The sequence below is a fragment of the Eupeodes corollae genome, chromosome 3 (assembly GCF_945859685.1).
Source record: "Eupeodes corollae chromosome 3, idEupCoro1.1, whole genome shotgun sequence".
NCBI classification, from domain to species: Eukaryota; Metazoa; Arthropoda; class Insecta; order Diptera; family Syrphidae; genus Eupeodes; species Eupeodes corollae.
Window position 1 is genome coordinate 108,295,138 of NC_079149.1, and position 279,590 is coordinate 108,574,727.

The 279,590-nt window shown below is 32.2% G+C and overlaps 8 protein-coding genes and 4 non-coding genes across 20 annotated transcripts; 7 read left to right on the forward strand and 5 right to left on the reverse strand.

Moving 5' to 3' along the window:
• Positions 1–8,378: 8,378 nt before the first annotated feature.
• Positions 8,379–46,627, reverse strand: LOC129948977 (mitogen-activated protein kinase ERK-A). Its single transcript, XM_056060143.1, has 9 exons — positions 45,141–46,627; positions 27,200–28,519; positions 26,948–27,074; positions 26,712–26,822; positions 18,901–19,035; positions 18,706–18,822; positions 18,466–18,633; positions 13,433–13,621; positions 8,379–13,341 (listed from the first exon to the last, which is right to left on the reverse strand). The coding sequence occupies exons 2-9, from the start codon at positions 27,370–27,372 to the stop codon at positions 13,216–13,218; spliced, it is 1,146 nt and encodes a 381-aa protein (XP_055916118.1). The 5' UTR covers positions 27,373–28,519; positions 45,141–46,627; the 3' UTR covers positions 8,379–13,215.
• A 6,540-nt stretch (positions 46,628–53,167) lies between these two features.
• Positions 53,168–54,583, forward strand: LOC129950729 (uncharacterized). Its single transcript, XM_056062652.1, has one exon. The coding sequence runs from the start codon at positions 53,168–53,170 to the stop codon at positions 54,581–54,583; it is 1,416 nt and encodes a 471-aa protein (XP_055918627.1).
• A 5,992-nt stretch (positions 54,584–60,575) lies between these two features.
• On the forward strand, positions 60,576–62,524 carry LOC129951818 (putative E3 ubiquitin-protein ligase UBR7). Its single transcript, XM_056064165.1, has 3 exons — positions 60,576–60,903; positions 60,961–61,708; positions 61,776–62,524. The coding sequence occupies exons 1-3, from the start codon at positions 60,733–60,735 to the stop codon at positions 62,150–62,152; spliced, it is 1,296 nt and encodes a 431-aa protein (XP_055920140.1). The 5' UTR covers positions 60,576–60,732; the 3' UTR covers positions 62,153–62,524.
• A 9,491-nt stretch (positions 62,525–72,015) lies between these two features.
• Positions 72,016–76,714, reverse strand: LOC129950101 (uncharacterized membrane protein DDB_G0293934-like). Its single transcript, XM_056061916.1, has 2 exons — positions 76,640–76,714; positions 72,016–72,862 (listed from the first exon to the last, which is right to left on the reverse strand). Exons 1-2 carry the CDS (start codon positions 76,701–76,703, stop codon positions 72,084–72,086), a joined length of 843 nt encoding a protein of 280 aa, XP_055917891.1. The 5' UTR covers positions 76,704–76,714; the 3' UTR covers positions 72,016–72,083.
• A 4,741-nt stretch (positions 76,715–81,455) lies between these two features.
• LOC129950096 (embryonic polarity protein dorsal-like) lies at positions 81,456–176,839 on the reverse strand. 7 transcript variants are annotated; one of them, XM_056061906.1, is made up of 7 exons: positions 140,575–140,788; positions 131,400–131,642; positions 99,812–99,850; positions 85,088–85,499; positions 84,519–84,697; positions 84,060–84,454; positions 81,456–83,985 (listed from the first exon to the last, which is right to left on the reverse strand). In XM_056061906.1, the coding sequence occupies exons 2-7, from the start codon at positions 131,419–131,421 to the stop codon at positions 81,988–81,990; spliced, it is 3,045 nt and encodes a 1,014-aa protein (XP_055917881.1). In that variant the 5' UTR covers positions 131,422–131,642; positions 140,575–140,788; the 3' UTR covers positions 81,456–81,987. The 7 variants fall into 7 exon arrangements, with proteins under 7 accessions (XP_055917881.1, XP_055917879.1, XP_055917878.1 ...); XM_056061904.1 differs by having other exon boundaries at positions 140,500–140,788; XM_056061903.1 differs by having other exon boundaries at positions 140,108–140,788.
• Positions 156,611–203,131, forward strand: LOC129950097 (kinesin-like protein KIF20B). 2 transcript variants are annotated; one of them, XM_056061912.1, is made up of 6 exons: positions 156,611–156,635; positions 196,322–196,415; positions 196,611–197,091; positions 197,146–197,502; positions 202,537–202,670; positions 202,745–203,131. In XM_056061912.1, exons 1-6 carry the CDS (start codon positions 156,626–156,628, stop codon positions 203,025–203,027), a joined length of 1,359 nt encoding a protein of 452 aa, XP_055917887.1. In that variant the 5' UTR covers positions 156,611–156,625; the 3' UTR covers positions 203,028–203,131. The 2 variants fall into 2 exon arrangements, with proteins under 2 accessions (XP_055917887.1, XP_055917886.1); XM_056061911.1 differs by lacking the exon at positions 156,611–156,635 and having other exon boundaries at positions 196,140–196,415.
• Positions 203,132–203,189: 58 nt separating this feature from the next.
• On the reverse strand, positions 203,190–203,263 carry Trnan-guu (transfer RNA asparagine (anticodon GUU)). The gene has a single exon. It is a non-coding gene; the product is annotated as a tRNA-Asn (tRNA).
• A 32,136-nt stretch (positions 203,264–235,399) lies between these two features.
• Positions 235,400–263,412, forward strand: LOC129950100 (short-chain dehydrogenase/reductase family 16C member 6). Its single transcript, XM_056061915.1, has 4 exons — positions 235,400–235,909; positions 248,946–249,063; positions 262,468–263,065; positions 263,121–263,412. Exons 1-4 carry the CDS (start codon positions 235,766–235,768, stop codon positions 263,221–263,223), a joined length of 963 nt encoding a protein of 320 aa, XP_055917890.1. The 5' UTR covers positions 235,400–235,765; the 3' UTR covers positions 263,224–263,412.
• Positions 251,902–255,433, reverse strand: LOC129950098 (repetitive organellar protein-like). Of its 2 annotated transcripts, XM_056061913.1 has the most exons (5): positions 254,814–255,433; positions 254,403–254,759; positions 252,437–252,570; positions 252,079–252,363; positions 251,902–252,030 (listed from the first exon to the last, which is right to left on the reverse strand). In XM_056061913.1, the coding sequence occupies exons 1-5, from the start codon at positions 255,138–255,140 to the stop codon at positions 252,009–252,011; spliced, it is 1,125 nt and encodes a 374-aa protein (XP_055917888.1). In that variant the 5' UTR covers positions 255,141–255,433; the 3' UTR covers positions 251,902–252,008. The 2 variants fall into 2 exon arrangements, with proteins under 2 accessions (XP_055917888.1, XP_055917889.1); XM_056061914.1 differs by having other exon boundaries at positions 251,902–252,363.
• A 440-nt stretch (positions 263,413–263,852) lies between the features above and the next one.
• Positions 263,853–263,926, forward strand: Trnan-guu (transfer RNA asparagine (anticodon GUU)). The gene has a single exon. It is a non-coding gene; the product is annotated as a tRNA-Asn (tRNA).
• A 724-nt stretch (positions 263,927–264,650) lies between these two features.
• On the forward strand, positions 264,651–264,724 carry Trnan-guu (transfer RNA asparagine (anticodon GUU)). The gene has a single exon. It is a non-coding gene; the product is annotated as a tRNA-Asn (tRNA).
• A 7,802-nt stretch (positions 264,725–272,526) lies between these two features.
• On the forward strand, positions 272,527–272,600 carry Trnan-guu (transfer RNA asparagine (anticodon GUU)). Its single transcript has one exon. It is a non-coding gene; the product is annotated as a tRNA-Asn (tRNA).
• The last annotated feature ends 6,990 nt before the right edge of the window (positions 272,601–279,590 follow it).

Sequence of the window (279,590 nt, forward strand, 5' to 3'; positions counted from 1 at the left end):
CCAATTCTAGTCTTTTTTTTATTTCGGTATAATGCTAACTCCCTTCGTGGAAGTGCTTTGTGACTAGCGTTATCAGATTCTCCTTCACCTTCGTCTTCAGTTGATGAATCTAGCATCATTTCCATATCGCTTCATTGTTGGCGCTCTCAAATAAAACAAACTCTTCCTGGGTGCTTTGACTTCAATTGGTTTTTCAACGAAGAAGTCGTGCGTCGTTTTCGTGAGTATATTTAACGATATATTTTGGATTCGGACTTGCCAGAATCATTTTTATTTAAATTAAAATAGATCCTGATTCTGCTTTTTTTTGGTGGCGGCATTAATGTTCTGTATTTGTATCAATTTTTCACTTAATATATAAAAATAAACTGTGTCCTCTGGCCATTTAGAAAGAGCTTTTATATCCTCAAATCTGTGACAATTGCATATGACCGAGATTTTTTAATTTAAAATGTTTACTAAGGGTGAAAGGGTCGTTTTTATTGAACATGGCTTTTGTGATTTTTCGAATTTGAAAAAAAAAGCGTTAAAAAACATCCGCATCCGCAACAAACTCCGCATCAGTTTATGCGGATGCGGATGCGGATGCTGATGTTGGAATTATTGCAAATAATCCGCAATTGCGGCCAATACTCTCTATTATGTTTAAGTCGGGGATTTGAGATGGCTAATCTAATCCACTTCCTTAGACAAAATGAACGACGCGCGACGTCCAATCAATTTATCACCAGAACTAAAAGCGTAAGTATTTAAAATATCCGAATGTCTCCGATGCCATTAAAGCAAACACATCCCTAAAACATTATGGTGACACCACCATGAGGTACTCGTTTACACATAGGTGCTCCTCGGGATTCTGCAAAAAGTTTTCTTTTTAATCCGTGGTACTCAAAACAGCTTTCATCAGTCCACAATACTTTTTCCAAAAATGATGAAGGCTTGGGTAAAAATTCTTTGGCAAACTTAAGCTTATTTTTTGGGATATTTGGGGTATTGTTCTGGCTATGTTAGGAGCAAAATCAGCCTCCTTCAAAAGATTTCTTACAGTTTTGTTTAGCACATTTTCTTAAAACGTTCTGACTATTTAACGGTCCTCTTTCTTGGAAGTCTTGCGTGGTGGCCCTGAACGTGCAGCATTTCGCGTGGATTTGTTTGTTTAACTTGGTCACCACCTCAATTTTTAAATCTTGACTAACTTCCGACGTTTTATACATTATTATCAACTAATTGTTTGTAAATGTCGTCGAAGTTAATAAATTTTATTAAAAAGATATAATATAAATAGGAAATCTCAACACTGATAGCACGCGACACGAAAGAAACAGCAAAGATTACTATGTCAAAATACTTTTTAAAGTTAGTTGTGGCTCAGTCTATTCATTAAAAGGGTCCCAAAAAGAATGCATGAGAAAAATAAAATATTTCTGGATTTGACAGTTGCCTAGGTGCTTTGTTTTTGGTTTTGAGTAGCGAAGGATTTCCGTACCATTTCTCAGTTTACCATATCAAGTGGTCTAGCATTACAAAAAGTACTGTCAAAATATTTTTTACGACCATTGTAAAATTAAAATAGCAAATATTCACCAATTTTATTGTTGAGGTAATTTCTTGAAATGTAAATAAGTTTAAAAGGGTTTCACTTCTTAAAATTAAATTATATCTGACAGATGTTTAAATTAAACTAACAGCTTACGCATCATAATTTAATGTCGCGAATACTGTTTTGTATGTTATTAATTAAACTGTGGAGGTTATGTCTTGAAATCTATGTCAATACAAAGGGTTTAGCTTGATTTAAACTCAAATTTTTGGACCACAACGTTTATTTTGAATTATTAATTATTAAACCACATCCGATTCGATCGTTGTTCCTAAGGGTTTCTTTGTTTAATTGTTGTTCTCTATTTCTTCGTGATTACAATGCCCATTTGTATACTGAAAACGCAATTAGAGCGGTAAATATGCTGGAGCAAAGCGTGTCTGAAAGGGCTGTTGCAAATCGAATTGATTTGTCGAGGTGAGCTTTCCGAAACGTGTAGGAAAGCTTCCAAAAAAACGGGAGTATAGCAAGTAGACCAGGGGCCTGATTATGAGGTTCGCTGCGGATAGTTTTCGATTCGACCTTTTAAATTCGACTAACGTCGTATTTCCTTAGATTTGACACTTTTGGTTTGACAGCTTTCCACAAATTTTGTTTTGTTTTGATTGAATTTGTGAAATTTGCGGTGATTTATTCAATAACCAATATCAATTATGGTGTATATTTATTCTGAAAGGGAGGAATTTTATTAATCCCAGAAATCCTTAAGCTCACGGGTGCCCTGGAGAATGAATTAATTTTAAAAATGTATACTTTATTGTTGATTGTGGATACATTATAAGAAAATTATAATAAAGCTAACTCACATTTTTATATAATTGCAATCAAGAAGGAACCACGAAATCGAACAGTAAAAAATAATAAACACTGGTCGGATACACAAAACTAGTGTCTACGTAGTCAAGGGATTCTGATTGGCTAAATCTAACTACAAAAGTAGTTGAAATTTCCCCTCTGACGTAGTGTAAAAATCCGGCTACAAAGTTAGTGGAGAATGATTTTGACTTTTCAGAACCATGTAAAGACACATGAATTTAATATGAAAAAATTCGTTCAGTAATTAAATACAAATATAAATCATTCAAATTTTGTCTGAAATGTGATTTTATTGAATTTAAAAACACAAAAGATAAGTTAAAGTTATCAAATAAAAAATGTTTCTTATTATATATATTTGCATTTGTCAATAATAAGGCAGTTCCAGATTAACCAGCTTTGTAGTGTAGTTTTGCATTCACAAAGCTAGTTGAATTTTGACTACGTAGCCATTAGCTCCGTGAATGCAACCACTTTCACCTGTGAATCCGCCAAAAAAACTTTCCAATTTCAACTCGCCAACAAACATTATGACATTTCAAATTCGCCTTTGAATACCTTAATCGGTCGAATTCAAAACGAAGAAGGCGAAAGCATTAATTGAAAAATGTCAAACTCACTAGAAAAACGATTCGCCGCGAACCATATAATCAGGCCCCAGGATCAGGAAGAATTTAAGACATAACTTAGCAAGAATACCGATACATTCGAATAACTGCACATCAGGAGCGTGCTGTAATCACCCGGGCTTTACAAACTCAACTGCGGTCTGGGCTTTACAGTCAACTAGCATTCAAGTCAGTGATAAAACCATTCGCAATCGACTCCATGAAAATGGTGAACGTTTCAGAGTGCGTGCTATTCGGTCGAAAATTATTCGGCAGCGCCGCGATTAAAGTATGCCTGGGAGCATTTAAATTGGACAATAGGCAACTGGAGTTCTGTAATCTTTACAGACGAATGCAAAATCAAATTTGTCAGTGATGATAAACGAGTACAAGTCTTTGGAAGAGCGATGAATGTTTAAGCAACCCGTGTATTCACGGAAGTGGCTGATTTGGGGCCCCAGTATTATAGTATGAGCTGGAATAAGTTTTCTAGGCAGAACAGAGCTGATTATCTTGGATGAGAGCACCGTTACCGCCGGTAATACGACCTGTTGTGAACCCATTTTCGTAAAAAGTTAGCGATGGGTTTGTTTTTATGCAAGACAATACTCGCCCGTCTCGCGCAATCAGCCCTTTTTGACGCCAATATTTAACTTTTGCCATGGCCAGCAAAGAGCCCAGACCTTATTCCGATCGAGCGTTTATGGGAACAGTTAAAAAGAAGCCTCAAATAAAACGACAGAAGTGTCAACACTAAACAGAAGGTCATATACGCGTTAATAGCCTTTTGGGAGCGTATAAATAAATAAATAAATTAGGTGGTGCAACAGTCCATGAAGAACCAGGGCCTAGGGACTTACAACTCTCAACCATTCCTGTGTGCGAGTTATGTTGTCAGAGATGGAAGGGACCTACAGTTTTAATGCCGTATATTGACGGCTAATTTGAGAAAGCACGTTTCATGACAGGAATACCCGTGAAAAAAGTTAGGTGGAACAGGCAAGGATTGAACCCAAAATATCTTGCATGACAGTCCAACGCACTAACCATCACGCTATTAGTACTATTACTAATTTATGGGAGCGTATACCCGTATTACAAATTGAAAGGGAACCCTTTTAGAGAAACCATTAAATGAAGTTGTGCAGAAAACAAATAAATCATAGAGTAATAAAGTTTAGCTTTCAGTAAAATGAAAAAAAACATGATCAACTGTCATTTTGACCGAAGTAGACTTGACTTGATAGTTAGGGAGATTTTTCTTGATTAACTTTCCAGTAAATTTTCCATTAAAGTTGCCTAAATTGCAAGCAATATTTTGACAGCTGGCCAATCAGATACTAGAAACCTGCCTTACTTTCAAGTCAATTATGTTTTTTGAACCTGCCCAATAATAACCAAAAAAATATAATTTTTTTTTCGGCCGAAAGCCAAGAATAATAGTATGGGCCTTTTTTGCTGGCAGACGTACGTTTCGCTTATCACCTTTCTCAAGACTCCCTTCAAATTTTATATCAACTGATTTCCTTTCACGCCAAAAATTAGCCCTCAGCTGTTTAAGAATAATTGACATTTTTTGGGTAAGGAATCAGTGAATATTTTGTCTTAAAAAGTTAAAAACAAAATCTTGAATTGACATTTTTTTCGACATTTTCTCATTCGAGATCTTTTTTCATTTGAAATTTGCTTGTGCCGGAAAAATTTGAATTCTGGATTTCAACAATCTTTTCGAGATTTAAGATTTTTGTCTCCTTCTATATTAAGCCGTGCTCCCACCGGACCTAAATGTCAGAAAATGCGGCATGAAATTGACAAAATAATGTTTCTAAACGTTCTACAAGATGAGAATAAAGTTGGCAACCTAATGATTCTTTAAAGGAAGCATAAAAAGTAAAAATATAATGAGTTGAAGCATAATAAAAAGTCATACAAATTATGGAAATCTCTGAAATTTTAAAAATATAAACGATGCAGTTTATGCATTGATGTCATCTGTGAGCAAATCAATTGTCATAACTTAAAGTTTTAAACAATAAATTAAAATATGCTAATGCAACAAGTAGCACTCACGGCCTGAAATGTTTCACAATGGAATATATTTGCTAAAACTATAAAAGTACATGAAAACCGTTTTACAAAAAACAAATGTAAAACTTAATCGCAACATGTGTAACGATTATGAAGGATTTTTGAAGGCTATCGTGATACGTTATAGTATACCTATAGACCCTGCTGAATTCTGAACTTTTTTTTTTATAAATAAATGAAAAGTGTGGTAAAGTTGTCCAAGTGCCGAGGTTACTTTGCTTTATTTAAAACTCTTGCTTATAGTTCTTTTACTTGAAAAAAAAATCGTTTTTATGAACAAAATTCATTTAAATCTTATATTTACATATTTGTAATGAAACAAAAAATAAAAAGAATTTAATTTTTCAAAATAAATAAACATAATTTTAGCAAAAGGAATAGCTTCTGTACGAGAAATGTTACCCTTTAACGCAATGATTTTAGTGGTTGAATGGAGACAAAAGCATCGCTCCAAAGGTAACTTAACTCATCCCTTTTAGGGGGCCATTTTTTAGAGATTGCTGTATCAAGATAATCATAACATTTTTTACATCGAATGCAACAATTTGCGATCTTGTGAAAAGTAACCCTAAAAATAGTTAAAAACTTCGTGGTCTCACACAAAAAAAATGAATAACTTTATTTATAAATTGATCAAATATTTGGCATGATTGATATAGCGTTGGACTGTCATGCCAAAGTTCTTGGGTGCAATCTCTGCCTGTGCGATATCTAAAGTTTTTTTTTTCACGGGTACTGCCTTTAATGCGGAATTGGCAAAGCTACCAAAAGTATTTCTTATCATGAAAAGTGCTTTCTCAAATTAGCCGTTCGGATTCGGCTTAGAAGTGAAGGTCCCCTGCTTCCCTGAAAACAGTAGGTACTCGCACAAGGGTTGGGTGAGAGTGTAAGTCACTAGGCCCTAGATTTTTATTTTTAACTAATAACAGAACATTACGTTAACTTAAAAATGTTTACTTACAAGTTTAAAATCTACTAACTTCCTTCCACGCACCAAATTTTACACTTAAAAAAATATATAAATTTACAGGCTCAACTTTGCAATCTGATTCTCAACAACAACAATTGGCAAACGAACCTCTGAAACTTGAAGAATTTACTTATATATGTTATTGTTATGTGTTTAAAAGTAACGGTACCTTCAATTCAGAGAACGTAACGTAACGTGGCTGAACGTAATTCAAGAAACAAAATCTTTTCGTCAATGGAACTCTTCTAAACCTATAGTTTTAACACTCGAATCCAACAAGAGTACTGAGAATTTTGCATAGACTTAAAGAAAATTTAGTAAACTTTAGATCGCTTAGACAAGTTATGCAATCTGGATTGAATTATCTAATGAATGTAAAACCGACATATTTTCACGGTTTTGAATATTTTAAACATGTTGTTTAAAAATTTTAAGCCGTCGAAAGCATCAATCTACTGGATTTGAAAAAATTACCTACTTACCTTAATGGATACAAGGTTTTCTTGGCTATAAATAATATAGACAATTCTAGGACTTCAAAACTTAGGGTCAAAGGTTCAAAAAATTATAATTTATACATTTTTAAGGCCGTGATTAACCAAAGTCTATATTACTTAATAATTAAAAAAATGAAAAACAACTTGCCTTTCAATAATTTATTGTTTAAAAGTTAATTTTGGATATGCTGTTAATTGGAAACACTTGGATTTAAAGACACGATAGTCTCCAATTGATGCTAATTTTGTAGACTTAAAATTGAAAAAAAAAATCATTTTATTTAGAAAAAAATGAGGACATTTTGCGGTTCTTTTAATATATCCGGCAATGTCAAGGCTCGGAGTTGCTTATTTAAGGTGGCGGGATTTAGGTTCATAATGAAGAAATCGTACAGTGTGTTTATGGTGAAAAAATTGTCAATAGGGGGGTGAAAAACTGAAGACTTTTGCGGTTTTGTCAAATGTTTGCAATGTTCAGACATCGACGCCCAAAAAAAGAACTATTTAAAAGACCAACGTTATAAACACTTAGAAACATAAAATAGGATCTATTTGATTTTAAGAAACGGCCCAATTATCTAAAAAACTAAAACTTATTTTTCGATTTTGGTTTTTTAGTTTAATCAATAATTTTTTGTTTGTATGTCCACTCACTTTTCTGAAAAAAATGAGCCCACATCACCCAATTTTTCCTAGCAAAAAAAAATCGGTTATCATATGACCTTAAACGTCCTAAAAAGAGCGCAACAAATATAGACTTTTTGTGAATGTAATGACCTTTCTTTAATTACTTGAGGATTCTCAGAACCCCAAATACGACAATTTTGTTCATTAACATACCCACCGAGTGAGAAATAATGTGAATCCTCGCTGAAGAAAATTTAGTTCGAAAAACTCCGTCCATCCCCTGTTGTTCAAGCACCCATTCGACTTATCTACGACGACGCACGTTGTGAATGGTCAGCTTGCTTCATTTGTTATGTGAGCTGGGCTTTATATGGATATAGGTGTAGATCCAAATGTGCCGTAAGATATTCATGAGAATGACGAGGAATTGACACATTCGAGTCTTAGGCGCCAGTTATAGCTATTGTTGGTTTTCATCGTTGAAAACAAACATTGGAATTTTCTTGACAGGTCGTTTATAGTTATCGTTAAAAGTTTCTATCATTGAAAAAAATGTCCTGATTAAAATCCACCGAAAAATTGTTACTGACAGAAATCTGTCATTGGAATTGTGTGAAATTGGAACACAAATCAGTGGAACGATTCGTTTCGCTTTTGAACATAAAAGTATCAGCTGTTCAGGAAAATTAATTTCCGTCCGGAAAATAGAGAAATACATTTTTAGAGAAAAATAAATGCGTAATTACACTCTTTTCCTCAAAAAAAATTCTTTGTGTGATTTCCGATCGATCAGTATATAATTTTCATTCCTAATCAAAGAAAAACAACGTCAAATATCGATTCAAAAATGTGTCCGGATCGAGTTAAATGATAGCTATAACTGGCGCCTTAGGCAACACTTTCACTTACAGCAGCGAAACGAAACGATGATGCACAGGCCTTACAATGTCTGTAACCAATTCAGTCTCTTCAAATTTCTTCACAATTTTTCCAATTGTTTGCGTAGTTGGACGATTTTGTAAACTATAATCTCCTCTTAAAGCACGTTATGTGTCTGTGACAGAATCACCATGTTTGTAGTATGTTTTAACAATTTGTTTAGCGTTTGTGAATGTCACTTTTAACTGAAAGAAAAAGTTTGACAGATGTCAAAATGAATAAAAAATAAACTATTTTGTTTAATGGATGCTTTGTATTTTATTTATGTGAATAAAATAACATTACATATAGATTAAAATACAATAATAATGTTTGTAAACAACATTCAAACATATTTTTTTGTTTTTGTTTTCATTTTTTCATAATACACGTTTCCATTTTTGTTTGTTTGTTTGTTTTAATTTGGTTGTTTTTTTTTTATTTAATTTTATTTTATTATAATTAAAGAATAAAATTGTAAAACAGTCTATATTCTGTTTTGTTTACGTTTTATTTATTTGTTTTATAATTTTATTTTTAAATGTTTTATTAAATAACTTCTTAAAATGATAATAATAATAATTGTTGTCGTTTTATTTTAATTTAATTTGCTTTTGTTTTTTTGTTTTCTTTTAAATTAATTTTATGATTTTATTTTTATTTTAAAAATATTTTACTAAGTAATTTGTTATGTTGTTATGATGAAGTTTAATTTAAAATGTTTTTTTTTTATTTATTTGAAAACATATACATAATTATTTATTCTTTGTATTATATCCCATTTTTGTTTTAGATAAAATTGAAAATATTCTTCGCACGTATGTAATTTATTTATTTTTTGATGTATCTATCGTTTCAATTTTTAACAAATTATTTTTGTATGGGCTACGAAATTCTAGTTTGCTTTCTTTCACTTTAACACCACTCATTCACTTTTCAATACGATTTAATTCATTTCATTCTTTAAGGTTATATTGCATTTTAAAAGAATATAAATAAATAATATAGAATTATAAACAATGACTCAAAATTTTAAAGTCTAAATGCTAAAACAACTTATTAGAATAATATAAGCCTTTTTCTAAAACTTGGAACGTTCAAGCTCTTAAAATGTTCCAAATAAAAAATTTGTATTTTATGAAACAAACCAAACATTTCCATTCAATTATAATAATAGAATAAGAGCTTTAATGCTGACTCTAAAAACATCATCAAATTTCTCCAACTATTCCGTTTACTAGTCAAGGCTATCCAGTTCCATGCCTCAAAGCTCCGAGAGGTATTTAATTCTACCCTATCTTTCTAATTCAAGCATTGGCTTCCACGAATTGTTTTTTTTGTTCTATTCAGCCCACACTCTAGGGGGTACAAATACCCTTGTAATGGTTAAACACAGGGCAATTAATTAGGAAATTGGGATCGGATTAGAAAGAAGATACCGATGTACGTTGATTTTGAATGTCTGCACATTGTAATGAGAGGGAAATATTGAGTCAGGTAAAGCATTCCACATCCGTGTAGTGCGGCTAGAACTTTTTTAATGGCCTTTTTGTCTTCACTTATGTGAGCTAGAAGAAACAATCACCTTTATTACAGTCTTTGTTTTATTAAAAGGACTGCATACAGCTCTAGAAGCAAACGTTGATGTTCGAAGGAAATAGAACTCACGGTGTTCTCTTTGTTTTTGTCTTAAACCTTCTAGAATAGTTAAAAGCTAACTATTACCTCTAAAGCCAGAGCATTGTCGTTTTTCAAACGTTTCGTATCCTTAAAAAGGGTGAATATCTAATAACTCATTTCCTACTCTATTGGTTTCAAAAACAAATTATGGGAATGTATTGACATATTGATGGAACTTGGTAATAAAAATACTGTCACTTCATTAAATACCGAACCATGTTGGCCTTCAGGGAGATAAAATGCTACTACTCCACTGAAAGAAAGGTCCTGAAACTTTCTGTGGAATAGAAGAAAACGTTTTTAAAAATAATACACATACAAATCTGGAAAGAATTCCATAAAATGAGGCAGACATCACTTGAGAATTGTAACCATAAACAACTACACAACTTTAAGTAGGAATAATCTAAGATGGTTTTTAAATAGTCACTTCGATGTACAGAGTTTCACTAACAGTGCCGTAAGTTTTGAAACAACTATAAAGATACGTATCACTACATGTAAGGATAACCTGATGCACTCACGCACCAATGGAGGCAAACGCCTGGAAGAAAAATATGTCCCCTTTCTCTCAACGACTTTCATTCCCCCAACATGATAAACTTGGAGTAAGAAATGTTCAAATAACAAACTAATCCAGGTTTTAGAACAGGGCACAATAGATCTTTAAGTCGAATAGCCCAAAATTAATTACATATATAATTTATTTATTCATACATTTTTGTTTAAGTTGATTTCTTAGAATTGTAACATCTTTCCAGGATAGGGGACAGACCCAACAACTCTTCCAAAGACTTTTTTTCGAACTTGGTTCCTTGTACCTCAGTCTGACATGTACAACCATATATGAATTTAATACTCTTTTAGATTAGAGTAGAGGATTTATTCTCTACTCGGTAGAAAACAAAATTGTTATTGGGCTGGTTCAGACGACATAAGGGACTTGAAAGTTATGCAAGTTTCTAGTATCTGATTGGCCAGCTGCCAAAAAATTACCTTCCAATTAAGGCAATTTTAATGGAAAGCTGACTGGAAATTAAGTCAAGAAAAATCACCCCAACTATCAAGTCAAGTCTACTTCTATCAAAATGACAGTTGATAATGTTTTTTTTCATTGAACTGAAAGCTGAACTTTATTACTCTATGATTTGTTTATTTTCTGCACAACTTTATTTAATGCTTTCTGTAAAAGGGTTCCTTGTTTGGAAAATAAATGACTTATATTTCTTTACAACACAAAATACAAATCGTGGTGGACTTGTAGCTTGCCTGAGAAATGTTTTTCAGGCAGTAATTTTGTTGGTACTTTTCCTATTATGAACTTAAAGTAGAGATTTGCGAAGTAAAGTTCTGAATTTGAAATTCATGACGCTTGAAAAACTAACTTGGTCAAAATTTACGTTCAAAGAATGAAGTTGATTGCAAATAGTCATTTATATTGGCTGAACCTGCCCATTGTGTTATTCTATTAGACGAAACATTCTTTTTGGCTATAGAATATCATGATGCCCATCAATCAAAGTTTGAATGTTTTTGTTTTTTTTTTTAGCTTTTGTGGCCCTATTCTGTGTGTGCTAGAGATATATTGTTGAAGCAATCGGCCAAATCATAGACTCTTTCAAAGATTCTTACTTCAAATGAAAAAAAGAATCATGCCTCTAGTGTATTCAAAACGGGGAAGTCCATGTAACTCAAAAATGAACGAGTGCATTCGAACAGAATCTCATTATGCCGTTATCACATAATTTCTTTCATTTTAGAAAAATTAATGATCCTTTTAGGTTTTTTTTATAATCGAATGGAATCGTTGTTTTCAGTGTTCCAAATTCCGATAGATTTTGAAAATTGGAATTTATATGAAGAACCTGATCCAAAGTGTTGTACGACGATTTCGATTTTCTTAAGCAAACGTGAAGTGTTATTCATGAACCATTGAGAATGGTAAAAGATAAAGATCCAAAATAAAAGGTCAGAAGTTTAATTGGAGCTTAAAACAAAACTATTCATATGTAACTTGCATTAAAATCCCTTTCAGAAACGCTGAAAAAACATACTTCGCAATTGTTCATCAAATAAAAATTGTTTAAAAAAAGGAAATCAACTAAAAATAAAATAAAACATCGTATACTGATTCTGAGAAATATATTCAAACAAAAAAAGTAAACAAAAAAAAAGATCCAAAAAAGATTATAATAATATTATGTATTAAAATGTTTTTAATCTTATCTGAAAATATTTACATTTTCCATCTATCCTTTTTTTATTTTTATTGAATTGTTGTTTTTTTATTTTGTTTGTTTTTAATTTTAAATTTTTATATTTTTAAAGAACACATTCAGAAAGAAAAAAATTTACAAATAGAGGAATAAAATGCGATTCGAAATTTGATATTTGACATTTTTTGACAAAAATAAAATAATAATTGATTGATACTTTGAAATACAATACATTTTTTTTATAGTTCTTGTCAATAATTTTGAATAAATCTCAGATAAATTAGCTATATGTTGTTTTTATTCTTTTGTTTTTGTTTGTATTATTTCTAAAAACACCATTTTGTTGCATTGAAAACACTTAAAAATTGTGGAAGGACAAACACACGTACAAATAAATTTAAATACTTTTTGTTTTGTTATAACTTTCTGCTTTTGTTAATCATCTTGCTTTCATTGGTTTGCCTTTACTTTGTTCATGCTCTTTTTCACTGATATTTTTTGTTTATTTAGTATATATATATAGCTATCTTTTTTTTAAGTAAATCACATTATTCTCTCAATAATTAGTACACATTTAATAAATTGAAAGATGAAAATTTATAACAATTATATGAGATATATAAATGTATTTTTAAAAAGTTGTTTTTTTTGTTTGTTTTTAATTTAAATTTAAAATTTATAATAACTACTTTTTTCATAAATAAACCAGAATAATCATTTAAAAAAAAAAACCATAAACAATTTATTTTTGTCTTATAACGATATATTTATAATATAGTAATTTTAAAGTGTACTAATAAAAATAATTTTGATTGATTTTTTCTTTTGTATTGTAAAAAATTAAAAAAACAAAAAATGTATCAAAGCATAAAAGTTATTTTTGTTTTTATGTTTTTTGTTTGTCTAAGCAAGATTTTTGTTTAATAAATACAAAATACACTTTTTTTTCTTTGATTGCGAATACTTTTATCGACTTAACTTGTTGTGTGTTGTTGTACCCAAACATAAACGATAACAGTATTTATTATTTAAATACAATAATTTGTGTTGTGTTTCATTTTTTTTTTTTTTTGAGAAAAAAAAAACTTTTATGTGGAAACAAACATTTGTTTTTTTTTTTTGTTTTTAATAAAAGAAATTTAAAAAAAAGGAGTTTTGGAATTTAAGAAATAGCGATTGAAATTTATTGATGTGTCTACACGGCTTGATCGGGAAGTGTTTCTTTAAATTTAAGGGTCTCTTCGAAAATGAGGGTTTTCAGTGTTTCACGTGGAAGATCATCGAGTTCCATGCCGATGCGGAATGGTTCATCGGCAACAGGCTAAAAAATTGAAATAGATATTTATAATAAAATTTGATTAAATATTTAAACTTTTTATTTAAAAATAAGAATAAAAAAAAATAAAACTTACCTCATCACCAGGATCATAGTATTGTTCCAAGTAAGGATGTGCTAGCGCTTCTTCTACTGTTATTCTATTGTGGGGGTTAAATGTCAGCATTTTGCCTAAGAGATCTAATGCTAACTGGTCAGCGTTGTGGAATAACCGTACCCAGGGAACTTTTGGCTTAAACGGCAAAGATTCCAAATAATTACGAGCCTGAAAAAAGAAAAACAATTTTTTTTTTAAATTAATATATCAAACTTAAGAAATCTTAAATCAAAGACAACATTTTTGAGTAATTAAATTTGAAGCTTTTAACTCCGATATGAATTTGTGTTTTCTAATTTGTCGGACTATGTTCACGCATTTGACTAAAAATTAGTTTTAATAGTGTGACATTTTTTGTATGTCTGAGAAAAACATTAAGGATAGATGGGTTTTGGCAATTTTCTGCAGTCAAAACATTAAGCATTTCCGTTGAGTTAAAAATAGTTTTTCCATATTCTAGGTTTGCGAAGTTCGATTCAAAAACTGATCATATAATCATTCATTAAAAAAAAATAAAACCATCTCGTTATCATTCCTAAGCCAAGGTATTCATGAGACTTAACCCCTTGTGGCTTTTTCCTTTTGCAAGATTGTAGAGATTGAGAAAATAGCAGCTTATCTTAAAACCAAAAAGTGCGTATAAGAAGAGCTTTAGAATGTAAAAAAAGCCTGCACAAGTGTATTTTAACTGAGAACTTTGAAAGGAACAAAATAAAACTTATAGAATAAATTACTTTTAAAATTGACCTAATAGGACGCGGATCTGACTGACGACGGCGATAAGTGTTTAAAGAGACTACAGCAGGAGTTAATAATCCCACTAAAGAAATCAAAAATACAAATTTTGTCTGGTTATATGTTATTACACCAAGTCGCCAATGATAAAGTAGAGGGGGAAGGAGAGAAACGTTTCCATGAGCATGTCAAGTTTTAACATTTACTGACATTGAGTTCAAGCAGAGTTTTTAGCGTACATAGTTCTTTACTCAAATAAAAATAGGCACATTAATTGAAAAATTAGTTAGGGTTTAAAGGACCATTTTTTGAAACCTTCTGTGTCTGAATTTGCTAGATCAGTGATATCGTTAAGTAGAAGTATTGAAGATGGAAAACCTACCAGCTCTATTCTATTAGAGTGTGAGGAAGATTCGCCTTTTTTAGGAATTGGATGGACAAATGCGGTTTTCCATCCGCTCGGAACGAGACCTAAGGAGTAGGACAGATGAAAAAGCTTACGCAGTGGTTTTGACAGAGTTGAAGAACACCTCTTCAGAAAAATAGCGGGATACCATCCAGACCAGCGAATTTATGTATGTATTTTAGGACTCTCGCCACAGTACGAGGGCGAAAAAAGATTGGCCCCATAGAATCACTAACGTGTTCGATGACAGGCGGAGTCATAACACTCACTGGCAATTGGCGGCGAACTGCCTAACAAAGAGATTAGCTCTAACAAATGGAATGTCATTGACAACGAGCGTAGGAACTGACGAAGAGGAAGAATTCCTCATGGTTTTTACAAATGACTAAAAATGTGTACTGCCTTTGGGACCATGCAGTATTTTTTGCCGTAGTTTTTGGTCATGTAAAAATTTGGTCCGTCGAATATGGGTAGGCCTTCCTGGCTTGCTTATACTTATTCCGGTTTTTCACAGTTCGATTGGCTTTAAAACAACTGAAACTTATCTACTGACGTCAACGTCACTATCGAGGAAGCAGAGTGAACAGTTAAAGATCCTAAAATAATTATTGAGACCGTCCCAGTTGGCTTTCTCGTATTGCCAAACGGTTCTCTTATGAGCTCTTTCTTTAAATGGAGAGTTTTGACACGAGAAATTTGGTCAGATGCGCCTAAAGGAGATAGATAATACATAATCGAGCAATTGACTAACATAATTGATAGATGAACCCAGATGGCTACCTTGCGGTACACTTGAGGGTGCATGAAAAGAAATAGAATGAGAATATATAAAACAGATAATTAATGAAGAGGGAAGGCAACCCTAGAATTCTCAATTTAAAAATAATGATTTTGTGGCACATTTCGTGGAAGGCTTTGCTAAAAACGTTAGCAATTACTACGGTTTCATCTCTATCATAGATTGTGCACCGAACATCAATGATAAATTCCACTAGATTCGTAACAATTGACCTATCCATTACAAAACCATGTTGAATCGGAGACATAGTGAATTTGCAGTATAGCACGATAGTTTTGCTATTGGGATATATGTAGTTGGCGTTATCGTTCTTAGGACTTTTTCTATGAGTTGAAATAATATGCAATTCTTTTCACGATCCAGGAAATACGCCTGGCAAATAAGACATTGTGATTAAGTGAGTCAGGGGATGAATGACAACAGTAGGCATTCCTCTTTAAGTTTTTCAATTTTATCTTTAACCATTGGTTAACATTAGAATAATGGAAATATTGAGTATCGCGTTGTTATTGCTTATCAACAGTAAGATTTAAAATCTTATAAAGTAGCTGTAAGCGTATTTTACAAAAAAGGCTGAGCCAAGATAATAATAAATTATTAAAACTATCATAAGATACAAAAATTCAATGATTATTAATCTCTTATCTTTTTTTGCTTGGTGTGTTCAGATTTTGTTTTATACTACGAGGCAGAGTGTTCCAAAGCTGTTTGAGGTCCCCCTTTTTACTGTGTCAAAACAAAATTGTGGTTGGTGTGTAATATGTATATCGGAAAGCAAAATAAAACTACAAATTTTTACATATTTTTCGAAAGGCATGACTAGTAAACGCAAAGCAAAATCAGATATCCTATCATATCTCTACGTAATCCAAAAACATAACCAACGGTTGAATTGATAGCTACATTAAGTTTTCATCTGCTCGTGCAACTGCGGTTACAATAGATTGCACAACTATAAACCAGGATAGGAATTACTAAGGTTTTAGTGAGAAGCAAACGCGTTTTTAATGGAGTGAAAGATTTTGTAACCGTCTTACCCATAACGTACGAAGTACTCCATAAACCTTACCAACGAGTCCATTTGTATGTTCATCCAAAGTCAAAAGACGTTTAAAAGTCACATCAAGATTTTTTGCTGTAACCAAATTCGATTGGACCATTACTCAGAACAATCAGTGGAAAATAAGAAAGGTCCAGAGATTTTCTATTAATTACAAGGCATTCGGATTTTTTTTGGTCGTTTTGACAAAGAGCAATTTGCCACTCTCTTCAGGTCTTAATTGACGTAGAAAGCTCAATGTTTGATAAGGTCAAGTGGACAGCTGAAGTAAAGCTGAACGTCATCAGCATACAAGTGAGAGCTGCAATTAACTAATGAAGATGGATGTTTCTCTTACATGACCAGAAAACAAGAGAGGACCCAGTATGGAACGTTGTGGTACACCAGTGGCATTCGGCAAAAAATTTGATAGGACGTCACATACTTGCACTGCTTGCTTACTATCAGTTCTGTGTCTAAATTTGCTAGATCAGTAATATCGTTAAGTAGAAGTATTCAGGATGGTAAATCTACCAGCTCTATTCTGCTAGACGATTTTAGCAAGTATTTCGATTCATGAGAATGTGTCAACAGTTTTGAATAAAATTATGAAACATTTCAATTTATTATTCAATTCTTTTTATTATTTATTAAGGAAAAACCATTTTGTAAATTTACTTTCTTATTATGTTTGAACAAACTTTTGACGAATCCTGGTGATAGCAGAATACAAATTTCAGTTGAAATATTAAATAAATAGGACTAATATTCAATTTACGAAGAAAGAATAGCTGTTTAAAGAGCTTAATATTAAATTTCGGCCAGAAGTTTGCCGTCGTCAGACAGATGGTATTGTTCCACTCAAGTTTTGTTCTCTCTTTGGCATTTTGCCAAAAGTAAAGTAAATGTTCCATTTTTTATAAGTTCGCCGGCTTTGCAATTTGTCGGCATCTCCGGGTTGTTAGGAAATTAGTGGGAACATAATAGTGACTTAATAGATGTTTGACTGTGTGAGAAGATGCGTATTACAATTGTTGATAAAACTTCGAGTCAAGAAAAAGCTTCTTTAATAATAATCGGAACTTTAATTTGTGATACTCAACAGGGTTTAAGGAAACTAAACTTCACTAACTTCAACATCGGTTTAAAATGTATGTAAGGATGACGCATTATCAAAAAAGAAAATAACACCTGTTATGGATGGTCACTGCCATAGTGTGGATAAGAGGTTATGTAGTCGATGTTATTCAGTCTGAATAAGTGAAGAATATTTAAGGGCGAAATCTTTTTATTAATTCACTGTAAAGACGGCTAAAGGTTGACAAGTGCGACGAAAGGTGTTGAGCTACTTTCTTCGCTAAAATTTAAAAAAGAAGAAAACAAACCATTAAAGGCTTCTCATTCTTTTTTCTTAAATCGGCTATGGCGATATTTAATAACCTACCTAAAGCTTACAAAAACCCTGAAAAATAGACATCCCTGTAAGTAAAAATCTCCACTAATTTAAGGAAAAAAACATTTTCCCGGTTGTCTTTTTTTGACCTTAAGAAAAGAAATCCATGTGACTAAAAACCATACTAATTTGAAGAAAAAAATTAGAAAACATAGAATTACATTAACATGCCTAATTGGTAGTTTTACTTCGATGTATTGGAACCACTTGAAAAATTCACCATGGCCACCATCCATGGCAAATTCCTTTTGGAAATAGTTTAATCGCATTAAATTGAGTTGAATCACCTTTCACATACGAAAAACCGGTAAGGAGTACACTTAAGTAGTAAAAATGTAACAATCACATAAAACCCTAGCCGATTCCATTATATAAGGTGAAGTGACTCATTAATTCTAGTGACTCACGGTCCTAGGTGACATTCCGACAAACTTATCATTATATTGCGAGCACTGAAAACTAAAACTATGTTTACTAGAAGGAACTACTTTTTTTACACTTTTACAAACATTTTCAGACATTACGTGATTCAAGGAAGTAGGAATACTAATTTAAATTGTTTGTATTAGCAAAGTCTTACCTTATCATTGATAATACATTCCAAATCCTCTTGTGATGGTGATCCTAGAACACCAAGAATATGATTTAATTGATCTAGGTAGTGTTTTCCAGGGAATATTGGCCGATTACTTAACATTTCGGCCAATATACAACCAACTGACCACATATCAATTGATTTTGTGTAACCCTACAAAAAATAAAAAATGTTTGTATTAATAAACAATTTAAAATATTAAAAAAAATTATAATAACAACTTACTTTTGAATTCAACATAATTTCTGGTGCTCTATACCATCTTGTTGCAACGTACTCCGTCAAAAATCCCGTATGGTCGTGTTCGGGATCAGCTACACGCGCCAAACCAAAATCACAAATCTAAATATTAAAAATAAAACAAAAAAAAACATACATTTTTATAAATGATAAATATGTAATTGAAAAATTTGAATTTACCTTAAGATCGCACGTTGTGTTTAACAGTAAATTACTGGGTTTCAAATCCCGATGTAAGACATTTGCCGAATGGATATATTTTAAGCCACGAAGAATTTGATAGAGAAAATAACATATGTGATCATTACTTAGCCTCTGTAAAAGAAAAAACAAAAAAGTATTGTTATAGATTAAAAAGATTGAGATGTTTTAAATGCCTCTTAAAAGTAAATAAACAAAATATTAATTTCTACATTCATGATTCATTCCATGTTTTATGTCGTAAAACTAAATCGATACTTAAAAAGAGGTTAAAAATCTCTAAGAATCACGCTGGATAGCAAAACTTATATGGAACAAATATTTCGAGGTCACTGTCGGGAAAGAACCTTAAAGCACTTATTATATTCAAGAGACTTCAAGGCAAATTATTCATCCTGAGACAAATGCACACCATGTTGGTAGACTTATTATTACCTATGGAACGTTTAGATAGCACAAGAGAACCGTAGAAGGAAACACTAAAAAGTCAACAGATGAAACACATTTTTTTGCATCACTAAAGAACCTGCCCCTCAGCAGCAAAGGGAAGCCATAATCAACTTGAAACCGTTGTTCGTTGTCGTAAAAATATGGAATTTTAGGAGGAAATGGAGAAAAGGTAAGTCATAGGTTCTAGAGAAATAAGCCTTCTTAAAATTGTATCTTCAAAAAACATTTTAAAAACCGAGATAGGTTCTAAAAAAGAGTGGGTAGGTAAATTTAATACCATCAGATGGGTTAAAAAAATCTGAAAGGACTGTTGCAAGAGTCTTTGGGCCTAAAACCAGAGCCTTGATAGCAATGGGAGAGTAAAACAGCAAATAAGGGGCAACTACAGAGTTGCAGCATAGGAGAAATGTGATCAAAGACAAGATCAGATCAGGAGAAGAGGGCAAAGAGTCAAAACTTAAGCATGAACTCCCCAGACAGACACAGACAGATTGTAACTGTTAGCAGGAATAATCTAAGGCTTAATAACAAATTTTCTCACTGGTCACACAAAATATAAAAACGCAATTAACCATTCGTTAAAACAAAATTCCCTCATTATTATCATGAACTTGAAACTATGGTTATAAAAGACAAATTAATTAAAATGTTACGATATATGATCTTCCATAATCAACGAGTGAGTGTACCACCTATGTAAGTCCATCTATGAGGCAAAGCCCTTTCGATGATGTAAACTTTCCCCCTTAGTTCAATATAAATCTTATAAAAAGTCTATTTACATTTATTTGTGTGTCTTCACGTATTTTTTTAAGTGGTGTTGATTTATAATTTTATTACTTGAACTGTGAATAAAAAGAAACAAGCGAAGTACTAGGTAATTAAACAACAAACAATTATTTAGAAACAAATAAAATTGAAAAAAAAAAACAAATAACAAACTTTTGTAGTGATTCACGTTTTGTGATAAACAATGCAAAACACGCGCATTCTTCTTCTTTTTCTTCTCAGCCTTCTTGCCTTCCGGTCCGGTCCTCGCGTCTGTTGTCGTCTCGTCTTGTCTTGTCTCTTCCAAAACAGCCGCTTTCAAATTCATAAAAATCAGTTTGATGTCATATTTTAATTTAACTAATTGATGAAAAAATTTCATATCATATTTTCGCAACGCGCGATGATGATCATGATGATGATGATGATGATGATGATGACGATGACTGTGACGACGATAAATTTGTGATGCATTGTATAGTTTAGCCACTCCGTACCTACTATTTTGCCCATTCTCTTCAATAAGATTATTATTATTGGGTGGTAGATACGTGCAGGGACTATGTCATGAAAGAGTTTTAGTTCTTTTTGTTTTAATCCATTGACTATTGTTTGCTTTCTGATAAAGCCAACTATAGGCGAAAGATAGCATATAGGTGTGTTGATTTTTAGTTGAAAAATAAAAAACCTAATAGACTTATTCTAGAATAGTAAGCTTAAAAACAACAGAAGAATTGTGTAATATTTTTTCTTTGTCTTTATCTAGAAAATTTCAGGGATGATAGACGGAAAGACATTTAATGCAAATGTTGTATTTTTATTATATTGGTTTGTTCAACAAGAACTATACACGAGAACTTAATTAAAATGCAAGGTTGAGTTAGATGATTAATTGAAGGGAATAGGTTATTTTATAGACAATAGGTCTGCCTTTTCGCTATGTAGTTCTGGGCTATTTAGTCTATTTCATATAAGTTTCTCAAAACTACAGAAATTCAGAGTATAATATTTTACACGTTGTAATCTAAACTTTAAACGTTGGTTTAAAACAAAGCAAGTTCGGGAATATTAAACTCGATTTCTTAGCTTACCAAAAAAGTGTGCGTGTACCTTGAATATGTCTGGAACATAGTGTGAAAACTAAAAAAGCAGAGGGGTTATAAGGAAGGTGTCGGAGTACATTAAGTTGAAATTCTTTAACATTGCAATGAAATGGAATAATAGAGAATCTATATTCGCGTAGTACGGGTAAAGAACTTATCTATGTACTTCATACGACTGCAGTCATTCTCAAGGGTGTTAAACTGGACATTCCTAGTTCAAGTGTTTAAGGTGGATTATTTGCCTTATTATAATGCGATGTTCGTGCTGTCTTTTTGGAATCTAAATTTCTACAGTAAGAAATTTGGAAATGGCGATCAGCAGTAGTCCGGGTTTTTACAAGTTTATTTTTTTTATAACAAGCGCACACTCAAGGGGATAATTTTACACTTATTATGTAGACACAGTGTGAGCACTATGAAAGGGAGAGAGGGGTTGAAAGGCGGTGTCGGTGACAATTGGTTTTGAATTCCTGAATAGTGCAATAGTTGGGAAAGACCGAGTGTAGCAAGCCATTCCACATTCGCATAGTACGGCTAAAGAAGGAATCTCTGTACTTGACAGCACGAACGAAGTTGGGCTCGAGGGTATATTGATGATCATTTATAGAAGCGCGAGTATTACAGTTGAACTGTTTAAGGCGAGTAATGCAACTGGTTATTTCTCTAGAGCATAAACCGTTTAAATAACGGCAACAGAGAGTGAGAGAAGAAATATTTCGACGATGTTCAAGCGACGTAAATGATCTTATGATGGTAATATTACCAATCAATCAAAATGCTCTAGGTTCAATACTGTCTAAGAGACTTAAATAAGTTACAGGAACCGCAACGGCCTAGTCACTATTAAGGCTTCGGTTCCCATCGATCACCGAAATCAAGCATCATTGAGCGTGGTTAGTAAACAGATGGACGACCGTCTCGAAACCTACCGCGTGCTGTTGTCATGTGTTCTTTCTGTTTGTTGTTCTTTCTCTTCTGTCTTCTACTAATGCCTTGTGTTGTTATCACCTTACATAGTCTAGTCGCTCAAGGTGCTGTGGTTCTCTCTCTATACATTTATGTGCTGAGTAGTGTGTTATGTAATGTAATGTAAGTTGCAGGAGTACCAGCCCAGAGTTATACTCACGCTTTGGACGTATGTATATAAGTCTTGTAGATAGCAGCCAGATCAAAGGTGGAGACAAATTTCTTGCATCGCCTTAGAAATACCCAAACATCTTGCGGCGTTTTTGGCGACATCCACAAACGATGATACACATACCGAGAGTATCGAGATGTTCAGTCTTCTCGATGCAAGTGCCATCAATGGATAATGCCAAGACAGCATTGGGTTTTCGAAGCATTCAATTCCACGCGGGTTTTTATTCCCCATAGTACAATGCTGTTTAAGTCGGAGTTTAATGAGCTTATCATGTCGCTGCAGTTCCACTTCCGAAGAAGAGGCATGTGAATCTGACAATGTATTGGATTAGAATTTACAGACAGGAGATCATTAAAAAAAATGAGAAAGAGTGTTGGAGATAGAACAGAGCCCTGAGGCACAACAGCATTTATTTTGTTGTTTTCAAACTTGAATCCATCCAATAAAAATTGTATTTAACAATTCGAAAGGTAATTACTAACCCAATGAAGAAGGGTTTCATGAAAACCGAAAGCAAGCATTTTCGATAAGAGAGCCAGATGCCAAACCCTATCACAAATGCTTTTGAAATATCAAGTGCAATAATGTTACTTTCTCTAAAGCTATGTACAAATTTGCTCAACTCTTCGGTGAGATGAAACATGAGATCACCATTGGACCTATTGCTACGCAAACCGTACTGTCGGTCATTTAGAAGCGTTCGATCTTCGAGTATTTCTTGAGCTGATAATTAATCAGCGTTTCCATTACAAGTAAACATTTGCAAGACCAGAACCAATTAACTTGATAAAATGGTTAATTTTAAAGAGAATATGTTAAGAAAATATTTAAATATTTATTTAATTTTGGAAATTAAAGCTGAATGAAATAAGAACTGAAGGAAACAGGTTCATTCGTAGATAATGATCTAACTATGTATAGACCTTTGCGTGCAACAGATGGCGCTATACTTATTGAGGCGAACTTTTTGTAAAATAACAAGCAAATATTCCAGCTTATGTTTATTTCCATATAATAAAACAATTCAGTCCAATCAGCTTGCAAAAAAGATAACTGTATTTTAATTTAGTGTCAAAATTAGACCTTTCTTAACTTATTTTTCTTTTTCTTATGAAGAGTTGACACGATACTTTTTAAGTTTTATTCTGAAAGGTAGTCGTACTGTGCATTTTGTAGGAATAAAATATAATTTAAAACATGTTTTTTGCCGCGTTATTGTGCGAACACTAATGAAACCATTTGTTATAAAAGTAAGACATCTAAGAGACCTTATGTTGCTGCTTCACAACGCGTTGGCTTAGGAGAGATCCCACAGGTTTGTATGACACTAACATGATTTAATAATAATTAAATCATCATAAAAATGCTTTCGACAGTTTTTAATTCTGACGCATTTCAAATAAAACCTTAAATGTCAAAAAGTACAGCAAACAGTGAAAGGCGTAAGCTCTCACTTGAAAATAAAAAATTCTTAATAACAAACTACTTGACATACTCTTCAAACTTGCCTTGGAGATAGACGACGAGTTATCAATTGTACTAACATACGTATATATTCAAGACTAGGCCAAATTTCAAACTTCTATCCGTATTGATTCCTACTCTTACTTTTATCTACAGTGAAGCATTTGTATATCATACTACTACGGTTATTTTTGCAAAAAAAAAAAAACGCACCTAATGATGTTATTGTCACAAGCTCTTTTTCAAATACTAACCTAGCCTTCGGTTGTTAGAAAATCACCAGCCCAGAGACAGGAGTAATACTCAGGCTTTGGGCGCATTTATTTTGTACAGTTTGGACGAAAAATTTCTTGCTTCGTCTCGGAAAACCTAAACAATTTGAGAAATTTTGGACACATCGCGTATTTGATCCTTCTACAAGATGTGGTTTTTAGTTTCATTGATTCAAGTACCATTCAGATAGTGGCATATCTCGCTTCAACGATAGAATACAGCATTGGGTTTCAAAGCATTAAATCTTTCCAGGTTTTCAATTCCCATTTAACAAAGCTGTTTAGGTCAAAATTGTATAAGCTTATTATATTTTGTCACTTCCTAAGAGAAGCAATGAGCGAATATGAAAAGCTAAGAGAACTATCATTAGGGAAACTATTAATTGGGTTAAAGGAGGAAGAGGGTCAGAGACAAAACGGAGTCTTGGAGCACGCCAGCAGAATTGGATACATCTAAAACAACTTGTATTGAAAGTTTCAAAAGAAAATTTCTAATCAAACGGTGAAAAGAAAACAAGTATTTTAGATAATAGATAGAAGATCGGAAATTTTATAAAAGTCTTTGAAATACTAACTTTACTTTCTATAAAACTATGTAAAGATTTGTTCCACTGTTCGAGTTCATTCATTAGTAGACCCATTGCTACAAAAGCCTTACTGTTGGTCATTAAGGATCTTTCGTTCCTACATATATTTCTTAAACTGATAATGAATCTTCTAATTCATGAACCTGGAAAGAAAAGACGTTAGTGCAATCGGTTCATAATTTGATGTAGAAGAAGATTCAACTTTTTGGGGGAATTGGCTAAGAAAATGTGGTTTTCCAACCACTCGCAACCGTCCTAAGAGAAAATGAAAGATGAAAAAGCTTATGCAGGGCTTTTACTAGCGAGAGAATAACCATTTTTTCCGAATAGCAGATCTTTGTATTTTGATATCTTTAAGGACTCTAGGAGAGTTATGAAACCCTTCCCGCCAAGTTAAATTCACGGTCAACTGCCTTAGAAACGCGTGAACTTTTTTTTAAATCAGCCAACAAAAGGAGTGTTTTCGTCAACAAGCGTAAGAACCGAAGAAGAACAAAAATTACATATTTTTTACTTTTAAAAAATGACAAAATATTCTAACTGCCTGACATCGCAGTAGTTTTTTTTTGTCCGTTGAAACTTCTTCCAGATGTTCTCAGTTAGTTTACCATTTTAAATAAAAGTGTTTCACAAATAAATCGTTCATATTCATCATTAAAACAAAATCATTTCAGAATTTTAAGTCACTAGTCCTTGGTTCTTTATGTGACGGAGCGCCACAAATGATTTTGATAATTTATTTGCTTAGTCTTTTACTTTAACGTTTTTCATAATTGCATTGTCTTTTCTAATAATTAGGGTAACATACAACAGCAAAATATTCAGACTATTCCTGTCCTTATAAAGCTAGTCCAAAAGATACAGCTCATTTTTTTTATCTTACGTAATAAAGCCTGAGTGAAATGCAAAATTTGGAAGGAAAAAATCAAGGAGGTAGTTCTTTTTTTTGTCAAATTTAAGACTTGTGCACGTGCAGTGACCGTAGTTTTCTTATTTCTTCTGCCTTAATATGGTCCGAATAAATACGTGTCTTTTCTTAAGTCGTTAAGTGATTATTGAATCATCTTTTGGATGATTGTTTCTATTTTGTCGGCTTACAATAACCTTAAACAAGTATGTTTCCAAATCATCACAAAATAAATAAATATCTATTTATATGAAAATAAAATGGCTAATGAAATGCATTTTCCTATAAACTCTACCTTGAAGTCTATGCCTAGTTTACTAAATTACAGCATCTACATTCAATCAATATAAGCACATTTATAATTAAAAGCGTCTAATTTTTGTTCTGTTGTTTGTTCTATCGATTTTGACCTCCCTCTCTCTTAAAATCTCAAAATGAACCATTTATTTGTTTTTAATTATTTTCGACATTTTCTTCTTCTATTGGTTTAACTTTTCTTTTATCGATTGAACTACCAAATTAAAATTATATCAAATATCATTTCTTGCTTTGACACAGGCAAAGCAAAGAAAAGCATGCTCTCATAATGGAATTATATTTCTGTGAAGAAAATATTAGGTATGTATTAAAAACCATCCACCAAAGATCGTTGACATTTTGTTCAATGACTTAACACCATGCTTCTTCTCCTTCTTTACTTTATACAAGTTCCTTTGGTTAAACGTGCCTAAAACACGATTATGGGGTTTTTGCAATTTAAAATCTAATCCCATATCATATCCAACCCACTGTTTTTTCATTTTTCGTTCAAAGTTATTTATCCCCTGACTCTGACTCTGAAACTCTCTGAAACAACTTTGACTGAGAATTTTAGCAGGCTCCTAGTGCTAACTCAACCAAACCCAAACTAAAACCTTAACGCAAACCAATCCAAACCACCCAAACCCCCGAGAAGAAGCCTACTCAATTATTCATAAATCAACAAGTAGAACTACTTTAACACACAACATGACGACAAGAAACAAGAGAATCAAAAATAAAAAAAAATATATAAAATATAATACAAAAACGCACATATGTAAGTATATAGATACATACCTGAGTTTTGAGTAGTTTATATAGATCAGTCTCCATTAAACACTGTACAATATATACATCTTTCATTTGTTCTATGCTATCTACCCGCAGGATGTCTCGTATATCGATTATCTGAAATGGCCAAGGCAAAAAAAAAAAATATATAAATAATAATAATAACGTACAAACACCGAAGAGTATCCATTTGTGGCAACGTGTGTCTCTAAAGGATACTTTGTAAATTTATTACAACTTACGTTCTCATGCCTAAAGCGTGTTAAAATCTTTATCTCTCGCAGTGTCCTCTGACAATAGGTCTGATGTTCAAATGGGGAGATTTTCTTAATTGCCACCTTGGTGTTTGTCATAGTGTCCAGAGCAGATCTAATTAAAAATCAAAGAGACAGAAATATGAGTGACCAATGTACTTATTTTATATATTTAAAGCTATAAATGCAAATTATAGTATTTTTGTGGTGTACAAAAATAAAAGTATTATGTTTACTTACACAACCATTCCATAAGCACCTTCGCCTATGTATAACAAATCCTTATAACGAGGGCCAACTTCGAAGATTTGACCTCTAATCACTTCGGCATTGGGATTCGATGGAACAGCAACACCGTTATTGTTCGTGTTATTGGCCGTCGCCGATGCTGATGTCACACATGCTTCTGCCATGATAGTTTTTTAAGACTAGTGTACCTTTGCGCTTGCAAATTATTTATTTTTCTTCGGTTAAGGGGGTTGATGAGTGAACTGATGAAAGATATATAAAAGAATAGACGATGATGACAACCACGTTACTCCTTAAGCACACGATAGAATTTCAGTGGAGCACCAACAGGTCCTGGATCTCGTGTGGGGCGCGTCTCTCGTTTCACTTTCTTCTTTGCTTCGATTATTTTGGTGTATACCTATCTAACTTCTACAACACAAGAGACACCACCAAGAACGAAGACGAAGAGCTCACAGCTCACACAAAAAAAAATAAAACAGTGAGAGAGGACACAACAAGGGGTTGGTCGTGCTATGGTATAGAGTTGGAGTCGTGTGATGTGATGTAGTGGTTTGGTTTGGATTGGTTTTGGATTTTGTTTTTGTTAGGTTGATGATGACGAGTACTGAGCTGATGGCACCTTTTGATTTTTTCAATAGTCTCTTCTTTTATTTTATTTTTTTCTGTTTTTGTGCGTTTTCCTCTTCAATGCATTTAATTAATTCCCACACCGTTGAGTCGTCTCGTTACTCGTAACGTTGTATATCGTCGTAGTCGTCGTAGGTTCTTAAAGGTAAGAACGAAGAAACGATGAAAGCCGGAAACTGGTGAGACAACGACCAAGGCAACGACAACGACAGCTTTAGCGATGAAAAAATATAATTTTAATACAACAACAACAAATTCGTATGATAATTTGACTCGGTACGAAAATATCTTTTACTGAAGGATTTTTTTCTTATTCGTGTTTATTTTAAAATATTTTGCGGTGATAAAATATTGTAATTTTTTTGTATTTCTTTCGTTTTTTTGTTTTCTTGCTTTTAGAGGTTGTTTGACATTGCCTTCACTTTCCTTTTGTATTCCTTGAATCCTTCAGCGACGACACTCTTTTTTTTCTGACTCTCTTAAGCACGCACCTTTAGTGTAATGTTTTGTTGTAGTTGTTGTTGCTTTTTGGTTGGTTTTTCCTTATTTTCTTTTTGTACGTATGTGCGGTGGTGGAGTGTATATTTTCTCTTTGAGCTTTTCAAGGTGTAGTGAAAATTTTTGTTGGTAGATACATTCCTTGTTGATGGTGCGGCGCTGTCACTTTAGCCTGGTTCTATTCTATTGAATAAAGTAAAAAAAAGTAAATCACCCCCAAAAATTAATAGGAGCACAGAAAAGTGTTGCTGAGTTAAGTTCAAGTTTTTACAACTTAAAAAATACTAAATACTAAACTTATACTTAGGTATTAAAAAATAAAATGTATATAATTTTTAATTGTTTGACTCTTCAGTTATATGGCCCATACACTACGCCAACCGTTAGAGCAAACAAATGTATTTTTTATTATAAAAATGTTTGTACAAACTTTTGAAAGAAATTTAAAAAATTTCGAATTTTCCGTGAGCGCATAAACATGTTTGAGTTGTGTGTTTTGAATTTTGGTCAAGCATATGTCAACTTTTATTAAGTGAAGATGTATCAAGAAGATAAACAATGTTTTTGGGGGATTTTATCGAATTGTATAAAAGTTTACCGGTGATGTGGTGCGTTAAGAGCAAAGATTATTGTAATTGGGTGCTTAAATCTGCTCCGTAGGAAGGTCTGATTTAGGTGAAAAACGTTACGCAATTAATATCTCTGAAACATGTTTGTGTAGTGAGTGGCGAAACTATGTTTGCTCAAACACACGTTTAAACAAATGGGTTTGCTTAGTGTATAAGTCCTTTTATGGGCTTTATATGTTTGACAGATCCTAGGTAAATTATTTTATAAAAAAGTATGAAATGTATGAGGCCATTTTCAAACTAATTAATTCTAGGAGAAATGTTCAAAAAAGTTTTTAATATACAAATGGGAGAAACAAAAACGAAATCAAGTTCAAACTGCTCGGCATTCCTTGCAGTGCGAGTAATACGGTTGAATGTTTAGAGGGGGAATGTAACTGGCTTATTTTACAGAACATATTTTGTAAGAAAAATGAGAGAAAAGAAACATTGGCGAGTTCAATATTGTATTGGATAGCGTCCTGGATAGTTGAATTTTTAGATGCCCTATAAACGAGATAGATGTTCGGTTCTAATTCTATCGCCTGTCGTTTTTAAAGATCTTTTTTGGATTTTGTCCAAAAGACTTTAATTTGTTTAAAGGGTACCTGTCGAGTTATGTTCAAATCTTGGGCGATGAAGCCTTGGTAAATTACAGATAAGAAGGGGTGACATATTTACTTGCACCGAAGAAGTGATCTATGATGCATATATCGAATACTGAAAGTTGAATAGTTTCTTCGATGCAAGTGCCACTCGTGGAAAGCGATATTGTAGGTGAATTTCGCTTTGACAGGAGGAGGACGCTTAGATTTGTTTGAAGTATTCAAGGTTCAATTTTACAAATTGGAAACTTACAGACATACGAGTACATATGTTTGATAGATTTATATCTGAAACATATTTAGTTTCTTGAAGCAAAATGGATACAAATTTATTACTTCATGCATCATTTTATTATTTTTTGTTTGTCGATGAAGCGTTTACATCGAGTTTTTTTTTATGTTAATTAAAGCTTTCGTCTGTTGGGTCTTAATTTTTTTAGGATTACAATTTCTTTCCAAATCTATCTATAACATCAGATCTTATATTGGGATTTTTGGGAGTATGTAAATTTATGAAGTTTTTTCTTCAATATAATAAAATAAAACTTTCCAAATCTGAAATCCCTTACTTCAATGTCCAGTTTAAATATTTACGAGGTGTGTTTAAAAAGTACCCGGAGCTTTTTAATTTCGCCGGTCTGGAGTGTCCGAAGGTCAAAATTTGTTTTGTATTGTGTTGGTATACATGCCCCTAAATTATGATGCAATTTTCAGCTATATTCACTGTTTACTTTGTCTGTGGTAGTTGCTAAGGTTCGACGTGTTTTTATGAGCTCGGCGATTTTTGCTTGTTTAAACAATGTTTGACAAAAAAAAACATTCACATGAACATCGCTAAGGAGCTGTAAAATGACGTCAACGACGATTCAAGTTTGCTTGAAAGGGTCATAACTGGTGATGAAACATGGGTGTACGGTTATGATATCAAACCAAGGCACAATCGTCCACCTGGACGCATCCAACGTCACCAACGAAAAAAGCACGTCATGTTCATTCAAATGTTAAGGTTTTGCTTGCTGTTTTCTTTGATTATAATGGCATAGTGCATCAAGAGTTCTTACCACAAGGTCGTACGGTTAATAAGGAGTATTATCTTGAAATCCATCCGAAAAAAAACGCTCAGATTTATGCAAAAACTATTAATGGCTTTTGCACTACGATAACGCATCGGCTCACTCGTCGTTGCTAGTTCGTAATTTGTTGGCCAAAAACAATACCGTAGTCATGCCCCAACCTCCATATTCACTAGATATGATTCCGTGTAACTTTTTCCTGTTTCCAAAGTTGAAGAGACCCATGCAATGGGGGAGTTTTTCCTCGATTGAAGAAATAAAGGTCGAATCGCTGAGAATGCTCAAGGAGGTATCAAAAAGTGAATATGAAGAGTGCTTCAAAGATTCGAAAAAACGCTGGCATAAGTGTATTATATCTGGGGGAACTACTTTTAAGGGGACCACATTGATGTAAACGAATAAATAAATATTTTTTTGGAAAAACGAAAATTCCGGGTATTTTTTGAACACACCTCGTATACCACCTTATTATTTTTCGAAAATTCTCATTAGTTGTAAGTCTTAACCTGCGTTACAAAAACCTTAAAAGAAAGCTTAAGTCTAAAGGTTATAACATCAAGTTTTTGGAATTTATTGATATTGGAAACGAGTATTTCTAAGAAAGCGTATTGGAATCAGCACTAAAGACTAACTGCAGACAAAAATATTCAGAAACAAAAAGAAATTTCATCAAAGTTTTTATTAAACGTCAGATTGAAGACTTACAAGTCATCTTATAATAATTGTACTCTGAAAAATCATCATACAATTTTTGGTAAGGAAAATCTTGTTTTCACATAGCCTTAAAGATCTTTTTTAGGATTGTCAAGTTTTTAAAAAAACTGATATGATAGAAAAATTGTAAAGGCGAGATTTGAAATCAAAACATTTAATCGTTTAAAAGTGTCCTTTTGTTAGTGCAGCATAAAAAAACTATTTTTTTGATCAGTGGTGTTAAGTGTTTATTACGTAAAGTTACATTGAACTATGTGAAAAGCTTCCTTCCTCGCATAAAGTACAATTGAACCAAAGCAGAAAATTAGGAGTTACCGTGGGCTTAAGAATGAAAACTCTCGTTTATTTTCATAAAACCAATAAATTACCTCTTAACTCGTTAGTAAAGTTGTACTTTAAAATACAAATTTTTTAAAAAGAAAAACAAAATATATTGAATAACATTCAAAGCTAATTTTTTTTACTAGCCTTGTAACGCTCAATATAATTTTTAAATAAACTTTTTAATTGTCCTTAAAAACTTTACAAATTTTTCTAAGGATTACTGAATTTTAATCCAGAAGATTTGTTTCCAATCCCAATAATAACAAAACTGTCTGGATGTAACTCTCATCAGTAAACCTTTTGTCCAATTTCTGTCCTGCTTTAAAGTACAAAGATATGTATTTCAAGCGCACTACACGAATGTAGAATGATGAACACAGCTCTCTATTTCCGACATTTTAACCCTTTGATAAGTGTTAGCTTTTGCTGCTATTAATTTGCAATAAATTATGTCTCAGAATATGGGGTTCCCTAACCGTAAGTTGGCGTTTGATGAAATTAAGGAGGTCATCCCATGTGATGGGTTCAAAATAATATGTCTAGAATACGGCAGTAAACTGATTTTTCAAAATTCGAAGTCGGGCTGTTTAAAAATATAAAACAAATAAAGGAATCGGTGGAAAAGGACCAGGTAAACTTACTCATTAAGTTATCCAGGAAATTTTTAATAAAGGTTTTAAAGGTAATTTGAAAGTAATGTCGGTTATGAGCCGCAAAGCCCATACTTATGTGGAGAAACGTGATGAAAAGCGAATCTTACGTTCTGAGCCGTGCGTAAGTGATGCCGTTAAACAAGCCAGAATTGATTCAAGAGCTGAACAATCTGCTTTGAAAGAGTTTCAAGAAGAAGAGAAAGGAATACTCTATGGACCAGGCATCGCCGATTGAAAGGTAAGTTGATATTTTCATTGTTCAGAGGACCTGAAACTTTAAACGAGTTTTTCTCAGAAAACTGTGTTTTTTAAACTATCCTTCATCGTATCTAAAAAAGAGCTTGACAGAATGACTTGAAATTTGATGGGTTGGATTCAGCACATGTAAACGCATGGAATGAACTATCGACAAGCAAAAATTTCGACTTCTTTTTAAATGTCTCCCAAAAGTCCAATTTTTGGTATATTCATTTGATGATAGTTTATTCCATGCATTTAGGCTCATAGAAAACGCTGTTTACTTTTTTTATTTTAGATAAGCCATCAGCCGGAATCGTGGAGAAAGTGTGAGTATTACGGTTGAACTGTTTAAGGGGAGGAATGCAGCTGTCTATTTCTCTAGAGCATAAACCATTAAAATAACGGTAAAATGGGTGAGATCTTATGATGGTAATATCACCAATCAATCTAAATGCTCTACGTTCAATACTATCCAAGAGGCTTAAGTAAGTTGCAGGAACACCAGCCCAGATATGGGAGTTATACTCAAGCTTTGGGCGTATATAAGTCTGGTAAATAACAGCCAGATCAGAGGGGGAGAAAAACTTATTACATCGCTTTAGAAAACCCAAACATCTTGCGGCATTTTTGGCAACATCGCGTAAGTGATCGTTCCACAAAAGGTGGTGGTGAGGTGATACACATACCAAGAATATCGAGATGTTCAGTTTCCTCGATGCAAGTGCCATTTATACGATACAAGACAGCATTGCGTTTTCGAAGCATTAAATTCCACGCGGTTTCTTGTTGGTTTAAGTTGTAAACCAAATTTTATTTTCTTAATTTTTTTTTTTTTATAAACAGATGAGGATTATTTTTGGCTAAGCACCTTAAGGCCAGGTTCAGGTAAATGCGTGAATGATCATTCCAATTAAAATATTTAATCGTAATCAAATAACAGAAGTAAAAGTACTTTGAAAAATTTATTTTTGAGATTGTATACAAAATTCTTCAAAAGATTTAAGAATCGGTAACTTCTGAACTAAAATAATCATTCGCAAAGAAAATCTTCAGATAATTTCTTAAGCCAAACGAAGAATGTTATATTTTCTCTCTGATTTGATTAAATTTAATTCGTCACTGTAGAATAACCAAACATACTTCTTTTGTGATAACACACGTATGCCAACAATTGTTTGCTATCCATACTAAACTTTATTGCTAAATTAAGTCCTCATTATAAATAAAAACACATTTTAAGATAAGATTATTTTTAAAGAAACAACAACAACAATAAAAAAACTCAAATTATAATTTTATTTGTTTGTCTAACGCCAGCAATAAAATAAATATAACAATTGTTTAGGTAGAAACTTATTTTAAAACAAAAAAAGGGGATTCTCAAAAGAAACATATGTATAATCATTTCAAAAGTTAATATTCGTCATCACCATTTGCTAGAAAACAAAATTCATAAAACAAAAAATTACTATCATTTCCAAGACATGACGCAATATATATAAAATGTAGCTTTAATGCAAATGAATAAACAATTTGTTTTTTTTTTTTTTACTTTTTGCAACCACTTAGAGACCAATTCTAAACCGTAAAACAGTTAAATGATTGTTTGTTTTTATCAATCACAAAATATACAACAGAGTGAACTTTTTAACTAGGTATGTTACTTAATGTTAATGTTAGTCATTGTACCTAGTATGTAAGTAAGTAAGTAAGAAGGGGGAACAACTTTTTGTATCTAAGAATGAATTGAAGTATTTGCTTAAAGTTACCCAGTTAGATAATGGACAAGATAAGCTGATTATGGAATCCCTCCCTTCATTCTTTTTTTTTATTTTAATATCATCTAATAATAATTCCAAGTGAAGTTTACTTTGATGAGAGTTAATTGGTTTCAACCCCCAGGGTCTTAACTAAGAAGGCCAGAGGTGAAATATCACGACCAGGGTGATATATAATCGATAATAATTAATAACTGCCAATACCACTATTACCATTCTCATAGGTGATTATGAAGTTGTCTATTACTGAATCTTTCACGACTTTATTGGTTTACTTTTTTTTCCATGCCCAAACTTCTGAAAAATTGTTGAACCACAAAGTTATAGGAAACGCTAGACCTGCTTTGATAAGTATTTCTTGTGTAGAGTTAGGAGCAGTTGGATGTAAATTTCGATTAAGATAACATTTTTTGAAGGCCTTTGTTATCAATAGGGGGGCTCCGAGCTGGCTGGCTGACTGCTTATCATTTCAAGATAAAAGCAAATTTAGAAGTTTCAAACAAAAATTAAAAACACGAGTATTGTGATAAAAATTGAAAAGGGGAACTTTTGATTCAATTTTGTATTAATCCATCCATTTTACTAAACAAACATATTTCAAAGAATATGATTCTGTATTTTTAGTACCTAAAAATCAAATAATGATAATGGTAAAACCATGAATGCATTTTTTTTAATGTCCCTTAAAGTATTTGAATAGACTTGAGGCTGGCTTGAAAGTCAATTATCTGATTGGTCAGCTGTCAAAAAAGGCAACTTTAATGGATTTTTTTTTCGAAAGTTAATCAAGAAAAATCTCCCTAACTATCCGGGTATCCGGATACCTTTTTGTAAGTGTTTTAAGTGTAAAATAACAGCTGATCAAAAACAGCTGAGATGTCAAAAAAGGAATACAAAGGTATCCAAGAATTTCTAGGGTATGTTGATATCTGACAGAACAGCTGATTCAACACGTGTTTGAATTTCAAGAAACATCAAAATTGAATAGAATAGAAAGTAATTATGATCTATTTTTTTAAACTTTAAAATTGGCTTATTTTGTTCTCGTTTTGGTAGATGACTGAACAACTTGATTAAGTGATATTGATGATGGAATTTTACTTGAGAAATATTGATGTAATGTTGAACAGTTCGCCATCTAATATACTCTCCGAGCAATGAACATACCACTTGCAGAATTTCGCTGAATGCAAAATGAGCAGAACTCTTTGCTAAATTGAAGCTGTCTTTAGCTGTAAAGAAACTTTCTTGCTTACTCAAGATATAAACAAAAAACAACAGTTTTTTTCAGTTGAACTTTATTACTCTATGATTTATTTATTTCCTATACAACTTCATTTAATGTTTTCTTTAAAAGGGTTCCTCGTCAGTTTTGATGGACTTAGAGCTTGCCTGATGAGTGTTTTGTAAACAATAATGTTTTTGGTAGTTTTTGTACTATTAACTAAAGGTAGAGGTTTGTGAAGTAAGGTTCTAAATTTGAAATACATGACACTAAAGAAACTAAATAGAATGAAGTTGACTGCAAATGTAGCCCCTTATGTTGTCTTACCAACCCAATTTTTTTTTTTTTATAATAAACACACACTCAAGGGGATAATACTACCCTTATTATGCAGAGGCACAGTGTAAGCACTAGGAAGTGGACAGAGGGTTTAAATGGAGATGTCGGTGCACATTGGTTTTGAATTCCTGAATATTGCAATGACTAGGAAAGACAGAGTGTGGTAAGGCATTCCACATTCGCGTATTACGGCTAAAGAACGAATCTCTGTATTTGACAGTACGGCCGAAGTTGGGCTCGAGGGTATACTGATGAGCATTCCTAGAAGCGCGAGTATTACGGTTGAACTGTTTAAGGGGAGGAATGCAACTGGCTATTTCACTAGAGCATAAGCCTTTAAAATAACAGTAAAAAAGTGTGAGACAAGAGACCTTACGGCGATGTTCAAGTAAATGAACTTATGATGATATTATCATCTATCAATTTAAATGCTCTACGTTCAATACTATCCAAGAGGCTTAAGTAAGTTGCAGGAGCACCAGCCCAGATATGGGAGTTATACTCAAGCTTTGGACGTATATAAGTCTTATAAATATCCCAGATCAGAGGGGGAGAAAAACTTCTTGCATCGCCTTAGAAAACCCAAACATCTTGCGACATTTTTGGCGACATCGCGTACGTGATCATTCCACAAGAGGTGGTTGGTGACACACACACCGAGAATATCGAGGTGTTCAGTCTCATTGATGCAAGTGCCATCCATGGATAATGGCAAAAGGGGTATATCACGCTTTAACGATACAAGACAGCATTGGGTTTTCGAAGCATTAAATTCCACGCGGTTTTTTAATCCCCATTGAACAATGCTGTTTAGGTCGGAATTTAATGAGCTTATCATATTTTGTCGTTGCAGTTCCACATCCGCAGGTGAGGGATGTGGATCTGAAAACGAATATGAAAAGCCAAGAGTACTATCGTCAGCGAAACAATGTATTGGATTAGAAGTTGAAGACAGGAGATCATTAATAAAAATGAGAAAGAGTGTCGGAGATAAAACGGAACCCTGGGGCACACCAGCGTTTATTTTGTGGTTTTCAGACTTGAATTCATCTAATACTACTTGTATTGAACGATCCGAAAGGTAATTACTAATCTAATGAAGCAGGTATTCATGAAAACCGAAAGCACGCATTTGCGATAAGAGAGCTTGATGCCAAACTCTCTCAAATGCTTTTGAAATATCAAGTGCAATAATCTTACTTTCTCCAAAACGATGTAAAGATTTGCTCATGGTTTGGTGAGATGAACCATGAGATCACCAGTGGACCTATTGCTACGAAAGCTGTATTGCCGGTCATTAAGAAGCTTACGATCTTCAAGATATTTCTTAAGCTGATAATTAATCAGCGTTTCCATGACCTTGGAAAGAAGGGACGTAAGCGCAATCGGTCGGTAGTTGGAGGGTGAGGAAGATTCGCCTTTTTTTGGGAATAGGCAAATGCCGTTTTCCATCCGCTCCGGAACGATACCTGAGGAGTAGGACAGATGAAAAAGCTTACGCAGTGGTTTTGCCAGCGTTAAAGAACAACTCTTCAGACAATAGCGGGGATACCATCCAGACCAGCGGATTTATGTGTGTTTAGATCTCTTAGGACTCTTGCCACAGTACGAGTGCGAAAAAAGATTGGTCCCATAGAATCACTTACTCGCTCAAATACAGGCAGAGAGGGAGACGTTTATGGCCTTATGACTTACAACACTCAACCATTCCTGTGTGCGAGTAATTGCAGGGATGGAGCGGACCTACACTTTATATGCCGAATCCGAACGGCTAATTTGAGAAAGAGAATTTGGAGAATTTGTTAATTCCTCGCACCGTGAATAAAAACTTTAGTTGGCAGAGGCAGGGATCGAACCCAAGACTCTACAAAAAAATTATTTTCACATACGCATCGAACATAAGCACAGGAAGATTTATACAAAACACAAATTATCTTAGTAAATTTTTACTGCGTTCGCCAACGAACTATTCAATAAGTTTTAAACGTTTTGTTTAAACACAAATAAAACTCAATTTAACTTGAGACAAAGTTAAAATAGTTTCAAGGAATTAATAGTGAATATTTCAACTATTACAACCCTCTTTGTTTTAAAATTTCAAAATTGTTTTGCAGTTTGTTTTAAATTTTATCCTCTAGTTTAATTTTTATTCTAAACGACAATTTGTGCGTCACTAGACGTGCAATGAACTTCCCCAATGAATATCCATTTTGTTATCAAAATATATTTGAAAAAAAAAAGAATATTCTAAAATGCCAACCAAATTGGGTATGCACTAACAAATATAGTTAACGTTTGTACGTGATCACTTTCAAATGACAGCTTAAAAGGAAGGTTTAAATAATTCATTGATTTCTTAAAATAAGTTAAAAGAAAAAGAGAAGAAAAAATATGTATGTGCATACATACATATACGAGGGGTGCTATATAACGATTGAAATCCTTTAAAAAAAATGTGTATTATTATTTATTTATTTATCTACTTGTTATATTAAAAGAGTACATTATCTAAATTTGAAAATTTAAAATAAGAAAAAGAAAATGCCGATGGAATGTATACTTTTTGATATATTTATTGGTAAGTTTACTTTTAGATAAGAATGAAAATAGTAATAAGTTAAGAAGCATGGCGAATCATATCAACAAAAGTTATTGGGTTTTTCTTATGTGATTTCAAGGTACATGCAAGTTGAAATTCTTTTTGGTTATAAAGAAATAGCAGAGAGCTATAAAAACTCCATAGCTTCATCCTATCCATTCTTTAAAATTTTCATTGTATTGGGCAACCTTGTTTTGGAACATTACAAAATACAAAAGTTTGTGATTTGCTTGGCTTAGAAAATCGGTTCGTTTAGTAATGGTTTAGAAGAGAGTCTCATATCGAAGTAACAATTGGTACCAAAGTTTAAGAAAAAGAAATGGGTTTGTTAAGGTTTTAAAAAATAACATTTTCAATGACAAAATATGGATTCTTTAAACGAACTCTATTGATTCAACAAAATATCTCACACGTTGTGGCTTTCGGGCACTATCCCAGGGTTTATAAAAGACCTCGAATTTTTATATTTTTGTGGTCAGAATTAAAGAAGGTATTTTTAAAAGCTTAAACAAAAGCAGTGGAAAGTATTTCAATTGAAACAATGCGTGGCACCTGCAAGGGCAATAATTTTGTATATATTAAGAAATAACCAGGACTAAATAAATTTAATAATAGGTCCGTTCGCGTACTTTCTGCACTAAAATTCGTAAAAAGAGTTATTTTAAAGAGTGGGGTAAAAGCGAACGCGAAAACAACACATTTTTCACACAATATTACTGTTTTGTTGTTGTTCTTTGAAAATTTGTTTTTAAATTTTATATGAATCGAGCAATTTATTTGAAATTCTATCAAATTTGACAATTTTCACAAATCAGCACAAAAAAATTTCTTGGGCTAAAATTCGTTGCAGAAATATTTTACTCTCTCGCGAGTGCTCTCTTTTAAGAAAAACTACGAAATTTTTGAGTACGCGACAGGATTTCGTTAGAGTTCATATTTTTTCGTAAAATTGGACTGTTTTAGGAGGGTACGCGAACGGACCTTATTTTGAATAGAAAATACTAGTTGTAGGAGGGCTTAGTTAGAAACATAAATTGTTGTTTTAACAGCTCAATATTCTAAGTAAAATTATTTAGTATTGAAAAAGTAATAATAATTTAAACGATATACAATTTATTTTTGCCCAAGTGTAGCTTTTTTCATGTTGTGGGGTAGAAGAACCATCATCCTCAGAGCTTACAATTTAAAGGAAGTTTACATACCCACAGTTTATGACAATTTTGTAAGTCAGATTTAAGAGCCGTGTTTTGTTGGAAAATCTATCAATAGTATAGTAGGATTTTACACAAATAACAAAAACAATATCCACAGTATGGATACTACCTGTAAAAGTTGAAGTAGAATCTTACTACGGATGGGTTTTTGACATTTATACGAGCCTCGAATGGATCTCATGTGATTTCGTTCTCAAATGTTGGTACAATTGATATTGCATTTGTATCTCGATGGCTGTGTTTGTTGAGTTGTTGTGCATTTGGAATCATGTCTTTTCCATTGGGAATAAAAATCAATCTGTTACTGTTGATATTATTGAGTTTTGTTAATGATAATGGACCAACTGGGCTTATTTCGCAAGAGACAAAAATAGAAAAGATAAATAAGTTTAACTGTTTCCACCAAAGGTTTATCTCAGTTTAGATTACATAAATCTTTTGGTGTTTCGAATGCAGAAGAAGATTTTGATGTGTTTCGATGTTTTTTATGAACTGCAAATGAGTCTGATTCGTGTTAAACAATGAACAACTTAATAGTTCAGCACCATACAAGAATATGCTACCTACTCCATGTGCAATTTTTGTTTTTTAATTTGCTTAAAATTTAATATTTTTTGTACACAAACATGCAAATAAACAGACCATAATGCATTATCTGTAAAACCAACTACTCCACACAGGTTTTTCTTCACAAATTTTGACTCGACTCCAATCCCCAACCGGAATCGAGTCGAATCAAGCTTATTTCAACTCGATTCAGGTATATAAAGAATTGAGGCGAGCTTCAAGCTAGCTTCAACACCACATGTTAAGGAAGTAGCCTACGAAACAACCCCCTTCTTGAAGTTTTTATTTTATGTGGAATTGTTTGGTTAATCTCAATTTCTAGATGTTTTCTTGTCCATTTTATTAGTTTTAGTTAGTTTTTTTGCTGAAGTTAATTTTAACTTTTGATTTTCACAAAACTTTCTCCTATTTTTGTGTTTATTTTATTATTATTCTGACAGGACCTCTTTCAGTCGTACCAATTTTTAAATACAAATACAATTTGCCTACTGCCGATGGGTTTTCTTGGAAATTTTCTACTGTACTATTTATAGAATGTAAAAAAAAGCACGGGTAATTTTAACTTCATACTGAAAAACCAGGCTTTAAAATGATAAATGGAATAAATATAAATTTAGAAGCAGTAAAGGAAGTTGTAAGACCAAAATCATCTTCAGTGATGGTGCTTCGTCAACAAACACAAGACATACATAAATGTGTAAATAAAAACCTTCTTGCTTTAAGAAAGACTAATTTATTCTCAAAAATAAACTTTATACGGCATAATATGATTATTTTTTTCACGATTTCCATCCTTCAGTCATTTTCAGTTCGGTTACCCTAGTTCAGCGGATTATCGGTATGAATTTACTTTTTCAAAAACGATATAAGCCTGTCTATAGAATTACACCTTTTTTTGTAACAAACTAAATGATATACATACGAACCAACATAGAGGGTTCATCATATGCTAGGCAGACTTTTTTCTTGTATGGTTTCTTTAAGTTGCAGGTCTATGTCCAATAAGCCACAACGGACGGTGACTTCTGAGTCAACGTAATCTGTCACGTCTATCACATTCTATATGTATTTTATAAGCCGGGTAGCTTCGACAGACATTGCGAAATATATTTATATGTATGTATCACAAGCTATACATGACATCCATCAATAGGTTATTTTTGAAAACAATGAGTTGATTGAAATTTTACACATAATTTATTATGGAAAACTTTGTATGTACCTACGAGTAACTACAAGAGTTTCTGTTATACTAGCTATACTAAATAACCCCAAGCAGTGAGTCTAGAAACACTTAAAACACAATATTTAACCATTATTTTGTGGCTTGTAGTGCAGTGCGTTTTACCCAGTTATGACAGTTGGTCTCATCAGTTCGTTCTGACATTCTATTATAATACTCGCATTTTGTTGATAATTATAGAAACAATTAGTAACTTAATAATATGCTGGGATTTATATAATTTCCTTAGAAGAATTCGTTTAAAAAATACTTTATTGTATTTTTAAAGAGATTGTGGTTTTAAAAAAGATATAAAACGCATATAATTTATGTTTTTGACAAGAATTTAGTTTTGTTGTAATGATAAGGTTATGCCATTATTTTCTGGCTTGCTCGAATAAATTCAAAACCGATGCCATATTTTTGACAGTATGTAACTGTCAAAAATAATTTGCCGAATATTCTCTTCCAAGGCGTCAATTGGCTCACATAATATCACAAAAACAGTTCAGCGGTATTAATGGCTCAAACACAAACACGCTTCGGCTTCATCTGCGTTACGTTGGGCCTGCTTCGATGTTGCTTTGAATGATACTTCCAACATGACATTTCTAAAATGGCACGTCTGTCATTAGCAGTTGTTATTTTTTGTTTTTCAAAATAATAAAAATGAATTTGATTCACGAATCGATATGAGATAATGCGCTCATCAGAAGTTGTCTACAATAAATTTATTGTTTTATTTATTGATTTTTTAGTCGGATAAACCGACAGGGTTGCCATGAATTAAACCAGCAAGATAGCCCAAGTTGAAAATATTTAAAGCCCAAAATTAGAGTAAAAAAGTAGCTCACTATAAAAATATTTTTAGCCCAAAATGGGAGCGGAAAAAGTAGCTCAAATAAAAGTCAACTTTATAAAAATCTAGTAGCTTTAATTATACTTTGCTATTTGTTTCTGTACGAACAAAATAACAATTGAGATATCATACTAGAATTTTTCTTGTTGATTTTGAGAAAAATAGGCGTATTTCCGAGAAATAGCCTAATCTATCTAGTCTGATGTTGAGTAAATAATTAACAAAAATTATACGTTTTCTTAAAAATATTTGTGCTACTTATAGCTTAATTATGATTGGACTAGGTACATATTTTTGTGGGCTATTTTAGAAAAAAAGATATGTAGCTCAATTTCCGACAAATATTCTAATCGAAGAAGCCTGATATTAAATGAAGGAAAATATTGCCCATGATTTTTATATTTGGCTACTTATAGCTCAGTTATATATATGACAGTTATGCTGAAATACTTAATTTGTTGACTGTAAGGCGCCAGTTACAGCTATTATGAAATCGATGAAATTCATTTTCCTGAACAGCTGATACTTTTATGTTCAAAAGCGAAACGAATCGTTCCACTGATTCAATTTCACACAATTCCCATGACAGATTTTAATCAGTAAAAGTTTTTCGGTGGATTGCAATCAGGAAGTTTTTTTCAATGACAGAAACTTTTAATGATAGCTTTAAACGACCTGTCAAGAAAATTCCAATGTTTGTTTTCAATGATGTAAACTAATGATAGATATAACTGGCGCCTTATTCTTTTCTAAAAATGTATTTTTATATTTTCCGGACGGAAATTAATTTTCCTGAACAGCTGATACTTTTTGTTTAAAAGTGAAACGAATCGTTCCACGGACTTGTGTTCCAATTTCACACAATTCCAATGCAAGATTTCTGTCAGTAAAAATGTTTCAGTGGCTTTCAATTAGGAAATTTTGTTCAATGACAGAAATCTTTAATAAAATCTACAAAATGACCTGCCAACAAAATTTAAAATGTTTGTTTTCAATGAAAATATTTTGTATACATTTAACTGCACAATTGGAAAGAAAATTCCATTAAAATTCTAACAATTTGTTTATGGATTTCCCTTTTTTTTTAAATAAATCCAATGTTTTTTTTTATTTCAGAATTTTGTTTGACAAAATACAATAAATTCATGGCTGGCACTTTTTCTGAAACTCTGAGGACCTTGTTTCCAAAAAGAACAGATATAATTTCTTAACCACCGAAACCAAAAAAGAATGATTTTTTTAGGTTAAGTACGCGCGATTATTTTATTTGTTGCGAGTGTGGATAATGTGGAACGCGAATACGGTTTGACAGTTCGTATCAACTTTCGCGACGAATACATTTATTTTCTTTAATTCACTGATATTAAAAAGTAAAAGTATGCATCATAAATCAAATAAAAACTATGTTGCTATCGTTTTGTTGATTATTTGTTTGGAAAAATATCTTCAAACGTATATAAATTCACATTTTGTAATTCATTCGTCGTTCATTGATCGCACTCATGTGAATACAGCTTTATATGAAGCTGTCACTTTTGAACTGTCATTTTTTGATATTTTACAATTGGCCAGTTTATATTTCTGAGGTTTCTAGGAATTTTTTTTCAGGCGGATAAACAGAGCAGGAAAATGAAATAAAACACAATTCACTATAAATTCTTACCTAGCATTGAAATTAGGTACCTACTTCTTTTCTTCCTATTTGAATTGTGCGATAGAGAACCGTGGAAAACTCGTATCATAAAAATTATGTTCTCAAATTTCTCAAAACAAAACTGAGAAATTTGTATACAATTTTATTTATACTTATGAAAATACGGAAATATCTGAGACTATAGAAATATAAACTGACCAAAAATGATACGTTTTTAAAAAACGCATTGAAATTGCTGAAATTATCATACAAAATTGGGATGTTTTTTTCTCACGGTAAACAATACATTTTTATTTTTGACTTTTATTAAATTATTAAAATTATAACGTCAACTTATGATTTACAATGATTCACAAATCAGCTCTGAGTATTATTCTTTGAACTGTCAAAACTTGTTTACATCAAGCAAAACATACATTATGTTTGTTCCCAGGATTCTTTGGGCATAAATTGTTGGCCTGTAAGATTTTAAAGAGTGGGGATAAGATTCTCTCAGAGAGAGAGGAAAACTGTCATAAAAATATGTCACGGTTTCCTGGCAAAATTTGACAACAACTCAATCAATGCGAAGCAAACCGATAGGACGACGCTTATAACTGTAGGTTTGTGCCCAAAACTATAAAATTTGTTTTGTTTAGGAAGCAAATGTTGACAATTGGCTTTTAAGGTTTGGAACAGACCTAATGAAACTTTGAACTTTCATAATTTGTTATCACTCATTTTTTGATTTAAAGTTATAAAAACAACTACTTAATTTCATTACTGAAAGTTTGACAGAATAATAGTCCTCTCTAAATAATTTTAATAAACTCAAAACAATTTTTAAAAAAATGACACTTGATATATTTTTTTACTTAGCAAAATAGTGTGAAAATGAACAAATAATTTCATAACAATTTGCTTTTATTAAAAACAAAAAATTAAAAATACTTTGACATTTTGCAAGTGTTAACCTTGAAAGTAATAATATGGGTATGTTTCCATATTCTTAATTTTTATTGATTTTCAGAAAATCATACAATTTAAAAAAAAAAAAGGAACAGGCCTTATGATAAGTACCTATTCCATATGCTAATTCAAAAAACAAACAAAACAAAAATTATAAAAACAAACAAACTTTCTATACTCACAAGGTATTAGATTTTCCAAATAAATAACATCAAAGTGACAACACTGTTTTTTGTATGTTTTTCCTGTACCAAGCCGGGCGCAGCAGGCAAAGGCCAAAGGGAAGCTGTAAAATCCAAGAAGCAAAACGGAAACAAAAATCTAAATCCGTGCTTTTCTTCAAATTCGGTGTTTTTGGTCGATCACGATTTTTGGTCTTGACTGAAGTGACGCAGGACGACGAAAATCCAAAAAGGAGTTGTAATGTATTTATGGCCTGAAGAAAGAAACCACGCGAGAGGAGAGACGAGAATCCAATATTGACTTGAAACAAAAAAAGTCGATTTTTGAATATTTTTTTCTTTGCTTTTTTTCAAAATAAAATTATTGGTAAATCTTTTTTAATTTTGTTTGCAGGAGAACCGAGATTAATGGTGACGGTGCGGCGGTGGTGGTGGTGTTTGGATGTGGAACAGGGCGAATATTACCGCAAAACACTGATAAAGGAGATGACGCAGGAAGATTGTGCGATGAGAAGAGAATTATTTCGGTTTTAATTTTAATCCAATGGGCGGATTCGCCAAGCACAAGTGTTGCATGCAAAAGAGGAATGCGACGATTTTGTTTGTGTGTTTGTGTTTGCTTTTGCTTGCTGGCGGCGCTGGTGCTTCTGCTTCTGCTGGTTTTGGTTTGGTGTCTTCTTCCTGTACAAATATATATGTACATATATTGTGACGAAGGAAGAAGGAGGTATTTTTCTTTATGTATATATTTTTTTTCTTTCTCAACAGAACAGAACACTTTAGAAGGATTTTCTTTTTAAATTTTCCAATCGAATTTCCACCGAAGCCGAAGGCGAGAAAAATGCACTTTTTTTGTTTTTAATCTAGCTGTAGCACCAGAGAAGACTAAGACCAGACAGACACCGTCGTCGTCCGTGCCGTCTGTCGTGTATTCGTCGTCTTGGTATATCGTTTAGTCAGCCGATGAGCAAATTTTGATTTCTTGGAAAAGCAATGCACAGCACAGGCAGAGTCGGAGTCGGAGGCAAAAAGGCAGAGACCAGAGAGGCACAGGCACACCGCAAGAACAAGAACTCGATAATCGAGATAGGACAACTGCGATATAGCGACAGCGATACTGTGACTGTGACCGCCGCGAAGGAGACGGTGGCGGTGCGGTGCGTTGCGGTTTGGTGATGTGAAAAGAACAAAAATCTTTGTATCTTTTTTGCACACCTCACTTCTCACACACTTTGGGGCACTTATGGTTTTGGAGAGCACTTCTTGGTTGGAGAAAGACTTTACAATAACCTTTTCTTTAAATTGATATTCTTTGATCGGCGATTGAAGATTGAACTTGATTTGATTTGAGAAAAAGGATGTTTTTTTGAGAAAATCAATCACTACATCGCAATATGTCAACCAACTCAACAACTTGCTAAACTCGTTCACTCGTCGTTCTCGTTTTCGTTCTCGTTCACTTGGGTTTCTTTTTCAGGGTGTTTTTCGTTGAAGTTGAAGAAGACGACAAATGGATGGAGAACAAAGCAGAGAAAGAGTGATAAAAAAGCAGAAAGTGCGTTAAATTTTGTTTGATTTTTGTGGAATAGAATGGAATAATAAAGAGAGAGTGGATCAGAAAGCAGGTGTATTGGGGGTGTAGGGATGTGTTCGCGTAGATTTGACACTTGTTTCGATATAAAGTAAATAAGGTATAGGCTACACTTCATTTTAATATAGGGTCTGTTTGTTTAGGGGAAAAACATGTAAAATTTGCTGCTATTATAATAAAATAAATTGGGTGGCACAACAGTCCGTTGAGAACTAGGACCTGGTGATCATTCCTGTGTGCGAGTAAAGTTGTCAGGGGACCCACAGTTTTAAGACGAATCCGAACGGTTTATTTGAGAAAGCACCTTTCATGAAAAGAATTACTCTTGGAGAATTTGTCAATTCGTCGCAAGAGTGAAAAAAAACTTTAGATGGAACAGGCAGGGATAGAACCCAAGACCTCTAGCATGATAGTCCAACGCACTTACAGTCATGTTTTAGTGTATAATTTGGATTTACATTTTAAGAACTTAAATTTCAATCTGTTGGGGCTTAATGGCACAGCCGTTAGTTCGAATTGTGTTTTGGGTACATAAAAATCCTGTTAGACCCAAATTCTGAGATTCCACAAGAATAATTGCAAAAACACAATCACAATTTTGAAATATTAAATAGAAACAATGGGGCAATCAGAAATACTACCTGAAGCTTTGTGCCTGCCTTAGTTCGTAAATATCGTAAGCAAAGAGATAAACGCCCGAATAGATCCATTTTAAATTTTGTCTCCCTTTTTCTACTGACAACTGTCAGTACTGTCATTGACAATTTTGTTTGTCGCATTTTAGAATCTGTGAATAGCAGCAGTGCCTTAATTGTGTTTAATTTATAAAAAAAATAAAAGAAATCAATAAATAAATACAAAAAAATAAGTAAATTTTATATGAAACGATCGATGTTTGAAGCTACATTACGTTTTGCAAATCCTTACGTCACGCTTTATGGCATATAATATCGTAAAGTCGGTAAAGACTCCTGTCAAAAACCCGACTATCCTAAGGATTGGTTGTAGTTTAGCCATAAAGTGTATGTTTTTCAATAGAAAACGTAGCAAGAAAGCATGAAAAACCAATCTTGCTTGCAGAGTGGTCCCTTTTCCAAACAAATAGCAACAATTACTCATCAGTAGATTAGCACAATTGAGGATTTCTGTTCCGTATGGTAGCAATTTGAACTTGCAATTTTGAACGTGACTTGTTTAATGAACGGCTTAATTTTGATATTAAAAAAGGACGTAAGACGCCTAGTATTGATATTTATATTGAGATTGCAAAGGATTACATCCCATGGAAGACTGAAATTATTTAGGCCCTTCAAGGGTCGGAAACCTGATCAATAAATATAAATAAAGTATATGAATAATTATTTCATTGAAAAAAAGGGAAAGAAAAGAATATCAGTTACAGGCACGATTACAGCGCCATAACCTAATTCACACATTAGGTCTGTTTCCAACCTTGACAAAAACTGCCAAATTGTCAACAATTTTGGCCAAATGCTGCTCCATATTACAAAATTTGTTAGTTTTTAGCATAAGGTAAGAGGGAGTAAAATAATTTCCCCTCCTGACAAATTCTACATAAGAAGTTTTTTTGGACAGGAATTGTTATTCTATGAAACGTCATCGTCGTCTGTTCGGTTTTCGTTTCTTTGCATTGATTGTACTGCAGAACATTTTTACCAAAAACTCCTTCCATACATTTTTGACAGTTTTTGTAGGCTAGTTCGATCGTTAGTTGCCCAAACATCGCACACATAAGTAACTTCGAAAGAATCAACGAAATAAACCAATACACAGGAAACATTTATTCACCTTGAATACATTTTTCTCTCTCTTGCACTTTAAGAAAATTATTCAACTATTTAGTTGAATGTCAGCGCAGTGACCTATAATTCCTTGTGATACAAAGTCTAGGGCGACAAAATGGTTTCTGCATGTGGGCACTTATATAAGTCTATAGTACTCAGTTTAGAAACCAAACAGTTTCGAAATTAAAATTGCATTTCGTTCTTGAAATGAATTTTAAAAATTTCATTTGTTAATAGGTGTATTATTATTATTATTATTCCAAGCTTTATTCACTCATTAATACTTTAAAATTTACAATAATTTATAATTACCATTTGATTGAATATATTTACATTACATTTAAACAAGTATGTGTACGTAAAATTAATTAAATTACAAGAAACAAATAATTCAATGAAGGTTTAAAACTAATTTAAATATATACATTATTTGAAAAGAGAGGTATAATTTTAGGTTATCTGAGCATAAGCCTCCCCCAGACTTCTCCATCTTCTTCTATCTAGTGCTTCTCTCCAATAAAGTGGGCATATTTTTCGGATGTCATCCTTCCAGCGTTTATGTTGTCCACCTACGCTTCTTTTGCTTTCTAAGGGTATCCATTCGGTTACTAATTTTGTCCATCGATTATCAGGTGTACGTATTACATGTCCTGCCCATTCCCATTTGTGTTTCTTAAGCCTGTGTCTAACGTCTTCAAAATTAGTTTGACTTCTTATATTCTGATGGTTAATTTGCTGGGCAATATGAACGTTCAAAATAGCTCTCTCCATTGCTCTCTGACATGATTGGAGTTTCATTTCAGTGTTTTTCGTGACTTGCCAAGTTTGGCACCCATAGGTGAGGACTGGAATAACTGTTGAGTCAAACACATATTTCCTTGTTTTATTCGAAATATTCAATGTAAGAAGATGCTTAACGTTCCAGAACTGCCTCCAAGCGTTCGTCATTCGCTGCTCTATATCCTTTTTTCCTTTGTCTTTGAATGAGATAATCTGACCAAGGTATGTGTAGTCTTCAACGTATTCTAGTATATTGTTATTAAAACTAACTGGATCATAAGCACCATTTGTCATAATTTTAGTTTTCTGTTGATTTGTTGACAACCCAATATTTTCGCATTCCGAGCATAGTTCGTTTAGCATCGTTTGAAGTTCTTCACTGCTGTTTGCGATAATTATAATGTCATCGGCAAATCGGAGGTTTGAGAGACATTTGCCATTTATCTTTAATCCTTTGTCTTCCCAGTCTAGCTTTCTAAATACTCCTTCTAAGGCTGCGGAAAACAGTGCTGGTGAAATTGGATCTCCTTGCCTAACACCTCGCGATATTTTAAAATCTGATCCGATGCATTCCGTTTTTATGTGGGATGTGCTCCTGTCATACATTTTCTTTAGGATTCGAACTATTTTTTCGTCTACACCTTGATTGAGAAGCGCCTTCCAAATAAATCTTTGCTCTACTGTGTCAAAGGCTTTTGCAAAATCGATGAAGGCAAAGTATATTGTGATGTTATACTCTTTGCATTTTTCAATTATTTGATTAACGGTTTGTAGATGGTCTATTGTTGAAAAACCTGATCTAAAACCGGCTTGTTCAAAAGGTTGATTTAAATTAAGAGTGGTTTTCATTCTCTCAAATAAACACTTCGCAAAAACCTTGTATATCGATGATATTATGCTTATCGGGCGATAATTGTTGATATCGTCCCTGTTCCCTTTTTTATGTAAGAGAATTATTTCCGATTTCTTCCATTGGTCTGGGACTTCCTCGGTGACCAAAACCTGATTGAAAATAGTAGTCAACCAGTTGGCCAGTGAAAAGTTGCCGAACTTTAGGTATTCAGCTAATATCCCATCGTTTCCTTTGCTTTTTTCATTCTTTAAACTATAGTGGAAAATCTTCTTCCTGGTTTTGTCGCTCTAGAAATATATCATCAGTGTCTACTATGCGTGTTTTGTATAGATCAATGTAGAAGTTTGTAGCTATTTGGTTAATATTCTTCCTTTCGTGAATTCTTTTATCATTATCCGCCATTGCTGTTATCCACTCTTTATAATCTTGGATTGCACACTTTGCCTTTTTTATTGATCTCGTTTCTTCGATTACTGTCTTTAAGAGGTTGTCACTGAATTTTTGGATGTCTTCTTGACAACGTTTTTTGATGTTCTTCCTTATATTTTTCAAATCTTGTTTTTCACGAAGTGCTATCATATTTAGAGTTTCACTCGATAGTTTTTGCTGTTTTTGAGATACAGCAGTGAGAATATACCTGTCTGCAGATTCTTTTATAGTTTTTTCCATTTTGTTATATGCTATTTGAGTAGGTTCAATTAACCTTGATATGATGTTATATCGTTGCGTTGAAGATCAGCATTATAACTTTTGATTATATCTGTACTTATCGATTTTGTTAATACTTTTCTTGTAGTTTTATGAAGTTGCCTAGTTTTATGGTTGATTAACAACTCCGCGCGTACTATTCGATGATCCGATTCGAATTGAAAGTTATTAAGTACGGACACATCTTTAAGGATTGATCTTTTATTGCAAAGAATAAAATCTATTTGGTTTTTGTACTTTTGGCCTGGTGAATTCCAGGTCCATTGATTTTGCGGTTTCTTTTTAAATAACGAGTTTCCAACTATAAGTTTTTGTTGCCAAATATATTGGATAAGACGACTACCTCTTTCATTTCGATTACCGTAGCCATATTCTCCCATAATGGTTTCTTCGCCATTTTTCCTGAAACCTAATTTGGCATTGAAATCACTGATTATCAGTAAAATCTCTGTTTTAAAGTGTGCTGTTGCTATTTCCAGTGTCTTGTAAAAGCGATTCATCTCGTCATCAGTTGCTTTCTCAGTTGGTGCATAGACTTGTATGATGGATATGTTACAATTCTCTACTTTGACTTTCATTCCTATTATCCTATCGTTAAATTCTTTAATTTCTTGAATATTCTTTTTTAACTCTTTGTTTATAAGGAAACCGACGCCATAAAGGCCTTGTTTAGTTCCGAAGTAAGCAAATATATTTCCGTTGTTAAGTTCTTGTATGCTTTCGCCTTGTCGTCTTACTTCTGCTAAACCGATTATATCCCAGTGTATCTTATTAAGCGCGTTTTCTAGTTCAACAAATTTTTCTTTTGATTGGAGAGTTAGTGTGTTTAGAGTTGCTACGTATAAGGGTTTCGTACCTGTATTGCTTTTATTAGTATAGTAGTTTTTGTTTGTATGTTTTTTGTTTAGTGAGATGCTTTCCGCAAATTTATAAAAGGGGGGGTGTTGGCCGAAATCCTCCACGGTGGCCGACCGGGTTGGAGGTTTATTCTTCAGTTTATCTATTATAAAATTGTCTTCGTTATTAATAATTGGCTCGCTGGGGTTGACTTTTAGCATTTGTTGTGGTGGATTGTTCGTTATTTGTTATTGATTTGTTGTTTTTTCGAAGTTATCTACAGCAAATTGGTTACCATTTTTAGCGTCGGCACTTTGACCCATAGTGACGGTTTTCTTGAGGACATATTTCATCAGGGGGAATGATGACGACGATGGTGATGACGATGAGAAAGTTTTATTTTTTGTTTGTGGTCTACTGTTCTTTTTGGACGAGCTCCTCGCTATATCTGAGTCTTTTTCAAAGTCATCATCAGAAAGCTTTCTTTTGTTTTGCTTAGGGTGAGTCTTTATATTGATAATTTCTTCTGCTGTTAATGTTTTACCATCGACAATCAGCCTGTTGTTTTTGCCTTTTACTTCTGCATTGCCATTCATGTTTCTTAAGGTATTCGCTTTTTCAAGTAAATTTTTCCGCTTTTCTAATACATCTTTCGGTAAGTCATCATAAAGAATTAAGTTTGTATTATTTTTTGTGTTATATGCTTTTAGTTTTATTTTATCATCCATGATCAGGCATTTTGTTCTATATGCCAAGAATCCAATTTTGATAGGTCGAGTTTTATTTTTGTTTTGAACTCCAAGACGATAGACAAAGTCAAGATCTTTCAATGAAACTTCAATTTTGAAGACTTCACTTAAAGTTTGTAGCACTATTTGCTCGAGTTCAGTTGTTGATTTTTCAATTTCTTCAAAATTGAGAAGAATAACGTTCTTTCTTCGTAGTTGGCATTCTAAAATACTAATTTTTGTGTATTAACTTTTAAATGAGAGCTGCAAAAGTGACACTAGTGGCCCATTCCAAAATAAAAACTTTTTTACAAGACTCTTAATTAATTGACTTTTACTACACATACGAATTTTTGATTACTCTTTTACCTCGCTAAATGACAAACAGAAGTCTTAAACATTAAATTTCTCTACTACAGGAATAAAAAAAGACCACTTGAGTTGAAAGTTGAGTTCTCAACCTCATGCGTTTAATGTTCTTTATGTAAAAAGTGTTCCTTTTTCTTTTTTGCAAATTAAAGAAAGTCTCCGTCTAGCTTTCGTTGCGTAGACATCGTTTCTTATAATCCGATCTTTCACTTTCTAGTTCATTATCATCTCCCTCTCTTTATAAACCGGTTTGCTTTTCAGTAATTTTTTTTTCCCTTTCTCACCAAAACTGTTATCTTTCTTTCCATATATAACCCTATTTAATTGCTTATACAGCCCTCTCCCAACGGGCTAAAATGTATGGGAACAGATATAAGGGGTTATCTCCGGATAAACCCCTTAGCTCTCCACCCGTGCACTCTCCTCCACCTAAACGAACAAAACAAATAATGTCCCAAGAAGAATTTCCCGAACTCCCTCAATCAAATAGCAAAAATCCGAAATTTATACTAATTTCATCAATAGATGATAAAAAACCTCTTTCAAGTGTAAGTGTTTTTGTGTTGAAGAAAGCTATAGACGCGATTAGCAAAGAATACGACAGCATTAACCAGCTCCGCGATGGTAACATTCTTATTCTTGCAAAGAATAAAAGAATAGCGGAAAAATTTATAGCAATCTCTAATTTAGCCAACCAGTGTCCGGTTAAAGTAAAATACCATGATAATCTTAACTCGTGTAAGGGTATCGTATTTGCACCATTCCTTACTAATGTTCCCGAATCTGAAATCATTTCTGAAATGTCCTCCCAGGGGGTCACGGATGTGTACAAATTCACCAGAAAAATCGACGGGAAACAGATTCCCACTGGACTTATGTTGTTCACATTTGACCTCTACCAACCACCGACCACGGTGGAAATTGGTTTCTATAAAGAAAAGGTTAAAGAGTACATCCCTAACCCAATGCGCTGTCGCAAGTGCCAAATTCTTGGTCATACCACCAAAAGGTGCTCCAAAGATGAAGTCTGTGCAATTTGCAATCTCCCACCTCATGAAAACGCCCCCGAAAGTTGTACACGTGTGATGTGCGCAAACTGCCCCCCAACTGCCGATCCCCATCCATCCTCATCCGTTAAATGCCCCAAATATATAAAAAACAAAGACATTTTGACGATAAAAACTAGAAATAAATGTAGCATGTCAGAAGCCCAACGCCTATATAAAATTACTAATACAAATACAACTCATACAAACGCAAATACTTATACTGAAATAGCAAAGGTAGGTAATAACAGTTCTTCCGATAATGCCTCTTCACGTGAAAAATCAAATACAAATACAAATAAAACAGCAAAGCCTAGCCTAAATGATAAAACTCAAAAACCAAAATATAATTTCTCCAACACATCAGCTTCCTCTTCTCTCTCAAACTTATCAAATGCATCAACTTATTTTTCTCTTTCTAATCTATCAAAAACATTAGATAATCAAACCGCTTTTACTCAGCAAACTAACACCTCTCAACAAAAAACAGTTCAAACACATTTAACTCAAACTAGTTCCCAAAAACAACAAAACAAAACCGAAACAACTCAATCATCTTCTTCAATTTCTTCCACTCAATCAAAACACAACGAGCTTGAAACTATGGACGTCTCTACTGACGTAGTGGCATCTCCCATATCCTCTATTACTCACTCTCTCCTAGAACAAAAAAAATATTTTATACCCCCATCTGTAAATGATGATGAAAAAGAACCCGATTTATAATAAACTTCCCGCAAATGCGACCCCCGCTGACCGTTTGTCAAGACGCTTGGACCATGGGAATGGCCCAAGCGCCTTGACTACCGGACAGCGGGATCGAATTATTAACACCAACACACAATCATCTTCCTCTATAACATCACAACCGAAAATAAAAGTAAACCGCACACTTCAAATCCAAAATTTACTGAAAGTTCTTCAATGGAACATGAAAGGTTACTCAAATAACTACGATGAGCTTAATCTTCTTATAAAGGAACATTCACCTTGTTTTATTTCCTTGCAAGAAACGCACTGCTCTTTTCAATCTACTCATGTTGTCCCAAAATCGTATATAGGATACTTTCATAATTTTCCAACAAACTTTACGAATAAACAGGGTATTGCTGTTTTAATAAAAAATAACATTCCCCACAAACAGATAGCAATTAACTCTAACTTACTAGTCCTTGCTATAGAAATACAATCTGGCATTAAATTAACGATTGTTTCTATTTACATTTTACCTCATCAAAATTTTAACAAAAATGACCTAATAGATATTCTGTGTCATATAAACACCCCTGTTTTACTAACAGGAGATGTAAATGCTTGGAGTGTACTATGGGGATCGCCCAAAACTAACGCTAGAGGCTCTATTATAGAAGATTTCATTCTAAGCTCCAACCTCTCAGTTTTAAATGATGGTTCGCCCACGCATTTATCAACCCACAACACTTTCACACATATCGATATTAGCTGCTGCTCTGGCTCTTTACTACCAATAGCAACTTCCCACACTTTAGACGACCTTCACAATAGTGACCACTTTCCACTAATTACAACTTTTGATTTAGGAATATTCAATACACAAGTTATTAACTCCCCCAAATTTATAACAGATCGAGCAAACTGGCCCAGTTTTGGCTTTAACATAAATAAATACATGGCAAATAAACCCGTATATTCAGACTTAAACAAAGAAGCCGCCTTACTGGTTAAAGCAATTCGATATTCTGCTAACTTATCAATACCACAATCTAATCCTAAAATAAATAAAAGAGTTGTACCGTGGTGGACTCCGGAAATAGCTAACCTTAGATTAGTTAAAGTAAATGCTTGGAAAAAGTTTAAAAAAAACCATAATCAATTAAATTTAATTAGTTATAAAAAAGCAAATGCCGCCTTTCGACGTCAAGTTAAAATCAGCAAAGCCAAAAATTTAAATGAAATTACTTTATCAATAAATAGAAACTCAACCACCGCAAAAATATGGAGCAACATCCGATGTTTAACAGGAAATTTTCCTTCGAAAATAATAAGATGTATAGTGTCACCTCAAGGCCCCATCTCTAATCCTTCTAAAATTTGTAATTACTTTGCCAATATTTGGTCTGAAGACTCGAGTGATATTAATTTTCCGGTCAGTTATTGTATAGAAAAAAACGTTTGCATCAATAAAAACATGCAAATACACACAACTGACACCTCGGCTCTATATATCGAAAACCCTATTGAACTCAAAGAACTTGAAAGCTGCCTTACTAAACTCAAAGGTAAAACCGCAAGTCGGGATAGGGTATCTTACCCGATGCTAAAAAACCTTCCCCTTGAAATAAAATGTAGGCTACTGAACTTATATAACAATATTTTTTCAACTGGAGTTATACCTCTGAGTTGGAAAATTGCTTGTGTTATTCCGATTCAAAAACCTAAAAAAGACATATCCACCATTAGCGGCTACCGCCCAATTTCTCTTATCCCATGTATTTCTAAAATCATGGAAAAAATAATCGCGAGGCGTCTTCAATGGTTTACACAAAGAAAAAATCTAATTAGCCCCAATCAAGTTGGTTTCAAACCAGAAAAGGGTTGCATCGATGCACTTTTACATATTGATAACTACACAACAAATGCTCTATCATCCCGGAATCATGTTTCAATCCTGTCAATTGACTTTGAGAAAGCGTTTGATAAAATTGGGATACATCTTGTTCTGAACAAGCTACACTCTTGGAGGGTAGGTCCTAAAATAATACAATACGTAAAATCATTTTTAACTAGCCGAAGATTCTGTGTAAAAACTAACAACTCCTACTCTTCAACATATAAGCTTCACAACGGCATTCCTCAAGGCTCCCCGCTATCAGTGGTCCTGTTTCTTATTGCCTTTCAAAAATTATCAATAATTGTAGATAGACATAAACTTCTAGACCATTGCATCTATGCAGATGACCTCTATGTCTTGAGTAAATGCAACGATTTAGTCAAAACTAAAGAAATGTTCACTAACCTGATAAATGAAATTCTTGTTTGGTCGAATACATCTGGTGCTAAACTCTCACTAGAAAAATGTAAAATATTGCATATTTGCCGAAAACTAACTTGTTCTCAAACACTAACACTAAATATAGATAATATTACAATTAACTCGGTTGATAAACTAAACATTCTAGGTCTTACTTTTAATAAAAAATATAAATGGAATGATCACATAATTAATCTTAAAAAGAGCCTGGCTGACAGAGGAAACATTATAAGTTATTTAGCATGTAAGAAAAGTAGTGCACATATTAACACATTATGTAACGTTGTCCGAGCCCTTTTACTTAGTAAAATTGATTATGGTCTTTGTATATACGGAAGTTGTCCTAAGTCCGCACTAAAAATCATCAAACCGATGTATCATCATGCAGCGAGAAGGAGTATCAACGCTTTTCCCACCACCCCAATTAAAAACATATTAGCAGAAGCAGGACTGCCCTCAATCGAAGAACAAATTATAAAAACAAGAGGAAACTGCTTTGCCAAACTTTCGTTCTCATCCGGATCTATAGCTGAAAACTGTTTTAAGTCAGCAATTCGCCGGCATATTCCTAAAAGAATAGCATCCGCAATAGAAACAGTTGTTGAAGTTGCAACTGATTTGAACCTTCCATTGAGACATTACTCCAAATATAAGGCCTTGCATCCACCTTGGACAATCAAAGAGTCTTCTTTTATTCTAGACCTTAACTTCAATCGAAAAGGCATTACTGACAACAGATACTACCGTGCTATCTACAATGACATCTCTAACGAACTGAAATCAAAAGGATGGTCTTTTATTTTCACCGACGGGTCAAAAATAAGCGAAAGCGTGTCATTCGCGGTTGTCGAAGAAAATGGATTGCTCATTAGCACGGGTCTACTATGCGAACAAGCTTCTATTTTCACGGCAGAGGCTCATGCTATATTGGAAGCGGCCAAAACTTCTCTAAAAAGAAAGGGTAAATACATTATAACAACCGATAGTATATCTGTTATAAACGCTATCCGTAATGATAAATACAATGTTTCCGTTATAAACAAAATTAGAGACATTCTCATTCTTTCACCAAAAAAACTTAAAATAATGTGGACCCCTGGTCACACAGGAATTCAAGGGAACGAATATGCCGACGAAGCTGCTACTGCGGCTCACAAAACACCACTCTACCTCTTTGAAACATTCACTAAAAAAGACCTAGCTAACGCTATTCAAATTGGCAATGCAAAAATGAATCAAGAGGAATGGAAAACATATATTCACCACTACGTCACCATTAACCCAAAACGAGACAAGCCAAATTACCCAACATCTACAACAAAAATCGAGAACACAAATTTCATAAGACTTCGTTTAGGTCACACATCCTCCACCCACCAACATCTGCTCCGTAAAGAAAACCCTCCGATTTGCACTACATGCAACGCAGTCATCGATATAAAACACATTTTGGGCTTAGGACAATGTTCACTACCTAGTTCCATCATAAACGATATTCTTAAAAATAAATCTATTATATCAATTTTAAAGGCTCCATCCATAGAAAATATATTAATAATTAATGAATTTATAAAAGCATCAAATATTTCTATATAAATTGTATCTAAACATTAGAGCCGTTAGTCCCTGCAGCTTGTGCTCACTAAACAATATTACCATTGTAATTATTTTATAATTATCTTGTTAATAAATAATAATAATAATAATAATAATAAATAAATTTCTCTACTACAGGAATAAAAAAAGACCACTTGAGTTGAAAGTTGAGTTCTCAACCTCATGCGTTTAATGTTCTTTATGTAAAAAGTGTTCCTTTTTCTTTTTTGCAAATTAAAGAAAGTATTCTAATATTATTACAAACAGGAAGAATTTTTATAAGCAAAATTAAATCCAAATTTGTCAATGTCTAAATAGTCTAACCTAACAAACTGACTTATTTCTAGGATCTATTTTGACGTTTCTCTTCATTAAAAAAAAAAACACTTTTTGATGAGGAAAGCTAAACATCAAAATTTTTAACTTCAAAGTGATAAAATAGGACTTTCTATATATATCTCATCTTTATAAAACAAAATTGAAATGTTTTAACTGCCTTCACTTTTTCACAACATCAAAACATTTAAACTAACTTAAAACAATTAAATGATAGATGTCTCTCAGTCTTAATGTATTTGGTGAACATGCCTTTTTTGACAGATAATGACATTAATAGAATTTTAAAGTACTAAACACGATCTTCGTACACTTTTTTAATGATAAAAGTTGCCACCATTTTGTTCTATTCACTTTTTGCAGACTTTTCAAATGTAGTTATACCTTTTTTTTTGATAAAAACAAAATTGAGTTTTACAATTCACCTATATGCTTTGCAAATGCTTTTGCAGATCTCAAACAGACTCAATCATGCTTATTTTGAGATTCGAACGAAACGTTGAATCGAGTGAGTAGATTTATTCGTTCGAATGAATTTTGTTTATTTTGAGATTCGAATGAAATATATTCATTGCAGAAAATGAACCGAAATGAACAGTATTTTGGAGATCAGCTGTTTTAAATGATATGAAATTTGATTTGTTTTAGTGTGACCACACTAAATTTTTATTTTTCGAAGAGTCTTATTTTTAATTCAGAGTTTGTCACAGATTAACAGTTTCTGAATTCAAAAATAAAGTAAAGTTAATAAATTGATAAAGAAAAACATTCAAGACATGAAATTAAACATTTTTTCAACTAACGTAACCATTTTGGTTTGAATTTTCATGTTGTGTTTATACCGTTTAATATGTTATGTATATTCGTCACACATGGTCACACTTTTAATTGAAATGAAAACAATCAAAGTTTATAAACTTCAAAACGATGTAGATTTCCTTATTTTGGAGAAAGTAAACAATGGCAATAGATTTGTTTCTTAACTTTAATGGCGAAGAACGAGAACATGTTCTTAGAAGAAGGATTATGGACGCATCAAATCCGTTTGAGTTTGGCGATTTAAAGAAAGTACCTATAAAATTGATGTGAAATTTTCCTATTGCAAAAATAAATCCTGGTGACTAAATTGATTTTGTTTTGTAGATTTGTAAGGAACTTTCGCCTCAATAAACGGGCATTTAAATATGTTTTGGATGAGCTTTCCATCGAAATACAGTTGGGAACTTCTTTGTCCATACCGTAGCACCGTCCATGGAGGCCCATGGATATTGAGCTTCACGGCAGCATCTCTCCAAAACCGGTCAACATCTATACGGTTTACAGAAAAACCCTTCGCTACCTCTGGATACTCCTCCATCAACCTTATCAGGATTTCTTTTTGTTCCCTATTTGTCCAATTTGAATGTGACTGTGCCCTTTATGAAATAACAAAAAAAAACTCGTCAATATAACCAATTTCGTTCAATTATCGTATAAAAATTGTTAAAACTTACATCTTTCTTCAGCTATTCACCAGAAAATATCTGAACGACACAAAAATGACATTTGGTTCGAATCACTCGAAAGTCAAAATTTACTTAGTTTTTTTTTTTAAATGAACTTTCGATTGAATCAGCAAACTTTCGAATCGATCGAATCTCAAAATAAAATCTTCTCGAATTCGAATAACTTTCGATCGAAAACGAATCTCAAAATAAGGGTGAATTAGTAACTTGTTTTTTTTTCAAAACCTAGGAACGCATCTCTACAAACTACATAGCCGACGCCAATTGCAAATCACAAACGGCAAAAGCCAGTTTGTTTTGGTTTCTTATTAACGTCAGTTCCGCGCGCAAAAGCAAAATTTTAAGTGTTTCTTTTTTTTGCAACAAACAAAAAAGTTACTAATCATTCTGTTAATCCAGAGGTCTTTATAATTTAACATTTTTTCATAATGGCTGAATCGGAAAATAAAACTCCTACGGCTACGGAAACCGAAGCAATTGATGCTCTCGAGGAGACCAGCGTCACCATGGTGGACATTCTGGCCCACGAAAACCAACTGGAAGAAGAATACGCTGCAGTCTTGGGTGCTTCAGATGATAAATGTTGCACTTATGCCAAGGTTTGTTGTATTTAGCTTTATTGAATGAATTCTAATGCTTCGATTGTCCATCCATAGGGACCAATTAAGCGCCAAGCCTTATATTCCTGTTTGACTTGCTGTCCCGACTCAGTCAAGGATCTGGAGAAGTGTGCTGGCATTTGCTTGGCTTGTTCCTTACACTGTCATGAGAATCATGAACTCGTAGAATTGTATACAAAACGTAATTTCCGTTGCGATTGTCCAACAGAGCGTTTTCCGGGTGTGAAGTGTGCATTGAATCCGGAAACTGCTGTTGGCGATAAGAAAATGCCAAAGAACGAACTGAATCTCTATAATCAGAATTTCCAGGGTGTCTATTGCACCTGTAAGCGTCCCTACCCGGATCCCGAGAGTCCCATCGAGGAGGTCATGTTGCAGTGTGCCATCTGCGAGGATTGGTACCATTTGCATCATTTGGGACTGAAGGTGAAGAAGCTACGCGATGACTACCACGAGATGGTATGTCCAGGCTGTATGCAGAAATTCGAGTTCTTGCAAGACTATACTGGAATGGCTTTGAAGAGGCTCGAGGACCTGGATGGGTCTGATGTTTCCGTGGAAACCGATGACAAGTTGAAGTCGGACTTGGACAAAAGCATTTCCGAAATTATGAACATGAGTGGCGAGGATGAGTCCGGCGACGTCGTAGCTGATGCAAGTACATCTTCGAAAGTAGAAAATGGAGAGAAAGCCACAAATGGCATAGAGCCACCTTCTAAAAGACAGAAGCTCGAAGAACCAACAGGCTGTCGACGGCCAAAAATCAAACCAGACTGGGATAAAGGTGTGTATTTATTAGGCGACTCTCCTTTTGAAAAGTATTGGTCTTCATAGATTTTCCTTCATTCCAGATGTAGCCACTCTTTGGCTCTCAGACTGGCGTACGGCTCTTTGCAAATGCAAGGAGTGTCTGCCACTCTACGAAGCCAATAAGATAACGTTTCTCCTCGATTGCGAGGATTCAGCTAATCACTACGAAGAGCGTGGTCGGAATAATGCCAAAGAGTCCTCCTACGAACAGGGCATTCGGGCACTCTCCACAATTGGACGAACCCAACAGATCGATGCCATCACAGAATACAATCGTATGAAGGACAAACTCAAGGACTACCTCCACACTTTTGTGGTTAGCAAAAAAGTTGTCACCGAAGAGGACATCAATAGATTCTTCCAGGAAATAAAGAATGAGAAAAATGCCAATTTGGGACAACCGTTCTTTTGTCGTTAAAAATAATTGATTCTATGATTCTTTGACTCTCGTGGCTTTTTGTTTCTTCTCGAGACGAAGATGAAGTCAAACAAAACAAAAAATTCATTCCTCTTCCCTTTGAAGTTTTAGATTAAAATAAGTTGTTACTTTTTTTGCTGTAGCTTCTGTACAACCATCGACTCGGCAAAGAGAGAGTTTATTTAACGTTATCGTTTTTTTTATTGTAGATTTTCGAATAAGCAGCAAAATTTGAATTAAATTTTTTTTTGCTTTATTTTCTTTTTTAATGGGTATTCGATGAAACTTTTTTTATGGTATCATTATTTTTTTCTTTGGTATTAAAATTCATTCAAATGGAATAAATATTCTCATACAAATAACTAAACACAACTATTTGTTTGATTTTATTTCAATTTAAGATAACAGTTAAAGGAAAGCCCCATTTCCGGTCGATAAAACGGAGAATCAACTAAAATATGTGTATAAAAGTAGAAATGCACACTTTCCGCTGATGTTTATAGGAAACTATGATTCAATTCCAATTTAATAACGAGAAAAGAGTGAGATAAAATCAATCTGGTTCCACAAACTTTCGATGTTTGGTTTTAAAATTGGCCGCACATGATCGAACCCAATTGGATCTAGTGAATGCGATCGAGTCAGCCATTTTTAGTTTTATGGATTTTCGAATTGTTGAAAATCGAATGGAATTCATAATTTTGTATTTAAAAAACATAGAAATTCAGTTGGAACCAAATATCAAACTAAAATATTTTATTCGTAATAACAGAAAATAATTATTATCTATTTTTTACCGTTAGCCTTGTCACAGTAAAAACCGTTTTTCAAATATATGGCTGTTCATAAAAATAGCAGTGCATGACAAAGTACTGGATCTGTAACGTATGAAGTAAGAAAAACTGTAATAAGTTATATAAAAGTATACAAATAATGTTAGCTAACAGTTAGTTCTTTGTTGCATAACCATTGTTTTTTATGATGCTTCGCATCTACGTGGCACCGAGTCCACTAAAACCTGACACCTCTCGACTGGTATTGCGTTCCACGATTTACGCACTGCTGCCCTCAATTTTTTTTTTCGAATTCTTTGGTTTTGCTTTATAAACTGCGTTCTTAACATCCCCCCACAAATTTTCGATGGGGTTAAGGACGGGGATTGAAAGGCTAACGGATAACTTCTTCTGCGCAAACGATTTTGCATTTTTTGACGTTTGATTTGGGTCATAGTCTTGTAACATAACCTCCTCGATAATTTTCATATACTCGGTTGTATCTCTTATGCCCCCGATGGGATTAATAGGCTGACCCCGTAATATAAAAAGCAAACCCATATCATAATTTTTCCTCCACCATGCTTCACTGTTTTTACAGTATACCGTAGATCGTATGCTGCATTTTAGGGTCTTCTCACATATTCTCGACGCCCCTTTGACCCAAAAAGAACTTCTTTGCTTTCACTGCTCCACAAAACATTCCTCCATTTCTCTTTTGCCCAATCTCTATGCGCTTTAACAAAGATGGTACCTTGCGTGTACTTCGGGCTGGTAGCTTCACTCTTAAATGACGTCTTCGTATTGTGACAGCGCTAACAGACAGTTGAAGTCCATTTCTTATTTTCCTAGAACCTATGAATGGGTTCTGTTTTGCTAACTGAACAATCTTTCTGTCTCTTCTTTCAGTAGTCATCCTTTTTGGGCCTCGCGTTTTCGGTTTATTTTGCCATTTTAAGGCGTTACTGACCATTTTTGCTGAACAGCCTAGGAATATTTTGGTAGATTTTTCCCTCCAAACGAAGTTTTCTAATAAGTTTTCTATTTTTTTTGGTGCAGTGTCTTGATCGTCCCATATTTATTAATTTTTTTATATGCTAGTTTGTTAAAAATACCTAAAACTTTAAATATTAAAATATTAACTTACCGAAAAATACAAAAAATATTTTCCAAGACTTTTTAATTATAAAATCAAAAGCACTGCAATTTTTGTGAACACTCTATATCTAGAGAGTTTGAAATAATGAGTGTTCACCCGGAAAAGTAAAGTATAACGTTAAGCTAAAAATATGAAAATGAAAGACTGTTAGATGAAATTAACATGATAATTTAATAATTGAAAATCTAATAAAATTTGACCAGCACTGCTATTTTTATGAACACAACTGTAAGTCACTAGGCCCTAGTTGTTGAATGGACTGTTGCGCCACCTAATTTATTTATTATAATGTAGTGCTAGCTTCTCCTACAACTAAAAAAGTAGCCAATGGACGAAAAATTAAGAACCGGAGTTGTTTTCCGCTATCCACTTAAGTTTTATTAAAATATATAAAATTTAGAATAAATTGTTCGACAGATTTTGCAGCAGCTAATTTTTCGATTTAAAGCATTATGAATTTTTGAATATAATCGGTCCGTTGGCGTACTTTCTGCGCTAAAATTCTCTCACAAAAAGAAAAAACTACAAAAAAGTAAGCGAACGGGAAAACAACAAATTTTTCACACACTGTCAAAAAAAATTTAATTTTTGAAACATCATCATTTCATTTCGTAATTAGAATTTATTTGTTGTTATAAATGGATAAATTAAAACAACAACAGCAACTTCACGCTGGTACATTGTTTTTTTTTATGAAAAAGCTTGATTAAACTCGCGCAATATTTCTAAATCTCCTCCATGGTTCGACTCTTGCTTAAAAAGCTAAAAAGATAAAAGAAACAAGGCCTGGATTAAATATAATAAAACAAAAGCTGATAATGGTCGCATTCACAAAGCTAGTGGCTACGTAGTAATTCAACTAGCTTTGTGAATGCAAAACTACACTACACTGTTTTCAACAACGAACTTAGCCATGACTCTGAAAAAATTTTAAATATGTATGTACATATGTATGTACATATGTTTGCAATTGTTGGATCTCTGAAGATGAAATCGTTCGCAAAGCTTCAGAACTGGACGTTTGTTTTAGCCCTGGTCCAGATGGTGTACCTTCTTATATTTTGAAAAAATGCGCATCCTATTTATCCTATACTCTTCATATTCTTTTTAATGAATCGCTAAAGTCTTCAATTTTTTCTGAAATGTGGAAGATTTTGTTCAAAACACCGATAAATAAAAAGCGTATTAAAAATGAAATACAAAACTATCGTCCTATTGCAAAACTGTCCGTCATCCCTCATTTATTTAAGTCCATTAATTGCAAGTCTATAATTTGTGACAGTCAACATGGTTTTGTTCAAAATAAGTCAACAGTTACTAACCTTTTTCATTTCAGTCCTTTTTGTTAAGATTCGTTTGAAAAACGGAAACAAGTTGACTGTGTCTTCACAGACTTCAGTAAGGCCTTTGATAAATTGTGCCATAAAACGTTAACTTCCGAACTTAAATCCCTAGGCTTTAACGATAAATTTGTTAGTTGGGTTTCGTCGAACTTATATAATAGATCATACAGCATAGTTTTTAGGAATGAGTGGTCATCATATTTTTATACCAACTCTGGCATACCACAAGGTAGCCTCTTAGGAGTTTAACTGTTTATTTTGTACGTTAACGACTTACCTTCTATTGTAAAACACTCATGTGTTTTAATTTAACGTATTGAATCACTTGACGACTGTTTACTCCTACAAGATGATCTAAATAGTTTTCGCGAATGGTGTTAATAAGCTTTTGCTAAACTTAGACAAATTTAAATCAATGTGTTTTACACGCAAATAAAATGTTTTGACTTTTAATTATCCATTAGACTCTTCCTATTTGACTTAAATCTCTTCTTTCTCTGACCTAGGAATTTTTCTTGGTTCAAAATTTACTTTTACAATTCATTATGACTATTTTACTAAAGAAGCAAATAAGATACTCGGATTTATAAAACGGTTTTCACATGATTTTCGCGACCTTTACGCCCCTATTATGGTTGGCGAAGCGAACGTTCGACGTGAGATGTTTTCATTAGCGAACTAACCCATTCGACGTATTACGGTTGGCGAACTTTACAATTCGAGTTCGAAATTCAGTGCTACCATAAAAAAAAAAAAAATAACAGACATAATAAACGTCAACTCATGAAATTTCAAAAAAACTGTTGTGTTCATTAATTGATAATTTTCATTCGAGTATTTAATAAAATTACAAAATAAACCAAAATGATAAGCAATATAGATTTGTTTTTTGGAGAAAACGAAAATAACAGAAACAAAGTAAGAATACTTCGACTGCGCAAGAATATTCGAGACAACTCTAATGTATTGGAACTCCCTAATCATCTGTAAGTAGAAACAATATTTTGTGCAGGAAGTTCTTTTAATTCTAATAAATTCCTTAAGTTTCAGATCATATTTTCGACTGAATAAGGAAGCGTTTGTTTTCGTATTAAACAAGTTGGAAGGCCAATTTAAAAATGCAAGCACCTCTTCGATCCCTGCTGTACTAAAATTAGCTTGTGCCTTTAGATTTTTTGCTAGTGGGAGTTATCAAAGCAGCGTAGGAAATGATTTTGACTTAGGCCTGTCACAATCCTCGGTTTCCATAGTATTAAAAGAAGTTGTGTGTGCAATCGAAGACAAATTATGTCCAACCTGGATCAGTCTCAACATGTCATCCGATGAGAAACAAAATGCACGAAACTATTTTTTTTCAACGTCCAGGTTACCAGGAGTAATTGGATGTGTTGACGGGACCCATATAGGAATCGTTGCTCCGATTGAGTTACGTCATCAGTATCTTAACCGAAAAGGATATTACAGTTTAAAAGCAATGAAAGTAAGTGTTTTCCTTGAGAATAGCTTTTGTTTTTTAATGCAAGTTTTTAAGGCGTGTGACCATAACATGTGTATTCGTTATGTTGACGCAAGATATCCTGGATCGACCCATGATTCCTTTGTATGGAACTGCAGTAATCTTAAGTCAGTTCTTGAAACGTGGTACCAAAGAGGAGAACGTTCAATGTTCCTTGGTACTATTTATATTTTTATTTTTATTTCGTCGTTCAATAATTTCTTCTTATTTTTAGGAGACGCCGGTTACCCACTATCGTCTTGTTTGCTCACTCCTTTCAGAAACGTAAGTTCCGGTTCAAGGCAGTCTTTATTCAATAAGCAACACGCCAAAGGCAGAAATATAATAGAAAGGACTATTGGCGTTCTTAAGAGTCGATTTCGCTGTCTTTTAAATGAAAGGAAAATGCATTACGCTCCTTCAAAGGCAAAACAAATTGTGAATGCATGCTGTGCCTTGCATAACATTTGTATAAAATACCGAGTTACAGATCCCGAGATTGTAGAAGAGGAAATATCTTTACCAACAGAAGGAATACAACTCGAAACTCCAAGCAGTGCTGAAGCCGAACGCAGAAGAAATCAAATAATGGAATCTCTGTAAATAAAAAACAACATTGGGATGAAATTCAAGTTCAAGTTTATTTTGCTTTCATAAATAATAAAAAATATATTTGATTTAAAAATTAAGTCGTAACTCTTTATTAACAAGAAAAAAAGGAAAAGAATTCATTCATAACTATAAGAAAAGTACAAGGAAAAAAAAATATTTTAATTTTTTAAATTAAATTTAAGCATCTCCAATTCGTGCTTTTTCGTTTCCATTTCCAGATACTCAGCATGGCGACGGTTTTTATCGAAATTTTCTTTTTCTTTCCTTTTTTCTGCTGCTTTTAATAGAGCAAGCTTCTCTCTTTGAATTTCGTAGCTTTTTCTGGAAAATCTGGCGATGTCGGACAGAAAACTTAACTTTTCTTTTTCGATTTTTACCAACTCTGTCTGTGTTGCAGTTTGGCCTTGTAACAAGCGAAGGCGTTCTTTTTCAGAATTTTCATTCATTGTGGTTCTTTTCATTGCTGGTAGTGGGGGCGGTGGTGATTTTTGTTTATCGGCTGCACCAGGGTCTTTTTCGTTGAGCACTTCAATGTCTTGTAAGCCGATAATTAAGTCCTCTGAAATTTGGTGAGATGAACCAAAGCACATACCTTCTGGCCTTACAGCTTGCTCAAGTCCAAGCAGCTCATCCACAGCTTGTTCTAAAGGTGTTAAGGAAACTTGAGAGTATTTACCTCCACCAGTTGCCACCACTTCGGCTTTATTCATCGAAAGTTTCCTTTTGATTTTGAGCTTATAATCCAGCCAAACCTGTTGAATGAATACCAATTTTATTCAGAAAGTTTTTTTTTTTCAAATTCACATTACCTTGTGCCATTCTTTTCCATCACGAGTAGGTGGCCCAAGTGAGTTGAGGGTTGTAGCAAATTGGTCCCAATATTCCTTTTGGTTTTTTTTGGAAGAACCAAACTCTCCAACACCTCTCGCTAGATTTGGGTTCGATACCATCAGTTCGACTAGCTTTTCGAACTGATTTTTATTAGTTCTCTTGCAGCTGAATAAAAAAAATTCATTGATTCATGTTATTTTATAAAAGAAATGAAATAAACATATGTACTTACATTGTTTTATTTTCCGACATTTCTTTTGCATAAGCTTCGACCTTTTCTCACACAATATGAACGTTCGACAAAAAATAACTCGAATGACGTTCAAATTAACGAACATTCGATAACGACAATAGAGTGAGACCAAACTTCGAAAAAGTATTGACATTTAAGTCGAATCAACGGTTCTCAATTCGCCAACGGTAATACCAATTTCTCACACTCACACGTTTATTCATTCGACTCGCCAATGGTAATAGGGGTATAATACTCTTAAACTTCTTTATATATCATTTGTAAGACCAATATTGGAATATGGCTGCATAATATGGGCTCCCTTTCATTCAGTCCATATAAACAGATTAGAAGGAGTACAAAGAAGATTCACGCGCTTCTGCCTCCGTTTCTTCGCCCAACAATCATAGGCTCACGCTCATAAATCTTTCATCGCTTTCTAAACACAGAGAGTAAATTTAGCTGTGCTTTATTATAAAATTAATCAATGGGTCAGTCATATCACCATCAAATTTGGAAAAATTAAACTTTATTTATAGCCGATCAAGTAGATTTAAGTATGGTAAAAAAGTCCCCTCAACCAATTGATTTCAGTTTACAACAAGTATTACTTTTTGGTATATTCCGTAAGCGATGATTTTAAAATTAAAACATTTAAATTAAATCTTTTCAACACTTCAGTTTATCTTTTTTTTTATTTTTTTTGCAAATTGCTTAAAGCATTGTAAATCTATTAATCTAAGAATAAATGTAATATTAGTCTTAAGTTCTAACGTTAGTTTGTTTAACGAATTCAATAATTAAATAAAGTATAATGTAGTGTTAGCTTCTTCAACCGCAAGGGTATGTAATGAATGTATGACGAAAAATTAAGAACCGAAGTTGTTTTACGCTGACAATTCGCAATTAAAAATCTACCATAAAAACGTTCTGAAATAAAATTGAGAATAAATTATTCGACAGATTTTGGAGACTATGGTGGCTATTGATGTAAGATACCACTCAGCTCTAGCACGAATTCCATCATTACCGGAAACTTTTGAAAATCCCCAAAAAAAGTACCAAATATCATACGATCGGATAACGTGATACGGTTTTTCGCAATTCGTTTAAGTATCTGCAAAAATATTTCATCAATGGAAAAACGATATACTGTTTTGTTTTCGTCGTCAAAACTCTTTACGTAAGTCTTCAAAATTTTATGGGACATAGTTGCCACTCGACTGGAAAGTCAGGGAATTTCAAAAGGTGTCATACTTACTTTACTTAGGTCCTCAGACTTTTTAAGTCCGTTGGGAACCCCTAAAGGGGCATAGGGCCTCTACTACGCCTGCTCACCTCGTGTACGGTTTCCAGAGATGTGTTTCAGCTCCCTCAATATTTTGTGTAGTAATGCTGATTCCGCCTAGATTGTCCTACGCTATGTGCTTCCTTCGTCGTCCAGCTCTTTTTCCTTCTTGTGTGAACGGATTCCACTGCATTGCTTGGCCTTTGATGGAGTCGCACATGTTTACAGCATCTTCTGCTTCTTGAGCCAAAGCGTTGATGAAGTTACGCTTGTCACGGTGCACATTGCGGTTTACCTCTCTGTTTTTCGTGTGATACGGGGACTCCACCAGCAGTTATTCTAGCCCTTAACCTCTTTAGGAATCTGGCATTCTGCGGGCCTTCACTTCCTGCGTCCAGAAGCGTCCTCACATTCCAGAAACCAATCTTTGTCCGGGTACAATAGCCAAAAGTCGCCAACGAGTTATAATTAAGTATCCGAGGCGTAATTACGGTGGAGTTCAGTTAGGAAGAGTGCTTATCTCCGTAACCTATCCCGAAGAGTCAGAAAACTTGGCCCTTGCAAGTTGTATTGCTGGCCTAAACCAATTTTGAGGCAATCATCAACTACCCGATCGGATGCCACAGGCACCAAAAAAGGAGCATTTGTCAGCTGAGATTTTTTAATAATGAAATAAATTAAATATTTCTTTGAATTCCGTCCACGATTTTAATTTAGAATTTATGATTAGATAAAGTAGGTTTACTTTAAAATTATTTCAGTACTAAAGTCAAAATTAGTTTGATATTTACAATCGAAGTAAAAATCAGTTTATCGTTAGCGGCTCGTAATACATTTAATACTGACCAACGAACGTACCTTTTATATTTTAATATGTTGTTTAATTGTGTCACTCCATGTCTTCAAGTAAAAAACTCAATTGGCACTGTCAACATACGGACAAAATCGTAATTTGTATTTTTTTCTGTTCCCTAAAAAATTGTCTTTACCAATGTGTGATGCAATTTTTAATATTTTTCAAAACATCCCTGACAATTTTTTTTATGTTCCAAAATCTTGGCAACTGTCCCAAATTCCTCGTCAATTCTACAAAGTCGTAGATTATTTATTGGATGAACTTTAGTTAATTGTCAAGTTGACACTTGTTGCACTTGTCAATGCTTATAAACCGAAACCCAGCTTTAATTAAATGGGGCTTCCAATTGTTAGAATTTTTGTTTGTTGGTTATTGTATTAGTGTAACCTCGCGTACTTGTTAAAGAGTGTGTACGATTGTTGTAGGATCAGTTCAAAGAGGGATAAATCTTTGGAAAAAAATCTATATCTCTAGATTTGATCTTAAATCAAAAATAAATCAATTTATTTTGCCTCATGGAATTTGTGTTTTGACGGATCAAAATCAAATGAGAATTAACTTATTGAATTAAACTCAATATGCTTTTAGTTTTCAAAACTAATAAGGTTGGAAAAAAAAAATAAAAAGTGAATGGAATGTAGTTAATTTAATCTAATTCACTCCCAAATTAAAAATTACTTACATCAATTGCATTTGTTGCTACTTTTTATGTTGATTCAAAAAGCTTACCACCAAACATACTTTTCTAAAGGTTTTATTATATGCTTTTGGAATGTTTAACAAATTTTTTATTTAACTCTTATTATAAAAACAATAAAAAAACAAAAAATATTTTCAACATTCTGCACTACGTATAGATTATCTTTTAATTTAATTTTTTTTTCTAATTTTACTGTATTTAGTTTGATTTTGTTTATATTTAAATTATGTACGATTTATTTATTGCAAAACTTAAACAAAAAAACTAATTTAATAATAATAATAAAAAATACGATTAAAATAAAATAAAAAACAATAATATTACAAAATTTTCATTTATCTTACAAAATAAAAAAAAACTATGCACTTCTTTGAAGATTGTTTAAATTTACTTTTTAACTTTTGTTTAATTTTAAACTCTAACTAATTTCTAAATAAGAGAAGCCCAACAATGTTTTGTGGATTTCGATTAAAAAATGTTCCTTAAGCGAGAATAAATTAATATCCTTGGCAATTAAATTTAATTAATGCAATTAATGTTAATTTTAATTTTAATTGATATTCAAATTTTTACAGAACTATTTATTATTACGCCATTTTAAAACATTTTGTAGATTAAAAAATTGATAATTTTCATATTACGTTACGATAAGGACAAATTCGTAAGTTCCGCTGAGTTAAATTCCATTAACTGGTCACTATCGATATTGAGAAGACTAATGACACTGGGTGCTTCATTATTATTTGTTGAGGCTGAAGTTGAACCCGCTGCAGCGCCAGTGCCCTGATTGTGATTTTGCTGTTGCTGTTGGTGATGGTGATTGTGCTGAGTATTAGCCAGCATATGTTCGATTTTGAAGCTATTGTTGGATATTGATATTGGCGTTGGATCATTCCAATGCAGACCATTGTTATTGGGGTTGAGCTGAGCGGATGAGGCTGTGGCTGAGGCTGATGCGGCTGAAGATGACGGCCCTGCCGACTCTGTTAGAGGATTATTCACGTTGAAATTGATGAGATTATTGATATTATTCGGCATGGGTTGCTTAAAGTGCGAGGGACCTGGCCATTGTTGGGCTGCGGCTGGTTGGGAAGATGGACTGTACATACTATATTGGTTCATAGTGCCGGGATGTTGTTGCTGCTGCTGCTGTTGTTGCTGTTGTTGTTGGTAGATATCGAAGTCGATTGGAGAACCATTAACAACGCCTGGTCCTCCTCCGGTACCAGGACCATAGTAGGGATGATTGGGTGACATCATGTTGATATTTCCATTGCCATTGCCACCACCCATATGGTATGGCGATGGAGTGCCACTTGTGTTGTGATTGTATGGATTTGGTGGAGACACTGGCTGTGGAGATGGCGTTTGGTCAGGCAACCTGTATACGTTGCCGAACACATAGGATAGTGGTGATGTGTCTATAATAATAGTAGATGAAAGGAAAAAAGAAATTGGTTTTAAATTGGTTTGCCTATATATCGACACAATGTTTGCTGGAGAGAGATTTAAATGGAACTGATTTGATTGGATTGCTCAGTGAATTTATTTTTAATTAATCATTATTGGTTTTAAAAATACAATTTTTCTCATTTTATAAAAGAGGTGAGGACATTATATTTAATATTTATTTTTGTGTGTATTTTTAAACAATTTAACAATACAGATTCTATGCGGAGGTTGTGGTTTTTCGTTGTTAATTAAAACAAATAACAAACCGGTGGCAATAACGGGTGCTCTTTTTAGAGTTATATAACTTTAAATTGGCGTTCGTTTTTGTCAACTGTCATTATTTTTAGTTTGACTTTTATTTTTTTTTCGTAAGAGAATTAGTTAAACAATGAAGCTTACTGTTGGAGTGATTATAATCCTCAAGTCTATGTTAAGACATGGTTACATTCGCAAAAACTGACTTCTTAAAGACTTTTCACATGACAGCGACCAATGAATAAACGAATATGAGCCAATTATGACATTTCTTTTACATGGCTTGTCTTTATTTGTCAGATACTAGAATTAAGTTTTAAGGTTAAGGTGTGTAGAACGTGAATTGAATTTAAATGTTTTTTTACAATCAGACTGCAATTCACTTAGATTTATAAATTGTTCAAAATCACATTTATTCAATCATTCGTCGGTCGTTGGTTCGTCTCGTGTGAAAAGTCCTTTAATTTGATGTATGAGCTTTAAGAAGGATGCTGGCCATTAAAGCCAATGGTAAGGTTAGGCTAGGTTAAGGTGGCTGTCCATCAGGGAATCGAACACACTTAGGCCAGTTTAACGGCATTGTGATGCCACATGAATCTTGAGAATTCCTCCTAAGATCAATGGAACCAATTTGAGTCACTTAGAAAACGTGAATGGCTGATTATGCTGATATGATTTAGATCGTTTAGATCATTAAAGAAGGATTCTACTTGGTAATTCTTGAGTTTTTGAGCTAGAGCAGGACATGTACAGAGAAGGTGAAGAAATGTTTCCTCCTCTTCCTCATCCATACAGCTTCTGCAAATATCATTTGAAAATACAACTAGTCGTGTATCGGGCTTTCCTATTAAGGCCCAACTATAATAGGCATAAGCTAGCATATGCGGCCATAAGTAAACGTGTGAATACAAATAATCTCAATACGAGTGAACATAATGGAGTCTAGCTTCGTCTCGTTCAATTTTTCTCAGTTTCGTTAACTTAAGCAAGAGCGACCCCATTCGCTCGCCGCATAAGTAAAATCTAACATGTAGATACATACGTAAGCAAATCTGCATTATGGCTATCCGCAGTAATTTCACAAACTTAAGTGAATTTTCGTTGGGTTTTTGACATAAGCTTATGTTTGCTTATGCCTATTATAGTTGGGCCTTTAGACAGTGTCCGGTTATGACACCTATTCTCGAGCTTATATGCGATCTGCTTAGAGATAGTAAGCACCGTGATCGCTTTAAATCTAGTTGTTTCTTGTGACCTGACACGTGGTGATGTTGTTCCACCAAGCGTTTGCCTTCTTCATAGCGTCTTGCCTTACCAACAGTATACAAGTAGCGATTGGCACTGTACCATGCCTGGCGAGTTCATCTGCCTTACAGTAACCTGGAATGGCTCTATGGCCCGGCACCCAGCAAAGGTGAATATTAAACTGTTGTGCCATCTCCATTAGAGATGATCGGCAGTTATGGACTGTTTTAGAGTTTGTATAGAGACAGAGTCCAGAGACCTGACTATCTGAGAAAATACGGATATCAGACGTTTTCTTTGAGTCAGGACATCACTTCTCTTATCGCCAAAAGTTTTCGCCTGGAACACGCTACAATGATTGGAAAGGCTGAATGAGAGACCTAATTTCAGTCGTTCAGAGAACACACTTCCACCAACCACTACTTTTGTTTTTGAATCATCTGTATAAAAATGGATTGACTGGTCTTCCAGGAATGCACTATCCTCCCAGAAACATCTTTAAGGTATAGAAATCTGGAAGTTTTTGTCGAATTGCATTTGGGGGATGATGTAGTCTGTGTGCATTGGAAATGATTCTAAATTCAAGAATTACGGAGAGGCCAATGTTGTTGTAAGTCCACTGCGACGAAGCTTTGAGGTGAATAGCAGAACAGCCAATGGTGAAAACATGCCACAAATGATTTATAGAAAGAAACGTTTGGTGACGGCATAATTTCACGTTATGGACCCATGAATTGGCCTCCAAGAACATGCGATTTAATGCCACTTTGATAACCAAGAAACTACTTGATCACTTGAAGAACAACTTTTACAACAAATGTTGGAAACAGTCATAGAAAATTCATCATTTCTAAATTATAATGCCAGAAAATCATCTTTGTTTTATTCCGTTTCAAAGTTTTATATCTTTAAAAAAAAACAAATGTTTATAAACGTTTTGAAGACATAGTAATACTATACTATAAGATAGAGAGTTAAGAGAAGTTTTCGAAGACATGATTTTCACCAAACGAACGTACAACATTGATTTTTGATTTAACCAATTTCGTAATTACTTGATGCAATTTAGCTTAGCAATTGATTTAACTCGGACATGTGAGTCCAGCCTTAAAAGGAAACGTCAAAAATCAAAATGAGTAGACGTCGAATAACGTAAAACTAAGAAAGTAGCATGACTTTAGTCAAAATAGATTTTAGGTGTGTAGGACGATGTCAAATTAGACGAAAGAAATATCGGCCGGCGACAAAAAATGAAAAATGTTTTAAATATCAAATTAGAGTTGATTTGACGTTTCTGAAATATAGTTATAATCCGCGTTTTTCTTTTTTAGTTCAGAGCAGAAAGAATAATTGTGTTTATTTTTGAGCTCTGATCGTTCAAAACTTTGAATTCGTGGTTCTTTTTTAGTTCTAAACATGTTCAGAGCACGCTTTGTGAGCTCAGAATAAAATAACAGATTAAACGGAGTAAAATGCTGAACACAAACAATTTGATAATTAAAAGCCGGGAAATAAAAAAAATGATCGTCATAACAATAAAAATGGCGGAAGAGGCTAGTCGTTTTAGTGCAGAAGGAAAGATAATTTAGAAAAAACCAATTGCATATAGCATTTTTATGAAAATTTTGAACGCCTTCAAACAGACGACATTTCAAATCATGACAGTTTAGTGCTCAAGTTGTTTCATAATTAAATCAGAGAGCTCTGAACATACTTTGTTCAGAACTTTACTCTACTCTACTCTGCTCGCCCAACCGTGCTCAGCGCTCAGTTCTGGATTAAGAAAGTCAAAAGGCCAAATATTTAGCTGACCCATTCGTTGGGCTTTTGACATAAGCAACTATTGTTAGTTTTTCTTTTAAAACTCAGATCAGAGAACTCAGCTGTCAAAATAGATGTGTGTGTGTTTTTTTTAACTCACCATTTTCAGGATTTGTTTCTTTTTTCAAGTTAGTTAGCTAGTTTGGAACAAGCTCTATATACTCTGAATAAAATGGCCTAGCTAATGTAGTAAAAAACTGACAGCGGCTGACTTTACGTTTGTTTCGTTAGGTATGAAAGAGGCAGGAAAATTCCAATTCCAAAACTTTTGACAGTTCGGTTCAGTGGGGTTCAAATTATTTTGAATAATGAAGTTTCGTTAAGTTTTCACATCGGTTTCAAAGTTTTTTAAAACAAGTTCCAAAAATTCTGCGACTGTGTTCCATCAATACATTTTTCGACATAAGAAAAGAAAAAACTCTTACCTCTTGGTTCCGTCTTGATAGCTGGATTTGGCATTGGATTTGGCATTACATTGAGAAAATGCATTTGTTGTGCTCCTGAAAGCCCACAAAAATAATAAAATAAATATTAGTTATTCAAACTTAAAAAGCAAATTAATATTATTTAAGCATTCAAATGAAAGAAAAACATGCAAAATGAAAAATTAAATGCGTTTTAAAAATAATAATTAATGTTAAAGTTTCTTTGTTTCCCAAAACCAACACACAAACAAAAAATAAACAAACATATAAATATAAACTAAATAATTAATAAAAATAATTTACTAATTAATTAATGTTAAATAATAAAATCACACTATAAAACACAACCAAGCCTAACTTACATTTTTCTCTAAGATATTCTGAAATAAAATGTCTTTCCTTTTTCATAAAATTTTCAAAGTTAAGTGAAAAAATTGAATTATTTAATTAAATCTACCGTTTATTTTTCAATTATTGTAATTTGTTTTATATTGGTTATATTTTTACTTTCATATTTTATTCTAAATTAAAAATAACAACTTTTGGTATCATCTTGAATACAACCATTTTTATATTCAAACAAATGCAAATACATACAACATTTATTTTAATTTATTTCCTCCAATTTTTTAATTTATTTATTTTTTTCTTTTTCATATAAATATTTTTTTTTTGTTTCTTTTTGTTCTCTTTAATAAAATACATATTCCAAAATTTAACAATATATCCAAAATTCGACTAAATTTATAATAACTATATCGTTATTATTTGTATAAAATTCTTCATTCTTTTTTCAAACGATTATTATTATTTAAATTGTTTAAAAGAAACAATATTTTATTTAAATTTTTTATTTATATAATTTTTATACTGAGCAAAATATATTTTATAGACATTTCTTGTAATTTTTCTTTTCATACCATTTTTTTTTTAAATATTAAGTGATGGACATTCAAAGGAACAATTATTACTAATATTAATATTTTAAGTGTAATTTTATTTTGATTAAATTATTGCACGTTCATTAAATAATTCAATAAATAATAATATCAAATATTTTATAATATTATTTCTATTTTCAATAATTTTTATATAAATATTCTTGTTGGTAAATATGTACCTCTATATTAAATGTATATTATTATGTTTAATACACATGTGCCCATTTTCAAGTGAATGTTATTTTGTTTTTTATAATTAAAAAATATACGTTTGTATTAAAAGTGTATAAATATTTTTTATAAAGTCTTTTTTTGGTTAATATAAATTCTTTGGATATAATGGACAAATTTAACAAATTTGTATTAATTTTTTATTATACTCGTAATAACTTAACTTTGACCTAAGGCAATTTATTGGTTATCGATTAAAAATTGGCTCTTGAGAAATTTGAAATTAGTTTATTTAAACTAAAATTTGTATTATTAGAGATTGAATATTTTTCTTTTAAGTTGAAATTTCTGATTTAGAGAATCAACACAAAAATGGTGCTAGTTTATTTTGTGAAAATTTCATTTATTTCTCTTAGTTTTGAGTATTCCAAAAAAGACACAAATATTAAATCGATAGAAGGTACATTGAAATTTGTACCAAATATTTTAAAGATATCGGTAGTATAGGTTAGGTACATACTTTTTTGTTGAAAAATACGTTCTTTTTGACAGATAAGCTTTTCAATTTGAATGAAAACGAGCTGGCAACAATGACAACCGGAAATGTCAAAAAAATAAGGTTTCAATTGACGGTTGCTTATTGCAATAGAATTGTTTGCAATTATAACGTCAGTGATGCTTAGGATTTCACATTACTTTTGAAATATTGAAATGTTGCATGGAGAAATGCTTAACAAAGAGTGCTGTAAAGTTCTATTATTGCACGTTTTATGTATTAAAAAAAATAACAAGGAACATAATAGACTATAACCCTATTGACAGATACTGTAATTTTTTGAAAATTGCGACGAAAGTGAATTGACAGAGCAGGAGAACGATCGCATTCACAAAGCTAGGGGCTACGTAGTCAAGGGATTCTGATTGGCTAAATCTAAGTACAAAAGTCGTTGAAATTTCCCCTCCGACGTAGTGTAAAATTTTCGACTACTAAGTTAGTGCACACTGGTTTTGACGTTTCGCAATCAGCTGCTCGGTAAGGACACAAGAATTCAAAATGAAATTAATCTTTCGGTATTTAAATACATATATAATATTTTCAATTTGGTTTTATTAAATTTAAAAAGAAAAAAAAAACTGTTTAAAGTTCTGAAAACACAAATGTTTTTTATTTTATACAATTGTATTTGTCATTAATATGACAGATCTGGATTGACTAGCTTTGTAGTGCAATTTTGCATTCACAAAGCTAGTTGAATTTTGACTACGTAGACACAAGCGCTGTGAATGCGCCCAATGATTTATAAACACAATTTACTGATCATTCTCACCTAGCAATCAAATTATCTTTGCATCTCTTTTCATACTTTTTGAATTGTGCGATATAGTATTTTCGAGAAGTCGCATCATATAAATTCCTTTCTCACAGCAAAAGTAAGAAATTCGTATGACATATCAACGTAGGTATCTGAGATTTTAAAAATATAAACTGGCCAATTAATTGTTGGAACCACATTTTGGATAGGGTAATTTAATCTAACCTTTTATATTCGGTGCGTTCCGAAGCTGCATTTCTGTCAAGTTTATTTCAAACGTAATAATGAAATTGACACCACAGAAAGTGACAGACAATTAAAGTTAAAGAAGAGAATTATAGTTATGTGAGAATTGTATAGATGCTGTGTAATTTAAAGATCGTGTATGATTTGTACGTGAAATTGTATTTCAACTTAGTATATGACAGCTTAGCTGTCAAAAATATTTCTTTTCTTTGGTTGCATAAATAATCAGTCTAAACTGAGCATTTGAAAGAATACTCCAAATCCTGTTTATTAATTTAAGAAATAGTTCTTTTTATTAAAAATGGTATTTTAATTGCTTCATATTTATGAATAAATTAACTATTAGTTGAAACAATATTTGATACTTTTTAGCTGCCTTTTTTAAAACAATAAATTTTACGCCTAAAAACTTGTGTGCGTAACTTTTTTAATTTTAAATGATTAATAATTATGCATTACGCATGACGTATGTGTGTACATTGTACATTGATAGAAAATGTTTTATGAGTGAATATATGTAGTTTATGATGGTGCAAACAAAATATTGGCATGCTTCCTAAAATAATTTTGTTTAAATATTTTGTTTGGAATTTTAAAGATTTCATTTTGTGTGTGAATGAAATGATAAGAGAAGGAAAAATCTACCTACTCACAGGTGGCGTTGAAAAGTTCTGTTTGATTCCAATGTACTAGATTATTATTAATACAAATTTTTGATTTATAAACAAATTAGTCGAATCTCACGATATACAAGTATCAGTAAGAAATTCTGCAGTAAAAAACTGTTTCATGTAGAAAAGTCAATGAAAAACAGACTATGGACTCAAGTTATGAGAAGCTACAGATACTTGTCATACTTGTCAAATTATACTCAACAATCTGGATTTCTAGGTTAATTACTCTCATCTTTCTATTTTCCTCAATGTATAATCAGAGAAATTATATTACAAATATTATAACTAATGTTCAAAATTATTATTATATGTAGTTGATAGGATGGCAGCGCTCCATAGAAGACAATCAGTTATAGAAGCCAACACAAACAGGTCTATGATGAGTTCTTCAAAACGTCACGTCATCGGAACAATTTTGCTAATATTTTGGATAAAACGCTACCAATTTGAATACAATTTTACGTTTTTTTAAATAAGAAATATCTACATTTATGTACAAACTTTACATACGTCAAAAAGAAAAACCTTTTGCCCCTACATTATTATTTAGGAACTATCACTGGTCTATAGAGAATTTAAAGATGCTTATACAATTCTGGTTACCTTTGGAGCACTGCCATCGTGCGTCGTCTTTAAAATTTGTTTTGTCTTAAACACTTTAAGCTCACTTAAAGTCATCGTAGCACCACAATTTTTTCCTTTGATTCCCAATTTTTACCATTCTTGCCAATAAAAGATCTTGCATCTGCAAATAGGAGAAATTCTATTTCCAAAAATATGATAAACCTTTGATAACTGTATACCAATTAACCATCACCAGTTATTAAAACAAAGAGAAAAGCTGAAGAAAAACCTTAACCCCATAATATACCAAAACCAACCACATATTTAACCAACGACAATTTGAATGACAACAAGTCTACAATGAATGAGTGGGTTTAATGGTCGTTAGATATCAAGGAAACTTACTAGTTTTGAAATTATTTTTTTTAGAGTAACACTTAGTAAATTCACCAAATATCTAAGTTCCATTGAAAACCACACGAGGGCGCTAATTTTGTATGAATGCTTATTTTAGCAAAATAGTTTGACAGAGATGACAGTTGGACGAAAGTAATAGTTATGCAACAACTTACTACCATCATGTTGTTCAATCGGATGCTGAGCATGTAGTTGCTGTGATTCTTGAACACGTTTTATGTGTTGCATTGCATCTCCCCCTGTTTTTTGACGTTTACGTTTTATTTCAGCAGGATCTAAAATAGAAATTAATTGTTAAAGACAATTTGTTTGTTTTGTTTTTTTTTTGTTTTAATTTTTTTTGTGTTGATTTTATCATTTAAGTTTTTTTTTTGTTTTTGGCTAAAATACTCGTATATCGGGAATTAGTTTCTTAAGTACTAATACAAATTTTTAAGTTTGTTTCATTTAAAATTTCACTTGATATGAATGCAAGGTACAATAAATCTAATATTTTTATAAAACAAAATATATATTAATGCAACAAGCTTGCTTGTATACAAGATTGACAATATATAAATTTCAAATACAAAATGGTTTACAAAAAACGATTGATTGGGCAACAATATAAAATGACACAACGGCAAAGTATTCATTTCTTGTTTATCTTTGACAGATGAATACTTTTTTTTATTTTTGAAACTCACAAGATTGATCTGTGAGAGCAAATACAAACAACGAACACAATTGACAATATCCCTTAATATTTGTTTCAAGTTTCTTTTTCAAATAAATGTATTTTCCATTTCCATTAAAATTCAGGAAATCAAACGTCAAACTATTGTCGTCAAAAAAAAAGAAATACTGGCCATCTATTCAGTGACACTCCTGTTAATATAGCATAGACATTGACATTGACACTGATAGCCGTTACATAAATTCAAGTTCAACACTGATGGGAAGAAACAAACGTCTTCACGTAGTGTTATATATATTTAATAGCTTCTAGCTTCTAACTAAATTTACTAGATATTCGATTTTGCTCAGTTAATTTTATTTGCTTCGGTGAGTCGTTTTGCAACTTCTTCGGGTGTAAGAATTTCACCGGCATCGACTGGCGCATAATAGCATGACGTTTCATCGAATTCACTCATTGTTGCATTAGGTGGCACACTCGTATATAAAGCAAAATGTTCTGCTTCTGTCAAATCGACATCTGGATGAAGAGCCACACCATATTGGCCTTCGCATAAGTTTTTCAAACTTTGCCGATCGGCAATGGCGACGAGTTCCATGTTGCCATCATTGATCGGAATGTCAACCAGTTGCATGGCACTGACAGTTTTTCTATCAAGCATATTACTTAACGTCACAGTGCTTGCGTCAGAATAGGCTTCATGCATTGGCAGACTATTCGATGAGTCGCCTTTAAGTGGGATGTGAATAACCTCGGCTGTAAGATGGGGTCTCTTGCCGGACACACTACTCACACTTCTACCAACTGGCTTACCGCCAACGGTTCTTCCAGACTTTGCCCCATTTGTGGGACTATTCGATGCCGATATACTTGATGGTTGAATAGATTTCAGGGAGCGGACTGATGAGCGGTTAATGTCGTTGAGTGAGAAGTGAGCTACACTGGGTTCCCGGGAACCCATTGGACTTGCGGTTTTTGAGCCTGGAGATGATGAAGTCTGCGATAGATCGGACTTACTCTTTCGCCGTGAGAAGAGCTTTGAAAAGAAACCAGGCTTTTTCTGCCGGGACATATTATTGTTATTATTTGGAGTTGGTGGTAGTTTTTTCGTTGGTGGCGATTGGTCGGGAGTTTTCATAATGATGATCTGTGAGGGAGGTCTTGCTGGAGATGTTGGGCTGCTTCGAGCAGGTGGGTTAATAGGTATGTCTTGCTTACGTATACGTTTGGGGGGAAGTGGAGGACAATTCTCATCACCAACAAAACTCAACCGGTTTCCTGTAGGCGAAGGCATGTTAAGCAGCGCCGCTGGAGGATTAACAATGATCTCAACAGGATCATGATTGGCTACCCGCTCAGCAGGCAATCGCATCACACCTGTCATACCTGACATACCTGTCAAACCTGCCATTCCAGACATACCCGACATACCAGAAATACCACGACCAGCCATTGGATAGGGATTTTTAAATGCCATCTCAAGGCTTGTATATGTTGCAGCATCATCAAAACTCTCCTCAACTTCCATTTTGGAGATAGAACTCTTGGTCAAGCTTCCATCAACGGAAGAACTAGCAAGTTCATTTATCAGTGTATTATTGAATGTTTCAATTCTAAGTTTGTTGTCACTGTAGATTTCCTCAAGTTCTTCCGAATGATCAAGCAAGTCATTCAAGGTCTTATCCTCTTCCGAAGTTACCACAGTCGATGTTGTAAGAGTCGTAACATGATGTCCATTGACCGGAGGAGAATCACTGTCATCGGTTCGTTCAAACTCGTCATTTGACTTAAGCCAATCGGTTATTTTATCATTTGCTGACAATTTGCGTGGCTCTGAAATGTCTTCCTGAATTGATTCATCTTCAATGTCTTCCAATGAATCTTGAGTTTGGGTTTGAACGCTTTGATAACGTTGTTGTGGTTCAGGATCAGGTTCTGGTGCTGGTTCCAGTTCTAATTCTGGCTCTGTTTCGGGTTCTCTTAGTTCCATTTCTTTAAGTTTTTCATCAATTATACTATCGACCTCTTTTTCCATGCGTCGCTTTACCGACTCTTCATCTTCGGTCTCAAAAGACTTCGTATGATCCTCTTCCGTTGGAGTATCTAAATTAATAACGTCACTTTGACAACCCACCTCCGAGTAAGAGGGTATTGCCTGTTTGGCAGCCAATATGGCCGCCTTATCTTCATTGAGTATTTGCTGAAATACACCCATGTCGGCCTTCCGTTTCAAATTTTTACGGATTGCCCAGAAAGCACGCCTACCTGAGCTTATGGGAAGAAATTCAAATGGTAGAGGTTCACTAACAGCACCGTCTGATGGTCGTCTAAGTTGAATGAATGCCTAAACAAAAAAGAGTAAGAGTAAAATTTGATTAGGGAGATTTATGGGACAGATTTTTTTGTGTACGGACTAACCTTAACTATTTCATTTGTCTGTACCGTCCTATAGCGTGGTGTTTTAAAAATGATGGCTGTTTGTTTATGTACATCTTGATGTTGAAAATCACCAAAAGCTTCCCACACCAGATTGCCATTTTGTTCCTCAAAGAAACGCACCGAAATATCCTCTTTAACAACTTTCTCACACAGAAGGATAATCTCCTTGCCACCATCAACCGTACTCGAACAGCTACACAGACGACAGATAACCAAATCTGACAGAGCTTTCTTGTCAAAAATAGGATCAGAAACAACAGGTAAAAGTGGTACTGTGAAACGACCTTTTTGATCGCCTTCAAGAAAAACTTGAAAACATAATCGAACTGCATTTAAATCTATATTTCCTGGTTGATTTTTATGTGAAAATCCAGCTGAAATTTTTGGAAATAAATTAGTTAATATTTGTTTGTGATTTTTAATTAAATTTAAACTTACTTTTGAAAGGATCCACTCGAATATCTTCACGAGCGATTAAAGCTGCTTCGATATCTCGCTTTTTTACACATTGAATTCCTAAATTACTAAATACTGCTCTCATGGTTTCGCTATTTATTTCCAGTGTGCAAACTCCTTTTTTACAGCCTTCTTTACCAACTAAATTATGAGGATGTGGTCTGTAAGAAAAATTAAAAGATTTTTTAAACTAAATTCAACTTCACAGTGCGAACGCACCTTAAGTAGTTTATAAAGAAACATTTGTTGACACTTATAAACGTCACAAAACGCAATTGTTATTATGATCATTTGTAGGAGAATGGGTACGTTCAACAATAGTTCACTAATTGCTTTTCCATAGCGGAATGTTGAACGTAAATCACATTCATATGTCAAATGTCAATAGACTTTATATAGAAAACTGTTAAAAATTTGCAAGTGATCAAACGTCACTATACTTTTATGATAGTTATCTAATTGGAGCTCGAAAAATTCATATGCTTCACGGAATGACACTTTTAAAATCATCTTATTAGCTCATTTGACAATTATCACGTTCAAAAACTCACCTATATGGTTGATCCTTCGTTACACATGACACAACAACCACCGCTCGTCCTTTATAACCAACAATTTCAATGGTGGGAAACGTTTTATTTTCCGGTGTGCTATTAACTCCTGGTATCGATCCAGCCGATCTTCCTTCACATTCATAACGGAACCGTAACGCTTTCCAAGCTGGTTGTTCTGTGATTTTGACATAAGCAGTTCTTTTTAATTTTTTATTATTTGGCTGTTGCTGTTGTTGTTGAGCGGATTGTTGTTGTTGCTGTGGTTGTTGTTGTTGCTGCTGTTGCTGTATTAAACCATTGCCATTAAAATTAGATGTTGAAGGTTGATTGGGATCAATATTTTGGACCCCAGGTCCACCCATTGTTCCGTTAATACCGTCGTTATTTTCTAGCATTTCGAGAACGGCAACTGCAAAAAAAACATATTTAATTATTTTTTAATATATTTTTAAAAATTAGTGTGTATATGAAAATGTGCGCCTAAATGGTCTTCAATCTTTTCCTTTTTCCCCACCTGACTTGATAAAAGAGATTTTATAGATACCTATATGTATTTTTCTCTTTAAATTTTCTAATGATCAACTATAAAACGCCCGTCGCCAGCCGCCGAATCAAGTGATCGTGAGAAATCACGAATATATACTGGCGGGCTGTGAAAACTGAAAACTTAAAAACTGGCCGAAGGTGTGGTTGTTTTTTCTTTTCTGTTCGAATTCGCAGAATTATACAATTCTGTCACAAGGCGGTACAGTGGCGCTGTGTCGCGTGTTTTTCTTTTTTGCTTATTTCAAATTTATATCTCGAAAACGCTGTTTTTTGAAATACTTTGATTTTCTTTTACTTGCGGCCGCGGCAGGGAAAATCAAAAACAAATACAAAATTAGAGAAAATACAAAAGAAAAATTGCAACCTAGCAAAAAGTTTACGCAGAGAGTAAGAGAGAGTAATAAGAGAGAAAGTGTTTAAAAATATCACTTTGCGTAACACACCTCGAAGTTAGCTAGGAGACAATCAATAGGCGACAGAAATGTTGTGTTTTTAATTTTTTGTTTGCGGATTTTAGTGTACAGTACATATTCGTTTATCTTTTCTGTAGAAAAGATGACGTTTCAGGCTCAAAATAGATAAAAATATCATAGTTTTTCTTATTACAAGATAAAAGCGGGCAGAGGTTTGGGAGCGGTTTAGATCTCGAGGTTGCGCGATCACGCATTATTTGTATGTACATTTGGAAACAAAAAAATTATCACCCTAATTATCCAAAGAAATATGTGGTTTGAAAAATGTTATCATATTTAAAACAAAAACTTATTTACGTTACCATGCGATACCGTTTAAAGAAAAAATGGTTTAGTATATGAATTAAAGGTAAAAGGAGGAAAAAGGACCCCTCAAACTGTAATTACTGTACTGGGCAAGATGAAGTTAGTTCTCGAGGAAGTATTTAATAAGAAAATAGTATGTTACAGAGGAAGGCAATGAAAATAAGTGTAATAGGGCCTTTATTCGTAATCTCTTAGTTGTGGAAATGTCAACGTTGGAACTATAATGGCTGAATCACAAACACGCTTCAGCTTCGGCTACGTCTACGTTACGATGGGCCTGCTTCGAGGTAGCTTTGAATGACATTTCTATTATTTCATCCCTCCAAAGAGCAAATATTTTGTTTGTTGACATTTTTTTACAGTTGTTGAGCTGTCAGATAAAGCAAATGTTCAGATAATTAGAAAAACTTGAGTTTCCGTTTGGAGTCACATTACATTACATTACGTTCTTTTCTTTACGATTGTTAAACGAAACGTGAGGTCGAAGCTCCATTGTGATAGCATGCATTGGATTCCTACGGCTGAACTCGTAAACGTCAATATAATAGTATTATCATAGTTAAGTTTACGAACGCTGTACTAATTACAATTTTATGACGTAAAACTTACGAACATTTTTGATTAAGCTTTTGCCAAAAGGCTAAACGGCTTTGTTAAAAAATACAGCGTAAAGTATTGGTCAAGCAAAAAAAAAGACAAAAGTTGTCAAGTCTAAAACATGGATAAAATTGTCAAAATTCTTCCGAAAACATCAATTATTTGTTTGAAAGTAAATTGCTTGACGTTGGTAAAATAGATTTTATGTAAGCAGAGTGTATAAAGCCGAAAAACTTTTTAATAATGTTTTTAAGAACGGCTTTTTAATCTTCACTTTGTTGAATGTGACATTTGGTTATTGACGCAGATTTTTTTTTCAAAATTGACCATGGAGCATTATCTTAGTCCTACAGGTTTTAAACCACAAGATATCACTAGCCAATTGCGTTCATCTTTTTGAGAAATGTCACTGTCAGGAAACTCATATTTTAAAACTGTGAACTTTGACTGCAACATTGTATTAAATACAAATTAAAAACTACATTGTACGCGAAAATATTTTATGTACGTCATATACGACCTTTATTCCGACGCACGACAGAAAAAGTACAAAAAAATAACTCAAAAGATTTGCAAATATAAACTTTTTAGTTGTATATTATCGCCTTCAATTTATTTACCATTAAGTTTAAAAATAGCTTCAAACACTTAAAAATGTTAAATATGCTATTTTTTAAAATAGACTTTATTATTTATATGAACAAACAAAATTTTTAAAAAATCGTCAGTACACTCGTGTAGAAAAAACATAATGCAAAGCATAAATGTTCAAGTACTTTGATGTTCCTCCGTATGTATGCCAACGTCAATTCTTCTTTAACTCAAATGTAGAATTCGAAAATGCTTTTCAAAAGTAATTTAAACTTATATTCAAAATATTTGTATTTTCCATTGCTTAAACACACCTGCATTAATAGATTTATAAAACTAATAAATCTATTATTACAAATCATAAAAGTAAGAATTTCTTTTAGAGAGATTATAAAATTAACGACCGTTTATAAGTTACGATAGGGTGCTACCGACAATCTGGTACCATACTTTTGACATAAACGGTTCTTGTGTTGGTTCATACCTATTAGAAAGAATTATTTTTCTTGCGTGCTTGTTAAATTTAGAGGAAAGGGGCTTACAAGAAAGATGTTTGAGTTCAAAAACAAAACCATAATGTTTGTAAACGTGAACACGCCCATAATGTTTATCTGTCAAAATTATTTCTTAACCAAGCTTATTTCAGCTGAATGCAGTTTTATCCTAATGCTCGAAGCAAGTTTATAAACAGGGTAAATAAAGCGTTTCCAATAAAATGTTTTGTTTTGAATAGTTTGCTGCTTTACGAAGCTGTCATCTGTCATTTGACATTTGACACGTGAAAACTACGTCATTTCTAAAAATGAAACGATACAAGCTTCAAAACGAATTTAAGAGGTATGTATGGATTTTGCAATTAAGTATTTGCAGTTTTTCAAGAAAAGATTCCTGGACAATAGTTCACTGACATCTTGAGATTTGACACTTTTATACTTTTGTTCTGTTTAGGGCAAAGTGAACAAAAAATCTATGCTACGTTCAAAAACTTTTGAATAACAAACAAAAATTCAAACACTAATAATTCCTTATCCTTCTATTAAAGAAAGAATATAAACCCAATAAAAATTAATATTATTTTCAAAATGCATTATAATGATTATATGAGTATGATCTATTTTCCTTAAATGATTCATAAAGATTTATCTTCTAACAGTTTTGAAAAATGTAGGCGAAATCCAGACACTTCAGAAAATTAAAAATTTGTTAAAACAAAAAGAAATATTATACATCTGATATTTATTACTAACCCTATGATTCAACTAATAAATTTTACTTGTGATGAGTTATAAACAATAAAGAAACTTGAAAAACTTGCCAAGTTTGAAGATCAAAAATCTATTAAATCACACCGCCTCCCTGCTCCTGGCCGCACGTCATTGCAGACCTATATTTTTATGTGAGCATCAGAAAAGTGTTTGTTGTCAATATATAAAAATGAAGATGATGACATTGTCTGGGTCGAAATCCAGCCCAAAGAAATTAACTTAATACTTAACCGTCTAGGCAATAAACCCACGCGTGAAAAAAGAAAAAAACTGTCTTAATGGTCACAAATTATTACGTGTTAAAATCTGTTTTTCGTCTTTTTCTCGAGACAGTGTATCAAAATTTTTCTTTTTTTTTCACTTTTATAGGTAAATAAATGATCTGTCAAAAATCATTGCAAAAATAAAAGAATATCTACACACAATTCTAAAATCCTTTTGGTCTTAAACAAGAAGATGAAATGTTTGGTCAGACTTTAATTTCTTTACTGACGTCATTAATTCCGGATAGATGCCAACAAGATTATTATACTCGAAATAAAATCACATCAATCTTAAAGCTTTGTAGACGATATTTTCTGGGAACAGAGATGAAATGGAAATTGATGTATTTCTATATGACATCTGAAGAGGAAATATTAGCCTTGTTATTGTGGGTATATGGATTTTTGAAGTATTCAAATCATCGATATTTTTGAAGTATTAAAATCATCGAACTTAATAATTGGGCTGATATTAAACAGTAAAAGTTGTATTTTGTAATAGAATGCCAAAACAAAACGTTTTCGAGACAATCGATTTTTAAATCTTGTAAACTTGAGATGACGACACAAGACTAATTAGAGTGAAATAGTATGAAGATCATCATCTTGTTATCTACTCGTAAAAAAGTCAATTTTATTTTAAAAACAAGCGAAAACTGCTGAATAAATCATTTATTGTTTGGTAATTTTGTTTGATTTATGTCTTAAAAAATATTCCCTGTTAGAAAAATACTATAACAATTGCAAAATATTACTCAGAATTAATTAAATATGATGCACGCAATGTTTGTCTAATCAAAGCGGAATCAAGACCTATAAATTTGCTTATTCATTGTATAAATAAATTTAAAATTGTAATTAGCAGGGGTTATTTAGCAAAATACACCAAATATACAAACAGTTTCGATTTGTCGATCAACAACTATTTGCTACATCATAAATTAAAAATAATTAAATATTTTGTAAAACTATGCAAACCTATAAATTAAGCTTACTTTTTTTACTGTCTAATGAATAAATGGTTTGAAAACTCCTTATTTATGAGCTGTTTAATATATGCTGACATATTACGACGTAATTTTACATCAAATTTGTAAGTTCAGTATCGGTACAGATATTTTATGTTTTTGTTTTTTAAACAGGTCCAAAGTGTCAGTTTGACAGATATGGACATTTTGTAGTTGCTAGAATTTTAAACTGATCACCCATCAGTCACTGCATTTTTGGTATTAGAATGTCAAAAGATATCATAATTGTTTTTGTTGTTTCTTCTTGAATTAAATGTCAAACTGATAATACAAATTCTTTATAAAATTCTTTGCTTCTTCTACTTGGATTGACAAAGTTTTAACTGTATTAAAATTTTGTAATTAATTAAGTTGCAGTTGTGTTAGCTTAAAATTTGTATCTTAAATAAGTGCTGTTTTGCATTAAATAAGCATTTTAGACATACTTCATTTAAGAGAGCTAAAGCTTTGGTTTCTGTTAAAAAGTCTCCACCAAGTACATTTCTTCTAGTTTCTCTCAGGACTGGACACCTTCCGACAAAATGAAAAATATCCTTTCGTTCAGCCATGTTGCAAATATCACACAGCAGTGGAAGATCTTCGCGGTGTGGAACGTAATTTATGTTCAGCAGTTCACCTCTTAGCCGAAACATGTTGGAGATTTACTCTACAGTATTTATGTCCTGGACGTAGTTTCTTTCATTAGGATTATAATTCAGCCTGCTATAAATCATCCGATGAAGTGAGCGGATCCAGACGCGTCTGTTCACTGAGATTTAAAGTTACACCTGTATCTTCTGCTAGCCCAATCCACTCTTTAACCCATCCTGTTTTGCTTTGTATCGCTTGTAAAGCTGATTTTTTTGGTAAGCGATTGTAAGGCATATTCAGTACTTTCAGAATGTAATCGTCTTGCAGCTTCAACGTTTTTATGAAGAGTGGGGATAAGCCTGTTTCTAACATTATCATGTAGTTTGAGGTGCATGAAGAAAGGTGGAATGTTCGTTTTAAATAAAATCTCAGGAGTTTTTCCACAGTCTCAAATTTCTTTGCTCCCATCAGGATAAGAGGATTGACTGGGATATTGCTTCGAAAACTTTATATTTACTGTTATGAGCAATGTTTTTGTTGTTGAAACATTCTTTCCATGCCACGTTAATCGCGGTGTTAGCCTTAAGAAGTTTTTCGTTGAGGTGTTTTTCCATACTTAAGTTTTGGGTAAAATATACTCCTAAGTATTTGTATTCTTTCACTCTTTCTATGTTCTCATTGTTGAAGTGCCATTGTTCACTTGAGCTTAACCTTTCTCCATCTTTCTTGATAACCATCACTTTTGACTTTTTCACTACCAAGCTCTATCGTCTACAGTATTCCGAAAGTCGATTTATTATAAGCTGTAAGGATTGCTGTGAGTTTGCCAGCAAGATTATACTATCTGCGAAGAGTAAAGCTTTAATGACCTCTCCAGCATATCTAACACCTCTTGGTAATGCTTCAGTGATGTCATTTATAAATAGTGCGAATAATCTAGGACTGAGAGCACAGATCTGTCTTACTTCTAACTGCGTCTGAAACCATTCAGATACCTGCTTTCCATTCCATACCGCTGCTCTCGTGTCTGCGTACAAGTTCTGAATAACTCTACTAAATTTAAATGGATACAAACAACTTGAACATCAATGCGTTTCGATCAATTTTAAGATCCACAAAAAAGACTCAGCAATGCTCCTTAAAACGAATATATGATCGATGGTCAAGTAACCCGACCTGAATAATAGATTAGTCGAGTCTATCTACGTGTTTAGCCGCTTTAGGAGAATCACAGTAAAGATTTTATAGGAAGCGTTCAAAAACGAGATTCCTCTTGGTTGGTTGGATCTTCGATGTTGCCTTATTTGTGCACCGGAAAAATCAAAGTATCTTTAAACTGCTGAGGGATGATTCAAGTTTCAAAAATTTGATTATATATGTTTGCCAGGTTCTTTATGAGTTCGTCTGCACCTGCCGCTTTTCCATCTTGCTAGTGAGTTGACTGTCTAATATCTCGTCATGAATATAGGGTTGGGGATAGTAGATCATGACTTTGTTCCAACATTGCTAGGTTTGGCAGTTGATTGAAATGATTTCGTAGAGCAGAAGTATCCAATCCAATTTGATTGAAATGATTTCGTAGAGCAGAAGTATCCAATCCACGATTGATAATATACTTAAAACTGATAATAGCTAGAATTTCATTCTAATAAACTCAATTCGAAATGCGTCTTATCCGAATTTGTCTTCTCTTATTTTTACCCAAAAAATGAAGAAACATTTTCGCAATAAAGCTCCGTGATATGCAACTTGTATGTACTTCACCAAATTTTGTACTTCTATTTGTTTCCCTTTAGACGATGTGATTAGAAATCATTTTTTATTTAAGCCTAGTACGCTGCTGATGCGAAACGAAATTTTTCGGTGGTCTCCAAGTGTAGAGCGAAATTAAAACGAAAACCACAACGGAAAAATATTTGTGTAGAGTTCTGTCAGCTGTGGAAAACAAAAAACAAAAACACCGAAAGTCACGAGTAAACAATTTTCAATTTTGATTTGTAAACAATTTTTTCCAATAAATAAATTAAACGTCAAAATTTCGCAAGCAATTAATATACCGGGCAATTAAATTGAGAACGAAAAGAGTGGAGAATTGTACTAAAAAATCTAGTACAGCTATCCACTAAAATGACACATTTCGTTGTTCAGCAGCGTACTGAAAAACGAAAAGCACAGCGAAATTTTTCGTTTATGATTTCGTCATGTCATTTTTGTATGGGAAATTTCGTTTCGCATCAGCAGCGTACTAGGCTTTAAATTGTAAACAAAATCAAAATAATTTATTTAAAAAACTTTCGGGAATTCAATCTGTTCCGTATTTGAGCTTATATTGAAATTTTTGTTGGTCTTTTACTCAACAAACATTTTTCGTCCTAAATTGAAACGACACAAAAATTGTCTCAGTTTTTAAAACTACAAGCTTGAAAATAATTAAAACTAAACTTAACTTAAATAATTAACAAAACGCGTTGACAGCTAAATTGTCACAAAGGATGACATATTAAAGTTTGGTAAGAGTTTTGTGCGATAGTGTAAATTTTACACAAATAACTCTTTTGATGAAACTCAATTTGACGTTTCATCATCCTATCTCACTACCACCACAAATGACGGCTTTGTTCTTAAAACCCGTAGCTTAATCATAAAAATGTTTTTAGCCTCAAAATGACGTTTCATTGGATGTTTTATATATACAAGAGTCAAGTAAAAAATTAATGTACGAGCTAATATTGGAGCAACCGTTAGGTGACGCCTCCGTAGAATTTCATGACGTCAGTACTATAGATTTTATTTACATAGATGACATTCAGAGAATAGAGAAGGAGGGAGACACATTAAATTTTAAAAATTTTATTAACTAGAGAGAAATAAAACAATTGAAGCGTCATAATTAGTCTAAAATATTATTTCACTCTTCTCTAATTCAAAATTCAAAAAAAATATGAGGAAACTAAAATTGCATTTTCAACATACTTTTTCACTCATACCGCACATGACTTTTAAACAAAAATCGAGAAATGAGGCAGACATTTTTAATTTTAATTGATGACAGAGTGAGATCAGCAAATTGAGACGTCATGTCATAATTAGTCGTCTTAAATTAGGCTAACGTGAACATTGACCTTAATTTAAAATTCAGAACAGTTTTATTTGCAACAAGATAAACTGTCATTTTAAGGAACTTAGAAGGTTTAAAGGTGACCAATCAAAAATCCGTTAGAATGATTTTCCATACAAAAGTTTGACACTTATTTGTAATACTAAGAATGGCTAATGGCTTCCCCATTAAATTAGTATCAGTGCTTTTAACATTACAAATTTGAATCATCATATAAATTCATTATTCATTCGATACAAAAAGTGTTCATTAAGTTAGGACTATGTTTTTGAAAACTAAGGAATAAAGCTTAGTAAGAAGTTTATTGATACTTTTTATATTTTTGATTTCTTATGGAAAGAAAAAATTCATTAATATACTCAACTTTTTGTATGAATCAAATGGCTTCTTTATTTTCATTACGATTTTTGAATAACTTTTACTTTTTTTTTTTAATTTTCAATTTATTAAAACAAGAAACTACTTTTGATCACTCCTTTCGATTTAAAAAAAAAATATTTTTAGAAACAAACAAAATTTTGGCAAAATCTTAGCAGACAACCTTCAAATTAGATATAAAAAATAAAAACAAAGGTAAACAAACTTCCATATGAAAACCACAACATCAACAATGAAAATAATTGATTATTCTTTAGCTATTGCAATTATTTTATTATTGCAATTTTAAGTTCTTTGCATTGAATTCTAGAAATTCTTGAAGATAGAGAAAGAAACAAGTATGCATTCAAAAAGACAAACAAAACTAAAACACGACATCTAGTGGCGAATAGTCCAGTCACACATCTACTTTTAAATGTTTTCGTAGAACTTTTAACTTATAGCGAATATTTTAAAGATATTTTCGTTTTAGAAGGTAAAATGTTTCTTATTAATGCTCTGCAGCGATATACCCACGCATTAAATTTCAAGATTCCAGACAGAATAAAAAAGAGCTTAATTCATGTGAATATCGCTATAAAAACCGCACTAAATCAAATTTAAAGTATTTTTAAAAATCTAACTTTGAACTATTTTTGCACAAGGACAGAAAAAAATTAAAATTTTAAGAATAAAAGATACAACATGGCATGGCACGGTAGCGGCTTGAAGCGTGTTTTCTATAGAAATCAATATTTTACTTACTTTTCACAAGATCAATCCAGAAACAAAAATTAAATCCTCTTTAAAAAAAACGAGTTCTTATTTTACTATTTTGTAGAATTTTGTCTTGAAGATTTATCTTTTTTTCAAAAACAGTCCTTTCTTATTCTTCACTTAATTAATTTTTTTTTCTAGATAGTTTTATATCTCATTATCTTAGTTTTGTCTTACACTAATAATTAACTAAACACAAATTACATAAGTTTAGGCATATTATAGGTATAAGTACTTTTTTGAGAAAATTTTATTTTCAAAATTTCTATAAGTAATGGATTTTCGACAACCGACAGCCAATCTTAAAAGCACGCGAATGATGCGTAACGCTTGTTAACTGAGGAAGAAAAAAGACGAGAATGAGTGAGCTCTCGCGAACTTTGCTTTTGTTGCTAAAAAATTGTGTATGGTTTGTTTTTATTTAAAAATAAATAAATTTAGCGCTCTTAAGTTCTTCTGGCGCAGTCGCGATTGTCACGGTATTTTTCTACTTTTTTATTTTTGTTTTAATTAAATATATTTAGATATTACACTCTTTGCCGGTTTGTTTTATTTGATGGATGAAAAGAAATCACAAAAGGAACAAATTCATTTTTAAACATTGTTTAAATACGAATTTTGTAAATTATGATTATCGTTATCGTACCAAGATTAAGTTAAATTATCATTATTAAAACTTTTTTTGTTCAATGATACATTTTCGAAATTTCCCAAATTATAATCATTGATCAAAAAGACAAAACAAACTAAAAATATGACAATGCTGATAATTTGGCTCAAAGGGTATTTCCGGAATTTTATGCTCTGTAGTTTTTTGATAAAATCAAATTTATTTTTTAAAAAATTGATGACAACTTTGAAAGTTCTTGAAGTACACATTTCTTAGAAACTATTAGATGGGTTTTATTATCGTTATGATCTTATCTTCTAAATCTGATTTTAAAAAGTGTACGTAAATTCCTACAAAACCCTATCCTTTTATTGATTTTAATTTCATTATTCAAAGACTTTGTATTGTGATTGGCGCCAACCAAGAAGATCTGTTTGTTTTTTATTATATATCATTAAAGATGATGAAAATTTGAGTAACAATAGGTGTGTATCTTTGACGTTTAATAAAGAAACAAAATAAAATGGCTGCTTTATTTCTTAGAACGATACCAGCGCCATTATGACACTTTGAAATAAAAGTTTAAATGTTTATTATGAAAGAATGTGTTAGTATGATATTAAGAGGAAAATATTCAAACACTTAAACGGGGCCTTTAAATTAGTAATAGTTTAAATAAATATCGGGCGGTTTGAATCTTTGTGCAACTAATTCTGAATTTTTGAATTGGATTTTTTTTTAAAATTTAATGAAATAAAAAAGTAAATTCTCCTAATATACAGTTTTGGAAAAAATGCAATGGATATGACATTCCGGAAAATTGACCAATAAAGAATTTGTGACATTTCATTAATGTTTATCGGAAGTTAGGAATTATAGGGACATGTAGAATTCGAAGTTAAACCTTCAATTGCGATCAATTAGGAACTTGAATTTGACAGTTATTGAATTGATAGTTTGGAATTCCAAAAAAATTTGACTACTAACAAATTTTTTACAATTCGTTTTCATAACTTGGGGTCTCCATTAAACATTTCCGATGACAGGACTATCGGCCTGTCACCAGATAACCCAATAGAGACCAACAATTCAACATCCAGTCCATTATCCGGTAATCGTAGTTTGGAATTTTTGAGCGGATCAAAATTCTGTCATCAAATTTGACGTATGTGTTGTTTGTTGTGGTGAGCGTCCATTTTCCGCAGTCTTTTTGAAATTAAAATTTTATTTCGTTTAAATTGTCGTCGAGTGCCCTAATATCTACATATTTCTAACATTAAGTAAATAAAATTAATATATAAAAGAAATATATTTAAATTCTTATATTGTTGTTGTTTGTTTTAATTTTATTTTGTAAACTACCGACACGAAAGGTAAATAAACAAAAAAGTAAACAACAGATTAACCGTTGTTTCAAATGTGACATTTGAGATTGCTCATGTCAAGATATAATATGCCCAGGCAAAAAAAAAACACTGGATTGTGGATTAGATTGTGGAAGAGAAGTTGGATTGGATTTTACTCTTGTGGAGCCTCAGGATAAATGTTTACTGATGGCTTGTAATTGAAGGGTTATGTACAATTTGATGTTGAACGAATCCTTTATTCGCTAATTTTTGGAACGTGTCCTTCAGTGGCTGTCAATTAGGAATTTTGATTTGACAGATGATAAAGTGGTAATTTGGAATTGGTATTGAGTTATGTTGATCATTCTTTGAGTATTCTGTCTAAAGTTTTTGTTTTTGAAAAAAAATATCGCTTATTTTTTTCAGCATCAAAACTTAAATGGATCGGCTAAAAAAAAAGTATTTAAGTCTTCTCTTCTCTCTATATTAAAATATGAAATGTTTGTATTGCAAAAATAAGTCATATATTTTCGTATCAACAGTTCAAAGAATAAATTATTTATCATCGTCATCATATAAAGCTGCTTGCATATAATTCAATATAAAATAATATACACGATGTGATCGCATGTATCTGCTTTAGCTTTTGCTTTTGTAAGTTATCGCGAGGTTTATTTTAGATTTATGTATACAATAAATAATATTTTGTACATACATGTTGGGCCATCTAGTGTTTTCTTTTTAAATCTTAGATAATGACAATGACAGCTGTGTCCCGCTGTCAAAATTGACAGAAATTGTTTTAGGCTTTAGCAACATTTGGAAATATTAAAAATATATTTCCAAATTGAGTGCTGTCTATTTAAAAGAAGTTTTTTGCCGAAATGAAACATATAAAAGTTAAAAATATTCAAGGTCTCTCTCACTGTAGAGAACAGAATGTCACTGCTTTGTGGCCAAGATTGTAAGACTCAATTCAAGAACATCAACTTATTTCAAAGCTTTAATTTAAGTCCTTTGGACAAGAATCCGAAAACGTTTTAAGCACTTAAGGTCATTATTATCCAAGCAATTTGGGATCTACAACCTGAAACCGTGAGTAAGGTTTTATTCTAATATTTTAAAACCTTTTGGGTTTAGAAGGAGTCTTGAAAAAATGTGAGTAATTTTACTTCAAATTGTTAATACTGGGAACAAATATTATGAAATCATACCAAGATTCTGCAGTACCTAAGTTTTCTTTGTAATGTTTACACTATACGAGATTGCCGTAAAAATATAAATGCAATTTGTCATTGAAATATTAATATGTAATCATACTTATTTAAATATTAAGATAATGTTGTATTTATTATAAAAGACGTGGCATTTATTTACACATTTTAAATGTATACAATTCAACTTTTATTCTACAATATAATGCAATCTAACAAAAACTTGTTTTATAGATTTTGTATGCAATTTCTTAAATTACAACTTTTGACAGCTGGTCATAATCTTCAGTGGGTTTCAAAGCTTTAGCTATAAATTTTCAATAAAAAAATATTATTATTCCCCCTAGATGCATACTTATGAATAAAATTGTAGATACTTGACATTTATGGTAAGCTGATCATTTACTAAAGCATTTGCTCAAACTAGTTTTGAGGTTTTTCATTTTAAACATTTCGATTTCAAAAAGAAAATGCATATAATTAAATAAATTTGCAAGATTTGCAACCGCTGTTCTGGCGCTGTTTAGAAGCAAATCTATTTAGTATGAAATTTCAAACTCAATTCATCATAAGCCAAGTGACAGCTGTCAAAAAGATCTATTCCGATAAAAGTATTGCCAGATTGAAAACGATACTTCCAAAATACACCCTTTATTTAGCTGATTCATATAGGATAGATAAAAGAGCAAGTGCAGCAAAAGTGAAATTCAAAATGGCTTTAAAAGAAAATTAGCTCTTAAAGAGCACAACAAATAAATATTCGTATGGTCCGTTGGTTCGATCAAACGTATTAAAGAATCATCCTTTTTGAAAAATGTAAAAAAGACTTCTACTTGAACATCTACCTTAATCTTAAGCACATTTAAACTAAACAGTGTGAAAATGCTTGATAAAAAAATATAGTGTGAGGTATGTTCGTGTTAAATTTTCAAGCAAGATAATGTGATGCAATATTTATCAAAGGTCATTTTAATGTTAATCAATTTTATTATTATTATATTTTTTTTTTGCTTGCATTTATTGAATGCTGAATTGTAAATATTGTAATTCCTGGAACTCATAGCTGAGATCGTAATCAAGATTATAAATTCATTTTTTATTTAAAATAAATTAACAAGAAGTTATATAGGGAAGAAATTATTATTCTCTGTGTATATTGACGTACATAGATAGGTAGACAGACATGTTGGTGTATAGTGAATGATGAATTTAAAAATTATTCCTGCAGACTTTTCAAGGAAAATATGTTGCAGCTATTTGTTGTAATAACTGTTAATTTACAATATGTCAAACAATATAATGTTTGTATGTCCCTATGAACAAGAAACAGTTGATTATATATTTCATTTTAATAATTCATTTGGTGAAAATTGAAATGAAACGCTAACTTTTCATGTTTCATATTCATTTTTGATTTATTAACATGACTGACGTATTTATATGTACCTTAAGATAAGACATATTTGTTGGGGGTATAAAGAATACATTCAAAACCTTGGTGTGTGCACGTTACATTAGTTTTGATTGAAATGAAAAAGTAGTAAACTGAGTGATTCTGTGAAACTTTTATGGATTTTCTCGGTTTACCACTTTATCACGACTTTTATTTTATTTTAAGAAAATATATTAATAAAGAAAAACTTTTAAAAGAGCAACTTACTGACGTCACTCAATTGAATTTCCGAATGCTGATTACCATCTGAAAGAAGAAAAAATTTAGTTTAAAAAAATTAGAAAAAGAAGAAAACAAATAATACAAAATAGAATATTTTAATTTTGAGAACCAATTTCTTCATTCTACAATATTTGTGAACTGAAATTTCATTTAAACTTCTCAACGATCACTAGTTCTTTAGTTGACCGCTATAACTGTGATGTGTTCTGCAAATGGTTGGGAATTTTGATATTTCGTTCACAGGAGTGTTCTAAGAACTGTCAATCGACTTACAAAACATTATTTAATTTCATAATTGGAGCAAGTGTGTGTGTCATCCTGTCTCCAAAATTAAACAATGGTGAGATTATAAGTTAAGTACAGATAGATGAATGTTGGAATATTTTCAGATCAGTCAGTGCCCTGAAAATAGTTGCCAATAAGCTGACAGTAGCCAAATACAAATGAAAACTTGCCTGTTCACAAGGATTGTGAAAGTTTTTTTTAATAGTGTTATTATTTTACTGTCAGATGATGTACCGAATAAAACTTGTATTATGACAGTGAAAAAATTGTCACCTACTGTCAGATGTCTGAAGGAACGACATCATTGATGACTGACATATTTTCAAACAAAATTGTATACATTCTCACAATGTGTTGCCGTGTTGTTTGTACTTAGGCTAGGGCTTCAATCAATTTTGGCAGCTGTCACTTTTGAAGCTATCATATTTTGACATTTAAGAAGTAAAAACTACGCAAGTACTAAAAATGAATCGATACTCTCTTATACAACGTATTACAATAGTTAAAATTCACTATAATAATGGGGAAAATTCGCCGTGATTGTTCGTCAAACTAAACCAATTTTGAATCATCGTGAAGCACGATTGGTATTAACAAAACTCTAAAATAAAATTTGAGCTCTTGGGACAAGCAAGCGATGTGAACGACTGGGAATATTGATGCTGTAGCCTGTAGTGTTGACGAAATCCCAGGTACGCCGATCTTAAGGCTTGTAATGTTCAGTTAACACAAGAGCACGCAAGGACCAATAGCAACAAATTATCTCCGCTGATTAGGCTTTTGAAATGTATAAAAATCGTCTGTACATGGTGCAGAACAGTTGAGGCGGAATCAACGTCACTAGGCAAAAGTTGGAGGGAGCTGAAGAAATACATCTCGGGAAACCGTACACGATGGTGCGGAGGCGTAATAGAGGAGCTATGACCCTTAAGGGGTTCCCAGCGGACTTAACAGGTCTGAGGACCTATGAAAGTAAGAGTAAGTCTACGTTAATATAAGCTGTTTTAAAGCTCGTTTGAAAAATTATTGCAGAAGTGCGTTTTTGGTGGGCAACTGTAATGGCCAGTTTCTTGACCATATACTACTTCTTGAAAAAGTGATCTCAATTGCATACATTAAGACTTTTTTTCTTTAGAACCATTTGAAAGATAAGTTGAATTTGAGAAACTATCGGAGCAGTCGACGCAAATATTTTTTGGAAATACCAAAATGAAACCTTTTATTGGAAAATTTTATAATTTTAAAAAGCTTAACATTGCCGTTCTAGGTACGAATATGATTTAAAAAGTGAATAAATTAACTAATTAAATCTTGTGTATTAAAAATAAATCATATTTCAAATAGCTCATAAACATACTCTTAATCGATATTTATAAGTTTAATATTATTACTTATATAATTTTATATTTATGTCACACACATTCATAGTTCGTTTATTTTTTGAACTTATTTTAAACAGGAAATTCCCAAAATGCGCCTTTTAAACTCAATTTATTATTATACATATGTATATACACATATTAATATGTTTGTATATTGTTATCTATTTGTCACAAATATATTTGTAGCTATTTTTTTTGTAAATAAGGTAGAAGTAAAATTTATTATTTGAGGTAACTGAACTAAAAGTCAACTCATCGAAAGCGAAAATCTCAATGAAAATTACATATTATCAACAATATACTCATAGATACAATATCTATCAAAAAAACCTACACATATTTTGGTATGTAATTTTTCTGTTTTTTGGCAAGCAAATCCTATTGTAGCAGAATGTTTTCCAATTTAAACATCAGTATTCAGAATGTATGGATGTTGGTATTGAATTCAATTCTGAGAATTAGCAAAGGAATTTGGCACTCGTGCCACAATTTTTATTCTCTCGAATAGATACATCTTGATAAATATAGTGTATAGACCGGCCTGCATGTTTGTATCATGCCTTTATCAGATGTTAGACGACAATTTATCAAAAAAATTAACTCCATTATATTAAAACGATTAATAGCATTTTTAATCTTTAATTTTTTTTTAAATTCATTGTTAATATTTATTGCGCATACTTTTAATTCTTAGAAAATTCTCACATAACCCTGACGATAAAATCAATCAAAATTAGTAACAACATTTGTAAAGCAAAGCATTAAGTTCATTTGTTTATGTGTATTTAATTTGTTTCGGATTTTATTTATTACTGGAATACATTAATGCACATGTTTTTGATGCTGTTTTTAAGTGCATTTTGTAAAGAAAATATTGAATTCTTAGAAATTTGTTGAGGAAAATAAAAAAATAAACATAAAATATTTAAACATTATTGTCATTGTCAAAAAATTTTCGAAAACATTTTTCTTATGATTTTTGTGAATGAAATGTGTGTGATTCATAGAAAAACAAAATTGTTAGCATTCCTTGGAAAACAAAGTTAAATCGACTTAATATACGAAATTAAAAAATATAGGTAAACATTTATTAGAGAGTTCATTATTAAATAAAGGAAAAAAAAGAAAAGAATTTAGGTCGTACAGGATGGAAGAGTATTTAGAATATTTTTAGAATTTGTATTTAAGTTGCTTGAAGCATGTTCAATTAACAGTAGAAACAATCCATGTAAATATAATCCATCATATGCCATCTAGTGGTTTATTTTTAAATCCTATATTTTACTTAGACACTGACAGCTGTTATGTTATTACGTATGGAAGTCTTAACAAAATGTAAGTGTCATATCTCCGTGAGACGAAATGAGTTACTTAATGCTTTAGCAACGTTGGTAAAACTTATTTCCTTATTTTGAAAAGGAACGAATCAATGACAATTAAAGTGACAGAAGCAAGTCGAAGCAGCCAATTAAACGATGACGTTGTGTTCGATAGATATGAAATGTTTGACTCATCTCAATTAAGCCATAATATAGGGTTATTCAGTAAGATGTTTCAATATGTATATTTGCAGCTGCCATTTTAATCTTTTATCTTTTCACATTTGACAATCGAAAACTATGCCATTATTACTGAAAATATACAAATTGTGACACACAAGTAACGAAAAAAAAGCAAGTTGTGATTGCAATTAGCCACTGAGATATTTTAATTGAATTCTTTTAGACTTTTTTTTGGGGTTATGGGGAAAATGAGATCCATGCCAATGCTCTAAAAATCAGTTTAAAGAACTTTTCACAGTAGAGCGAGCAACAACCAACGAATGAAGGAATATTCGTAAATTATGACATATCTTTCACATAGTTGGTTTTTAGAATAAACATTTAAGTATCTTGCACATGCGCTGTAGATGTTCGCATATTTTGACTTTTCTTTCACATGAGCTTTATTTCTATTTGCAGACAGCAACGAATTGTCAATTTATAAGTACCCTTTTCAACAATCAAAACAAGAGTGGTATTATTTTGAGGTTAAGTTGAGCGCGAATTTATTTGTTGCAGTGTGGATGGTATGTGGAACGCGAATAGAGTTTGACAGTTCGTAGCAACCACACTGCAATTCGTGGCTATCAAATTGTTTTTACAAAATTGTCTTGTTTTAGAGAAAAAATTCAAATTTTGTTATCCTTACATAAGTGTCAATTGGTTTCTTATAATTTAAATGTGTTTTTGCTTGAAATTGTCTTTTCGAAATGTGTAAAATCAAGTTTGTTCGTCCATTTGTTCATTCGTTGTTGGCTCTCATGTGCAAGGCCCTTTAAGGTTTACACACGGGCGAACATTTTATTCGTTGAAGTGTGGATCGTATGTGGAACGTGAATTGAGTTTCACAGTTTGTCAGATGAAATTATGGAAAAGGTAATTTTATTACTTTGAGATTAACTCAAGCTAAATTTCTAATCACATTTATTTATCGGTCACTCTTATGTGAAAATTCGTTTAGATAATTAATATAAAAATAGTAGTTTTACCAAGGATATACAGCCTCAAATGTGCGATTTGGTACTGGAACATTTAATTAGGATATTTGTATATAATTTTTGTTCAGATGGTAACTTGACTGAAACCGTTTCCATTGTTGGTGGCATAGTTAGTTTATTTAAATAAAGTAATGTTTAACTTCCCATAGAAAGTTTTTGGAATCATTCCAATTTCAGAAATCTAAAGTTTTGACAATTTTCGAGGTTCCTAGAATCTAAATAAAAGGTTTTGATAGAGATTGTCTTACGTTTGTACGGCCGTTTGTTCAGCATACCTTTTTTCGTCAACCACATTTCAATTGTTTGATTGATTCAAATGGTAGACATGTGCATTCCAGAGGACACAAGCGTCCACAGGTTTTCTCAAAACCCACCTCTGTCTATCAACTCCTACTCTTACCTCCCCGTGGTGAACATCGGGTGCCTAGTACCTCAACTAGAGATTGGGTTCCGACCCCAGTAAGAAGTTGTTGGGGCAGCAAATGTGGAAGGGGGGAGAGGTGTTTCCACTAAGGCAACTCTCCTTGTCCAGACGACAGCTGCCAAATTCTCGAGATGGAACCAAAGATGTCGTCTACAGTTCCAGTAAGGTTGAACTACTTAGTGAACACCTTATAGGGCTTCTAAGGCTTATACGGAGCGCAGGTCTATAAGGAGCGGTTTATCCGCTCCAATAATCAATCAACCAACAATCCCGTCCTCCCGACTTAGACGAAGTAAAAATTGCCATATCTAAGCTGAAGTCTAAAAAAGCCGCTAGAGCGGATGCGAATGCCGAGATCTTTAAAGCAGCTGGAGATAAGTTGGTTAGGAGCGTGCACCAACTTATCCGTTGGAAGAAAGCATGCCCGATTAATGCAACCTCAGTATTGTTTGCCCGATCCTGAAAAAAGGAGACCTTCTAAACTGTACCAACTATAAAGAAATCAGTCTTCTTAACATCGCCTACAAAATCTTCTCTGCCGTAATATGTGAACGTCTAAGCCCATCGTCACCAACCTGATAGGTCCTTATCAGTGTGGTTTTAGACCAGAAAAGTCCACAGTTGATCAAATATTCACATTACAGATCCTGGAAAAAAACCAAGAACACCAAATCGACACCCTCCATCTTTTCATCGATTGCAAGGCTGCATATGACAGCATCTACAGGGACGAGCTGTATAGAGCCATGTCTAGTTTTGACATCCCTGCCGAACTTGTCCGTTTGTGCAGGATGACCATGAAGAATTCAAGCTGATCCATAATGGTTGGAAACAACTAAAATAGAACATTTCGATGTCAAAAAAGGTTTTAGACAAGATGATGCGCTGTCATGCGATTTTCTTAACACCGTTCTTGAAAGAATAGTGCACGTCAACACTAGAGGCACTATATTTCAAAAGTCTGTCCAATTACTGGCATATGCTGATGTCATTGACATAATTGGAAGAACTCAGCGTGATGTCAATGGGGCTTTTGTGAGTATTGAGGCTGAGGCGGCAAAATGATTTTAACGGTTAATGAGGGCAAAACAAAGTACATGCTGTCGTCAAGAAAGGACCAACAACACCGACGTCTTGTTTAAAACGTCACCATCGACGGACGTAACTTTGAGGTAGTCAAGGACTTCGTCTACCTAGACTCCGCTGTAAACGCAGAAAACAACACCAGCGCTGAGATCAAACACAGAATTACTCTTGCTAACCACTGTTTCTTTGGACTAAGAAAGCAACTGAGTGGTAAAGTCCTCTCTCGAGGGACCAAAGTGTCGCTGTATAAGACCCTTATCATTCTCATCCTGCTATACGGTGCAGAAGCATGGACTTTGACAAAAGCGGATGAAAGCACCTTGGGTGGGTTCGAGAGAAAAGTTCTTCGTGTGTTCTACGATCCCGATGCATCGGAGGGGGAGTGGAGGAGTGGATGGAACGACGAGCTATAAGGGCTATATAGTGATTTACAACTCTCAACCATTCTTCTATGAGAGTCATGTCAGGGACGGAGGAGATCTACGGTTTTTATGGTGAATATGAACGGCTGCCTTAAGAAAACGCTTAGCCATCACGCCACATGTACTAAAAATGCTACTTTTATAGCTTTAAATAGGGTTTCGACTAAATCAAGAGAACAAGAAAAGGTATTAAAATCGAGTTTTGAAAAAGTACAGTTCTTTCGTTTCTTTTTTAGAAAAATCTAACTTTTTTTTATAAGACACGAAAATCTACACAAACAATAAAAAAAACTGTTAGTAAATAGTTTTCGACTCAAATATCTTGAGACTAAAGAAACATATTAACTTCAAATACATCTTATTAAAATGATGTTTTTAAAACTTTTAGAAAAGTCAACAGAACGGGAAGTTAAAAGTGCGGGTCGGATCCCAGATTCTTTTTGAATGTAAACTAAACATTATATTTCGTATTGGAAAACCTAGCGCTGAACATTGCAAAACCATTCTCGAATAAATATAAAAAGTCTTCTATTTATTGTTTCGTGTAATTTGGTTTAAGAGGATCTGATGTCTCTCCCAAATTTTAAAATTTCTTGGAAAATATTTGTTTTAAAACATTAAAAAAATTATAATTATTTAATAGTTCTTTAGGAAAATTAACAAATAGTGATTTTTGTATAAAGTTTTTATTACTTCAGTAGACAGTCGGACAGCCGTAATAAAACCTGTTGCACTGGATGGACACAGTAATTTTAATGACGTCAGTGTTACGTTTAATTGATTGGAAGAGGATACCAAAGTAATAAAAATATCATTTATTTTGGAAGCTAAATTTTAAAGAACTCATTTCACTTGTTTGATCATATAAACCATCATTTCTATTTCACTTGTCATCGGTGTCATATGGTTCTAAAAATAAAGTCTACTTATAATAGGGTGTACTATAAAAAAATGTTAATTTTTTTCCTAAGTTTACTCAATATTCTTTAAGGTTGTTTTTTTATTAGTACTTTACTTGTACACGTTTTTCGCATTTATTACTCCTAAGTGGCCAGTATACTGATCTGGCCTTAATCATCAAATTTCTTCTCTATATAGTTTATGAACAAATATCTAAAACGAACAGTCCAAATTTTAGATGAATTGATATTTTTTGACCCATTTATCAATGATGTATAGGCCATTTACTTAAACTAAAAATTAATTTTTGGAGCACCCTATTATACACTCTAAATATCAACAAGTTCAAGAAAATGAGTCAAGCAATAAATACAAATTTGAATATGTGGTGAGTCAGTTTTAAGTATTTATATTTAATTTAAATATTTAAAAAATTTAAGTGATTAACATTTCTAAAAGTTCAAAAACCAAACGGACCAAGAATTTAAACTTTTTTTTTCTGAATTTATTCTTGTGTTTCTAAAAACTCATAACACTTCAAAGTCTTCTCGAAACAACCTCGAAAATAATAAAAACTAATGCACTTCCAAAATAGCATCGACAATAAAATTAACAAACTATGCATTAATATGCATTTTATTTCTTAGCCAAAATCAGATATAGACAAAATGTACACACAATGAAAACAACAATAAAGCCATAATTTCGATAAAAATTTATAAACTAAAACTTACACACAATAATATTCGAATGGCGCGGTGTGGTATGCGGGCGGAAGCAGACATTTTTCTAAGATATTCTCAAAGCTAATGGTTGCTAATAAATGTTCCACATACGCCTCAGTGAACCATATAGAAGATTTTAACTACTGGACAAATTGATATATTGTTCTTCAATTATTTCGTTGCTTGCCTCCAAAAATTACCTTTAAGTTTTGTTTTAATCTTTTTTCTTTTTCTTTTTATTTTGTTCGTTCACTTCTTGAAAAGAAAATATTTGGAATAGTTCCAAAATTTTCTTGTTTGATTCGCTGAAAAAGTATAGAATATTGTATTCTATACTTTTGTATGAACATTCATTTTCTAAAATGTGTTTAGATAATTCTCGTAATAATAATAATAGCTTCCTTCGTTCTTTTCTGTTTTGTGTTTTGTTGTAGGTGTAGGCAAACCGAACGAAGATGCTGTGTGTAAATATTTATCTTTTGTTAAGATATAAACATGTTGCAGATGAATGTTAAATGTATAAGCAAAATATTTAAACACATGAACAAAAAAAAACTTAAATATACCTAAAATATTTTTGATGGAATAATATTTTTGCATAGTTCAGTACGCACGGACTAGGCCACAAGTCATAGGTATAAAAATATATACCTTCCTAGCCGATATAAATCATAACAGAACTCATAAAACCTGACGTTTTTTGTAAAACGTTTTATTGAACAATCAACTAAACTATTTTTAGTTGCTCAAGAGGGCAAGTACCTATTAGTTTTGTGTAAAATAATATATTTCAGGTATTAATAAAGTTCTTGAAATTTGGACCAAAGTTTAAATTTTTTTCGAGGGGTTGAAATTCAGTTTTTAATTTAAGCTTATTTAAAAAGCGATTAATAACAAGAAAATAGTTTTTTCCACGATTTATGTCTCTATCTTAAACTAAAACGGTCTGATGTACTCAAGTTTGTGAAAAAAGTCTATAACGCTGATATGCTAGTGGACACCACTCAGGGTCTAACGTGCCTTATGTTACGCAAAAATGAGGATTGGCAATTCAAAAAACATCAACTTGCCATCGATCTTAACAGCTAAATATATCAAGCACTAAACTGAGAAGAATCCACATAAATATTTCAGATATTTCGATAACAACCTTCAATTGACTCAGCAATTGAAGGTAAATGACCATCATCTTTATTACTGTTTCGCGGTTTTGGCCATAAAGCATGTAAAATAACGCAGAATTTTTAGGCAAAAAACAACTTTTTTGAATATGCTTATTTGCATCTCGGCATTTAGGTTAAAACAAAATTGTATAATGTGGCTCGAAAAATCCGCACGTTTTTGTCGAGGTGGCATTATCAGATTATTTTTCGTCGAAAGAAAGGCTGCGGACACCGTTTCGGTGAATGGTGAGCGTTACAGAACCATCGTAACTTTCTTGGTTTAAATAGAAATTAATTGAAGACACGGATTTTGACGACTTCTGGTTCATGCAGGATAGCGGAAACTCATGCAACAATCAATCTTTTGAGTGCCATTGTACAAATCGTGTTATTTTTGAGGAATTATGAAGGATGTTATGCCAACAATCCAGATATCATCTCAGCAATTCATGAGTTACAGTATGAAGTAATAAGGCCTCGAAAATTGGACTATCAGATTGTGCTCGTGATAAGACAACCAGGAAGTCGCATGAAAGACCCACGTTGATTCCATACTTATTGGAATGTTTGCTTTTACTTAGAAAACATATCAGAATTAATGGTTTAAATTTGGTAATTTTATTGAAGTTTTAAGAAAAGCGAATTTTAAAAAATTGAAATTGAAAAAAAGTATTTTAAAAAAATTGTCTGATTTTGATTATTTTTGGTTTGAGCGATATTATATTCTGTTGGGATTTTTTGAGAGTTTTTTAAGCGTATAGGTGAAATTTCAGTTTTAAAGAATTTGGATACCATTTATTGTTATGGGAGTGTGGTCGCACGAACGCGTTCCTGTTTTAAAAATTACACTCATTTATGTATTTTTTCTGTTCCATACACAGAACAAATTGATTTTTTAAGCAAGTCTTGAATTTAATACTTTAATATTTTAGAAAAATACGTTTTGGAATTAATTTTTAGTGCTGATAATTAATTAGAACTTTGATATTAACGATCTGCTCAAGTTTTAAAAATATAGTTTTTAACATTGATTTTATATTGTTTGAAATATAAAGAAAAATCTTGGCGTAATATATGTATGTATATCATTATTTTGACGATGAATTCGTTGAAAAACATAAATTACTTTCAATCCATTTTGCCTTTTTCTGTCGAAAATCATTTTAGCTGGTTAAGCTTTTTTCTCCTTTTCTTTTTCGAAGAAAGGGATTATACATTTTTTAAACCATTACGAATTTTATCGAAGAAACTATTTCTTGAATTTAAGGAGCCTTAAAAAAGGTAGCATTATGTGTTTTTGTTTTCGAATTTTTAAATCTCATATCTCAAAATCCTTACGCAATGCGATAAAAAGCCTTTGGAACCAGTGTTACCAAAACACGTTTTTCCTCAAAAATTTAAATGTCATTTCAATGTATAGTTTTTTTTTAGAAAATCCTTTTTTTTTTAAATCAGTGCTCATAAGTATAAGTGTTATGTTTAAATTTTGTTTAAATATGTTGACCCTTTTTTGAGATATCGATTTCGCAATAAAAATCAAATCTTTAAATTTTCTTAACATCCTAAAAGAAAATAAATCATATTTTGAAATCAAATATTGTTTCCGCAAAATAAGAGAAAATAAACAAAAAGATTTATGTATGTGTTGTGTACCCTTAAGCTAAGAGCAAAGACAAATCTGAGAAACATTCAAATACAAATCTTTGGGCCGTTTTTAAGAAAATTTAAAATTTTTGTATTTGACTGTTGACTCATTTGGTTTTTAAAAAACAATTATTTTTAAGTTTAAACTCAACTAACGCAATAGTTTAGGTTGTAGGGCTAGAACAGTCACATTCTATTCATGTAATAAGATCTCCAGTAGAAACTAGCGACTGAATCCTAGAATCATATTGTACACTGCAATTGTTAGAAAAATGCTGACACATGGTAACTTGGTTGGTAGTGTGCCTTAGAAAAAGTTAAAAATCTTAAAACCTTCACAAAGACTCTTATAGCTGAAATGGAAGCAATACTTAATATTTCACCCCTGGACCTAAATATACAAAAAAATGCTGGAAACATAGGAACGAAAGCCGACGTATTGGCAGTGGCATATGCTGCAAACCAGGCATCAATGATTCCGCGTTTCAAGAGCTTATATCAACATTTTTATTGATAGCACAGTAGCAATAACATAACCAATCCTGAGCTATAGAGCCTAGTATAAACATCTCACCATGTTAACTAAAACAGATCATTGGTAACATAATACTTCAAGAAACCAATTAAATGAATAGAGCAAGACAATCCATAGATATCATAGATTTATATTTCATTTTTAGGGAAGTTCAATAACTCTTGAGTGTTACAATCGATCAACATTGATCTAAGTACAGCTACAAGGACATCAATTGCCAGCACATTTACCTAACAGAACCTAACTTAGGGGCAGAAAAGTCAGAAATGCGGACGGAATCGTTATTTTATTTTTGTTTTAAATCTCGAGTTCGACATTTTGTACAAATTATTTATTAATTAATAATTAATTATTACTAAAATTAAAACGATTGACCCAAACTAAAAAAAGATTACGGGATGCGCCGTCTGTCGCTTTGTCTTGCTTAAAATTTTGTAATTATTCGTGTTGGGTAAAGAAAGTTTTCAGTTGAATTATTCTTAAAAAAATAAAAATCAACAATATTCTTCATATAAAGAAAAAGTTTAGTTTGAAAATCTAGTTTTATAAAATAGATTTTAAGTCAAAAACAAATATTTGACAATTTTAGTAGCATTTCTTAAATTTTTTACAAATTGGATGAATGAAATTAATTTGAGAGATATCAAGAACCGAAAATTAATTTTTACCAAATTTGCGCACTATTTTTTGTAAATTTTACTTTTTTTATAAGAAAGTGGACTGTTGGATTTTTATAAAAAAAACTTCTGAATATCAAAAACAATATTTTTTGTGAAATAAAAAGTTTGAAGACAATATTTTTGATTTAAAAAAAAAATATTTGAGTCGAAAGTAAATTTTCACAAAGTTTGAGTATTAGTTTTTGTTTAGGTTTTTATTTTTTGTAAAAAAACTGTCAATTAGATTTTCCTCAAAATTTTACTGAATGTTGAAACCAATATTTTTTAATAGATAAAAGCAGATTAAAGCCCATATCTCAAAGTTTTGAAAATATATTTCAGTCGATTTTTACCAATTTTGAGTAATTTTTATTTTTATTTTTATTTTTTCGAAAAAAAACTATCAGTTCGATTTTTCTCAAAATTTTACCAGATGTTAAAAACGTTATTTTCCGTTGTACAAAATTGTTTTGGAGATGTTACCATTTTTATTCGTAAAATTTTCGGGATGATTGGATTTTTTCCAAAAATATTTTGGTTTGGTATCACTTACAATATATAATATTAAATTTTTTAATAACATTTTTTTTTAAACTGCTATGGTAAAACAAACACCCACGCAATTTTCTTGAGAGTCCTTTATGGTTTTGGGCGCTAAAGAATAAAGCCTTATAATTATAATTTTATGTTTTAGTGACATCAAGCACCAGTTCAAGCTTGCCTATAACATTACTATGCATCTTCTCTGGCAATCAGGAAACAAAACTTCACAATTTCAAGTCTAAATAAAAAGCCTTTACTCTCTAAGTAACCCCATTTCGTTTACTAGGTGAGGATGAGAACTTTAAGTAATTATTTGATCAACATTAAATTTTGGTTTTCCCCTTTCCGTAAAATAATGAGCGTCCATATTCAAAAGGAATTATTCTCTGAAATTTAATTAAATTTCAGATTAAATGAATCTGAAAAATCGATTACCTTTATTCTTTGAATTGACTTTATAAATATAAACAAAAGTCTGTTACGCACAATATACATCTCAAAAGTCTACTCATTTTAAGTTGTCTATCTTTATTCAAAAAAGGACCTTTACAATGTTCCTTATAATTTTCAAGTGTTATTGTTATCACTATAGATGATTTGCTGTACTCAATAAAATCAATTCTATAAAAATTATATTATTATTATAAAATGGTGTATGAATAAACTTTCTGATGATGGAAGTATAAATTAATTTTGAATTATTTTCATCGGAAATTAATTTTAAATTTTATTTTTCTCTTCAACAACCGGACATTAAAACAAAAAATAAACTGAATATACACAGAGGAGTGAGATGTATGTAAATAAAGAAGAAAAAAATATAAAAAATGGCGCCCAATTGAAAGACAAATTTTATCTGAGCACGCAAACGAAGTTAATTAAATTTGGCAACGCTTTTAATGGCTTTTGGTTCCTTTTTTCATTCATTCTTTTCTCTGTTTTTCTTTTTTTTTAATGTTTAATGCACTTCACTATTGATTTATTCACATAGCCTTGAGAGGGAAAATTTATTAAGTATAGGGATAGGGATAGGTATACTGAACTGATGCGAAGGGTATTAAAGCTTTAACCAGCAATTAGGCTCTTTGATACTTACTACATACATAAGTTACGAGTAGATAAAAAAAGGAGAGAAAATTGTGATGTGTTGACAGTGATGATGAAGTTAAAGTCTCCACTAAACGAAGGAAGAAAAGGACACCAATTTTCCACACGATTGGCCATTGTGTGATGCGATGTGATGTTGTGTTTGTGTTGATGTGCTTCCTTGGGCGTTAGGAGCATTGAACATTTTAATGGGGGGTTTGTATTTTGTGTGGTGGTAAATGAAGCTCAAGTTTCGGCCAGTTTATCAAGGACCCAAATTAAGATTTATATAGGTACACAAAAGCCTATAAAATATATAATTTGAGATGATTTTTCTTTGGATGGAGAAGAAAGTAAATTTAAACCATAATCATGAAACATCTGGAGAAGGATATATTTTTAAACCATTTTCTAATAACAGCCAGTACAACAACAACAACAATAACGTACAAAAGTGAAGGACGACTACGACAACAGAGAAAAAGATGATGAGTTGAAAATGTTGTATGAAAATAGTATATTTATTGAAAATGAAGAATCTGCCAAATTTTGTTCTGTGATTAATATCCCAGTGTCTCTTGGATCAGCATTTTTTGGAGGGGAAATTTTTAGGTTTTTATTACAGATTAGGTATTCTTTTGATTATCTCTTTGATAATCTTATGAACAGACAAAAAACGTTGTTTCCTTTGTTATCAATTTTAATTTTGGTATCAACTTCCATAATTTTCATTTCTTAGTAATAATTTTTATCCACAAAGGAGGAAGAACTTGAATGATGTCTTTAAGCGATTATTAACGCAATTGTGTAGGGTTTCTGGAACAAGGAAAAAAAAGAGGAAAAGATTTGTAAGGAGACACGACCTATGTAAATTAGTTTTAAAGCTTTGTCTGAATATCCAATTAAAAGGGAAAAACAGAGAAAAAATAAAACAAAAAGAATTCTTTATTTTTGGCTTAATGAAGAATTTCTTAAATTAACGACACCTCCAAGTACTCAAAGGGAAATTGATGAAAATAAATGATGATGAAAACAAGACTTCAATACTTCGTGATTTTAAAGTTTCAACCTCGTTTTTATATTTTTGCAAAGAATGTGTTGAAAATTGAACGTTTTAATCTTTATTGTTTTTTTCATGCTTCTTGAAAATAGTTAGCAAAAAACTAAATAAAGTTTATGAGCTTTTGAAGAAAAGATAATAGTACAAAAATGAAAGAGTGTTGGATATAGAATGGAGCCCTGTGGAACACCAGTATTTATTTAACGAATGTAATAGTTTTCTTCTCTTAAGCACAATTATAGTCTAATTTTTTGCTTTTAAAGCTATCATCTTTATCGATACATGCCAACTAACAAATTCGCTATTGTTAAAAACGGAACGAAACATTTTTTAATAACGCCTTGAAATTGCTAAAACTTACTACAAAAACGTTGAACATTTTCACAAGTCACAATCTAAAACTTAAGCACTTTAATAAGTTTGTCGCGAATTTTTTGTCTCAGTGGGCAAATAAAAAATATGCCAGTATTTTGGACTGGCCTAATGATTTGGTCTTAATTATTCGAAAAAAACTGAAGGACAATATTTAGTTTCAATTAGACAGCATATCACAAAAGCAAGGAAACAATCGCAATTTAGCAAAGAATTTGTGTCCATTTAATGGAGATAGTTTTCTGTTTTTAATGGCATAGTTTTTAAATTCTCGTTTTTTTAATACCAAAATGAAATCTCTTGGGAAAAAAGGCACAAACATTGATCTGTCGTTAAAAACATAGTCAACAATTGAAATGGAATGAAATCCTGAGAATCAGTTCAAGTGCAATGAGAGGTTTCATTTTTAATTGAAATTTGTTTGGACAGCTGTCATTTTTTAAGTTGTCATATTTTGATACTTGAAAAGTAAAAACTAACTAAACTAATTACAATATAATGTTGAACATTTTGCAATGACGTATTTTCAAAAATAAAACAATTTTGGCTCGTAGTTTGCCCAGGGTGGAACTATTGGAAAAATTTGAATATTTTCGACAACTGCAAGCGTCACTTAAGAACAACAAAGAATATTGTTGTTGTAGCCCACATATAGTGCTCATAAAAATCTATTTTCACATCAGAGGAAACGTCAAATAAGCAGATTTTTTTACATTTGAGTCTCGAAAAGAATGGTCTTTGAAAAGCTTTTTCATTCCACTGCTGCGATTTTTTGCTGACAATTATCGTGTGATTGTGCGAGAATGGAGCTGTTGCTACTGTTACTGGAATGAAACGGATTTTGATGATATCGATGGTGAAGACGTTTATTTTCAACCCGATAGTGTTATTTCTCATATAAATGAGCACAAATTGACCAATGAAATCTTGTAATTAAACATCTTTAAACTAATTTATTTGAATTTAAGTGTAGGATGAGGTATATACAATATGGATTATACAGTAAAAAAATGGTGCTACAACTGTCACCATGACTATTTGGCGGATACTATTTTCTTAATAATTAAAAAACATCAATTGATTTGTTTTTAAACTCTTTTTTTTCAGTAATAAAATAAAATTTCTGATTCTTAAATCCTCAACAACTAAAAAATGTTCAAAATTTTAACTTTCTAATGTAATAGGCTCTTCACACCAAGTTCAAAACCCGGTTATCACGAAATTATCGGTTTTAGCCGAAAACCTATATCAAAAACTCAAGTTTTCCCATACATTTTTGGTAAACCACAAGTTTTCGTAAACCACAAGTTTTACATAAAACTTCTCGAAAACTAGTATCAATTCAAGGTTGAACTAAACAAACAAACCTTGCGAAACATTCAGCGCTCAAATTAATGTAAACAAAACAGCTGATGGCTGCTGTCAAAACAAATATTTCATTTTGAAATAAACTTGGCCGTGGTAAGTAATATTATTTATGCAATTTCCTTACAAAATAAGAATTTTTGTTTTTTTTTAATTTACAGAATATGGAAGAGAAAAAAAGGAAACGTTGGGGGAGCTGAATGGCAACAAAAAAACATCGGGAATAAAAGCCCCGGTGACTATTAGCGGCACTGGCGGTTCTTTTATGATCCTCCAGAGTTTCAAACGCTCTTTTTTAAGCGAGGAACCGGAATTCACTATGGCTACTGGCGTGACGACCCCAAGGACGAGGAAGACTTGCTCATAGTTTGTAATGATGTTTCCAGGAGAAAGACTTTCCGGTAACTCCGTTCAATCACAAGGGTTTGGGAGAGTTGAGAAAGGAAATAAGTTCATTTGTGGAAGTATAAAAGAAAAATCTCTGGTGGAGGCTAAGTCGCAGCGAGCTAGGAATATTTCAGCCAAACCATTCCACAATATGGGAGTCGTTGTTCCAGTAAATAAAACCACAACAGTGTTCTGTCGCCCCTTGATGGACAGCGATGCCAACATCAAGAATATCCTCAGTCCTTTGGACAAGTCAGGCTAGTCCTCAAAGGAAGAAACCAAAGAGATAGTCATAGAGAAATTGCAGCCCATCATAACGGCTTCAGTGATCGCTCTAAATAAGTGTGATTTTGGTTCGGATCTGGAACTAGGAGTTGACCTTTTCTGCTCCGGCCATAAGGACCTACACGAAATCGTTTCGAAACTTCTCAACCCCGCCTATAAGTTGGTCGGACGGCCACAATAAATATAGCGATTTTGAAGGGATATTTGACCAGCAGAAGCAATAGTCATAAGCTCAGTATTTTGGATTGAATTTGTTGTGAAAGAAGAAAAAAATGTTTTATATAAAATTAATTTTTACTGGAAAATTTTTGTTTGTTGTGGATTATATAGTTTTCTAGACAATTAGCTTCTCCTTAGTGAATTGTTCGGACCGGTTGAAGTAAAAGAAGAGGATATCAGCAGCCAAGCGAGCTTGTAGTTCGTCTTTTTCAAGACAAGCTTGTGTTACGTTAAAATCAATTTGAATTGGTTAGAATTTATTTTATTTTCACAAATAATTTGAGAAGAACAAAACTTTTTACTCACAAATTTTTTCATCAATATAAAATTTGACAGCTGGTGTTAAAAAAATTTAAATGTCAAATGAAAACGTGTAAATGCTCGATTTTCGGGTTTTCGAAAACTTTTTGCTGAAAACCCGGATTTGGGTTTAGTGTGTAAATATGGAACCTTAAGATTACCAAAAACTGTCAAATCAGCTGTCATTGAAAACAGTGTTACCAATTTAACATTTTCTAAATATGAAAAATAGATACACAATATATTGATGAAACTTTAAAAAGAAATTATTATCAACATTTTACATAAAGTCCTTCCACACGTCATAAAAAAAACTTTATTTATTTATTTACATAGACTGGTCTACATATATGTAAATCACTCCTGGCTATTTTGAGATCAAATTTAAATGCATGTACATAGGTATTGAACACTTTACATTGAATAAACTCCTAAACCAATGACATGATTGCGTGTACCATCGCATCAGTGGGTATAAAAATTATCACAGCCCTATCCATGTTCAGTTTTATAAACACAACATTTATTTAATAAAAAATAAAAGGATTATTCAAATCCTTTTATATCCCTATATTGAATATAATCAAAAAGCGTAAAATTGTTTACATCAGTCATGTAAAATATGAAATGAATTTATTCATCCTACAATAGGCGTTTTGAAAACCATTTGCCTTAACTGACGCGACGTTATAAAATGCTATGAATATGGTTAAAATGAAATTCGGACTTTAGGTGTTTCATGAATATATCAGGTTCCATTCATAAAACAAATATACGCGTTTTGAATATATACATGATGATATTACGCATGGTCTGCGTAATTGTACAAAGTTGAATTGAATTATTTGATTTCTAATATTGATAAAACTAAACTAAAGTCCAAATTAAATGGAAATATGTTTCAATACGTAAAATATATGTACAAACAACAAGCAAATAGATTAGAATTATTAAACTTTTATAAAGCCAAGCCACACAAATAATAAATAATAAAACGAGCAAATGATAAATATGTAATTACATATGTTGGTAGGTTTTGCAAATACGCCCTTTATCAGTGTTTATCTTTGACTATACGCAAATACAATACAATGTTAAAATTATACTAAATCGCAGGAATATAATAAAAATCGTCATCAAAATATTGAAATGACTAGACTACAGCCATGTACATTGTATATTTATAAATGTTTCACGGGAATCCCAATTTAATTTAAACCACTTGAAATCACTATACACAAATTTAATTATTGTGTCTCGCACTTCGGAACTTCAGATTTTAATCGGATTTCCAAAAAAAAAATAATTTATATTTAACTACCTGAATTTTAGTTTGAATCAAAGTTTTCAATTTTTGATAAATTTTAAATGAAAGTGACAAAGTTCATTGTTAATTTATTGTCATGATGAGTAATTTGATTTCATTGAAAAATAAAACGGATTGCCCTCTTATTTTGCTGAATTTTGAAAAATCGAGTGAAGTTCAATTTCTCTGTTTAGTCTGGAAGAATATATATAAGTTTTTTAAATTTCTTAAAAGTTAAGAATATTTTCTGGATTCTAGGTTTTCGGGATTTTTATATTCAAAATTTCGTGAAATGGTGTGTATACATAAACGTCAGCCTATTTAAGAACTGCGTTATCTGCATTCATAAAAGTCAGATTTTCGATCGAACTAACCTAGTCGAACTGCAGTACCTACCGTTCATAAACGTCAGACTGTCTTGAGCGTCGGGTAGATTGTGCAGTTGAATTTGTTTGGCTGCAGAAAGAGCGGGAATTATTAAAATAATTCTTACGACAGCAAGAAGGAAGAAGCGGCAGTGACTCGTAAAGAATGTAAGAAATGGAAAATATTTTGTTAATTTTTTGATAAAAATAATTTAAATTATTGTTTTTAAAGGGATGATGAAAGTACTGTAGGTACTGTGTGGGCAACTAACTACGTTAAACTTTTTTTTCTTTGCAAGATATTTGTGCCAATTATAATATTCTTTTCAAATCAAAAATTAAGTTCAACAAAATTTGTTTGGCAGCCATTTTCCTCTGACGTTTATGATCTCTGTTTACATACAAATCGAAATCGAACAGACATTTTCGTTTACTGCAGACATTCTGCATTGGGAGTGCGTTCACAAATGCATTAGAAAAGAAATGCGAATGTAGTAGCGCAGATTTTCTGCGTTTATGAATACAACCATGCTTTATTTTGAAATGAACCGAACTCATTTTAATTCAGTAGAAGTTCATTGTAACGCTTTTTTCTGCGAGTAAAACGTAACTACCAAGTAAAAACTGCATTCGAAAAGCGATTCCAAGCTCTCTCTTTTTATCTAAAATTAGATCTGTAAAGAGTTGTAGATATCTACTATCAATCAAAATGGGCAAAACATACCTAATATAAGAGGGAGAATTATATGTTTCGTGGGTAATGAGTTTTTAAACAAATAAAATTTCGATTTTTTCAACTATCATCTTCGAAACGAAGCTGCATTTTTGAATCCTGAAATTTGGGCACAATTTATTTTTCTGTTGTGTTTAGAATTCGTATTTTCAATTAAAAAAGTCTGTTCAGTAATAGTAAGCCTGTTAAATCACAAAATCTTAAATGTCATTATAAAATGAACATAATTCAAGTGACAGATGTCAAAAACATTAATTTTGTAAAAAAAATTGCCAGATTGAAAAACACACGTCTAAGAAAAGAAATGACAGATTGCAAGAGTGAAAAGTGTCAGTTAAATGCAGACTTCCACATATTTGCTTCTATTTTAATAATGTACATAATATGTAGTTAAGAATTCCGATTCTTTAGTGCTAAGTACTTTTTTCAACGTTGGTATTTTGTAAAAGGCAGGCAGAACATATTTTGTAAATACTTAAGGCTTTACCATCTGGATTCAGTTGGAAAGCAAAGATATGTATTTCCTTTCCCATCTTGGCCTTAATTGGCGTTTTTCTTTTTTAGTTCAGAGCTGAACAAAGTAGAGTAGATTAGAGTTCTGAGCAGAGTATGTTCAGAGCTCATTGATTTAATTATGAAACAACTTGAGCACTAAACTGTCCTGTTTTTTTTCTAAATTATCTTACCTTCTGCACTAGTGCGACCAGCCTCTTCCGCCATTTTTACGATGATATTTAGAATTTCCCGGATTTCAAATATCAAATTGTTTGTGTTCAGCACTTTACTCCGTTTACTCTGTTATTTTATTCTGAGCTCACAGAGCGCGCTCTGAACATGTTCGGAACTAAAAAAGAAACAAGATTATTTTTGTGACAGTTTGAACTCTGCTCTGAACTAGAACAGAAAAACGCCAAATGGGTCTCAAAATATGTGTAGTCTCTGTACACATATTTTGAAATTGAGGTTGAATTCTATGAAGGACAATTTAGGTAAAGTGTTTTCAAACTAGCAACGTCTTAATTGGTAATTGGCAATGCCTATGTTGAAATGAGTCGGGGAGGTGTGAAGTATTTGAAATAAAATGTTACACACTATTTTTCTCATCACAACTCAAGTTTTATTTATGGATGTAGTTCTTAGATGTTGCTGTTACATAATCCGTCAAAAAATTTAATAAGAAATATTAATTACGTGCGAAAAATGACATCCTATTTTTGTCAAAACAGCCCTGGACACGTTGTGAGAAGTTCTGCATTTGAGTGGAACTGTTTAAATGTCTTGAGTTATTGTGGCTTTTAGGGCTTCAATTGTACAAGGTTTGTTTATGTATACTTGTGCTTTGAGATATCCCTATAAGAAGTAATCACATGGTCACAAATCCGGGGATCTTACATTTCCTCGCAACTAAATAAGCCGGCCAGGAATGTTTCTTTTAAAAACTCCATTGTTGCTCGTGATGTTCCATTATCTTGTATGGATGACAATGCAAACAAAAGTCCACAATTCGACAAACTGAGCAGTCTGACATCAGTAGAGCCCAAGGCTGACATACAGCCGATCGAGGAGGACTGGCTTCAACTGTTGAACGTACTGTTTCAATATTTTCTGGAGTCCTTATAGTTAAAAAACTTTAGGGATAAGTAGATGATGCTGCATTTTTTATAAAATGAAAGAAAACCTGAGAATAACTACCGAAAACTTAAATATTATCATTGGCGCAAAGTTTTGAACGATTTAGTAAATTGTTAATGTCATTTGTAGGAATTTACTAAGCTTAAACGATGATTTACCTAATTTTAAACAATTGAAACATCTTACTGTGTCTTCAAAATTTGCTAAAATTAAAATCAAGCAATGGCTGCTTTAATTTTTAGAAATTTGTTTAATCTATATGATTTCTGTACCATTATTGTTATAAGAGCAGTAGATGGAATTGTCCAGTCAACACTTGGAAATTAAAATTAAAAGGCCCGTTTAAGCGTAGTTGCTTTGTTTATTTTCACGAACTGTCATTTTTCGGACATGTTTCGATGCTCTTTTTTAATTAGTAAAATAAAAGGAAAGGTTTAAAATGTTGGAGACCCTAAGTAAATTGTTAAATGTTTAGCAAAGGTTTTTAAATCTTTAACAATGTTTTGTTTCAATCATTTTAAACTTTAAAACTCAATTTAGTTGTCTGGGTTTCTAGTTACTTTCTATTTATGTGAATATCGTAATTTTTCGGTAATTAACTTTTCCACACTCCTGTTCCTTTATTGCTTTTGAATTTGGATGAAATTTCAATTTCATAAAACTTGTTCAAGTAAAGAACCTTGATAAAAGATCAATCTTGAAATATTTTCAAGATATAGACCTTATAGACACCTCCTCCTCCAGTTTAACTAAATTACCAAAATTATAATAACAAAAGACTCATACAAAACTTTATCTGTAGTTTTAGATATTTTTCGTATCTTTTTTTTTTCTTTTTTCTATTTCTAATTCAATTAGTCTGGTTCTTTTGTTTTTATATTGACCTAGCCGCATGCTTTTATTTTCTAATAAAATAATCAACTGTGCGCCAATCAATGTCTTTTCTCCTTTCACACAAAAGTCTAAGACACATTTTATTCTGAATTTCGATTAATCTGATTTGGATTTCTATTACTCTTCAATGCTATAGAAATATACGAGTATATATTTTTGTATATTTCCCTGTTGTTGACTCTAATGTTTTTCCGATATTCGATGGTCGTAAATCACAAGAAGACAAGACAACTCGCCAAATAGGAACCTTACGCTAACCTATAGCTTACTTTACTCTAAGCTATGTAGTTTAGACGAAGAAGAAAAGAAACAATAAAACTCTTGACGCTTTTAAAAATGAAATTTACGGAAGCCAATAGTTCAACAATAAGATAAGAAAACGTGTGCGTATACTTTAGAAAATTGTATTTTGTGAGATTTTTATTTTATTTTATATTTATTTTTATTTTTATTTTTATTGAATTCAATGTACTTTTGGTTTGGCTTTAGTATAAAATATGTAAGATACAAAAATTCTCCATACACGAAATAAAAAATATAAATCAAGTTTAAAACAATTCAACATTTTAATGTCTACACATAAATATTTCATTTAAGAATTGATAAATTCAAGAATTAAATATACAAGAAGCAAAAGAGTAAGTAATTTATTTATAGTTTATACCTGGTGTTTCTGGTAAAGCTTACTCTTCTTGATGATTTATCTTTCTACAAGCCACTTAAAGCTTGACTATAGCCATGTTTTGTTTATTATTTTTACAATTGAAGGAAGCAATGAACAAAGCTAATGGAATTTACTTTTTGCAAGCAAACAAATTATACAATTTGTTTAAAAATTATTTTTTAAAGGCCTAAACAAAAAGGATAAACAGAATGTGATTGGAATACGGAACAAAATATTTAAAATACAACTCAATGTTATATAAACATGTCGGAATATATGAAGAGGTTTAACGGAGCTACTGATGCCACTATCGGTCCTTATTTCTTCGAAAAGGAAGATCACAATGCAATTTATCATTGACAAACGTTTTTGTGAATGGTCTGGAATTTTAGCACAAACTAGCGTAAGGTCGTGCTGGGTGCTTCATTTCGGCTAAAACTTCTTTTCAAACAACGAACTGTCACTTTGTAAACAGTTTTTCAATAATTCGCAACATTAGTTACGTCAGTTATTTTAATCCGCAAAGGCATGATACTAACATTCTGTAAAAATGTAGATCAAAAAAGAGCTGTTAGTGTCAAATCAAAATAACCTATAATTTATACAGAAACCACTAGATGGCCCACCTTGTACATTCACAAATATGTCAGAAAGCCAGACACTCTGTATATTAATGTGAGATATGACACATCAAAATTATGATATCTTTTCATTCAATATAAATGATATAGATACTTTCAGACACTGTACAAAGTCCAAAAAATTAATTAATTAATTAATTATCGATAGCAAAATTATTTAGTGGGCAAATTCCACACTAAACATAAGTCTTATCTGAGTATCGACACAAAACCGTTTAGGCATCTAATTTTGACGTTTCATAAGTTTGAAGTTCACAATTACACATTTCCTGACTGAGAAAAAGTAAGCAGATAGCATTGCAGTAAGCAATAGTTTGAGGTCAAAGACTTTGGTAAAAAAAAGGTTTTCTATGTACGTAAACTAAAAAGTGTTTGATTCGAACGCACATGCTTTAAAAAGAAGGGGTTTTGACAAGCTTTTAGCGTTCTTTTTATCTGTATCACTTATGTTCTTAATGCTAAACTTAATTAAGTTACACCTTTTCATTTTACTTGTTCTCGATATGACATAAGATATCCCAACATTTATCAGACCAAATATAAGCTGAAGTTAGTTCCAGTTGGATTGAGTTCAATTCTAAGATTTTGTGCTGCTGCACCGAAAAAAAATTGCATATTTTTTAGCAGTCCTGCTACCCTACTGCTTTACCAGTAGATTTATTGCGTTACGTCTCAAACGAAAATATACTCCGCAGTAAAACTCATCTTTTAAAAATGTTAAATGTTAGCTCATATAAAATTTGAGAAGCGCAACCATGTTCACTCTATTACGAAATTTCAAGTAACCAAACACACCTTTTACAAGGACTGACACATGTCATTTGTTATTTTGTCCGAATTTTCTTTTTCATCTCAAAATTTTAAAGTTCTAAATATTTAATGGAGAATTTTGCTTGACAATAATGACATTTTCATGATATATCATTCAGACATTCAGCAAGTACAATAAAAACATGTGAATGTGTATTAGCAGATCTATCAAAATGTTGTTACGCTCATTGTCTCATAACAGCGTTGGTGCTGAAAAGAAGTTTTCACTTGTCGATTTTGTAAAAACAGATAGAAGGAACAGCCTTATCACAAATACGCTTAGATATATTATTTAAGGTAAATATAAAAGAAAGTGAGATCAATATTTTTTTTATCTATTTACATTTGACTGATTGTTTTAATTAAATATTTATAGTCTGTATTTAAATTACGTTTAAATGTGATTTAAGAAATGTTTTATTATATATGTAAGTAGTTAGTTATAAATTGAAGTGAAGTGTCAAAAGGAATTCAATTAGCTTCGACCAAACGTTTCATTTGACAATCGTAAGGAAACAACGTAATGTGACTCTAAACGGTAGCTCTAGTTCAAATTTGCTGAACATTTGCTTTGTCTGACAGCTAAACAGCTGTAAAAAAGTCAACAAATAAAATACATTTGCTCTTGGAGGGTTATTTTAGGCTGTGTAAGCTACTTACGCGATAAATGTAATTTGGTCAATTTCAAAACCGATATTTTTTTCTTATTTTGAGAAAAAATAATAGGTGCTAATGACACAAGTGCCATTTAAGAAATGTCACATCGGAAATGTCATTTAAAGCAACCTCGAAGTAGGCCCAAAACGCAGACGAAGCCAAAGCTGAAGTGTGTTTGTGTTTCAGCCATTACATTTTTGTTTCTGTATAAAATAAAATCTATGCATCTACTGCAATCTTCTGCGCTTTTTTTTTTAATATACACTGCTCTTAATTCAAAGTATAACAGTTTTGAAACTTGGCACATTTTACTAAGGGATGTCTGGTGATGACCTAAAAAAAAATCCCCAAGAATCCGACATAAGCTCTAGCGGCAGTTAAGAGAATCATGGTGTTTGTTTCAGTTGTTCACGTTTATCTAGAAAACTAATTGTCGTATAAAAAAATGTTGTTGCACAGAATTAAAGCTCATTAAATTTTATAAAAAAAACTTTGCTAATTTTGTTCGTATCTGTTATAATTTATAAAATAACTCTAGCGGCAGAGATGAGAAACATACTGTTTTTTCGGGTTTATCTTTAAGACTATTTGTCGTATCAAAAAATAATCTAAAAATTATACCTTATTAAATTTCCTAAAGAAATCTGATATAAATTTTTTTGTACTTGTTTTAGTTTGTAAAATAACTCTAAATAAAAGAAGCCTTGGGGAAGAAGCATTTCTGGTGAAAAAAGTGTATAATTTTTTGAAAAAAGCCTAAAATTTTTTTTTAATTATGCAATAAAAAGTAAAAAATCAACCCCTTTGAAACACAATGTCAAAGAAGGCATTTTCAAGAATAGAATATGACAACTTGAGAATGGTCCACAGTTATGGGTCAAAAACCCTTTTTTCAAATTTGGAAGCACCTTGAATATTTGCTCGTCTGTTCTTATGACATTAGCCTACGTTATATATCTTCTTTGGATTTTCTAAAGTTGAAATTTTTGCTATAAACCAACACAAAATTTAGCGAAAAAAAAGTTACATTTTTTTAGTGTTTTTTGCTAAGTGGGCCTTATTAACTAGAGTGCTTTTTTAAACGACTAATATCTCAAAAACTATCAATCTTAGTGGTATGGTGCTTTTTTGTAGGAAATTAAATTTCCAATTAAACTGAGTAAGCCTTGCAATTTTTGAGATATTGGAAGAAAAAATATATATTTTAAAAACCAACTTCTTAGCGGCCCGTTGGTGAGAGTTAAGAATAACCTCTAATAATTACTTTTGTAGTTCGGTAAATTCCGAGAAAAACACTTCATATGGGCTTGATGCAGTAATATAAAATTCCGCGAAGTTTTAGAAATTATTTATATAGTAAAACTTAAAATGCTGTGGGCTAGTTGTAATAATTAATATTAAATTTTCCGGGAATCGTATATTTTTTTGTCTGAATCCCGAGCAAATAGTTTCCAAAAAATATCATTTTATTTAAATATACGTTGAATGACTTTCGCCTAAGTAAAGAGTTCTGATTTTGAATTTACTTTCTTCTGTAAGCCAACCCAAAACATCCCAAAATAGAAATGATAAATACTTTTTTCTTTAACCATCTAGAAACCATTTCTTTGCACCCACTGAGCAAGTGTGTTAAATATTATAGGTACCTATGTAGGTAAGGTAGCTTCTATCCAATCTTCCAGTTGTTGAGTATTTATTTTTTAATTTATACAAAATACGACAAATTATTCTAATTTAAGTACATAAACAGCTTGTCTACAATATGGATGCCTGATTTTCAGAATAGAATAATAATTCACAAACGATACACTTTGGCACATCAGCTATATGGTATATAATGCTACCTTTGTAGATATACTTTCAAACATATGTACATAGGTATGCTGGAAGTTAAACTCTTTATCAGCCCAAGCAGATGCCTTGAAATCCTAATAATAGCAATAATTTTATGTGCGATTTTCAGTCTTACACACCGCTGAGTCACATTATAAAAGCAGCCAGCAACATCAGCGTCAGCTCCGTCGTCGTCGTTGTCGGCGTCGTCGTTTCTGAAATCCTCACATGTGTGCCTCAATAACAAGCCTATATATTCTCCATTCCTATCCCCCCGCTTGGGCTGACACCCAACAATGACAATAACCTCGTATACGCTACGCACCATCCTTTGATAGGCGAAAATTTTAATTTTAATCGTATGCTGAATAAATCAATCGAAATATACTCATCCTAGAATAATCGGGATTGGGAGAAAGGGGCTATTTTCGTTCTATAGACATCAGCAAAGACGAATATTGACGTTAAAGTGTGTTCCTGCTAGACGAAGAGGTGTGGGCTGTGAGTTGTGGGCTGAAGCTGAGGGCTGTGGGCTTTAGGCTTTAGAGTCCCAGTCCCATCGAACCCTTCACATCATCAGTACACACTTGGTTTATCACAATGACATGTGCTTGGGAAAATATTTACTTTGCATTTTTGCTGTTGAATTCGTCGTGCGTCGCGTCGTTTGGTCGTCGCGCAAAATTGACTATAAATACCATGCGACGACTGACGTTGACACTCAAGTGTTGTTTGTTTTGTTTTGCTTTTTTTAAACGTGTTGACGTATTTCTGTTTATATGGATGAGATTTTAAATCATACAAATTCATTAAGAGACTCCCTAGTTGTGGCAGGGAAGGAAAAAAAGGGACTTTATTGGTTTACTTTAGAATTGGGAGGTTTGAGTTTATTACCTAAAATATTTAAAATTCAAATTTAGAGCGTAAGAATAAAATGAGAGACAGAGTAAGCTCTTTTTTATGATCCTATCGTTCAGAAGTAGAATGCATAATTTTCCAAAGAAGTGAATTCCTAAAGGAACTTTCAAATAATCTTTAAGTAAATACCTTTTATTTTCTTGACTATAGCACGGGTCCACAATATTACGTTTCTTTTTCTATACACAAACAAAATAATACTTTCCTTAAGCATTAAAATGTCTTGAATTTAAATCCCACCTTAAAATTTGTCTCTAGCATCAGTTTTTTAAAATATACACCTTCAAAAAGACTAAAAGCGATTAAAAAGAGTGTTTTTAATTTCGAGTTAAAACTTAAAAAAGACTTTGAAAAGCTATTTTAGTCGATCGTAAATGTTTACCAAGTTTTAGTAGTGTTTTTTTTGTTTAGTTTTGTATTTATTTGTAAAAAAACTATAAATTTAATTTTTCTCAAAATTTTAATGAATGTTGACAACAATATTTTTAAAAGATAAAAGTAGTTTAAAATAAATATCTTAAGGTTTTGAAAAGATATTTGAGTCGAAATTAAATTTTTACCAACTTTTATTAATTTCTTTGTTTAGGTTTTAATTTTTTGTAAAAAGAACTGTCAATTCGATTTTTCTCAAAATTTTAATGAATACTGAAAACAATATTTTTTATAAGTTAAAATTAGTTGAAGGCCATAATCTTAAATTTTTGAAAAGATATTTGAGTCGAAAATCAATTTTAACCAACTTAAATTTTCTTTAAAGTTTTTATTTTGTGTAAAAAAAAACTGTCAATTCAATTTTTCCCAAAATTCTAATGAATGTTGACAACAATGGTTTTTAAAAGACAAAACTATTTTAAAGCTTTCGAAGCAATAGGTCCACTGTTGATCTCATGGTTCATCTCACCGAACAGTCTTTACATCGTTTTGGAGAAAGTAAGATTATTGCACTTGATATTTCAAAAGCATTTCATAGAGTTTGGCATCAAGTTCTCTTATCGAAAATGCGTGATTCTGGTATTGATGAATCTCTTAATCTTTGGATTAGAAAGTACCTTTTTTAACCGTTCAATACAAGTTGTATTAGATGGTTTCAAGTCTGAAATTCATAAAACTCTCTTCCTTTTATTCATAAATGATAACTTTTCTGTTACTACTAATCCATTAAACTGTTTCGCCGACGCTTTTCAAAATCGTTTCTAGATTCACACCCTTGTCCTTCGGATGTGGATCTTCAACGAAGCGTATGATAAGCTCATTAAATTCTGATCTTGACAGCATTGTCTAATGAGGAATCAAAACCCGTGCAGAATTTAATGCTTCGAATACTCTAAGCTGTCTCTTGTCGTTAAAGCGTAACGCACCCCCGATGCCACTATCTATTAGTGGAACTTGCATCCAGGAAACCAATCAACTATCAGTACTCGGTATGTGTATTACAGATCACCTCTTATGGAATGATCACATATTCGATATCGCCAAAAATGCTGCCAGGTGCTTAGGATTCCTACGACAATTCAAGAATCTGGCTATAATCTACAAAGCTTTCATCCGTCCAAAGCTTAAATATAATTCGCATATCTGGGCAGGTGCCCCTAAAACAAGTTTAATTCTCTTGGATAGAATTCAAAAAGGGCTTTAAACATTTACATCGCTAGAAGGCCGCAATGTTTCATGCCTTTAATTGTTTTATCGATATTTTTCCAAACAATGTTCTGTGGAATTAGCCAGTTGCATTCAAGCCCTTAAAATTTTCAGCCGTAATACTTGCACTTCTAGGAATGCTCATCAGTTTACCCTTGAGCTCAATTTCGGGTGTACTGTCAAATATAGAGATTCTTTCGAGAATGTGGAATGCTTTGGCCAACTCTGTTTTTCCCTCCCATTTTGATGTTCAGAACTTATAAAGGGTACTAATAACCCTTTGAGTGCTTGTGAGTTATAAAAAAAAGTGGGAAGACATTTTTGAAAAGATATTTGAGTCGAAAATCAATTTTTACCTATTTTGAGTAATGTGTTTTTAGGTTTTTCTTTTTTATAAAAAAAACTGTAAATTTTTGTTGCACAGAATTGTTATGGAGATAAAATCATTTTGTATTCGTAAAATTTTCGAGGTGACAAATATTTTTTGTCAGTTTTTTTTTTATTTATAAATAAAACCGTTGATTAGATATTTTTTTAAAAATGTATTTGTTTGGTTTCACATTACAATATATTATATAAAATTGAATTCAAGTCTCTAGCGTCATTGGCTCATGAGATATTTAGGGCTAAACAAAATTTTCACCTGTTTTTTTAAACTGCTATGGTAAAAAAACCACCCATACAATTTTCTTGAGAGCCCTTTCTGCCTTATTATCTGTATAACAAAATTTATTTGAAGTCGATATCTCTTCTGGCACGCACATATATCTTTCTAAAAATCTTTTATTTCGACTCTAGGTACCTTGAAACGTCGAGAAATGTCAACATTTTCAATTTGACAAATTTGACCCATTACAATAACTTCCTATGGGAAGTTACAAATTTCTTAACTATAAATTGTGCGATGATTTTGCAAAGTACAAATCTTTGTCTCCTGGATACAGTTTAAATAACTTCAGTATTTTGCTTAGTTTCTGAAAATTTTAATCAAAAAAAAAAAATTTTAAATTTGTCCAGTTAATTTTTTATTTCGATTTCCAACTTTAATTTCAACTAGAAGCTTAATTTTTAAAAATACGCGTTTCCATCATTTTTTGAATGTTTTTTTAATATATTTCAACAACTTGATATGATATAATTGTGACGACAGATTCTTTACAGGAAAGAAACTTAATTTCAAAGTATTTTGCCTTTTTCTGTTGAACATCGATTTTATTAAAATAGTTAAGCGTTTCTTCATGATTTTTTTGAGACACTTGATGTCTAACAAAGAAGACTTTGTAAACATTAACTCGAAGAAAGGGATAGTATATTTGGAAAACCATCACGTGTTTAATCAAAAAAGGTACTTCACGAATATGTGTTTATTTTACTTTAAAAAAATTGTATTTTAAGAAAACATACGTGAAAGAGTTATTTTAATGCTAGATTTAATTTGGTTATTAGAACCGATTGAAAAATTGTAACTTGATTTCCAGGAGCAAAAACACCAGACCAGTGTATTCTTTAAGTGATTACCTTTTATGATCTTGTCGACCTGGGGATAACCTGAGGAGTCTTTTTACGAATTACAAATATTCCAGGAAAATTTAAACAAAAATGGCTACACTTAGAAAAAATTCCGATAAAGCTGAATTCTGTTGGAGAGCTTAATGTGTTCGTCTTCAACACTCTCTAAAAAGTCGACTATTTTTGGACCGGAGTAAGAAATTTTAGGGAAGGTAATAAGAGTAAAGTATTTGCAAACTACTCGAAAACTAGAGGTTTTTTTTTTAAGTTGTAGGTATATTTGCTTTCTAGTTTCATATGGCCCACAAATGATATAAAAATTGTTAAACATTCAAAGAATGAAATTATAAAAAATTAATGAAAACAAAATATTTAAAAAAAACGGATATTTATGTAATTACAAAATGAAAGAAAATATTTAAGACCGTTTTATCAAATCCATTTATTTTATGGCTTCATGGTTTCATTTGCAGACTTTATTTCTCAATATTTTTTTTTTAAAACAACAAAGTTTATTTTAAGAATATTGTCATAATAATATGTATTTAGTTAATTTTTCGAAATATTGTGTTAAATAAAATAAAATATGTACCTATATCGTTGTTCGTTGCCATTTTCAAGTATGATGTTGTTGACTTCCAAAGTTTTTGATTTTATTGAAGAAATAAAAATCCAAACTTCTCGTAGAAGAGATTAACACAAAATCGAGATGATAACACTCACTTTAAATTCGATATTTAATTTTTATAAATTTTAAAACATGATAAATTTGTGATTATTAATTTTTTTCTTAAACACTTTGATCTTATGTTTCAGTTTACACTAAAATAATTAGCTGTAAGAAAAAAAGATAAAACATATTATTTATTTAAAGATTTTTACTGGATCTGTCAAGTTTTTGAAACTCAATTCAAAAATCACAAAATTCACACTCTATAACGCACAACATCGAAACAATAAAAGTGATGTTAATATTTACAAAAAGAAAACTTTAAAAAACAAATCATTGAGGCTTTTAAAACTTAAGTGTAAAACAATAAAATTTTGTTTAATTACATTGTTGAAGCCTAGTTGACACTATATATTTCAGATTTTTAATTTGCAAGAAGCAGTGAAAAATGAGAGCAATGGAGATGATGCTGGTATGTGTGCTATGATACAATGTACATAAGAAAATTTACTTAAGGAGGTTTAAGTCAGTGTTATCAGAAATGTCATTTTCTTACTTTTACGAGCATGACAATTCAATAGTTAAGTTGCAGGCTATACAAAAGAACGCAATCTTTTGTGAATTTAATCATTAATAACTTTAATTTAAAGATTGCATTAATTGAATTGATCTGAAATTAAAATGGGACTGACAATTTTGCAATTGCCAAACAAACAGAACCTTAAAATGATTGCAGTAATTTTCTTCTTCCTGTGATTTGAATGCAACTAGTTGATTGCAATTCATTTGTAAAATGGAAAGATCGAATTAAGTAGAATTGTAATATTTAATAAAATTTGAAGAAATATGAATCTATTTTTAAAATGAGCCTTTTAAGTGACTCTTCAAATCATAGCAACACGATTGAAGGTATCTAGTCTGCAAATTAAGGTCTTAAACGTCACAATGAATTTTTGGAAACTTATTTATAGAAATAATTCAAGTTTTTTTTCTTTCAATTGTTTCACCCTCTGTATGATTTGTCACTTATCATTTTATGTCTAGTTCAAGGTTATGAAAAAAGTCACAACCTTGCAACATGTCTCCGTATTGATTTCCATTGGCTGATGCAATGTGACGATCGATTTCATCAACAAAACTCCCTTTGACACTAGTGGTATTAAAATCATACCATAAATTAATGTTTTGAGGATGAAATTATGTTTTGTACAGTTTTTAAAGTGACAAAACAAACGAATATTTATTCAATACTCTTCTTTCAAGACTTTATCCATCGTGAAAATCGTTTCTCTTCTAAATGAAATTTGACACTGACAGTTCAATAATTGAATTAAGGCTGCATTCACAGTGAAGGTTCAATGTTTTCAAATAACAATTGTAAAACTTTTTAATGGTACCTAAACTAAACTTTTAAGTTGTTGGATTTCTGGGTATTTTTGAGTTTCATTTAACTTAAGCTTTTAAAATGAAACATCGTTTTTCAAATCGTAAACCTTTTTAGAAACACAATAAAATTGGAACAAAACAAAATTTAAGATGAGTGCGAATGGCGGCAGTCATTTTTATTGCTTTGAGACATTTTTATTTTTTAAAAGCCAGGTCTTAATGCAAAATTATAGTGTTTTATTATCTCTATATATTTATAATTCTTCATGAATGTATTGTTTTATTACTTAAGTGTTAAAAGCTCATGAGGTTGCCATTTAATTAAATTTAAAAAAATAAAACAGCATTGAAACGTTATAAATCGTAGTTTTTTTTCAGTTATTAGGTGCAAGAAGCTTGATTATTATTTGCCTTAAGTTAGATTAAGAAAAAAGTCAACTTAATTGGTTTTAGCTATTTATCCTTTTTTTATATATATTCTAACGAAAAACTATTTTCCATTTTTACTCTTGCTGAACACCTTTTATAACAAGAAAGTTATGACATTTTGTAAAATAGTTTTAGTTTAATTCGTAGGGTTTTGCAAAAGGTAAAACAACTTAAGTAGAGGATAATAACTCTAATGTTTCAATTTTATTTATATAGCAGAAATGATTTTGGTAAAATATTATCGCTTATGTCAACTTAAGATATTTTATCACAAAACTATTTTTGCATTTAAATTGCATACATAAAAACAGAATGGAAATTAAAATACAATACCCTTAAACCGACTTAAGAACATCTTAGGATTTCAAGTAAATGGAAATTTGTAAAGGATGTTTTAGTGAAAGCATTCAAGTAAAAAATAAAACATAAATTAATGTTTTAAATACTTTACTTAAGATTTAAATATCGAAATTTAATTTTAATATTTCAATAATTGTTTATATAAAAGCAAAATTCTTACTATTTTTAAACAAAGATTGCAAGTTGAAAATTCACTCTCTGTAAAAATAGAAACATAGACACAATAGTTTTTACTTATTGAACACAGTATAAATATATCAATAGTTTAAAATTACCGCCGGTTTTTTCGGAAAATCTATCGATAGTATAGAAACATTTTACACGAATAACAAAAGCAATATCATCAGTATGAATACTACCGATAAAAGTTAAAGTAGGATCTTACTACAGATGGGTTTTTGACGTTAATACGAGTCTCGAATGGATTTTATGTGACTTCGATCTTAAATTTTGGTACGATTGATTGATATTGCATTTGTATCTCCATGGCTGTGTTCGTTGAGTAGTTGTGCATTTGAAATCCATTGAGGAAAAAAATCAATCTATTATTGTTGATATTATTTAGTTTTGTTAATGGAAATAGACTAACTACACTTATATTGCTAGAGAAAACAATAGAATAGATAAATAAGTTTTTCTATGTTTCCACCAAAGGTTTAACTCAGTTTAGATTAAATAAATCTTAATGGTGTTTCCACCACACAAGTAGCTTCAAGCTTACTTCAACACCACATCTTATTGTAGTAGTCTAAAAACAAAGCCCTTCCTTAAAGCAATTGTTACATTAACTTTTTTTATAGAATCTCAATTTACAGATGTTTTCTTAACATTTCTCCTTGAAAATTGTCCATTTCATTAGTTTTAGTTAGTTTTTTTCTGCCAAGTCAATTTTAACTTTTGATTGTCACAAAATTTTCTTCTATTTGTGTGTTTTTTCTATTATTATTCTGGCAGATCTTCTTATGGTTGTACAAATTTTTAGATACAAAAATCTGACTACTGCCGATGCGTTTTGTTGGGAATTTTCTACTATACTATTTATAGAATGGCAAAAACACACGAGTATTATTTAGTGCTGATCACCAAATGAGCAAGATGGTCAAATAAAATTGTACAACCACATGGGTTTTTTTACACAAACATTTTTAAAAAAGCTGTAAACACAATTTTAGATTCGTTCGTGCTTAAACAATTAAGAAGATTGTTGATATTGAATAATAATATTGTAACAAATTAAAACACAACATTTTAGGCTTTCTTCTTGCTTTTGTTTTCATATTTTAAATAAAAGGAATTAAACAAATGAAAATACATATTTTGCAGAATTCTTCATGATCGGTAAGTACGCAGTTTAAGCTTAAATTCAAAACCTTGGTTCTACTCTAATCCAGTACTACCCTTATGCAGAGAAAGTAAAAATGCATAGTTTTTTGTTTCTATTATGTTTCCACCTTCAAAGTTGTATTATTTATTTATGTTTTCTTACACTATGATCAGTCTTTGTGTCCATTTAATTTTTTCTCATAAAATATCTACAACACGTACAAAATATACCGACTGTAGATTTAAACGAAACAAACACAAATCTACACCTAAACGGCCTTCAAATAACTTTCGAACTCAATTAACGCCTAAACCCCAGAGGGGGATCACAATCACAACCACAAATACAATGCAATATAAAATTGATGTGTTTGTTTTTTACTTGTTCATGTTTATGACACTTACTCAGACTTAATTCATTTGCCATAAATGGTTGTAAGACCTATCTCAATAAACATTTCCTTATGATTTTTAATTACATTTTAAATTTAAATAATAATTATATTATGTTCTCTAAGTAAAGAAAGAAAAGAATACCTCAGAATTATAAAACATGTAAATCCCCTTTGAAAGAATTCAATAACTCTGGGGTAGGTACATACCATTCTCGTATATTAGGAGGCAGGCTGCTTTTCTTATTTGCTAAAAATGCAAATACAAAATTATTTGCTGAATAAAATGTATAGGATACATAATCTAAGCAGTCAGGTTGATGAATAATTTTGTGCAAAACAAGTTTATATTCAAGACAGGTATCGGAATTGGAGTGGAATCAAAGTAGAGCTTTTGATTTTAAATGTATCGTGTCCTGAAACAGGTCAAAATATCTTATAATTACAAAATCAATTGATATAATTTTATATTTAGACTTGAAGAGGGCAAAGTCTAATGGATTAAAAATATGTCCGAAATTTTGCATTTTCAATTTCTTGTGAAACAATTAATACACTTGTGCATCAAATCATTCAAATTTTGAAAGCAATTGGGAAGTACCAATTTGGTAAGCAGAGAGGTTTTTGACCAACCATGAATATTATGAAGTCACTCTTTTATGTTATTTGTAAAGAACTTCAATTTATATTTATGCAAAAATGAGTTTTAATAATTACAATTGATTTTATTCACAAGAAACTTAGTTGGACTTACATAACCGCATTAAAGATTTTTTTTGAAATATGTAGAAAGGTGAGGAGATCTTAAAGTAGTCATAGATCTTTAATAAGTTCTGAATTTTTCTTTGCTTGACTAAAATTAAGTTAATTTATTCATACACAATTTAAACCTATTATTAAACGATAACATGGTGTTTAAAATTAAAAATGACAGAACTTTTGTTTAAGGTAGTTTTAGCTTTATAAAACGTCAACAATAAACAAACTAATTGATCTATAGGGAAGAGCATTACAGAGCATTGTCTAGTCTTGGAATCGCTGTCAAACTTGTCCGTTTAAGGTTTAAGACAAGGCAATGCACTGTCGTGCGACTTCTTCAACATCGTTCTAGAAAGAATTGTGCAAAAATCAACGGTCAACACTACAGGCACAATCTTTCAAAGGTCCATCCAATTACTCGGATACGCCGATGATATTGACATAATTGGAAGATCAAAGCGTCTTTCATAAAACGTTACCATGAACAGCTATAACTTTGAGGAAGTTAAGAACTTTGTCTACCTAGGCACCGATATAAATTAAAACAATGACACCAGAGGAGAATTATAGTAAAAAAAGCTTGAGACCTGAATAGCATCAGTTTGTTTGTTGAATGTTAAATTTAGACCTTAGTTCAATTTGACTCGGTTTTAAAACATGAATAGGAATATGCTTCAATGTTTCAAGATTGAACCAGTTTATCATTATTTTAGATTATTCTTCTAATGTTTAAGTAGACTCTAAATTAAACACATAATAAACTATTCTGTTACTTTTAATCCTGAATGAAGAGCATATGATTAGAGAACTTTATTATGTATACAAAAAAATCATATTTAAAAAGAAAACCAATGGAACATTTTAAAAATGACTTGTTTGTGTTTATGTTTGATTTAATTTTTGTTGGAAAAGTAATTAATTGAAACTGAAGAATTATGCCGTGAAATACATACATGCACATTGCACATACATTTTAAAATTGCAACAAAACTTTACCCAAAGTGAAGGGTTTTATTCATATTTTGCTTTTTAACAAAAAAACGTGAATGAGTTTTTTTTTTTAAATACAATTTGTCATATTCATAGTTCCTTGATAAGTTCCGATTTTGTTTTTGCTAAATTAAACTTCAGTTTATGTTATTCATAGACAATTTTAATTGATTTTAAAACTATAAAATGGAGTCTTAAAGTAAACACGATGGAACCTATGTTTAAGCTGTTTCTAAACATATTAAACGTCAAAAATAAACGCACTGATTGAGTGAATTAAGTTACGTGACATGTTATTTGAAAATTTTAAATCTAAAATTAAGATGTTAAAAGACTTAAGCATATACATATCATTATTTTGATATTTTGCTAGTTGGTGGAATGCTACCAACTAACAAAAAACTAACCTCACTAACCCGATTGGATCATGTGTCTAACCTACATGTTAAATTTAGACTCCAATTCAAATATACTCGGGTTTAAAATACGACTATGAATTGAACCAGTGATTCCAAGAAAAAGTAAAAAGTGTTATAGTTTTAACGATTATGTGAAGCAAAAGTAAATCATATTTAGAAAGAACGCCAATGGAACATTTTACTAATGACTTGTAATGACCCAATGTTTAAAAAAAATTGTGCTTTGGGTCGCATACGGATCTTTTAAAAAAAGCTTCAAGACAAGATATGAAAATCTTGTAGTAACTATGTATTTCTCAAAAAGATCAATCAATCAAAAAACCTACATGACTGAGTAGAACAAAGTCTGCCCTCTATCCCTTCCTTAAACTAACAATAGCAAAAGTAGTGTTACTTTATTAATAAATTTAATTAGTTAGAAATAAAAAAATACATGTCTCATGAGATAATTTAAGTTGATGTAAATTAAATAAATAAATTATTTTAAAAATAAAATAAATAAATTAGGTGTCGCAACAGTCCATGAAGAACCAGGGCCTAGTGACTTACAACTCTCAACCATTCCTGTGTGCGAGTAATGTTTTCAAGAATAGAAGGGACCTACAGTTTATACGCCGGCATACAGTGGCACAGGCAGGGATTGAACCGAAGACCTCCTTTCATGACTATTTACTATTTTACAAGTTTATATTTTTAATATTTGATGCTAAATTACTGTTAACAATTAAAAAAAAAATATACTACTAGAGTTGCAATTATTTCAATGAATTAGAACTGCTGTTGTAACCTATTCACAAGTAATGGAAAAATAGAAGAAACATACGCAAAAAGTTCTCATATTATGAGGAATTCTTAAAGTCGAAGTCTTGATTCATTATCTTTGATCCATTCAATTTTCCAGATATTAACAATAATTCTTCTGGACTGTACTAATCGAAAAAAAACTGTTTAAACAGTACTTACATAATGGAATTTCTAATAAGTACCAGGTTCGTTAAAGAATGCAATATTTTATGAATGCAATCATTATTGAATTCAACTTAACGATTCCATTCATTGATTTCAACTATAGATTGCAAAGACTTCAAGTGTGAAATTACTTCAAAAGACTTCGAAAGAATGCAAAGCCATCAAGTGAATGTAAACAATGCAAGAAATCTGAAATGATGGCAGTAAAATGATTGGAAAAAATGTTTTCAGTATTTTCAAGGTCAAATGATTGCACACTTTTAAGTCCCAATCTGTATAATAATGGCATTTTAAAAAACATGCATTCCTTAACAAGCCTTTTATTTATGATGTATATTCGATTGTATTTTTAGGAAAATATTAAAGAAATGAAAATAATTTATCGATGTATTTTTTAACAAACATTTTTATATTATTCTCGACCATTAGTCTTAATTGTTTCTGGCATATGTTGAAATAAAGGTTATTCGAAGCAGTTTTTCATATTTCCATATTTGATAAATTGAAATTTTGTATGTAAAGTTTGCAGGTAATCACATTGAAGAGTTAAAACTGCCTTTACCAACTAAACTCAGCATGTTCACAGAATTTAACACCAGGATAGTCTGGAACATTTTGTCTTTTGAGTTTTTCTTAATCAAAATTCTGCAATTACTATAAAGGATTCCTAAATCTAAAATTTGAAATCATGCGCCTCTTCTTACTTCAATTCCAATACAAGGGTATAGATAATAATAGTTAACTAGTTTTTTTTCTTCCAATTATCTACAATTTGTATACCTAGTCAAGGTATATAAAAAAGGTATCTAGTTCCATTTATCATTAAATAAAAAACTTCTATCTAACATATAATTGCACTAAAAACACAACAATCAAATCTATAAACTAGCCAGTTTCCAGCAGCGTGTAAACCAGTTACTATTGCGAGACAGCAGCAACAATATTTTCACGATGCGGTGCGGCGTAGTTAAATTCCATGAATAAATTTAGAATAAAAACAAAACTACAAAATAAATAAAAAAGAACTTTCAACCTATAATAAAGATACTCTTTTTTAACCCACACTTTTATTTATTTATGTAGCTATACATAGTATAAAATATACATACCTACAAAGGTACAATGCGATAATAATAAAAATAATTATTATTGAATTAATTTCACATCATAAAGTGAAGTTAAGATACATATTATAACACAATGTGCATTTGATGCTGCCTACAGCCTAGAACCTCCTATAGTCTATCATATCATAGTTAACTTTACATCCTAGAAATAAGTCGTATATACGATTAAAAAAATAACTCAAAGCAAAACTAGATAAGTAATTAAAACAACAACAGCGCCATAAAACTAAAAAAAAATAATTTAAAAACAAAACAATCTTGATTCGAAACAAAATCGATATTATGTTAAAAATACAGACAGCAAAAACTATCTTTAGGTATAACGTTTCACATGCTGTTTTCCATAAGTTCTAACAGGTTTTACATTTAACAAAAATGTATTATTAGTTTTATTTTATAATTTTTCCAAAATTTTCCTTTGATAGTGTGTTAAGAATAATTAAAAATTTTAAGCAAAACAACATCAAAAAAATTACTGCAACAAAGAAGCGCCAAATCTTGATCACTTTTAACATTTTTCGAAGCAATTATTATTAGATACACTTTGAAAACATATATTCATTTGCTAATTTGATTTGATTTATTATATAACTTTGCTTTTTAACTTCGCAAAATAATAATAGAAACAAATATAAAACACTTATTAACTATAGCTAGCGAAGCAACTAACAAAAAAAAAAGCAGCACGATCACTCGCGATCGCGATAGGTTTAAAGGCGGTGGAGCATCCGGTGGCGAGCGGTGGTGATGGCGGAAAGGCAGTTAATTGCACCAAAATTAAAAACAATAATTGTATCTTTCATGAAATTTATATAAACATAGGGGAAAAGACACAATATTAACAAAGAAGTTATAACAAACAACAAACCAACAAGGCTTAGTGATTTTTAAAAATTTCATACAAAAACATCGAAAAAATAACGAAAAACCAAACAAAACGCACAATTTTTCAGATCGCGTCTCGATGGAACTCTGAATAACGCCGATTGCCGCTGTCGATGTCGATTGCGATCACTGCGCGATCAAACAGAAATCTAAAAAAAACAAATAGCCTGAGTATAGTGAGTATCTATAGTATGGCGGCTATACAGTACACAATATCAAAATCAGTATTATGGAGAAGCCCAGCTGCTCCACGAAGATCTGGAACGAAAACTGAAAGTTAAAAACATTCCAATCAAACATAAGCTTAAAGCGGGCAAAATTTTGTAGCCTAGGAACTGTTGCGGCGCGCGGCGGCGGTGGCGATGATCGCTCCGGTGTACAGCGCAGCTCACAGATACACTCTGGCCGAACGCTACAAAAACAACAAGTCGTTGAATTTTTTGTTTCCACTTCGTTATTCTTGGATTTTATTCCAGTTTTTCTGTGACGTAAGTCTCGGTTTCTGAATACGGTCTAGACGCGAATACGAAATCAACTTTTGAGAAGATAGAAGAGAAGGTGATCAAAGTCGTTGCTCGTGTAAAAGATTGAACTTATACGAGTGCTTTGCTTAGGTGATTAAAAAATAAAACCTATTGGAAAAAAAACATCATCCATTGGAAGAGTTGGAAACGTGGTAGAGATGCAGATAACTTGTGGAAAGGAAATTTTGGACGTTAAATTACAGAAACCACAGAGGCAGAGAAGAGAAACAACATTCGTTTTATTCGTATAGGACAGGTAACTATAGATATTCAGGTGAGGTGTTGGAAATTTAATACGACAACAGAATAAGAGATGGAGATACATAGAAATCGAAAGGGAAGTATGAGTAATTATATATTATTTGCAGACCGACTTTTTGTTTAACAGGTGGATTACCTTAAAGACGATACACAAAACACAGGTTATCCAAGCAAGTTGTTGTAGGTCCTCTAGAGAAGTGACTAAACTATAGACTGTAATATCGTTTCTACGCCTTTTTTTAATGTTTATGTTTTGTTATAGAAAAAGATAACTCATCAAAATCAGTTTAGTTGATTTTGTTGTAAATAAGGAAGCGAAAGATATTTCTAGAAAATTAGTAACATTATTTATCTAACTCTCTCTATGATGCGTTTGTAGTGGAGGTTGTGACCTACGATGACCTCTTGATAGTAACTCTTGAAAGGAACAACTAAATTAAGATGTGAGTGTAACATGGCCACGTGCAGAAAATAGCGAAGGACAAAATGTATTGCCTTGTTTATGGCACTGGAACTCAAGAAGTGATATTCGTACTTATATAATAAATTGGAAAGTCAGTTTGGTTCCTTGTTTGTTTGTATGTTTGTCAGTCCTTAACGTCGAAACGGAGCAATATTATGACATGATTTTTTGGGTGGAGGTAGTTAAGAAGCTGTAGAGTGTTTTAAGCTACTTTTGACCGTATTGAAATATCTAATTCCAAGTTCGTTTCGGCAGATCCACCGATAACAATTATAATTGGGGATATATTCTTTTTAGAATACTTATTTAAAGCATATCTTTACGTGCTTCATGCTCCTAGTCAAATGATAGTTGCCTTTCATTTGGCGTTTTTATTATAATATTTACGTACGAAACTTTGCGGAAACACCATTTAAAATATGAAATGGAAAGAAAGATTTTGTAGTGGTACAAGACTTCGTGCCACATAGCGTGGGTGATAATTATTGGTGGTAATATCTTAACAAGCTTTGGAAAGTATGAAATTTAATTATTCTTCGAGTCTCAACAATTTGTACAGATTTACCATTCCAATATAAAAGGCTTCATTTCCCTACTAAAGTTAGTTGCGCTTAACAATTTAAAAGGTGCAGGAGCAAACAGTAATGGCTGAATCACAAACACGCTTCAGCTTCGGCTTCGTCTGCGTTACGGTGGGCCTGCTTCGAGGTTGCTTTAAATGACATTTCTTTTATTTCATCCCTCCAAAGAGCAAATATTTTGTTTGTTGACATTTTTTACAGCTGTTGAGCTGTCAGACAAAGAAAATGTTCAGATAATTGAACTGGAGCTTCCGTTTGGAGTCACATTACGTAACATTATGTTATATCCTTACGATTGTCAAATGAAACGTAAGGTCGAAGTTTCATTGTGATAGCATGCATTGAATTCCTATGGCTGAACCCGTAAACGTCAGGCGAAGCCGAAGTTGAAGCGTGTTTGTGAAGTCGTGCTTCTTCACCTTAAAGCATTTTACACATGAGAACGAACTGTGAACTTCAAACAGTGGATGTTCGCATATTTTGACTTTTCTTTCACGTGAGCTTTATTTTTATTCGCAGACAGCGACGAATTGTCAATTTATAATTACCCTTTTCAACAAACAAAAAAAGGGTGGTATTATTTTAAGGTTAAGTTGAGCGCCAACAATTTATTCGTTGCAGTGTGGATGGTATGTGGAACGCGAATAGAGTTTGACAGTTCGTAGCAACCACACTGCAATTCGTTACTACCAAATTGTTTTACAAAATTGTTCTGTATTAGAGAACAAAATGCAAATTTAATTTTCCTAACATAATTGTCAATTGGTTTCTTATAATTTAAATGTATTTTTGTTTGAAATTGACTTTTTAAAATGTGTTAAATCAAGTTTGTTCTTTAATTTGTTGTTCGCTCTCATGTGTAAGGCCCTTAACAATAGACTATGGAAAACTTATCAACATACTGTGGAGTGTCAGAAGAAACAGTTGAAGTAAAAGTTCAACAGCATAGCTAAAAATTTCTTACAATTTTTTGATATATGGACTTAAAACTCTTATCAACATGCGGAAAAATTGTGAAGCTTAGATATATGTACATAATACTTATATCAACTCTATAAATTGAAATCTCATACTCTAGAGATGAGTACAAGTCGATGGTTGAATAAAATTTTTCTGAAGCACTAGATTGGTTGTTTTGTAGATTTGTGTAAAGTTATTTTATATTATTATATATTACAAGGCGTCAATTGGCTCGGGCTTGCAAATTTGCAAAAGTTGTTCAGAAGTAGGTTTGTTCAATATAAAATACCATACCAAACAGCATAAATCAAGTGACAGCTGTCAAAAAGACCAACTCTGAAAAAAGTATTGCCAGTTAATATGGCATAAATTGCTAGTTACTTAAAATATGTTATTACAACTTAATTTATTAAATTTCATTATTATAACACTTGACACGTAATAAAATGTCTTGACCAAAAAAAACAATAATTTCATTGATTTTATTTGTTTATAAAGTGTTAAACTCAAACCAATTGTTTATTAATGTCGTCAGTTTTGTTCCATGCATTTAAAAAAAAGATTTAAAAGATGATTCAAATAGTACGTTCTTCTAAAAAAAAATCCCCTTACAATATGTCAATTTATAATTCACACGAATCATAACTTACAACTCATTTGAATAATTTTTTTCTTTTCAGTTGAAATAAATTTATTAATTAAATGAAATAAAGTGTAGTTGTTCATTTCCATTAAGTTAACCAACTCAGATTAAGGTAATAAACTGTCTCTTAAATCTCTACTTTGTTTAAACATTTTGTGGTTAACTATAACCTGTGTATCTGTAAGATGATTTACTTCTCATACAAAATTGTGCTTTGTCATTTTCAAGTTTCTATACCTAGCCTACCATTTTACTTAACGTAATTAAACAAATAAAATAAAAATATGAAATAGAAAAAAAGAAAACAAATCGAGCTGGGACAAAGTTTCTGACATTAACATTTTTTTAATTTCAGTTCCAGTTTATGGATGTCTGCTACATCTCTCCAACCAAATACAAATATAACACAATCACACTAATTTAATCATAATTTCAAACTTTTATATTTTTATATAAATTTATACTCGTTCCAATGAGATATAATCATCGAAGAAGTTCTATAAAGCTAGCTCTAGCTCTAGCTCTAAGTCTGAATCTATAGAGGTTATGATAACTAGTTGGAATTATTGAGCCTGAGCGAATTTTATAATTTTCTGCGCCTCTGGAAGTTGAAATACTACTATTTTGACATGAATGTCATTTATTGAGCCTTGTTAATAAAAAATTAATTTTCCAGTTGTCAGTTGATATAAAGGCTTGGAATTTGTTAAGAAATCGATATTTGGCTTTTGATGATTTACTTGAGCTACAAACAAAACCAGGGCACACAAATCTTTGGCCTTATTACGTAAGTTTGCCAAAATTTAAACTGTCAGATATAAAATGGCTGCTAACTATACCTTAGTTAAAATCGCATCATCCCGAAAAATATTAAATTTAAATATATAAAAAAAACTTTCCTTCCTTTCATGAGCGCCCCTGTAAAAAGTCATTTTTATGAGTTCAAAGCTCTAACCGGCTCTTAATGCATTTACAACTACATAAAATAATTTTCCAGACTTCCAGGCAACAATAAATACAAAATAACAAATACTTACTGAGAAATTTAATACTATAATCAGAATAATATACAGAATTAAAATACCTAGAAATAAATAATCATCGTTTCTGTATCCGCGTCAGAGATCAATTTTCTATAAAATTGATGCCCTAGACTTTTTCTCAATAAAAAAGTGTTGCTACTTATAATTTTGTGATTTTTGTTCAGAAATGTACTATTCTAAACCTATTTTGAAATTCTGTTCTTGAAATTGACAGTTGTGATCCAGACTTTAAATGTCATTCTACATCAGGTAAAATTAGTGTCATATCAACGAAAAAATGCTCGAAGCTAATTGAACTTTTAGGATTCGATTAAAACATAATCAATAGAAAAATTCTTACAATGGCAACACAGAATACCTATATCAATTATTATTAGTATTTCAGTACGAGTATCTGGAGGCAGATAGTTCGAATCGAATCGAATTGAAATGAAATAGTATTGGTTATAGACATCAGAGAGCTTCATCAGCTTTTGGGTGGAATGTTTGTGCGGTAAAATAGATAAACAGATGGAAAACGTATCGATAGGTTTTGAGAATTTATTTGCATTTTATTACCATTCTATTTATGGAATTTTGTTTTTTTCTTTGTTTTATTGTCTAGAACGTGTTTGGTAATCGAACAGCGATATCTTAATAAAAGGAAAAGAATTGAAGTTTTTGACTTTTGTATTTATTGATATTTTCCATCTGGGTAGGGAACATATATTTATACAAAAATACATTATATTTGCTTATTCAAAAATGTATTTTAATTGTTTGAATAAGTAAAAACTAAATTGTCTAACAACAGCAACAAAATAAAAATGAACCATATGATGAAAAATATCAAGAATTGAGTGTTCACAATTTACCTACAGCTAAAAGTTGTCAAAACTGTTAAAATCGACGAAGTTATTTACTAGGACAGGAATCTTTATCTTTGAATCAATCAACGTCAAAATTGACGTTTCGGATAAAACGATTAAAACAATGATTTTTTAATAACCTCTATCAATTCTATTTATTATTACTTTAAGTAAAATAGTGTTGCATTCAATATTGTTTTTGAATATGCTAATAGTAAAATGTGAAATAAGAAAAAAGACAATTGTCTATTTGAATAATTATGATGATTTGGTAATGATTTTGACGTTTAGATAATATGTACATTTCTATTTACAAACATGACAAATGTCTTTTCTTCTAGTTTATTTATAAACGTCAAATTCTTCACTTCAAAAGTCATAGGAATAGGTTTTTTTAAGTTCAGAAAAAGGCCTGAACTGTCAATTAGAAAATTGTGTTAGTTTTTTAATTCTGAAGGTTCAGAGCTTCAAATGTGTGTTTCTCTTTTTTATTCTGAACATATTCTGAGCTTGTTCAGAGCGCACTCTATGAGCTCAGGATAGATACAATAAGTTTCATGCTGAACACAAACACTTGGCAGTATAACGATAGCTTAATGATTAGGTGCGCTTCAAAAATTATTTTAAAATCTCACAATACGTTTAAAGGATGTTCAAAGCATGCTAGATATGCTCGGAGTTTGTTAAGAACTCTTTTCTGAATTAAAAAGAAAAACGCCTGATAGTAAGATTCTTTTTTTTTTGGAAATGAAATACTAAAATAATTTGTTTAAAACAACATTTTGATTGTTTAAAAATAACCAAAAGACATAACATATTTAAGGCAGTTTCTGTTGACAGATTCGTTACATTTTTATTACGCAATTATGTTTTTTTGTTTGAGTTTTCGCAAAATATTAGATTATTCGTCCTGTTTCTTCTTTAACCTTTTATTTACAAAATTATTTTTTTTTAACTATGATTTTTTCAGAAATTAAGACAATTTGTAAGTTTTTTTTAATTAAATTCTTAAAAAAGTGTTGTTCAGATATTGAATTTAAATTTGTTGTTCTTAACTGGTAAAACTTACACCAGGATATGACCTTAATCACCGAAACTTACACTCTCAATATTCCTCAGGGTATTCAAAACCCAAATATTTTCTTCAAATCATTATTGATGTGACGTTCCAACTACACTCAACTTTGGAATCTAAACATTAAAAAATCCTTATCTCAAAAAATTGACATTATCGGGTTTTGCCTAATTATCACAGATTTATTTATAAGTTTTCTTGTTCTTCTTGTAAGCAAATTCTTAGTTCTTGAATGAGTAAATTTAAATATTGATAACGTTTTTTATAGAATTTATTTATTCCCACTCACTAGTAGTATAGAAAGTGAGTTTCAAAATTTAAAAATATATTCCTTAAAATGATTATTAATGGAATAAATATCTTGATTTTTACTCAGCTTACTAGATGTCCTGACAGACGTTGTCCTGTTTAGTTTATGTAAGAGATAAATATTTATAAACGTACGAAAAATCAATGAAATATTAAAAATGCATATTCGCCCAGCGTACCATTCTTTTATCTACAAAAATTGACACATTTTTAAAAGTGAAATAGAACAATGACTCATTATTGAGTTGATGGAGAGAACTTTTTGAAGTGATTAATTTTTCTTCATAATCTTTCGTGACGTAAACTCTCAATTGTGGAACTTCAAAATTTACTTATTTAAAAAGAATTTTCTGCATTTCAATAATTATTATTGTGTTGTTTGTTCGGAGAATAGTTTAATCAGTTGAGCTATGTGTTTTTTAAGTTAAAAATAATTTTACTTTTGAAAACTTATTTTATATTTTGAAATCTTACTGACTCTTTAAAGTGAACAATAACCGGCTCAATTCTTTTATTGATACAAAAATGTCATATCAAATAAGGACTTATAATAATATATAATTTATAACTGAAGTCTTTTACTGCCTTTAGCCAGTAAAGTCAAAGTTAATTACCTGAAGTTTTTAACTAAGAGTTAAAACTCCTCATTCGACTTCAACTCTTAACCTTATTGTTAAAATTAATTTTCATGACGTTGACTTAACTTCATTTTAAAAGTCAATTAACTCAAAGTCAATTTGACTGCAGTCTTTGACTCTATTAAGTCTTTAAAGTCACTTAAAAGTCAATTTTAAATGTAAGCCAATTTTAAAAGTCAGTAAGTCATTTGAATGCAGTCTTTGACGTAAGGAATTTGAAGTTGATGAACATCTTCATTTGGGTTCTGATTTAAGTCAAAAAATTACCTTCAAGTATTATAGCACTGACTTAAAAAATTCAAATGACTTACTGACTTTCAAAATCAATTTAAATTGAAAATGACTTTAAAGGCTTACAGTCAAAGACACTGCAATATAATTGAGTTTGAGTCAATAGACTTTTTAAATTAATTTTAATGGAGATATTAATACACATTGGTTCGAAAGATTCGAATATTAAAATACGAGAAAAAAAACCAAACAGAGTTGATTAATGCTATTGACATTCTTCTTGTACGGGTAAGAAAAGAATCTCCATATTATGACACCCGAAATTGAACTCGAAGGCAAACTGAAAGATATTCCTAGAAGTTCAAATAAAAGACAGACTTATTTGAGCGGGTAGGAGGGGGAAATTTAACTGGCCGTACGTACGTAGTACGTACATTTAAGGTATATTAGTTTCAAAATTCATTTTCAACTGACGGACGGCTTTAAACGTTCTTATAGTCTTTAGATAAATTTCCTTACTATGCTTTTGGTTGATGACCACGAAATCTATAAGAGCGACTGAGTAATAAGTATAAAAACTATAGTTTTATTTATATTTTAACTGAATCGAAACCTACTCTTTCAGACTATTAAGCACTAAGATCATGGAACACACAAATTTTATTTTAAATTAATTATCAAATGAACTATGTATATACATTTCATTTGTTTCTTTAAGTTTGTTAGCAAAAATAAAAATATAAACCACAACCTAAGTATGTCTGTATTTGTTCTATATTTGCATATACATGCATAGACATATGTAGTTCATCAGTGGCATTTCCAAAAAAAAAGAAGTTAAATACCTAACTTAAAAAATTATCGCCTTCCACTTGAACGTCAATACGAACAAAACCTTGTTATTCCAAAATTCCAATATTAATTCCAGTCGTTGGTCGTGGATTCGTAACCGCAATCAGCAGCAAAAGGCCAAACCGGGAAAGCACGATCAATGATGCAAGAAGTTGTTTGTTATCTCATGGTTCACATTTTGTGTTGTCCACGAAAGATAAGTGGAAAGACAAATAAAATAATGGTTGAAGTTTTTTTTGTTTTTCTCAATTGATTACACAGGCACAGGGTGTTTTTATTTTAAAAGTGACAGGAAATTGACAGAAAAGTCACAGAAATCAATACCGAAGAAATTATCCATTCAAAAAATTCAAAACAACAACATAAATATGTTAAACACTTTTTACACTCCCAATAACAATTATTCTGTCAACTGTCAAATGAATCTTCAATGCCAGTAAGCTTTGTACGTAGAAACTAGTTATTACAAAATTCTTTACGTATCTTTTAAATTGAAAATATCTGTATTAACAAAAAAAATGGGCAGGTTCAGGCGACATAAGGGACTTGAAAGTAAGGCAAGTTTCTGGTATCTGATTAGCTAGCTGCCAAAAAATTACTTTCCAATTAAGGCAACTTTAATGGAAAGTTAACTGGAATGTTAGCCAAGAAAGATCTCCCTAACTATTAACTCAAGTCTACTTCTATCAAAATGACAGTTGATCATATTTTTTCATTTAACTGAAAGGTGAACTTTATAACTCCATGATTGATTTATTGTCTGCACAACTTCATTTAATGCTTTCTGTAAAAAGGTTCCTTGTCAATTTGGAAAAGAAATAACTAATATTTCTTTACAATACAAAATGAAAATCGTGATGGACTTGTAGCTTACTGAAGAGTATTTTGTAGACAATAATTTTGTTGGTACTTTTTGTACTATGAACTTAAAGTAAAGTTTTGCGAGGTAAAGTTCTGAATTTTAAATTCATGGCACTTGAAAAACTAACAAGTTGCTTTAGTCAAAATTTACGTTCATGAAATGAAGTTGATTGCAAATGAAGTCCCTTATGTTGCCTGAACCTGCCCAATGTTGCCTACGAATTCTCACTTGCATTAAATGTCAAATTTGACACCACCATTGTATGTGAGGGAGTGACCCTTGGAAAATAGTTTTCCGTCAAATAAACTCAAGAAGAAACACCCTTTAACTCACTTAGTGAATACTCACTGACAAGACAACCCTATAGGAAAGAGTCAAGAGTATTGTTTTTATTGCCACAGATGCAATGACTTGGTGTTTTGATCACGACTGTCACATTTACACACAGCTTATGTTGTTGTTTATTTTCTTGAATGATTCATCAAAGTGATTCGGGGAATCCATTGTTGGAACTTGATATTGATGTGATTTCGTGAAAGTTTTGCATATAAATAATAAATAAATTTATTGATCCACGTTGTCCAATAACCTTGTGTATTCTTGATATGAAATATATAAGTTAAATTTATTTGAACGCATATGGTGCGTATAGTATAATCGATATTCATATCAGTCAAGTATTTATAAAAATTAAATTCGATATATAATACCTTACCTACATATATACCGTATATACTTATATGTAAAAAATATAGAAGACAATGATTTTAGGTCTTGAGCAATTATGTTTACTTAAGTTGGGGTTTTCCAAAAATCATTTTTAGACATTGTAGCTGGAACATTATTTTATTTATAAAACGTGTCGCTTATCTCCATGTGAACGTCGGCGTTTGGAAGATTTTGTTTTGTGTTGCAGACAATTATGTTTGGAATCTAAGTTTAGATTAATATATATTTAAAAAAAATTTCGCCAGTCAAAGTGAAAAGCTGTGCAGGGTGGAAAAGTTGGATTCTACTGCAGAACATTTTTTTTAAAATGAAATTAATTGAAAGCAGTTTCAAATCATTTTATAAATTTAACAGGAAAGTTTGTGTGATTCGTCCCGACTCAAGAAATTTTCTTAAAAATAGGACCTATCTAAGGAAACTGTCAGATTGTGTGGTTTTGAGTGACGTAATAATTTTTAATCAATATCGATACATCATTCCATTTAAAAGCAATTGCTTAAAATTTACAAACTGGATCTGAAATAAATAATAAAAAAGTGCATAGAATTGAAAACTCCACAATCAAAATTCAAAATTGAAACTATGTACAGGGTTCGGCAAAAAGATCTTCATATTTTACAAGGCAATGACAAATAAATAAACAATTTAACAGAAAAATGTTATTGAATTTTTTTTTAATTAAATATTATGCCATTTTACATTACAAAATAATTACTTAGTTTTAAACACTACCATTTTATCTATAAACGACTTTGAATATAAAAGTCTAAAAATACGGGAGGTACCCTGTATGTATAAATCTAGGACTCGTTTTCTTCTAATGTATAGGTAGTTCGCTAATCTCGACTGATACTCAAACTGTTCAAACCAAAGTCAAACTTTTGGTAATGCAAGCTTAACGATCATGAAAATATGGTCGAAAACCTCAAATTTATGGAGAATTTGTTAAATTAGAAATTACTTGATTACAATTTCAAACTTTACGTATCTGATCTGAGAAATGTTTGAGAATTAATAAATTTCTATTATTTGAAAAACTTCATTAAAAAAAATTATTACTTTTTGGCATGTAAATTGCGTATTGCTCAGGCAAGAACAATTGAACAATCTTGAAATAAGATATATGAAGTCTAAGGGATTAAATTAAATTTATTTAAACAACAATAAACTATTTTGTTAATTAATTAAAGCACACCCATCGTTACCCACTTAACCAAAAGTTAGATATTTCACAGTACAAGGTTAGGTTATGCCGTCCCATGAAAGGCAGTTTTGGATATGGCAAGGAAGTTTTACAAATTCCTTTTACAGTTAATAGGAGGGATTTTCTTATCGAATCATTTGCTGGTGAGGATTCCTTTCGGCACGAGAAGATAATCAGCACGATTAAATTTACAAAAAAAAACGAAAAGATTAATTTAAAAACATAAAATTGTATATTATTAATTAGTATTATTTCAGTTTTTAAAAACGTCTTGAAAAACAATTTGAATAGTTTAATGTTAAATATACACATTTATTTTATAAAAACACTATGTTGGTAAATTGAAGAAAAGTGTGTTATTACACTCAGACTTTCTGTATGCAGCGTGTTTTGCATATTTACTTTTGAACACTCATCCCGACAATTTCGCATTATTACACTCGGATGTTTTTCAAATGCATGTTTTTGACACTTCTCTTTCATTTGTTGTTCTCATCTCATCCCATGAAGAAATGTTGTTAGATGTTTAAGACCTTTGTGAGGATGCTTTCAAAATTTCCAAGCAAAGGAAAAAAAGGTAATTGCATTCAAATATGGAGAGAAAATAGATCTGACTTCGGATCCTTCACTTTCTTGACAAAAGAACTAAAATCGAATCATAAACCATCGTTTTTAAATTGTATGAGGATAAATGAAGAAACTTTTAACCTGCTTTTGTCGTTTTTTGGAAACAAAATTAAAAAAATACAATTTTGAGAGACGCAATATCGCCAGGTGATAAATTGGCTGCAACTTTGTTTCAACGGGTAGTTTGGAATGCAAAGCTTAAACAACCAAGCTAGTCTCTCTCAACCATTCCTTCATTTAAATTGATTCGGATATTTTCTGGTCTCTTGTTTACTGGGAAACACTAGAAACAATAATAAAGCAACGCGAAGAAAATAGAATGGCAAGAAAATGAAACGTCAAAAACCATCCAAGAAATTCTGGACCCAAAACTCTGCGGCTTGAGACTTTTTAAAGTATTTCTGTTTTACCTACTTTCTCGTTCTCACTTAATTGCGTCTTTCTAAAAACGTCTAAGTGTAATAACCCACAAAGGGCATATTTAATGTTCACTTGGGCGTATATGCACTTTTGATATCACATTCCAAATAAATGTATTTAACTCTCTGTTTAAAGTTATTGTTATCGGTTCAATTTCTCTAATAGGAATTTCAACATACCAAAGTTTCAAGTGACTAGAATCTAAGTTCATAATTTTTAGAGAGGTATGGCTGCGTGCTTTTGTACTTTCATCCATTCTTTCCCCGACCATATTTACGAAAATGTTTGAAGTTTTAAAAACATAAGTATGTGCACAATAGAATTTAAAAAAATGAGTAACAATTTAAAGAAAAGTGAAGAATTTCGTCAAACTCGAATAAATTTATAATTATTTTAGAACATTAAAGAAATTCTTGCAAAAACACATTTTATGAATCAAGCTTGAAAAAGAGCATAAACTGATAATGCCTTTTGAAATATTATCTTAATAATGTGAACATTAATTTTGAAAAGAATATCGTGAGTACAAACATTGATAGAGTTTTGTAATTGAATTCAAAGTTTAACTTCTGGCAAATATATAAGAAATAAAATATGTTCAAAAGCTATAGTGATTTAAAAAAAAAAATTTCAACTCATAAAAAAATACTCGTTTCAAAAAAAAATTTATAAAGACAGTAATTTCAACGGTATTTCGGAATTTGCACATAATTTTGTGTGAGCCAAACATTTAAAGTAAATATTTTTCAATGTCTTCATAATACTTGAGTTCAAAACCATTTGTTATCAGTATCTTATGGTTTTTGTAGGTTTTGGTGTTTTGGAAAAAAAACTTTGTCAATTGGATTTTTTAAAAGTTAGCTATAAGTTAACAAATTTGTTTTGGATATGGCATAATAGGTTTAAATTTAATATCTGTTTCCGTTCATTTTTAGTCAAAAGCTAATTTTTGATTTTTCTAAAAATATTACAAATAAGACGATTTTGTATAGAATGAAATAATTTTGAAGGCAACACCGTTATATCACTATTCTCGAAATATTCGCACCAAACACGTAGTATTTTGTTTTTATACACATTTTTTTGCAAAGCTATTCGAGTCGAAAACTAATATTGACCAACTTTAAGTTTTTACTTTGTTTATTTGCATACATTTTTTGTTTATAAAATATTTATAAGAAATACCGTTTATGTATTTTTTTCAAAACTAAAAGTTGCAAGCATTATTCGTTCAACCACTTTTTCACATTTTAACAAATCAAATACTGAAAAAAAATTTGTTGCCTCGAAAATTTTAGGAATAAAAAATGATTTTATTTCCACAAAAATTGTGTACAACGAAAAATAACGTTTTTAACATTTTGTAAAATTTTGAGAAAAATCCAATTTACTGTTTTTTTTTTTAATAAAAACTACAAACCTAAAAAAACATTACTCAAAGTTGGTATAAATTGAATTTCGACTCAAATATCTTTCAAAACTTTGATTATAAGCTTCCAACTTATTTTGTCTTAAAAGAAATATCGAATTGAAAGTTTTTTTTACAAAAAATAAAAACCAAACAAATTAATAAAAGTTAGTAAAAATTGATTTTTGGCTCAAATATGACTTTTCAAAACTTTGAGACAATTGCTTTAAACTAATTTTATTTTTTAAAACATATTGTTGTCAAAATTGAGTAACATTTTGAAACAAATCAAATCGACAGTTTCTTACAAAAAATTAGAAACCAAAAAAATAATTAACAAAAGTAGGTAAAAATTGATTGACTAAAATATCCTTTCAAAACTGTAAGAATTTGGGTTAAAATGTAATTTATCTTATGAAAAACATTGTTTTGAACATTCGATAAAATTTTTTTGAAAAATCGAATTGAAAGATTTTTAATAAAAAATAAGAATCTAAAAAAAGCAATCCCAAAATTCGTAAAAATTGATTTTCGACTCAAATGTCTTCTCAAAAATGAAAAATATTGGTTTCAAATTTATTTTTTCTCACATAAAATATTGTTTTCGACATTCAGTGAATTTTTGATAAAAATGTAACAATCTGTGTTTTCATAAAAAAGTACAATCTACAAACAACTGTACGAACATTTGGTACAAATGATGTTCGGTTCTCGATATCACGTGAACATTTCAAATTAATTGCATTCATCCAATTTGTAATTGTTAATAAGAAATATAGATTTTTAAAAACTGCTACTAAAATTGGTAAAAATTGATGTTTGACTGAAATTCTCGTTAACAAAAATAGATTTCGAAATTAAACTATTTCATTATATACAAAATATTGTTGGTAATTTTTTAGATTTTTAAAAATAATTCAAGTGACAACTTTAAAAAGAAAAAAACAAGAAAACCTACAAACTTTTAAGGAAGACAAATCAACAGACAGGATGGGACGTTATCAGTTTTGGTCGCATCACAGCCTCTTTTTTGGAAAATATTTTTATAGTTTTTTTTTATTTGTAAAAAAAATCGTTTATTGATCTTGAGATATGAATCACGAAAAATGTATCGCAAATGTACAAAAGTACGAACTTATGAATGTACGAACGTACGTACACACGCACACCACATACATCGCTTTAAAAATCTTTGATGTCTATTCTAGGAAACTTGAAACGTTTAGAAATGTCAAAATTTTTAATTCGACAAATCGAATTGATTACAATAACTCTCTATGGAAAGTTTAAAATTTAGTGCGATTCAACTCTTTTTTTATTTTAAAAATTTAAGGTAGGTACACTTAGGGATATAATTTTATTTATTATTACAAAACATTCAACTTTTTAATTCCTTATTTTGGAGACAAAAATTTGTTTTTTATGACAATTATGAATTTTGAAAAATTTGAAAACTTCACTTGTTTGGTTTGGAAACTGAATATACATTTTTTGCATTCCCTATCATCGCAATATATAAAGTGTGATAGAAAATTCGAAATCGAAACTTAACCATTAAAACTTATTAAATTGAGAATGGGGAATATTCATTTCTTGCAGAAGCACTTTTTATTGGTTTTCAGAAATGTAATGAAATGATATCGACTTCTTACAGTATTCTCTTAAACATTTCAAAAATAAAACAAATCACAAAGTAAAGTATTCCTATCAACCATTTTTGTCTTCAGAATAATCTTGGCAATATTAAACTTTTCTCATTTAAACGTAAAAGATTTAAAAAAAAAACATTTAAATTTGTTCAAAAGTACAATTTCTAACTCTTTAAGACATTCTAAGAATAAAAGAAGAAGAATTGCAGTGCTTTGCAGTTACAACACAAAACAAACAAACCTACAAGAATTGATATTTCCTTAGAAAAACAAAATATCACGATATATGAATCCCACTCTGTCAATCTTTTCAAAATTTACACAAAGACTATTTTGTGTTGGAAAAACCTAAGATTTTTGTTTCGCCCTAAGTGAACATCGTAATATTTCAAAAATATCTATAATAAATTATGAGCTAGTGCGCTATGCTAAAACGGTCGAGTCGCATGTACAAGAAGCATTTTCCTTTTAAATAGAATCTTTTTTTGTTAAAAAGAAAGAGGAAAAAAAAGCGGTTTAAAAAAAGTAAATCATTAAATTTAAATACTAAATCAATATGTTAATAATAATTAAAATAAATCGTGCCATTCAATTTTATATATGTTTATTATAATCTGCATGCAAAAACAACTGAAACTAATAATTATTATCATTTTTATAAAGAAAACTCATTTAAGAACACATAAATTAGGTATGTGATTAAATTCTTATAGCTTATTTAAGGAATCACATTCACGCACAGCAGGTTCGTTCGACAATCATGCTGAATTTTAATCATCAACATGATTAAAGGTAAATAATAATGATACGTGCATCAATTATGTTTTGAAAATATACACACAGACACACACACGTGTAGATTGAAAAACTTTGTGTTGGGTCTTTATATAAAATACTCACATCATTTTATTATTATTATGTCAAAGAGACAAACAAATCCATCAACAATCATCAAATAAATTTATTCCTGTAGTTTATTTGAAAATTAGCATTTTTCTTCGTAGTTATATGTATTTTCACTTTTCTAAACACACAAAACTGATTGGTGCTAAAATAGCAGCCCAATAAAAATAACAGTCCAAAAAACAGACCGTGATTGATCGGTTAATCCACGGAAATGTTTCCACTGATGGTGAGAGGAAGAGAAGGAAATAATTCAAATTCAAATTTAATTCACTTTTGCCTTTTTATAAAAAAAATAAAAAAAAATAACCGCCACCACCACGCACCGAAACGCGCAGCCAAGAAGTAACGAAATTTTAAATCTAATGTTAACCGTGTTTTCTAAAGCCCTTTTTTACTCGTTTACTCTTTACTCTTTGTACAGCCTCGTTAGACTTCGTTATTTAGAGACACTCGAGAAGACCTTAGGGAAAATACCGTCCGATTGCCCGTAGAGTCAAGTTGACAATGAACTTCGTATTCGTTGTGCAAAATTCTTTTAGATACTTTTTCATGCCGGCATAGAATTCCGATTCCGATTCCCTGAGTCAAATTGAGGGCTTTTTCGATGACACCAAAGTACAGATGTTTGTCGGCGCGGAGCCCTAAAAACAACGACAAAAAGCTGTATATCCCTTTTGAGACCAAACTATACTAACACAGTCTTTTATATCCTTTTTGGCTTTGGAAATACGAGTAAAATCGCAATCTCATAATCCACCATAGCTACGAGTAGGTTGCGTTATTTCGTTTGGGTTTGAAAACATATGGTATACAAGCTGCCATCAGGTGCATTTGAATTAATCGCCTTTCAGTGTAAAGTGAAAGAGATTTCGGTGAATGTTTTATAGTGAGTGGCAATGGGTGGTTGGTTGGTGATGTGGTGAAATATAGAAAAGCTTTTGGTATGTGAAAAGCTTCTTAAAATGTTTGGTTATTTTAAAGAGTAGATTTTTCGACCTCTTTGTATTTCAAAATGGATATGATAGCAAGTGAAGTATATGGTATTTATAATGGTCGGTCACTGCAATTGACATGATTGGCGCCAAATGCAAGCATAACAAGACTTTTATACATTTCAAATTGTGGTTTAAGATTACTGTGAAAGAGTTTGATTTCAGTGTTGCCATTGAAGTTTATAAATAAAAAAGAGGCTGGGATGCGACCCACAATGATAATTTCCCATCCCGTCTGTCAATTTGTCTTGCTTGAAAGAATTGTAGGTTCTCTTGTTTTGTTAAAAATGTTGTCAGTTGAATTATTCTTAAAAATTTAAAAATTTGAAGTCAATTCTTCTACTGTTCACGAGACATCGGGAACCAAACATAATTTTTTAGATTTTTGTAGATCTTATTTTTTCTTATTCTTTTCTTATTTTTTTATAAGCTTTTTACTGAATATCGAAAACAATATTTACTGTTCAAATTAGTTTGAAGCCACTTGTTTTTAGTTTTTGAAGAGATATTTGAATCAAAAGTAAATTTTTACCAAGTTTTAGTATTGGTTTTTTGTTAGGCTTTTGTTTTTTGTAAAAAAAGCTGTCAATTTTTCTGAAAATTTTACTGGTTGATGACAACAATATATTTTAAAAGATAAAAGTAGCCTAAAGCTAATATCTCAAAGTATTGAAAAGATATTCGAGTCGAAATTCAATTTTTACCAACTTTGAGTATTATTTTTTTTGGTTTTTATTTTTTATAAAAAAAATTGACAGCTCGATTTTTCTCAAAATTTTACCAGATGTTGGAAACGTAATTTTTTTTGTATTGTTTTGGAGATTAAATCATTTTGTGTTCGTAAAATTTTCGAGGTGGCAATTTTTTTTCAGTTTTTTGGATTTATAAAAATTATTAAAAAAAAGGTAATTGGATTTTTTCCAAAAATATACTGGATGGTATCACGTTAAGATGTATCATATAAAATTTAATTCATATCTCTAGCGTTTTAGGTGCGTAAGATATTTAGGGTAAAAAAAAATGTTCACCTTCTGCTATGGCAAAAAAAGCAACCACGCAATTTTCTTAAGAGCCCTTTCTGCATCTTTCTGTTTTATTATTTATTTATTTTTTGAAGTCAATATTTCTTCTGGTTCTTAAGATATGGACGATGAAAAATCTTCGTGAACGTAAGGACGTGGGGACCTTGAAATGTCGATAAATGTCAAAATTTTCAATTTGACAATTAGGACCCATTACTATAACTTTTTATGGGAAGTTAATTAATCCCGGAAAAATCGGTGACGTGGAACAAATCTTAGTGAAATAATGCCAAATTTGAAGAATTGATCTTATTTTATTTTGGTTGGTCTTATTTCACTTGGCTTCATTTCAAAAATGTGGAGTTATTTCATATAAAATTTTATTTCCATACAACTTTTTGAGGGTTATATTATATTTTAGGTGAATGTTATATTGTTTGGGCAGTTATTTCAAGGAATCAGTTTTTTATTCCTGATTTCGAGGGCTTCCCGCCATTCTATCGTAAGCGACATTTTCAATTAAAAAGACAACTTAATTATTAAAATGTGCTAGTTACACATAGAGCCTTGAAGGCTATTGCCATGTCTCATAGGGAAAATTAATAATTTTTAACACTGACCATGAGTACAAGTTGTTTCAAGGAACATCAGTAAGCTTTTGATTTGTCGTTTACGATACAATTTATTTTGGCGCTTAAGATAAATTGGCGGGAAGGGTTCGATTTGTTGAAAAGTATTTCTCTACGAATGTCTCATACAAAACTCTCACGATCTATTGTTTTTTATTTACTTCTCCTTTAAATATTGAATTAAGCTCTGGAAAACCAGAATTTACATAAAACTAATTCAGCTGACGACGGAGGTTTGTAAACGATATTTTTGGATTTTATTTTTTTCACTAATTACGAGTTCAAAATTTTAGGCCCGAATGACAACTCTATTAGTTTTTAATGATCTTTTTAATATTCCAAAAAGTTCAGTAAGTTCTCATACTTCCAATTGGCGATATTTTAGCTCCAATTCTATTCATTTTGCTCATGTTTACCTCTTACTTGACCCTCTTTAAATAATTGTTACTATATCATTGATACTTGCTCCGACCTGTCTAACTTAGAAACTTTTTAAAAATATTTTTAACTTTTCAGCGGCAGAAATTTGATTCTGGACTCATAATTGAATGATAATTCCTTGTTAAATAGTGTCAATTCTTTAAAGAAAACGAAAAGTTCACTTTTAGCATTTATAAAAACACGTGTCTCAAACCCTGATGAATTTGATGTTTAACTAGGCATTCATTTTTTAATGAAAGTAAAGCCAACATAATCATATTTTTCCTATAGAAATCCCAAAACTATGTTCATTTACTAAATTTAAAATAAATAATTAAATGATGGGGCAGATACAAGTTTATTTTAAAAAATGCAACTAAATTAATAAAAATAATTTAATTGTATGTATTGAGACATTACATATATCTAAGAGCACACTTAAGCTTTCATTATACAAACAACAATACCCAGCAAGAGGCTTCGTGAACTAAAGTCATCCATGCTCTCAAATAAAAGAAAAATATGTCTCGGTAACTCCGCCCACTGTTAATCGGAAATGTCCCGGCAAAACCACCTTTCTACAATTTACACCATAATTTCTGTGGAGGCTTCTTGAAAAGAACTCAACTAGTCAGAGTGGTTCAGACAAAATTCGGCACGACAGAAAGGATGTTTTATCAGGTCGTGCTATCAAAAACTAGACTTTCTATCAATATTATGAATGGAAACGCAATTAATGTCAAAATAACCTATGAATTCAAAAGAAATCATCATACAGCCCATCAAACATCGTACTTAGGTCAAAATCTTGGTTGAAGGGTCAAGTCTCTAAAACAGCTTGTTTAATAAAAATCTTGTATAGCCTTTACATACTATAGAATCTACCTAACTCAAAAAGGCTTACATTCCTATTTTCATGTTTAATTGTTTCTAATATAACGTGTCAAAAAAAAAAATCTATTCAATATGAAGTTTAAATAATATTTTGTAAAATTTTGCTCAAAAACAAAGGCGCAAAATTTTAATTTTCTAAATTATTTAACAAATTAGTAACGACTCCAATATTTTAAACCTATCTATTTGTTTTAATAACTCTTTTTAAGAAATATCTTTTTTTTAAATGAATATGCGAACAGGTCTAAACGTTGATGATTCGTGAAAACAAACAGAGCCCACAAACATAAACGGACCTATTAATTGGAAATGTCAGATAACTCAGATACTGGGAAGTCAAAATTAAAACTTCAATCTGATTTTGTATGTTGTTAATTTTATTTTTGAGTGTATTTAGGTTTATCATTTAATTGTTTTGTTTATTGTTATATTTCCTTATATCAGAAATAAATATTTCACTCTTAAAAAAAAGGACAATTTGAAATTAAATATTTTCAACTGTACGCAGAGGGCAGGACCCAGATATTTGTGTCGTTGTAAAAGCCTATGAGCCAATAAAGAAGCATTAAGTTCAAAACACAAATTACACACCAATTTCATCTTGTAAATATCGTGTTTTTCAATAAGAGCCTTAAAAAAGTTTTTTCTTAAATAAAACAAAAACGGTTTTGGATATCAATGAAATGTTTTATTCCTTGAAAGTGCGTCATTTTGTATGCAACTCGATTTCTTTTGCATGGCCCCTAAGGGCATGCTTGAGAAGTCCAGACGCTGAACCCAATTTTCGACGGTTTTCAAGCTTTAACCGTCAGATACTGCTGCAATTTCACGTTCGATATTAGAACAAAGTTCATCAATTTTCGCTGTCTTTTTGGCATAGTACATAGACTTGACGTAGCCTCACACTGACCATTTCGTGAGATAACACGTTCTTCAAACTTGGTTTCCAATCAATTGATTGTGACATTCGCTGTGTGGCTTTAAGCGCGTCCTGTTGGAACCACATGTCACCAAGTCCATATCATCCAATTGAGGCCAAAAATATTCGGTTATCATTGAACGGTAGCGATCCCCATTCACAAAAACGTGACGGTCTTGATCACCACAAACCGTAATTTTTTCGGGATGCAATAATGACTCATAGACTATGTGTGGATTGTTGCCTGAGCAATACCGCATATTTTGTATTTTAACGACGCCATTCAGCCAGAAATGAGCCTCATCGCTGAAGATGATTTTTTGAAAAATCCGAATCGATGTCACAAGCTGTTGCTCAGCCCAATTCACGAACAAACGACGCTTCTGGTGACCAAGCGCTTCAGTTCTTGCGTCAATTTAATCTTTTAAGGATGTAAGCCAAGCTCTTTTCGCAAAATTCGCCACAAAGACGTCGTCACAAAAATACCGCTTGAGAACGAAGTGTAAGGGACACATTTGGGCTTTCTGCAACTGAAGCCACAACGGCAGCAATATTCTCGACACTACGGGCTTTTCTTTATCTCACCGACGAGGGAACATTTTGTACTGTGCTTGTGGATTCAAATTTGTCCACTAGACGCTTAATTGTTGATCTGCTATTACGATTATGAGGACCATAAATTGGACGTAGCGCTCTTAACTTTCAGGCCACTGACTCCGAAATTTTAATAATTTCGACATGTAGTTGCCTCGTATTTTTTTCCATCATAAAAGTAGCCATTCAGTGATTTCAAGTTAAGCTAAATTTTTAAAATTGAACTAAATCATCATTTTAGCTAACACAAAATTGCTAAAAAAGGTTTTAACAATTAACAAAACCTTTTAAAATGTTTTACCAAAATAACTATCATTGGCAACTCTGTTAAGTATCTCAAATCAACAGATTCATAATATTATGTACCTCTAACCTACATCTGTTGATGATGTATTCTTTCCATATTTAATGCTTGAGCTGACCTTGAGTGGTTTGTTTTTTTTCTTTATGTTCTGTGTTGGACTGGCTTGTGTTAAGGTTAGATTAAACATTCTCACTTAGACAGTTTATACAGAACACTGTTAGAGACATGACATCCGAAGGATATACCCTCAAAAAAAGGACTTTTTTAAATGTGAAAAAAAAGCTTATATAGGGTTAAAGTGATAAGAGGTTCATGATGTTTTTCATCATATCACATAGGTACACATGTCTGGTGAGTTTCTTGAGCATTTGACACGAAATGAAATTGAAGACCAACATCTTTGTCATTCTATATAAACTCAACATGAATCAAATATTTGAATTTAAGATTCGATACATATGTTTTATTCATTTATGCGGTTATCTTCCGTAAACACTCAAGACTCAACTCGGATATACATTGGAGTAATATTGGGTTTGGTGAGAAGCTGAAGCCATCACAAAGCACCGCATTCTATTTATCTTTCCGACGTGCCTATATTTATCTATACTCAAATAAAATATATACTCTTTCGAATATATTTAGAAGTAACCAAAGAACACCATAACTACGTCTAGGTCTTAGCCCGGCCTTTAGAATGAAGATATCTATACTTGTAAATACACATTCTATGATGGTAAATTGATGGACAAAGAATTTAGGTTTATAGGTATTTCTGTTGTTATATAGAATTGAACTTAATTATTTTGAGAAAAATAATGGTATAAGGGCATTGTTGCTATAGGACTACGAGTATAAGGACAAGGACTAAGGTAGATACACCAAAAATATATACAATACAAATGAAACGCAGCTGGAAATATATACGATTGTTTATGTTAGCTTATGGTTTCTATTCTTAGTTTATATACTTTTGGTTTGGAAGAGGCTCATTTAGATATCAAGAACTTATATTTGGAATGATTGGATGAATAGCGGGAAACCTTTGCCTATATCAACGTGTGGTACTTTCGAAAATTACTTAATCGTGGATGAAAGAAGTCCTTAAATGTTTTGAATATCTAGATAACATATAAATTAGATTGGTTTATAAATAAAACTGTTGAAAAAGTAGGAGTGAGTACGAAAGTATCTAGAGATAAAACAAGGTTCCATTAAGGAAGCATTAAGCTTTGCACATTGTATTCAGGCATTAAACAAAAAAAAATGATTTTAGGTAAAATCAATAGAGTTCATTAAGTTCCAGCTGAATTCAAAATATATTTGTATATAAAATTCACTTTCTATACTTAGGATATTTCTATATAAAAATTAATTGGTTTGAATTTGAAATGGTTTACAATTACCCTTTCCAATAAACAAAACAAAAATGGTATAATTTTGAGGTTAAGTTGAGCGCGAACAATGGGCAGGTTCAGGCGACATAAAACGTGTCTTCCAATCAATTCAACTTTATAAGAAAGTTGACTGGAAAGTTAGTCAAGAAAAATCTCCCTAACTTTCAAGTCAAGTCTACTTCTGTCAAAATTACAGTTGATCATGATTTTTCATCAAAATGAATGCTGAACTTTATTACTCTTTGATTTATTTATTTTCTGCACAACTTCATTTAATCCTTTCTCTTAAATGGTTCCTTGTCAATTTCGAAAAGAAATAACTAATATTTCTTTAAAATACAAAATATAAATCGTGATGAAGTTGTAGCTTGCCTGAGGAGTGTTTTGTAGACAGTAATTTTGTTGGTACTTTTTGTACTATGAACTCAAAGTAGAAGTTTGTGAAGTAAAATTCTGCATTTGAAATTCATGACACTTGAAAAATTAACTAGACGTTTAAGTCGAAATTTACGTTCAAAAAATGTAGTTGCAGTGTGGATGGTATGTGGAACGCGAATAGAGTTTGACAGTTCGTAGCAACCACATTGCAATTCTTTGCTACAAAATTGTTTTTACAAAATTGTCTTGTTTTAGAAAACAAAATGAGAATTGTATTATCCTTACATAAGTGTCAATTGGTTTCTTATAATTTAAATGTTTTTTGTTTGAAATTGACTTTTTGAAATGTGTTAAATCACGTTGGTTCCTCCATTCTTTCATTCGTTGTTCGCTCTCCCTTTAGCTGTCATTTAAAGTGTCATAATTTATGACTGTTTGCACCCATGCATAATTCCAGCCATGTGCCAGCACATTCAAGTCGTTTTTGTGGTATTCAAAACTTAATGATATTTAAGATAGGAGCCAGGATTTTTACGCACATGTTTATTTAGGTAATCAGTTGATTATTTGCTTAGAAATGATTCAAAATTACAACAAAAATGGTGATGACCGTCATAATTATAAAAGTGTTACTGATGTCGTGAATCCTGTTTAGTCTAAAATATTGCTTCTGCAAGTAAAAGTTTTACTGACGATCAGAAAAAATTTATTTACTGACGCGGCCATATTTTGACTTCTACTTAAACCATACAATTTTCTATCGTTATAATTTTTGGAGACCACTTAAATGACCGTGTTTACGCAAATATTTCCCGAGCTCTAAACACGTTAAAAACCAAACTTATACAAGTTATGGGAAAAGGGTGATAAAACGTTTAATTTCATCAATAGCTTTAATTTCGAAACTGGAAAACATCCCAGAGCACATCTTATATTTTTAACCCTTTAATTTATCCAAAAGAAGGATAAACAATGTTGGGTGACCTTTTTTTTATCGACAGTTGATATATTAAATGCTTTATCGTCGCTTGAAAACAGTTTCTTTGCCTTACCGGGCAATATTCCACTTTTAGTTTGGAAATTTTTGTAAATATAACCTTAAAACCTCACTTTGCTTTATTTTTAAATTGTCCTTGAAACAAGGAGTATTTTTACATACAGGGAAACATTATCTGATAACTCCTTTCCATAAATCTGATCTAAATCATCTGTGGAAAATTATAGACCTATTCCTAAGCTTCAGCTTATTCCCAAATTGAAGCAATTGTTAAAATTAAACTTTATAGTTTAGTTCAAAACTATATTTCCCTGCATCAGCATGGCTTTATGAGTGATAGGTCCACTGCAACAAATTTACAAATTTTTACAAATTATTGTCTTGGTTGTTAAGAAAAACGTACTCAAGTGGATGTAATCTACACCGATTTTTCAAGGCGTTTGATCGGGTTAAACATAATATTCTCTAAAAAACCTCGAATTGCTTGGCTTCCATTCGAATCTCCCAAAATGGATCAGAAGCTATTTGGTTGGACGAAGACAATATGTTAAAATTGGTTCTTTCCAATGAAATACAAATTTTTTCCGGTGTACCACAAGGTAGTCATCTTGGTCCACTACTTTTCATTTTATTTATAAGTAATTTACCGAATTGTATTAATAGTTCTAGGTGTCTTTTAGATGCTGATGATTTCAAGATTTTTAATTCTGTAAGTTCTTCATCAGATGATAGTAAAATTCAATTGGATATTGATAATATTACCAAGTGGTGTTTCATAAAGGGTTTACATTTTAATGTTAAAAATTGTAGTATGGTTACGTTTTCTAAAATAAAGGATCCGATATGTTTTGATTTACAAAATTGAGAATCAGTTCTTAATGAGGTTAACAAATGAAAAAGATCTTGGTGTGATTTTTGACTCGAATATGAATTTTTGTCTCCAAATGGTGTGAAATGTTGGGATTTATTTCAAGAACTTCTAAGTCATTCGAAGAACTCTTTTTGTAAGACCTTTACTTGAATATTGTTGCATAATATGGAATTCCTTTACACAATGAAGTATTTGAAGGATTGAAAAGGTTCGGAAAGAGATTTACAAAATTTGCTTTACGAAAGCTTTATTATTATTCAAATATGCCACTTTATGAGACCAGATGCGCTTTAATTGACTTAAAACCTCTTTGCTTACGATGTGCTCAACTCTAACATAAATTGTTCATTTCTCTCAGTCTCAATTAAATATTCCGGCCGGGAATCGGAGTCGAGTCAAAATTTCTGAAGAAAAACCTGTGTGGAGGAGTTTGTGAAACAAACAATGGATTATGATCTGATTATGCTTATTTGTGTACAAAAACTTCTGATTATGGTAGTTTGTGTACAATAAATATGGTTTTAGTTTTAATCAAAAAAATCATATTCTTAAATGATGCTGAACTAATCATTTCTTTATTGTTTAACACGAATCAAAATATCTCACTTGGACTTCATAAAAACATCGAAACACCGTCTGCATTTTAGAAAGTGCTGTCAAACTTAATCATTTTTAAATCTTCTTGTGCGGTCGAAACATAGCAAAACTTAATTATCTTTTCTATTGTTTTTCTCTAGCAAAATAAGCCCAGTTATTTCGTTTTCATTAACAAAACTAAATAATATGAACAGTACCAGATTGATTTTTTCCCCAATGGAAAACACATGATTGCAAATGCACAACTACTCAACGAACACAGCCATCGAGACACAAATACAATATAAATCGTACCAACATTTGAGAACGAAATAACATAAGATCCATTCGAGACTCGTATATATGTCAAAAAACCCATCGTAGTATGATTATACTTTAACTTTTATGGGATATTGTTTTTGTTATTCGTTTAAAATCTTACTGTACTATTGATAGATTTTCCAACAAAACACGCGTATAGATTTTAATAAAAATAGCTTAGATATTAAGAACGATGTATTAAATTTGTTGTAACACTATGTTTTTACCACTGTCAATAAGTTAATATAATGTTTGATTTTAATGTAGTCTCCATAAAGTATTGTAACTTAAAAGACGAATAAATAAATAATATTTGATGACTAAAAATGTCAAAATTGTTGTCTTGTATAAACTTTTTATTTATAAATCAATATCTTAAAAACGGGTCACTTAAATTAAAAAATGTATGTACAATTGTACACATAAAAAATTAGTTAAAAAAAACCATTTTTAATCAAGTTTTTTCCAGACAAACTTATTTTACTGGTATATTTTTCAATTTTAAAACTTAAGTACTATTTGTACAGAAATAAATTCGTGCGACCCAGTCGTGCACTTTATTTGAATAGGAAATCCATTTATGTGAAGCACTGATTTACAAGATAGGTAATATGCTTATCAGAAAAAAACAACAAAATATCATGTATAAAATTTGTGTTATTGTAGGAAACATGACTGGCATTAGTGCTATTTCAGTTAAAATCTTTAGAGTAGTTCAATTCGATAACGACCTAAGCTTCCGTCTCTGTGTATGGAGAATTCATTTACTTCATTTTGAATGAACAAACAAAATAATGATTGCGGAAACAAACAAAATTGAATTCTTTGTGATAATACTCGCAGATTTTCCTTTTTCTTTCGAAGGTTTTATAAGCTTTACAGATCAGAGGAATTTGTGAACATTTAATTGAAAAAAAAAGAAATTGTAAAGCATTTCTGTTAACAGTTGGTAACCCAAACCGATCGATTTTGAGTGTGCTTTAAACGCAAATGAAGTTCGCCGATTTTATACCTGTAATAAAAATTGCAATAAAAGAGAACTTAATGGATAAAGTTATTATTTTTTCGTACGGTAGTTATTTTATCCTACTTCACAGCAAAATTAAATTTCATTCTTAAAAGTAGACTTTTCTATTATTAGTTATCGTAAAAAAATAACAATTCACCGTGAATTGCTAGAATAAATATGAAATTCACGTAGAAAATTGATTTGAAATGGGAATTCATTCGAAAAAAAAGTTGCTGAATCATATAACAAAAAACATAAAAAAATATTCATATTTTTCACTCTATTAATCAGCGGCAAGCAGAAACATCAAAAGCAATAAGAGATTGTTATGGTTATTTATTTTAGAACCATAATCATTGAGAATGTAATAAGATCTGATGAAAATTTACTTATGATCAGAAAAGCGTAAAAAAAAAACAAATTGTTCCAGTGTCTATTTTCAATAGTTGCAGTTCCACCTAAATTATTTAACAAAAATATTATTGTAGCCTTCATATTTCCAAAAATGTAAACTTTAATGCTACTTTGTTTATTAAGAAGACTTTTCCAAACATTTTGCATGAATAGTATTTATTAAGAAGCTTTAAAATCACATAATCACATACAATTTTTGAGAGAATATCGTTTGAAAATACAAATACAATATAATGAATATCCATTAGAATTAGAATTAGAATTAGAAATAGGTACATTTTATTCATTCGTTTCATTTTACAACTGGTTAATAAAAATTTTAACAATAAATAATATTAATCATCCTTTAGCTTTTAAGCTAGTGTTGAATGATACATAGCGAATTTAAATTTACATAAACTAAAAACTCATGTGGGGTGACAATCAGTACTGCAATAATAATAAATTGTTTGAGCCAGCTGATTAAATAAGTTATTTTTTAAATCTCAAAATAATGTAACATACAAAATAGAAAAAGATTTAGAATTAGAACATATTTGTAGCTTTCCGAAATGAAAAATTAAAAACTACTTTTTAATATACAAAGTTAATTTAAATTCAAAAATGAGGTTAAAGGTTTTTGAATTATAATGGTATTTAGTATTTGCTATTTTTGCATTGTGGTCCGTTCGCTTTGATTTATGCCAAGTGAATGATAAATCGCTTTGTTTCTTGTTATCCGGTTTACCGGGAAGTCACCACATATTCATATAAATTAAGAGAAAATCGAAATATAATAAAAAGTAGATACGCAGTTTTTATCCGTCAAAGTTTCCTTAAAAATAATTATCTATACAATTTAAGTCAATTGTAAAAAGCCAGTCTTTTACGTTTTTCAGAAAGGAGTTTAAATTTTGAGAAGTTCTGATAGATGTTGGTAAGTTATTAAATGACTATGGTGCTACGCCAGTATAAAAGTTAGAGAAATAAGTTTTATGAGCAGTGGGTATATTGACAAGATGCATAAAATTTATGTGTAGATTGTATAACTGCGAGTTCCTACTTTGCTTGAAAAATTCTTTCAGTACTTTAAAAATATAAAGGTGTCTCAAAGGTAGAATTCCCAAATCCTTGAATAAAGTGCAACTTTCAGTTAATCGATTTTTGTTGCGAATGATTGTAATTAGATGTTTTTGAGCAATCAACAAGGGTCTTAAAGTATTAGCAAATTAACCACTTCAGCTAGTTAAACCATATAGTATTTTGGAGTGTGGAAGCCCGTAATAACTTGAAGTTAAAACTCTTTTTAGCAGAACGGTTTTAAAAGATATATTTTTCTAGTAATGAGCACCAAATAAATTGAAAATATGATCTTTCCAGTAAAGATTAAAATCAATTGTAACTCCTACATATTTAAAACTGTAAACTGAATCAATTTTGAAACAAGAATCGGAACAAGTACCAGCTGCTTGAAAATTAGGTCTGCCACAACTATGTAATGTCAAAGGTGAACTGTCCACAATTCGACCCATTGAATTATAAAATTGTAATTGCAAAGCTGATGACTAGAAGTTTTAAATTACATTATTTTAGTTTTTTTCTCTAAGGATTAGCTTATGAACAGAGAACCAAGTTCTTTGAATTTCGAGATCTTCTTCAATTTGAATGTTGCAATTATGTTTTGAGTTTGACTGGTAGGTAAACGATATATCACCCGCAAAAGCCGTAGGAAGGCCATTCAAGTGCAACCTAAAGAGAGAGTTAATATAAACCAGAAAAAACAAGGGGTCGAGTACGGAGCCCTGAGGTACTCCAGATTTTAGTTATCGAGCTTCACTCACAACACCATTAACTACTACTTTTTTAACTCTTTCTTTTGAATATGACTGAAAAATAACTCCTCTAAATCCTGCATTACATAATTTACTTAGCATTAAATCATGATCAACCATATCAAAGGCGTCATATCAATAAAAATAGTCGACAGGCGGCAAATTTCGCCATTGTCATTTCATTCATTTAAAAATTGTAACAAAACAAAATGTCAAAACTGTGTTAAATAAATGAATCTTAAATCTAGTCGGTTTATTATGATTCAAACTGCCATAGAGTTGACTGCAAAGTTGAAGAATTGCATCTTCGGTTGACTTTCCAGACCGAAATCCAAATTGATTTTCGCTAAAAACACATTTTTTTAAGAAAGAAGCAATTCTTTTTTTTAATAATTTTGCGAAAATTTTTGATAAGGTCGGAAGAAGAGAAATAGACATATTTACTCTATCTTCTTTTTTATAAAGAGGAATCACCTTCGCACATTTAAATTGTTGAGGAAAACAATCTTGTTCAATACTTAAGTTAAATATATAACTTAACACATCTGATGCATATAAAGCATTTTTTTGTTGATAAAATAATTTAATAAGTTTCAAAAAAAAGCAAAGCGTTGATCAGAACAGTTGCACAACATGCAAATCAAAAGACTGCTTAATTTTTCTGAGATTTCAGTAAAAAATGCATTAAATTTGTTTGAAATACATTTTGAATCGCATAGTGCAATAACTTCTGCAACAATAGTTCCTATTGCCTTAGAGTTTGTTTTATATCCTGAAATATCGTTGATAACTTTTCAATTCTTTTTTGGATTGCCTTTCGAACTTCTGAATAAATTAAAATAATAATTTTCAAGAGTTGATTCGTCAGTTTTAACAGCTTAACATATTATTTGGGTGTTTTTTCAGCTTATTACCAACTTTGTTTTTATTTTATATCTGCTTATAAATTCAATGGCTCATCAAAGGCTTTAAAAACTTTTTGTATTATTCTTAATGCAAAAAGAAGAACAAGTATTCATGTGCTCTCGCAAGATTGAGTTAAAAACATTAAATTAGACGTTTTTTTTATTTAGTTTTAGTTTTTTTTTACCATGAACTGAAGCCAGTTTGTTAAACGAAAATCTAGGGGTTTCGAATGCGACATATTTTAAGTTGTGTCTCAAAAGTACAAAAACACCAACAAATAAAACTTCTGCAGGACACATTTTCTTAAAAAACTTCTACCAAACAAACTGTTTACAAAGAAATATAAAACATTACTCACTTTAAAAGGACATCAAATGCAAGAAATTTCAAACACACAAAATTCCATAAATATGGTTTTCGATTTGAGAAATTGTTCCGTATTTTGGGTTTATACATTCTGCATTTTAGATATTAAGACAAAATACAAAATAATTCACTGTATGTTCAAAATGTTATATGAACAGAAAAATAATATATACTCAATTTTTTTTTTGAAACGATGTATCCTTACAATTGCCTTGTTGATTGTTCTGATCTTTATTTTTTAAGAATTTTTTCCTGGTGACCTTAAATCAAATCCAACTTCAAAATTACCTACTCTGTCACGTAAGGTTTTTGAGATATTACTTTTGAAAATTCGAAAAGCACATAAGTATATTTATAATGGTTTTCATGAAGTAGACTTTCTTGAAAATTCGTGATGGTTTTTCAAATCTATAATCCCTTTCATAAATGTTTATAGTATTTCATAAAATGTTGGAACAATCTTTATGTGTTGTTAGATTTCATCTGTTTCTCTTTGTTTTTAAGTTTTCTCAAGAACTAACTGACCGATTTCAATAATCTTCTCTTTCAGTGCACGCTCTTGTCGATGATCAAATTTTCAAGTCTCTTTTTTTTTATTTTTGGAAAAAATTTTTTTTTACAAAACTAGATATCTCAAAAAGGGGTATACATTTTTTAACGAAATTTAAGTGCGAAATGTACATTTATAAGCACTAAATAACTGCATACCAAACATATTTTAAAGACAAAATTTTAAAATTGTATGTATACAAATTGCTTAAAAAAAAAAAAAACGCTCTTATGATTTTCGAAAAAAAACAACTTATTTTCCCAGTCGGGTAATATATTTGTTTCAAAATTAATTGTTTTGTTGAATACAAATTTTGAGATCATAAAAAATGTGAATTTTCTAAATATATGCTCATTTTATTATTATTATTATAATTATTTTTTTCAATATATAAAGTACAAATGTTTTAATAAAAAAGTTTTACGAGCATGGCTATAAAGCCTTCTGCCGATTATATCTAGAATTATTACATTAAAATTTACATTTATAACTTTTAAACACAGCAAGAAAATTCAAATTGAAAAAGTGTAGAGTATTTTAACATTAAATATAATTTTGCCAGTTAACATATACATATTTTAAGAAAATATCATTAGAGTTTAAGACTTTATTTTCATTAGATCTAATTAAAACTAATATAAACTACTAAATGTAAATATATTGCAAAAGTTAATTTTTTTTTTAAATGGAAAACAAATTAAAATAGTGTATTTAAATTTAAAAGATTGATAAATTAATCGATTAAAGAGTAATGGTAGATAAAGGGACTCAATATTAACTGAAAGATGAGCTTTTAGTTTAGCTAAAACAAAATAATGATTTATTCTAAAACTGGATAAGAACTTTCCAACCCACTCACCATTTAGAATCGAGTAACTCTCTTCTGTAGAAAGAAAGCTTTTCTAAAGTATAAACGTCGAATATCTTGGAGTATTGGACATCTTGCTACGAAGTGATAAACGTTTTCGATTTGATTAAGGTTGCAAAGATAACAATTCTGATTTAGCGCTCTAGCTCTGATTTTAGCTCTGGCATTTCAGTTCGGATCTTAAATATTAAACTCATCTTGTTTACTGTGAATTCTTTTGAAAATAATTAGATTCCGCCAAACAATGATTCAGTTTGCTATATATCGTTTTTGACATGGACTCTTTAGCACAGTTCAGAGAATAATATTTGTTCGTCAATTGCTGAGATGCAGTCATAGAATTCATCCTTCCACGAATCAAAGTAATTCAAGGCTAAATTCAATGTCGTGTCATATTTAGCAGCCAATTCTTGCCAATCTTTGAACGGCGTGTAACAACGCTGAAGTGCAATCATGGGTACTTTTCTTTGAAGATTATTATCACATTATATATTATAGGTTCCAAGAACGGTCATTTCTGACATTATGATTATTAGATCTAAAAATCATAATCTTCGACTTTGAAGTTTTTATTTGAAGGTCCCAAGAGTTACAATATTGGTTAAGTTTGTTAATTTGCAGTTGTAGAGTTACCGGAATATCAGTAAGAATGACAAGGTCATCCGCGTATAAAAGCAGCTTAATAAGCAAAACACCATAATATACACTTCCTGAAACACTGTCTCCAATGTCGTTGTCGTTAATAAAAAGTGAGAAGAGAAAAGGACTCAAAATGCAACCTTGCGGAACACCCTCTTATGTCTTAAATTGCTGCGAAGGGATTCCACCATTAGAAACTACCGCTGTTGTATTTGAAAGAAGTTTCTCATATATTCTTAAACATTTTGTTGATAGTCCAACACCTGCTACTTTGAAAAGTAAAAGTTTTCTGTTTATAGTATCAAAGGCAGCTTTAAAATCTACAAAAAAGCATAGTAAGAGTAAAAATTTGATCAACTTTAGAGAGGTTAGCTCGAAACCGAGCCTGAATACAACGTATTTTGTTGTTTGTTTCAACCCAAGGCACAAGTCTAAGATATAGCATCTGAGTAAACAGTTTCCGTAATGAATTGAGAAAAGAGATGCCTCTGCATAGTTTTCGGGGAGATTAGGATCTCCTTTTTTTATAGATAGCTAAAATGGATGTCTCTTTGAAATTCTTTAGTATAACACTCGGTTCAGTAAGAACAATATATTTTCTAAAAATTATGAGCTGACATTTTTCAAAAACTCGGCTGGGATGCCATCTAAGCCCGAAGCCTTATTGTTTTTAAATTTTCTAAGGCAAAAAGTAGTTCTGGTAATAATAAAAGGTAACTCAAAACTTATGTAAGATTGGTAAGGATCTACATTTATAAGTTTTTCGAAATATGAGCATGTCGATACTGATTGGAAAAACATTCAATCTGTTTCGGTTACCTAAAATTCGTACATTTTTCCAAAGTTTCTTAGCATTCCTGCATTGAATCATATTAAGAGCTATTTCTTGCACATATTGTTGTTTTTTATAAATGCATACTTTTTATAAGTATTTTTCAACTGCAGAAAAATTTATTTCAAGGCTGAGTTGTAAGATTTCCTAAATAGTTTTAACCATTTAAAAGATATTTCTCAGCCTTTTCTACAGGCATCATAATATAAGCTTAATATGTTCTAGAACTGAGATTTAATCCCGAATTTCAAGAACATAAATGTCCCGAAAACAGCAAAAGTGACATTGTGTTAAACTAACTAACTAACCTTTTTCTTTACACAATTTGTAAGTTTTGTTAACTCTTTTAAGATCAAAATATTTCTTAGAGTAAACAGACTGAAAGCGATAGTAAAAATACACTCCCGAAAATTGATTTCGAAAAAACTTCGTTAAAAAAGCCAAAAAATTCTTGATATCTGATTCTTTCCCATTTTTGTGTTCTTGAATTTTTGTTGCGTTTTCCGCATTACTAGAAATGGCAACAAACAAGAATATATTCTTTTTGGAAAAAAACCTACGTTTCGAAATAATTTCTTACATTTCTGCTTGAAATCAAAAACCTTTTAAACTATTTTGTTTGGCTATTAAATACGGCAAATTTAGAAAACTGTTCAAATCTTAAAATGCTTTCATATGGAGAGAGTCGACCAAATTAAATAGTAAGACTATATGTAAATTGCTGAACAACAGCGTTCTGAAATAATTTAAAAACTAAAGTAATCACTTTAGCCCGTGAAATTTTGTTAGCCTCCTTTACAGAACAAGAACATTTTTAAGCGGTGAGTAAGAATTCGTCCATATGTTAAGCGTGCGACAACCGCCCCCTGATTATAAGTCTGGATCCGACCTTGTCAAGAACTTCCCACCGAAACAGACAAATATTTCAATGTTTTTAAATGTTTCCGAAATTTTTTCAAAAATGTGTCTTTGGTCTGGACACAATTCTAGGTTACCTCAATCTGTCAAGAAAATTATTTTAAATTATTCAACCAAAGATTGAAAAAATAAAAAGGCATACAAATACAAGGTCTAAGAGATTTGAAAGAATCAATTTATCCACTAGAACCATAATTAGCCGTTTGCTATTTTAATAAAGTTGACATCGCACATGTGATTGACATCAAAATAAATAAAAGTATTATGTCATTGTCAAAAAAAATAACTGGTAAATTATTTTTATTTTCATATGATTCTAAAAACATCACTTTAAACTTTCAGAAACTTGCATATAACTTTAAGTTGTTCTGAAAAAAAAACAAACAAAAATAAAAACAACAAGAAATAAAATGTTATCTGCAAACAAAATAATTGATTAGTTGCTGCAAAATAATATAAAAATGTATCCAAAAACCCAAAATGAAACTTACCAAAATCAATCCTCAATTAAAATCCAAAGGTTAATTCGTGTTTTTTGTTTTTGTTTAAATTATTTAATATGTGATTAATTTAATACGTTTGATTATTTGATATTCACTTTTTGACGCTCAAAAATAAGAATTACGTTTTTTTTCAATACACTCAAAGACAAAAACAAACAATATGAAATTTCTATGGAATTTCGTTTTGTTATTTTTATTAGAATTAAATCATAAATTAAACAAGAGAAATATAAGAGCTTAACTCACAATATTTTCAACACCATCGAAAGCGAAACGAAAACGATTTGAAATTTCAAAATTATCACAAACAATTAAACTGACAACGTGAGTCAAAACAATACGACAAAACGAACATCGGAAAAACTAAAAGACACATCAGAAAACCGGTTACAAAAAGACCGTGAAAAGCTGCAACGATTAATAATTATTCAATAAAATAATAATTAAAGTGATATCGAAGACGCGAAGAGCGAGCTTTCTTAATTTTTTTTTATTTCAAGATTTTCACTTACAAAACTCTCTCGCGCAATCACACATGCTGATATATGACAAACACTAGAAGTGGAAAGCCCGTATTTTCTTTGACGTTTCCCGGATTCGAAGACGAAGACAACCATAAATGCAAGATCACTTTGAAAAAAAGGAAGGATTTTTGAACTTGATTAAAAACTTCTCTTTTCAAAATTACACTATTCTGAAAAAACGACGACAAGAAGATCAAGGAAAAACCATTAACTATAAACCGTCGAATTTGCAGAGTAACTACCAAAAATTTAATCAATATGAATCAATGATTTATAACAACTGATATTAGTGCGGGATTTGATTGTGGGCTTTGGCTTTGACTTAAATATTATATGTGAAACAAAAACCAATTGGTATTTTTAATCTTATCTACAATAATTGGAACTTTATTATTGAAATTTAATGGCGATAGTGGTTGCCGTTAGCAGTAGCAACGCGGACTAACTGAAACGGTGACGAAGCCTAAACGTCTTTTGGACTAACACGACAACAAAAGAAACAAAAAATAAAATTAAACAATAAAAAAAATATCACACGTCTCAGTTCAAGCCGTCAAGCGGCTGTTATTGTAGGTGGTGTTTGTTTTATTTGGCTGATCAAACAGTAGAGGCTTTAAATAAAGAACAGTTGAAAAAAAATTTTTTGTTAAGTTAACACGTATTCATTTTTATTTTGTCATTTTAAAATGATGTTTAAAATTTAGAGCGACTTTTTTTAAGTTTTAACATTTTTTTCTCTAAAAATTGGCTATTTTATATTCACACATTCTTTCATACCAATTTCTGGTTTTTGTTGACGAAACTCTGAGATAACAATTTTTATGAATGAATATTTAGTTCTGTAAATATTTTATTCTCACGTTTTTTCAATCGTTCACTCGGAGAAATTTTTTGCAACGAAGAATAAAGTTTTTGACATCTGATAAAATTTTGAGAAAAATCTAATTGACATTTTTTTTTAAATAAAAACTTAAAAAATACATTACTCAAAGTTGGTAAGAATTGAATTTCGACTCTAATATCTTTTCAAAACTTTGCTTTAAACTATTTTAATCTTTCAAAAAATATTGTTATCAACATTCAGTCAAATTAAAAAAATAAAAAAAGATTCACAGTTTTTTTTAGAAAAAAACTAAAAACCTAAAAAATTATAAAAGTTGGTAAAATTGTTTTTCGAAGTGAACATCTTTTCAAAAATGTATGACATTGGCTTTTAAACTAATTTTATCTTATAAAAAATATTGTTTAAAACATTCGATAAAATTTGGAGAAAAATTTATAGTTTTTTTTACAAAAAATAAAACAATACTAAAACTAAAAATTTACTCAAATAGCTTTTCAAAAATTGAAAACATTGGCTTCAAACTTATTTTATTTCGCAGAAAATATTGATTTCGGTAGACAAATCGTCAGACAGGATGGGAAGTTATCAGTGTGGGTCGCATCCCAGCCTCTTTTTGTTTTTTTAATCTTGTCTTAAGACTTTTTTCTTTAGGGGCCAGGTGAACTCTCGGGTCTATGCCAAAGTTCCACAACCGTTTCAAACCATTTGCGAATCATGAAAATTCAAATAACCGGCTAAATAAACAGGCTTGGTTTTTTAAATATCAAAATTTCACATTGAATTGAAATATTGTAATGTTGATTGTTAGCCTTTACCTGTTTGATTCCAGCGAAATGACTTTATGGATTGTGCTTTCAAATGGAAGGCCTAATTTACATATCGTCGTCGTCGGCATAAAGTTATATTATTCCGAATTTTTAACAAATCTTATGGAGTTAGAATAGATCAGTTTTAGTTTCCGTCGACGATATGACTGAACATAATGAAAATCAAATCAATGGCTTAGAATTTGTCAAATTTTTAAAATTTAAAGAAAACATAATCAATCAAGAAGGCATAGTTGAAAGTTAAGCGAGCCATTAGGTGAAAACCAAATTTTTTAAATGTCTCGTCCAAAAATTATCGATTTGCACAAAAAGCTATTTTTAGAAGTACTTTTAGAAATTAGCTTACCAAATATTTGAAAACATCGATGATAAGGTATCAACTTATTGGTTGTGGTGTTGATTTTTGCTCTCTTGAACCTTCTCTTAATATTAACGTTAATATTTGTTCGCTATGTTCTTAACGATTTCATGATGGAACCATTTTTATTTTATTGAACTATAACTGACACTTCAATGAAACAAAGGTTTAAATATGATAAAAACAATAATCATCAAAACGTCTATCATTTTATCGATCATAATTATTAAGAGTTTTTTAATAGGTCTTAGAATTATTAATGACTGAAAATATATTAATACAACTTTGAGTAAGAAACTTCTTTCAATTTGCTTAAATTTTGTTATGGTATTTTGGAGTACGGAATGCAAATGATTTAACTTAATTTTATATTTAACCAACTTAAACGACGCTCTCAAAATTTAATGGAAAATTCTTAAATGTATCATTTATTTATTGAAATATTTTACAAATTTAATTTATAAATTATTTTTAAAAAGGCATCAGGATAGCCAGACCAAATGAGGCCGTCTCTTAACTATACATATTAAAATTTAATTATCAAATTCTATGTTTCAGATTACTGCAAGTAAAACAAAAATGTAAAAATAAAATAATTAAGCAAAGGTTAATTATGTTTAATTGAGAAGTGAAAAACAAAAAAATTATATTGCATCAAATTTTTGTTGAGCGGATGTGGCATCTTTTATATACTGAATCGAATGGATCGTTCATCTGATCGATTCAAGATTCCCAAGCCGCTTCAGAATCTCGACTTTATTGGAGTAAAGGTTGATAAAATTTACGTTTTTGCCACCTACCCAGGTAAAAGATACTTTGGAAAAGGCTGATTTAACAATGTTTCATTGAGCTAAAGAAGTTGGTGCGATTATTCCTCCATCAAAAATTGAAGCGTCGAATGCCGAAAAAGAAAATCCACCCCATCCCACTCCATCTTAAAAGAGAAATAAAAATACTAGGAGTAACTTTTTCTGGAAATCTAAAATGTGACACACATGCAAAAAATCTTATTAACCAGCTTAAACGACGGAGCAATGCTTTAAAAATGATCTGTTCAAAGCCAAAAGGACCACATCTTGAAACTGAATTGCAAAAACTGTAGTCTCTGGTGTAACTAACACGGTGTTACTATTTTTATTTGATTAACGCTACAAAACCGATAAAGAAATATTTCAATCTTAGCTCTTTTCCATTAAATTATAAGCAGACATTATGAGGTAATCTACCATACTTTGGAAAAGACATATACTTCCCAATAACACTAATCTCGGTAAGTACAAAAAGAAAAATACTACGGACGGCATATTTAGAATTCTTTACCAAGAAATGATCTTCTTCATCATTGATAGAATCTTCTACAAAGACGGTTTATACGCAGTCTTCAGTTACAACCAAATTCTGAAACATCTATTATTCACCAAGCTCTTTTACCAGAATCTGCGAACAGCTACATTGCAGAGTTAAAACAATTCATATCTGTTATCCAAAAATACTCCAACCGATCGCTCATTGCCACCTAATCTTGGTATTCTCATGGGTCTTAAAAATGAGACAAATAAATGCCTTTCTCAGGAGCTTATAAGAAGATGTTCATTCGCTAATAAAAATATTATTCTTAGATGAATACCTGGACATTCCGGAATCAAAGTAAATGAGGCAGCAGACTTTGCACCAAGAACTGCTACAAACTATCCACTGATTGTAGAGTATCCCAAATTGTATAAGCTCCTACGCAGAACTTTAATTCAGGATCATAAGAAAGAGCTCATTGAAATTTGGCAAAACTCTAAAAGATTTCTAAAAAAACATCAACCTACTTACGCGAGTATACCATACAATATGTCTCTAAAAAAAAACTCTTCCGAATAAGAGTTGGAAAAACAATTTTTAACACCCAACATTACTATGATGCTGGAGATCCTGAGCAATGTTCGAATTGTGAAACGATACTCTCTGTTTGGCATATTCTTGTCGAATGTCCTATATCTCGCCAAATTGATCATCATCAGAAAACATAACCGAATGTATCATTTATACAAGTTTCGATCATCAAACAATAGAAAACACTTTGTTTTGTACGTTTATACTATACTCGTACTTTTGTGTAAAATTCCCTTCATTCCGTTATTGAAAAATAATGTTTCCAACAAAATGGATATGTTTTAATTTTTAGTTCATTAAAATCTCAAACTTCCAGAAACACTAACTTTAGGAATTACACAATAATTGTTATCACTTTTAACCTAAAAATATGAACTGAACTTATTGTTACTTTAAGAGGCCATTTATAGCTACTATTCGTATTCATCATTGAAATAATTATTTTAAAAAGTTAGCTTTCGTTGACAACTTTTATCATTGGACACACATTCCTTGATTTGAAACTATGATTGGTTTAGCTATAAGCTAAGGGGAATTTAAAATTGAAGAAATAAATGAATCTCTTTAATCGAAAAATTTAGTTAAATCCTGTTCATATAAGATGTATCTTCTAAATAGTAGAACTAATAAAAAATTAAAAAAAAAATCCATGAAATCTTTATTTGAATCTATAATACGGTCCATAAAATTTAATGTTTAAAGATTATTTCATGCAAATGTTGACCTTCACTGCGCCTCAAATAGTCCATCCGCTTTGTCCAATTTTGGCATACTCTTTCCAACATTTCGGCCGGTATCTCACGAATAAATACTTCAATTTTGTCTTCAAATGTGTCAATTGAATGGGTTTATCTGTAAAGACATGAGCTTTAACATAGCCCAACAAAAATAGTCTAAAAACGAAGTTGTTAAATCGCAAGATCTAGGCGGCTAATTGACCGGTCCCGAACGTGAAATAAAATGTTCACTGAATTCGCCTCTCAATATGTCCATTGTTGCACGTGCTGTGTGGCATGAAACCACATTCAAGCTCTTGCATTTTGGGCAAAATAGTCGGAGATCATCTCACGGTAGCGCTCATCATTCAAATCATCTTTGAAGAAGTACGGTCCAATGATGCCACCAGTCCATAAACAGCACCAAAATGTCACTTTTTCTGAATGCTTTGGTAGCTCTTGCAATGCTTCTGGCTGATATTCACTCCAAAATGGACAATTCTGCTTATTTACGTACGTAAAAATGGGCTTCGTCGCTGAAAACAATAAATTGAAAGAAGCGTGCAATGAACTTCCTTAACAGAGCACGCATTTTGATAATAAAATTCAATAATTTTCAAGCGTTGTTCGTTTGTAAGACGATTCATGGTTAAATTATTGACCAAACTTAAGGTGTTTGACAGTGAAACAAAACACGAAATGTGCGCCAGCTTTTTAAACCAGTGTTGCCAAAAAGATAATAGCTAAAAAATCACAATTTATAAGCTTTCAAACTCTCGAGAATTGAAGTGAGAAGAGATTTATCACGTGTATTTTGTGCCAATAAATAGTACCTTTCAAAAGTTTTTCTTTAATTAGTTTGTTAGTTTTTAATAGTTATAGAGAAATTATGAACCTTAATGCATCTTTTACATAAAATTTAAAAAACTTACATTTTCCTATCTACAATTTATAAGTTTTGTATTTTGAAAAAGTTTCAAGCAAACAGTAATTTCTTAGAATTTGGTTGAAATCATGGAATGCTTTTTATGTGTAATTCAAATTAAATAGTAGGACCGAGTCTTACTAGGCAACAGTATTATAAAAAATCTAATAAATTAAGTAGTTACCTTAGCTCTTGAAATATAAAAATCGAAGGTTAAGATACACACTATGTTACTTTAATTTGTTCAGCATCCTCTGCAGAATATTGAAGAACATTTTTAAGCGGTGCACCAAAACTCGTCTTAATGTTAAGTGTGTGATCTAAATCCCCCCCTACCATTCTGATTAAAGCCCGCAATTGGCTACACAGTTATTGCAGAACGCTTGAACGGGTTTTTAAGTGATAAATAATACAAATTTATTTGTCAAAAATTAAAGGAATACTTTTAAAATGTAATTTCAACTATTTATTTTAAAAAAATAGCTAAAAATGTTTTACTTTTTCAAAATTAAATTGAATTATTTACTCTAATATTTAAGGTTTTGACCCTCAATTAGTTCAAGTGGGACCAACTTATATTTCTGAGTTAGGTATATGATATTTCAAATTTATTTTGATCAAAAAAATATACTCTTTTGAAATTTAAACGAAGTTAAGAATAGAAAAGATACATAATGATTTATACACGTTTTTTTTGTACATGCTTTATTCGATGGTTAAACATCATCTTCTTGAAACCAAACATTTTTAATCGATTTGGAAAATGGCAACAAAAACAATATCCACCATGATTTTAATTGAATTTGAATGCCTCTACTGTAGATAAAAATAATCGAAGTTCTGAGCAGAGTATGCTCTCAGTTTTAACCAAAAACCCATACCCATATGCTTTTTGCTTATCCATAGGAGATGATGATAGATAGATATGTATAAAAGTTTCAAAAATCCCCCTTTACACTCGTTGATATTGTTTGTCGAAGAGAATAATAAAACATGATGTCATTAAAACTCGTGTACGTTCAGAGAATAATAAAAAAACACTCTTTCAATTTACGTTTATATATAGAAGAGTCTTGAGTCTTGAGTTGTCTTGATGGCTTCGTTCGTCATTAGAAAAAGTCGACTTTTTTTAAGTTAAGCCAGAGCCAGAGTCTTAAAATTCATTGACTGTGAGGAACTTTGACAAATAGCTTGTTGCTGCTTCTGCTTCTAGCTATTTCATAACATAGGCATATTCTTAGGTTAGGTGGGTTGGTTATAACTAAGTTAAGTAGCTACATATGATAACTTAAGGAACTTTTATTTACTTCTCTTCATTTTCTTGAGGTCTTGCACTTTATTTTTGTTGGTCTTTTTAACATGTGATTTATTGTTTGTTTAAATTTACACTTAAATTTATCAAAACAAAAAAATATACATGATATTTTGTGAGGTGAAGACTTAAGAAAAAATAAATGAAGATTGGAGATAGGTTGACACGGGTGCGGAATGGTGATAAGTTGAGTAAAATGTGTGCACCGATTGACGTGATCTATGATTGGTAAAATGCAAACTTTATGTACGTTTTTATAGATATCTTTGCAAAAGCCGGCAACACGTTTTTTAATCGTTATTATTATTTAATTCAAATAAACCCATTACAAATTATGTGTATGTATGTACATATATTGAAATCGAAATTATTGAGATCGAGAGCTTAAAATCTCTCGAATACACAAATTTGTGTTATGAATTTTGATTAAAATGTTTTCAATTTGTATGTTTGCAGTAAAATTTGGAGCTTATACTGGTATAGTTACTTCCGATGAGATGATGAAGATTTTCAAGGAGACTTGTATTCAAAATTGATCACAAGAAAAGAGAAACGTGAAAGTGTGAACATTGAATCAAATACTTGATCGTACAGCAACTGAAATTGTAGATATGTGTATAGAATAGTGTATGCACCTCCAACCTACGATAAGATTAAGAATTTTTGTTGCCCTGGGGCTAATTATTCATCAAGGGCTCTTTTTAACGTTTTTGAAAAATTAAATGTGTTCATTTTGCAAACGCAAATAAAAAATCGTAAACCTAAAAGCGTTAAACCTACATAACCCAATTTGTAATTAATCCAAAAACTATGAACTCAAAACCGTCAGACCATTTCTTTTCGATTATTCAAAACTCTAAAAATTAAAAGTAAAAAATTATGTAATAATTAGGATTTATTAAGTATACATTATAAATAATTATTACTAAACAAAATTTTTGATTCTCAATTTCTTTTTTATAAAATCTTGAATCAAATGATTAAACTCCATCGATCTTAATAATTCGGATTCGATTGCTAAACGAGCATGATAAACTTTCTACCTACATCGAAGATCGGTAACTATTTTTTATTCTTTTAAGGACTGTTTCACAATTATTGTTACGAATATTCTAAGGGCTATATAAACATTTGGAAAAACGTCAATCATTGGTTTTTCAGGATCCAGTTAAGTATTTCAAATGGAGAAATAAGTTTACTTTTTTATTTTTGAACTTAAAAAGAAAACACTTGTGGCTGCAATTTCATCATTTGAATAAGCTGCTCTAGTTGGTAAGTTAATTCTAAATATTTTTGCTTTTATTTTTACTTCATTTTTACTCATACTTAAAATATTGCAAACAAATCTGAGGATATCAGTGATGTAAGTGTAAGCTTCAATCCTCTTGTGCATTTCTGTGAGCAATTTATCTATTATTACATAAAAAGTGCCAATTCTAAACTTATCAGATCCATAGAGCGTTTTTCTATTGAAAAAAAGAAAATTCCTGATTAACTTCTTTGCTCAAGGTTTTCGATTTTTTTTCAATTTGTGAAAAAAGATCTCGTGAAATTATTCACTAGAGCAATAATAGCTTAGGCTGTATGGGTTTGACTTTTTGGAGATACTACCGCGTTAAGCTATGTGGGTTTAAGGTCTATGTGATTAATTGCAAGTTGGGCTATATGGGTTTAACGTTTTTGGGGTTGTAGCTTTCGAGTTTGGATTTTGTGGAGTCACCTAATTTTGGTTTTTATTTTTGGGGTTTATTAAATTGTACGGTTTAAATATCGCGGTTTTACGGTTTAAATTTCTTAATGGGATGTGGCCCTCGTTTCCTCTGGGCCCAGGGCTGCAGTCCCCCTAGCCCCCTATTAATCTGTGTAGTTTTCAATCCGGAAGTACTTTTTCGCAGTTGCTCTTTTTGGCAGATGTCCCTTGGTTTGCATGCTGTGAAGTAGACTCCAATATTTTTTAGAGTTATGTAACCTTAAGTTTGCAATACTTTTTCAACTGGTAGCCGTTTTTTCAGCTGTCAAATGAAATATTTTTAGTTTGGCTTGGCATTTCGACAATTAAAGCCACAGGATCACGAAGCAAACTGTATATTCGCTGAATGGGCGAATTTTGTTTAGAAATAAAATTTACTTTTAGTTGAATGTATACGATAACGAACAAAACTGACATACTTAAAATGAGACACCGTAACATCAAAACTTACTACAAAATTGGTGATTTAACGTTTGACTACATATATCGAAGCAATCGGTTCAATTGCCAACAGACTTTAAGAGAGTAGCGTTATGGCTGACGTAAGACTTGAGCATAATCGTATTGAAGCTCAATCGGAAGTTTTTCTACTAAGGAGTACCTAATGATTCAAATTTATCAATTTCCCGGACTTTGAACAACATTTTCTTAAGTGATGAGGCACATTTCTATGATTATGTAAATAAAAAAAAATGATCCACATGGGGTTCAGAAAAACAGAAACGAAGTAGCTTCTGGACAAATTGGATATTTGTTGTGTTATATTTGTGAAAGATAACCGTGGTTCGTAATACTTGTTAGAAGAATTCAGAACGATATGGTCAAATGATAAACGATATTTTGGCCGGCGGCAATTGGAGATCAGTTTTCTGGTTACGTCACTTTACGGTTTAGTGAGGTTGATTATCCAGAAAGAGGTTTTCTTTTTGTCAGTGAGCGATTCAAAATGAATGACCCTATACCACACAGCAGTACAGTTCTGTCAACTTACATACGAGTAAATGTGTCACTCACTTTTAACAAAATTAAGTATTTCAATGCAATATCTTACTTTAAGGCTGCGTCCAGACCAAGGAAATATTTTTGAAACATTTCAGTAAAATTTAAAAAACAATCAAAAAAGCCAATACTTTGCCTCAAATTTCCCAACACATACGAGTAAATCATAAAAACGCTTCAGAAACGTTTTTAACAATATTTTTTAAAATTTTTCTTTGGTGTGGATGTGGGCACACCTTAAACACCAGGTTAGAAATTTATATGCTACTCAATCAATACATTAATGAAAATTATAAAAATGTCTAAGTATTTAAAGATAACATTCTTTTTTGGTCAAATGACAAATGTTAAATTTGTGTCAAATAAAAGACAAATGTTCCGTATTCATTCAATTCTATAGCAAAATAAATTTTACTAAAAATTTTCCAAAATTTTAATAAAAATATTTTATGTGAGATAAAACAGTTTTAAGTCAATAACTTATTCTTTGTTCTCAAACCATTTCTTATCAGTTTTTTTGTTTTTTTTTGTGTTTTGAGAAAAAAAAGTTGTCAATTGAATTTTTTTTTAAATTAACAGAAAGTTAGCAACAATATTTTATACTTATAATGAAATAAGTTTAATTTCAATGTCTATTTTTGTTTCCGACATTTTTAGTCGAAAACGATTGTTTTCTAGTTTAAGCTGCATTTTTGAAAATTGTTATCTAACTCCAATTTATTTGTGATTGCTAGCGTCAGTTGTTCCTAAGATATTTGGAGTCAAATAAAATGTTAAAATTTGTTGGAAAGTCCTTTCTGTCATTTCTATAAAACAAAATGAATATGATATCCTTACTGATTCTTGAGATAGGGATGATGAAAAATGATCCCGAACATACGGATACAAATCTAAACATTTTTGATTTAAATTCTAGGGACCTTAAAACTTCGAGATATGTTAAAAGTTTCAACTCCTTTGGGAAGGAAGTTACAGTTTTCTTCATACATTTTTTATTTTGTGTAAAGATAGGGGTTGTTAACAAATCAAAAGAAAACTTTAACTTATTTTTGTATGGACTACAATTACAAAATGCTTAGATATATGTTGCAACATAACTTTTTGTTTTCCAATTGATATATTAAAAAACCATTAGCTCAATTTGTTGGAAAGTCCTTTCTGTCATTTCTATAAAACAAAATGAATATGATATCCTTACTGATTCTTGAGATAGGGATGATGAAAAATGATCCCGAACATACGGATACAAATCTAAACATTTTTGATTTAAATTCTAGGGACCTTAAAACTTCGAGATATGTTAAAAATTTCAACTCCTTTGGGAAGAAGTTACAGTTTTCTTCATACATTTTTTATTTTGTGTAAAGATAGGGGTTGTTAACAAATCAAAAGAAAACTTTAACTTATTTTTGTATGGACTACAATTACAAAATGCTTAGATATATGTTGCAACATAACTTTTTAAATTTCGTTGGTCGAAAAATATACACATAGTCCATCAAAATCAGGGAAATTATGAGAAAAAGCAGGCTTATTTTTGATAGACATAAAAAGTCAACAAAACTTTGAAAGGGAAATTAAAAAATAACCTCTACTAAGTGAAATTATACAAATCCCTTATCTTCGCACTTTATTAAACTAGCTTTTATTTTCAACGTCTTTTCCCGCCTTAAAGGTTCGGAAGTAATCAACTACGTGATACAAGAAATTTGTATACAAAATTGCAGAAGGATACCAAACTACAATGAGTAATCCTGAACTTATATTAACTCATGAAATACAAGTTATGACTAACTCTTGTTTTTTTATTTAAATATAAACTTGATGTGCTTTATATACAAAGCTTTTCCTCTTCCCACGAAATAAAGTTTTCACTTGAAAAATACTCACGGCATTTGACATTAACCAAACAACTATACGAATCTACATTCTAGATGTAGAAAGTATAGACTTCAAAATTATTTATGTCAAATGTCAACGGAAACATGTTACAACTATATACCTTAGAACAGCTTTTCTGAATGGAACTCACGAATTCCTACAAAAATCCACCCTGCTTTCATACCAAAAGTCAGTTGATTTGTATTTTAGGGGGATGGGTTTAGAGTTGAGACTTAGTCAGCTCAGTGATTGCCATGAATTCCTGGAAAAGGATACCATTATTTATTATGAATGGATTACGCGCCAATGGAAACCAGTAGGAAAAAAGTACGACGAGAAGCCATGACATTGCCTTGGCCTATCGCTTGCTTTGGATGAGTCATGCAATCCTCATATCGTTTGTAGGACTGGAGCTGTACACCCTACACGACTTAAAGTTTACAGGATGAAAGAACTTTTATCAAAAAAAAAAAAAATAACAGAAACAAGCAAATTGCTTGAGATTCTTGGAATCTAACAAAGCACTTGTTTTGTTGGAAAGGCAATACGAATAATAGAGTGAGTTGAATGAGAATTTCACAACTCCTCACAGCTCATAGGTATAAACATTAAACAACCCAAATCCGGCCAAGCTGCATATCATTAGAGTTTTTGTTCTACTCAAATAAGTGCTGTCAAAAGAGTTTAGATGGGTTTTCAAATATCGTTTAATATTATTTAAATTGTGGTAGGTTTGTTGAAGGGATGCACTGCATTACAAATCTTTACGTACAGTTAGTTACTTGTTTAAATTGATGGCGTATAAAAACATATAGAAGCGCCATGATATGTGTACACTGTACATATACGACTAGACTAGGCGATTGCCTTAAATTTGACAGACGATGTTAGAACGTCAATCATAGAGAGCATATAGGCTCGCTGAGCTCTGTCATGAATGACTAAGCATATACACGAGCAAAAGGAGTAGGTGAATGTACATATTATATTACGATGATTTAAAATGGTTGATGCTTTATAAATGTCAAACTTTAAATTGTATTTGGACAAATATGACAATAATTTTGTCATGAGCGTGACAGGAGAATTTTACTGTCATCACCATTTTATGTATTTGACAGTTTGAGGAGATTCACATATAAAGTCACAGATTGACAGGAGGCCTTTATTGTTTTAGGATTTTCATTAAAAATATAATACAAACTGACTTTAACAATCTATAAATGAAAATCATCTGATTTAAAAAAAATATGAAAACAAAATGAGTGAACAAAAAACTAAAGGATACAGTTGACAGTTGAACTTTTTTGACAGCTACAAAAAAGCATATGGCGTTTTGTTTGCATGTCAAAAATCCACTTAGTCAAAGGAGTGTACATTTTTTAGATTCGAATTCGTTTTGTTTGCATGTCAAAAATCCACTTAGTCAAAGGAGTGTACATTTTTTAGATTCGAATGTTCAGCAAATTTGAACTAGACTTTCCGTTGGGAGTCACATTACGGAACATTAAGTTATTTCCTTACGATTGTCAAACAAAACGTGAGGTCGAATTTCATTGTGATAGCATACATTGAATTCCTATGGCTGAACTCGTAAACGTCAGGCAAAGCCGAAGCTGAAGCATGTTTGTGTTTTAGCCATTATTTCATATGCATATGGTAAAAAGAACCGGAACCAAATGGCTGCACTACTCCAGAATTTATAAGAAATGTATTTGGTCATAAATATTTAAGTTCACAAAATAAAATCACAAAACTTTTTGTAATAATTCATTGAATGCTTTAGTAAATTAAAAAAAAAAAATCTTATACAAGGTTTTCCAGTAAAGGGTTTCATTTTCATTTTTGAGTATATTTTAGATAATTGAACATTCATTTTATCGTAATGAAGAAAATATAACATTTGAAATTGAAAACGTAATCAGTTATTATGAAATTATGTCGCCAATAAAAAAGCATTAGAGCACAAGATCTTTTTAAAACGGCCAGGGAACTTTTGCAAAATTTAATAAGTAAAAGTAAGGTCCAATCACAGAGCCAGTCAAAAAAACGGAACAAGAGAGTCATGGCTAAACTGCAACCACGCGTCAAAAGCCCGACCAACTTTGCGATATTTTGTGATATCATGTGTCATAAAGAGTGAGAAATTGAAAAACGTAGTGAACCTTCAAATCTCGGGTGTTTAGAAACAAGTTTATTTACATTTTTTTAAATTTATTTATTTATTTCTTTTATTTTTTTGTAAATTAAACAACAGAATGGAAGACAATGCTGCTTTACTTATATTCTGAATATTAAACAATGACAATACAATTGACAGCTGTCAAAGTGCGGCAAAAAATTGAGCTCTACCTTACGGTAAAACAAAGCTTTATGGCCCAACTATAATAGACTTAACCGAAAAAAAGCTAATGTCAAAACCGAACGAAAAGTTATCAGAAGTTATCGTCAAAACAAAATGTAACCATAATTTATTCAAGTAACTTAAGCAAATGTCAAACGCAAATGTCCCTTTGAATTTAAATTTGTTGGTATAAATTTTGGTTTGGATTATTAATAGGAGACAACGACATGGAAACCTCTGCGTTGGGTTGAAATGCGTTCCAAATTTGACATTTGCTTAAGCTCGAGCCATTTAAATGGCTCTTGCGTAATTCCGCGAAAGTTAGCGAAATTTAACGAAACTGTAGACCGTCTATTATGGTTAGTGACATATAAGGCTGCGTATTGGTTCTTTCCCTTAAGCTGGCTTAAGCTCGGTTACGTCTATTATAGTTGGGCCTTTAAATTCGCTCATAAGAGTCTATTGTTTCTATTCAATATGTCAATTTCGGCAAGATTGAACGCTTGATTAAGCTATGACATAGTAAGAATGAAAAAGTTTTTCAACAATATTCGTACCTGAAAATTCTTTTTACTATCTTAGCATCCGAAGATGATTTCTTGATGAAAATACGGATCTCTTTAATACAATAAATGAAGTTACGTGCTAACTATAACAACTTTAAAAGCCTTAAGACCATATTCTTAATGGAAAATACAGCCGCCAATGAATCGATAAACTTAGGTTTTTGGCAACACTACGGTCTGCAAAAGAAATATTCTCAGTTGCTCTTTATGGCTGAATCACAAACTTGCTTCAGCTTCGGCTTCACCTGACGTTTACGAGTTCAGCCATAGGAATTTAATGCATGCTATCACAATGGAGCTTCGACCTCACGTTTCCTTTGACAATCGTAAGGAAAAGAACGTAATGTAACATAATGTGACTCCAAACGGAAGCTCTAGTTCAATTATCTGAACATTTGCTTGGTCTGACAGCTCAACAGCTGTAAAAAAAAGTCAACAAACAAAATATTTGCTCTTTGGAGGGATGAAATAATAGAAATGCCATTCAAAGCAACCTCAAAGAAGACCCACCGTAACCAGACGAAGCCGAAGCTGAAGCGTGTTTGTGATTCAGCCATTAGCGACGCTCAAAGCTTTGAGATTCTTCACATCATTTAATTGTCGGAAGAACTTTAATTTATATACCAGATTCCATATTTCCTACTGATGCACGACGACCGAGGTTTGAATTGTGTATCGGTATCGCTAACAAAATATCTAAAAATGACAGCTTTAAAACTGACAGCTGCCTAAATGGCAGGTTAGTCAAAATAAAACCCCATACATAGATCAATCACTTCTTGACAGTGTTTTGTTTATGGTAGCGATTAATGAAATAGTAACATTTCTATCCAAAATGAAAACATATTATTTTCCTTCCTTCCGCTTCGCATAATCATAGACCGTTCGTGTCCGTCGCACAAACACTATAAGTCTGAAGCAACATTTCAAATAATTTTTCAATTTCTTACAAAAACCAAACAGATTAATATTGTAATTTTTTAAAGCTTGAACAAGAAGAAAAAAAATAACTCTTTTTAAATTAATTACTTCCCAAGTTTCATCAAAGGAAATGAAATACAATCGAGTCCTTTTAAAATCCTTTCTGTTCTCTCTAAAGTCCAAGACCGCACTTTAATGCATACAAAACTACATACATATGTCGTGAATTTTGCACGTGTGGTTTGGTGGAAGTTCATTCCGCTTGTATAATATCGAGCTATGTACATGGGGTAGGTAAATTATTTATTTAGTTTGACACGTTCGTTTTGGTCAAGGCTACAAGACGGAGCTTGAACTTGTATCGCTTTCGAGGTAAAGTCGTTCTACCTATATACGACTATATGACCTCGAAAAATAATGTCCTTCAAATTCGAAACACCCCATCACCTTCGTTGGTCGTCGTGTAGCCCCATCCAAGGACAAGTGAGAATTTTACCCTTAAACCCGAGTACGAGACTCAACAATAATCAATAAATCCTCGCAATCCTCCTATAAGAAAACAGCCCTTTTTAGTGATAGGTTAGGTACAAAAGTTTGAATACCTTACAACCTACTTTCAATATATATGTACACCGAACGACGACCGACTAACTTACTGACTTCCTACATATACGTTAGTATTATAAGCCCTCTGCTTTGGGGGCGGGAAGTGGGACGCATTTTAGTAAAATGTACGGACAGGTACATCTAAAATCTGATTATTACTTACTTCTTGGAATTCAGAGGGCAGTGGTGTAGATTTTAGCTTGGGTATTTCGAGGTTTCCACCCCACATTTCCAAAGCAAAGCTAAAAAGTGGTTTGGTTTGGTTTGGCTTGATTTCTAGGAAATAATCAGAAATGCGGGTCATATTGTTGTTTGTTAGATCGATTTGTATTGTGTAATATGGAGGAACATCGTTTTGAATCAATTTGGTGCACGAACATAATACCTGAACCGACATTCGACATCAACATCGAAATCGACACAGGTAAGCTGTGGATACATATGCATGGGTTTGTTTTTGTAGAGCATGGTTTTTGGTTTTTGGTTTTGAACTTCAGGTGCAGATTGTTAATGTTCTTTTAACATGAAACCCTTCAGAGATAATTTCTTTGACAGCTAATTTTTAGTATGAACAGCTAGTTAAGGTTTTGATTTCAATTTATTATCAAATGCATAGAATAGGATAATAGCAATACGAATATACCAGTACACATGCCATGCATATAAAAGACTGTAGAGATTAGACTTCCGGTTTGTATTAACATGAAATGTTATCTCTCAGTATACGATTATGTGAGTACGTATTTCTTTTTAAGGACTTTATGAACTTCCATAAGAAGTTTTTGTATTTTATTTGGTCCGATTTTATCGAATTGAAAATATTGACATTTCTCGACGTTTCAACTTCAATAGAGTCGAAATAAAAGGGAGTTGTCTGTGCTCAAGAACCAGAAGAGATATCGACTTCAAAGCGTGGAATTATTGGATGTAAGATCATTTTTCTTTCGTAAAATATTCGAGATGACAAATATTTTTTTCAGTTTTTTGGATTTATAAAACAACATCTTCCGAAAGTTGACATTCTAAAACTGATCGAGGCAGGACATTTATAGAGAAACAGTTTCCCTATCATGTTGGTATCCACAACTACTTATATGTTCAACCTGTTATGTAATGTTAACTGGAATCCTTTGTGTGAGAACTGTGACATTAATGATATGTGATATAGATTCTATGAGACCACACCACTGTGAAAACCGAGTAATATTTCTAAATTTCCTCCATGGTTTGACTTTTGCTTAAAAAACTTAAAAAATAAAAGAAACTCGGCCTGGGTTAAATATAATAAAACAACAGCTGATAATGACTTGGTAATATACAATGAGCTAAGAAATATTTGTATTGACTATTCAGATATTCTTTATAATGACTTTATTTTAAATACTGAAACCGACATAAAAAACAACCCAAAAATTTTGGAGCTATGTTTATAGTAAGAGAAATACTGACGGGTTGCCAAACTGCATGTGTTTTAACAACGAACCTAGCCATGACTCTGAAAAAATTTCAAATATGTTTGCAAATTTTTTCCAAGATCCTTTCGAAGTAGCAAACTCCTGTCAAACGCCTGAGTCATTGGCCTTCTCACAAAATTTCCCTCATTTGAATTCAATTAGTCTTTGGATCTCTGAAGATGAAATCGTTCGCAAAGCTTCAGAACTTCACGTTTGTTATAGCCCTGGTCCAGATGGTGTACCTTCTTATATTTTTATTCTTCATATTCTTTCATATGAATCGTTCAAATCTTCAATTTTTCCTGAAATTTGGAAAACTTCGTTCATGACACCGATACATAAAAAGAATATTAAAAATGAAATACAAAACTATCGACCCATTTCAAAACTGTCCATCATCCCTAAGTTATTTGAGTCCATTATTTGTAAAGTCATATCGTTTAATAGTAAGTCTATAATTTGTGACAGTCAACATGGTTTTGTTCAAAATAAGTCAACAGTTACTTACCTCTTTCATTTCAGTTCCTTTTGTTTAGATTCGTTTGAAAAACGGAAACAAGTTGACTGTGTCTTCACAGACTTCAGTAAGGCCTTTGATAAATTGTGTCATAAAACGTTAACTTCCAAGCTTAAATCCCAAGGCTTTAACGATAAATTTGTCAGTTGGGTTTCGTCGTACTTATATAATAGATCATACAGCGTAGTTTTTAGGAATGAGCAGTCATCATATTTTTATACCAACTCTGGCGTACCACAAGGTAGCCACTTAGGACCTTTACTGTTTATTTTGTACGTTAACGACTAACCTTCTATTATAAAACACTCATCTGTTTTAATTTACGCTGATGACATTTAAATTTTTAAACGTATGGACTCACTTGACGACTGTGTACTCCTACAAGATAATCTTAATAGTTTTCGCGAATGGTGTTTTATTCATAAGCTTTTACTAAACAGAGACAAATGTAAATCAAACTGTTTTGACTTTCAATTTTCAATTATACTCTTCTTATTTGACTAAACTCTCTTCTTTCTCTGACCTAGGTATTATTCTTGACTCAAAATTAACTTTTAGAAATCATTATAACTATATTATTGAAAAATCAAATAAGACACTCGGATATATAAAACGGTTTTCACATGATTTTCGTGACCCTTATATTCTTAAACTTCTTTATATTTCATTTGTAAGACCAATATTGGAATATGTCTGCACAATATGGGCTCCCTTTCATTCAGTCCATATAAATAGAATAGAAGGAGTACAAAGAAGATTCATGCGCTTCTGCCTCCGTTTCTTCCCATGGTGCAATAAGCTCGAACTTCCACCCTACAATCATAGGCTCACGCTCATAAATCTTCTATCGCTTTCTAAACACAGAGAGTAAATTCAGCTGTGCTTTATTATAATATTAATCAATGGGTCAGTCATATCAATCACCATCAATTTTGGAACAATTAAACTTCATTTATAGCTGTTCAAGTATTAGAAGACAAGTTCCTTTACGTCCTATATCAAACAGATCGAACTATGGTAAAAACAGTCTCCTCAATTGATTTCCGTTCACAACAAGTTTTACTTTTTGGTATATTCTGTAAGCGATGATTTTAAAAGTAATACATTTAAATTAAATTTTTTTAACTTCAATTTAACTTTTTTTCGAATTGCTTAAAGCATTGTAAATCTAATCTAAGAATCAATGTAATATTAGTCTTAAGTTCTAACGTTAGTTTATTTAACGAATTCAATAAATAAATAAATACGACAATGAGTATTGTGAGGGATGTCCAATTTTGCTGTATGTCCAGGGTCCAGTGTTACCTCGCTTTCTGTATTATTTTTAATTTTATTTTAAATGTTATCTTTAATTTGTCTTAAATCTTTGAAATCCTTCATAATTCATCAAGTCCCAGAAACGAGTAGCCGGGGCTGCTAGTGACTTATTTAATTCTACACAAAATAGGTATAGCAAATTTTTGTTTCTGTCCTTCGCTCCTTTAAGAGTTTCCTAAAGTTTCTTACGGTGCGTATTATTTTTTAACTAGCTGACCATGTGAACTTCGTATCACCACAGATAATATTGCTTAATAATTTGTAATTTCACTTCAATAATTACCTCGCTTTTCTATCTCTTTTAAATCTTTTCAAGTAGGAGAAAGATGCAGGCATTTCTTTAGAAACTAAAAGAGTCTTATGTATGAACACCATGTTCACATCAAGTATAGGAAAAGACCTATTTTGAATATGAGTGGTGTTGATCAATTGATAATTATAATCAAATTATAGGGTACACGCAAATAACATCCAGCTCCTTTATGCATCATCTGCTTATAGTGTACAAAAAAAAATACTGTACAAATTATTACTTTCCAATAAGAACTTTCAATCTAGAACTTTTGGCAACAAGCTTCCAATTTATACAAAATTTAGAAACATTTTATCATTTCAAATAAGCAAACGTAGTTGAATTTTAATTTATTTATTTATTTAATATTATTAAAACAACACCATAAAACCATAATGCCTGAATTAGAGGAAATCATTCTTGAGACTCCTAGCAGTAGTGGCGAATCTGAAAAACGTTCCGAATCATGCACACGAAAAAAAAGGAAAACAACAAAACTTGGGTAAGAATTGTTTGCATAGCTTTTTGAAAAAACACTCGTTTAAAGAAAAAAATATTAAAAACTCAGACAAATTTCTGAATATCAAAAAAAAATTCCGTTCGTTTTTTTTTTTTTAATTTCAAACGAAAATTAAGAAATTTTACAGTCCCTTCCGTGATTTTGGTTTTCATTGTTTAATTCCCCCCCCCCCTCCAGATCAACCAATTCTGGTTCTCAAATTCCTCGATCTAACTCTATTCATCGTGGTGCAGAATTTAAAAAGCCAATCGCAGTTGTAGAAAAATTCCAGGATTCTTCAAAATCTCTTCATCCATATCGTTTAAAGAAATCTTTTTCCCAAATGGATATGAAAATGTCAAAGAACAACACCAACTACAACAACACAAGCCAATACCATTCTAACTTCTTCCATCATCAGGATAATTATAACAACTATGGAACTGTAGCTCTGCCAAAACCTGTACTGAAGTCAAAAACCACTGATTCCAATAAGACAGACTTTTGTCCATCTAAGGATTCTAGTCTTTTATATTTGGTAAATGAGCCGGAGTGTGGTGAATTTGGCCCTAAACTAGCGGGAATGAAAATATTTGCAACAATCATGTTGAATTCATGGCGAAACAGAAGAGACGAAGTAAGACGTTTAAAGGAGGAATTGGAACAGCTTCAAAAAAAGGTAAGTTCCGCACCAGGAGATTCTTAACAGAATTCCTAATAAAATTTCCCGAAGGTCATCAAAGTGAAAAACCAAGTGCACGTCTTAAGTTCAGTCTTTCGGAATGAACAGAAACAAAATGAAAAGCTCAATCGACAACTTCGTCATGCCTCTCAAGACATCCAAAGACTTAAATCGACCGTAGAAAACCTAACAACATCCCTCATAAGTGCAAAAGCTGATGCTTCGTTTTTTGAGCAACAACTTCATGCAAAGGAACAAGAAAACGATTCTCTCAACAATGGGATTGTAGAAATCAATAGCCAATTATTCAAGTCAATGACTCAGGTACGCCAGCTGCAATCGAGTTTGTCTTGTGAGCAAAGAAGTGTCCAGGAGCTAGAGAACCAAAAAAACGAACTTTTAAATGAGGTGAGTTTGGGTTTGGGTGAGCGGGCCTTATATTATTTTTCCTTTAAAAATTATGAATCATTAATATGAAAAGAAGTCTTGAATTACAAATCAGTTCTTATTCCTTTAAGGATGGGAGTTCTATAGCTGTATACAGAAAAGGTCATAGGTTAAAATGATGTGGTTTCTCAATTTGATGGAGGCCTATAGGTACTTTGTTGTGGTTTATTTCGTTTCAAAATTGCGTGTGAGAGTGAGTCACTAACATTATACATACCTAGGTATAGTATTGATAGACACGTTTTCAAGGAATTGGGATGAGAGCTTTTGTTTCAGGATGTTAAAAGCTTTTATCTTTTATATGATTAGCATTATCAGTAAAATAATTGTGTTCGTCTTCCCCAAACTCATCGAACTATAGATAAATGTGTGTAAAATGTGAAGGAATTGAAAATTTTGTGGTGAAAAGTTGTTAATTTAATGAACGAGCTATATGATTACAGGAGTATAGATTCGGAAGCTGAAATTATGGTCGAGTTCATTAGAATAGAAGCTATAGGCTACACCACAGAAATCATATTAGAAAGCGGTATTGTTTTCTTTTGTTTCACTGTGTTAAAGCTTTTTATAGGTAAATGCAATTTACGTTTAAAAATAGTTATGTGAAGTGTTAGTCGTCAGCCCTTAATCTTGACAACCTCATTTTTGTTTGATTTGTAAGACAAATTGCTTTTTATCACATACTTTTAAAGGCTCTGTCGCATTTATTGTTGTATTTTTGAGAAGAAACTCTAAAAACCCTGAAACTTAAAAAGTAGTACACTAACTTTTGGTACAAATTCGAGTTGAAGGGTTCGTAAGGGTTTTTTTCATCATCAAGATTCGAAGAAATTTCTTTCAATAATCGATTCGTAAGTCATGCTTAAGACTCTGCGAACCCAAACATTCTGAGGCGTTTCTGGTGGCATCGCGTATGTAAAGGTTTTTTTTAGACGTGTAGCTTTTAATATATTATTTAATATAATAGGTCAGTGTTGTTAAATCGCGCGATATTGGAGCCACGCCTGTAGGTCCACCATGCAAATTAACGCACTAATCAAACGTTTCTTGAAAAAACTGATTGTTGTGTTGGCTGTATTGCATGTAGCATAGTGTTGTAAGAACCAAAGGTCACCCATGTCAACATCCTCCAATTCAGGTAAGTAGAAGTCATTAACCATGGCTCTATTGTTGTCCTTATTGACTGTGACATTATGCGCTGCATCATTTTTAGGGTCCAGTTATAGTTATCATTGAAATCGATCCGGGAACATTTTTGAATCGATATTTGACGATGTTTCCCTTTGATTAGAAATGAAAATTGTATACTGATAGGTCGGAAATCACCCAAAGAATATTTTTTAGGAAAAAAAGTGTAAAAACAAGTGGATGGTTTTGTCTAAAAATGTATTTTTCTTTTTTCCGGACGCAATTTTTTCTCATCAGCTGATACTTTTATTTTCAAAAGTGAAACGAATCGTTCCACTGATTTGGGTTAAAATTTCACAGTATTCCAATGACAGATTTCTGTCAGTAAAAGTTTTTCGGTGGATTTCAATCAGGAAATTACGTTCAATGACAGAAATTTTTAATGATAGCTATAAACGACCTATCAAGGAAATTTCAATGTTTGTTTTCAATGATGGAAACCAATGATAGCTATAACTGGCGCCTTAGAAGATGAATGGATAAATGATAGTGACTTTTTGAGGATATAACGGCATGTCGACAATTGTTGTGTATTATGATTATTCCAAATACGACAAAAACTAAATTCTTAACGATACAAATTTTCTCGTCAAAATCTGCATCGTTGGTTTGACAGCTGTCAAAAAGAACCAACTACGAAAAAAGTATTGCTACATTAAAAACCACACGTCTAAAAACAACAGCCGTAACGTTCGTTTCACAAGACCTACAGACAAAAAAACTTACCAGATGACTGATTTCAAAATCAGCAATCATTAGATAATCGAACTGAAAACTTAACGAATTTGATAATTGCGTAATTTCAAAAAGCGATTAGCAAGATAACGTTATTTCCAATGTTTAGACTCATTTACTGTAGATTTAAATTATTTATTAATGCCCAAATTTAGGAACACATTTAAAAATCTGGTGGAGCTATTGGAAACAAAGTAAAACATTTTCAAATGCTCGAAAAAATGTTGTTCCTTAAAAAAACCTTCCGTTTTAAAACGATATTGGTATTATAGGTCCCATCCACACATTCTACATTTCAAAATAATATGGATCTTTTATACATTGAAATAAGTTCTTGCTTTGTTCTTCGAATGGAAAACATTTCAAATGGTTAAATAGATATTCAATTAGGTTCTATATTTTACTTTCACTCGAAATAAAATTAAAATAGATTCAAAATATAAATCGGAGTTCCGATATCGAATTAATTTTTTTTTCAAACTCAAAATGTGATGTGATTTCTGTTCGAACAAATTAAGTTGATGTGATTTGAGTTTGACAAGAGAATTATTTTTTAACAATAATAGTTTGGCTCAAAGTAAATGAACCTTAAGTTTTTCATAGAATACAAGTGAGAAGTTGCAGCTTCTTTTTCAACACACAAAATTTCTTCTCTATATCAAAAATATAGCTTTCAATCCACATTCAGGAACAACACATCGATACCATAGTCTTTCCCAACCGATATTTGGAAACTTCTTATAACCGATAGTAAATGTGCTTCAACACAATGCAAATAAAAAACACTTCTATTTTATATTTATTTTATTAAAAACACAGAGAAAAGTAGAAACACAACACATTATAAACGGTGAGCTTGAGAACTTTTTTAAAAAAAAAAAACGCATACAATTTGCAAAATCTCATTGATTCTTTATTTGAAACGTTAGATTGGTCCATGACATTTACTTTTTGAAGATAATTTCATTTAAATGTTGACCGCGGCTGCGTCTTAGGTGGTCCATTCGGAAAGTCCAATTTTGGGTAACTTTTTCGAGCATTTCGGCGGGAATAGCCCGAATTTCTTCGGAAATGTTGTCTTCCAAAGCTGGAATAGTTGCTGGCTTATTTGTGTAGACTTTAGACTTGACGTAGCCCAACAAAAAATAGTCTAAAGGCGTCAAATCGCATGATCTTGGTGGCCAACTTACCGGTCCATTCCTTGAGATGAATTGTTCTCCGAAGTTTTCCCTCAAAATGGCCATAGAATCGCGAGCTGTGTGGCATGTAGCGCCATCTTGTTGAAACCACATGTCAACCAAGTTCAGTTCTTCCATTTTTGGCAACAAAAAGTTTGTTAGCGTTGAACGATAGCGATCGCCATTCACCGTAACGTTGCGTCCAACAGCATCTTTGAAGAAATACGGTCCAATGATTCCACCAGCGTACAAACCACACCAAACAGTGCATTTTTCGGGATGCATGGGCAGTTCTTGAACGGCTTCTGGTTGCTCTTCACTCCAAATGTGGCAATTTTGCTTATTTACGTAGCCATTCAACCAGAAATGAGCCTCATCGCTGAACAAAATTTGTCGATAAAAAAGCGGATTTTCTGCCAACTTTTCTAGGGCCCATTCACTGAAAATTCGACGTTGTGGCAGATCGTTCGGCTTCAGTTCTTGCACGAGCTGTATTTTATACGGTTTTACACCAAGATCTTTGCGTAAAATCTTCCATGTGGTCGAATAACACAAACCCAATTGCTGCGAACGGCGACGAATCGACATTTCACGGTCTTCAGCAACACTCTCAGAAACAGACGCAATATTCTCTTCTGTACGCACTGTAGGCATTCGTGTGGTTGGTTTAATGTCCAATAAAGTAAACTGAGTGCGAAACTTGGTCACCATCGCATTAATTGTTTGCTCACTTGGTCGATTATGTAGACCATAAATCGAACGTAAAGCGGGAAACACATTTCGAACCGAACACTGATTTTGGTAATAAAATTCAATGATTTGCAAGCGTTGCTCGTTAGTAAGTCTATTCATGATGAAATGTCAAAGCATACTGAGCATCTTTCTCTTTGACACCATGTCTGAAATCCCGCGTGATCTGTAAAATACTAATGCATGAAAATCCTAACCTCAAAAAAATCACCCTTTACAAACTATGACAATATTAAAATTGTTTGTTGACTGATTTGATGCATGTCAGCTGCTTGAAGAAATTTCGAAAACTGTTCGAAGTTATGAAGTCGACTATGAGTAAAATTTATTCAATTCATCTTGTTTTTTCGGAGGTTTATCAAAAAATTAAGAGAGTTTGAGTATGCTTAATATTTAAAATAATAATTCCGTTTAACTGTGGCTCCTTACAAAATCAAATAAACTGGAAAACGTTATTAGGCCGTAACTAGTCATAACTAATTATAGAAAATTATTAATACATCAACACTACAAAAAACAATTTTCCCCCAAAAGCCTAGTAAAAAGGACTCATTATTATTATAAAGTATTGTGTGGTTTTATGAACAGTTTGATTATTCCTCGTAATTGTTTAGATTCAGAAACATTCGAAATTTATGTAAAGGGCAACTTAATTAAGTCCTTCCTTTTCCACACACCGCACTACATCATTTATATTTTATTTTGGCTAACATTAGGCAAACATACATATATTTAACTTATTATATTATTCTGCTCATATTTTATTTGAATACTGAAGGTCACATTTGCATATTAATTTAGGGACCATATTCAAGGAATGGGTCAAAAACAGTTTTAACTTATCACAGAAACTTAAGTTAAGGTTTCAACTGTTTTAGGTGAAAACAAAAATTAATCAATATTTTTGTATTTCACAACAAACAATTCATAGAAAACAATAAATGGAATTCCCATTTATTGATTTGAAAAAATGTACAAAGAGTAAAAATTCTAGAAGGGTTCATCAAATTAGTAAAACGCTATTTATTTTGATGAACTATTTAATCAAGAATCAAACCAAAATGGTTGATAATTTGTTTTAATTTAATTTCAATTGCAATAATATTTTTCATTATTTGTCTTTTCTTTTCCTTATCGTGTGAAGATAGCTTTGGCTGAAATGAAGTGGAAAACCCAGGAAGAACAATTAATGGTGGAAATCTATGAAAAGGATGCAGAAATTGCCAAAGCTCATTCCGATATCAAGATTCTGGAAACATTATTGAACGACCTAAAAGAGTATTCAGTTTTTATTATAATTACCTAAACTTATTTTTATTTGCAAATTTTGTTTTTCCTATCTCTGTTTATAGAAAAGAATTCCAAGTTCGTGACTTAAAGAAATCCGAACTTAAGCTCAAGAATGAAATTGAAACACTTAAAATGGAAGCACGTGATTTGAGGCAAGAATTGAGTAAATGTTTAAGTGCTCGGATGAAACGTTTCTGGACCAATTATATGGATCTTAATCGAAACACCATTCTATTAATTCATCTTGGAGCATTCTATTTGCTTCCGGCAATCCCACCTCCAAAGTCTCTAAAGTTGCCATTTTCTGTCAGTTTGGATAAGGTTATGAGTGTGATTCGGTCTTAGAGGAAAAGAACACTTTTTTGTCTACAGACTCTTACATATATTATTTCTCTATATTTGTTTATCTTATATTTATGAAATACAACAATAATATTTCTTTATTTTAATTCGTTTTTTGTTATTTGTTTAAATCTAAATGTTCTTAAAGAAATCAAAAAAGATAGCCGCCCCCGGGTGGACTCGAACCACCAACCTTTCGGTTAACAGCCGAACGCGCTAACCGATTGCGCCACGGAGGCCATGTCGAAATCGGTGCACAATGATAATTTTGATACTCGGCTGTGTTTCCATGCTAACTTAAACGAGCTTAATGTAGTAGGTATTCACTTATTTTAACGTGCAAATTCGTTTTTGGATTGGTCAACAGTAAGCAGTCCCTTTAACACCCTTTTACTATCTCCATAAAAATTGATTTACATAATAAATGGCCTTCTTTTACTTATTCAAGTTTGATCGCCGCCGAAATAAAATATTTTGTGTTTTTGACATCTGCAAAAATTTTTAGAAAAATCTAACTAAATACTAAAAGTTGAACAAAAATTGATTTTGGGCACGAATATTTTGGCAACAATTAAAGATATTGACTTCAAACTAATTTTACTGAAGACATTTTTTTTGTTCAATATTATGAAAAATCGAATTGTCAATTTTTTTATAAAAATTACAAATCTTTACAAAATATTACAAAAAATTGGTAAAACCTTAAGTGGGATTCGAATATCTCACTCTTTACAATATTGTGTCACTAACGTAAGGTTATTTTTTGTACGAAATAAAAACTTTCAAAACTTTTAGTAACATTGGTAAAAATTGGTTTTTCGACTTAAAATGTCGGGTACAAAAACATGTACATATTCAATTAAAGCTTATTTTATCATACGCAAAATATTGCTGATATGTTAAAACTTTTTGTTGTTTTTTGAGAAAAATTCAGTTAACAACAATTTTTGCGAAATATGAAAACCTTCAAAAACAACAAAGACTGATAGAAAATAGACTTAAGTGTTATGAAAACAATGAAAGATATTGACTTAAAATTTTGTATCTCACACATAATATTTTGTATCTGACACAAAATCCCAGCCACTTTTTTTGGACTTTCTAGGATTCAGTAAAGATTTCGCGTTTGATAATTTTCTTATTCTCAGCTTACAGATGGAAAGAAAGTTCAATACTGTTAATTTCTAAATTTAATTTCAAAATTAATTTAAAAGCACGACTTTATTCCTGTATCAAACATTTTTTTAAAAATAGTACCTAAAAGGTTTTTCAATTGAGGCGGGTAGTTTTTAGTGGCCGTTGGTGGCCATTTTGTTTTGGTGACATCTGTCAAATATTTTGTTTATTAATCAATTGCTTATGCCAAATGACCAGTTACAAGATTGAACAGCACGTTCAAATCATAAAACTTTATCAAAATAAGTGTTCGTTAACGCAAACTTATCAGTTGCGTGCTCTGCGTCCATTTTACGGTAGACGTGGTGGCCCTTCAGAGTCGACTCTTCAACGTTTGGTGGGAAAATTTGAGACGACCGGTTCAGCCAATCAGCTAACACCGATACGTTTAAGTAACGCATAATTAGCCGAGAACATCGCCGCGGCCCGTGGAAGTGTACAGCAGAGCCCGAAGCAGTCTATTCCTCGCCGCGCACAAGAATTCGGTAGGTAGATAGGTAGATAAAGTCCTTAACTATACCTTAAAGTTATAGCTGTCCATGGTGACGTTTTGTCCAAGATATACTTGGTCTTGCCCTTACTGACCACTAAACCGTCGTCGCTTCCGTCGCAATGCTCAAAAACGCTCACTGACATCACGCTTTGATCTTCCAATTATGTGAATATCATCTGCGTATCCGAGTAATTGGATAGACCTTTGGAAGATTGTCAGCCTTATCACAGGCCCCGTCGTAATACATTCGTGCTACGAATCCCGACCAAATGTATCATAAGTCCCGTCGTACTAAAAATATTTCCTACGAAATTCGGAGTTCGGGAAAAGTGGTATCACTACCCCCGAATGAATAGGAAGTTTGTCTGTTTTTTCTACGAACTGTTATTTTCAAAAGAAAAAATAGCTTGCAGAGAAGTAACAAAACGCGCAAAAATAATACACGAAAACAGAAATGTAAGTTTTATTACTAAATTAAATGTGAAAATGTATGTATGTATATTACACTTATTATATTACAAATGGAAATCGCCCAAGGATATTCGAAAATTCCAAAAGAGGAAGTGAATGCCTTCTGGGAGCAAGTTAAAACAGAACTAAAAAGCTCTGGTCCGACTTCTAAGGACGCAACTACTTGGAGAAAAGTAATTAAATATGTAGTTTGGTTTTAAATATGTTCCACTGACTTTAAATAAATTCTTAGGTGTGGTTTGATTGGAAGGCGTACATCAAGAGGAAAATGACGGAAAACAAAAAAGAATCGAAAGCTACAGGTGGCATACTTTTACCAGCCTGGAAGAATGAGTCATAAGATTGACTGGCCTTGAGACGTCGACCGGGGAGAGAAAAGGCACAGTATCTTTTGGAGGCACAAATGTATCAATGACATCCCATGTCAATGATTTAGGAAGTGTTCCACAGCGTCGCCCAACCGCTTCTCGTCAATCAAATGATACCGCCAGCCTTTTAAAAGAACAAATAGAGATACAGAAAGAATTTTATAGCAAAAGTGAAGAATTTTGGAAGAACCAAGAAATAAATGCTGAAGGGATTTCAAACAGCTTGCGCCGAATAAACAGAGCTGCAGAAAAACTCTGTGAGATTTAGGAAAAGCGGCTCGAAGAAACGAAGAGACATAACAAAGTTAAGGAAGAACTTTTGCAGCAGAAACTGGTAATTAAAATGCAAATGGTTCAAATTGAGCAGGCGGGGTTAGAGTACAGTCCAAAGTAACATCTGCGATGTGCAGACCTTAATGATGAATTTCAATACAAATTTTTTGTTTCCATGAATTCTTATTTTTTTGTGTATGTACATGTGTATGGATAATAAATATATGTAGGATGAAGTTTCTTTCTTTTTTAAATTAAGCTCCTCAAAATACTATCCCTTATTGGGGATGCCACACTATGGTTATTCGTATCGGGGACTACGTTATTTTCTTCCATTCCTCTTCAGGTTCAGCTTCGATTCCGGCAAAATAATCTTCGAATTTGAAATGAATGCAAATGTTATGTGCGGCTTTTTGTGGGGAATAATGCATTTGACGTGCTGCAAGTAAAACCCGTGATCGTAAACACCAATGACTCTCTCCACCATGTTCTGTGTTTTGCTATGTTTTAAGTTGAAGGTGCTTTGAGAACTACCAGGCTCAGGAGAGCGGAATGGAGTTATGAGCCAGGGTTCAAGATGGTATCCGGCATCACCTCAAATAATGCAAGGCAGTTTAACAGATGTACAACATTAATCTTTATACATTTACAAACCTTTAATCCAAGTGTTTTTTTCGCCTTCACGAAATTTTCTTTCAAAATGTGTTTTTTCTGAACTTAAATTCCACACATGAGAATCATGGTTTGATGCCGGATATCTTGCGTCTATGAACATAACTCGCATTTTGTTTTCACAAATCTGAAAACAAAAAATAAAAGAAATTGTACACTTCACACAAAAAATCATATTTTTCATTCATACCACCATGGCATTAATGGTGAAGTTCCCTTTTCTATTGAAGTACAACAATTTCTCTTCAGCTGGTGCAATGATTTTCACATGAGATCCATCCACGCACATTAAAGTCCCTGGAAATCCTGCTTTGTTGTAGAAATCAATCTTTGCTTGAAGTTTCTCAACTTCTGTAGTTTCTAATTTGATCCATACAGGACACAGTCTTCTTTCCAAAATGTTCAGAACAATTTTGAGCTTTGTAAAAAAAAGTAGACTGGGCCTTTCCAATTTTAAAATCCTTGCCGACCCCGTGTTGGTAGCCTCCCTCCGCAATGAATCTCAAAACCGCTGCCAGCCTGCTGATCGGGGAAATTGAACAAGAAAAGACACACAGATCAAGTTCTTGGTCCAGCTCCTCCAATATGTATTGGAATGCTGCTTTATTCAACCGAAAGTTTTTTTTTAAATCTGCCAATGAATTTAAATTATAAAATAGGCACTGATAAAATAAAATTGTTATAAACACTTTGTCATCGAGTTCGAATGGATTGAACGCATCTCTCAAAACCTTGCGTTGTAATTTTAGTTTCCGTCTTCTTTGGGTATTTTCCGAATTTATTTCAAAAATTGCAATTGCTATCGAATCCATTTTTGATTAACAAAACAATTATCTAACATCAAAAAACTATGACCCATAAATTGAAATCGATTTTTCTTATAATATTTTGACTTAAATCAGCTGACTTTGAAACTCCGAAAAAAGTATTGCTGTGAGGCAATTCTGTTTTGATTTCGTTCGGGGCTGATGAGGTGAATTTATTCCTATTCATAGCGTAACAAAACATTCGGAACTTTGCTACGAGGGACTCTGTGACTGTGATAGGGGTGTGTGCCTCTAGTGTTGACGGTTGAGTTTTGGACAATTCTTTCCAGAACGATATTAAAGAAGTCGCATGACAGTGCATCGCCTTGTCTAAAACCTTTTTTTGACATCAAATGCATCGGTGAGATATTTACTGACCTTGATAGAGCAGCTTGGATTCTCCATCGTCATTCTGCACAAATAGATAAGTTTGACAGGAATGCCAAAACCAGACATTGCTCTGTAGAACTCTTCCCTATAGATGATGTCGTACTCAGCTTTGAAATCGATAAAGAGATGGTGGGTATCTATTTGAAGCTCCTGGGTTTTTTCCAAGATCTGCCGTAGTGTGATAATATTGGATCGATAGTGGACTTTCCTGGTCTGAAGCCACACTCATAAGGACCTATCAGGTTGTTGACGAACGCCTTCAGACGTTCACATAATACAGCAGAAAGGATCTTATATGCAATATTAAGGAGACTGATACCTCTGTAGTTGGCGAAATTTAGAGGTTCACCTATCGGGCACACTATGCTGAGATTCCACTCAACGGGCATAATTTGTCCGCCATATTTTGCAGATGAGTTAGTGCATACTCCATACCAAGTCATCGTCTGCTGCTTTGAATAGTTCAGCAGCGATGCCGTCAGCTCCAGCAGCATTGTTTGACTTTAGTTTAGATATAGCAATGTTTACTTAACGTCATTAAGTGGTGTTTTCTTCTTTAGCTCCAGGTGCTTTATAGCTGAATCACAAACACGCTTTAGCTTCGGCTTCACCTGACGTTTACGAGTTCAGCCATAGGAATTCAATGCATTCTATCACAATGGAGCTTCGACCTTACGTTTCCTTTGACAATCGTAAGGAAAAGAACGTAATGTGACTCCAAACGGAAGCTCTAGTTCAATTATCTGAACATTTGCTTTGTCTGACAGCTCAACAGCTGTAAAAAAAATGTCAACAAATAAAATATTTGCTCTTTGGAGAGATGAAATCATAGAAATGTCATTCAAAGCAACCTCGAAGCAGGCCAACTGTAACGCAGACGAAGCCGAAGCTGAAGCGTGTTTGTGATTCAGCTGTATTAAGTGCTTAGCATGGTGAATTGTGTATTTAACATTGGATAAGCTGACCTTAACATTAGCATTCTCCCTAGTTCTAGCTGCCGATAAATGAAATGCTGAAATTGACGCTAATCTAAGGGTACTTCGCGTTTCGCGAAGTCTTAAGGCAGAGAAAGTGTTTTTTTTTTAAATTATTTTTCGAGTAAGACGATGGGTTTTTAATTAATTGCTGACACGACACAATGATCACTTCGATTCTTGTTCGGGCTAAAGCATTTAAGACCTTTAGAGCAGTTAGTTGTTAAAAAATAGTCCCTCATTTACCAAAGTTGTTTTTTTTTTCTAATCCATCATCTTACGGGAGCAATGATGATTTTACTTCTCGAAAAAGCCTGCTTCTAACCTTATGACCGGCAGTGTATCAATAAACATTTGATTTTCATAAAAAAATAGTGACACGTTTTCTAGAAATCGAATTTTAGAACTTAATACTTCTTTTTAAAAATCCAAATAAAAATGTTTACATTTTTTATCATCAAATATTATTCAGACAATATGAGAGCTTGTGCAATACAAAGAATTATTGGTTCATGAGTTCTTTAGGAAATTTAAAACAAAATAACAGTTCTCTGGGGGGCACCCTTCTGGAGCAATACACAAATATTTTTTTTATTGAAAAAAAGAAATTTAAAAAGAAAATATTAGAGAACATTTAATACAAATCTATCAGCTCGTTACGTGTATTGAGAAAATTCGAAATCGAATTTTTGACCAGTAAATTTATATAAGGATTAGATACTGTTATTTTAAGAATTAACATTCTTATTTTATCATAGTTATTTTATCATAGTTATCACATCATGAATGTTGTTTTAGGGTTAAATCTGATCACGTTCTTAAGTGTGAAATGTGGACAAAAGTATAAGCAACATTTAAAAATAATGAAAAAACCTTTTAATTTGTAAGTACCTAACTCGGGGAAATGATTTTTGTGGCACAAGTGGAAAGATTTGTGTTGATTTGTTTGTTTTTTTTTTTAATCAGAATTAAGTTCTAAAGCTTAGGAAAGTCCAGAATCGTCTAATATACTTTCAAAATAAGTGAAACGCCCCCGGGTGGACTCGAACCACCAACCTTTCGGTTAACAGCCGAACGCGCTTTTTTTTTTTTTTTTTTTTTTTTTTTCAAATTCATTTTTATTTATTCAATCTTAAACCTATCTTAAAGCTAGACAAAAATTCATAAAACTAGCCTAATTATCCATAACTTACAACTAACTTAATGGTCCCATACGGACACTCTAAGTTAAACTATAACACTTAAAACTAATGCCTTTCGGCCCTAAGATCTATTTTACTTCATTTAAATTTTATTTCATTTATTTTTGTATTTATTAGAAAATTTGAGCAAAAAACTAATATCAATATCCTTTTTTATTTTTACTTACAAACTACTTAAAGTTAGGTCCTTAAATAAAACTTAAAACTAACTTAAACTACCTATTCTACCTATAAACTACTTAAAACTAGAACAACCACAGCAGCAAATCTAACGTTTTCGTTTTTATATTTTATTGTCTCTTTTGTACGTTTTTTAATTTTTTTGTAATTTTTTGTTTTTGTTTTTTTTTTATATTCCATGTTTTTTTTTTTTTTTTTTTAATTTCTTTAGTTTTTTTTTTTTTTTTTTTTTTTTTGTATTTTTTTTTGTGCCACCATGCCTATTCTACTTAAAACTAAACCCTAAAACTATAAAACAAGTATGTAAGCCGGCCAAGGCTTAAAACCCCATCCCGACTACCCAATATCAAGTGCCGATTGAAGCCACCAAAACTGGTTCTCCTGCTTCACCCTATCAGTTCGGTCCCGTTCGGACACAGCCCTACTGAACCGAAGGAGCTCTGCTCCGCCTTGTGCCATGACGTCCCGATTGTACAGGAGTCGCCTATCCACGGTTCTTCGTCTGACGTGGTAGATTAACGGAACTGCCAATCTATCCTGTATCAGACCGCATCTATCTAAAAAGAGGAATGCCTCTGGGGGAATGAAGCCGCTCAAGCGTGCACTCTCAAAATACTCGTCGTTCGGATAGAACGCCCCGAAAATTAAATTGTTGGTCGAAGACATAGCCCTTGCAATGTGACCTCGAACGAGTTTTATCACGAAATTGTCAATTCTGTTGATTCGAGCCCCGTTGTATAGGACCTCGTTGGAATAGTAATGCACATAAGAAGATTCGGCTGTTCGATATAAGCCGGTACAGCGTCGTAAACACTGCCGCTCGAACACCCGATACTTCTCCATCTGGGAAGGGGCAACGTTGAACCACACAGGACAACCATACACGATCATTGGCCGTATGAGGGCCATGTAGCAAATTACCTTCACTCTGGGGTCAAGCCGACTGCTAAAAAACAGCCGTTTCGTCAGAGCGAAGGCTCCTCTGGCCCTGGTCAGAGCAGCATTTATATGTCTGTCGAAATATAAATACTGATCTAACCAGATACCAAGGTACTTCACTACAATTTTGCTCGCCAATGGCTGCCCGTGAAGATCAACGATGACCATCTTGCGCCAATTCTTACACGTATCCCTCGTGGCCCCAGCCAACGGAGTCCGGAACAGAATTGTCTCTGACTTCTGGACATTTATTTTCAGTTTCCAGTCGTCGCAATATCGCTGAATCTTGTCGAAATCACGCTGCAAGAGAATTCTAATAACCTCAACCTTTCGGGCCGTTCTGTACGCAATTAGATCGTCGGCGTACGCAATTGCCTTTGTAAGACTACCTATCAGATCGCTGGTGTAAATGCTGAAGAGAATCGGCGAATTCACCGCTCCCTGTTGAAGACCATTTTTAATTGAGAATGTTGTGGTAGAAGTTACATTGCCACTTTTGACAACAAACTTTCTACCGTTAAGCATATCATAAAGTATATACAACAATGGCTTGCTTATGCCAAGCCTGCTCAGTTTTAGGTAAAGGCCCTCTAACCATACGGTGTCAAAGGCCTTTTCCAAATCAACCAGAACAGCACCTGTGCATTGTTGTTTTGATTTATTCCATTGGATATCAGAAACGAGTTTAGACGCAGCATGAATTGTGTCATGACCCGCCTTGAACCCGAACTGTTTATCCGGAATTATTTTGTTGTCCGCAGCCCACTTAGTCAGAGCCCTATTAATGATCTTTTCGAAAACTTTGCTGATACTCGGAAGAAGACTTATCGACCGAAGATTTGACGGGTTGGAGTTGTCCTTTCCCTTTTTCGGGAGAGGATGAACCACAGCGGTCTTCCAATGCACTGGATAATATGCATTATTCAGTGCATTGTTGAAGAGCGTGGTGTAAATGTCAATTGCTTCCGTCGGTAAATGTCTTAGTACAACGTTGGATATACCATCGACACCCGCTGACTTTTTATTTTTTATTGAATTGAAGATGAGTTGAAGCTCAACCTTCGTCACTAACAAGGGACTTGGTCCCGTTTGCTCGGCGATTATGGCATTTGCCAAGGAATCGTCATTGAACCGCATGAAACCGCGGTTCTCAGATCGCCAATGTGTGATATCATTACGGAGGTAAAAGTGATTAAGTAGGGCTCTGTTTTCCAGGTCGTGGTTGGGGCGAATGCTGACATTCACCTTGTACACTTGCTGGAAAGCAGCTCCCACCGCCTCCACTTTTTCCTTCGGATCTTCAATTATGTAAAAGTCATCGTCAAAGATGGCTTCCTCTGGATCTATTTGCACTGTCCTGAGTACGTCTCTGTTCTCTTCAGTTCTTTGGAGTTTAAGACACGGAAGGTCATTATCGTTTTTTTTCCTGAATACCTTGTTGATTTTGGGGAACATACTAGGGTCACTCGAATTAACTGACCGGATCTTGCGGTCCCAATACTTGTTAATTGATAGCCTGTAGTTCTCCTTAATCAACAGATTGACATTTTTTATTGACGATTTCAGTGTCCTAACCTCCAAGTCGCGTGGGTCTGTAAGTCGTCTGTGCAAGTTTTTGAGTCTTGTCAGTAAGCCACTCTTGTGCCTACGTAGTGCGTCAATTGTCGCGTTTCTGTAAGCGTCCATTTGGTCCCGTTCTTTGTACTTTGGGATTGTCCGTTCCATCGTTCGTTTTATTGTTTCGTCCATCTGTTGTAAGTGTTGGTCGATTTCTGTATTTGTCAGGTTTCTGTTGTTTGGTGGGGCTATGTCACTCGAACGAAGTTCTCTCGCTAGGGCATTGGTGAAACGAGGCCACCGCATCTTACTGTAATTGTAAGAATGCGTTGGAACGTATTCCTCCAACTCCACGCGTTCGTTCGGAATCTGCATTACCGCAGCCAGTCCGCAGTGATCACTGTCGTACTCGACTGTCTGTAAGCAGTTTCGCGGGTGATTACCCACTTTGTCTGTAACTGTCAGTCTGGTGTCGTACAGCAAAAGGTCCAGAAAGGAGCCGCTTCTTGGATACGATGGCCTTTCAGTAGCCAGCAGGTCGACGCCATATTCAACGCTGTAAAGATTCATCAAATTAAAAAGATGATTACCTCTGGGATTACTTTGTTGATTTCCCCAATCTTCATGTTTTGCATTCAAATCACCGGCCAAGATGAAATAGTTTTCTTCCAAGCTCAGTTTAAGTTCCCTAAAAACAATCTCGAGTTCTGATGCAAAGTAAGTGACCTGCGGAGCTCCAGCCGCATAAGCCGCAATCATATACATCCGCTTCCCTTGAGAGAGAGAGATGCATACAACGCAAACTTCTAGCGTCTTGAGCTTTCGCAATTCATTGTTGTATATGACTTTATAATTAATACCTTTTCGTATAAAGAGAGCGACACCGCCCCCTTGAGTGGAGTCGGGCCGGTCTCTTCTTACGATATTGTAATTTTTATGAGTCAATTTGTGTTTGTGGTTTAGCTTAGTTTCGCTAGCCATAAACACATCGGGACTGTAGTCTGTCAACAATTGGAACATATTGGCTCTTCGTTCAATCCTAATCAGTGAATTTACATTCACAGCTAGGACTTTAAGGCGAGTCTCCGGCAGCGCGCCCATTATGATCTAAATTGTGCCAGGCCAGGCAACAAAGAGTAGAGATGATCTACCCTTTTGCCTTGCTCCTTTATCTGACTTTGCAGTCCTGTTAGTTGACCTTGAATGCTCAACAACAAGGCTACAACGTCAGGCTGCACCTCTGGTGCCCTAGGCACAGGGGCCTTTGGGGCAACCGTTGGTGGAGCCTGTCTCGTGTTCCCATTCCCTGACACCATTTGGGCGTAGGAAAATTTGGGATCTACGAATTTTTGTGTTGGAGCCTGTCGACTAACTGTTCGACTTTTTTCGGCTTTTTGACTGGCCTGTTTCTGTTTCATTTGTTGGACCTTAGGGCAACCCCTATAGTTAGCCGGGTGCCCTTGGTTTCCACAAAGGACACACTTGAGCAGGTTCAAATCCTCAACCCGCTCATTCCCCAGCTTGCACTCACCTTCTTTGTGGGTTTCTCCGCACCTCACACAACGCAACTGCATATTGCAGTTGGCATTGGCATGGCCAAACCTCTGGCACTTCGTACATTGTAGAATGTCGTCGTGCCTTTTTAATGTCTCCCAGCGTACAGCTTGATTGTCGAGAGTTGTGATTCTCTCGACACTATTCAAACTGCTTTGGGGCGATAATGTTACGAGGAACATTGGCAGCTTATAACCCCCTCGTCTTGACTTCACCGTAGTGAAAGGCTTGACCCCGATAAAATCGAGATCGTCACTGGCTTTTTGGCGGAGCTCAGCTAAGAGCTCCTCCGGTTCCGTGCAGGAACTTATGCCCTTCAGAAGGACCGTCTTAAACTTTTCACTTTTTGGCGTGTAGCTGAAGAACTCAGCTGTGGCCTCTTTTAACAATTCTTTCACAAGCTTGTATTCGGCCAGTGAGAAGCACTGGACCGAATAATTCTTTTCTTTTTCGCTTAAGAGTTTAATTAAAAATTTGCCCTTAGTGGCCGACTTACATACCTGTTTTATGTCGTCCAGGTCAACTCTATGAGTTCTTATCGGTGGTATTTTTTCTTTCTTGGGCTGTGGTTGTTTCTGTTGTTGCTGCTGCTGTTTCTGCTGTTGTTGCTGCTGCTGCTGCTGTTGTTTCTGCTGCTGCTGTTTCTGCTGCTGCTGTTTCTGCTCCTGTTGTTGCTGCTCCAATGCTTTAGTTGAGGTCGATGGGCCCTCAACATTTGGGCCTGTCACTGCTGATGGTGGTTTTTTCTTTTGCTCCGCTCCTGTGTTTTTGGTAGCGGGCTTGGTTTGTGGTTGGTTTTGCTGCTGTGGTTGTTGTTGCTGTTGTTTTTGCTGCAGTTGTTTTTGCTGCAGTTGTTTTTGTTGCCGTTGAGCTGCCTCTTGTTGTCGGCGCGCCTCTTGTTTTAATTTTAACTGGCTGAGGAGGGGCTCCATTTCCTCCTTGAGCTTTCTGAGGTTTTCCTCGAATTGGCTTATTTGTGCTTGTTTGGCTTGCAGGGCCTTTACAAGCGTTGTCTCCTCTTGGAGGTCCGCCTCTACCTCCAAAGCCTTCGTTGTCGGCGGGACTTGCTCTGGCTCCGATATGATTAAATGCATATTCGGAGACCTGAAGAGCCCCTCTCCACCTTCGGAAACATACTCTGTTTTCTCAGACTCGGCGTAGTCTGAGAACTCACTTTCGGTGGTAATTCCTCCTTTACCACCCTCCATTTCTTTTCTCATATCCCGCCGCTTAGCGGAGTTGGCCCTCTCCACTTTATTTGGGCTATGCTTCTTGATCTTCCTTTTTTTGTTGGTTGTTGCCTTTATCCATTGGTCAGATGCCTGACCTGATGTTATTGCGGTTGCTTGCGGTACCGCTGCTGGCACCACCGCAACATCGCCCGATGTGTTGGCAGAGGTATCTTTCGATACCCCTGCTTTCCTCTCCTTCTCCATCAGCTTTTCTTCCCAATCAATGAAGTCCACAATTTCTCGATTGTGGAAAAAAGCAAGAATGTTTTTCGTGCACTCCGCACGGGATTCGAACCCACGACCTCTGGATCCGTCTTCGGACGCCACCTCAACTCGGCTACCGATTAATTAATAAAAAATGTGGCTTACTGCCTTCTTAAAAGAAAAACCTTACAAATGCACTTTTTTGAAATTATCTACTTTCCACTTTTAACCACTTGTTAACTCTTTGAAAGTCAATTAACGACTGAGCCGAACGCGCTAACCGATTGCGCCACGGAGGCGATAAAATTGCGTCGTCAAATAAAATTTTTCATTATCATCAAAAAATTCTTATTCTAACTTTTCTAGCTTTTAGGTACTTCCAAGAACTTTGTATAAGTTTACGAATACTTAGTTTTATAAATATGTATACACTAAAATTAAAAATATTTTGCATGCGAAAGTTAACTTTAAAGAAGAAGCTCTTTTCAATTAATATGAAAAATTTATTTTACCCAAATTTTCGCCAAGTAAAGCATATTCTTTTCATAAAATTTTACATCACCAATTTTAACATTTGCGGCTGTTATGTTCGATTATTTCAAGAATTCCAAAATTATTATGCAAAAATCTTAAATTAAAAGTCCAATTGTGATCACTTGTTGGAGAAATGACACGGTCAGGAAACTTATCTTGCAAAGTTTAAGTATTTAAGAGCCTGACTGAAAAATATTCATCTTTTTATTTTAAAGTTCAATAATTGTAAAGCGTTGTTTAAACGAGTATTTTTCTATTTTTATAAAACCCTATATATAAGCTTAATTTCTATCTAATATTATAGCTTAAGAAAAAATCTAACATTTGACAGATTCATATGAACTCAAAGGAAAACAAATGGTACTTTTGGGCGTATACGTACTTTTCGTATTACATATACTATTTTAATTTGAAAGTTTAAATACTACTTCTTAGTTTTTGTTTAAATTCTTAAAATTTAAGTAAGCAATAACAATAAAAAAATGTTTATGACGATTTCTTAGTGACATCGAATTAACATAATACTTGGCTTAATAAGCTGATAAAATTCAAGTTTCAATTTAAAAATTTAAAAAGAAAAAACATCCTGGCATATGGACAACGCCATTCATACCTAGGGCCAGTCCATGAAATATTCTGTAATATTTGAAAACATACATGTGTTCGTGAGACAAAATTTCTACAGTTACAATATTATAACTCTTCTCTACTTTTTTCTTGGATGATCTCCAAACGCTTCTTCAACGCTGGCAAAACCAAACCGTAAGCTTTTTCATCTGCCCTAGTCCTCAAGTCTTGTTCCGAGCGGATAAAAAACCGTATTTGTCAAGCCTATTTCCAAAAAGGCGAATTTTTCTCGCAGTCTTATTACCGACCTTTTGCACTTACTTCCCTTCTTTCCAAGGTCATAGTAACGCTGATTAATTATCAGCTCAAGAAATATCTCAAAGATCGAAAGCAATAGGTCCGCTGGTGATCTCATGGTTCATCTCACCGAACAATGGAACAAATCTTTACATCGTTTTGGAGAAAGTAAGATTATTGCACTTGATATTTCATAAGCGTTTGATAGGGTTTGGCATCAGGCTCTCTTATAGAAAATGCGTGCTTTCGGTTTTCATGAATACCTCTTTCATTGGATTAGTAAGTACCTTTCGAATCGTTCAATACAAATTGTATTGGATGGATTCAAGTCTGAAAACCACAAAATAAATGCTGGTGTGCCGCACTCTTTCTCATTTTTATTAATGATCTCCTGTCTGCAACATCTAATCCAATACTTTGTTTCGCTGACGATAGTACTCTTAGCTTTTCATATTCGTTTTCAGACTCACATCCTTCTTCTTTGGGTGTGGAACTGCAACGACAAAATATGATAAGCTCATTAAATTCCGATCTGCACAGCATTGTACAATGGGGAATAAGAAACCGCGTAGAATTTAATGCTGCGAAAACGCAATGCTGTCTTGTATCGTTAAAGCGAGATATACCCCCTTGCCATTATCCAAAGATGGCACTTGCATCGGGGAGACTGAACATCTAGATATTCTCGGTATGTGTATCATCAACCACCTTTTGTGGAACGATCACATACGCGATGTCGCCAAAAATGATGTTAGGGTTTTCTAAGGCGATGCTCTGATCCGTCTGTTATCTAGAAGACTTATATATACGCCCAAAGCTTTAGTATACATCCCATATCTGGGCTGGTGCTCCTGCAACTTACTTAAGCTTCTTGGATAGTATTGAACGTAGAGCATTTAGATTGATTGGTGATATTACCATCATAAGATCATTTACGTCATTTGAACATCGTCGAAATATTTCTTGTCTCACCCTCTTTTACCGTTATTTTAGTGGTTTATGTTCTTGAGAAATAGCCAGTTCCATTCCTCCCCCTAAACAGTTCAACCGTAATACTCGCGCTTCTAGGACTGCTCATCTATATACACTTGAGCCCAACTTCGGTCGTACTGTCAACTACAGAGATTCGTTCTTTAGTCGTACTACGCGAATGTGGAATGCCTCACCACACTCTGTCTTTCCCAGCAATTGCAATATTCAGGAATTCAAAAGCAATGGGCACTTGCACCTCTTTTCAACCCCTCTCTCCTTTTCCTAGTGCTCACACTGTGTTTGCATAGTAAGGGTAGTATTATTTCTTTGAGTATTATACAAAAAATAAGTATTAAATCCTTCCAGGATTTTTAAAGCTACAAGAAGATCTTAAACAATCGTTTGAATTTAAATATTGACAAATGTAAGACCATGTGTTTTACACAAAAATGTAATAAAATGAATTATTATGGCTATAAATTGGATTTGTCACGTTTGAATAGGAAATCTGACCTTGGTGTTGTGCTGTACTCAAAATCAACTTTTACTGATCAATTATATTTTACAAAAAAAACTAACAAACACTTGGCTTCGTCTAAAGATTTTTCCAAAAGTTCCGGGATTCATATGTTATTAAAATTTTTCATTTGGCAGGCCAATGGTTAAATACGTTTCATGTTTATGAAATAGAAAGTATTTAACATAGATTTTTAATCTTTTGTCTTCGTCCTATCTCCTGGCTTTTCCATACACTCAAAAGCTTCCTATTTCGTTCTAGTTACAAGAATTATTTGCAGTTCTGCTATATCTGATGAATTGAATTCAACGATTTCATGTCCATTTATTCTTTTTCGAAGGTAATTCATTCTGAGTTAGGCTATCTTAAGACGAAATTAATCATTCAATAAAACAAATAATAAAAGTAATAAAAAAACACAAATTATTTCCCTGTAGCGTTCGTCCTTAATGGTTACTAAAGCTCAGCTCACTCCAAAAACTACAATTCTGACTTTCAATGCTTGCATTTCAGTTGTGCCAAAAATAAACCTAGACGCTTACTTGACAACGTGCTCTGTTTAGCTTGTCCAACAATGTATGAATTTAGTAATAAATTACCAATAATGTAAACGTAGGTGGCCAGAAAGTTTTGCACAAATATCGCACACTTCATAAAGTATGACAGCTAGTTTGACAATTAACCGTGTAAGTTTCAAACATCTTGAAAAAACCTTCGATATACAAAGTGTTAGCAGTGTTAATATGTTCTTCTTGCTTTAGTCCTGAGCAAAAGTTTTTAAGCACTATTCACATGAGCACGACCAACGACCAAGGACCGGATATTCGTCGATTTTGACATTTCTTTCACATGAGAGTTTTTAATTCGTCGCGAATGAAGTTTGACTTTCACCACCGAAACCAAAACAAGAATAATTTTTTAGGTTAAGTACGCACTATTATTTTATTAGTTTCAGGTGTGGATAATGTGGAACGCAAATAAAATTTGACAGTTCGTATCAACTACAATTTTTTTCGCAACGAATAAATTTGTATTCTTAAATTTATTAATATATGATATTGATAAGTATAAGTATGCATCATAAATCAAATAGAAACTATATTGCTATCGTTTTGTTAAGAATTTGTGTGGAAATATGTCTTCAAACGTATATAAACTTGCATTTTGTAATTCATTTGTCGTTCTTTGGTCGCGCTCATGTGAATACTGCTTTAGATGACTTATTTTATATGCAAAATAAAAATCAACTGACGGTTTTTATAGAACATTGCTCATGGATTCTTCTGTCCAAATTTCTACGAGTATATAATTGACCCGTTTACATATATTTCTAACATTTCTGAGAATTTTCTCGAACGGATCGACAGAGCAAGAGAATAAAATATAAGCACAATAATTCACTATTAAATCACACCTAGCAAATAAATTACCTTTATTTTCCTGTTTTGTGAATTTTTGATAAATCGAATCATTCAAATTTTATTATCATAATTCTATATTTCCGACAACAAAAAGTGAGATATTTGTATATTAAACTTTATGACAAAACGGAAGTCTAAGATCTTTGAATTATAAACTGGCCAAATAAATATAACCACACTTTCTTTCGAGCTAAAATTGTTGTTCCCTTAAAGCAAGCAAGTTCCTATAATTCTCTTATTTTACATTACGTATTTAAATTCTCTCTTCACTCCTCTTATTTTTTATTGATATAAAATATTAAATTTTTAATTTAAAAAAAAAAAAAAAATGGGCAACTTGCTCGGCAATGCCACTGTTATGGAAGTGTTCTGAACAGCAAATTTACGAAAAATCCGAAGCTAAGCTACAATTTACTTAACCAAGAAATTTTGAAAAGTGGCAAATCTTGGGAATGTCGCTGACCTCATGCAAAGCAACGAGTGTATTGGAAACAACGTTGCCTTGCTTTTACCGAGCGTTTGGCCCGCCGCCATGCATTCGGGAGTTCGGCGTAACATTCCCAACAAATCTACCAGAGAATTACTGGGCGAACAGGAGTGTGACGGATGCCACTGAGCAGATCTGCAAACACTGAAAAACGGTTCTAGCGATCAATGTTCAGCTACGTGCCATCACAAACAGAAGACACACACTTCCAATAATTGTCAATTTAAATCTTTTATATATTTTAAGTAACACCTTTAAGAAATCCTGTGAATTTTAATCAGTGTTAAATTTATATAGAAATGGAAAAATTTAAACTAATGTTTTGTTCAGGTTTGTGAATTTATTTAAACAACTAGTTCCATCTTTTGGGGGACAAACTCAACAGCACACCATGAAATTACACCTTTTAAACAAAGTTTCAATGTTTTCTCCACAGATGTCGCTACATTTAACATTTATTGGTGCATTACTTTTTCACATACCTTCCCTCATGGACGTAACAATTGTATACCTTTGGACAATGGGGGTTTATTCATAAAACATGTTTACTTCGAGCCGCCATGATATGAGTTTTTGAGAGGCACATTTTTGAATTAGAGTCGATGAATGAAATTGTTTATCCAAACATTGGTAAGTCAAATTTAAGAATCCAACTAAAATCCTCTTCGAAAAAATATAGTCCCTTAAATCTGCCTTGAACAGCATCATTTGTGAATCGAATTAGGAAGAGCGTGCCTTAAACCGTTTACCTAGACAAACAAAAATAATAAAAACACATAATAATAATTAAAATTGTCATCTGCGTTTTGTTTTTGTTTTGCAATCGAATCACGTTCGTTTTACTATTTAGTATTCAGAAAACAAATAATTGGCTCTTTAACTGATTTGACGTGAGTATTTGAATTTCTAAGTGATACAAGTTTATTATTTATTTGTTGTATCTTTCAATTTCAAGGAGATAAAAGGTATGCGTACTTGTGAATCACAGATACAAAATCAAAATAAAATGAAAGCCAGCAAAACTATACTTATTTTGGATATCAATTGGTAGGTACATATGCACATGCATACATACATATATATCTATTTAAATTTAAAATAAATAAAGAAGTTATAGAGTGAAGTCAAGTGAAGGTTTTTTTTAAGTGAATAAAATTAAGACCTTCTACTTTTACATTTTTGTTTCAGTTGCATTTTCAAACTGTTTTCAATTTCTTGTAAGGAAAAGAGATTCTGAAACTCTACTTTAAGAACTTTGCGTCATGACTTTTTTTGAAAATTTTAAATTTAAAAAAAATTAGAAGTTAAGAATTGGCGTAAATTTGTTCCTGATTCCAAAGAAAGTTAATAAATTCACATATTTTCCGTGAAAAGCTTTCAATTTTGCAAACTGAAGCAAGATTGACAACTCAGAATCTTTATTCACTCTTTAATTTACATATAAAACGTATACACATTTTTATCTTGAAGAAATACCATAAATGTCATTTTACTCTAACTAGACTCTTCACCAAAAATATGTTGCACTGGGCGTATACGCACTTTTTTCGTTGTTATTTACATTTTTATTTACATTTTTTAATTGCGAAATTTAGGAACTTGTATATGGCAAGTTTTGCATTCGTGCTAAATTTCGAACTCGAGATTTTCATCAAACATTATATTACGATGGTAGAGAAGTCGAACAAAGTGGGTCCACGATTCAATCCGGTCTATTTTGTCTATCTGTCCACGCTCCTACAGCCTAAACCATTGGGTCGATTGAGTTCAAACTTGGAAGTTAAGGTTTTGAGGTGTTTTTTTAATTTATTTTTTAAGATCAAATCTAACAGTGGCCCCCATACAATTTGTTTGATAAAAAACGAAAATTCGAAATTTCTCAAACACAAACCAATAGATTTTTTTTTATTTTTTCTAAAATTTTATTTTTTGATTTGACTTCTTTCAATAAGAAAAACATAGTTTTGTATTTCTCAGGAAAGGTACCGCTCTTAAAACCGTTATTTTGTTTTTTTTTTTTTAAATTTTCTTAGCTACTTATGAACTGATTTCAATATTTTTTTTGAATAAGCTCTTATATTGCCTTAACAATATTTGATTATTAAAAGTGCAATTTTTTATTGTTTGGATTTTTAAAAAATATTGATTTTTTTTCGAAATTCTTTATCTCAAAAACGGATCAACAGTTTTTTATGAAATTCAAATGTAACGCGTATATTTACAATCACTAAACCATACCAAAAATATTTTAAGTACAAAATTGACAAAATATATACATACAAAATTTATTTAAAAAAAAATCGCTCTAACGATTTTCAAAACAAAAAAAAAGGCAAAATCAAAAGTTTTTTGAATTATAAAATGGCATTAACATTTTTGAAGGCAAACTTATTTTTCAGGTAAAATTTTAAATCTTGAAATAGTTTTTTCTTTTTTAATTATTTTGACAAAATTGTAATTACATTCCTATCTTTTATCCAAATTAATGCATTTGGTACATATTTATGTATTTTTATAACAATAATATTGTAAATAGCAACGATGGCCGTCCATTTAGCGCCACTGTATCGGATTAACGAATATGATATATTTAAGCAACAATCTATTTTAAAGTGTCTATCAAGAAGTATTATCTTGGTAACTTTGTATATACAGGGTGTCCCGTAAGTAACGGATAAATCTGAAATGCCGCATGCAGAACCTGTATCAGAGTGGATGGAAAACAGTTTGAGCATTTGGTTTAATTAAAAAAAAAAATTTTAAATATCTATTTTTGTTTTTGTTTTCTAACTAATTGATCATGTGATTAAAAGCTGGCTCTAAAATGTTTTGTTTGTATAAAATAACAAATAAATTAATAGCAACCAACAAAATATTTGATGGGTTTGTTAAAGCCCAATAGAACAGGTAAAATTCAAAACAAGCTCGAAAATGTAACCGTTTTTGCACTTTTTGACATTTTTATCAATAATGCATTGGACCCTAGAAGTTGAAAGATTGGATTTATCATTAGAAAAACATCGTAGAAACAGCCAATAAATGAAAAATCTGCTAAGTTCAACGCTTGGTATTATTTTCACGTTTACTGTGCTAATTTTGAAAACTTTTGTTTTTGCTAAATTTACTCTAGTATTGCAGATTTTTACCAATAACTTGCTATTGACTCTAGATATAATAACAAGTAATATCATTTTGAAATCTGCATTTAACGCTCATATTTGTAAAGTAGTTGGCCACTCAGGTATTCAGATATTCATGCATTTTTTATACCAGCTATGATTTAACTTTTTCAAAAATTATTTGTTTTCACATTTTGCATTAAAATTCAATGTTAAATAATTTTTTTCTCTAAGAAGTCCAACAGTTATAATAATTTTCTTCTACTTATGTGTTGGCACAAGTAATGTAAAATATTCCTGCAAAAAAAATGATGGAACTCATTCACTTGTAGTCGTGGTATTCAAAAATGTAAAGCTAGAAAAAAATAATGCACTGAACAAAAAAATGCATATAACTTTTCTTGTGGTTGGCTAAAACTTTTTTATCAGTTTTCAGGACGGTCATAAAATCTACTATGTGGCATTTCAGGGTTATCTATTACTTAAAGGACATCCTGTATGATTTTAAAATATTATTCCTTAAGAATATGGTTGTTTCACACATATTTTACTTGCCTTCGACTTTATAAAAGAATAAATACTTGTATACAAGCTAAAGAAACGGGCTGGAACGAGTATATGTATTTTTCTATTCTATTCTACCTATCAATAACATTCCTTCATTATCATCATAAACATGTTTTTATCTATCTATCTGCATAAAGCTGAGAACGCCAATGAACTATTCTTTATCCGTTTTAGACACCTACCTGACTACACCACCAATCACTTTAAAATTTAAACATACATGTTCTGCCTCGTTCTTATCTTCAAATAATTTATTTTCCATCCTGGTGCTTGTGATATGATATTAAAAAAAGAGGCTGGGATGCGACCCACACTGACAACTTCCCACCCGTCTGTCGATTTGTCTTCCTTAAAAGTTTAAAGGTTTTCGTGTTCGGTTACCTTAAAAATTTTAAAATTACCAACAACATTTTTCATAGAACTAGTTTACTCGAAAATCTAGTTTTGTTAAATAGATTTTTACTTGAAAAAAAAGTGTACCATTTTTTTTATGAATAAAATTAATTTGAGAGATATCAAGAACCGAACATCAATTTTTACCAAATTTGCGTACTACTTCTTGTAGATTTTATTTTTTTATAAAAAAACGGACTGTTAGATTTTTATAAAAAAAAACTACCGAATATTGAAAATAATATTTCCTGTGAAATGAAAAAGTTTGAAGACAATATTTTTAATTTTTAAAAAGATATTTGAGTCGAAAGTTAATTTTTACCAAGTTTTAGTATTGTTTTTTTGCTAGGTTTTTATTTTTTGTAAAAAACTGTCAATACGATTTTTCTCAAAATTTTACTGAAAACAATATTTCTCGTAAGTTAAAATTAGCTGTAAATTTTTTTATAAAAAACTAGAAAAAAAATGTTTCGGAATATTCACAATAATATTTCTTGAAAGAAAAAAGTAGTTTAAAGTCAATATCTCAATGTTTTGAAAAGACATTTGAGTCGAAAACTCCATTTTTACCAACCTTTATTAATTTTTGTTTTGGTTTTTATTTTTTTGTAAAAAAAACTGTCAATTCGATTTTTCTCAACATTTTTCAGAATGTTGAAAACAATATGTCTTACAAGATAAAATAAGTTTGAAGCCCTAATCTCAAGTTTTTGAAAAAATATTTGAGTCGAAATTAAATTTTTACCAACTTTGAGTAATGTTTTTTTTTAGATTTTTATTTTTTATAAACAAAAAAAACTGTCAATTAGATTTTTCTCTAAATTTTATCAGATGTCAAAAACATTGTTCTTCGTTGCACAAAATTTTTTTTAGATAAAATCATATTTTAATCGTAAAATTTTTGAGGTGACACATTTTTTTTGTTCAGTTTCTTTGGTTTATAAAAAAAAACGTTAATTGGATTTTTTCCAAAAATTAAATTGTTTTATATTACATTACAATATATAATATAAAATTTAATGCAAGTCTCTAGCGTCATTTGTTCGTAATATATTTAGAGTTAACCAAAATGTTCACCTTTTTTATAAAATGCTATGGTAAAAAAACCACCCATGCATTTTTTTAGAGCCCTTTCTGCATCTTTCTGCTTTATTGTCTGTATAGTAAAATTTATTTGAAGTCAATATCTTTACTGGTTCTTGAGCTATGGACGACAAAAAAACGTAGCGAACGTAAATTTTTAATTCGACAAATCGAGCCCATTACAACAACTTCCTTTGAAAAGTATATAAACGAAGTACATTAATAAATCAAAAACATTTAAGTAAACTTTCTTCTCAACGCCGTAAAGTCAGTTAGAAGCATGTCAAAGGCCCTACCGATCTAACGCTTGGTTATGGTTAAGCCATTAATCAAATATTTCATTCCAACAAAGTTCTGTTAGAGTGGGAAGTTATGGATCGAATACCTTAGTATTGTTCAGGACTGCACAATGCAATATCATCGGTCAAAGCCAATGTGAAAATTTTTTGACTTGACACAAACCTATAACTCTTATAGAGACGGTTCAAAACAATGTGAGTTCAAGGAAAGATCGCAAAGTCAAAAAGAATAACACCATTTCCACAAAAACAAAAATAATTAATTTATTTAAATTTTGTTTTGTTGCTTTTATACTTCATCAACATACTAACCCCTTAAAAAAGACTTATCACCATGCTCTACTTTAACTTATCTCGTGCATAACAAAGCACGTGTAGTCATTAATAAAATCTTTAAAATCATTAATTCCGTATCTTTTCATTTGGTTGATGGTGCATTGTGACCTATGTGACCTCTAAAGACACACCACTTATGCAAATCTATCAAATTATTAATTTTAAGTCTTCCCTACAGTTAATATGTATGGCTTCGATTTTATATATGTAATTATGGAGACTAAAAATTCAAATACTTTGTGGTTTGTTTTTTTTTTTTTGGAATAGAAGAACTAAATTATAAACATACCTGAAAGTGATTTAAAGCATTTGACCAAATAAAATCATCTCAAGGAAAAATATAGTAATTTTACATAATACACCAGCTACCTTTACCTAATAGCTAATGTTACAAGGTTTGACGAAATGCGGTTGACATTTCATGCATTTTATTTCACAGGCTTACACTTTATACCAGACTAACTTTTAGTTAGTTAGTTAGACTTATTAACTTATCATAATCTTTCTGTTATGTTTATGTCTTCTACCAATTAAGATAAGTATTTAATATTATGTATATGCGTAGATTTATTAAAATTCCACAAATTCCTAAATTGAATTTTAATGATTTCCGGAGTAAAACAAATTAGTATTTAAATAAATTAAAATCAAGTTCATGTAAAATCTTAAGAAGATAACACATAAGTGTAGGCATAACCTTATACACTAGTTCTGAAAGCTGATCTCATCGTCTTCTAAGGGCAAACCTCTTTTTTCTAAAAAATAAAATAACCTCGAAAAGATTTCTATTTACCTACGATTGAAAGGCGTTACTTTGTCTACAGTTTACTCATATTCTGATTATATCCCAAGTCGTTATTAATGTTTGTACGCATAATTAATAAAATCTACACGAAATAAAAAAATGTTAATTGAAGTTTAACGAATTTTACAACTTTCCCCATTCATATACAAAATGTTTGATACACATTTTTGGTAACTGGTTCCACTTAAAAAGAAATATAAAAATAATTTAAATTTGTATAACAAATAACCGTTTAATATCTATATTTTCCATAAAATGCAAATAAAACACGTCATAAATAATATACTTATCCATTTTTTGTTTTCTTCACACAAAATGTCAAAACATTGATTGACAACCATCAGAAAATATTTCTCTCGCCCATGTTTTTTTTCGTAATGAATTCATAAATGTCAAGCAAAAGTCGTGACATGTGCCTCGCATATGATTTTTTATATTGACAAAAGTTTGCAAAAATAATAATAATTAAAACAATAAAAAGAAAGAAAACAAATAAATTAACAATAATCTTGCATAATCCATTTTTGCACATGTGCTATATTAATATACAAACATTATGTACATAACACTTTCGAAAAACTCATAAATTATGCAAAATCCGATATTTAATGTTTTTGGTACCTTACCTTTATTAAAAACATATTTTAAGCTTTTTATTTTATGGTTTATTATCAGAAAAAAAATTATAATAATTTTGTACAATTTTGTTGGTCCATTTAAAATTGGTATAAAGATAGACAAGGCGCGTGTGCGAGTGGTGGATTTTTGCAAAAAACCTCACCCAACTCCTGGGGGCGATTGTGATTACACACTTATGGAGATACATATATTAAAAAACAGACAAAAATATTGTTGTTAAAAATTTACACAAAGTAATAAAACATATTTTTTTTCAGGGCTGCATTTAAAATTAAATTGGCCTTGAAATACATGATGAGGCTGTAAAAAAAAACAATCAGTTTCATCAAAAGATCGTGGTTTAATTGATCAACTAATTAAGGTTATACACAGCAACAAGTCAATAGTGAAAATTACTTGTGTTTTTTTTTAAAAAAGGCATCCGCAGTACAGTAGAAATTTATATGAATAACATATTCAACATCCGCAGTAGAATCACAGCTGATAAAATAGAAACGATGCAATCCTACTGCGGATAGAGATTGGACTTTTATTTGAGTATCGAACAAAGTTTTCGAGGTTTTCATTCGTTGACGTTGGTGTGTTTGACACTTGATGGCTGTGATTGTAGGGTAGTGTCTAACATATAAAACACTCTCTGCTGCACCGGATAATATATCACTACTTCTTTTAAAATTTTGCAAATACAATCTAGCACAGCTAGCACTATGTTACATTTTCAATATGTCCTCTGCACAAATCTGGCTCTAAGGCAACTGTGGAAAGTTATAGACCAATTGCTTAGCTTCAGCTATTCACTAAAGTATTTTAAACTTTTGTTTAAATAAAGCTTTATAGTATGGTCCAAAATCACATTTCCCTACGTGAGCTTATAAAAAGTAGATCGACAGCAACCAATTTATTAATGTTTACAAAATACTGTCTTGGTTGTTTAGAAAATCGATTGCAAGTTGACGTTATTTATGCCGATTTCAAGGCCTTTTGATCGCGCGCTCAACACAATGTTTTTTCATCATATATCATCATTATTTCATATTTGGTTGGATGTTGTCAATATGTTAAAATTGGTGATGTATGATCAAGTAAAAAAGATACCGCAAGGCGGCTATCTTGGACCACTCCTCTTTTCTAACGATTTGTTAAATAATATTTCATTTTCAATGTGTCTTTTATGAGCCGATGAGCTCAAGATTTTTGGTTGTGTAAGATCTCCATTAGATGCCAGTAAGATTAAGATTAATATTTTGACTACATCGTTAACTGATGTGCTAAAAATGGATTTTATTTCAATATTAAAATTCTAGATTCAATTTTGTACGTATAGGGTGTCCCAAAATTAATGCAAGATTTGAATTGGCCGTCATTTGTGCAGTGAAGTGTTGGCAACCCTGAAAAAAAGCAATTTGACAGCTAACAGTATGGGGTTATTAAAAATGGAGCGTTACACGATAGAACAACGTGTCTTCATTATTAAAGAACATTTCAAAAATAGTACAAGCTTGGCGGCTGCAGTTCGAAAATTTCATACAAAATATGGTCGGAATAGTGTTTTAACTTCGTCAACTGTGAAGAGATTAATTGAAAAATTCATGGAGACTGGATCCGTTGAAGACGCCAAACACACTGGTCGTCCAAAAACAAGCCGTTCAAATGTGAATGTCGAAGCAATGCGTGAGAGTGTTGCTGACAATCCAGGAACCTCTATTCGACGTGGACAAGAATTGCAAATTTCAAGATCCTCTCTACGCGTATACTCACCAAATACCTGTGTCTTCATGCTTACAAAATTCAATTAACACAACAATTGAAGCCTAATGACCATGGACAGAGAAGAGAGTTCGTTGAATGGATTACTGAACATCAACAAATTCACCCTGATTTTTTGAGCAAAATCATCCTAAGCGATGAAGCACATTTTCATCTTGATGGCTTTGTCAATCGCCAAAATTGCCGCATTTGGGGCTCGGAGAACCCACATGTGATTGTCGAAAAACAAATGCATTAACAACGCGTGACTGTATGGTGTTTATTTTGGGCTGGAGGCATAATTGGGCCATATTTTTTTGAAAATGATGCTGGTCAAGCAGTGACTGTTACTGGTGCTCGATATCGCGACATGACTACACAGTTCTTTCTGCCAAAATTGGATGATATTGATATGTCCAATATGTGGTTTCAACAAGACGGTGCCACATATCAAACAGCCCGTGAAACAATTCAATTACTGCATGAGACATTTCCAGGTCGTGTACTCTCTCGTTTCGGTGATCAAAATTGGCCTCTTAGATCGTGTGATTTAACACCATTAGACTTCTTTTTATGGGGTTATTTGAAATCACAAGTCTATGTCAACAAGCCCACAACCACCCGTGCATTAAAGAAGGAGATTCAACGCTGCATCAACGAAATTCAGCCACATTTATGCAGAATGGTCATGGAAAATTTCAACAAAAGAGTGAGCATGTGCATGCAAAGCCGTGGAGGCCATTTGTCCGATGTGTTATTCCATACATAACCCTATCCTATGTACTTTACGAGTTTATAAAAATATAACTATCAAAAGACTAAAAACGGCGTTTTCTATTTAATTCAAATCTTGCGTTAATTTTGGGATACCCCTTATATAAAATTAAAAATCATTCGTTAAAAATATTAGCGAGTCGAAAAGATCTTGGAGTTATCTTGGACTCTAAGATAAGTGTTTTGCTTCAAATTGACACTGATATTTCTAGAGCTAACTCGCTGTTGGGTTTTATTTCTAGAAATTCTAAGACTTTTGAAGATCCTTATTCTCTTTTTTATCCCTTGTTAGATATTTGATTGAATAGTGTTGCATTGTATGGAATCCTCTTAATCAATCAAGAATATATAGAATTGAAAAGGTTGAGAAAAGATTTACCAAATCTAAAAATTAGATTTTCATAAACTCATTTATTTAATGCTATAAGACCAGGTGGGTTTTAATTGATTTAAAACTTGTTGTAAGGAAAATAAAACTATACTCAGTAGATTGTTCTATCAATCAATCTTCTATCTTCTTCTTTCATAAATATAAAAATGAATTGCTGTTCGTTAGTCTCACTAAAACACGAGAACGACTGAACGGATTTATCTTATCTTTGTCTTGAAATGTTCGTGGAGGTCTAGGGAAGGTTTAAAAGGCGTGAAAACATCGAATAATTTCCGGAAAACCCTAAAAATACCCCTGTTCTATTTCACATATAAACTTTTTCTATAGAGTCAGTTTGAACTTTATTGCTATTCAATAAAGTTCATATTAAATTATAATCACTCACTGTTGTCTTAGCAATCTAGGTGTGTTCCTAACGTATATCTATGAAAATAGTCTTCGCGTGTGCTTTGACGGATCTAATGTTTCCTTGATACTCCCGGAGGAACAGGAAAAACGTTCTTAATTTCATTACTTTTGGCGAGGATCAGATCGCGAAATGATGTTGCTCTAGCGTTGGCTTCATCTGGAAAAGCTGCAACTCTGCTAGAAGGTGGACGAACTGCGCATTCTGCCTTGAAATTACCATTAAACATGCCAAATCACCAAAACACCAATTTTCAACATCGCCAAAAATAGCACAATGCCCAGAATTCTACAGGTATGCAAATTAATTGTTTGGGATAAATGCACAAAGGCCCATAAGAGGTCACTGCGGGCGCTGGATAGAACATTAAAAGATCTTCGTGGCAACCCAAATATTTTTGGTGTGGCCATGATTCTGTTGTCAGGTGATTTTCGTAAGACTCTTCCAGTTATTCCCCGAACAACTGTTGCTGATGAACTAAATGCATGTTTAAATCATCGAATTTGTAGCAGTACGTAAAGACACTCCAATTAACAACTAACATGAGAGTATTTTTGCAACATGATGAAACTGCAAATGTGTTTGCGAAGCAGTTGTTAGATATTGGAAATAATAAAGTTGCAATGGACACCTCTACCGGATCCATCACATCACCCACAGATTTCTGTCACATCACAGATTCAAAAGAGGAGCTTATTCAGCGTGTTTTCTCGCAAAAGCGCAAAAGTTCAACCACCATAATTGGCTGGGTGGACGAGCAATATTGGCAGCGAAAAATGAAGATGTAGAGGATCTCAATGCGACAGCTCAGAATTTTCTTCCAGGACGACAGTTGGTTTCCTTCAAATCAGTCGACACCATTATGAACTAGGGTGACGTAGTCAACTATCCCACGGAGTTTTTAAATTCACTGGAATGGCCTCGATTACCACCTTACTATTTTCAGTTAAAAGTAGGATCAGTTATCATCATGCTGCGTAACATTAATCAACCTCGACTATGCAATGTAACAAGACTGGCTGTAAAGAAGCTGATGAATAACGTCATTGAGAGAACAATCATAAAAGTAAAATACAAAGGAAAGGATGTCTTGATCCCGCGAATACCGATGATTCCAACTGAATTACCATTAGATTTTAAACGCTTACAATTTTCAGTATGTCTGGCCTTTGCGATGATAATAAAAAAATCACAAGGAAAGTCTTTCGAAGTTTGCGGAATCAACTAGGAGTTTCCCTGTTTCGCGCATTGACAATTATATGTTGCGTGTTCGCTTGTCGGAAAACCGCCTTCTTTGTTTATTTGCGCACCACAAAACAAAACAAAAAATATAGTTTATGAGAAAGCTTTAAATTGATTAACAAACTGTATTAAAGCACTGTGTGTCTATTAATACAAATTTAAACCTTATAAATAGCCAGTATTTCAGGAAAACTCTGTTTTTTTAAGTTACCAACATGATGTGTCGAAAATAATAATAAAACTTCATGCTTCCTTAAAAAAATGTTTTTTATTCAATACGTTTTGTTTGTTTCTAAATTAATTTATACAAAAGTTTAGGTCTTTTATTTATCGATTGAGGCAGTACGAAGTCTTCCGGGTCAGCTAGTGTTCAATATTTATGTACCTTCTCGCAGTTATCACAATCCCATTACCGATTTTTGTATCACTTTTAATAAATTCGTTTTTACTTGCAACATATAGGAACTATATGGCAAGTTTTTCATTCGTAAACAAATTTGAACTCGAGATTTTAATCAAAACTATCATAACGGTCGTAGAAAAGTCGAAAAAAAAAATATTAAAGATATTTCAATTTATTAACAATAGTTCCATCTTTTGGACGTATAGAACTATTTTATAAAAACTATAATCTTTGAACCTACCCCTTTCATTCAGTTCTTTTTTTATTACAATTTTGTACACTTTTGATTTAAATTATTTTGACAAATGTTCAACTGTATTTACTTTTAATTTTTTAAACATATAAAAACCTTATTGTTTTTGGACATTTTACCCACCAAAAAACAAGTCTTATGTTTTTTCTAAACCTAAAGTTCGGAAATTATTAGTGTAAAGCATCTTGCACATGAGCTACGAACTGCGAACTGTGGATGTTCCCATATTTTGACATTTCTTTCACATGGGCTTTATTTCTATTCGCAGATAGCGACAAATTGAAGTACCCTTTTCTCTATATTTTCCTGGGCCATGATCTTTCACACAAACACAAAACAACAGTGATATAATTTTGAGGTTATGATGCGCGCGAACAATTTCTTTGTTGCATTGTGGATGGTATGTGGAACGCGAATAGAATTTGACAGTTCGTAGCAACCTCAGTGCAATTCGTTACTATCAAATTGTTTTTACCAAACTTTCTTATTTTAGAGAACAAATGCAAATTTTATTATCCTTACATTAGTGCCAATTGGTTTCTTACAATTTAAATGTGCTTTTGTATAAAATTGACGTTTTGAAATGTGTAAAATCACGGTTGTTCGTCCATTCGTTGTTCGCTCTAATGTGCAAGGCAATTAAGCACTATTCACATGAGCATGACCAACGACCAACGAATGAACGAATATTCGTCGATTTTGACATTTCTTTCACATTACAGTTTTTAATTCGTCGCGAATGAAGTTTTACAAGTAGCCAAAACAAGAATTATTTGTTTAGGTTAAGTACGCGCGATTATTTTATTCGTTGCCAGTGTGGATAATGTTAAACGCGAATAAAGTTTGACAGTTCGTATCATATTTTGACATTTCGTTCACAGGAGCCACAGCCAAACACAATTCATTACCGAAACCAAAACAAGAATGATTTTTTAAGGTTAAGTACGCGCTATTATTTTATTCGTTGGGAGTGTGGATGATGTGGAATGCGAATAAAGTTTGACAGTTCGTATCAACTCCATTTTTTTCGTGACAAATAAATTTGTTTTCTTAAATTTATTAATATATGATATTGAAAAGTAAAAGTATGCATCAGCATTCAAATAAAAACTATATTGCTATCATTTTGTTAAGAATTTGTATTTAAATATGTCTTCAAACGTATATCTAATTCATTCATCGTACGTTGGTCGCGCTCATGTGAATACTACTTTAAAAGCTGTTTTTTGCGTAACCCCACCCAAAGAAATCTAGCGGTGTGAAATTGCAAGATCTTAGAATCTAATTGACATCGTCAAAAAAAGAAAGGTACCAGGAAGCGTCTCACGCAATAAAAACATAATTGATCATTTTGTGTGGCTTGACATGGTCTTCTATGACTGTCCAAAAACAAGCCTTCTATTTATGCCAACTCCAAGAAATTTGTAAATTCGTTTCGTCAAAAACACTTGCAACAATGAAGCATATGGATGGACCCTTACGATATCAATAACGCTTCCACTATCTTAAACAATTTCTTTAAAATTGTACCGATAACTTGAATCATAGTCAGTCAATCATGACGGTAATTATCATCGCGTAATGCACGAAAAGCGCATACGTTTCAATCACCACTTTTGCTGAAAATTTAAATAATTTTAACTGTTTGTTTGATTGTGAAGCGATCCATTATCGAAAATAGCAAACATTTCATCAATATTATGACATTTGAAATGACAGTTGATCTTGCCAGGTGTCAAATGCCAGCGCTGATAAATTGAAACCACAACATTAATAGGTTTCAATCAAAAATTAATTTGTAATATGAACTTAAGGACTAAGTCTTACCATTTTTTAAGCCTTTTTTTAAGTTCTTCTTTTATTTACATAGATGATGATTTTGTAGAGTCCCAAGAGTTTCATGATAATTGTGTTCACACTAAAATTGAATTTATATATATTTTAACGTTTGACATTGACTTGACTGAAGAAAAAGCAACTATGGTTGGTTATTGTTGATTTAACGATGTCTTTTCGTTCAGTTTTTAATTTAAGTTTGCTTACCATCTGCTATAGTGGGGCTTTATTTCAATTTTTTTGATTTTTTTTCACTAAATATGACCTTTTAATTGGGTAAATATGTAAATTATGGCATTCACTTTAAATAAAAGTAGTTTTTAAAAATAAAATTTAATCTAAATTAAGACAATAAAACTAAGTTGTGAGCCTCTTTCTGAAAGTGCCTGAACGTTGAATCACATCTTAAATACGTCTCTGCAATATCATTTTCGTATAAAATTTGACTTCAGGTTCATTTGTTTAGTCATATGAATATGTCATGTCATGTCTGTAATAATTCTTCAGACCTCGTTTTTCTTCTATTTGGACTTTCGCGCGTATAAGATTTTGCGTGATGCTGCTTTTAAAACAGTTACAAACTCACACAGAATTGAATGTCTATTTTTTTTTGTATATCACTTATTCATTTTCGAATTAACAATAGACGAATAAAAAAGTCTAAACAAAAATCACTAACGTCGCTTATGGCTATAAGATTCAAATATATCTATGCACGCTTATGTATCTTTGCCGGTAAAGTGTGGTGTGTTGTAAGCCATCATATGTTAAACTCGTTGGGGCTTGAGACTGAGAGTTATGTTAGTTTAACGTGAGATGTCGTTGACAATAGTTCGTTGCGGAAGTAAACAAAATGAAAAATAAAACCGTCCGTCATTAGTTTGTAACTTTTCATTTTTGTATCTTTTAAAAGGAAAATTTAAATAGTTAAAACTATAATCTGGTCTTCTGTGGTATAATTCTGTGTTGTTGAACTTTTTAGACGAGTTCTTATGTGCGCAAAAGGTTTCTGCTCGATTGAATAAGAAAGTATACGCTGCTATTCACTGTTATTGTTAAAAGTTAAAATATCTCTTAATGTGGTGCACTTAATTTAAATATTCATTTTGTATTACGTTAATGTGATTTTTGTTTAATAGAAAATATTAAAATATCAAAGAATTATGTCAGAATTACTCGATGGCCATCCTCTGAAGGGATTTGTTTTACTTTTAATTGATGTTATCATATTTTTGTGTAAATCAGTGTTTTATATTTGTGAATCCATCTATTTTTCAATCATTCCTGACAAATATAGAAATTTAAAGGTGAGGAATTTTCAAATTCAACATTAAAATCATAAATTACTCAATAACAAACAGCAATTTCTAACTTCTGGATTAAAAATTTGAGCCCTGAAGCGGTATGAGAATGTATAGTTTTAGGTAACGACGAATCACGTTTTTTAAGAATAAATTCTTAAGAAAACAACTGAAAATAAAATAAATCTTGATTTCGATGAAGAGTTTATTTAAAAGAATTAGATAAACAAACACACCCTTAAGGTATTTTTCAAATGGGACTTAATGGGTTTTTATAAGCTCTTATATTACAACACAAACAAAACCATTTAATGGTTGCTACAAATCAAGAAATATTTTTTTTTAATTCTGAATATTTAATGAAATTCTCTCTGATTTTGTTTAAAGAAAACCCAAGCTTTTTTAAATGATCACATATCTACCCATATTCTATTATATCTTGAGAATTAAAAAGGGCTTAAAAAAACAAAAAAAGAGGCTGGGATGCGACCCACACTGATAACTTCCCATCCTGTCTGTCGATTTGTCTTGCCTTAAAGTTTGTCTATATGTACTCGTATCAATTTTTACCAAATTTGCGTACTAGTTTTTGTAGATTTTATGTTTTATGAAAAAACGGACTGTTGGATTTTTATATAAAAATTACTGAATATCGAAAACAATATTTTCTGTAAAATAAAATAAGTTTCAAGCCAATATTTTGAATTTTTGAAAAGCTATTTGAGTCGAAAGTAAATTTTTACGAAGTTTTAGTATTGTTTTTTTTAGAGTTTAATTTTTTGTAAAAAAAACTGTCAATTCGATTTTTTAAAAATTTTACCGAATGTTGAAAACAATATTTCTTATGAGATAAAATTACTTTGCAGCCAATATTTAAAATTTTTGAAAAGATATTTGTGTTGAAAATCAATTTTTACCAACTTTTATACCTTTTTTTTAAATTTTTTTTTTAGGTTTTTATTTTTTGTAAAAAAAACTGTCAATTCGATCTTTTTCAAACTTTAACTAAATGTTGACAACAAGATTTTTTGAAAGATAAAAGTAAATTAAAGCCAATATCTCAAAGTTTTGAAAAGATATTCGAGTCGAAAACTCAATTTTTACCAACTTTTATAAATTTTTTTTTAGGTTTTTATTTTTTGTAAAAAAACTGTCAATTCGATTTTTCTCAACATTTTTCAAAATGTTGAAAACAATATTTCTTATAAGATAAGATAAGCTTGAAGCCTAAATTTCAAGTTTTTGAAAAGATATTTGAATCGATATTCAATTTTTACGAACTTTGAGTAATGTTTTTTTTAGATTTTTGTATTTATAAAAAAAACTGTCAATTAGATTTTTCTCAAAATTTTATCAGATGTCGAAAACATTATTCTTTGTTGCACAAAATTGTTTTAGAGATGAAATCATATTTCAGTCGTAAAATTTTGGAGGTGACAAATTTTTTTTTTCAGTTTTATTGATTTTTAAAAAAGCCGTTATATTGATTTTTTTTTTTCAAAAAATATACCTGTTTGGTATCATGTTACAATATATTATATAAAATTTAATTCAAGTCTCTAGCGTTTTTGGTTCGTAAGATATTTAGGGTTAACCAAAATTTTCACCTTTTTTCAAACTACTATGGTAAAAAAAACCACCCACGCAATTTTCTTGAGAGCCCTTTCTGCATCTTTCTGCCTTATTATCTGTATAACAAAATTTATTTGAAGTCGATATCTCTTCTGGTTCTTGAGCTATGGACAACGAAAAAACGGCGCGAACGTACGGACGTACGGACGTACAAACGTACGTACACACGCACGCACAGACATCTTTCTAAAAATCTTTTATTTCGACTCTAGGGACCTTGAAACGTCGAGAAATGTCAAAATTTTCAATTTGACAAATCGGACCCATTACAATAACTTCCTATGGGAAGTTAAAAAGTCAACAATTTGAAAGCATTACCTTTCTTTGTTTTCAGAATACTTAAGTCCAAAACCATTTCTTATAAGTTTTTTGTAGGTTTTCGTGTTTTATAAAAACAAAGTTGTCAATTGAATTTTTCTAAGAAATTTACTGAAAGTTAACAACAATGTTCTGCGTATCATAAAATAAGGTTTATTTCAATATCTTCTATTGTTACTGATATTTTTAGTCGAAGATTAATCTTTATCAATTTTAGGCAGATGTTTGAAAGTTTTTATTTCTTATAAATAAAATACAGGTTGAATTTTTATAAGAAAATAATTGTATGTTAAAAATTTTGCATTCAATACCTTTATTTGTTTTCGAGATATTCGAAAATGTTTACTTAATTTTTGCTAGAATATTCGAGTTGAAAATTAATTTAAAGGTTTTTATTTTATTTTTTCTTAAAATTTTAACAGTTTTCAGAAACGTTATTCTTCGAAGCATAAAATAATTTTGGGAACAATATCAATTTTTTATGCGCAAAATATTCGATTCAATACAAATGTTTATTCAGTTTGTTTGATTCATAAAAAATTCAATTCATGCCAATTTGGTAAAAATATAAAATTTAATTAAAGTCACCAGAGTTATTGATTCGAGAGATATTTGGAATCGGGCAACCAAAAAACCAATCCACTCAATTTTTTCGAAAGTCTTTTCTACATCTTTTGATATTAATATCTGTCAACACATTTGAAAAAGCGTTTTAGAAACCGAAAAACATTTCTGTAATGGTAATTAAATGATTTCTGAAATGTGTGTTTTTTACTTTCAAAGCTCGCGAAATATTTCTCAAATGTTTATGAATTGTTTCTCTATTTCTGATTCCGGAAAAAAAGCCTATGATGCATTCTTCAAATTTAAAAAAAAATAGAAACTTTGAAGATGGTGAGGTGGAAAAAAACAATAGATAATAAAATGGAAAACATAGAAACATTCCAGAAATTTATCTCAAAGCGTCCAAGCAAAAAAAATAAACAGAAATATTTCTGAAAACATTTTTAAACAAACGGGAAAAATTTCAGAAATGTTTTTGAACAATGTTTCCTAAAATGTTTCTTTACTGCGGACACACCTTTAGAAGGTAATAAGAAATGTATTTAAGACCGTGGACAAGAAATTTGAATTCATGAAATGAATGGAAGAACACGAATTAGTTTTTTAAAGAGCAGTAGAGTTTTGCTGAGGTGTTTCTTGTCTTTTGTGAGAGGGAACGCTTAACTTCCCGTTGTTAGAAATTCCTATAAATTTTCCCATAACAACTTTTACATCCTATAACTCGTTACAGTTATACCTTCAGTAAGCAATTGATTTTAAAACCTGCGGTGGAATTGATTATCAACGAGCATTCCGTCTGTGTAAAATGATTCAATTCAATTCTATTCTATTGAAAAATTTTACATTAGAAGTGTTGCCATAGTGAAATTTTAAAGTGGTTCCTATAAAATATCTAAAATTATCAAATTCACAGTGTTTTAATAAAATTCTTACGTTTCTGGATTTCAAATGAACTAGGCTTCACATTTTTCTTGCGACAGCTTTTTAGCTATCAATTTGACTATCATCTTAAATAGATTAAATTCGTTTTTTTGTCATTAATAAAATATCACAAACATTTTATTTATACTTCCGTAAAGCAAAATTTGTAATTAGTTTCATAAATTGTATGTATGTATATTAGTTTTTTAAGTTTCAACCTACCTTAAGATAACTACTCTATCGGTCTTCTGACACTATCTGTAAGTAAAAACATTATGATCACCTATACGCCAATGTAATTTGTGCTTGCTTGTAGTTTTTAGTGGAAATCAGCTTAAAAGAGAAAACTCGTTTTCTAAATGTTTATGTGAGAAGTTCTGTTTTGGCTAGCTACCATAAATTCCTAATATGACTCCAAATATTGAACAATGTTGTACATTGCAACAAATTTTCGTATGAAAAACGAATAAAAAAGTAATAGTTGGAATCAAGTTTGCAATATCTTAAGCTTAAATGGAACTCCACACAAGACACAAATGTTTTGAGTGTAATAAAAGTCGCTATCCATATTCAATCTACATAAATAAGTTGTAAATTTGCAATGACTTAAATTTTCAAATAAATACCTCCACATCCACATGTTGACATCCAGTCAAAGCATAAGAAGTCACGACCGAAGAACATAAGCAAGGGTTTATAAACATAGCTTATATTCAAATTGTTGATGGACAATGAATTCTACGGAAGTTAAATTTGAAATGTACACCAAGATCCTAGAAACTATTTTTAATTCGTTTTCGTCACAGCATTTGACACTCCAGCTGCTTCATTATTGTCATTAACAACTTTGTGTCTGCAGACCGGTCGGTGTTGCATCGACACTATTTTCCTTTCAGAGTTGAGTAATTTGACTTTCCTCTCACTTTTCTGGTAAAAAGCCCTCTTCGGTCTATCATTTGCTTCAGGCTTATACTTTGTCTATTCCTATTGACTGTTGTCTTCCCATTTGCATTGAGATTGTAAAAGATCAACTATCTAGCTAAAAGTGGGATTTCTGCTGATGCTGAGGTCTTGTGCAATTTCTTAAGCAAAATGTTGTATTTATGCCAAATGCAATTTTGATTGTTTCTCTTTGTAGAAGTACAAATGAATAATGTACTAATATACACTGAAAGAAAACAATTTAAGTTTAGTTTGCACTTTTGCGATTTAAGTTTTCTAAGAAAATAATTTTTTAAAATGTTTGAAATATTATTTTTATGAAATGAAGTGAAAATAACCCTGTAAGGACAAACAGTAGATTAAAAAAGGTAAAAAAAGAGGCATTTGATAACATTAAAAATAACACACGACTTGAGCGATTCCATTACCCTAAAATTAAACAGTGGTAGACTAAATTATTTACTGTGCCTATAAAAAAGTTTTTAACTTCAAAGTGGTGAGTTTTCCGAATATTGAAAGTGGAAGTGTTTTATTCCTACTCCGATTAATAAATCAAGGCATAGCCAGGTTTCAAATCAATTTGTAAAATTAGTACTGTTTTAAAAATGTTTGTAAAACTTATTTACAAAGGGTTAACTCCTTCTTAACCAATTTCTTAAAAAAAAGGCTGGAATGCGACTCACGCTGATAGCTTCCCATCACGCCTGGTGATTTGTCTTGCTTGTAGGTTTTCATGTTGGCTCTAAAATTACCAACAATATTTTTCATATAAAGAAACAGTTTAGTTGGAAAATCTAGTTTTTTAAATAGATTTTTAGTCGAAAACAAACTTTTACCAATTTAAGCAACATTTCTTAAATTTTTACAAATTGAATGAATGAAATTAAATTGAGATATCAAGGAGCGAACCTCAATTTTTACCAAATTTTGCGTCCTATTTTTTGTATATTTTATAAAAAAAACTAATGAATATAAAAACAATATTTTCTGTGAACTAAAAAAGTTTGAAGACAATATTTTTGAAAAGATATTTGAGTCAAAAGTAAATTTTTACCAAGTTTTAGTACTGTTTTTTTTTTTAAGTTTTTTTTTTTTTTTAAACTGTCTATTAGATTTATCTCAAAATTTAACTGAATCTTCACAACAATATTTTTTAAAAGATAAAAATAGTTTAAAGCCAATATCTCAAAATTTTGAAAAGATATTTGAGTCCAAAAATTAATTTTTACTAACTTTAATTCATTTTTTTTTTAGGTTTTTATTTTTTGTAAGAAAAACTATCAATTCGATTTTTCTGAAAACTTTTCCGAATATTGAAAACAATATTTCTTATAAGATAAAATAAGTTTGAAGACATAATCTCAAGTTTTTGAAAAGATATTTAAGTCGAAATTCAATTTTTACCAACTTTGAGTAATGTTTTTATTTTTTATAAGAAAAACTGTCAACTTGATTTTTCTCAAAATTTTAACAAATGTTAAAAACGTAATTTTTCTATGCTCAAAATTATTTTGGTGATGAAATCATTTTTTATACGTAAAATTTTCGAGATGCCATTTTTTCAGTTTTGTTTGATTTATAAAAAAAATTGTTCACCTTTTTTCAAAAACGTGGCGAACGCACGGACGTACGTACGCACGCATGCACAGACATCTTTCTAAAAATCTTTTATTTCGACTCTAGGGACCTTGAAACGTCGAGAAATGTCAACATTTTCAATTCGACAAATCGGACCCATTGCAATAACTTCATTTGGGAAGTTAATAATTCTTCCTGTCAACATGGCTTTGACGATCTACCATTACTAACCTTACAATTTTTGTTTAAATTGTGTTTTAAATGGATTGGTAAAAAGAATACCAATTTTCTGTTTATACTGATTTCTCGAAAGCTTTCTACCAAGTTAGAGTTAGCTAAAAAGATTTAGATTTCGCTTCTTCAAGTATTCATATTAATAGCTTTTTCCCTCCACTAATTAATGTAACCTCGGGTGCTACAAGGTAGTCATATTGGCCCTCTTTTTTTCTTGCTATTTGCATTTTTAAATTCCAAGTGCATAATGTATGCTATTCACGTTTCTTAGATCGAATTTAGAGTACTGTAATACTTTTTGGGACGCTACTCGTAAGTAATATTTTAAAAAGCGATAAAGTCCAGGCAGAGTTAAAAATTCATTTCTAGCAATTATTTCTTATCCAATGTTTTATTCGTTCTATTTCGTTATAAAAATTTTTGACGTTCTTTATTCTAGCTCAAAATGGCATCTTATAAGTTTAAAGGTGGCGGAAGTATTTTTCTCTTTTTCAAAATTAGTTATACCCTTGCAGAAAATAAACAAATCTAATTTCTAATTGCAATATACTTTTTTCGAGTGTACAATAAACAATACAGTGTGTCTACTTTGTACTCAATTGCAATTTGATAGGAAAAGTGTTTAATAGGTACTTTTCTTTTTTTGTTTTGGCTCAAATGCTAATCAATAGCGCCATCACGAACAACAGCGACTTTAGCTTTGCTGTGCTTTCACTGAATTCCATTGAACACCGGGTTTGAAAATACACACGAAAGAAGAAAAAAAGAATGCTCATGTCTTGCCAGTCAATTCTGCACATTGTTCACTACAATACTATTACTTATTGTATTTTGTAGCTCTTAGTAAAATAAAATCAAGTGTTAAAATTATTAACACCCACAAATGCAGCCTTTTGTAAAAGTGAGAAAATTGAAAGTATAAACCTTATGCCCATTATGCACCAGTTACAAATGTTCATAAGGTTTATAGCTGATTTGTTAATATATAACCAATGTTCAACAGACTGTAACGTGTAGAGTTGACAGATATAGTGATAAACATTTTTAAAATAATGAAAAGCCGATAGAATATGTCTGTTTTAATAAGAAAAGTTAATGTTTTTTTTTAAACGATCTATACGAAAACCTATAATTGGATACTTTTGATAACAGCTCAAAAATAATCGTACTCACCTGCGTGAATTTTAAATGTTGTCTTTCTTTTTTCAAATAAAACTCCAAAACATAACCCGTGTTTTGTTGGAAAATCTATCAATAGTACAGCAGGATTTTACAAATAACAAAAACAATATCGGCAGCATGAATACTACCGATAAAAGTTAAAGTAGAATTTTACTACGGATGGGTTTTTGAAATTTATACGAGTCTAGCATAGATCTTATGTGATTTCCACCACACAAGAAGATTTAAAAATTATTAAATTTGACAGCACTTTAAAAATGCAAATGGTTTTTCGATGTTTCCTATGAACTGCAAGTGAGATAGTTTGATTTGTGTTAAACAATAAAGAACTGAAAATATGCTACCTACTCCATGTGCATTTTTCTTTTATTTGGTTAAAACAAAACTGTGTTTTTTGTACACAAACATGCAAACAAACAGACCATAATGCATTATCTGTAAAACCAACTCCTCCACACAGGTTTTTCTTCACAAATTTTGACTCGGTTCCGGTCGGGGAATCAAGCTCATTTAAACTTGATTCAGGTGTCTAAAAAATTGAGCCGTGCTTCAAGCTCGCTTCAACACCACATGTTAATGTAGTAGTCTACGAACAAACCCACTTCATGAATTTTTTATTTTATGTCAACTTGTTTGGTTAAAACTCTGAAATCGACTATCACCTTACACAGACTTGATTTTGATAGTCAACTATTAAAAATCATCTTACCCGATTTCACCCCTGGCCTGAAATTCGATTTTTGTCTTTAATCTTTTGATAAATTGTTCGGGCAAATATTCAATCGTATCAACTTGCAAATATAAAAACTGGACTACTGCGAATCGTTTTTTTTTTGGCAAAACACAAAAACACTGTACTTTATATGGAATATCAAAAAACACGGCTAGTGTTGGCTTAATTTATTCATGTTTACTTGAAACTTTGATTTTTATCCGGTCTTGAAAAGAAAGAACGTTTTACTACTTAAAGTTTTACAAAACTTAAAAAGAGCATAGTGTATTTTCATTATATTGTCGTTATTAACTAAATTTAAAAACATACATATTTTTTGCATACATTTTTTATTTTGATCATAATTTCTGTTATTTTTTATTTTAAAATAACATTTCAGAACATTTTCTTTCGAATTCTAAGAGACTGGCAAAATCTCTGAAAATTCAATATCAGGAATGGCCAATATCGCAAGATCCTTTTTTCCAAAAACTTTTACGTTTAAAATGAAACTCCCGTATTAACAAAAAATGGATTAGATTATAAATGACTGCAAATACAACTTATCTTCTGAGTACCTAATTTAAAGAATAGGTTTAGAAACCCAATTTTAGGGTAAATTTGGAAAATTGATATAAAAGTGTTTAAAATTTAGATTTTCTTGTTGGACAATTGCCTAGAAGTTGAACTTTAACTTGAAATGGGTTTATAACAATATTTTTACATAATTTAACTGGTGTCTTTTTTTTTGATCGTGTGGTTTTTAATTTGGCAACACTTTTTTCGGAGTTGGTCTTTTTGAAAATGTCAATTATTCTATGCTCAGTTTGGTTTACCATAAAACGTTTGCAAGTCGTGTAAATTTATTACCGAAATAATTGTTTCAATGCGCACGATGCATCACCAGCTTTGTCAAATTGTAGTTGTGTTCATTCACTTAACAGTCGAACTACCATCAAGATCCCGATTTTCGTAAAGAAACTTTTTTTCAGCGATGAAGCTTACATACGTACGTATGTATAAGCAATATATTTTGTATTGGAATGATCATAATCCGCAAGCCACTTGCCCTTATGTTTATTATAAAGCTATTATGTTTTATTATAAAGGGCGTTTTATACCTTGGAAACCACAACTTAAAAAAAATCGTTATATCTTCCATATATATTTATATGTATGTATGTATATCTAAATACGTGCAAAACTTTTAATCAATTTCTTTAAATTTATTTTCAAGATCTTGAACCCGAACAAATAATTGAATTTTAAATCTATACGTACATTTATTTTTTATTTTTTTAAAGCATTTTAGGAGCTCGGATTCCACGAATTTTTCTAAATGTTCGTGATTTTGTGGGTTTTGAATGCACATTTTCGAGATTCTGACCCAACCACTCAATTCAATGGGTATTTTTTTTTCAAAATAATTTGAAAAGAATTTAAAAAGTAAAAAATAAAAAAAATGGCAAGAAAAAAAGTGGCCCTATGAACTAGCTAATGAACCAGTTAATTCCCAATGAAGTTGTGGCTTATTTCATATAATATAAAATTACTAAGTAAGCAAAAAAGTTCGAACTCATTGAAAATCTTAAAGCGAATAACAGTCATTTTTTAAGCTGACGAGTTGTAGATTTGTTTCTACTAAAATTAAGAGTTGTTTAACATAGAACTTTTCTTTTAGTTAATATTTAAATTTTCAATGATGAAATCATTTTTAATTAAAAGCTGCTGATTTCACATTTCGGAACAAGATTGGTCCACTGAAAACGTTCCATTTTCCTTGTTTACTTCCCATAGAAAGTTATTGTAATCGGTCCGATTTGTCGAATTGAAAGTTTTGACATTTCAAGGTCCCTAGAGTCGGAATAAAAGATTTTAAGAAAGATGTCTGTGCGTGCGTGTCTACTTACGTTCGTATGTTTTTTTCGTCGTCCATAGCTCAAGAACCAATATATACTGCCGTTCCGTCTGTTTTTATGAAAATATATTTTGTTTGATTTTATATTTTTATAACGCTTTAACTTAATTTCTCTCTCTTGAACCATTAGTCTAACAATAATGTATTGATCTTTATTGCGATACGAAAAATGTATAAGGCCAAGTGATTGTATTTAAGAATCGTAATTTAAAAGGACCAAAACGTACCAAAAATAAGAAAATCTTCAGATAAAAAGATTTGTTAGTTATAAATACTTTGTAAATCACTTAAATAGATTAAATTTATTAGAATGAAACACGTCGTTATGATTTTATAATTATAATGCCTCCAGACAGTCATTATCCGAAAAAGAGCGGGGTCTTGTTGCTGATTACAGAGAACAGTGGACAAAACCTAGCTAAATCGGTGAAATACCTTCAAGAAGTAAATCTGTAATGGCATTTTCTTAAAGCTGAGTTTAAATTATTGAGTTAAGCGAAGTTCAGGTAAAAACCTAAATTAACCTAGGGAGAAATCAAATGCCTAACTGTTAATGAAACGATAAGCCACTCGAAATTTTTTTACATTTTAAAAGGCTTTAAAATATCGTGAAAATAGGTGAGAATCGTCCCGAAACCAAAACTTAAATCTCGTCAGAAAGCGAACAGATTGACTTTAGCTGAAAATATCAATTTTTTCGAATGAGACAAAATTGATTAGGCCCAGATGGTTGTCAACAATTTCGGCATGATAAACGAACCGAAAAGCAGCATAGAAATGCTCGCAAGTTTGAAGATGGTACGTTGATAGTTTGGTTTGCCATAATCTTTTACAAAAATAAATTCCCAAAAATATACGGATGAAATATTTGCTGCGGAACATATCTTTCGCTCTTCTTTAACGCTGCTTTTTATGTTTCAAAACCCGAAGCCGATTGAAATCGTTGGGCAATTTTAATACAAAACGTTTCAAAAAAAAAAACGTTCATTTTACACTTTAAATTATTTGACAATAGTTGTTCAAGAAGAGTGAGCTAAAATCAATATGTGTCAAATAAAATCATTAATAATTTCAATATAACGATGTCTACAAGATCTTATTCAACGAACAGGACCAAGCACCAAATATTGAACGGCTATTTAAAAACTTTTTTTTTTAGTTTAACTAAGAATTGCCTTTAAAAATTGGCTTTAACCAAAAAAAAATATTATATTAAAATATATTTTGAAAAAAAAAAACATATCAAAATAATGAAGTAAAGCTTAATTTCTCATATTTTTGTTTTTCCTTATACAAAGGTTTAGTTATAAAGATATTAAAAGTAAAATTAGTTTTTTTAAATCTAATGTTGGTTCTTATCATTACTTGTAGAGTGTAGATATTGACTTCAAATAAATGTTGTTATACAGATAAGAATGTAGAAAGATGCAGAAGGGCTCTTAAGAAAATTGAGTGGGTGGTTTTTTGACCATAGCAATTTGAAAAAGGTGAACATTTTGGTTAACATTAAATATCTTACGAACCAAAAATGATAAAGACTTGAATTAAATTAAGAAATATAAATTTTTGGGAAAAATTCGAATTAACGGTTTTTTTCTATAAATGAAAAAAACTTTTAAAAAAATAGTTCTCACCTGGAAAATTTTAAGAACAAAAATTCCAATGTTTGGTTTCAATAATGAAACTCAATGATAGCTTTAAGTGACCCCTTATGTCCAGTTAAAATATAGTTAAAATATATATATTTGTGAGTTATTTTCCTGAAAAAAACATTGTGTTCTTTTCAAAATTGAACCAGAAATAATGTCGTCATTTTATCGCTGGCACGATAAAGTTAGTTAGTGGAAGTTAGCTCTTGCCTAACTTCCTTTGAAGGTTCCAAATTTGTTGTTCCTCTTTTTTCGAATTTAAGGAATATTAAAGATTTTTTACACATCGATCATAGACAAATAAATACAAACCTATAATTGAAAGAAAAAACACACACAAACTTTGTAATCAAATGTTTACCTGATTTCTATTGTATCAAATTCGGCAATAAAAAAGTAACCAAATAACCTTTTTCCCAAATTTCTCCATTTTTTGTAAAAAAAAAAAAAAAAATTACACAAAATTAAAAGCAAATAACAATATACTTTTACGCACCTGGATGAGCTTACATATATAGCCACAATTTACCAAATTATCTGTCTTAGATAGATAGATAGATAGATATTTTATTTTCATAGATAAATGCTTTTTACAAATTATTGTTTTTGTTTTTATAATACGCAGCTTGCTCAGAGATTTAATATTTAATTTATATCTTACAACTGAAAATTTTTATAATATTTTAAAGATATTTTGAATTGGAGATTAATTATCTGTCTTCCGGTGTAATGTATCTTCTTTTCGTCATGTGATCTGTGATGTTAACCATTTTTAGTTTATGATAATTAGATATTATAGTTCGTGTGTACGACGACGTACATACGTAGTTTACACAATCGAATATTTTGTTTACATCTTTAAAGTGATAGCAGCTACATAAAATACACCTTTTCTGTATTATGCAAGTGGTGCCAATAATGGGTAGACGAGTAGGTTTTTTGGATCTATCTGAATTATTCGATGTTGATCAAAAAAAACTCGCTCTAACCGTGTAGCTTCTTTTTAACAATTTATACAAAATGAGTGGGTATCGTCAGAAGTGTTACACATTGATTGATACAAATTTAAATACATATCGACATGTTAATTTGTTGATATCAATACTTTGAAACCTATAACTGTGAGACAGGCAGTCAGACGGTTTGTGAGCATATCCAGAGTAAATAAAAAAGTATCTATCTATCCATAGGAATACTATAGATACGTTTTTGCTTTCTCTTTTATGACAATAATGTGAATTCTATGATAAAACTTTGTTTAGCTGTTGAATAGTTTATAGAAAAAAACACCTGGAATATTATATTGACTAATTAGTATATAAAAAGTATTACAAAATGTTTGCTCTATTGACTTATATTTTATATTTTGTTTTTGTTTCTGTTATTTTATAGGATGTTTCCGGCAGAGTAGTTCTTATAACCGGAGGTGGTGGTGGCGTTGGACGTTTGTTAGCACTGAATTTTGCAAAACTTAACGCTAGAGTCGTTATATGGGATATAAACCATGAAGGTATGTATTTGGTTATATTTATAAATCTATCCATTTATTTATACAAATTTAGCTATCGGCAAAAAAGTCAATGAACTTTTGAATATTTTAAATTGCAAATAGAAAATGGTTTCACAATATAGCTAAGTTTTAATAATGAAAATTTGATAAAACAAATGAAATACCGCAAGGTATGTAATTATTAACATATTCATATGTAAAATTAAACATCTGTAGAATGTACAACTTTTATTTTTATTGAATGAATGAATGATAATATAAAAAAAATGGATAATAGCTTTTCAAAATTACGGGGAAAGTAACGAAACAATTAATTTGTAATCATTTTAGATAGTTATACGGCCGAATAGCAAAATTGTGTTATTTTTTAAAATAAACCGTGCAATTTTCGATTTCGATTTTTGCACATTTCTCCAAAGTAAACTTAAATTTTGATTTTACCGTTTTTGTTTGCGATATTGTGCAAAATTTCGAACTCAAAATTTTAATCAAACACGAAAACATGACAAAAGTGGGTCCCGCGATTCCGTCCGTTCTGATTTGTCTATCTGTCCACTCTCCTACAGCTTAAACCATTGGGTCGATGGAGTTCAACCTTAGAAGTTAAGGTTTTCAGCAGATTCAAAACTAACAGTGGAATTTTTTTTCAAAAACAAACCGATATGTTTTTTTTTTAATTTTCCCTAAAATTTTATTTTTTGACTTGTCTTTTTTTAGTGAGAAAAACATATTTTTGTATTGCTCCGGGAAGGTACCGCTCATAAAACCGTTTTTTTGTTTTTTAATTTTCTCAGAAACTTATGAACCGATTTCATTAATTTTTTTAACGAGCTCTTATATTGCCTTAACAATATTTGATTATCAAAAGTGCATTTTTTTTGTTTGGATTCTTAAAAAATTATTGATTTTTTTCAAAATTCTATACTTCAAAAACGGTTCAACATTTAGACATAAGACACTGAAGTCTTCAATACAAAATATCAATCTGTTGATCAAGGAGAATTATAGGTTATCATAATTAACGAGAACTGGGACCGCAAGATCCGGTCAGTTAATTCGAGTGACCCTAGTATGTTCCCTAGAATCAACAAGATATTCAGGAAAAAGAACGATAATGACCTTCCGAGGCTGAAACTCCAAAGAACTGAAGAGAACAGAGACGTATTTAGGACAGCGCAAATTTATCCAGAAGAACCCATCTTTGACGATGACTTTTACATAATTGAAGATCCGAAGGAAAAAGTGGAGGCGGTGATAGCTGCTTTCCCAACCACGACTTGGAAAACAGAGCCCTACTTAATCACTTTTACCTTCGAAATGATATGACACAATGGCGATCTGAGAACCGCGGTTTCATGCGGTTCAATGACGATTCCTTGGCAAATGCCATAATCGCCGAGCAAACGGGACCAAGTCCCTTGTTAGTGACGAAGGTTGAGCTTCAACTCATCTTCAATTCAATAAAAAATAAAAAGTCAGCAGGTGTCGATAGTATATCCAACGTTGTACAAAGACATTTACCGATGGAAGCAATTGACATTTACACCACACTCTTCAACAATGCACTGAATAATGCATATTGTCCAGTGCATTGGAAGACCGCTGTGGTTCATCCTCTCCCGAAAAAGGGAAAGGATAACTCCAACCCGTCAAATCTTCGGTCGATAAGTCTTCTTCCGAGCATCAGCAAAGTTTTCGAAAAGATCATTAATAGGGCTCTGACTAAGTGGGCTGCGGACAACAAAATTATTCCGGATAAACAGTTCGGGTTCAAGGCGGGTCATGACACAATTCATGCTGCGTCTAAACTCGTTTCTGATATCCAATGGAATAAATCAAAACAACAATGCGCAGGTTCTGGTTGATTTGGAGGCCTTTAACACCGTATGGTTAGAGGGTCTTTACCTAAAACTGAGCAGGCTTGGCATATACTTTATGATATGCCGACGATCTAATTGCGTACAGAACGGCCCGAAACGTTGAGGTTATTAGAATTCTATTGCAGCGTGATTTCCACAAGATTCAGCGATATTGCGACGACTGGAAACTGAAAATAAGTGTCCAGAAGTAAGAGAAAATTCTGTTCCGGACTTCATTGGCTAGGGTCACGAGGGATACGTGTAAGAATTGGCGCAAGATGGTCATCGTTGATCTTCACGGGCAGCCATTGGCGAGCAAAAGTGTAGTGAAGTACCTCGGTATCTGGTTAGATCAGTATTTATATTTCGACCGACATATAAATGCTGTTTTTTAGCAGTCGACTTGACCCTAGAATGAAGGTAAATTGCTACATGGCCCGATGATCGTTTATGGTTGTCCTGTGTGGTTCAACGTTGCCCCTTCCCAGATGGAGAAGTTTCGGGTGTTCGAGCAGCAGTGTTTACGACGCTGTACCGGCTTATATCGAACAGCCGGATCTTTTCATGTGCATTAATATTCCAATGAGGTCCTATACAACGGGGCTCGAATCAACAGGATTGATAATTTAGTGATGAAACTCGTTCAAAGTCACATTGCAAGAGCTATGTCTCTTTGACCAACAATTTAATTTTCGGGGCGTTCTATTCGAACGACGAGTATTTTGAAATTGTAGGCACCCTTGAGTAGCTTCATTCTCCCAGAGGCATTCCTCTTTTTAGATAGATGAGGTCTGATACAGGTAAGATTAGCAGTTCCGCTAATCTACCACGTCAGACTACGAACCGTGGATAGGCGACTCCTGTACAATCGGGCCGTCATGGCACAAGGCGGAGCAGAGCTCCTTCGGTTCAGTAGGGCTGTGTCCGAACAGGACCGAACTGATAAGAATAAATTAATAAAAATGAATAAAACGAAAGGTTGGTGGTTCGAGTCCACCCGTGGCGGCTTTCTTTTTTATTTTCTTTGCAAAAGAAGAACCTTTAGATGTGAACAAATAGCAACAACGAATTTAAACAAATCAAATATTATTGTTCTATTTCATAAATATAAAATAAACAAATATAAAAGTGTAAAAAATAAAGTGTTGCTTTTCTCTAACTAAGATCGAAAACACTCAAAACCTTATCCAAACTGACAGAAAATGGCAATTTTAGAGACTTTGGAGGTGGGATTGCCGGAAGCAAGTAGAATGCCCCAAGATGAATTAATAGAATAGTGTTTTGGCTAAGTTCCATATAATGGGTCCAGAAACGTTTGATCCGAACACTTAAACATTTACTCAGTTCTTCCCTCAAATCCTGTGCTTCCATTTTAAGTGTTTCGATTTCATTCTTCAGCTTAAAGTCGGATTTCTTCAAGTCACAGACTTGGAATTCTCTCCTATAAAAAAGGGAAAGGAAAATTTTGCACATGCAAATAAATTGAAGTAATTATGATAAAAACTGGTGTGTACTCTTTTAGGTCGTTCAATAATGTTTCCAGAACCTTGATATCGGAATAAGCTTTGGCAATTTCTGCATCCTTTTCATAGATTTCCATTATTAATTGTTCTTCTTGGGTTTTCCACTTCCTTTCAGTCATAGATATCTTCACACGATAAAGAAAAGAAAAGACAAATAATGAAAAATATTATTCCAATTAAAATTAAATTAGAGACGACATTTTGTGTGTTGAAAAATCGTTTTAAATGCTTTGACCCTTTCCTCAAATACAAAGTAGAAACTGCAATTTCTCACTTGCAAATTTAACGGGTGTTGTTTTTAGACGTGTGGTTTTTAATCTGGCAATGCTTTTTTCGGAGTTAGTTTTTTGACAGCTGTCACTTGTTGCTGTCCAGATGTTGACGAAAAAAATTTAAATGAAGAATTTAGTTTTTGTCGTATTTGGAATAATCATAATACACAACCATTGTCGACATGCCGTTATATCCTGAATTAGTCACTATCATTTATCCATTCATCTTCTGGGGCGCCAATTATAGATATCATTGGTTTTCATCATTGAAAACAAACATTGGAATATTTCCTTGACAGTTCGTTTATAGCTATCATTAAAAATTTCTTGTCATTGAAAAAAATTTCTTGATTAAAATCCAACGAAAAACTTTTACTGGCAGAAATCTGTCATTGGAATTGTGTGAAATTGGAACACAAATCAGTGGAAAGATTCGTTTCACAGTATCAGCTGTTCAGAAAAATGTTCGTCCGGAAAACGGAAAAATACATTTTTTGACAAAAACAAATATCCAATTACACTTTTTTTCCTTAAAAAATATTCTTTAGGTGATTTCCTATCGATCAGTATACAATTTTCATTTCTAATCGAAAGGAAACATTGTCAAATATCGATTAAAAAATTTTCTCGGATCGATTTCAATGATAACTACATCTGGCCCTTAAAAATGAAGGAGCCTATAATGTCATAGACAATAAGGACAGCAATAGAGCCATGAATGGGAGGATGTTGACATGGGTGACCTTTGGTTCTTACAACACTATGCTACATGCAATACAGCTAACACAACAATCAATTTGTTCAAGAAACCTTTGATTAGTGTAATTTGCGTCGTGGGCCTGTGGCGTGGCTTCAATATCCTGCGATTAACAACGCTGACCTATAATATTAAATAATATATTGAAAACCACACGTCTAAAAAAAACCTTTAAATACACGATGTCACCAGAAACCGCCTCAAGATCTTTGGGTTTGTTAAGTCTTTAGCATGAACAAAATTTTACTTAAAACTTCTTGAGTATATCCTGACTTACGAATCGATCATAGAATTAAATTTCATCGAATCTTGATGATAAAAAAAAACCTTCAACTTTTGTACCAAAAGTTAGTCTACCACTTTTTAAGTTTCATGTTTTTTAGAGTTTCCTCTCAAAAACTCAACAATAAATGCGACAGAACCTTTAAAAGTATGTGATAAAGCATACTTTCATAACCATGATGAGGGTTTCATAAAAAGGAATTTGTTTAACAAATGAAACAAAAATCAAGTTGTCAAGAATAAGGGCTAATGACTAACAAGTCACACATTTACCAAAAGTTCGGTGAGTTGGGGATGACGAACACAATTATTTTACTGATAATGCTAATCATAAAAAAGATAAAAGCGTTCAACATCCTAAAACAAAAGCTCTCATCCTTATTCCTTGAAAACGTGTCTAAGAATACTATAAGTATGTGTAATGTTAGTGACTCACTCTAAAGCAATACGAAATAAAACACAACAAAGTGCCTATAGGTCTCCATCAAATTGGGGAAACCACATCATTTTAACCTGTGACCTTTTCTGTTACAGCTATAGTACTCCCATCATTAAAGGAATAAGAACCGATTTGTAATTCCAGAGCTTCTTTTCATATTAATGATAACTAACAGTATAAGAGCAGCTTAACCAAACCCAAACTCACCTCATTTAAAAGTTCATTTTTTTGGTTCTCTAGCTCCTGGACACTTCTTTGCTCAGAAGACAAACTCGATTGCAGCTGGCGTACCTGAGACATGGACTTGAACAACTGGCTATTAATTTCTACAATCCCATTGTTGAGGGAATCGTTTTCTTGTTCCTTTGCATTAAGTTGTTGCTCAAAAAACGAAGCATCAGCTTTTGCACTTATGAGGGATGTTGTTAGGTTTTCTACAGTCGACTTAAGTCTTTGGATGTCTTGAGAGGCATGACGAAGTTGTCGATTGTGCTTTTCATTTTGTTTCTGTTCATTCCGAAAGACTGAACTTAAGACGTGGACTTGGTTTTTCACTTTGATGACCTTCGGGAAATTTTATTAGACATTCTGTGAAGAATCTCCTGATTCGGAACTTACCTTTCTTTGATAATTTTCCAATTCATCCTTTAAACGTCTAACTTCGTCTCTTTTATTTCTCCAGGAATTCAACATGATTGTTGTAAATATTTTCATTCCGGCTAACTTAGAGCGTAATTCACTACGCTCCGGCTTATTCACCAAATAATAAAGACTAGAATCCTTCGATGGACAAAAGTCGGTCTTATTGGAATCAGTGGTTTTTGACTTCAGTACAGGTTTTGGCAGAGCTACAGTTCCATAGTTGTTATAATTGTCCTGATTATGGAAGAATTTAGAATGGTATTGGCTTGTGTTGTTGTTATTGTTGTTCTTTGACATTTTCATATCTATTTGGGAAAAAGATTTCTTTAAACGATATGGAAGAAGAGATTTTGAAGAATCCTGCAATTTTTTTACGACTGCGATTGGCTTTTTAAATTCCGCACTGCGATGAATAGAGTTAGATCGTGGAATTTGAGAACCAGAACCGGTTGATTTGGAGGAGGGAAAAAATGAAACAATGAAAGCCAAAATCACGGAAGGGACTGTAAAATTTCTTAATTTTTGTTTGAAATTCAAAAAAGAAAAACGAACGGAATTGTTTTTGATTAAAACTGTTTTGTTTTTCAGAAATGTTTCTGAGTTTTTAATATTTTTTTTTAAACGAGTGGTTTTTCAAAAAGCTATACAAACCATTCTTACCCTAGTTTTGTGGTTTTCTTGTTTTTTTCGTATGCATGATTCGGAACGTTTCGCCACTACTACTAAGAGCCTCAAGAATGATTTCCGCTAACTCAGGCATTATGGTTTTATGATGTTGTTTTAATAACATTAAATAAATAAATTAAAGTACAAATTTGATTGAAATGATAACATTTTTCTAAATTTTGTATTAATTGGAAGCTTGTTGCCAAAAGTTCTAGACTAAAAGTTCTTACGGGAAAGTAATACGTTGTGGAGTAATTTTTGTACACTATAAGCAGATGATGCATAAAGGAGCTGGATGTTATTTTTATGTACCCTATAATGGATAATTTATTTGAAAACCTGAATCACAAATTTGATTATAATTATTAATTAATTAAAACCACTTATATTCAAAATAGGTGTTTTCCTTTACTTTATGTGAATAACATACATAAGACTCTTATAGTATCATAAGTAATAACTGCATCTTCCTCCTACTTGAAAATATTAAAAAGAGATAGATAGCAAAATTATTTGTGGTGATACGAAGTTCACAGGGTCAGCTAGTTAAAAAAAAAAAAAAAAAAATACGCACTGGAAGAAAATTTAGAAAAATCTCAAAGGAACCAAAAACAGAAACAAAACTTTACTATACCTTTTTTGTGTTAAATTATATGAGTCACTAGCAGCCCCGGCTGCTCGTTGCTGGGACTTGATGATTTATGAAGGATTTCAAAGATTTAAGACAAATAAAGATAACATTAATTTAAAATAATACAGATAGCGAGGTAACTGGACCCTGGTTTTTTGTATGTAAAGATAATGTATACATAGGTTCAGACAACTTTTTTTAAAAATCCATTTAGTTCTGAATAAATTTAAACTCTAAATTTGGACTATTTTGATGGTGCTCTACCACAGTTTACACTATAGTCAAATTTGTTAAGAAACGCGTATCTAATTTTCCTTGACTATGATACAATTAAGACCTTATAAAAACATACTTTGAAACGAAAAAAATGAGTTTTTCGCAACTAAATCAATTTGTAAAATATGAAAAACTTATTTCATATCAAATCCTACTTTTTTTGAAGCTCTACTTAAAATTGATTAACGTCAGAAACATCTTATGGAACAATAATAATAGAAACCAAATAACCGTATTGAGTATTGAATTGTCTTTTTAGCTTCCGAACCTAACTAATGCCTTGTTTATTTTGGAGGTGGATAGCACGTCTCTTAAATCCAAAATCACAATTTTACGAATTTTTACTTTCACTGCGAAATTTCAAGATTCTGCGATGTCGGAAAATTCTTCAAAATTTTGATGATCTGTCAGTCAGTTTCACATTTTTACGATTTTTGATGCGTTCATTCTCAGAAACTCTTTTGAAAGGTGCAAATTTGAAATTCATAAGTCAGCCGAGCTTGTTCCTTTAAAGTAGTAGTGCCAAAACTTGGCAACTTTAAAACTTGAAAAAAAACTTATTATTCTTTTGAGACAACTTTCATGTTTGCCATACTGTCAAAACAGTAAAGTATTAAAAATATATTCAGAATATTTTTAAAAAAAGGTAGCTATGTTATATTGTCTTCAAATTTAAGTTGTTGAAAAGAATTGTAAAGCTTGACACAAATTTTCCCGTCTGCCTACTTGACTTATTTCGAGTTTTTAGGTTTCGGGATCTATAATTTAAGCAATTTAAGCTATACAGCTGTAGAATAAGTCCCTCCAATTGGTATTATTGAGGTCGAAGTCTAGGCTGTGTCTAAAAGCTAGATCATTCCATTCTTTGAAAGGAGGTATTTGACGTCTAAGTGCATATTTTATTATCTGTTTTTGAAGATTTCAGTCAGGCCTTTTCATAACTTTTATTATGTAATCAACATTTCATTTTAGATTTTTTAGAAATACTTGGGGCATACCGGATTCAGTATGGATTGCATATGTAGGTGTTGAGTTATCCAGTTTAAAGATGCGCTTAAAAAATAAGCGTTGAATAACTTCAAACTCTTCTAAGTTTTAATAGCAAAACACTTGATTTGCAGGCATTTTTTAATGGTTGCATCAAACACTCTAGTTTAGCAGTTGCATCCACATACTAAGAAATCTAACTATTTGAACTAATTTACTATTTCTATTGATTCACGTTCCGAAAACCATTTCTCTTGGGTATTTTTAATAACCATGATTTACGACTTTGCAATATTTAAACTTAAATTCCATAAATCACATAAACGCTTGAGCTTGTTTATTTTTAACGTCAAACCTATGGGACTATCAGCCAATAGCAAAATGTCATCCGCGTATGGGAGCATTTTTATAAATGTTTCACCAACCTTAATACTACCAGGGAAATCTTTCAATACGTGATCAACATATAGTGCAAACATTAATGGACTTAATCCACAGCCTTGTGGAACACCAGCACTTGTATTAAAGAAATTAAACATTCTTCTTTTATTCTATACAGCAGCAGAGATATCGGTTATATGAAACTTATTTGAGTTGAGAAATTTTGTTAACATGCATAAGGTAGAAATTTTATAAATTAAAGCACTCCTGTTAACCGTATCAAAGCACTCCTGTTAATCGTATCAAAGACCTGGGCCTCAACCAAGAAGCGTCTCCAGCCAGCTCGGTCCCTAGCTAGCTGTCTCCAGTTTCGCACGCCAAGTTGGTAGAGGTCCTCTCCCACCTGGGTGCGCCACCTGAGTCGCGGTCTTCCTCTACTGCTCCGCGTCGTCCCTCGGGATTGGATTCGAAGACTTTCCAGGCTGGAGCGTTGATGTCCATCCGCTCTACATGACCTAGCCATCTAAGCCGTTGGACTTCAATTCTGCTAACTAGGTCAGTGCCGCTGTACAGCCCGTACAGTTCGTCGTTATATCTTCTCCTCCATTCTCCATCTATATGCGTACGGGACCAAAAATCACCCGAAGAATTTTTCTCTCGAAGCATCCTAAGACGCTCTCATCTTTCTTTGACAGGGTCCAGGCCTCAGGGCCATAAATGAGAACCGGGATGATGAGTGTCTTATATATGGTGATTTTACATGCTCGAGAGAGGACTGTACTTCTCAATTGCCTTCTAAGTCCAAAGAAGCAGCGATTTGCTGCTTCTTTGGACTTAGGTGATGAAAGCATATACTTGGTCTTGCCCTCATTGACCACTAAACCCATCTTCTTCGCTTCCGTCGCAATGCTCAAAAACGCTCCACTGACATCACGCTTTGATCTTCCAATTATGTCAATATCATCTGCGTATCCGAGTAATTGGATGGATTTTTGGAAGATTGTGCCTCTAGTGTTGACGGTTGAGTTTTGCACAATTCTTTCCAGAACGATGTTGAAGAAGTCGCATGACAGTGCATCGCCTTGTCTAAAACCTTTTTTGACATCAAATGCATCGGTAAGATCTTTTCCGACCTTGATAGAGCAGCGTGCATTCTCCATCGTCATTCTGCACAAACGGATAAGTTTGACAGGGATGCCAAAACTAGACATTGCTCGGTAGAGCTCTTCCCTATAAATGCTGTCATACGCGGCTTTAAAATCGGTAAAGAGATGGTGGGTATCGATTTGAAGCTCCTGGGTTTTTTCCAAGATCTGCCGTAGTGTGAATATTTGGTCGATAGTGGACTTTCCTGGTCTCAAGCCATACTGATAAGGACCAATCAGGTTGTTGACGAATGGCTTCAGACGTTCACATAATACGGCAGAGGAGATCTTATACGCAATGTTAAGGAGACTGATGCCTCTGTAGTTGGCGCAGTTTAGAGGGTCTCCTTTCTTATGTATCGGGCAAACTATGCTGAGATTCCACTCATCGGGCATGCTTTCTTCCGACCATATTTTGCAGATGAGTTGGTGCATGCTTCGTACCAAGTCGTCGCCTGCTGCTTTGAATAGTTCGGCAGCGATGCCGTCAGCTCCAGCAGCTTTGTTTGACTTAGGTTTAGATATAGCTATCTTCACTTCGTCAAGGCCGGGTAGGCGGAATTGTTGATCTGCGTCTCCAAGGTTGAGTGGTTCTATCTCCCTTATAGCGAAATTCGGTTCGTCATCGCCGTTATATAATTTGGAGAAGTGATCTTTCCATATTCTCAGCATCGACTGTGGTTCTACTACGATGTTCCCTTGATCGTCTCTACAGGCTTCGGTTCGTGGCTGGTACCCTTGGGAGGTTTTTTTTACCTTTTGGTAAAATTTATGAACCTCATTCCTGTTGTGACATCCCTCTATCTCCTCGATCGCGCGTTTCTCATGCTCTCTTTTTTTCCATCTAAGAAGCCGGTGTTCCTCTCTGCTCTTCTGCTCGTAGAGCTCACGAGCAGCTCTAGTCCTTTTGTGCAGCTCCGTTTTGTATGCCTCTTGTTTCGCTGCGTGCGATTGCCGGCATTCGTCGTCAAACCAGGGGTTTCGCTGTCGTGGCCGTGTGAAACCTAGCACTTCAGAGGCTGCATCTCTGATGGCTGCAAGGCAATGTTGCCACTGGTTTTCAACGCTTAATGCAGGAAGCATAGGACTCCTTAAGAGGTTATTAGAGACTCGATCGGAAAAGGACATCGCAGTCTCTTGCTATTGTAGCTGTCTAACGTCGAATCTTCCCACAGTACTTCCTTGTTTTGGCTTGGATCGGGAGGTAGTGGTACGAGTCAATGTTGGCCTCTCGGAATGTTCGGATATCCTGGATACTGGAAAAGTGTCGTGCGTCGATCGCAATGTGGTCAATCTGGTTGACGGTTGATTGATCAGGAGATTTCCATGTCCCCTTGTGGATATTAAGATGCGTGAACTGCGTACTAGCTACCAGAACGAGCTCGAAGAATATGTCTTTGGTGTCTTCATCTTTCTCCTCTGCTGGGGCATGCGCGCATATTAGGCTTATGTTGGCGAATTTAGCCTTGATGCGGATTGTCGTGATGCGCTCGCTCACACGAAACTCAAGACTTTTTGCCTGAGCCTAGTTCCAACAACAAATCCACACCCAAATAGACGCTGTCTTTGTTTTCGGTAGCAGTCGCTGTAGTAGATATCGCAGTCTTTTAGTTTGCGTTTGCCCGGTCCATCCCATCGCACTTCTTGAATGGCGGTAATATCTGCCTTGCAGCAGTTTAGGGCTTCCGCTAATTGTTCGACTGCACGTGGTCTGTTAAGGGACCTAACGTTCCACGAACATATCCGAAGTTCGTTGTCCTTATTTCGTTTGCGTGGGTTGTAAACAGTGAATCCGTCCGTATCCGAGGCTTGTTGGTGCTTCGAAACTATGATGTTTTTACGTGGCCAGGAAGTCACTCCGACGGCACAACCCCCAACCTGGAGGGCCAGATCCTTAGTATAACTCCAAGGAAGGGGAGTCGGATAAACCGGCTATAGTAGTGAATGCGAATATATGGTCCACTGTTGGTAGACTCGATCAAAAACCGGCTTGGAAAATACTAAATAATTGATTCTCTTCAACCCATTTCGTCAACCTATGGTATAGAAGATGAATACATGAATATATTTCGAAAGCACGGTAAAATCGATGTGCCCCTGTAGTTCTCTGGGCACTGGGGATCACCTTTTTTAAATATTGCGCATATCCATGCTCTTAAAAAAGATTTCAAAATAGATTCTTTCTCAAGAAGCCTGTTAAATAATAAATTAATATGAACCAAAAAATTTTCTCATGCGTTTTTGTAAAATTCAACGGGAAAACCGTCAATTCCCGCAGACTAATCATTATTCATTGATTTCAAAGTATCTTGCAACTTTTACATTGAAATTGGCCCATCAAGTTCCGGGATTTTCACTAAAGGTAGAGCATATTCAAACGTTTGGTGAATTGATAACGGTTTCAGAAGAAATTTGAAGTGATCAGCAAGTTTTTCAACTACCAACACCAAAGATGCCACACTTTTACAACCACCTAACAACCTCACCTTTGACCAAAATGTTTTTGAGTCCTTACATGATGAGAGGCCGATTGCAACGCCACTGAAATAAAGTAACTAAAAGCTGTTTATATTGTTTGTTCGCCTCTAAATAAAGTTTTTTGAAAAACACGGAATTGTTCTTCCTAAATAGGTTAAGAAGAGCGCAACACTTTTTGCGAAGTTTCATGCAATCCCAGTCAAACCATTCAGCCACTAACACATTGTTTATAATCTCGTAAATTAAATATCCCCCGGAACTTTCCCCATTTTCGAAAAATTGGAACGTTGATAATTTCGGATTTAAGGTTCTGACAGGAGACATTGTCTCTTATTTTGAATTTTCTCCCTGTTTTCGTCGAAGAGAAACAATTCTAAGTGATATTTTATACTATGAAGTTTATAAATGAAGTCAAAAATGTTTGTTTTTATTTAATTCCAACTTGTTTTTTTTCCAAAAAAACCAACCGCCAATAATAAGCCCTGATCACTCCTTAGGCTTTAAGACTTCAGCATTAAGAATTTTGATTTATTTTAATTCTATCGTTTAAATTGATCCTAATACTTTAATCTTAACATGATTGGTATCAATTATGTTATACAAAATAGAAAGCTTTTTCTTACAAAATAAAGAAAGTTTATTTAATTGCTTTGACTTTATTTGAGATCGTAGCTCTTTAATTATATACCAATGTATGAGCTTATTTGGGCCGCGTCACTTTCACACTTAACAAATATATAAAATTAAAAAGTTAAATAATCATCTTGTTGTGAACGTAACAATTGTAATAAGATTTTATTATGTACGATTCAATTATAACAATTATAGTACAGTTTAATAAAATGGAAAAGAAATATGTAAAGGCTATAAGAAGACTTTGGTATCTTAGGCTTTATAAGCCCACAAATTGTATGGCATTTGGTCATGTCATGTCTTTAAATAAGGTGATCTATCATAAGTTAAACAATATCGGAAGTTCAAGTTGGAACTTCCAAACCTCTAAAAATATATTACAAAAATTCCAACTTACCTATAATTTCCTGTTTGTATATTCTTTTCATTTAAGCTCTTAAAACTACCATCGACCTCCTTATGTCAAACGGCTTCACTTGCAAAGGCTATGTGGTTGATATTTCCGATCGTGAACAAGTCTACGAACGAGCCGAACAGGTCAAAGAAGAAATTGGTGAAGTTGAAGTTCTCATCAATAATGCCGGAGTAGTTTGTTGCAAGCCATTTTGGGATCTTCCCGACCGAGTTATCCAAAACACCTACAACATCAATATTATCTCCCACTACTGGACAGTCAAAGCTTTTCTCCCCGAAATGATGAAGAACAATCGTGGCCATATTGTAACAGTTGGTTCGGTGACAGGACTTTTGGGAACCTATGGTTGCACCGATTACAGTGCCACTAAATTCGCTTGCAATGGATTCCACGAGAGTTTGTACACAGATTTACGTACTCATGGTTATGATAATATCGGCATGACTCTTGTCTGTCCGTACTACATCAATACTGGAATGTTTGACGGAGTTAGGCCAAGGGCAATTCCAATGCTCGAACCACAGTATGTTGCTGATGAAATCACCAAGGCAATGCGAAGAAATGAAAATTGGTGTGTTCTTCCGAATCACATTAGGACATTGGTTCCTTTAAAATGGTAAGAACTTAAATGATTTAATTTTAATATTTGTTTAATAAACTTGCTTTTATAGCCTTTTGCCAGCAAAAATGAGTTGGGAGCTGATGTCACGTGTGATCCGTGGTCCAGAATCTATGATGTTCTTTAGAGGAAGAGGCAGAGTTGCAGCAGGATAAGACAAATGTTTTTGTTTAGTCTTGGTTAGGTTTTAATTTCATATTATTAAGGTTTGTTTGTCTTGTTAAAAGACTGTTGATATGCCAAAGTTGGCTCTTGGAAAAATATTTCAATAACAAAAAAATGTTTATTGAAATTTTTAAATGAGTGTTATTAGAATTAAGGTAAAATAAAATTTGTTAAATAAGTGTACTTGTTTTAATATCTTCATCAGCTATCATAGAACAACCAATGAGTTGGTAGGACTTTAAAGGTCTGTGGAGAAAAATGAGGTCTTGAAATTCGCTCTAAAAAAAACAAAAACAAAATTGTTGAAAAGCATTCAGGTGAGTAAATTGTATTAATTGTGAAAACTTAAAGCAAGGTCTTGTAAATAAGACAGGGTTAAGAAGGAAACGTAGTCTATTAAACTGGTTGTATCTCTTTACATAAACAACTCACCAGTCAGTAGTCTTATTCAAGAACTTTTATAACTTTAAAGATAGTAAGAAGCTTTAAGTTTCAATAGTAAAAAATTGTGTGTTAAGCTCGAACAAAAGTTAAGCTTTTTTTATACTAAATAGGTAAAAATGCAGACCAAAATAACGGTGAAATCCGTTGTGAATTTCATTCAAAATTTATTTATAGAGCCTCCGTGGCGCAATCGGTTAGCGCGTTCGGCTGTTAACCGAAAGGTTGGTGGTTCGAGTCCACCCGGGGGCGATTTGTTTTTGCTAAAACATGTTTTGTCCAAGACAAATAAGTCAGATATTTCCAAATCGTAACATTTTGAAAACTGTACGAACGCTCAAACTCTCACTTCCAAAAAAATCAACGTGCTAAGAACCGAAGATACCAAAAATTTTATTGCAATTCGTCTACATTGTCGAATTAAACATTTTGACAGTTTTTGAGTTTTTTCCGGATGTTGGGTTTTCCATGCTTTTGGCATTTTGGGTCTCAAAGATTTGGCATTCTGTAATTCACGAAATTCCTTAAGAGTTAAAATAAATAATAACATTTTAAAATTGTTAGGACTTGACAGTCAAGACACATAAATTGACGCACGATTAAATAAATGACATAAAAACGTTTAAGAAGTTAAAACGTTTCACAAATTTGCAAAATTTAAGCGCTGATTTCAGATTAAAGTCAGAATCCAAAATTCTTCCAATACGAAACTATACTACTAAATTCTAAATTCTGAATCACAACAAGTCCCCCCTCCCCACCAAAGAAACTAAGTTGACCAAAACAAAGAATGAATCCTAAAGGTTTTAGTATATTTTTGTTGAGATTTCAAATCTCATCGTGTACAAAAAGATTCAGCTTTTCTTTAGGTACAGCAAGATCAAGATCAAGATGTGATAAGAATTAGATTTAAAAGTTCTAACTTCTTAAAAATTAATAACCTGATTCTAAAATATGTTTTAAATACATGCATATAGCCTCCGTGGCGCAATCGGTTAGCGCGTTCGGCTGTTAACCGAAAGGTTGGTGGTTCGAGTCCACCCGGGGGCGAATTATTTTTCAAAAAAATTAAGAACTACTCCAAAAATAAGACACAACAATATTTAAAAAATTAATAAATGTTTCCTAGAAATGATAAGATATTGTTTGCAAACTTAAAAAAATAATGTATATACAAAAATGTAATACATAAAATCATATGAACTTTTTATTGACCTCGTTAAGATTTGAACTTAAAGAACATTTTTGAGAATTTAAAAAGAATTCAAAATTTTTGATATAAGATATTATTTAACTGTCTACATAATCTGTGTTAAATATTTGAAATACATTTGACAGTTGAGAGAAACTGAAAAACAACTTTCAAACTATTATTTGAAAAAAAGTACGTATACGCTTTAGTCTCCTATTTTGTTTTAAAGATTTCTTTTAACATAATAAATAAGATAAGGTTTTCTGCGTTTTCATTGTGACTCCTATAAAGAATCCCTCAAAAAGTATAAACTAGATTTGAGAACAGCCAAAAGATCGTCATGAAGATCCTTCTGTAACTCCATAGAAGAATCCTCGGAGGCATCAAGGATAAGGAAGATTCTCTCGACAAATCCAACCATGCCTAGTTGACTTTAAAACTCAGATGGTACATGGACTAACTCTTGCGAAGAAACGCTTAACCTGCTACTAGACACCCACTTCCCGGATAGCTCCGAATCCGTTAATACAACAAACCGTCTTGGGTCGGGTATTAACTTAACTTTTCCTCAAGGCCTGGTTACAAAAGAAAAATTGACATGGGCTCTGAAAAGTTTCAAACCTTATTAATTTTCAGGTCCAGATCAAATCGTACCAGCTGAGCTACAACTTACCATTGATATAACTTTGCCCATCATGGAGATGATCTTCAAAAGTTGTTTAAATCTGGTCTATGTACCTCAGCGATGGAGAGATGTAAAGATAGTTTTCATTCCCAAGGCGGGCATATGCTCGCATGCCAACCCTAAAGACCTAAGACCTATTAGCCTATCATCATTCATTCTCAAAACTCTGGAACGATTAATTGATATCCATATACGTAATAGCATTGATAAGAGACAATCGATGTCTCAGCATGCTTACTGCAAGGGGAAATCGGTAGAAACAGCCGTGCACACTCTGGTTAGAACTATCGAATACTCACTAGAGCAAAAGGAATATACTATGGTGGCCTTCCTTGATATTGAGGACGCTTTCAACAACGTTGACACCTCCACTGTCCCTTCTGCTATGACGACCCTAAACGTCGAATACCCAATCTGTGAGTTGATTAATGTAATGCTAAGAAGCAGGATCAACAACTCTTAGTTGGGGGATTTTTGCACAAATACGTCTGTCAGTAGAGGCACTCCGCAAGGTGGTGTTCTGCCCCCTCTCCTGTGGAACATAGTGGTTAACGATCTACTAATATCCCTTCAGAGGGAAGGCTACAGAGCGATTGCGTATGCCGACCTGCAGTCACGGGAAAACATTCTAATAAACTGGGAGACCTCCTCCAAAAGGCACTCTATATACTGATCACTGCGGACTTAGTATTAATCCTCAAAAAACAGACCTTGTCCTTTTTACACGGAAATACAAGACCTCAGTAATCATACCTCCTTCAATAAAAGATGTACCACTAATTTTTACCAATGAAGCCAAATATCTTCGTCTGATATTGGACAAAAAATTAAGTTGGAAATCTAATATTCAGGAAAGAGTTATCTTATTTTATTTTATTTAGCTTAATACAAGCTATCATAACTTAACTTAACTTAACATAACTTAACACTAGCTTAACATTTTTTTTTTTTGCAGTTCTTGATATCAGTTTTCAACATTAATTCATGTGGGCCCTAAGGACCACATATGTAAAGGCTCTTTAATGTACAAGAACTAACAATTTTGACTTTATTTGACTTAAAATTATAAGGGACGGGGAATTCCGACTCAAAAAGGGAAAAAGTAAAGGGTATCTTTCAAATGGGATTTGGAAAAGTTGAAATCGAAAACTACCATAGCAGCGTTGCAGTGATGAAGAATTCTGGACATTGGTTCAAAGTGCCCGTAATTAGTGCGGTGATGAGGCATATAGAAAAGGAAAACCGATCGCAGATTTCGAGGGTTGGTGTTAAGATGAATATCACTCAGGAGTGCCGGGGAATCTATATTGCCCATTAACAATTGGTGAGCAAATAATATATCAGCGTTTTTGCGTCTAATATATAAGGGCTGTAAACCTATCAGTTTTAGTCGATCGGCATAAGGAGGCAAGTTGGATGTATCTTCCCAGGGGAGGCCACGTAAGGCAAATCGAACGAAACGTCTTTGAACATTTTCAATTCTGAGTTAATGGTTTTCATAAAAAGGAGACCATACTTGGTATGCATATTCAAGATGAGGACGGACTATTGAAATGTAAAGCACTTTAGTAACATAGGGGTTGGAAAACTCTTTTGACCATCTTCTAATAAAACCGAGAGATCTATTAGCTTTATTAATAATTTGGTCATAATGAGAATGGAAATTCAGGTGTTTGTCACACACAATACCAAGATCTCTAATAGAATCGACTACGTTGACGGCGTCATTAAGGAAGTAGTATACTCTGTGAAATGGAATTTGTTTGCGAAAAAAGGTCATTTGTTTACATTTACCTACATTTAACTCTAGGAAATTATGCATGCACCAAACAAAAAAGATATTAAGATCATTTTGTAAAAGTAAGGAATCAGATGGAGTAGAGATAATCTTAAAAATTTTCTTATCATCCGCAAACATTAGGATATCTGAGTTTTTTAATTTAAGACAGACATCGTTAACAGATAAGACGAAGAGAAGAGGGCCAAGGTGACTACGTTGTGGGACTCCAGAAGTTGCATGTATAGGACTGGAGACTGAGTTACGGAAAAGGACTCTATAAGTTCTATTCGTAAGATAGGAACTTATCCAGTTTATAAATATAGATGGAAAGCCTAGAGCTCTTAGTTTGAGATAAATTATGTTATGGGATATTTTATCAAAGGCTTTGCTGTAATCAGTGTATACAACATCAACTTCTTTGCCATTCTCAAGGGCTGACAAAACTTTGGATACAAATTCAATTAAGTTAGTCGTAGTGGATCTACCTTTAAGAAAACCATGTTGAGCGGGGGAGAATAAAAGCTTGCAATGGAAATAAACGGAATCATAGACTAAGCTTTCAAAAAGTTTTGGAATGCATGAAAGTTTAGCAATAGGTCTATAATTGTTAATTTCAGTTTTATTGCCTTGTTTATGAATATGAAATATAAATGAATCTTTGCATATGTGAGGAAACACACCTTGGAAAAGAAAGAGTTCAAAGAGTGCAGTTAGAGGCTTTGACAGAAAATGCATACATTTTTTTAGAACAACTGACGGGACGCCATCAGGACCAGGGATAAAGTTTTCTTTGAGGATTACGATTTTGGCAAGTACCATTTCTTCAGTTATCGTAAACGATCAAAGGGAGGTTTGAGTGCAATCATCTAAATAATTAAAGAAGTGTGGATCAGGATCATGCAGATGTTCAGTATACGATTTGCTAAAGTAATTAGCAAAGAGATTTGATATGGTTGTTGGATCAGAGGAAATTATGTTGGAGAAACTCATTGAAGGTGGAAACCCATCAGATTTTCGTTGGACATTTATAAACTTGAAAAATTTCCTTGCATCAGAAAGAAGGTTATTTTCCATTTGGTTAAGGTATTAGTTATAAAGGGATTCCCTTAATTCAGAGAAAGAATTATAGGCGAGAAGATAGTTGTTGTGATCAGTATCAGATTTGGACTGTAAAAAGATCTTCCAAAGCTTGTTACGGGTATTTCTTAGGGTACGGAGCTCTCTGTTGTACCAAGGGGGAGCAGAGGTGAAATCTTTTCTACGAGAGAACGGTACTGATTCTTCAATACAGTACGAAAGAATCAAATAAAACCAATTTGTAAGGGACTCAACTGTTAAGTGGAGGGATCTTAATTCAAAATCGGCTAAGCTAAGAAGATTGTTAAGTTTGGAGAAATCAGCCCTACGAAAATCATAACAGTAATTTTCCATTTCAAAAAAGTTGTTTTCAAATTCAATGGGGAAGGAGAGATTAAGGGGTGGATAATAGCGATCCAAGGTTGAGAGAAGGTGAGGGCTCGGGGAGACAACACAGTTATCGCAATCAGATGAAAATATGAGATGGAGGTGTCTCCCCATAAAGTTTGCTACTCCATTTAGTTGAAAAACACCACAATCAGACAGACGATCAATGAACAGCGATTCAGATTCAGAAGAGATGTTAGTTGGAAAGAAGGATGTCTGATCATCTGAGGTGGACCAATTGAGATGGGGAAGATTAAAGTCTCCAAGAACGATGATTAAATCATTAGGTTGCACTAGTATAATTTATAATTTGTTGGGCTGGTCGAATATAACAACAAAGGACAAAAAGACAAAACTTAGGGAGTGTAACCTTAGCTGATACACCTTCAAATTCGATTGAAGTGGGAATACGGAGTAATGAACTTTTAAAATTACTAGTGATAGCTAAAAGCACACAACGACCGTGTGTATCACTAGCATATTCCACGACATCCATTCGATAGATGGAATAGTCGTTAGTGAAGAGTTCAGTACTAAGGATATCAGGTGTGAGGTTGGTTTCGGTAAGGGCAAAGATGTCATAAGGAAGGTTAAAAAAGCTACAGTAGATCTTTTCCTTTGCATGACAGCCATTGGAAGTAAATGGGGTTTTCAACCTCGCATTACCTACATATTGGCTATACACATCGGTCATCCGACCAATACTTATGTACGGGGTTGCAGTATGGTGGATTGCAATAGAGAAAGTCGCATACTACGACAAACTGAGCAGAGTCCAACGCACTGCTTGTCTCTGCATAACCGGGGCATTAAGAACCACACCCTCAGCAGCGTTGGACACAAACAAGTGGCAGCGAGTACAGCTACAAGACTCAACGCCTCATCTCAAACAACAATGTGGGGCACTCCATCATTTTGAACCTCTCTGGTTCTATACCAAAGTACACAGACTACACTATTCCTAAACTCCTATTTGGAAAAAAAGTATTCATTTTTATACAGATGGATCCAAGACAAATGAGGGAGTTGGTAGTGGTGTGTACTCAGAAAAGCTTAATCTAAGCATCTCATTCCGCCTCCCTAATCATTGTAGCGGCTTCCAAGCGGAAATTTTAGCGATCAAAGAGGTTCTCTCCTTGATAAGAGAAAACGTGATATCAACTTCTGATATCCGCATCTATTGCTATTAAATCTCTTGACGGTGTCTCAACCAAATCTCAAACGGCCCTCTATTGTCTATCGTCTCATATGGAGATGAGAATAATTCCCATCTCTAGGCTTTTGCTCCAGTAACTTACTTAAGCTTCTTAGACAGTATTCATAGAACAGCTTTAAAATGATTGGTGATTACTCGAACATCGTCGTAAAGTTTCTTGCCTAACCCTTTTTTATAGTTGGATTAACGAAAGAAAAAAGTTTGGCCGCCTTCATAAGAAAATAAAATAAAACAGGGATAATTTGGTAGTTTGAGTAAAATATTTGTTTAAACATTTCAACGTGAATCATCAAGGCAAGAATGAATATTTAAGGTCAAATATAATTGTGTTGTTGAAACAGTTTGAAGCTTCATCCTTATAATAATGAATACTTCTGAAGGGTTTTCAATAAGGGCCAGTAGATGGAAAAAATGTCAATCGTGGCGTCTGCTGTGTGGTACGTACCGTACATTTCGTCTAGGTTTAATTTGGGCCAAATAAAATTAGTTACCAAACAGCGACAGTAAGCTTTTTTTTTTGTTGTGTTTTTTTTTAGTCCTTAAACCTATATAAGCCGGCCAAGATCAAACGCCCTAGAAAACTTCAAATGACATTCTCAATTTGAAGCCCTAAGAATTGGTTCAACTGCCTCACCCTATCTCTTCGGTCCCTATCGGAAACAGTCCCACTGAACCAAAGGCACTCGTCTCGTCTGTAAAAGATTCTCCTATCTACAGTTTTACGGCGGACGTAGTAGATTAGAGGCACCACCTCCCTATCTGTGAAGTCCAAGGCAACGTCGCAGACATTGTCTTTCAAACACGCGAAGCTTTTATATTCGAAATGGGGCAACATTAAACCATACCGGGCACCTATAGGCAATCATCGGCCGGATAAAGGCCATGTAGCAAATCAGATTCACCCTGCTGTCAAGACGGCTGCTAAAAAACAACCGTTTTGTCAGGGCGAAAACTCCCCTAACTCTGGCCAGAGCAGCACTCATATGTCTGTCGGAATACAAGTACTGACCAGATGCCAAGGTACTTTACTACACTTTTATTCGCCAGTGGCTGTCAATTTGGTCCAACAATTACTAGTTTTTTCTCTTATCCCTTGAGGCTCCATACTGTGGAGTCCTGAACAGAATAGTTTCGCATTTTTGAATGCTGATTTTCAACTTCCAGTCATTGCAATATTGCTGAATCTTGTCGAAGTCACCCTGCAAAAGTGTCTTGATAACCTCAATTTTTGGGGCCGCATTTCCAATATTAACAATAAACCGTCTACTATTAAGCATGTCGAAAAGCATATACAACAGTGGTGTACTTATTCCAATTCTGATTAACTTTAATTACAGACCCTCTAATCATACGGTGTCGAAGGCCTTCTCCAAGTCAATCAGATAAGGACCCGTACATTGTCTTTTATATTGATTACACTGGATATCAGAAACAAGCTTAGGCGCAGCATGAATAGTGTTATGTCCCGCCTTAAACCCGAAATGATTATCCGGAATGTTGTTCGCAGCCCACTTGGACAGAGCTCTATTTATAACCTTCTCGAATACCTTACTGATACTCGGCAGCAGACTTATCGACCGGAGATTCGCAGGATTGAAGTTGTCCTTTCCCTTTTTCGAGAGAGGATGTACCACAACTATTTTCCAACGGAATGGATAATAATCATTATTCAGAACGTTCTTAAATAGAATAGTATAAATTTCCACAGCTTCCTGAGATAAATGACGTAGTAGAATGAATCGAAATCGAATCGAAAATGTGCTGGAACTCTTTCTTCGTGACTAATAGGGTATTTGTCCCGTTTTGCCCGGCGATAATGGCATTCGCCAAGTATTCGTCCTTGAACCTAGTAAAAATGAGGTTCTCGGATCGCCACTGGCGTTATGTCGTTACGCAGGTAGAAGTGGTGCTGAAGGTATCTATTCTCCAGGTAGTGATTAGGGCAAACGCTAGGATTCACCTTGCACACTTGTTGGAAAGCAGCCCCCACGGCCTCTGCTTTCTCCTGTGGATCTTTGACAACAAAGAAGTCATTGTCCAAGACGGCGCGGCGTCTCCTGGATCTATTCCCGACATTGTCTAAAATCAAGTCATGAACTTTGAGCCCCTGGGTCAGTTGGATCTTGTTCGGGTGCAGGCGCAAGTCCCGACGCAAAATTCGTCAAGCTGAATTTTGCGAAGGCCGATAAAATATTTTGAGAGAGAAGATAAACAAAGGCATATACATTGTACAACGATACCTTATTCAATATGGTACAACGGGGCGTAAGCGCATTTTTTTAATTTTATTGATTTCACTCATTGAATACAATGTTTAAAAAGTTTAAAGTTTGTTTTCATAACTTGTTTAAAATATAGACAATCATGCAATCACAATTGAATCAACAACTTATAAAACAGCTGTAGATCTTACCCAAAAAGTTAAATAAAAACTAAGCTACATTTTCCAGAATACCTAAATTTCCAGCAAAACAGACGGATTCCGTCGTAAAAAAGTTCTGAAGGGTTTTTAATAGCCTCCGTGGCGCAATCGGTTAGCGCGTTCGGCTGTTAACCGAAAGGTTGGTGGTTCGAGTCCACCCGGGGGCGGGTTTTTTGCTATCATAAATACGTTATAACATATTTTTAAGGATAACAAGAGACACCATTTTTCAAAACTATATCGTTAATCTTCCATTAAATTCAATAAATTCAATTTCTTGCTTTGTTGGGATTCTTACATTTTCCAAAATGTTTCGTTATTTTAAAATCTTAAATTTAAATGCAAACAATTAAAGAAAAAATTGTATTTACCTCAGTTTCCTTTGAGAAAATTATTAAACTCACCTGATTAGACTCTTTAAAATGTAGGCCACATGATATACTTGAATTTTGTTCTACAGGGGCAATCGTCCAAATCAGTATTTTGTCCTTGATACCGTCATAATTGGATTTCTGGGTATAAAACAAATGTTTGTCTGTCAACGACAAATTACAAAACCATTTGTTTATATTTTTTTTGATGTATGCAAAATAAAAGAATGATTAAGATTAAGCTATAATCTTTTGGTTTTCATACATCCCCAAATCACATCGAAATGCAAAACAACCATCAATATTAATTTTGATAAGAATTTTCAAATAAACTCTAAAACTAAAATTGATTATACCCGCCAACAACTTGCAATCTCTTCCTGTTAATGCGTGTGTCACATATTTTCAAAACATCTTCGCTCAACTAAGAACAAATAATGATGTTCTTGACCTATTTATAGGTCTCATTATTATTGAATTAATATTTTTAACTTTTTGTCATTGAGAATTTATACACTGATTATTATTATCTTCAAAATTCGCGAGAACTAAAGAAAAGTCATATAGTGTCCTTGAAATTCTCTAAAGAACAACGTAGTTTTCTTTCTTAAAGCTGTTAACATTAATTGTGGTATATAAGAAGACCGAAATTGATATCCGATTCGTAATCATTCTTATCAGAAGATTCAACCCTATTTGAACCTCAAATATGCAATTCTTCTCTTCTATTTTGGCTCCAAAGAGGGATTGAAAAATCAACCTTAAGTTAAAGACCTCTACAAAATTCAATCAACTTCAAGTTAAAGACCTCGACTGAAAATTCAATCAAAATTTAGCCAAAAATATGAACCACCCTAATGGTATACCTCCATACAAGCTGGTCTTAATCTTTATCGATAAATATTGGTCTCGGCATCAGAATAGCTTGCAAAATGCTTGCAAAATAAAACACAGAAATAAAATGCAGAGATAAGAACTTTTGTCCGCATCTTCCAGCAGCACCCAGCAGTTCAAAAAACGAACAGCATTGACAGTGGTTATAAGTTTATGATGGTCATCTTGCATTGAATTATTTTGAAATCACATTGTATTCCGTTCTGTATTATTGTGATGTGATTATTTATTTTATAGTGATAAGTTTTTCATTAATTTCATGAACAATTTATTTTGAAAAATTTCAAAAGTGTGATAAACGACATTCGAGAAGTGACTGCATTTGAACCTTACAGATTCAATTTTGAAAACATAGATATTTTTTGGATTTGCTAATTTTTGAATAGATACATATTTTTTTAAGACACAATAAAATGAAAAAACCTTTTGCTTTTGTGATTTCCAATGCAATTTTCATTATACTTTTAACACACAGTGCAAATGTAGAAGGCTTGGCAGTTAAAAATGTACCTAAAATGGTAAGTAATATCATACCTAGTTTTTATTTTTAGAGAGAGTGCATACACAAAATTGATTCTATCTGGACAACTAATTTTGTTTTCAAAATCTCAACTAGCTTTTAAAATGTCTTCTTTTAAGGATAACATTTGAAAACTTTCTAAAGATTTTGAAGAGCTACTGAAGTCTTTCAATACTGCAGTTTGCAAATTAAATGCATACTCTGTAACCAACATCATGGTCGATAGTTCTACTTCGACTAATGATTTAGCACAGCCTATTTCCACTACTTTCTCTTCTACATGTGAACATATTCTCGAATAATCAGGTTTTGGTGTTAATAACGTGTGTACCTGAAAAACAAAAGAAAAAGTGTAAGAAAAGAAGCCGAGAAAACTCTGAACTTGCTAGAAATTCTACCCCACCATCAAAAAGAACAAATGTCAACATCACTCCAATACCTACAGATCCCACCGGAATTCAAAATATACCTAAATTTGTTGCCTCAGGAACTGTAATAAACAACGTCATCCCTATCAAAGCTGTCTCGAAACCAAAAATTATTTTTATATCTCGTCTGGATCCAGTTACTACGCCGGAAGATATAACTTCCCACCTAGTATCTACCAAGAGCATACCTTCCAGCTCATCTATCAGGTGTACTAAGATCAGTAAACCAAAAAGCTTTGTTTCCTCTTTTAAATTAATAACGAATCCCACTTACTTTGATTCTATTTGCAACCCAAATATATGGCCTGCAGAGAATTTACTCAAAGTCAAATACAGGGTGTTTCTTTGAAAAACAAATCAAAAAACTTAACAGGCTTGCGCTCTTCTACCAAAACGTAAGGGGACTTCGTGGCAAGACTACTGACAGTTTTCTTAACTCCCAATCATTTCCACACGACGTATTCGTTTTGACAGAAACGTGACTTAATTCAAACTTTTCCGACACAGAACTTTTTAGTCAAGAGTTCGAAGTTCGTCATGTTGGTAATGCAAAGGATTTAGGTGGAGGTGTTCTCGTAGCGGTAAAAAATAGATATTTCTCTTCTTCTGTATCTTTTCCATTTGCATTATCAATTGAACTGGTATGTGTAAAGATAATGGTACAGACTAAGACTTTTTTCATTTTAAACGTTTACATTCCTCCAAAAAGTTTGGAGTCTGTTTATAACGATCTCTCCTTGGCATTAGACTATCTTATAAATTTGTCCAGCTCTGACACCAATATCTTCCTTCTAGGTGATTTTAATTTATCAACATTGACTGGATTCCATACGAAGACGAATTCTGCCTTGAACCATCTCCTTCTTCTTCACAAATGGAACTATCTCTTCTCGATAAAGTCCTTCTTACTGACTTACAGCAAACAAGCTGTATTAAAAACTCAAAAAATCGAATTCTCGATTTAGTCTTTTTTTCTGACGCTATTAGTACTTTTGTTCTAGAATCTAGATCAGGAATTACTAATATTAACAAATATCACCCCCCTTTGGACATTTTTTTTTTGACTTAAGTAATCACCTTACTAATCACAATAATTTTTTTGATTGCTTATATAATTTTGATTTCAGAAGAGCCAATTTCCAGCAGTTGTCTGAAGATTTAACTATTTCTGGAATTGCTGATACACTAGCATTTTCTAACATTGACGAAGAAGTTTCAACTTTTGATAGGATCCTTAATTATTGTTTTGAAAAAAATGTACCGATAAAGAAATCAAGAAATACAAACTTTAGCCATCCTTGGTACACGAAAGAATTGCGTTTACTGCGTAAGAAAAGAAATAAGGTATGGAAAACTTATCTCAAAACTCTGTCTCCAGTCAACTTCTCTTTTTATATTGAACTCTTTAACCAATTTAAATCTCTTTCTAATTTTGTATATGCTTGTTATGTTACTGATATGGGCAACTCTTTGAAAGAGAATCCTACAGAATTTTGGAATTTTGAAAACTCAAACAAATAATCTGATGGCTTTCCAGTTAATTTCACTTACAAGAACCTTTCGTTAGATACAATTTTTGATATCTGTAACGCTTTCGCAACGAATTTCCGTGAGTCATTTGTTAATAGCCCTCAAGAAGTTGATGAAGTATATTTTCATAATCTTCACACTTTTTCGCAAACTAGCTGTAGTCACATACCTGTGCTACAGAGTACGGTCCTTGATCTTTTATCTGCGTTGAATGATGACTGCTCAGCCGGTCCTGATGGTATTCATATTTTAGTAAAAATATCATTTGCGAACAGCAACATGGTTTTGTGAAAAAAATATCAACCGTTACTAATCTCCTCACATTCTCAAACATATGTTCAAACACTTTAGAACAAGGTTATGAAGTTGACTGTGTATACACTGACTTTTCTAAAGCTTTTGAACAACTTACCTACATAGTTATTTTATTTAAACTTAAGGCTCTTGGTTTTCCACTACTTTTCATAGCTTGGATTAAGTCATACCTTGAAAACAGATCCTACGAGATAAAATTCAGAAATTGTCATTCTGAACCTTTTGTTGCCATCTTGGCCCTTTTCTGTTCATCCTGTCTATTAACGTGTGTAAGGCTGTATTTTTATTATTTTTTACTAACAACTAACACATGCAATTATGATGAGCCTCTGATCGTAGTTTGACGCTTGCTATAAGCTTACTACTTTCTGAAATTCTGAAGTTTAAAAAAAAAATTCCTTCAGTCTTATTTTGTCCTGCAACAACATTTTACTGTAGTGGATTTGAGTGAAGGCCTTGAAGGCTGTTTTTCCACATATTTGAAAATGCCCTGCATTCTTAACAAAAGTACAATAGTTACTTGTAAAATTGTTCGTGAAGTTTTAAATTATTATAATAATTATAGGTATAGTGAAATGTTTTTTTTTTTTTATTTGAGCTACTTTTAAACTTACATAATATTACTTCATTAATTATGAATTTCTTTGCTAAAATCCATGATCTACATTGTATGCTATTACCATAAACAATTTTCCCAACAGTCATAATTAGAAAGGGACGCACGAACGCAATCCCGAAAACCGAAATTCATATATTTGCTGATGGTATTGCAAATTTTGCGAAAAAATTAAGCTTTTCACCAAAAATAGACAATATGTAAAATTTTACTTTTTAAACTCAACTTAGCCTGGAAGCAAAATGAAATGGATCAATATTGAAATTGAACTGCTCACTGGTTAATAATTTTAAGGGGAATGTACAAAAGCGATTAAAAAATGTAGTTTTTGTACTTAACAATTGTATACATTTATAGTGTACTAGCGGCCCCTCCCGGCTTCCCACGGGTAGACATAAAAAGGTACAGATATTTAAGTTATAAGCATGCTAATTAAAACGACCATGAATCACTAAATTAGAAAAAAATTAATGCTTATCTTAAAGCCTTCCTGAACACTACGTTGGATGTGGTATTTGTAGGTGGCAACAAAACGTATTGATTTTCAGCAGATCCTACTCGAGAAAGTTCCACATAAAATTGGCCGTGGGAAAGGGACTCTTTCCTTAGGTCGATACCAACTATGGAAAAAGTTTGTCCGCCGGTACATGAGTACATCTGAAGCAGTGTGGACGATATAAGAGTTGTACCTATTTATGCCTACCCGTGCGAAGTTGGGACAGGCCGCTAGTATTCTAGAACATTTTTTTGTCCTATCATTAATATACTTCGCAGCGTATGCGATGAAAGACATTCTATAGCTAATTTTTCAATTTCTCAAAGTTTTGAAAAGATATTTGGGCCAAAAATAAATTTCTACCAACTTTTATTAATTTTTTTGTTTATGTTTTTATTTTTTGTAAAAAAACTGTTAATTCGATTTTTCTCAAAATTTGACTGAATGTTGAAAAGAATATTTCTTATAAGTTAAAATAAGTTTAAAGCCATAATCTCAAATTTTTGAAAAGATATTTGAATGGAAATTCAATTGTTACCAACTTAGAGTAATGTTTTTTCGTTAATAATTCTTAATAATATAAAATATACTTAATATCTAAAACTTAAACTAGACTGTTGAAAAATAGTAATTTGTAATTTATACATTTTAAATTATCATTTGGTGAATTAATACAAGAGTGAAATTTATTATGAATTGTTAAAGAATTAAGATTTATGAGAGTAAATCTTTGTGAATAAAGCTGTAAGGTTTAAATATCATGAAACCAGGGATCCTAGAACAAAACGCAAACATTTTTTTTGGTGGCGGTGGCGTAGTAAGGTGTACAAGCATATTCCAGGACTGGTCCCACAAGTGAAACAAAAAGTAATTTTAAAACATATGGATCACGGAAATCACTGCCAAATCTTTCAATAAAACTCAGAACTCAATTTGGTTTTTTAACTATGAAGTTAATATGTTCATTTAATGTTAGTTTAGGATCTAAGACAACACCCAAGTCAGAAAAAACATATACTCTACTTAAAGGACAAGAATCTAACATATAACTAAAAACCATTGGAGATTTTTTGCTTGTAAAACTCATGGTTTTACATTTTATGAACATTTAAAACAAAACGATTATTATTGCACCATTTCCTGAATAATAATAAGTCTTCTTGCAAAAGAAGACAGTCAGCTGTTAAGTTAATTTTTTTTTTTTAATTTTAATGTCATCATATGTATTAGGACAGACGAATTTTATATGATCTAAACCAAGTCATTTATAAATAAAACAAAAAGAATAGGACCAAGGTGACTACCCTAAGGGACACCAGAATTCACAAAAAAAGAACTTGGACACTTATTACGAAATTTAACACTTTTTTTCAAATTAATTTGTATTACTTTAATCTTAAACCTATCTTAAAGCTAGACAAAAATTCAAAAAACTAGCCTAACTAACCATAACTTACAACTAACTTACTGGTCCCATACGGACACGAAATTTAACACTTATCGTCTATCTTGCAAATATGAAGAGACCTAGTATATGAAATAGTCGTTGAAACCTTGCTGCGATAGTTTTAAAAGTAAGTTTTAAATGTACTACACATTTTTTCATCTGTAACAGTTTTATAAAAAAGATATAAATTCAATGACAATTGTTTTATTAATTAAAGGAACAAGAAAATTTGGGCAATATTCACATTTAACAAAACTAAAACGAAAATAAAAGAATTGCATTTTACTCTCATGTGGTCTCTTTTGTAAGAATTAGCACAAGTTTTGAAGTGTAAAATTAAAATTACTAAAACTTTCAGTCTGAAACGAGGTGAGGAAAACACTGAATTATTCAATAAGTTGATATCTTGTTCTTGGGTATTAACTGGTAATTTTAGAACGATTACAAACAATTATCAAAAGTTCATTGTGAATGAATTTTATTTATTTTATGTAAATTCACAAACGCATCACTGCGGAGATGATTTCCGATCATCCCTGT

Bases quoted from the DNA above. Each gene is read 5' to 3' on its own strand.
- LOC129948977 (XM_056060143.1), bottom strand. From the start codon at position 27,372: ATGGCAGAAGCATGTGTGACATCAGCATCGGCGACGGCCAATAACACG. The intron at 18,823-18,900 runs GTAAATTCAAAT...TTTAATATTTAG, and splicing joins ACACAACGTGCGATCTTAAG to ATTTGTGATTTTGGTTTGGC. The intron at 13,622-18,465 runs GTAAGACTTTGC...TTCTTTTTTCAG, and splicing joins AATGTATTATCAATGATAAG to GCTCGTAATTATTTGGAATC.
- LOC129950729 (XM_056062652.1), top strand. From the start codon at position 53,168: ATGTATGGGAACAGATATAAGGGGTTATCTCCGGATAAACCCCTTAGC.
- LOC129951818 (XM_056064165.1), top strand. From the start codon at position 60,733: ATGGCTGAATCGGAAAATAAAACTCCTACGGCTACGGAAACCGAAGCA. The intron at 60,904-60,960 runs GTTTGTTGTATT...GTCCATCCATAG, and splicing joins AATGTTGCACTTATGCCAAG to GGACCAATTAAGCGCCAAGC. The intron at 61,709-61,775 runs GTGTGTATTTAT...CCTTCATTCCAG, and splicing joins CAAACCAGACTGGGATAAAG to ATGTAGCCACTCTTTGGCTC.
- LOC129950101 (XM_056061916.1), bottom strand. From the start codon at position 76,703: ATGCATTTTCTCAATGTAATGCCAAATCCAATGCCAAATCCAGCTATC. The intron at 72,863-76,639 runs GTAAGAGTTTTT...CTATTATTATAG, and splicing joins TATCAAGACGGAACCAAGAG to ACACATCACCACTATCCTAT.
- LOC129950096 (XM_056061906.1), bottom strand. From the start codon at position 131,421: ATGGCAACGAACAACGATATAG. The intron at 85,500-99,811 runs GTAAGTTGCTCT...TTTTTTTTGCAG, and splicing joins AATTCAATTGAGTGACGTCA to TTGCCGTTCTCGAAATGCTA. The intron at 84,455-84,518 runs GTAAGTTTAAAT...CAAAAATTTCAG, and splicing joins TCGAGTGGATCCTTTCAAAA to CTGGATTTTCACATAAAAAT.
- LOC129950097 (XM_056061911.1), top strand. From the start codon at position 196,309: ATGCCTGAATTAGAGGAAATCATTCTTGAGACTCCTAGCAGTAGTGGC. The intron at 196,416-196,610 runs GTAAGAATTGTT...CCCCCCCTCCAG, and splicing joins AGGAAAACAACAAAACTTGG to ATCAACCAATTCTGGTTCTC. The intron at 202,671-202,744 runs GTATTCAGTTTT...CTCTGTTTATAG, and splicing joins TTATTGAACGACCTAAAAGA to AAAAGAATTCCAAGTTCGTG.
- LOC129950100 (XM_056061915.1), top strand. From the start codon at position 235,766: ATGTCAGAATTACTCGATGGCCATCCTCTGAAGGGATTTGTTTTACTT. The intron at 249,064-262,467 runs GTATGTATTTGG...TTTTCATTTAAG, and splicing joins ATGGGATATAAACCATGAAG to CTCTTAAAACTACCATCGAC. The intron at 263,066-263,120 runs GTAAGAACTTAA...TTGCTTTTATAG, and splicing joins ACATTGGTTCCTTTAAAATG to CCTTTTGCCAGCAAAAATGA.
- LOC129950098 (XM_056061913.1), bottom strand. From the start codon at position 255,140: ATGAAAATGTCAAAGAACAACAATAACAACAACACAAGCCAATACCAT. The intron at 254,760-254,813 runs GTAAGTTCCGAA...AATTTCCCGAAG, and splicing joins TGGAAAATTATCAAAGAAAG to GTCATCAAAGTGAAAAACCA. The intron at 252,364-252,436 runs GTACACACCAGT...CCTTTTTTATAG, and splicing joins TTATTGAACGACCTAAAAGA to GAGAGAATTCCAAGTCTGTG.